At 48.9% G+C, this 279,210-nt stretch overlaps 13 protein-coding genes and 1 long non-coding RNA gene across 27 annotated transcripts; 5 read left to right on the forward strand and 9 right to left on the reverse strand.

Moving 5' to 3' along the window:
- Positions 6,204-10,726, forward strand: SMPD1 (sphingomyelin phosphodiesterase 1). Its single transcript, XM_005689770.3, is given in 7 exon segments — positions 6,204-6,459; positions 6,462-6,674; positions 7,602-8,374; positions 8,909-9,080; positions 9,387-9,463; positions 9,671-9,816; positions 9,959-10,726. Coding segments are annotated over 7 exon segments (1,875 nt in total). The 5' UTR covers positions 6,204-6,375; the 3' UTR covers positions 10,369-10,726.
- Positions 10,857-34,105, reverse strand: APBB1 (amyloid beta precursor protein binding family B member 1). 7 transcript variants are annotated; one of them, XM_018059459.1, is made up of 15 exons: positions 33,562-34,105; positions 25,709-26,440; positions 19,580-19,755; positions 19,425-19,481; positions 19,256-19,341; positions 19,097-19,160; positions 18,526-18,675; positions 18,040-18,167; positions 17,930-17,935; positions 17,537-17,651; positions 17,311-17,395; positions 16,828-16,911; positions 11,836-11,951; positions 11,515-11,691; positions 10,857-11,432 (listed from the first exon to the last, which is right to left on the reverse strand). In XM_018059459.1, the coding sequence occupies exons 2-15, from the start codon at positions 26,424-26,426 to the stop codon at positions 11,265-11,267; spliced, it is 2,130 nt and encodes a 709-aa protein (XP_017914948.1). In that variant the 5' UTR covers positions 26,427-26,440; positions 33,562-34,105; the 3' UTR covers positions 10,857-11,264. The 7 variants fall into 7 exon arrangements, with proteins under 7 accessions (XP_017914948.1, XP_017914947.1, XP_017914951.1 ...); XM_018059458.1 differs by lacking the exon at positions 33,562-34,105 and adding an exon at positions 33,190-33,311; XM_018059462.1 differs by lacking the exon at positions 17,930-17,935 and having other exon boundaries at positions 33,562-34,100.
- Positions 44,211-53,544, reverse strand: HPX (hemopexin). Its single transcript, XM_005689766.3, has 10 exons — positions 53,422-53,544; positions 52,959-53,029; positions 52,795-52,866; positions 52,502-52,623; positions 50,732-50,882; positions 49,820-50,032; positions 49,456-49,563; positions 44,919-45,049; positions 44,675-44,837; positions 44,211-44,554 (listed from the first exon to the last, which is right to left on the reverse strand). Exons 1-10 carry the CDS (start codon positions 53,496-53,498, stop codon positions 44,283-44,285), a joined length of 1,380 nt encoding a protein of 459 aa, XP_005689823.1. The 5' UTR covers positions 53,499-53,544; the 3' UTR covers positions 44,211-44,282.
- Positions 45,056-55,013, forward strand: LOC106502895. Its single transcript, XR_001296571.2, has 3 exons — positions 45,056-48,340; positions 53,783-53,893; positions 54,832-55,013. It is a non-coding gene; the product is annotated as an uncharacterized LOC106502895 (long non-coding RNA).
- Positions 60,411-86,688, reverse strand: TRIM3 (tripartite motif containing 3). Of its 2 annotated transcripts, none has more exons than XM_018059467.1 (12): positions 86,552-86,688; positions 76,980-77,145; positions 70,216-70,447; positions 69,837-69,988; positions 69,463-69,643; positions 68,448-69,180; positions 68,205-68,308; positions 62,948-63,115; positions 62,580-62,748; positions 62,257-62,327; positions 61,110-61,250; positions 60,411-60,986 (listed from the first exon to the last, which is right to left on the reverse strand). In XM_018059467.1, exons 2-12 carry the CDS (start codon positions 77,108-77,110, stop codon positions 60,834-60,836), a joined length of 2,235 nt encoding a protein of 744 aa, XP_017914956.1. In that variant the 5' UTR covers positions 77,111-77,145; positions 86,552-86,688; the 3' UTR covers positions 60,411-60,833. The 2 variants fall into 2 exon arrangements, with proteins under 2 accessions (XP_017914956.1, XP_017914957.1); XM_018059468.1 differs by having other exon boundaries at positions 86,526-86,686.
- On the reverse strand, positions 88,930-94,008 carry ARFIP2 (ADP ribosylation factor interacting protein 2). Of its 2 annotated transcripts, XM_018059469.1 has the most exons (8): positions 93,878-94,008; positions 92,938-93,078; positions 92,586-92,682; positions 91,502-91,620; positions 91,119-91,340; positions 90,436-90,593; positions 90,114-90,288; positions 88,930-89,666 (listed from the first exon to the last, which is right to left on the reverse strand). In XM_018059469.1, the coding sequence occupies exons 2-8, from the start codon at positions 93,034-93,036 to the stop codon at positions 89,511-89,513; spliced, it is 1,026 nt and encodes a 341-aa protein (XP_017914958.1). In that variant the 5' UTR covers positions 93,037-93,078; positions 93,878-94,008; the 3' UTR covers positions 88,930-89,510. The 2 variants fall into 2 exon arrangements, with proteins under 2 accessions (XP_017914958.1, XP_017914959.1); XM_018059470.1 differs by lacking the exons at positions 91,502-91,620; positions 92,938-93,078; positions 93,878-94,008 and having other exon boundaries at positions 92,586-92,645.
- Positions 94,095-96,531, forward strand: TIMM10B (translocase of inner mitochondrial membrane 10 homolog B (yeast)). Its single transcript, XM_005689764.2, has 3 exons — positions 94,095-94,216; positions 94,411-94,506; positions 94,694-96,531. The coding sequence occupies exons 1-3, from the start codon at positions 94,175-94,177 to the stop codon at positions 94,904-94,906; spliced, it is 351 nt and encodes a 116-aa protein (XP_005689821.1). The 5' UTR covers positions 94,095-94,174; the 3' UTR covers positions 94,907-96,531.
- On the forward strand, positions 106,785-170,832 carry DNHD1 (dynein heavy chain domain 1). The gene is made up of 42 exons (XM_018058917.1): positions 106,785-106,821; positions 107,364-108,177; positions 114,438-114,611; positions 118,787-118,990; positions 119,071-119,181; positions 122,108-122,264; positions 129,910-130,164; positions 130,274-130,411; positions 130,557-130,608; positions 132,069-132,334; positions 132,425-132,668; positions 136,782-136,939; positions 137,429-137,915; positions 139,873-140,000; positions 140,099-140,297; positions 140,665-140,759; positions 141,301-141,508; positions 143,286-143,411; positions 143,716-143,813; positions 143,917-146,812; positions 147,013-147,199; positions 147,373-147,565; positions 147,807-148,095; positions 152,041-153,637; positions 153,830-154,038; positions 154,238-154,442; positions 154,520-154,622; positions 158,426-158,575; positions 158,819-159,001; positions 159,133-159,564; positions 159,780-160,251; positions 165,102-165,374; positions 165,585-165,737; positions 165,915-166,093; positions 166,214-167,176; positions 167,363-167,549; positions 167,715-167,837; positions 167,926-168,127; positions 168,842-168,933; positions 169,095-169,244; positions 169,468-170,255; positions 170,449-170,832. Exons 1-42 carry the CDS (start codon positions 106,785-106,787, stop codon positions 170,797-170,799), a joined length of 14,328 nt encoding a protein of 4,775 aa, XP_017914406.1. The 3' UTR covers positions 170,800-170,832.
- On the reverse strand, positions 183,731-197,704 carry RRP8 (ribosomal RNA processing 8, methyltransferase, homolog (yeast)). 2 transcript variants are annotated; one of them, XM_005689762.3, is made up of 7 exons: positions 197,490-197,704; positions 195,970-196,339; positions 195,290-195,743; positions 195,070-195,199; positions 194,838-194,944; positions 194,657-194,753; positions 183,731-194,429 (listed from the first exon to the last, which is right to left on the reverse strand). In XM_005689762.3, the coding sequence occupies exons 1-7, from the start codon at positions 197,586-197,588 to the stop codon at positions 194,310-194,312; spliced, it is 1,377 nt and encodes a 458-aa protein (XP_005689819.2). In that variant the 5' UTR covers positions 197,589-197,704; the 3' UTR covers positions 183,731-194,309. The 2 variants fall into 2 exon arrangements, with proteins under 2 accessions (XP_005689819.2, XP_005689820.2); XM_005689763.3 differs by lacking the exon at positions 194,657-194,753 and having other exon boundaries at positions 194,339-194,429.
- On the forward strand, positions 197,798-205,035 carry ILK (integrin linked kinase). 4 transcript variants are annotated; one of them, XM_018059471.1, is made up of 13 exons: positions 197,798-197,903; positions 198,358-198,473; positions 202,263-202,428; positions 202,599-202,694; positions 202,879-202,975; positions 203,069-203,152; positions 203,252-203,337; positions 203,456-203,565; positions 203,675-203,802; positions 203,898-204,019; positions 204,115-204,214; positions 204,322-204,452; positions 204,622-205,035. In XM_018059471.1, exons 2-13 carry the CDS (start codon positions 198,385-198,387, stop codon positions 204,769-204,771), a joined length of 1,359 nt encoding a protein of 452 aa, XP_017914960.1. In that variant the 5' UTR covers positions 197,798-197,903; positions 198,358-198,384; the 3' UTR covers positions 204,772-205,035. The 4 variants fall into 4 exon arrangements, with proteins under 4 accessions (XP_017914960.1, XP_017914962.1, XP_017914963.1 ...); XM_018059473.1 differs by having other exon boundaries at positions 197,810-197,903; positions 198,363-198,473; XM_018059474.1 differs by having other exon boundaries at positions 197,845-198,038; positions 198,363-198,473.
- On the reverse strand, positions 205,002-206,426 carry TAF10 (TATA-box binding protein associated factor 10). Its single transcript, XM_018059475.1, has 5 exons — positions 206,153-206,426; positions 205,860-206,014; positions 205,559-205,623; positions 205,356-205,470; positions 205,002-205,172 (listed from the first exon to the last, which is right to left on the reverse strand). Exons 1-5 carry the CDS (start codon positions 206,382-206,384, stop codon positions 205,083-205,085), a joined length of 657 nt encoding a protein of 218 aa, XP_017914964.1. The 5' UTR covers positions 206,385-206,426; the 3' UTR covers positions 205,002-205,082.
- TPP1 (tripeptidyl peptidase 1) lies at positions 207,266-215,141 on the reverse strand. The gene is made up of 13 exons (XM_005689758.3): positions 215,063-215,141; positions 214,879-214,950; positions 214,494-214,633; positions 213,079-213,229; positions 212,741-212,868; positions 212,405-212,583; positions 212,040-212,238; positions 211,704-211,892; positions 211,389-211,458; positions 210,805-210,925; positions 210,562-210,720; positions 210,268-210,393; positions 207,266-210,069 (listed from the first exon to the last, which is right to left on the reverse strand). The coding sequence occupies exons 1-13, from the start codon at positions 215,104-215,106 to the stop codon at positions 209,929-209,931; spliced, it is 1,719 nt and encodes a 572-aa protein (XP_005689815.1). The 5' UTR covers positions 215,107-215,141; the 3' UTR covers positions 207,266-209,928.
- Positions 215,928-253,239, reverse strand: DCHS1 (dachsous cadherin-related 1). 2 transcript variants are annotated; one of them, XM_018059476.1, is made up of 21 exons: positions 253,048-253,239; positions 236,718-238,628; positions 229,974-230,162; positions 229,651-229,882; positions 229,312-229,548; positions 227,966-228,991; positions 227,551-227,744; positions 227,248-227,344; positions 226,986-227,143; positions 225,910-226,774; positions 225,582-225,821; positions 225,360-225,485; positions 224,343-224,552; positions 221,738-222,616; positions 221,500-221,613; positions 221,122-221,333; positions 220,879-221,033; positions 220,550-220,680; positions 220,151-220,434; positions 219,660-219,798; positions 215,928-219,007 (listed from the first exon to the last, which is right to left on the reverse strand). In XM_018059476.1, the coding sequence occupies exons 2-21, from the start codon at positions 238,506-238,508 to the stop codon at positions 216,396-216,398; spliced, it is 9,891 nt and encodes a 3,296-aa protein (XP_017914965.1). In that variant the 5' UTR covers positions 238,509-238,628; positions 253,048-253,239; the 3' UTR covers positions 215,928-216,395. The 2 variants fall into 2 exon arrangements, with proteins under 2 accessions (XP_017914965.1, XP_017914966.1); XM_018059477.1 differs by lacking the exon at positions 253,048-253,239 and adding an exon at positions 239,193-239,719.
- On the reverse strand, positions 273,320-274,892 carry MRPL17 (mitochondrial ribosomal protein L17). Its single transcript, XM_005709644.3, has 3 exons — positions 274,625-274,892; positions 274,249-274,317; positions 273,320-273,919 (listed from the first exon to the last, which is right to left on the reverse strand). The coding sequence occupies exons 1-3, from the start codon at positions 274,796-274,798 to the stop codon at positions 273,644-273,646; spliced, it is 519 nt and encodes a 172-aa protein (XP_005709701.2). The 5' UTR covers positions 274,799-274,892; the 3' UTR covers positions 273,320-273,643.

The following is a 279,210-nucleotide window of genomic DNA, read 5'->3' on the forward strand; positions in this document are numbered from 1 at the left end:
AAACAATGGAAACAGTGAGAGACTTTGGTTTTTTGAGCTCCAAAATCACTGCAGATGGTGACTGCAGCCATGAAATTGAAAGACAGTTGCTCCTTGGAAGAAAGGCTATGACCAATCTGGACAAGGTATTAAAAAGCAGAGACATTACTTTGCCAGCAAAGGTCCGTCTAGTCAAGGATATGGTTTTTCCAGTAGTCATGTATGGATGTGAGAGTTGGACTATAAAGAAAGCTGAGCACCGAAGAATTAATGCTTTTGAACTGTGGTTTGGGAGAATACTCTTGAGAGTCCCTTGGACTGCAAGGCGATCCAGCCAGTCTATCCTAAAGGAAATCACTGAATATTCACTGGAAGGACTGATGCTGAAGCTGAAACTCCAATACTTTGGCCATCTGATGCGAAGAACTGACTCACAGGAAAAGACCCTGATGCTGGGAAAGATTGAAGGCAAGAGGAGACGGGGAAGACAGAGGATGAGATGGTTGGATGGCATCACTGATTCGATGGACATGAGTTTGAGTAAGCTCCAGGAGTTGGTGATGGACAGGGAAGCCTGGTGTGCTGCAGTCCATGGGATCGCAAAGAGTCAGACACGACTGAGTGACTGAACTGACTAAACTGAGAGCTCTAGCGCAGGAGTCAGCATCTCAAATAGTTCTGAGGACCTGCTCCAAAGAGGTTAGGGAGGAACAAAAATATATATGAGGTTTGTGCTGGGAAAACAAACATTTGGTTGAACATCAAAAAGTTGTTGCTAATTTCAAAGAACAGGTATTTCAAGTTATTTTAGTTCTTTTCCATGTATGGGAAGATGCAAGAATCTGGACTCATTGAAATTATTCTTTAGATATGCATCTTAACTATATAGGCAACTGCAGTACATGAACCTTGTAGATCTGGTTCTGATATATAACATTTTTTGCTTTCAAGACCTTAGAAAATAAGGTCTTGGAGAACAGATAGAATGTGAGCCCTAAGGGTCATCAGTGTCCTCTGTAAGTAAGGACAGAGACTCAGAGCAGAAACAGGTAAGGACAAATGGGGCTACTTGAACTCCCTTTCTTGATAACCATCTAAAGATATCCAACCTGTTGGGATGAGTCCACTTGATTTCTCATCCACATCTCCCCATTCTCTTGTTAATTAATATAATGTTTTTGTTAGCATCTGTAAGATGGATGAGAAGGGAAGATAACAGATCAAATAAGATTTCTTGGACTGGTGATTGATTATGTAGCAGTAAAGTGACAGGGGGCATCAATGCAACAGTGGTGTCCACGCAAAAGGAGCCTGCTTAACTATAGCATTTACCGTGTCCTGGGTACTGGGCATAGTCAGGGTGAAGCAGGGCATGGATGGGCTGCTGGCTGAATAACTTATCTTCTGTGGACAGAAACTCCATGTAAAAGGATGATGGAGGAGTCTGGGCCCTGCCCAGGTAAGAGATAAAAGACCACATATTCCTCATTCTCGAAGTCAAGGAGACCTCCCCGACTACATATGCACAGAAAGGCTCCTTGGAGGTCACAAAGGGAGGGGACGTCACTTCATAGTAAGTGATGTCAAATGCCTATAAGTCTCTTTACTAGAATCCATCTTGGCTAAGAGATGAACATGCACATATGGGAGACTCCTGAGGTAAACCAAATACAGTCTCAGAACCAGTCAAATCAAAATGACTGCCAAAGGAAACCCAGAAGAAATGCCCCATAAAAGTAATTCAAACTGCCACGAGGGTGCAACTCAGAGACTCTCTCTCTCCGAGTCCTCCCATGTATCTGTCCTCATGTACTGTACTTTTTCCCCCCTAATAAACACTGTACTGGTTTCCCTACTTTGCATTTTTGTGGGAATTCTTCTCTGCAAAGCTGAAGAGCCAGGGCCTTGTCACTGATCACTGGTCTGATGGTTGGGGTTCAGTGCTCTTGCCGCTGTGACCCGACCTCAATCTCTGGCTGGGTACCAAAACCCCACTTTAAGCTGCTGCAGGCCAGAGTCACTCAAGAACAGGGGAGTGAATGTCCTGGTCATCATAAAATCCATTCCTCACGGCCTGCACGTGAGGCAGATCAGCTTCTTTATCTGCAGTGTTCCACCTGACATTTAATGGGCGTTGCTGAATAGTTAACCTTACCCAGGTAAACAGACCTTACAGTGGCTTTATCCAATCCAGCAGGCTGGCCATTTCCTCAGGAACAACTTACTGTGCGTCTGGATCCTGTATAACCACTGGTGATTGTTCCATAGTAAGCTATAGGTCCTGTATCAGCCTAAACATGATCTTCCATTCTGTAGCATTAAAAAAAAATATTATCCCCAAATTAGTCGTTCTCACAATGCATTTCAGTGAAGGCTATTTAAGAAGTTGATGATACTAATCTATAAAATAAAACAATTCCTTCATATTATATCCCCTGGTTTTAGTAGTTTCTTGGTTTTTGTCTTCTCCCAACACAGACTATCTTCTTGGTGACCAGAATCTTACTCTCTGTTGTCCCCACATAATATTTTCCCTTTGCTGGTGGCTTTGGGGCTAGTAGCCGAAGCTCAAGCCAATCAAGGTCCAATCCAGCACTCTCTCTAATTTCATTTTAGCTACTACAGATATCAATAACCAAGAGATTGCGTAGTTTGCTTTTTTCTCACTAGTTTCCATTTCCTCGAGATTCTAGTGAACAATGCCCCAGGAAGTTGGATCTATCTCTAAATTCTATTGGTAAAATTTACGTTTGGTAACTGACTACAGCACAGCTGCTGTTTCATACCATGGGTGACTATGTGGCCACCCAGAAATCTAAGGTTCCTCGTCCCCTGCTCTTCCATTCTATCTCTTCCTGGATCTCAAGATTCCATGAGCTAGGGCCAAGCTAGCAAATTGTATTTCTGACACCAGTTCTGGAAGAGTTTTCTCTGACACCAACCAATTCTCCAACAACAACTAATTTTACAACAATTCAACTAAATTATGATACTATCTACCTGGAGTTAGGATCAGATCCCACAAATTAAACGGATCAGTCCCACAAGATTGTCCCCACTCCAGACGTTAAGGAAACACTGACTGAAACCACCTGCCCTGGCCAGGCAACGTAGCAGCCACTTGCGTGAGTTATCTTAAGAGGAGGTCCTGGTAAGGAGCAAGAACTAACAAGCTACCACCAATTAGAAGAATTCAAGAAAGGTCAAAGGGAGAAAAGAGACTCCAGTCCAAATGTCCTACCAATCTTGGCTGAGGGATGGACATGCCACCAGGAAAGACCCTGAGTGAGAATGCCTGGCCAATTACCATGAGGTGGCAGGCCACGTGGCAGAGCAGTTCTCCTGAGTTCCCTTATCCTGCTGCTCTCCACCTAGGCACCCCTTCCCACCCCTTCTTGCTTTGTCAGTACCTGTGTTTCCTCCAACAATTCTTTTCAGAGTGTTAGACAAGAGCCCACTCTCAGGTCCTGTAAGAAGTTCCCCTTCCTGCAACACACCCAGTCACAATGTTACCAGAAAACTCAGTTCAGCTCTTTGTGGGTGTCAAGTCAAGAGATGCAAAGGAGACAGAGATTAGGAGAAATAAAAAAAATTTATTACTTGTAACAAGTAAGATGAACATCAGGAATCATTCCCAAAGTAGTATCTCCCTAAACAGCAAAACGGGAAGTTTTAAGCTAAGGATGCGTACACATACAAGAAGGGGCTTGAGCAGGAGAATTCTGCGGAGAATAGAAGCAGAACTTAGAGTTCCAACTTCAGTTGACTGAAGTCCCAAGGGTCAGAAAAAGTCAGCAGCAGCATCCTTTAGGTTCCAGTTGATCTAGGAATTGGGTACTCACTCAGAGAAAGGGTTTAAATTCTGAAAAACAGCTCAAGTAAGTGCTTCAGGCTAACATTTACCATTGAAACAGAACTGGGAGTCTTTGCAACTGATTTATTACCCTTACTTTGGTTACTTCTCTTGAAAAGTCTTGTTCTTTATTTTCCCTTAAGATCTTTATTGGAGGCTTCCCAGGTGGTTCAGCAGGTTAAGAATCCGCCTGTCAATGCAGGAGACATGCAGTCAATCCCTGGGTCAAGAAGATCCCCTGGAGAAGGAAATGGCAATCCACTCCCGCATTCTTGCCTGGAGAATCCCCATGGACAGAGGAGCCTGGTGGACTGCAGTCCATGGGGTCACAAACAGCTGGACACGACGGAGCACACAGCACAAGAACTGTCCAAGGGCAGACGCTGCGTCAGACTAGACCACAAAATGGCTTAGGCCTAAAAGGGCTTCTCTTATGTCTGAAAGCTATATTTGCTTCTTTCCTTCTGGGGACCCCCTTCCCTACCTGCTTACAAAACCTCTCAGATTGCCACTTATACTTATGACCAACCAGCTGTGAATTCTAGGGTTCTATGACCCTCTACTCAGTTTGATAATTTGCTAGAACAGTTTCCAGAACTCAGGAACACACCTTCTTACACGTTCTGATTAACACTGAGGGTACAATTGAGGAATGGCCAAATGAAAGAGACGCATAGGGCAAAGCACGGGAGGCGGACTGCCACAGAGCTTCCATGCCCTCTGTAGGCATACCACCCTCTCAATACCTCGATTGTTCACCAACCCAGAAGCACTCTGAGAGTTTTTATAGAGCTCAATCCCCAGCCCTCTTCCCCAACCTGGAGACTGAGAGTGAGACCAAAACATCTCACTCTGATCACTAGTTCTTCCCAGGGATCAGCCCCATCCTGAGGCTATTTAGGCTCCCCACCTTAATTCACCTATTAACATAAATTTGGGTGTGATTGAAAGGGGCTTGTAAAAATAACAAAAGACACACCTATCAGAAAATTCAAAAGATTTCAGGAGCTCTGTGCCAGAAACTGGAGACAAAACTAAATATATTTCCTATTATACTATAATTACTCTATCTGATATGATGCTCATAGAAATTGGAGGCAAGGGTCACTTGGAAAAAAATTCTCAAGACTTCACTGGTGGTACAGTGGATAGGGATCCACCTGCTAATGCAGGGGACACGTGTTTGATCCCTGGTCCAGAAGGATTCCATGTGCAGCAGAGCAACTGGGCTGGAGCGCCACAACTACCGAGCCTACTCTCTAGAGTCCGTGAGCCCAAACTACTGAATCTGTGTGCTGCAGCTACTGAAGCTGGTGGGCCTAGAGCCTGAGCATCACATCAAAGAGTAGCAGCACAACCAAATATAAAAATAAATGAATTTTTTTGTTTTTTAAAGAAAAATTTCTCAAAGGGAAGAACTGACAGGAACCTGATAGTTCTGTGGATCTGGAGAAGCACTGAGATACAGTTCAGTTTTAATCACTATTCTGCCACTTAACTACCCTGTGCCTCAGTTCTCCCATCTGTAAAATGGAGATAATAATAGTATTATACTAACGTTATAGAGTTGTTGTTAGAACTGAGGATTAGTCATTATAAAATGCTTGTTTCAGTGCCTGGGACATCCTACAGCACTCGACAAATGATAGCTTTCACCATCAAGGATACAGGAAGGTGGAAGACCCAAGTTCTAATTCATGTTCCTGGCTGTATGGTCTAAATATCTGTTTTTCCTCACAGATTGTCGTGTCTTTCTGAGCTACTTCATTTAGTATAGTAATCTCTAGATGCATCCATGTTACTGAAAATGAGTTGGACACAACTGAGCGACTGAACTCAACTAGCCACTTTACCATCTGAGCCTCCGCTTCCTCAAACATAATGAAGGCATGGGTAAGCCTAGGGTCCCTTCCACTTACAGAAGTCTGAGATACCACGACTAAAGGCAGGGCGACGACTCACGGGTGCAGAGACCAGTGGCAAAACATAGGAAATTGAGGTTTGGCACCTTCTGGGCGGAGAGTAACAGACACAGTGTAAGCATCCTTGCCTCGCTGCGCTCCCCGCCACCACCACCAGCTCTTGCCCACTCCGCTTCGAGTTTAAAGCCCAGTGGGCCTGGCAGTTAGCTATTCCAGGAATTCGAGTGAGAGGAGTTGCCTAAGGGGCCTCGGAGGAGCCTCTCACCAGCCACACTAGATGGGCGCCAGCAAGGGCCGGGCGGCGACAGCGGCCCCCAGCCGCAGCCCAGGCGGGGGTGAGATCTCGGGCGCGAGCCTGGGCAGGTCCCAGGCGCGCCCCGCCCACTCCGCGTCCACTCCGCCTCCCTAGCTGCGCCCTGGCTTCGAGCCACCGCGATCAGCTGCTGCGGAACCCAGAAAGAGGAAGGGGCGGAGCTGCTCTGTGGCTTTTCTCCGAGCAGTCAGCCGACTGCGCGGGGGGTAATCGGTGTCCCTGGCACCGCCTGGAATCCCGAGAGCCTACTGAGGCCTACACCAGCCGGGGCCGGGCGGGCGAACCAGCCTGGTCTAGGAAGCTGGGCGATGCCCCGCCATGGAGTGTCTCCCGGCCAGGGCCGCCCCAGGTCGGGCGGGGAGCAGGCTCGGACAGGTCCTTCGGGGCCCCCTGTCTGAGGCTCCTGTGGTTGGGCTTGGCACTTGCGCTGGCACTGCCCAACTCCCTGGTCCTCTGGTCCCCTGCGGAGGCCCATCCTCTTCCTGCCCAAGGCCATCCCGCCAAGTTCATTCGCATAGCGCCCCAGCTCCAGGAGGCCTTTGGCTGGTGGAACCTCACCTGCCCAACCTGCAAAGGACTGTTCACCGCCATCGACTTCGGGCTGAGGGTGAGCGCTACAGGGGCTGCGGGGAGACCGGCCAGAAAGGTGCAGCTGCGGGTAGGGGCTGGGGCTAAGGCCGGAGCTCTGGGGTTTCCAAGAGCATCCCTAATGGAGAGGCTGTCTTCCACAAGACTTTGCTGAATTTGCTGTTCTTTGGCTGCACATCACCACCACCACGTCCACTGTGACCTTGTGAAGTAAGGAAACAGTGCAAGTTTAATGCTGGGTACTGCGCTAGCCCTTTTACACAGGTTAAATGTCGCCTGCTAGGTGGCTTCATTACTGTTATCTCTGCTTTATAAATGAGTAGAGGCCCCAGAGCTGAAGTCACCTGTAGGAGGGCCAACAGCTGGTGAGGGCAGGACTCCCAGCTTGGTGCGCCTGACTGAATCCCCTCCACCTTACAGCTAGCACCACTATGGCTGGGGCTAGCTACTACCCAAAAGGGAACCTGAATTAAAGAATATCCAGAGATGTGGGACTAGTTGGGTCGGGGGTGCCTTGACAGTCCCTCATGGGGTTATGATGAACGCTGGTTGGTTGGGAGGAGGGTGGTCGGAGGGTGGGGGAGGTGATGGAAGGTTTCCTCCGGGAATCAAGGCCCTATCCTCACGTGTGTCCCCAAATCCTGGTCAGTCTGTCATTCTGCCCAGTCCAAATTTCAGGGCACTCAGCAGACAGTGTCTGAGAAAGTCAGCGGGGCCAGCAAAGGCCTAAACTGCCACTGAGCTTAAAAGGAAGTACTGGCCTGGTGCTGCTTGAGTCACAGGGCAATGTCTGCGGGAGACAGGTGTGAACTGATATCTCTTCACCATGGTGGAGTCTATCCCAGCCCCACTGTGGGTATGGAAGCCCAAAGGGTCTTTCATATCCAGGGTGGCCTGGTCCCTGAGCTCTGTCTCTGACTCCTCACCACTGGTTTTCCCATGGCAGAATCAGGCCAGTGTGGCCTGGGTGGGCTCCGTGGCCATCAAGCTGTGCATGCTGCTGAAGATCGCGCCGCCCGCCGTGTGCCAGTCAGCTGTCCACCTCTTCGAGGACGACATGGTGGAGGTGTGGACACGCTCAGTGCTGAGCCCGTCGGAGGCCTGTGGTCTGCTGCTGGGCTCTTCCTGTGGGCACTGGGACATCTTCTCCTCTTGGAATATCTCTCTGCCGGCCGTGCCAAAGCCGCCCCCCCAGCCGCCCAAGCCCCCAGCCCCAGGCTCCCCTGTCAGCCGCGTCCTCTTCCTCACTGATTTGCACTGGGATCACGACTACCTGGAAGGCACAGACCCCAACTGTGAGAACCCACTGTGTTGCCGCCGGGATTCGGGCCCACCGCCTGCCTCCCAGCCCGGTGCTGGGTACTGGGGCGAGTATAGCAAGTGTGACCTGCCTCTGCGAACCCTGGAGAGCCTGTTGAGTGGGCTGGGCCCCGCCGGGCCTTTTGATATGGTGTACTGGACAGGAGACATCCCTGCTCACAACGTCTGGCAGCAGTCTCGTCAGGACCAGCTGCGGGCGCTGACCACCGTCACAGCCCTTGTGAAGAAGTTCTTGGGGCCCGTGCTGGTGTACCCTGCCGTGGGCAACCACGAGAGCACACCCGTCAACGGCTTCCCTCCCCCCTTCATAAAGGGCAACCAGTCTTCCCACTGGCTCTATGAGGCGATGGCCGAGGCGTGGGAGCCCTGGCTGCCGGCTGAAGCCCTTCGCACCCTCAGGTATTTGAGACCCACGGAAACCCAAGGAGGGAGGAGAAAGGTGGATGAGAGTGAAGGGAGTGGGGAGCTGGCATTACACGTGAGTGCTCTGCCTGAGCCCTCAGCTCGCTTCACTCTCCTCCCAGGCTGACCCCACTTTCCACTTCCACCCTCATCTCCAGGCACCCTCCTTCACAGGGTAGTGCCACTGTGTTTGCTCATGTTAGCCCTCTCTAAGATGCCTTCCCCCTTTAACATCCCAATTTTTCCAGCTCACCTAGGTAGGCCGGGGCTCTCTTCTCTCTGGACGACCTTTGCTTCCTGTTCTAGCCCAGTTTCTCTCCCCTCTGAGCTCCTAGAGCCTCTAGTCCTCTGAGCCACTCTCCAGTCCCGTGGGCCCTCTAGTCAGTGCTGTCTGACCTTCAGCCAGAATGTGAGCATGAAGGTAGGGATCATCCTGGGTGCCTCTTTCCTTCACACAGGTTCCTTGCACAGGACTAGGCACAGAGGGCCAAGACTCCGAATGCGTGCTGACCCGTGTTCACTTTGTTTCAGAATTGGGGGGTTCTATGCCCTTTCCCCACGCCCTGGCCTCCGCCTCATCTCTCTCAACATGAATTTCTGTTCCCGTGAGAACTTCTGGCTCTTGATCAACTCCACAGACCCTGCTGGACAGCTCCAGTGGCTGGTGGGGGAGCTTCAGGCCGCTGAGGACCGGGGAGACAAAGTGAGAGGGTGGTGGGAGCTCAGCCCGTGGGCAGGGGCCAGGTGTGGGAGGAAAGAACAGGCCCTTCCTGAGCAGACTCCTGTCTGGTGCTGGAGCACTTGTAGGCAGAGAAACTCTATTTTTCTGCACTCACAACAGTGTTCCCTGGGGATTCAGCTCAACTGTTACTCTTAGAAAGTCCTTTCACTTGCTTCCCCTCTCTGGCCATGAATGCCAGCCCTTGTTGGAGACATGAACACCTGCCGTCCTAGCTAGTGCTACCTGGACCCCTCTTCTCCTGAAAACCTTCCTTAACCCTCCCCACAGGTGCACATAATTGGCCACATTCCCCCAGGGCACTGCCTGAAGAGCTGGAGCTGGAATTATTACAGGATTGTGGAAAGGTAGGAGGGAGATGTGTTACAGGCCTGAGTGGTTTTTGAGTCTAAGGGTCAGAAATTCCCTTGGGCATCTCATCATCCCCCACTGCCCCCACGGGGTGGGGAGGGTACGTCCTTGAACTGGATGGACAAAGAAAGCACCCTGTCCTTCTCGGATCCTCTTCTCCCCTCACTGGAATCTTCTGAATGTGACTCGTGTCTTCTGGCCAGGTATGAGAACACCTTGGCCGGTCAGTTCTTTGGTCACACCCATGTGGATGAGTTTGAGGTCTTCTATGACGAAGAGACCCTCAGCCGGCCGCTGTCTGTAGCCTTCCTGGCGCCCAGTGCCACCACCTACATCGGCCTTAATCCTGGTGAGTGGGGCGGAAGCAAATTGTTGGGGTGAAGGAGGTGGTTGAGAGAGAGGAAGGCGAGCCGGAGCCAGGGGATAAGCTGCCCCTCCCTGCTGGAGTGGCCTTGCCCGCTCCGTGTCCAGTCAGCCCTCCCTCCTTGCAGGGTACCGTGTCTACCAAATAGACGGCAACTATTCCGGGAGCTCTCACGTGGTCCTGGACCATGAGACCTACATCCTGAACCTGACGGAGGCGAACGAGCCCGGAGCCACGCCACACTGGCACCTCCTCTATAGGGCTCGGGAAACCTATGGGCTGCCCAATGCGCTGCCCACCGCCTGGCACGACCTGGTGTACCGCATGTGGAGGGACACACAGCTTTTCCAGACCTTCTGGTTTCTCTACCATAAGGGCCACCCGCCCTCGGAGCCCTGCGGCACACCCTGCCGCCTCGCTACCCTGTGTGCCCAGCTCTCCGCCCGCTCAGACAGCCCTGCTCTGTGTCGCCACCTGGTGCCGGATGCGAGCCTCCCCAGTGTCCAGAGCCTGTGGTCAAGGCCACTGCTGTGCTGACACCCCTGGGGCTCAGAAGTGGGAAAGAGCTTGTCGTAGGAAAGGCGTGAAAACTCCAGAGGGCCACTGTGAGGAGAAGAACGTCTGGTGGAAGGGCCCATCTCTGGTGGTCCATGCACACCTCGAAAACAAGACCTCCTTTCCTGGAGCTGGTTTAGCAAAATATGGGAGGGGGGTTGGCTGCTCTGAGGCTGCTGTCCTTTTGTGGCCATGGAGCAGAGGTCTAAGTTGGCACTGACCTGGGCAGACCAGACAGAAGTTGTCACCCCAGGCCTGTACTGGTCAGCCAGGAACCCTGTACGGCTGCTGCTGCCTGGTTGCCAGGCTGTTCAAATAAATACAAGGGACTTGGACTCGAGACCCTGCTGCAACTGTCCCAATTTCTTTTTTTGAGGCAGGGAGGGCAAGGGGCCCCAGGAACAAAATCCTAACGGAAGGAGGAGGGTCCTTGGAGTGATGGTGTGTTGCGGGCACAGAAAGCACACAGCTCAGCAAGGCAGACTTTATTAGTGATATCAGTACAGCAGAGGTACCCACAGAGCAGAGGAGAGAGGACCCATGCCTGGGCCCGGCCCCCCGCTTCTGCCCCAGCAGGATCCTATGAAGATGGAGCCTGGCCTTGACCAGTTCCTCCTGCTTCACCTGAAACGTGGGGATGGAGAGCTGGGGCTGGCCTTGCTTCCTCTTTCTGCTCCTCTTCTCTCAATCCAATATTGTCACTTGCAGAATTAGATCTCCCTTCCCAGCCCCCAGGTGAGGAACCCCAGCTACTGGGGAGGGCAACTCTGGTGGGGGGGGACCTGAAGTCTAATAATAGCCTGCAGGGCCCCTCCCCACCCCGCACCCTTGAGTTCCTTGGGGCCCAACGCAAGCAGGTGGAGGGAGCACGGACGGCTTCAGGGGGTGTGGGCCCCCAGCCGTTTAGGCTTGAGGGAGCCCCACAGCGACTGAACGCCCCGGCGGACGGTCCACCCCACACGCCGGGCAACAGACTCGGCTGGGGGCGCTGGGAGGCAGGAGGTGGAGGCCTGGGAGCGGGCATCCAGACACTTCTGGTAGCGGAGCTGCAAAGGCAGGAGGCGCAGTCATGCTGCAGCCTGCCCCAAGTGGGCTGGGCGCCACCGCTCCACCACCCTCCCCACTCACCATGCACGCAGCCTGCACGGCCTCCGAGAGGCTGGCAGCATTGGGCTCGCACCAGAACATGTGGCAGCAGAAGGAGGCTGGGCCGGCAGCCATGATGAATGCAAACGTGTGGACGTCTCTGCCCACGGCCAGGAAGGACAGGAAGCGCACCCGGCACTCCCCCAGCACTGCCTCTGTCTGCGGGGAGGGGCACCAGTTGGAAAGGGATGGCCGGACCCTCTTCCACTGGGTGCGTCCATCTTCCTGGAGGCCCTTCCCCTCATTCCCAGTCTTGCCCTCCACAGCAGGGCCCTGCCATACCTTCTCCACCCAGGTCTTTACCTGCTGGTGCAAGATGGTGAGAGTGGCAGGGGCCACGCTGACGTGACTTGGGGTCCACTGCTCACGGCTCCTGGAGGACAGGACGGATTCCAGGGCCCCATTTATCACATCTACCCCTGAAAGACAAGGACATGAACATGGCACTGCTGGTGGTGGACAGAGGACACCCTAGCTCTACGCTGGACTGTCCAGCTCTGCCCAGTCAAGCCCGGGGTCTCTGTCCCATCCCTACTTCACCTGCCCACAGCCCTGGACCATGCTGCATAGATACCCTTCTTTGGTGCACTCCTCCTTGGTTTCAGTGACCTGGCACTTTTCTAGTCTCTTCCATCTTGAATCCTAAGCTTGCTTTGCTTCACTGACTCTGTCTCTTCCTCTAGCCTTCTAAGCAGACTGACCCCCAAAGCTCTATCCTCCCCATACCTTGCTCTCCACATTCACACACGGCAGTGCTTCATACAACTCCTAAATCAGCCCCTATAGGCCAGTTCTCGCCAGTCCTTAAGACTCCAGGATGCAAGCTTTGCTTTTGGCTTCTTTTTTTTTTAATTTCCATTTGAGCAATGTTGTCTCATGTGTCACACCACGTTATGACATTATAGTGCACTGTCATACACAATCTCACAACAGATCCCTTTATCACCATTTTATAGATAAGGAAACTGAAGCTTATATTGAGAAATCAGGTAATTGACCTTAGGTCACAACCGAGAAATGAGGATCTGAAGACAGGCAGTCTGATTCCAGAGCCCGGGTTCTCAGCCAGGCCTTTCCCCTGCCCCTTGTCTGTAGTCCTAGTCTCAGAACCAGAGGGGCTGTCAAAATCTTACTGCACTCAGTAATTTCTAATATTTCTGCAAAAGCCAAGGAATCCAAGGTTCCTGGCTTTTAGATCAATCAACTTGCCCTTGTAACAATGTCTCCGTTAACTCCTAATGTTAACTGCCGTCAAACACTTCCACCCATGACATTTCCACCCATGCATCCGTGCACGCCACCGCCACTGGGACTCGGCAGAGAACCAGGGCAGCAGCATGGGGCATAGGTTCTGTTCCCTGCACTGCTCACGAGCTGGCCGTGTCATCTGTGTGTGGTTACAGTGACGTCAGAGTGACTGACGTCCATGCAGAAGCACGCACTGGTCCGCCCCCAGGCCCGCTTGCCCCTGTCAGTGCCTCTGGGCTCCCACTGGGAACCGAACTTGTGGACCCTTTGAGGGCAGAAAACACACCTTCCCCCAAAGTCCTCCCTCACCTTGGCCTTGCTCATCTTACCTCTGATTGGATCAAAGCCAAACTTCTCTTCTGAGCATGAAGTCCTCCAAAAACTGGCCTCATCTGACCTGTCAAGCTTCGTATTTTACGGCTCCCTGAGCTTCAAATGATTTATGTAGCATTATCAACATCTAATCTTGGCAAATGCCCAGCAAGGCAGATGGGAAACACAAAGTAAAAGAAGAGGGTGCCCTCCAGGGACAGACTGTAACTGAGGGAAAGCCTCCCTCCAGAGGGCTCCTCCTCTCTTGACTGTCTGCGAAACTCCCAGTTCTCAGGGTTCACCTAGGCCCTCCTGTCTGGGAAGCCTTCCCTGCCACAGGCAGACAGGGTGCTGCTGAGACAACTCTTGGCACATCTTGTAACTGCTAGGAACTTCTTCACACTAGGCTATGGCCATCTCACGGACAGATATCAAGTTTCATTCTCTGTCCCCAGTCCTTGCACAGGGCTTATTGACTGAAGGAATTCCAGATGTCTGAGAAAGGCAAATGGGCAAATGTACCCAAACTGGTATAATAACCCAGCAACCCAGAAGCTACAGAAGGGTGATGACACAGGAGTGGGTGGGTGAGGGCAGCCCGCAGAGCGCTCAGATGTGAATGACACTGATGCCAGTCATGTGGAGACCAGACATCAAAGTCAGACTGCCTAATAAGCAGATGGAGCTGTGGGGGTGGCACCTGGCCCCAGAGTGGGGAGGATCAGCATGGAGGCGGGGACAACAGTGGAACTAGGTGACCTGGAAAGAGTCTGTCATATGTGGTGACAGCTCAGGACTGAAACCTACACCCTGACCCCAGCCCCAAACTCCCAACCCCTCTCATCCTTGTTGTTCAGTCGCTACGTCCTTCAAAATCTCCCGGAGTTTGCTCAAATGATGTCCGCTGAGCTGGTGATGCCATCCAACCATCTCGTCCTCTGTTGCCTCCTTCTCCTGCTGCCCTCAATCTTTCCCAGCATCAGGGTCTTTTCTAATGAGTAGATTCATCGCTTTAGGTCTCAACTGTAGCCTTCCAACATACTATATAATTTACTTGTTGCCTGTCTATTCTGAATAGAATGTCAGCTACTTAAAGGCAGGAATCTTGGTTTAAAGGCAATTTTGTTCTTTAACATATACCAAGAATCTAGACCAGTGCCTGGCACAAATGGGTAGTCATTTGTTGATGGATGGATGATTAATGAGTGAATACTGCAGCTTCAGGAGAGGCCAATGTTAAACTTGCGCAGGGTAAAAACGGAGCATAAATAAAGCATGATAAAGTGAGTTTAGGGACTACCGTGTGAAACTCTTGGCTTCAACAGAGCAGACCTTCTAAGCTGATGGACAGCAGAGGATCCATCCAGGGCTGCAGACAGTTCCTTTACTGTACTGAGAAGCTATGTGAATGGCAGGTAGATAGGGGAGTGATGCAATAACTGGAAGAGTCATGAACTTGAGGGTAAAAGGGAGGAGGAAACAGCACAAAGGGGAGGGCGGAGTCATGCGTCCTTCCTGCTCTCCCACGAGGATGTCCTCACCTCCGGCTCCACAGCTGGGGCAGTACCTCGGAATCCAGTCTACTCCTCTCTGCAAGTCCAGGCCTTCCTTCAACCCCAGCTCAATCCCCACCCTAGGAAGGGTTCCCTCACTGAAGGTAATGGTGCTGATCATTAGTCAGCCTGGTATAAAGGGAAGGACAGAGAACTGAAGATGACCAGGGTTAGAGTCCTCAGTCCACCATCTCCTGGGCTCTCACCTGAGCATTCTTCTGTTTGTGTGTGTGTTTATCCATTCACCAAATACTGTTGAGTTCTTCCCAAATGTCCCTTGGCATGACACCTGACCATTTCTTGAAGCCATCTCTTTTCCTCTGACCTCATACCTGCTCCTCCACTGTCCATTAAATGCTGGAGGGGCTCACAGCCAGGCCTAGCCTGATAACCCTTCTCACGGTGGCTGCCCACGTTCCAGGGTCAATCCTCTTCAGACTCATGGCTTTGATTACCTCTCTAACCCAATGATGCCCACATTTGTATCTCTAGCCCAGTCCTCTCCTCTGTGAATCCAGCTGCCAATTTGAGTTTGCTACTCACCTTCCCAAAGACACACCAAACTGAGCATGCCTAAAATTGAACTCAAATCTCCAAACCAAAACTGGCCTCTTCCAGTACCTACTACCTTTAGAGAATGGCACCACTATCCAGTTAGTGCCAAAAGCCAGGAAGCCAGGGGTCAACCTTAAGGACTCTGTCCCTCACCCCACATCCAACCAAGGCATGTTGACTTTAATCATCTAAAAACCTCTCAAATCCACACACTCCTCTCCAGCCCCAGTACAGTGCAAGATACTCTCACTACCAGCCACAACTACTGCAAGGTCCTCCTGAGGCCCCCAGGTCCACCTCCACCTGCTGAACATCCTTCTCCATGGTATCACCTAGGTGCGGGCATGTGTGCTTAGTCTTATCCAACTCTGCGACCCCAAGGACTGTAGCCACCAGGCTCTTCAATCCGTGGCATTTTCCAGGCAAGAATCCTGGAGTGGGTTGCCATTTCCTTCTCCAGGGGATCTTCCTGACCCAGGGATCAAACCCATATCTCTTGCATCTCCCACCTTGGCTGGAGAGTTCTTTACCAGCTGAGCCACCAGGGAAGTCCTCACAAAATTAAAATGATTATGACAAGTGCACTCCAGAAAACTCTCTGATAGCTTCTTAACACTTTAGGATGAAGAACAAATCATAAACACGGCCTATGAGGTTCCGCAGGGTCTGACCACTGCCGAGCTCCTAGCCTCACCTGGCACCACTTTTCTCAATGCCTTTGAAATACTAAAGTGTCTTTCATGATGGGTCCTCACACCCAATCTTCACTCTGCCTGGAGTGATCCTTCCCCACTTTATTCCTGTCTCCATCCCATTTGGGCACATTAGATCCTATTTATTTTTTGATCTCAGTTCAAATGTCACTTTCTCAAATCTTTTCTGACTTCCTAGACTAAATGAAGCTCCTCTGTTACATAGTTCCATGCATCTTGCTACTTTCTTTCAGTAAAATGACTCAAACTGTAACTACACATTTATTTGTGTGACTGTTTGATTTAATCCTCTTTTTTCCTACCGTAGTTTCCTATAACCTCCATGAAAGCAGGGCCGTGGCCAGAACCTGGTACATGGTACCCCTCATAATTATTTGCTAAGTGAATGAACAAGTAAATAATAGGTACTATGAAAGTACTAGAAGTATCAGAGTGAACCTAATAGTCTCTACCCTCAGTTTCCTTAACTATAAAATGGGTATCATCATAATCCAAAACTCACAGGATTCTCGAGAATTAAATGACATATATGGAAGTACTTTACCAACACAAAGCATGTTGATAAATATGCTCACTGCTTCCTTTCTAGATGATCACAGTCCATAGTTGGTGGTAATACCAAACACAGCTCCTGGCTGCTCCAGCGCTTTAGTTATCAAAGACCTACCTCCCAACCTAACCAAAGCTTTTCAAGAATGGATCTCCCTATATGCCTGGTTCACTGGTTCACACTCAGGGAAGCTAAGACCCAGAGTGAAGCTGGGACAGAGGTACAGAAGGTGGGATGCACTCTGAAGAGCCGGGTGACATCAAGCATGAGGAAGGTCTGGTGAAAGAGGTACTGGGAGGTGGAGGGTGGGGGAAGGGCTTTGAGATCAAGGTGGTGGTCCCTGGGTGGAAAAGGACACACATACCAACAGGTTTAGCAACAGGCACATTCCCCAGGTAATAGACTTGGAACTTTTGCACCAGTTCATTCTTAGGTGCTGGGAATTCCACTGCAGGAGGAAAGAAGAGGATCAGTCACAGGGACAGCTCTTGCTTCTCCCAGTCCCCATCACCAGGGCATAAACTGAACACTGACTCAGCCAAGGCCCTACCTCCACCCCTCCCCTGCCTCTCTTTAACCAAAGTCCCTCCACTTATTTGACCCCAGGAATTGAATCTCCATTTTTCTTTTTGTATTTGGCCACTCTGCACGGCTTGCAGAATCTTAGTTTCCTGACCAGGGATCTAACTCACATCCCCCGCGTTAGAAGTCTGAACTTCTGGACGACCAGGTTAAGTGCTGAGTCTCCATTTTACTATCACTCTGCCCAGGAACTCGTGCCTCCTCTCGGGTCCCCTCAACTTTGCCAACAAAACTGAGACAGACCTGGTGGGGCTGTGACACTGACCTTGGAAAGGGACGTCCACAAGTTTAGAGTGGTCTAGGGAGAGTCCGTTTACCAAGCAGCGGGCATTGCGCCTTTCGGCCATGATCTGAGAAAGGGAGGGAAGGGGGAAGAGGGAGGGCGGGTCCGTCAGGGCTTCGCTGCCCTGGAGCGCCCCCCACTCAAAGACCCCACCCACGTCCTTGTACAGCAAAGGTGGCAGCTACTCCAGGGTGCGAAGGGGCCGTGCCTTAGAGCAGATCTCATGCAGGCTGGTGGCGATGTTCTTGGCGGGTGCCTCACAGCGAAACACGTGGCACTTGAGCATCTGGGTCAGCTTATCGCGAGCTACGTAGGCAAAGTCCCTGTTGGGGGAGGGGCGCCTCAGTGTCTCCCAGCGCCTTCCAGTGCTGAGCCTCACTCCCGCCCACCCACGCCCTCCCCATCCGTCTGCCCTCGGGTCGCTGTCCTGTGGACACTGCCTTCTGGCCGGAGGGTAGGCAGGCAAGCATGCCGAGGTCGGGGCGGATGGGCGAGCACAGCGCGCAGGGAGGGGCGGGGCAGACTAGGGAGACTTGGGCGCTTTGCTGCATCTGGTCCAGGGGTGGGGAGAGGAATGGTCAGGGTAGATTAGGCATAGTACCTCTCTCTGGGTCCGGCAGCACAAGAGAGGCAAACAACAGAGTTAGGGAGGAGGGCCTCGCTCTGACTGCTGGCTGAGCCCCCACCCCGGAGCCCTGGCCCTGCTCCCACCTTCCGCTGTCCCGCCCGACGCCCCACACGCGGATGCTGACGATGGGCTGGGCGTGCAGCAGGGCCTGACTGTGTGGCTCCACCAGCTTCAGCGTCTCATCCTCCAGCTGCAGCAGCAGGTCCTTTCCCTGCAGGCCCAAGAAGCAGATGCTCAGCGGTGCCCCAGCCGGGAAGGTGGCTGATATTTGCCACTTCCAGCTCGAGGGAGGTGAGCCACCTCTCTAGGGCCCTTTCTTTGGTGTGGGACCAGCCACCCTGCAGGCTTCAACTCTAGCAAAGCTCACACCTTTCATCTCCGACGTGACTCCTTTTATCAACCCCCTCGCTGTCAGGCAACCATCTCCCAATCAGGAGTCACACTTCCATCTCGCAGACTTGCCTGTGGATCCGCACCCCCCTCCCCAGCCCTGGCAGAGGTGCAGCTTGGTTCACTCAGCTCTCCCAGTTTCTGCACTTCGTTGCCGGCCTACCACCCTGCCAGCTCACCTCGCCCCAGCCACCAGACATGGGGTCGTGTAGATTGTTTTTGTGGTAGGAGAGCTGACGGATGCAATTGTTGACTGCTACGCTGCTGCGGCCAGGGGCCAGCTCCTCCTCGGTCATCTCCACCCAGCCTAGGGAGCGAACGGCGAAACACTGCCAGACACAAAAGAGGGGGTGGGAGATAGAGGGTCTAGTCTAAACCCAGAAGAGCCCCCAGCCAGGACACAGGGCACTCTGCTGAGACCAGAGGAGTTCCTGACTCAGAGCACAGCAGTTGGGAGGACGTAAGAGGCTCTACAAACAGGACAGAGTTGCAGGAGGACTGATGCTCTCAGAGGAGACCCCTAGGCAGGAAGCACCTGAGCCCAGCCAGGAGGGACCCCCTGCCAAGCAACACGGCTGCCTGAGTTATAAACTGAAGTGCCTCCCGCTCAGACACAAGGGTCTGTGCTGAGAGTGCAAGAGCTGAGGACCTGCGGAGCTGTACTGAGACCAGAGAGACCCCAGAACCTGACCTGAGGGCGCTCCTGTTCACGGGGGCCCAACCTGGGCACAGGCATCGCCTTGAACACACCTTGATCCCTGGGTTGGCATTCCGTGGGGGCAGCTTCTCCTCCTCTTGGGGCAATGGCTCTGGGCTGGAGGCAGACGTAACACTTGGTACAGGCCCCCGAAGAGGGAGCTGTCCCAAGGCCCCTTCCAGACAGACCCATCCCACTGCCAGCCCACTCACCTGAGGCTCTGAGCTGGGAAAGGCAACATCCCCTCCTCGGGGTCCTTCAGCCCCAAATCCATCGGGGCCTCCTCACTGGGCTCGTCCTGAGGAAGGGGAGAGAGAAATCAGGACCCAAATGATGCCCCATCTCCAGCTCCCCCATCGTGAAGGAGGTCCCCTCACTCACCTTCCAAAATTCTCCATCCTCAAAGCGTTCTCCATGAGTGAAGCCGGTCCAGGTGAGCTAGAAGCAGGAATGGGAGCAAGGAGTGGCTGGCTTATCTTGCTCCAGCAGCACCCCCCTCCACTCCAGGTCAGAACTATCAGGCCTGTGGGCTTCACCTGGGATTCCTCTCGGGGGCTGCTCCCCTGTGATGGTGAGGCCCGGCCCGGGGGCTCCCACTGAGTGGTCCCCGTTGGGATGTGCCAGTAGTAGGTCCCTGAGGTGTCCTGGACCCTCATCCATCCAGCCGGCAGGTCGGAATCCGTCTCGAAGGCGTTGGGGTTCCAAAAGGAATCTGCCAGGTGGGGGGGTGGTCTTGGTAAGGGTCTGCCTACCTAACAAGAGAATCGTGGGTGCTATGCCCAGTCCCCTCCCGAGACCCAGTGGTGGAGAAGGGGTGGGGGAAGGGCTCCAACACAAGATTCCTGCTTCCGCCTAGAGCCTAAAGTCTGGAGTCACAGCATGGGGGGCCCACCAGCAAGGGACGTGACTCATGTCTCCTCCTGGGCCCTGCTCCCAGCTAATGTGGCCACACAGAGGGAAGGAGGGGGGGCAGAGAGAAGGCAAGGAGGTTGAGTGACCCCAAATGACCTGTCATACATATCCGTATCTCAAGTGGACACACTTACCCTTTACACACACATGCACACAGTCACACAACATATACAAGCCCTACTACACACCTGTGTAGCCCCCACAAACACAAGGGTGTGCACGCACAGGAGACACCTACACGGATAGCAGGTACTGCGTTCATGTGCAGGGACAAACACACACACACCAACTCCATCCATCCACTAATGCAGCCACCATCCACAAAGGTGTGTGCACACACATATATATTCTAGCCCCTGCCACACACATGGGCAGACCATATCCACAATGCCCCCCAAGCCATGTGTGGGTACCACACCCACAGTGAATGCACAGACACGCAACATATGTCAACCTCTGCCACGTGTGTGCAGATACCACAGACACACCTTGACCCTTGCCACACACACGTGCAGACATTTCATGCACATGTGCACACCACACACCTGTGACATGCCCTCCCCTCTCCAAGCAGAGCCACACTGTTCCAGCCCCGCAGCCCAGCTCACGCCTCCAGCAGGTCCATGCTCCCTGCCAGCCCGCCCCACATGGTGCCCAGGTACATGCCGCCCCTCACCTGGGCTACTGTCCTGCAGGAGGATGGCCAGGAAAAAGTCCTGGGAGACCATGGCACTCCTTCCCAGCCCCTCCTGCTCCACCCTGCCTCCTCACAGCCCCTCCAGCCTGGCCAGCTGGGCTCACAGCCTGGTGCTGGGCTGCAGAGAGAAGCTCATCCCGCCCACTTCTCACCAGGGCAGAGCGCCTGCCAGGCAGGATCCTCCCCTACCTGGAGCTCACCAAGGAGGGGCCAGGACCACAGGGAAGGGAACCCCCTTGGAGTGGGGATGGAAGGTGCAGCTCGTGAGACCCCAGCCTTCCCTGCTCACATCTCTTCTTTCTGATCCTAGATCCCCTCCCCCAATCCTGAATCTCCATCCTACCCCCCGCAGCGGTCACCTCAGTGCAACAGTCAAGCCCAGCCTTAGGGACGACAGGAGGCTCAGCCTCGTGGGAACACCCCAGCCACCTGGGGCCCTGCAAAGCCTAGAGCTCTCCGTGCAAACAGGGTGTGGCTTCCAGGCTCCCAGGGATCCCACCCCTGCCCAGAATCTGCCAAGCAGTTCAAGCGAAGGGTGGGCTTCAGGGGCTGGGCCCCAGCAAGCTTGAGGCTGGGCTTGGGGCTTCCCAGCACCAACCCCCCTCACCTGCCAGGGCCCAGCTAGGCTGCAGCGTCTCCTCGGCAACCGCAGCACCAGGACCGGCTGGGAGCGCCCAGACTGCTGACGTGCTTCCCGTTACCAGGGAAACCAGGAATCTGGACTGGTCCAAGAGGCAGCACTGAGGGACAGGCAGTCAGTCCCCAGACCCAGGCTGCTGGGCAACCAGGCAAGGAGGGCTGGAAGTGGGCGTGGCTACACCGAGGTGACTGTGTACCTGATGCGAGAGTCACTTTGGCAAGGTACCTCGCCACCCTCAGCTTCCAATGAAGTGGCCTCACAGAGGAGGGGCTCTTCTTGCCCATCCAGCCTCCAGGTACCCGTTACTGCCTCCTTCCCCCCAGCCACCTCTCCCCTCAGGCCCCAGGGAGTTAGAAAGCCTGCATTTCCCTGGGGACCCTCCACCGTCTTCAGGGCTTTCCCCCCAAACCTTCCAGGAACACCACACCCAGGACAGCTGTGTCCCCCAGAGCCACACCCTTCTTCCTGAAGGGTCATATACCCCTGAATCTGAGGACCAGGTCACCACCTCCTGACTGAGTCACACACACCAATCCATCTGCCATCCCTGTCAGTCGGCACCTTCCTGCCTCAGAGCTTCATCCTTCCGATCTGTCCTGGAGGGGCCGCTCTACCCCCGGACCATCTGGGAGGCCCTTCTGGAGCTTGGCACATCTCCCTCCAAGCACAGCCCCACCCCGGCCCTTGCTTCCACAAGCACACATTTACTTAGAAATGCATACTTTCTCCTGCGCCAATTCATTCAAGCGCTCCCCCCACGCACTCAAAGGTTCAGGCCTCCTTGGCTAAGCCGGATGCAGTCACCTGCTCTCCCTTTCCCCAGCCCTACTCACTCCCGAAGTCCAGCTAGGTCACTGCAACAGCCTCCCAAATTGGTCTCCCTCTTCCTGTTTAGCCCTTTCCAATCTGAGCTGCATGCTACAGCCCCAAATGCTAACAACCTTCTCTCCAGTTGCATACCCTAATTGTTATCTCTTTGCCCCCAGGACAGAACCCAATTTCTCCACAAGGTTTGTAGGACCTTAGGAGCCCCTATTCGCCTGCCTCTCAGCCTTACCTCTGACCACTCCCCTCACCCCTGGTCTCTCTCCCTGCCTCTCTCTCTCTCATGCCCCTAATCCTCTCTGATCCCAGCCTACATTCCCTCAAACTTCACCTGGCACCACCTACTGGGCATCAGTGTAAAGATCCCTTCTCAAAACTGACCCACCCCTGGGTCTATTACCTGCTCTTCCTGCACCTCCGCAACCCCAGGGCTCAAACTACCTATTTACTGCTATCAAAATACTAGACTGAGTGCTATGAGGGCAGGAATCTCTATCATTTGTAGTATGTATTCTCAGCATTTAGGACAAGACCTGGCACCGAGTATGAACCCAACACAGGTAGGAAGTTCATTCATTCATCATTCGCTCATCATTCATGCATCCATCCATTCATTCATTCATATACTTCCGAATTCAATTAACAACCTTGTGGAGATCCTAGGGTGGGAAGGAGAAAATAACGTTTGCTCAATTCTACCACATTCCTACAGGAGACCAGACCTCCTCTGTGGTCTCCCTGGTCATAGCAACAGTCATAAGAGAGTAGGCAGTGACGCAGCCTATCCCGAGATTCTCGATTTCCACTGCCTCCAGCAAACCTTGATCCTTGCCGATCCTCTCACCACACCAGCTCCCTCGCTGAGGTCACTGCCCGCACCCGGCAGACTCTTCCCAGCTCTTGAGCAGTTCTGTCCTCCCACTCTCAGAAGGCTCATAGGAGTGACCACCACAGTGACCATCCAGGGACCCCAAAGCAACCAGGCTCTCCATTGTTTGGTCCCTGATTGACACGTCCTGAGGCAGAGGTTGCAAACGAGCCGCCTGCAGGCCGGTGTAAGCCTCAGATAGATTTTTGTCTGGCCTGTGTGGTACTTTTTTAAAAAACAGACTTGGTTGCTAACATTTAGAAATTGGGATGTTTCACATCCATATCTAGTTTTCAGTTTCCCTTGAAGAACTGGCTCCACTGAGACTACATTTCCCCACACCTAACCCTATGAGTAACCCGCTGGAGTGGAGTAGCAGCAGTTCCTATAAAGGGGATCTGGGCCATGATCACTGACGGTCGCTAACATCCCTCTAAAGACAGGCAATTAGACTTTGTCTTTGGTAGAAGTACTCAATACCACCTGTGAAGTGTCCTTTCAAACAAAATACAAACAAAAACAAAAACTCTGAATTTAATGAAGGCTCTAGAACTCACTGCCAATTTACGGGAAATCCAGGGGAAGTGGAACTTCTTCAAATCCAGAAAATGGAAAGCCCAGGGAAGACAACACAGTGGCTTCAATTAAAACAACAACAAAACTTTGAGCAAAATAGAGATGGAGGGATAAGGTACAGATCAAAAGAAACTTTGAGACATACCAACCATCAAAAGGTCTGTTCCTATTTGGATATTGATGAAATGAATCAAATTTTAGAAGGGCAGGAGCACACTCATTAGACAACTGGGAAATGTAAACACTGACTAGATATTCAGTGATACTGAGGAAGTACTGGTTAATTTCAGTGGACATGTTTTTAGTAGTTCGGATATTTTTTGGCGGGGGTGGGGGGCAGGCAGGAGCATGCATGTAGGGTCTTAGTTCCCAACTAGGGGTGGAAACTGTGCCCCTGCAACGGAAACACAGAGTCTTAACCACTGCACCACCAGAGAAGTCCCTGGATTTTTAAAAAGTGTTTTATATTTTAGACATGCACGAGTTGGGGGACTTCTCTGGTGGTCCAGTGGTTAAGAATCCACCAGCTAATGCAGGGGACACGGATTCTATCCCTGGTCTGAGAAGATTCCACATGCCACAGGGCAACTACGCCCATGTGCCACAACTACTAAAGCCCAAGCGTTTTAGAGCCCGTGCTCCATAACGAAAGAGCCACAGCAATGAGAAGATGGAGCACCATAACCAGAGAGTAGCCCCCACTTGCCTCAACTAGAGAGAGCTCACCGCAACAGCTAAGACCAAGTGCAGCCAAAAGTCAATCAATCAAGATTTTAAAAAAAGAAAAGAAATGCATGAGTGAACATTTACAGATGTATTTGCTTCAAAACAGCCTAGGCTGGGGCCCAGGAGTAGTAGGTGGGGGTATGGATGCAACAAGGGTAGCCATGTGTTGATAATTGTTGAAACTGGGTCATGGGGAAGTCAGGTTCATTATTCTGTTATTTTCGTATATGTCTGAAAATGTCCATAGTAAGTTTTTTGAAAGGGGATGGCATGCTGCCCTTCACTCATCTGAACTGCCTGCTCCCTGCCAAGGTTCCCCAGTCTGGGTCTGGGTAAGGTGCCTGCTGCCTGGAGTGGGAAGAGTCTTTCCTCACACTACCATCCAGCACAGGCTTGCGGCTGCAGCCCATTATCTCTGTCCTTTGCTCCTCAGCTCTATCTGCATCTCCACGTGACACTAGCAAATGCAGAGATTCAACTTCTTTAAATGGGGCCCACTGAAGGATCAGTCCTTGGATAGATATCAATCCTAATATCTATCCCCCATCCCAACAAAGCATCCTCTTCTTCCTTTGTTTCCTTTTAGTCAATATCCTCTTCCTAACAAAACATTACTCTTGCAACATCCAGTGTGGTGCTCTGTACATAACACTCCAGTCCTTCCAAATAGACCTCTGTGGGGAGCTGCTGCCTGTTCAAAACTGCCTAGAGGGCACCTAGGTTTGTCCGGCTGTATGCATCAGTGATAGCATAAGGGCCCAGAGCTCAGGTCTGCACTTGGACCTCGTTTTGATCCCAGTTCTACTGTGATCTCAGACTGTGGGTGACCTTGAAAGTGGAAGTCGCTCGGCCGTGTCCGTCGCTTTGCGACTCGTGGACTGTAGCCTGCCAGGCTCCTCTGTCTATGGAATTCTCCAGGCCAGAATACTAGAGTGGGTAGCCATTCCCTTCTCCAGGGAATCTTCCCAACCCAGGGATGCAACCCAGGTCTCCTGCATTGCAGGAGGATTCTTTACCATCTGAACCACCAGGGAAGCCCATGGGTGACCTTGAGAGAGGACTAAATCTCTCCAGGCCCATTTTTTGTCACCTGTACTATGGACATACTAATGATATCTATCTCCCATTGGCATGCAGATTTAATACCATAATACTGAGCAGAGAGCCAGTACTTGGTAAGTGCCTCATAAACAGACCAGTCCATCATCCATCGGGGGTGTGTGATGGAAAGGTCTATCCACTTGTTCAAGCACTCTCAGTATGAAGACATTTCTTTCCGGAAAAGCAGGGCATGGCCTGCTGAGGACTAAGGACACGGGCTTGGTGACCCCCGCCCAGGCGGATACCGGCCTCTGTATGGAGGGACCCACCTTCTGCCCTCTCTCCCTCCCACGTTCCCCATGTCAAGCTGCACAAGATACCTGTGTCCTCCGGGGAGCCATAAGAGGGGCTGCCCTGGGATAAGGTGGCCCAGCTCGAGTCCTCGTCGCTGGCTGCGCTGTTCCGCATGCCAAACAGGAGGCTGGCGCTCTTGCTGTGCTCTCGGGGGCCGTCTGCCAGGGCCTGGGGCCCAGGGGGCACCTCTGCGCTCTCCAGGGGCTCCGGCAGCCCTGGGGGAGAAGATAAGTCCTCTTCCTCTTCCTCCTCCTCTTCCTCATCATCCTCCTCGGCCTCGCCTGCTGCCTTCTCCTCTCCCTCGTCCGGGCCCTGCTCTTGGGTGCTGATGATCAGGCCGGGTCCTCGCGGCCCTCTGTTGGCCGCATTGTGGGCGGAGAGCTCCAGCTCAGAGTACAGGTGCATCAGGCCTTTGGGGCCCAGGGGTGCCATCTCGGGTTCCTGGCTGGCCTCCTCAGCCAGGGTCAAGGTCACATTGCGGTTCTGGTCGCGGTGGGCTGTGGCGGCCCGCCGGAGCTGGTTCTGGCCCTCCTTTAGCCACTTGGCATTTGCAGGGCCTGGCTCGGGCCCACCACCCTCCCCCATGGCGCTGCGCAGATCCTTGGGTCCCACGGCCGTGGCCTGCAGCTTGGCATTGAGCAGCTGGTTGTGGGCAGTGTGCAGGGGCAGGGGCAGGCTCAGTGCAGGGCCTCCGTGGCTGTTGGCATTAATGGCCGACTGGCTCAGGGATGATGGAACAGACATGGCCTCAGCAAATCCTGCAAGCGGGGAGAGGAGACCATGCTGAGCCTCCAGGTCAGCATAGCAACACCCCTGCTTCAGCCCCAGGCCTGTGCCCTGCACCTCCTCACCTCCCTTCACTCAGTAGGCCAGCACATACCACTGTGTCCTGTGAGCTGTTATCCCAGGAGAGTAACTGGGCTCCACTCTCCGCCATCACCACCACACCCACTCAAGCACCACCACCACCTGCACCAGCCAGGCCCAGGCCAGGTCCACCCCATCCCCAACCCCCAGCCCCGAGCTGCCAGGGATAGCAGAGCTAGCCCCTGCTTTGCCCTCGCTCCCAGTGGCAGGGACTCCATAACAATGGTTCTCTGTGCATCCCCACCCCCAACTCATCCAACTGGGGCTTACTGTACCAGGAGTGCGGCTGGTGAGGAACCAGCTCCTGTGTTCTAGACACTGGACACTGCCTGCTCCCTGCCTCTTGCCACACCGCTACCCACAGCCCCAAGACTGTGAGCTCCCCTGGCTCTGGTGCTCTCATCATGAATCACTGGGCCCAGTTGGCCCCCAAGTCCACCCTGTACGAGGGACCGGGAAGATGAGAGAATGAACTGCAAACCAAGCCCCCAGGGCAAGGTGCTGAACCCTCAGGTCACAAAACAAGGGTCTTGAGCTCCAATTCATGGCTCCTTTGACCAGGTGAAGCTGCATTTTGGTGACTCTTTCTACCAAGTATCTCACCTCGGGTACCAGTTCCTCTGCCAGCACCTATAGTGCTTCTGGGTCACTGTAGGTGCCTTTGATCTGGACCCCCAGCTCCTGAGGTCTTTGCCTAAATGTCACCTTTTCAGGGATGCCTTCCCTAAATACCCTAATACTGTAGGCCACCATGCCCCCTCCCAGCCGTTCCCAAACTCTCCCCAGCACCAGTACCATCTAACAAGCTAATTTATTGTTTACTTGGTTTAATGACTGCCTTCTCATGGCTATAATTTGAGTTCCATGGTGGTGAGGATTTTGCCTTTTTTTATTCAATGCAGTATGCCTACAGCTTAGCTCAGTGCTGACACAAAGCAAGAACTCAATAAATACTTGTTGAATCAATGTATGAATCTGCCCTCCCATCTCCCCTGGCCCCATTGAGCATCCCCTCTGCCAGTTTCAGAAAACACACAGTGGTCCTATTACTGTGTGTCAGCCACTGCTCACAGTGCCCTAACCAAACTCCACTTGCCCTTCCGGTGAGGGGCTCACCTGTTCCACAGTGACAGTCCACCCCTCCTGACCCCCTGAACCCCCTCCTGCATCCTCAGAAGCCCTTTGTGGATCACCTTCTCCACCTATCAGGCTTCCCAGCCCATCACCCTAATGATTGATCCCACCCTCAGAGCCCCATTCCACCCTCCCCATCTCCCTGACCTTCCACTGGAAGCTTCTCCCCTTCTACGACCCCCAGTATAATGGGCTCACTCCCTGGATGCCCCCTCACAATTTGTTCTCCCTCACCAAACTACTCAATTTTCTCACATCCTGACCCTCTTGGACAGCCCCTACCACACTCTCCTCCCCTCCCTGATAGCCTGACTCAGAGTTCTCTCTTCCCACCTGACCTCCCCCAATAGGCAATTGACCCCAGTTTGCCCCCAACACACAGCTTCCTCTCTGATCCTCACTGCACAGTTCTTTCTCCTCAATTTCTCACCTGAGCGCTCTCTAGCTCCCTGTTCACCCTGAGCTCTTTGTCTCCCCGAACCCACAGCCTCAGTTCTTTCTGCCTCCTTGGCAGAGCTCTCAACCCTGAACCGGCTGCAGGGAGGTGTTTAGGCTGCCGGGCAAGGCTTGGCCATCTCCCGGGTGCAGTGCTCCACTTGAGAGGTGGGTGCCATAGCTCACCTCTCCGTCATTTCTAGCTCCTCAGACCCTAGCACGATGCCATGCACACATCTGTGAAAGAAATGAAAAACGGTTCCTGTCCATGTGTCTACCTCCCACGTAACTGACTGCTGGTCTGCTCAGTATGGCTTCCCCTGGGCGATGAGAAATCTCGTGGCCACTGGCACCAACAAGAAAAATAAGCGGCTCTGCCTCTACCCAGAACCACAGTAATCTTCCAAAAATGGAAACCAGATTGTGTCACTCTCCAGCTCAAAAAATTAGATGGCTCACCGCTGCCTTTAGGATAAAGTCTGCGCTCGTTAGCAGATCACCAAGAGCCTCCTTGAGCCAATTCCTGTGACCCCTCGGACCCTCTCCCCATCCTGCCTCTTCCTCAGCTTATGCCCCAGCCACAGGAACTTGTTACACCCACCTAGCCCTGGCTCTTTGTTTACACTGATCTCTCACTTAGAATCCTGTCTCCCTTTGTAAGGACCTCTGATCAGGTTTCAAAACCTGACTTAGCCATCGCAGCTCCTAAGCAGTAAGTCTTTCCTGTTTGGTCCCCTCTCCCCTCTTCACGTGCCCATTCCCTCCTCTGCGTCTCACCTTGCCCAGCACCACCGCATTCCAATGGAACATCTAAGGCTGTGTCTTACTTCACACTCCATGACCAAAGAGAGCTGTGCGTCTGCAGAGTGGGCCCTTGGTCAGGATGGAGGGGTAAGAGGAACTAAGAACTACGTAGCTCAGAACTAATTGGGAATAGACACTGAGACAGGCTTGTGTGGTCCCATGGACCGGGGAAGGAGAATCAGGGAGGGTGCTGGAGAATGCTGAAGGGTCCCTGAGAAGGAAGTAGTATGGGGTCCCAGGCAAGCAAGGTCTGAGATCTAGGCAAAAAGGGGGATGGTTGGCTTAAACTGACATCCTCACTCAAAGGCTGTTCCTCTGAGTTTCAGGAGATGAAGGACCCTATGACTGTGCCACACTGGGAACATCACAGGGATGATGGGCCCTTCTCTAAAACAGGAGTGTGTGGAGCCAGGTTTCTCACTATTCGGGACCAACCTCCTTGACATCTGGAGGTGTGGTGTGAGAAGGGCACATGCCCTGTGAGGCTGGGACACTGAGGAATCAGGGTGACTTCAGGACACCCCTGCCCATCTGCTCAAGGGGACAGAAAGCACTGGGGGAGGGAAGCGGGTGTTCTGCTGTGAGTGCTGAAGCCTGAGTGCCTGTCCCAAGAAAGTGCGGTCACCTTTACTTCATTTCTTAAGGTCAAAGTATGACCAGTTGCTCAGTATCTTCAAGAGGGGACACAACCCAACCTCTCCCCTCCCACTGGTACTACTCACACCTGGGACCTCTCCAAGGATGGAAGGAGCCACACAGATTCTGGCTCAAGGCAGGGAGCAGGCAGACTCCTCAGGGGAGGAACTAAGAGCGGCCACTAAACCTGAAGGGCCTGACAGGAGACCTCAGGGGTAGGGGATGAATCCTGCTCAAGGTCAATGGTTTTCTAGCCTGACTGCTTACTGTATGCCAGGCACTGTGTTAGGCATGGGGGCGGGGGGAGAGAGATGAATAATAAAGAAATGGCTCTTCCTTGATGGAGTTCACAGTCTATCAAGAAACAGTCATTGAAGAGCTCATTACACTGCAGTATAATGGTAGTATCTAACCCTCTAAGCACTCTGTATTTGTTGAATAAATGATTGAGTATTACGATGGGAAAAGAACAGGGCACTGCTGCTGCTGCTGCTGCTGCTGCTAAGTCACTTCAGTCGTGTCCGACTCTGTGCGACCCCATAGACAGCAGCCCACCAGGCTCCTCTGTCCCTGGGATTCTCCAGGCAAGAATACTGCAGTGGGTTGCCATTTCCTTCTCCAACGCATGCATGCATGCTAAATCGCTTCAGTCGTGTCTGACAGGATCCCAAGGTTTACTGTAGCCAAGACATCAGCGGAGACCTGCCTGAGACAAGAACACAGCTCTCCTTGGACCAACCCCTTCCTCACCCCTCCCTCTGAGGATAATGCCTCCCTCCCTCACTCCTAATTCATTGAGGAAATGGGAGCCATCAGCCAGAGAACATCCTCAGGCCCAAAAACGTACTGACTCAGCATCTATTCATTTCTCTCCTTTTCTCCAAAACCAACTGCTTCACCTGTCATTTAAATTCTTCCTTTCATGCCTTTCTAGGAATTTTTTTTTTAACCACTGTTGATTCATTTTTTCTTCCATGTAGTAAATAGCTCCTCAATAAGATCCACTATCTCCCAACTTAAACACAGAATCTTCCCCAACCTGACACCATGAACTTCTTGAAAGAGATGTCTTTACTCACAGCTGCCACTTCCTCATCTGGGTCTCACTCTTCAACTCTTTCCAGCCCTGCTTTCACTCCCAGCACACCTCAGTAACAGCTCCTTCCAAGGTCAACATGACCCCAGTGTCATTTACTCCAACAGACACTTGGGAGTCCTCATCCTGGTTGTACTTTCAGCAGCATCTGACACCATGGCCTCTCATCCAGCTTTCAGCCATGGCCTTCACGCACTGTATCTCCTGATTTTCTTCCTACACTCTCGATACTGTCTGATGCTTTCTTACACTCCTTTGCTGGCTCATCTTCCTCTGCTGGAGTTTCTCATGGCTTATTCTCATGCTGTTTTCTCATTCTCACCCAATATTCAATACAAGTGTTCATTCATGCCCATAACTACAGTTGCCCCCTGCAAACGGATGTTTTCCAAAAGTATACCTCCATTTCAGAACCTTCATCTGAGCTCCAGACAGATACATTCAACTTTCTACTCAATATCTCTAGCTGGATGTCTCAAGGGCCTCTCAAACCAACATACTCACTCATGTTTCTCTCCCACACCCTAACTGGTCCTCTTTCAGGATCCTGGCTCATGGAATAATATGACCATCCAACCTGTTCTATAAACCAGAAGTAGAAATTCCATCCTTGACACCACCTTCTCCGTCTCTCCCCATATTCAATCTATCCCCAAGTACTGACGATCTTCTATCCAAGAAAAATTTCTGGATTTGATTGACATTCTACATCTACTACCATCAACAGTCCACACCAAGGACAAAGGCTTTATGATCAAAATTCTTAACATGGTCTAAATTGTCCAGCTTAGCCTGGCCTCTACCTTCCTTCCACGTTTGACACTTTGCTTTCCAGCATCACTGGTCTTCTTTTGATTCCTTAAAGACATCCTGCTCTCTCCTTCCATAAGGTGTTTACACACGATTCCCCTTCTGCCCAGAACTCCCTTTCCCTACCCTCCCAGCTTAACTCCTACTCATCCTTTACAGCTTAGTTCAAATGTCATGTTCTTAGCTTTCCTCAGTCCTCTCTCCCTACCCTCCAGTACAGTTTAGCTTGTGCTCCTGTGTGTTCTCAAGACACCATTCACCTTTCCCTTCATAGTAATTATTATATTTATAATTTTATCTTAACTGACATTACCCTTAGACTGTCAGCTCCATGGGAACAAGGGCATAGTGTATTTTGCTCATCATTAATCTTCAGCGCCAAACAGTACCTGGTATATACTAGGTGCTCGAAGCACACTTGTTGAATAAATAAATGATTGAATAGTTTTTTTTTTTTTAGTAAAGAAAAATTATGTTAGAGTATTAACGGGAAGTAAGCAGGAGGGTATGTTATCAAAGCAATCAAGGAAAAAAGGGGGTGAGTGGCCTAGATTAAGTTTGGCAGCAGTGGGTGAGATAGAGTGAAATGAATGAATTTGAAAAATACTTAGGTAGTGGATGTGGCAGAACTTGCTGACATAAGATATAGGGTGAGAGACAGAGATTAATCTAGAATGTTGCCCAGGATTCCAGCTTGGGTAGCTGATTGGAAAGTATCCATTTCTGAGAGTTGAAATTTGGAGACTTGAGAGTGAATAAAATATGAGAAGAAAGTGCAGAATGAGAGAAGACAGTCTAGGAAAGAACCAAGAGTGTCACCAGCAACTAAAGAAAGGGGAAGGAGGCAGCAAACTGAGAAGGAGCAGAAAAGGCTGCAGGAGAGAAACCCAGAAAATGTTTCAGGGAGAGTAGACACACACCACTAACACTAAGAAACGGCAAGGACGTACAGGAAAAGCGTCCATTAGGTTTGGCCACATGGAAGTCTCCAGTGACCTTGGCTTGAGCAGTTTCCATAGGTGCCAGAGATGGAAGATGGAGTGAAGTGGTTTTAAGAATGAATGGGAAGCGAGGAAATAAAGATATCAAAGTGTAGACGAGGTTCTGGCTTTAAGGCATGTAGCCAGCTGGGGCTCCGAGGGGCTGGGAAAGCAAGAAACGCACAGGCAGGTTCAAAACAGATTCGAAATATCCTCTGAATCGACAATGGGAAAACTGCTCCTAATGAGTGCTCCAGCCAGCGCTAGGCCTCCAGGCTGAGCTGGGGCCAGCCGGCCCCGGGGCACACCCCTCGGTCGCCGAGGGCCACAGAATGCGGCTTGACAGATTTCAGGCCTGGGTCCCTGCAGCAATCCATGCGGCCTGTCGGCCCACCTCACCCCAGGTCCCCTTCCCAGTCCTTGACCACCCCTCCCCCATCCTCTTATTCCCCTCCCCCATCCCCCACCGCCCCCAGCTCCCCGATCCTTGTTCTCGCTCCCTATTCATTCCGGAGGGGCAGCAGGTAAAGGTCGGGGAGGCAACGGCAGGAGGACCTTAGCAGAGTCGGACTTTGGAAGGAGGGGACAGGAGGGCGGTCGGAATACGCGGTGGGAGGGCCGCCCGCAGGGATGGGGCCTGGCCGGGGGACGCGGGCCGCCCCGGGGTTCGGGCTGCAGGATCCGCGGGCCGCTGGGGGCAGGGATCCGACAGCCCAGGCTGGGCCCCGTCAGGGGCAGCTCCTACCTGCGCGGGGAGGCCCCAGGCCCAGGTGGCGGAGGTGGCTCAGGCTGCGGGGCTCGGGCTCGGCGGCAGCTTCTCCATCACAACATCCCCCGCCCAGGAGCGCGCGGGCCGCGGGGCCGCGCCCGGAGCGGCGGAGGCGCGCGCGGGGCAGGGGTGGGGGAGGGGCGCCATCTTGGGCCCCTCGGCGGCCGAGCGCAGGGCGCCTCCCTGCTGCACCCTGCGGCCTCGAGGAGCCCCGCGCCCGCAACCCCCTCGCCGGCCGCCATCCCTGCGCCCGGGTGGGTGGGTCCCCAGGTCCCAGAGAGCTGCCCCAGCATCCGCCGACCCCCGCCCAGCCCGGCACCACCCTCCACCAGGGGACCCCGGACTCACCCTGCGCGCCCCGCAGGGCCCTGGCCCCGCACCGCCGCGGGGCGACGCTCAGCCGAGGTTGGAGCGAGAACCGCGGTGGCGGTGCCCGGGCCGCGGCCGCGCGGGGAGGGGCTGGAGGAGGCCGCCTGCTCGGCTCTCGCGGCAACACTCCCTGACGTCCTGGTGGTAAGCGATGAGGACACAGCGTTGGTGATAATAATAGCTCGTATTTATTGACCGCTTTCACGGTGCCAGGCTCTGTGTTAAACCCTTTGTACGCATTCGTGCTCACACCAGCCCTGTGAAGTCGCTGCTCTGATTATCCTCAGTTTGCAGACAAGATGCTGAGGTTCAGCAAGGTAAAGCGACTTGTCTGCGGTCACAGGTAAGTGGGGGAAACAAACTGGAACCCAGATGTTTCTTCACACCCTACCCCTGCGGCTGGACGTGAGACTGTGACACTAAGGCCTTGCAGACGTGAAGAACGAATAGCTCCCTGCCAGAAATTCACAGGAGGGCAAGAAGAAGGGGAGAATGCAGATGAAAAGTGTGAAGGAGGGAATGGTGGCGCTCAACACTGCAGACTCCCTGGATAGTGGGGCAGTCCCCACTGGTCAGGTCAATGGCCCAGAGGCCATCAAAGCCAGTGAGAGGGAGTGTCACCATCCAGAAACCCTCCCCTAACTCATTCCTCTAAGGCAGAGGTTTGATTTATTGTACCTGCAAACTATTGAGCAACTGACCAAAGATGCCTTTGGGGTGCCTAAAACTAAAAATGTCCAAATCTAAACTCTGTCTCACCCTTTTTTTGTTGTTGTTGTTGTTGTTGTTTTTACCTTTTAAGAAGTTACACTGGGGTGAAAAAGAATTCTCTCCAGTACATGTATCTGAGAACACACAAACACACGTGCCTGGATGCAGCCCCATTTCATCCATCCCAGTGAGTGGCATCACTGCCTAATGCTTGCCTAAGCCAGAAGTCTCAAGATCATATTTGACTACACTTTCACTTGACTTGAGGTGAATATAAATGTTTTAATGTTTTGTTATGGAGATTTTCAAATATATATATAGAAAGATAACACAATAGTATAATGAACTCTCATATACCCATCATTCAACTTCAGAAATTATCAACTCCTAGCCAAGAGTTTCTTATAATTTGACAAACTTCTATTATATACCATGTACTAAGCCTCAGGCTAGGTCCTAGGGTCCCAAACAAAAATCAGATTTGACTGTCACCCAACTTGGAGGGTATAACATATGACTTTTGTCTTTGAAAGATGAGTAAGAGTTACTCAGAAGAAGAAAGATGTCCTCGTTCATTTGATAATTCTCAACAAATAATTATAGTGTGGGAGGCACTGTCCTTGGTGCTAGGAACTTGTTAAGAGACAAGATTCAGTCCCTACCCTCATGAAGCTTGAATAACAAAGTGATACTAAATATATGATTAAAATTGTGATGAGTGTTTTGAAGGAAGTCTGTAGAATACTATGTGAGTAGACTAAATTTTACCTGGGGACATTTGGAAAGACTTTCACAAGGCAGTGGCACTTAGGTGAGGTGAAAAAGAAAAAGGTCATCCAGGAGAAGAGAAAACGATTCCAAGTCAAAGGAGAAGTACAAGAAGGCCAGGATGGGTGTGATAATGTAGAAGAATGGCATAAGGTGAGCTGGAAAGGTAGACAGGTGCCAAATCAAGGAGAACCATGTTGTTAGGGTTTTGGACTTTAATTTAAGGACAATGGGAAATCATCAAAAGATTTGAGGCAGGGGAAGGACATGTTCGTTCACCTTTGCTTTTTTTTTTTAACATCTTTGTCATTGTTCAGTTGCTCAGTTGTGTCCAATTTTCTGCAACCCTGTGGACTGCAGCACACCAGGCTTCCCTGACCTTCACTGTCTCCTGGAGTTTGCTCAGATTCATGTCCATTGAGTTGGTGATGCTATCTAACCATCTCATCCTTTTGCTGCCTGCTTCTCCTTTTGCCTTCAATCTTCCCCAGCTTCAGGGTCTTTTCCAATGTGTGGACTCTTCTCATCAGGTGGGGAAAGTATTGGAGCTTCAGCTTCAGCATCAATCCTCTTTTTTTAAGAGGTAAATTTTTTAAAAGATTTTTTTGGTGTGGACCATTTTTGAAGTCTTTATTAAATTTGTTACAATAGTGCTTCTGTTTTATGTATATATGTATATGTATGTGTATATATATATATATAAAAGTTGCAAGGCATGTGGGATCTTAGCTCCCCAACCAGGGATCAAACCTGCACCCCCTGCATTGGAAAGCAAATGTGTAACCACTGGACTGCTAGGGAAGTCCCACCCTTGCATTTTAGAAGATCACTTCTGGCTGCTAAGTAGAGAATAGATAGGAAGAGAGCAAAATTGGCAGGATAAGTACCAGTTAGAAAGCAATTCTAGGAGATGACTATAGTGGTGGGATTAGGGATGGAGAAGATTGCATAGCTTTAATAAATATTCAGGAGAAAGAACTCAACAATTAGTGATTAATTGATTGGCTAAGGTAGAATGAAGGAAAGGATGACTTCCAGATTTTTGCTTGAGCAAATGAAAAAAAAAATCCAGGACTAGCACCCATTTACAGACAGCCCACCAGAATACGTGTCTTGCCAATCCCATTAAGCAGGATGGCTGTAATATCCACGGATTTCTCTTCAGGTAATCAGAGATGATAATCACAGGTGATGGTGAAGATGGGGAGAGGCATCTAGTTAAGATGCAAACACAGTTAAGTGTAGTTAAGATGTACGTACGGGCCTCTCCTTTGGGATCTCCACCCTCTCCACTGTCACGCCTGGGGGTGTACTGTCCGTTGTTTATTGAATAAAACTTTGAGCTGTAACCGAGCTGTTAAAAAACAAAAAAGATGTACATATAGTTCAGTTTGATCCACACACAGTTTTCCTAAATCCGTGCTCTCCTAGTTCTGCAAAGCCTCCTGATTGGTGGGGTGTCAACCTGTACCCTTCATCCAGCCTTTCTATGTTGTATCTCATCCCCCTTCTGATGGTTTCCAGAACAACCAGTAGCTTATGAGCCATCTCAGATAGTCTGTGTGGTTTTGACCAATGTGGGTCCCTCTGAGGCAGCACATTTTTCAAATTATTACCTTGGACTTACCAGGAAAAACATTAGAAGCAAATCCATCCAGAGTCATTTACCAGGAGTACTGACTTTATGCTCTTTGGTTTAATAGATCAGCCTGGTGAACATCTGTATCACCTATAGGTGACTTAGCAACCAAGTCACCTATAGGGAAGAATAGAGCTTGCAACCTTATTAGCAGCAAAGACACTTTTGGAGCAAAGATGACCTTTTCTACTACTACATGTAAATATTGCTTTGATATTGTAATTTTTCTTGTAGTTGATACAATAAACCCTCTTTCTTCAGATTGGTTGTTATCATTTGGGAAATCCATGAGTAAAATCTTACTACATATTATATGCTGCTGCTGCTGCTAAGTCACTTCAGTCGTGTCCGACTCTGTGCGACCCCATAGACCACAGCCCACCAGGCTCCCCCGTCCCTGGGATTCTCCAGGCAAGAACACTGGAGTGGGTTGCCATTGCCTTCTCCCATATTATATGCAGTGGCTCTCAAAAGTCAATTGCTAGGTTTAGCAAGGACTTCCTCAACACCATTCTTCGACAGGACTATTCTAGTACATTCCTCGGAAGGCCAAGTAGAGAATGAGAAAAGGATGGAGGGCTGAACTCTGGGAATGCTAGCATTTGGTGAGCAGCAGAGGAAAAGAAGGCCCAGAGGAAAGTGGAGAAGAAACAGAAAATAAGAGAAGATTAGGAGAGATCTAATGTCATGGAAGAAATCCAAGGGAGGAAAGATTTTCAAGGAGGAAGACGTGATCAACAGCATCAAATGCAGCAGAGATTTCCAACAGGTCAAGGTCAAAAAATGTGTCCTTTGAATTTGGCAATATGGAGGTCATGGATCCCCCTATGATCTATATTAGCAGAAAATAGAGGCAGAAGCCACAGTGCAATAGTACTTAAGCAAATGAAAATAAGGAAGTAGGATAAGTAAGAGCAGATCCCTCTTTAAGAAAGTTGGAAGAAACAATAGACAGTAGCTGAAAAGTGGTACAAAGTTGAAGATTCTGATTTTATCTTTTTTTTTTCTTAAAGATGACAGAGACTTGAATATGGTCTGTGTGCCTACATACATACTAAGTTGCTTCAGTTGTGTCCAGCTCTTTGTGACCCTATGGACTGTAGCCTGCCAGGCTCCTCTGTCCATGGGATTCTCCAGGCAAGAATGCTGGAATGGGTTACCATGCCCTTTTCCAGAGGATCTTCCCATCCCAGGGATCAAGCGTGCATCTCTTACATTTCCTACATTGGCAGCGTTCTTTCCCACTAGCGCCACCTGTGTATAAACTACAGAAAGATACCAAGTAGAGAAGATAGATTTGAAAGGAAAGAAAAAAAAATGAAAGATAGATTGAGATCCTGGAGGTAATGATAGGAGGTGGGATCAAGGGCTCAGATAGAATTGGACACCTGAGCTTTATAGGCTGAAGGTTTGGGTTGAGGATAGAGGGTAGATAGGATAATTAATAAGGTGGGAGCCAGGCAAGAGGTTAAGGTATTTCACCCCTAGTGATATCAATATTTCTGAAGTCTCTAGCTGAGGAAGGGAAGGAGGATTGGATGGAGAATATGGAAAACCTTATAAGTATTATCCTGTCATGAACAAGTTGTTGTTGCCTTTGTTGTTACCAGTGCAGCATTTTTTCCTCCTCTGATTGGTAACAGCACATCAGTTTTCTTTGAAGACCCATCTCCTCCCCACTCTAAATCTGTGGGGTTCAGATGAGAATCATTCAAACTCTACAACCCATTTCAGTGCTGGGCTCTTATCCAGGATCAAGTCAAAATGATCAATTCAGAGATAGGCACGTGACTAATCTGAGCCAGTTAAACTCAGTTCCAGGAATTTTCCTTCAACTTTTGGGCTAGCGGTGCTGGTAGAATAGAAGTCTGGTCCTTATCTTGCCACAGGAAGGGATAAGCCTGCCTGAGAATGAAGCCAGTGTGAAAAACGCAGAGCTAAAGGATGGAGAGAGACAGATGCTTGATAACATCCATTTAACACCTTTGTTTACCTTTTCCTGAAGTCACATAAGTTGATCAATATTTCTTGTTTACACCACTTTGAGCCGGGTTTTATAGCTTGCAACCAAGAGTTACGACACATATATGAGGTCAATATTGCCTATTGGTACTCAGCCCTACATCCATTGTTCTGTAATCTCGCTTGTACCAACAAGGCTGGAGATCTGAAAACCACATTTCTCAGGTTCCTTTGTCGCTTCATTCCAGTTAGATTGTGCCAATGGGAACCCTCACTTGAGGAAAGTGGGAGGAAAGAGTCACTCTGCTTTTGGCAGGGCCTCTGGCAAATTCAGGAGCAGTGGCTCCACCCTAGCAAACATGGAGGCTGTTACAGTAGCATCAGCAATACAAACTCTAGCTGCATTAGCTCCCAGTGCAGATTTGCGGGTTCCACCTCCTTGTACTTTGGGCAATACCTTTTCTGCCTTTTGCTCCTTTAAGTCAAGACTAGTGGTAGTTTCCTGGTCTCTGGGTAACTCTGTTTTCCTTCTTATGCTTCTTCAGACCTCCCCCACAATTTGTAACAAATTCCTTGCTGTCAAATCCTCCTCTAAGGTTGATGTATGGCAGAAACCAGCACAACATTGTAAAACAATTATCCCCCAATTTAAAAATAAGTAATTTTTTTAAATGCAAAAAAAACACCACAAATCCTCCCTTACTTGGAATATCTAGAGTGCCCTCTCTATCCTTATGGAACAGTGATTGATACATATTTTCCTTTTTTGCATATACATATATACCACACACAAGGCTCAGAAAGGCTGAGTTTCTCAAATCTACAGAGTTAGTAAGTGGGCCAACTGGGACTGAAGTTCAAACATGTCTGACTCAAGCTCACACTCTTTCTCTGCCCTAAAGTTGGCTTTTTTTTTTTTTCCTTTTCCGTGGTTAGATTAAATAGAAGTTAAAGGGAACAGAGAAATAAAGCCATTGTTAAGAAAATTGTTCAGTTGATCAACCTTGATGTTCAATTTGGATGGGAAAAAAAGTCAGAGAGCAGTGAGAGAGAGAATGAAGAAGGATACAGGTAGGAGGTTGTGGTCACAAGGAGGGTGTTGGAATTTAAGGAAATGCTTCACAGGTGGAGCAGTTGTGAATGAGACTAGGGTCTGAGTTTGGTGACTGAAGTAGGGTCTTCAGCAAGTGAGGACATAGTCAGGAGGTTAGTAGATGGGAGCCGTAAGGATACTATGGCTCATTTGCTTGATGCCAAAGGAAAGAATTTAACCTGCATAGAAAGAGGAAGAAAAAAGCATAGGCATGTATGGGAGTCTTGCCAATGGTGAACTGCTTCCCTTCCGCTGGAACAGCTCCAGGGGAAGGAAGAAGTCCCTGGAGCAGAGCCCGACCTCTTCGCTGGAGAGAAAGAGAGAAGCATATTAACCACGGAGTGTGTAAAGAATATAGAGAAGCTTATTGACCATGCAGTGTGCATTTGAGAGGGCACCACGGAAAGTTTGGGAAGAAGCGGCACAATGATGAGCAGGGCAAAGGGGGCCATGGAGTCGTTCGGTGGTGAAATTCTCACTCTATCACCCTCCTATCCTGTCTATCAGCAAGTCCTGCAGAATGTCTTCTTTTTATTAAGTAATTTATTTGGCTGCACCAGGTGTTAGTTGGACTTAGTTGCATGTGAACTTAGTTGCAGCATGTGAGATCTACCTCCCTGACCAGGGATCGAACTTAGTCCCCCTGTATTGGGAGTATGGAGTCTCAGCCAGTGGACCATCAGGGAAATCCCGTAAATGATTTTTAATCTACCTGCTTCTCTTCATCTCCATTGCACCAGTGTCTGGGCCTCCATGATTTATACCAGGACCACAGCACTGACCTCCTCAGTGACTTTCTTACATCCACAGTGATCTCCTTTCACTCAGAATCCGCTCTGCAACAGTCAGAGTCATATTTCTAAAATGTAAATCTCATCAAGTGTGAGGACTCCTTGGTCTAAAATCCCTCAGTAGGTCTCCATTGCCCCAAAGATAGACAAAATCCAAGCTTCCTAGCCTGATGGGCAAGCCCCCCATAAGCTGAGAAGCCCCTGGCTCCTTCTCCAGCCTCACCTCCAACCAGCCTCTCACTCATCCCTTGTACTCAGCCCTGCTGAGTAGTTGTGGTTCCCACTCCTGGCTCTTCTGTGCTTGTGTTGCCTCTGCTGCCTGTAATGCACCAGGCATGGTAGTGCATAGCAGGCAGTGAATATATATTTGCTAAAGGACTGCATACGTTCTACTCATCTTTTAAAATTCAGCTATAAAGGCTTTCCTAACTGAGGAACCAGAGATCAAATTGCCAACATCCGCTGGATCATCGAAAAAGCAAGAGAGTTCCAGGAAAACATCTACTTCTGCTTTATTGACTATGCCAAAGCCTTTGTGTGGATCACAATAAACTGTGGAAAATTCTGAAAGAGATGGGAATACCAGACCACCTAACCTGCCTCTTGAGAAATCTGTATGCAGGTCAGGAAGCAACAGTCAGAACTGGACATGGAACAACAGACTGGTTCCAAATAGGAAAAGGAGTATGTCAAGGCTATATATTGTCACCCTGCTTATTTAACTTATATGCAGAGTACATCATGAGAAACGCTGGACTGGAAGAAACACAAGCTGGAATCAAGATTGCCAGGAGAAATATCAATCACCTCAGATATGCAGATGACACCACCCTTATGGCAGAAAGTGAAGAGGAGCTAAAAAGCCTCTTGATGAAAGTGAAAGAGAAGAATGAAAAAGTTGGCCTAAAGCTCAACATTCAGAAAACTAAGATCATGGCATCTGGTCCCATCACTTCATGGGAAATAGATGGGGAAACAGCAGAAACAGTGTCAGACTTTATTTTTTTGGGGCTCCAAAATCACTGCAGATGGGGACTGCAGCCATGAAATTAAAAGACACTTACTCCTTGGAAGAAAAGTTATGATCAACCTAGATAGCATATTCAAAAGCAGAGACATTACTTTGCCGACTAAGGTCTGTCTAGTCAAGGCTATGGTTTTTCCTGTGGTCATTTATGGATGTGAGGGTTGGACTCTGAAGAAGGCTGAGCGCCACAGAATTGATGCTTTTGAACTGTGGTATTGGAGAAGACTCTTGAGAGTCCCTTGGACTGCGGGGAGATCCAACCAGTCCATTCTGAAGGAGATCAACCCTGGGATTTCTTTGGAAGGTATGATGCTAAAGCTGAAGCTCCAGTACTTTGGCCACCTCATGAGACGAGCTGACTCATTGGAAAAGACTCTGATGATGGGAGGGATTGGGGGCAGGAGGAGAAGGGGACGGCTGAGGATGAGATGGCTGGATGGCATCACAGACTCGATGGACGTGAGTTTGAGTGAACTCCGGGAGATGGTGATGGATGGAGAGAACTGGTGTGCTGCGATTCATGGGGTCGCAAAGAGTTGGACACGACTGAGTGACTGAACTGAACTGAACTGAACTGAACCTGCTCCCCATCCAGGTATTGCTGGCTCTGATTTCATTTTCATATGTAGCCTTCCATCTTAATGTCTGTCTCACTCTATTGCATTTATCTGATGCCTTGACTGCATTCCCCCCTAAAAACCCTCCACCCCAACTGTGTAGAGTGGCAGACCTTGGGGGAAGGAACTGTCCAACCCATCTCTTTTTCTACTGCCTGACACACTGCCCTGAGCATAGGAAGTGCTAAGAGGGTGGATGGAAGAATCATGAGTTGACCTTTTCTGAAAGTTCCTTGGACACAAGCTTAGAGGCTTCCCTTCAACAGAGCAGATGGGAGAAGAGAAGAAAGAGGAGACTTAGTCCTCCTTTCTCAGTAGAGAGGAGGAAGTTAGCCTCCAATAGCAGAGTTGCTGGATAACTGTTTAGAACGCCTCTAGGCATCCTGACATGATGCCGTGTTGGCCCCAGAGGTGGCACATGGACTGGACGAGACCCAGAACTAAGACTCTGGCCTTGTCTTCACCCCTCAGGCTAAAGGAGAAGAAGCCAACCCGAGGAGGAGAACCATCCAGACATCTTCAAGGATGGAAGGGAAAACTCAAGACACTTCTTGGAAGTGGATCCCACAGCCCTGGTGCCTGGCCCCTACTTCTGTTTCCAATCCCAGCCAAACTCCAGTCCTGGATGGACCATGATCTAAGGGGCCTGGGTTCATCACCTGCTTGTCTTCCCAGCCATTGAGCCTGGGAAAGGAACCTGGGGCACAACAACAACCCCTTGTTGTTCTCCTAAACAACAAGGGCCTGGTGCCTGCTGGGAACCACGTTATGGCCTGGCCTTCCATGCCAGGTTTGTCCGTCTTCTCTTCTACTTAGACTCCAAAGCCCCACAGGGGATGGGGCCCCCAGGTCAGGAGGGACCATGGACCAGAGTGTGGTTATCCTTCCAAGGATGCTCTGGAGTGAATCCAAGAGGTGGGTTTGAGTCCATACTCATTGTCACAGGGAAGTGTCTAGTATTGTGCCCATTTAATGGAAGAGGTCACTGAGGCTAGCATATGGAAGCTCAGAGTGAGGGCCCCTTGCTAGAGTCTGAGGCTGCTTTTTTTTCTTTTGAGCCTAAAACAAGTTTTCAACCTGAAGTGACATGGAAAGGTAGAGGAAGAAAAAGGTCTCATCTCGAGACCCAGTTGCCTATAGTCCAGGCCAATCCCCAATCAAATGGTTGTCAGTAAGTTTGGACCCTAAAGTCTTGGTCAGCTTATGACCAGAAAAGAACAAACCACTGTAACCTCTAGATGGTGCAAATACCCAGGGGATGCCCACGAGGCTGTGTGACATTCTGAAAATGAAAATGTGTTTCATAGTTCAGGTCCTGAGTCAGTCCTTCTTCCATTTTCCCAGCTTGCTTCAGGAAGGTGAAACACTCATTTTTCATTCTGCTTGTTGTGCCTGACTCATAGAAACCAAGCCTTGTCTTCTGCTGTGATGCTGCCTGAACCCCCAGGACCTACAGTTTGAAGACTGCTACAGCCCTTCATGGCAGCGCTGGGCCAGTCCACTTGGTCTATGCGTAGCCACTTCCAGCCCTATTTCCCTATGTCCTGGGGCCAAGGTGTGGTCAGTTATTAGCAGGGCAGAGTCCCTGCTCTGCTTCTTACTTCCTGTGCCAACACAGGGGTTCCTTTCTCTACATTTTTTCTCTGTTCCCCTCTTTTTTCTAATATTGTTTTCAATTGGAGGATAATTGCTTTACAATGTTCATTTCTGCCATACAACAACATGAATCAGTCATAATGAGATATATAGATATATAGATATAGATATATATATATATAAATATATATATATATATATATAGAGAGAGAGAGAGAGAGATGTATATATATCCCCTACCTCTGGAATCTCCCTCCCCTCTGTTTCTCTGTCTGTGATCACTGGGATTCAGAAATCACCTGTAAAGAAATGAGGTTTGTCCTTCAGCCCTTCCCTCCCTTATCTCCAGATTTAAAGAGCCTCAAAAAGAGATGTTACAAGCTTCTCAACTCAAAGAAGTGAGATTGTTCCATAACCAGGGCCGTTTGATTCAAGTGAAGAAGCACTCTGGCTTTATTGTGAGGAAACTGGGAGGAGGAGCCGGGCCAGACACGCGTCAGGAGTGCTGGGAGGGAGCGCAGCCCAGGAGGCTGTTCATCCTCTGGGCCTGGGGAAGGTCCTTGGTCTTGCTCAGTTCCTCCACGTCTTTGTAGCAGTACAGATTGGGGCCTTGGACGAGGTACAAGCCCGGACCATTGGCGGAACACGAGTGGGGGCCCAGAGACTTCTCTGTACACAGGGCCCCATCGACCTTCGTATGGGGCCAAGGAAGCTCTGTCCACTTGGCTTGAGCTCCTAACTTCAGGTCCAGCCACCACAGCTTCTGGCCTGGGAAGAGACACCGGATGTAACGTGGCTTCCACATCGTGGGGATCTGCACCTGGCCTTTCCCACTCCCTGATGGAGAAGCACAGAACCAACCACCCCCCAGCACGCGACGCCACTCACCTGCCACGATGTGGAGCCGAGAAAATCCAGGACAGGTAAAGGCTGCATCCACGGAATGAAGGCTGACCCCTTGAGGGCTCCCGAATTCCTTCTCCAGCTGCTTTGGATAATCTTTTACGAGAGTGTAGCCTGCCCTTGTCAGGAAGATATATACCTGGGTACCCTGGAGGACAAAGGACATTCATCAGCACAGAGCAGGGAATTCTCCCCAGTCTCCACCTCAGGCCTCTCTCCCATCACACACCTGGATCAGATAGAGCTTTTCATCCCAGAGGAAGGCAGCATCCACTGTTGAGGGGCCTTGGGGCCACAGATGCTCGATGAGCCAGCTGTGCCATCCGTCCCGGCTGCTGTCCAGACGCCAGTAGTGGTTCTCTGTGGGTAGCAGAAGAAGCTTTAGTGCTGGTGGTAAAAGGCCAGACCATGAAGAGGCAAGTGACAGATGCAGGGGTGAGTCCCGAGAAGGGGGAGAGAGTGCATCCAGAGGCCAGGAGGGAAGAGGATAGGAGAGAAAGTAGAGCAAGCATGTGGTTGGAAAAGTTAGGCATGGTGACCTGATTGGAACTGGAGGCAGTAGGGGCCTGATGGAAGGGCACGCTTGGAGAAGAGTGGCCGGGTTGTTAGCTCAGGCCAACATAATGAGGTTTGGTGTGGGCTCCTTATGCATCTCAGATGTCCATGTGAGGAGGTGCTACAGTGAGACTGTGGCCAGAAGTTAAAAGGGAAGCAGCGTGTGACCATCCCAGACTCCCTAACTGTCCCTTCCCCCTGGCAACCATAAGTCCACTTTCAATGTCTGTGAGTCTCTTTCTGTTTTGTAAGGAAGTTCATTTGCGTCATTTCTCCTTAGAAATGCTATATTTTAAATGGATAACCAACAAGGACCTAGAACCTAAAACACTGCTATATTTAAAGTAGAAACCCAACAAGGACTATTGCATAGCACATGGGAGTCTGCTCAGTGTTGTGTGGCAGCCTGGATGGGAGCGGAGGTTTGGGGGAGATGGATGCATGTATGTGCATGGCTGAGTCCCTTTGCTGTTCACCTGAGTCTATCGCAACATTGTTAATCAACTAAACCCCAATACAAAATTAAAAGTTCAAAAAAAAAAAAAAAGAAGAAAAGGGAAGAGCACAGCAAGCTCCCACTGGGTGTTCTCACACGGACTGTGTTCTCTAATCCCTTGAGATGGTCAGAGACAGAGGGAGTAGCCACACCAGCCCCTAATTTTCCTCTCCCCGTTTCATAACAACTTCCTAAAGAAATAGTCTAAACTTTTATTTACCTTTCCTTCCTCAATCCACTTCACTTACGTTCCTGTTTCCCTCTGCCATTGAAATTTCTCTCTTCAGGGTTAAGTATCCTCCAACTTGCCAAATCTAATGTCTTCTCCTTACTATACCGCTTAGCAGCATTTGACTGCTCACAGCTCCCTTCTTTAAATTTTTCCTTTTTTTAAATTTTGGCTCCTGTTATTCCAGACTCTTCCAGTGTTCTTACCTTTTTGATGCCTCTTCAGCCTGGTATCTCACATTAGAATCCCCTAGTTTGGGCCTACACTCTACCTGCCCTCACTCTCTAGGTGATTTTACCTAGTCCAGGGTTTTAAACCCCATCTGCATACTGAAGACTTTTGATCTGTTCTCTTCACTTCTGATGGACCTTTTCTTTGAGTGTCAGGCTCAAACTCAGCTGCCTACCTGATGTGTTCATTTGGGGCTACTAGATACCAATACCCTAATGTGTCCAAACTCATTTCTGCTCCCACCAAACACACACACCTCCTGCCCTAGTCTTTTCTGATCTTAATAAAAGGAACCATTTGTCACCTAGTTGCCCACTTCCCCAAGCTAAGTCATTCTTGAAACCACTCTTTTCCCTTCCCCACTCTGACCAATATCCAAGGCATTGGATAATGCTATGGACTCAACTTCCAGAATACATTATGATGACTGCTCACCACCTCTGTGCTGTTTCCCCAGTCCAAGTTGTCGTCACCTCTAATCCAGACAGCTGCGAGAACTCTTCACCTGATTCCCTGGTTATACAATTATAGCTCTGTGACTTACATTCCATAAGAAACCAGGATGATCTTTTAAAAAATTAAGTCAGAACAGATCATGGCCCTGCTCAAGATCCCCTCCTGGCTTCCTTTTACAGTTGAAAACCCTTACCAGGCCCATGATATAAGCTTTTTTCTTTTTTGGTTGGTCCATACACGGCTTGCAGGAAATTGGTTCTCCGACCAAGGACAGAACCCTGGGCCCTCAGCAGTGGACACATAGAGTCCTAACCCCTGGACCACCAGGGAATGCCCAGACCCATGTGATCTGGCTCCTTCTCCCTCTTTTGAAGCCACTCATCTGCTCTCTCCCAGCACTCAACACACTGGCCTCCTCTCTTGACTCCTCAAATTATTTGCTGTTCACCTTCCCTAAAATGCTTCTCCTCCATTGCTTTATGGGGCTACTTTCTCTTTATCACTGAAATCTCAGCTCAAAAGTCATCTCTTCAGGATTACGCTGGTGGTCTGGTGGCTAAGACTCCATGCTTCCTATGCAGGAACCTGGGTTTAATCAATCCCTGGTCAGGGAGCAAGATCTTACATGCCGCAACTAAGGTTGGTACAGACAAATAAATAATAAATAGAATAAATATTTTTTAAAAAATCATCTCTCAGAGAAGGGGCCCATCATTCTCTTCACCTCTATCCAATTATTCTATCCTATTTTCTTCACAGCTTTTTGACACTTAACATTTTTTTTTATATTTTAAAATATCAACAACTCACAAATCCATTTATACTAGCTTCAAATGGTATTTGGGAGTAAGAAATATTCTAATGTTCCCAGGACATTTCACAGCTACTAACACTGCCTGAAAGTATTCTCTTTCATTTTCTCTTTTTTTATCATCTCTGTCTCCAGCAGGCTCTATAAGGGTAATTGTCTTGTCTGCCATGTTGATCACTGTATCCCAGTGCCTAGAACAATGCCCAGTGCCTATCCGGTGCTTGATAAATAGTCGGTGTTACCATGCAGCCACAAGCTCTCTTTATGTGTATTAACCAGGCAAGTCTCAGTGACCACATGTCCACCTTTGCCTTCTGATGAAACTACCCTGCTCATGGCTCCTATATTGAGAATCAGAGATATGCTGCTCTTTGGGCAGAAGAAATAAGTGCTGAACCCCAGTCTATCAATAGCCAATGCAGAGGCCAACCAGCAGCCACTTTAATGTGGTCTGGAATAAAACTATGGGGCTGGGCCCATCCCATTCTCCTCTGGAAAGCCAGTAGGAAAAAGAGCAACCGAGGCAGTTATGAGTTGTATCTGAGGCTAAAAGATCCTAACTAGAGAAAATCAAGAGGACATAATGGTCCATGTGTGAGCCAAAGGTGGGAAAGCAGAAAGAATGGATTAGAAACCTTGAGCTAGAGACAAGAGATTCATCAATAAGGGAGAGGGGAGAACTGGCCCTTTGCTGAACAGCTGGGTTGTACTGGTGTTTTTGCCAACATAGTGAGTTCCCAGCTTGGCTGGGTACTTTTAACATAACGGTGTTCTCTCAACAGCTATGGAACATCTCTAATGCTCTTGATTTAGGATTTCAGCTGCATTCTGTTTATGCGCACATGGCCTTGAGATTCCACGATCTCGCCATGGGTGAGTGTTCTCTATCTGTCTCTGTGTGGTCCCTGTAGCCCTAGTTTCTTAGTGCTTCTATCTCCATGTCTTTCTACCGATCTCTGTCTCTATTTCCATAGCTATCTCACTTTGTGTGTGTATTCTGCCAGTGGTGCCTTGCTCTCACCATAGCTGCGTATTCTCCTGATCCGTCTGTGTTCTTACTCTGGCATGTATTCTCAGTACAGGTCTACTTGTTCACTATAGGTGTGTGTTTCATCACGGACATATGTTCTCATTACAGCATGGGGATATGCTGTTATGTCATATATCCCCCTTGTTATGGGGATATGCTCTGCTTGTGGCTGCGTATTTTTCATTATAGCTTGGTAGTCACATCTGATCGGATTTGTTCAGGGGTTAGGAATAGGGAAGGATTTTTCACTCTGCTGTATTCTAAACCACTGTTTCACACTTGTATCCTGTCATACGTATGTCTTAGGCTGAGTGTAATGGGGTAGGTCACTCTCTTAGAGCTGTCCTCAAGTATAGATCAAGACATCCTTTTTAGGTAGCGTTAGATGGCTTTTACTAATTAATGGCACAGGTCTGGGGAGAGGGGTCTCCCCTGGTCACTCAGGGGAGAAATCTTATCAGGCTAGTGAAGCTATTGCCTAAAGATCTAAGGAACTGAACACTTCTTGGCTGATGCTCAGCAACGGGAACATCTTATTTCCAGGTAATGCTATGCCCAGAGGCCTGGATATAGGAACCAGGCACCTGGAAAAAGATGGAGCTCCTGGAGATAAGCTTGAGGTAGGGGGGTGGGGAGAGGGTCAGAGACATGCAGGAGCAAAGGGAATATGAGGAGTCATAGGTTCAGGGGGTCCAGGGAAGGCACAGACCTGGCCTGGATAGTACTGAGAGGCAGACAGGTGGAAGAAGTTAGAGGCCTGGACAATGAGATAGGTTCCTTAGATATGCATCTGAGGAAATGAGAGGTGAAAAGGAGCATGCCAGCGTGAAAGGATGAGATCCTTTCATAAGGGGCACAGTGATGAAAATGGAGGAAATATCTCAGAGATGAGAGGCACACACAAAAGAGTTGGGAGGTATGGAGGACAGAGATGGGGGGATTGGAGGGCATCTCTTACCACTGAAAGCATAGGTGGCACCATGGTTGTCAGAGAGCAATGCAGACAAGACTAGATGTGGGCTGCAGCGCTTATCCACATGCGGGGTTGCGTTCCTGTGCGCATGGCCTTGGGGGAGAAATGAGCAAGGGAGAACACACGAAGGCAAGAGGCCAGAATGAGGGCCGGGGTGGAAGAAGCCGCTGGGCGAATCGGGGGTGCAGGTCTTCCCCATATGAAGACAGTTGGGAAGAGCCGGAATGGAAGTGGGGCTGGCGCAAGGGCCAAGGTATCATTCCATAGGTGAGGGTAGGGGTGCATGGCGTTTGCAGACTCAGGGAAGGTGGACATGTCTCCAGGGGTCCCAGGGCTGGGGCTTTCTCACCTCTGTTAGGGCAGGGCATAAAGTAATCTCGGACATCCCGAGGATAACTGGAATTCACTTTTCCCTCGATGGGGTCGAAGCGCAGGAATTTGTTACCCCGGAAGCAGTAGTAGCGGTTGAGCCATCGTATGGCCGAGGAGCAGTTCCCAACGGCCGGCCAGAAACGTTTCTTTATGGTACTTGTAGAGAAGTCCCAGAACCACGTGCGGTTGCCTTTGTCCAATCAACCAACAAGCATTCGGTGAGGCCAGACTGTGCCCTCTCTTGTGCTTGCACTGGGCCCCAGGATGGACCAGATGTGGCCCCCATCACATGGAGCTCACAGCCCAGCAGGGAAAGAGTTGAGGAAAGTAGGCATACGACAGAATTCAGCAGCAAAGCACACATGATCAGTTCAACAAGGGCAGTGGGAAGAGTCTGGGAAAACTTCCCAGAGAAGGGGATACTTAAACTAAAATCTGAAGGAGTTACAAAGCATTCAAGAGTGGGAGATGGAAGCCTAAAACATGAAGCAAATTGGGTGTCTAGGGAATAGCAGAGAGTTTGGGGGGCTTCATGTTCAAGGGAAGGGATTGAGAGACTAAACCCTGGAGGGTCAATAGGCTGGGGGGACTTGGAGAACCTTGCATGTAAGGTCATGAAGAACTTTGTCTGTGAGACTAAAGAACATAGATTTGTCCTAAGGGTCATGGAGGACATGAGGGACTTTTAGCAGAATTATATCCAGTTAACTTCCCCAGAATGACTTCCTCTTACTTCCCCTACTTAAACTGTGCAGACCTTAATTAGCTTCTCTATTTCTCTTTCTTGGGAAACCATATCATGGTACTACCAGCACCTCCCTCCCTACCTCTACTCCCTCACCACCATCCCACCACTACTCCACACTCTCCTATTCCAGCCGGCACTGACCTTGGAAGAAGAAGACACCCTCCTCAGAGCATTCTCCGCGGTGACATTCCACAGCTGCATCCAGTGGGAATGGGATTCCAGGAAACTTCTCTTGGAGCAACTTTGGATATTCTTGCCCCTTCTCAGGAGGATATACCCAGAATTTGTCCCCCTACACACAAAAGCACGCTTTTTTTAATATGCACGCCAGACCCTGCCACTCTGCTCACACAACACCTTTTATCTATCACAGTTAATGTAATATTCTTCTGCAGTCCCCCATACTCTCAATCCCTCTGTGGACAACAATGTGCTGACCCCTTGCACAAATATGTACCTTCAGTTTGTGCATTGTTCCTACACACACACATCTGATTATGTACAACTAGCACTCCCATGGTACAATGATCTGCAACACCACTGGTTTTGGCAAACACATCCACAATCATCCTGCAATCATCCATCCACTCAAACATTCATTTGTTCATTTATTCACGCAAGAAACAGTTGCTGAATGACTACCACATGCCAAGTACTGTGAGAAGCACTGGTCATAAAGGGGTGACAAGACTCTACCTCTGCCTTCAAGGACTTCATTTTTTTTTCACTGTACAAAAGCAGAAAGTGAGACCGTAGCGAGTCCTAGCCATGTGAGCTCCAAGGTGGAGGCATGTGAAGTGCATTGGGAATAAAGGAGACGTGCCTAAGTCAACCTAGAGAATTCCTCGAAGGCTGCACAGAGGAGGGAACGTTTGGGCCAGGTGTTCAAAACTGAGCAGGAATTGTCCAGGCAGACAAGTGTGGAAAGGGCATTACTAGCAGAGGGAGTAGCGTGTACAGAGTATACTCATGTGGCTGGCACACAGTGAATGTGGCCGGGGAAGAGATCAACCTGAAGATAAGCAAGGCCCAGGTCTCATGACCCGTGTGCACCTGGCTGACAGGATGCAGCACGTGGTGGTGCCGTTTGCTGAAACAGGGGACTCGGGAGGAGAGGGATTTGTACAGAAGATACTGTGGTCCGTTTGAGGGGTGCTGCATTTGAGGTGTGTACAGAACATCTAAGTTGAAGATGTCAGCCAGGAAAATGCAAAGAAATGTCTGGAGCTCTGGGGAGAGATCCATATCTGGTGTCCACAGCGTGGAGAGTCTCAGAGCCATGGCAATGGTTGAGATCACCCAGGGAGGGTGAATGGAGAATCTGGGGAGGATCCCCAGGGAACATTCAGGGAGTGGCCCAGGATGAGAAGCTGAGAAGAGCAAGAAAAAAAAGGCTGGAGGGAAAACAAACCCGGCATGAGGGCCACCCAGCCACGCGGCATCTTTGTGAGTCAGGAGAAGGTGCCCAGAAGGAGCAGACCCAAGCTGGGCCAGGACATGGGACCTGATGAGCACAGTGGGGTGGACTTCATCCTCCACTCACCCCTCGGCCAGGTACTGCTGTACAGTGAACAACCTGGCAACCACAGGAAGAAGACCAGATGCGGGGTCATGGAAGCCAAGGAAGAATTTCTAGGAAGGAAAGGATGGTCGACAGCTTGAGGAATACCAGAGAGGTGTGGACGCAGATTAGGACTGAAGAAGAGCCGCTGGATGTGGTGCCTGTCAGGACCGCACACGCGCGCGCACACACACACACACACACACACACACCCCTAGCCTGACCTTTCTCAGGAAAGGAAGGCCCAGGAGGAGGAAACCTGGAACCTGTTGGCAAGGGCCACCTGGGGGAGGGTTTCTCGTGTTGACTCCAGCACTTCTGGCCTGGCCCTGACCTGGGTCCGGTCGTACCTTGATCAGAAGGACACTGTTATGATCATAGCGGAATGCAGCATCCACGGGACTGGGGGCATCCTTCCACCTCTCTGAGATTAACTGCCGGGCCCAGGCATGACCCTTCCACACAAACTCCCCTGCAAAACACACAGTCGCTGAGGGACCCAGAGCAAACTTTTGGCCTACTGAGATAGTTACAAAGAAGCCGTGGGTGATGCTCTTAAATAATTCCTAAGACCACCAGGACACATCCTGGTGAAGGGGACCAAGTCTGAGATCCCAAATGCCCCAGTCCCAGCCCCTCTTACCTTTTAAAAACAGCATGTTCCCATCCTCATCCAAGGTGGTAGCATCAAAGCCCCAGCCATCCGAGCAGCGTTCTGGGGAGGAGGTAGGGAGGCAGCAGGTGAAAGACCAGTAAGAGGATACAACGCAGAAGCAGAGACAGAGACGCAGAGAGTCAGGGCCTCACCAGTCACGTCTGCATCCGGCTTGGCCACATTCCCACCTTCAACTCCATGCCCATGGTCAGGAGCTCTAGCTCTAGAGAGAAGACACAGAGCTGTCTGGCTCCGCAGCAGCTAACCCATCTCCCTTAGCTCCTGACCCTAGACTTGAAGAAGTGAAGTGAAGTCACTCAGTTGTGTCCAACTCTTTGCAACCCCATGGACTGTAGCCTACCAGGCTCCTCCGTCCATGGGATTTTCCAGGCAAGGCTACTGGAGTGGGTTGCCATTTCCTTCTCCAGAGGATCTTCCCAACCCAGGGGTCAAACCCAGGTCTTCTGCATTTTAGGCAGATGCTTTACCGTCTGAGCCACCAGGGAAGTCCCAAGAACCCAGACTTACCCCAGACTTACCCCAGACCTAAAAGCTGGCCCTATCCCACTCTAATCCCAACCCCGATCCTCCTTGCCCAGCCTCAGCTTCACTCACAGAGGGTGGGCTTTGGCCAAAGACCAGCACAAGCCCAACAGCCACAGTGCACTTGGCGCTCCCAATGCCCGAGCCATGGTGAGCTGGAGGGGCCCCAGGACAGCGCCGGGTGCCTGGCTGAACCCCCTATATAGAGAAGGCAGCAGCACCAACCCCACTCCAAGCCTGCTGGGAATGAGACCTCTCAGGACTGTGCCAATATTGGCTGATTACATCAGTGCAAATAAGGTCAGGGTCTGAACAGAAATCTAAGTCCAAGACTAACTCTTCCCGGCAGGAGGCCCCATCCCCCCTCAGTGACTTATTTTTAAAAACGTTTTATTTTTTATTGGAGTATAGCCAATTAACAATGTTGTGATAGTTTCAGGTGGACAGCAAAGCCCTTCAGTGACTTTTGAGCAGTGACTGGCCCAGGCCATTGATGTTCAACATGACTCTTCACCTTGTTGATGCGTCTGGGTACCCATAAAGGGTAAGAAGGGGTTAGATTGATTGAGGACCACTTGGCTGTGGTTGGACTTACCTGAACAATGCAGGAGGAGAGAAGAGGAAAGTAACATTTTTATGAACTGTGCCAAGCCCAGCTCTGAGACTCTTACAGAGTCTAACACTTACATATATTTAATAACCACAGACACATACAAACAAACTTAGAACTACTCAGAGAACAGTTTCATCCAAGCTCCATCAGGGACCTGCTGGGGGCATTCCCAAGTCTCTTTATCTTTGCCCTTGACAGGTCAATAATATTTCACCATTGCTGAAAGTCCAAGTTCTGCCCTTGCTCCCACCCCCACAGGCTTTGAAAAAATCACCTGGGATGGAAGGGCTGGAGGAGATGTCTCTTTCAGAGAGACCTACTAGTAATTAGACTTTCTTCATAGTTTTTCTCTTAAGGGGAAAGTGCTTTGTTTACCCATCACAGAATAAATAAAACTGTACTGGGGTTTCACAATATTAATAGCTGATTCTTGCTTAAATGCTGTCTTTTCAGTGAAACCTTTCTTGTCCATCTCATCTAGCTATTTCAGAATCTCGGTAGTTTCCTCTGTGTTACTTAATAAAACTTGAAATTATTTTATTTGTATATGCTTTTGCTTCTGCTAGTTTATGCTTTTTTTCTTTGCTAGTTTTGATTTGCCTGTCTTCTGTACCATTATGTATTTTTAAAATTTTTAAAATGTTTTTTGGCTCTGCCATGTAGGATCTTAGTTCCTCGAGACATTGGAAGGGTAGAGTCTTAACCACTGGACCACCAGAGAAGTTCCTGTACCATTACATTTTCTCTACCTAAACTAGTACCGGGCATGTACAGGCGTACCTCAGAGATAGCTAGAGTTTGTTTCTAGACCCTTGCAATAGAGTGAATATCGCAATAAAATGACTAACACAAATTTTTTGGTTTCTCAGTGCAAATAAAAGAGAAGTCACTCCAACGAGAAGGCTGCACATCACTGCTGAAGAGTGGCCCCCACTCACCGCAACTAAGGAAAGCCAGGGTGCTGCAGTGAAGACCTGGAGCAGCAGAAATGACACAAGGAGATTAGTTTTCCTAAAGTTCAGTTCAGTTCAGTCTCTGAGTCGTGTCCGACTCTTTGTGACCCCATGGACTGCAGCACGCTAGGCTTCCCTGTCCATCACCCTCTCCTGAGCTTGCTCAAACTCATGTCCATCGAGTCGGTGATGCCATCCAACCATCTCATCCTCTGTCGTCCCCTTCTCCTGCCTTCAGTCTTTCCCAGAATCAGAGTCTTTTCCAGTGAGGCAGCTCTTCGCATCAGGTGGCCACAGTACTGGAGCTTCAGCTATAATGTGCCATTATATACTACTATACTGTAGTCTGCTGCTGCTGCTGCTGCTGCTGAGTCGCCCCAGTCGTGTCCAACTCTGTGCGCCCCATAGACGGCAGCCCACCAGGCTGCCCCGTCCCTGGGATTCTCTAGGCAAGAACACTGGAGTGGGGTGCCATTGCCTTCTCCAGTGCATGAAAGTGAAAAGTGAAAGTGAAGTCTCTCAGTTGTGTCCGACCCTCAGCGACCCCATGGACTGCAGCCTTCCAGGCTCCTCCGTCCATGGGATTTTCCAGGCAAGAGTACTAGAGTGGGGTGCCATTGCCTTCTCCGATATTGTAGTCTATTAAGTATGTAATAGCGTTAGATAAAAAAAGTGCATATCTTAATTTTAAAAAATGATTTTATTTATCTATCTTTGGCTGCATCGGGTCTTTGTTGCTGTGTGGGTTGTTCTCTAGTTGCAGAGGGTAGGAGCTACTCACTGTGTGGGTTGTTCTCTAGTTGCAGAGGGTAGGAGCTACTCTCTTGTTGTGGAGCACGGGCTCTAGGGCATGTGGGCTTCAGTAGCTGCAGCTCACAGGCCCAGTAGTTGTGGGTTGTGGGCTCCAGAGCACAGGCTCAGTAATTGTGGTACAGGGCTCAGTTGCTCCACAGCACGTGGGATTTTCTCAGACCAGGCTCTGAGAATCGGTGTCTCCTGCATTGGCAGGCGGATTCTTTACCACTGAGCCACAAGGGAAGCCTCTATAACTTAATTTAAAAACACTTTATTGCTAAAAATGCTAACCATCATCTGAGCCTTCAGGGGGTTGTATCTTTTTGCAACAGTAACATCATAGATTACTGGAACAAATATAATAAAACTGAAAAAGTTTGAAATATTTCAAGAATTACCAAAATGTGCCACAGCAACATGAACTGAGCAAATGCTGTTGGAAAAAATGTGCTAAAAGACTTGCTTAACCCAGGGTTGCAACAAACCTTCAATTTGTTACAAAAAAAAAAAAGTACTATCTGTGAAGTGCAATAAAGCAAAGTGCAATAAACTAGGTATGCCTGTAATAGACGTTAAATAAATATTTGTTGAATGAAAAACATTAATTTCAAGTATTGATAGTGTTACTGATGTTGCTAAATTTCTGACAGTTTTTCTCCTTCCCAGGTAAGGAGAATATCAGGATTGGGGGTGTTTTATTTTGGAGACATACTGTGATCTAGGGGTCATAGGTCTCCATGACACTGACCTTCATCATGTGGTCTTGTTCATTCTCCGGTGTCCAGCCCTACACTCCTCTCCTCCTCTCAGCTCTGCCATCGCTAGTATCTGCTATCTTCAGCACTCACTGGGGTCCGCCTGTTTCTACCTGAGATGTAGCTGCAGGAGACAAATATGAACAGTCAGCTCTGGGCCAGGCTGAGGTTCCAGGATCCCTGTTCCCCAGCCCAGCCTGAAGGGCCCCTGATCCCTCTCAGATGCCCTTGACATCCCGTTAAATAACCTCAGCAAAGGCCTCAGATCCCTTGTCTACTCTGCAAAGGTTCCTCCTGACAGGAAGACAGAGATTTCTGGGACCCCTGGAACGTGTTACCAGGCCTCTGCCATCAGGTTTAGCGTCCTCTTCTGACTTACCATGAAAACATGTCATGTTAACACTGTTCCTCCCCTGAGGTTAGCGGACAAAGCTGGACTCCTCAGGCCCTTAGCAGCATGGGTAGCACCTCGACTCCGTCAGCAGATACCTGACACCCATTTCTCCCTCTGCAGGGTATCTCTGAGTGGGCCCGCTTCCTCCTAGCTGCTGGGCACTGGGGGCTGCTACTCCCAGACTCCCCTTCTCCTTGTCTTCAGCCTCTAAAATATTATATAACCTTCCTGGGATTAGCCCCCCTTGAGCACCCAGTGACCTTTCATCACCAACCCCTCAACAACCACCTCTAGCTCCAGAACTGTGTCCACGTGTCCTACAGGTTTCACTGAGCCTGCCTGGGGAGTGCTCACACCAAGCAGGAACACCGGCCGGAAAAGCCACTATGAGGGTCTTCAGTAGTACCAGCAGGGCCCTGCATGGACCTTCTGGTCCAGGAGCAGCCTCTCCTGAGGCCTCTCAGGGCTCTCTGCTGGGACAGCACATACACTGGACGGTGGCTTCTCAGCTTGGCCTCTTCTTTCCCACACAGCTCTGGTCCCCATCACAGCACCCCTGGATCTACCTATCACAGAAGACTCATCTGTGGCACTTTCCCACTATTGTTGCCTAATTTGTTTGTCTACTCTAAGGTGTTTTAAATAGCATTATTGGAAGCCCTCCTCTTTCCTCCCTTCCAACCGCGACCCAATCGCCTCGGCGCCCCCGCCCCCCCAACGGCTCAGGGACTAGGCCAACAGAGTCTTCTGCACAGCAGGCAGCTTGCATGAAAGTTCACCTCCTGAGCAGAGGCTGAGAGGCCGTTTGAGAACCCAGGTGTGGATATGTCGGCCATTTCTGCTTGTCCTGAGTTATTCCCAGCGCTGTGTCCTGGGCTGTGTCCAAACTTGGGCCTGAGCGCCCCCTGGAGGCCTAGGGGATCAGTGCATGCCCACCCTGCAACCAGAAGCCACAGCCCGAGATTTCCTCCCTAAAACCGGCTCCCCAGTTTTTCCCTTTCACTCCTCTCAGCCTCGCTGTGGGGCCTTAGTGCCACGTCCCCTCTCTCTGATAATCTCCGCTGCCCCAAGCAGGCGTAGGGACCTTGGTCCCTTGCTTGATTTCTTGGGGATTTCAAGCCCGGAATTATCCAACCATCCCCTTTACCATGTGGTCTTTCTTCCCAACCCTCCTGACCAGCAGCTCTCTGGCTTCCCCCTAAGGGAGTGTGCATTGGGCCTGCAAACATCTTCATGGACGGAGCTTCCTCTGGCATCTCAAGAGCTTCAGTTAAGCTGGACACTGCCCTGCTGTCCCTTGGACTGGCTGTGTGCAGCCAGCTCTGCCACTGAGTTCTCTCATCCCAGTTACTTCTCACTTCCACGAGTGCTGTGTGTGCTGAGCACTCCAGGCAGCAGAGATGAGATTATCTCTTTTCCGGACTTAAAGAATTGGGGTGCAGCTCCAGGTACCCAAAGTGCTCGCTGCCCTCAATCAACTCCTTCAAGATTGCCCCTGTCTATAATGGGCCTTCCTGCATAGTCCATTCTTACCTCCCTCTGAATGTGTGTCTGCATGTGTGCTCAGCCACATCCAACTTTTGCTACACAGCAGACTGTAGCCCACCAGGCTCCTCAGTCCATGGGATTTCTCAGGCAGGTATACTGGAGTGGGTTGCCATTTCCTCTTCCAGGGGATCTTTCCCACCAAGGGATCAAATCCAAGTCTCTTGCATTGGCTGGCAGGTTCTTTAGCACTGAGCCACCTCTGGTCCTTCCCTATGAATGATTATAATAATTTGCTTGTATTTATTGGGCACATGTATGTGCCTGGCATTGTGCTTAACACTTAATGTGATGATTTTATCAAATCATACATAACTGAGACTTCCCTATGGTCCACAAGGTGTCCCTTTGATCTCTGAAAAGCCCCCTATTGTCTTCCAGAGGTGCATGAACAGGGCCTCCCACTCTTGACCCAGGAATTGTGCTCAGTTCAGTTCAGTTCTGTCACTCAGTCGTATCTGACTCTTTGCGACCTCATGGACAGCAGCATGCCTGGCTTCCCTGTCCATCACCAGCTCCAGGAGATTGCTCAAACTCATCTCCATTGAGTCGGTGATGCCATTAAACCATATCCTCTGTCATCCCCTTCTCCTCCTGCCTTCAGTCTTTCCCAGTATCAGGGTCTTTTCCAATGAGTCAGTTCTCCGCATCAGGTGGCCAAAGTTTTGGAGCTTCAGCTTCATCATCAGTCCTTCCAATGAATATTCAGTACTGATTTCCTTTAGGATTGAATGATTTGATATCCTTGCAGTCCAAAGGACTCTCAAGAGTCTTCTCTAACACCACAGTTCAAAAGCGTCAATTCTTCAGCACTCAGCTTTCTTTACGGCCCAACTCTCACATCCATATGTGACTACTGGAAAAACCATAGCTTTGACTAGATGGACCTTTGTTGGCAAAGAAATGTGTCTGTTTTTTAATACACTAGGTTTCTCATAGCTTCTTCCAAGGAGCAAGCATCTTTTAATTTCATGGCTGAAGCAGTCACCATCTGCAGTAATTTTGGAGCCCAAGAAAATAGTCTGTCACTGTTTTCCATTGTTTCCCCATCTATTTGCCATGAAGTGATGGGACCGGATGCCATGATCTTAGTTTTTTGAATGTTGAGTTTTAAGCCAGCTTTTTCACTCTCCTCGACTTTCATCAAGCGGCTCTTTAGTTCCTCTTCGCTTTCTGCCGTGAGGGTGGTGCTCCACCAGGGTAAAGTCTTGAGCTTCCCCATGACCTCTTATACTCAACCTTCCCAGATCCATCACTCCCCAAGTACTGTTGAGTGCATTCTCTGCCAGTTACCATGCTGGGTGCAAGGGGCCTAAGAATGAATGAGGTGCTACAACTTACCAGTTCGGGGTATGACAGCTCCAGATTCCGGACTGGGCTCTGCTCTTACTTAGCAATAAAGAGTAGTTTCAGCCTTTTGTAGAGAGGGAGAAATCATAGACCATACCTCCCAGATCACTGAGGGCTGCTGGCAATTTATCTTTGGAATTGGCAGCCAAACCTTGACAAATAGAGCTCAGGAGGGGGTTCCAGGACCCTTGTCCCACTGTAGGGAAAGGGCAGCAGTCTTGGCTCAAGAGCAGGAGGATGAAGCAGAGCTCAAAGTCTTCGGGACTGAGTTTTCAAATGCCCCGAGTTTCCCATAGCCTCGGCTCGTCCCAGGTCCCTAACCCAGGCCTGCGCCTCAAGGATTGCTGTCATCTTTGCAACTGTTCTCCCCACAGCTGCTGGTTGTGTTTGGGTAAGGGTCCTTTCTCAGCCCTAGAGCAGAGAACCAAAGACCTTCCTATTTCTGCAGGAGACGTGGGCCTGGGGACAGGCATTTAGAGCTAGCTGAGTTCCAGGGGCTCTGCCTCTCTGCTTTCTTCTCCTGAAGCTTCAAAACATCAGGGCACATTTGGAATCTGGGTCCCCTAACCCAGCTGCTTGCCCCTCTTCTCATCAAGAGCTGGCTGTACCCTCATCTCCCCTTCCAAGCCCCATCCCACAAGAAAGCAACAAAACCATCGTGGTGAACACATTTATTTAATATGGGGGGTGGGGTATTGCTGCCTCTGTCAGTGTGTATAGGGTGGTAGGGAGACAACCAGAGGGACTCTCGCCCTGGAGTAAGAGGCTGTTCTGGCCCCAGGCAGGGGGGTGGGGAGCAGACTGAGGAGATGGGGAGGTGTGTAAGGTGGGGAGGGGAGGGTGAAGCTCTGCACACATCCTTGGGACCATGGTCCAGGCCCACCCAGTCACCAAAGCAAGAACCGAATAAATAAAGTGCAACCGTGGGGGGTTGGGAGGGGGGAGGGAGGGCACCGGGCGCACCCACGCCCACAGCCCACATTCAGTGCTGCCAGGTCTGGCCCACCTCCCGGCCAGACCATCTTGTCCAATCACCCCTATGTCCGTCCCTCCATGAGCCAGGCAGGGCCCCTGTGCAGCTACTGGAGGTAGCGATAGGCCTTAAAGCAGTGGTTGCCGGCGTCGGCCACCACCACGTGGCCATCCGAGGTCAGTGCCAGGCCCTGGGGGCCATACAGTGGCTCTGCAGATGTGTTGATATAGGACAGGAAGGAGCCAGAGCTGTCGAATACCTGGGGAGGGAGTGGAGATCAGGGGGAGAGGTGAGATCAGGCAGATGAGTGGCATTTGGGGAGGGGGGTGCTCGGGGCCCAGAGGGAAACCTCAGCCTCATGCCACCCCTGGGCCTTCCTCACCTGGATGCGGCTGTTGCCCCAGTCGGCCACGATGATGTTCCCATTGGAGTCCACGGCTACCCCTGTGGGAGCGTTGAACTGCCCGTTGCCCTCGCCATGGGAGCCAAACTTGAAGAGGAACTCCCCGTCGGCACTGTACACCTGGCGGAGGAGAGGTCTGGGGGCTGGGGACCCGGCCTCAGGCAGAAGGCAGGGCCTTGGAGGAGGATGGGGTGAAGCCCCAGGGCGGAGGAACCCCGCATCTGCAGCTGTAAACCAGTTTCTTCTCCCTGGACTTCACATCCATGCATCCCACTGCCTACTGGACACCCCTGCTGATGTCCCTTGGGCAGCTCATCTTCCCCGGGAAGGCAGTTCATTCTCCTTCCCAGTGACTGGCAACACCCTGGTGGCCACAAGTCACTCTCAACCCCACCTTCTCCTCTGCTTGACCTCCAGTGAACTACCATAAGCCGCTGAGTCTGTGTCAAATCTGTACCCTATGCATACAGTGCCACTGCAATGGTGCTCAGCTGGATTACCGCAAAAGACTGATCTTCCTGCCTCTAGTCTCACCCCAGCCAGAGTGCTCTAAGACGCACAAGACTGCATCACGTTCCTGCCTGCAATCCTTCAGTGACTCCCCATAACTCTTAGGAACAGAGCAAGCCCCTTCAAGGGAGTGAGCAAGCCTCGCTTCTCACCTGGCACTACTCCCCCATCTTCAAACCTCATCTGAACTACCTGAACTACATGGGAAGAGTTTCCGCCTGCTTGGCTTCTCCTGTCTCCCCGTCTTCTGGTTAATTCCCAGTTGTGCTTCAGGTCATTTTCGGTCTCACCTAAATCAAGGGCTCCTGTGACGCCCTCACCTAGTCTGCCTGCATTCCCGCAGCACAGCATCTGCCACATCAAATTACAATATCCTGGCACCTTTTTCTCAACCCCACTAGACCAAAATCAAGAAGACAGGGAACATATTTGCTTTAACATAGTGATAATTCCCAGCTTCGAGCACAGTTCCTGGGACAATGCAGCCACGTCACAAATGTTTATTGAGCAAAGCAATGATCTCGGGGGAGAAAGCAGGGAGGTGAGGGAGACAGGGGTCTTGTGGAGGAGGAAAGGATGCTGGGACAGTGGCCACGGAGGGAGGGGGGGCACTGACCTTCACTGAATGGTTATGGAAATCCGTCACTACAATCTCATTCTTGTTGTTCACAGCCACAAAATGGGGCCCTGAAAATACAAAATGGGCTCTCTGGCAGTAAGCCGGGAGACTGAGCGGAGCGGGGAAGAGCCTCTGTGATGGCAAAGCTGGGCTGTGAGGAGATGGCGGGGTCTCTGGGATGGTGGAGCTAGGGCACAGTGCAGGGACGGGCTCCCCGAGGGCCACAATATAAGAGAAGGGGTCTTTAGAACTGGGGCACATAGGGGAGTTCTCTGGGGCTGGGGTTTCGGGAACTAGGTCTCCAAATCCTCCTCCAATACCTGCAAAGTGGCGGTCAGTGGCCCCGCGGCCCCCAAAACGGCCCACCAGCTTGCCATTGGGCTGGAAGGTGAAGACGCAGCAGGACTTGTTGTCGACCACAATGATATGTCCGTTCCGGTCTACAGCCACTCCCTTGGGGCCCATGAGGCGGCCGGCTCCTATCTTGGTCTGGAGGAAGGAGTTACCCATTAGGGGCTGCCTGGTGGGGAGAGCAGTCCCAGCCTGGTGCCAAAACAGAACCTTAGGCTGAGGATGGATCAGGCAGTCCAGGCCTTGACCACACCAGGAGGCACTAGAGTGGTCACTGCGGCTGGCCACCGGGGCTGGCCACCAAGGTTGCAGAGTAGAGTGACAGTAGGCCTCTCACCTTGAACTTGCCCTCAGGGGAGAAGATGCTGACCCAACGGTTGTCATAGTCTGCCACGATAATGTCTCCGTTGGTGTCCACAGCCACACCCGTGGGGCGCTGCAGCTGCCCGGGCGAGCGTCCTCGGACCCCGAAGCGGAACTTGAACTGGCCTTCATTGGAGAAAACCTGGAGCAGAGGAGCGAGGGAGGGAGAGGGCAGGAGGGGAGAGACTGTGGGCACAGAGGGAAGGGAGTGGGATCCTGAGGGAGGAGACCCCCCCATTCATTCATCACTCAACCAGCACTTCCTGACATCCTGCTGGGGGCACAGGGCAGAATCAGACATGGCAGACCGTAGGGGACATGCAGCAGGGGTGTGACTGGGATCGTGAGGATGTGAAAGGGGCGAGAGGTGGTCAGGAAAGGCTCCAAGAGTTAACAGCCTCACAAGGATGCCAAGAGATGAGCCAGCGCTGGCGAGTAAAGACAGAGGAGGAAGGTGTTTAAGAGTCAACAGTATGCAAAAGGCACAGAGTTCAATATGTACGCTACTTGAGTCCAGCGTGGGCACTACTATTTGTCCAGTGTGGTTGGACTGCAATGGGCATTTCCGTAAAGGACAGAAGAAGGCTTTATTCTGGATATGATGAGGAGTCACTGAAAAGCTCTGGGCAGGAGAATGAAAAGATAAGATCTGACTCTGTGCTATAATATGAAATATATTTGGTCTTTGTCCCCAGTGCCTGGCACAGAGCTCTTCAAACCCTGAAAGAACTTCCTGATCAGTAGCAGTGTCTTTTGTCATTCACAAGGAGCCCCTTGTGAGTCTATGCTAATGAGGGACTTAGAGTGGGACCCCTGGATAGCTTCAGGATGAGGCTGGTCACCAGAAAGACCATCTGATTAAAGGGTCAGAACTTTCAGCTCTGCCCACCAACCTCTGGGAAGGAGAAGGGGTGGGGAGCACACATTAAGCTCTACAGATCCTCTTGAACAACAAGATTTGATGAGCTTCCGGGTTGGTGCCAGGAAGGTGTGTTCCCCAGTTCCTCAGGGACCAAAGCTCCTATACTAGGAGACCTCACCCTATGTATCTCTTTTCTGGCTGTTCACCTGTATCTTTTATAATACCCTTTACACTAATAAAGGATATGATAAACATAATTAAATGTTTCTCTCAATTCTGTGAGCTGCTGTAGCTAATTATTTGCACCCAAGGAGTGGGATGTAGGAACTTTCAATTTACAGCTGGTGGGTCAGAGTATAGGTGACAACCTGAACTCTCAATTAGCCTCTGAAGAGGGCCATCTTATGGGGTTGAGCCTTTAACCTGTGGGGTGTGATGCCACCTTCAGGCAGTATCAGAATTGAGTTAAATTCACAGGATCGCTGGTCAGTGTCCACTGAGAATTGGAGAATTGCTTAGTGGTGCTGGAAAAAAGCCCATGGGAGCTTTTTAAGAAAGAGCACACTAGGGATTTCCCTGACAGTCCAGTGGTTAAGGTGCTGCGCTTCCACTGCAGGGGGTGAGAGTTTGATCCTTGACTGAAGAACGAAGATCTCTCACACCACATGGCATGGCCAAAAAAAAATTTTTTTAAGGAGTAGTTAAAAAAAAAAGAGCACTCTGGCTGCAGGGAGAAGTCGAGACTGGAAATTGCTGACTAGTCAGAGGTGCTGCAGTGATCCAGGGGTCAACTAATGCTGGCTTGGACCAGGGCACTTACTGCAGGGAAGTAGATGGACTCGAGACATACGGAGGCAGACTCAACAGGACTTGGTAGCAGATAAGAAAGGGTTAGGTGAGGGTCAGGGGAAGGGACAAGGATTAGCCCCTCCAGATGAGGAGGCTGATAAAGTAATCTGGACAGAATAAACCTTTCAACCTCTCGCCCCTGCTTCTACCTCCCCCACCTTAGCAACAGGGTCAGGTCTCCCCATCCTTAAAACACTACTTTAATGCTCCTCTTCTCTATAGCTAAGCCTTCCTGCTTATTCCTCACAGCCAAAACATCTCTCTCTGCCTAAGTCTTTGTTATAACTCTAGGGACACAAGGTAAATTAGAGCCAAGAGCAGCCTCGCAGAACTCAAGTTATAGGCCTTGGCCTTGCTCTTTGATCCAGACTTCTTCTCTCTTTAGTGGACTGAGGTCCCCACACCTGCATCATCCCCATTTTTCAGGCCTGCTGGGATGCTTGAATTGGTCCCAACTATGGACATCACTTCTTCCTGAGATGGACCTTCCATCATGCCCTCCCTGTCTGATCAGAACAGCCTCTGGGTTCTGCCCTGGTCCCGTGCTTGGACATCACTTGCCAGCACAAGAAGATAGGCACTACGGGCTGAGAGGGACGAAAAGGTGCAACCAGACTGGCAGTGAAGCATCTGTGTCCTTCACTCCAAGCAGCTTCGTTTCTATCTCAACACTGAGGCTTTATGGGGGGGGGGGGGTCTTACTCTTCTCATCCTATCCTATCCCACCCCTTACAACTGGCCAACTCCAATTCATCTTCCAGCTCTCAGAATTCCCAGGTCACTTCTTCAGAGAAGCTTTTAATGATCAATTCTACTACCTGAATCAAAATATACATTTAAAGTTAGGTCTCCATAATACACACTTTTTAGCTCTTTTCATAATCACTTCTGTAACTAAATCACTGCTAAGTAGCCTTGTTCCCTTCTAAGGATGTAAGCCCTAGGTGGGGCATGGACTGTGTCTGGTTCGTTTGCTGCTGCTCTGCACCACTGGTATAGCAACTGGTGCACAGCAGACATTCAACAAATGAATGAATCCATCAGCTCACTCCCAGACCAGAATTGGACACCTCTCCTTGGGTACTGCACAGTTATCTCAAACTCACCACACGTGAAAGTGTGAATTCATCAACTTATTCCCAGGCCCGTTCCTGAAAGGCACCACCACCTGCCCAGGGCACCAAGCGCAGCAATTCTTGATCCCTCCCTCTCCTTTGAGATCTGATGACTCATCAAAACCTGTCATATTTACTTACTTATCTCTAGACTCCACCAGTGCCCTAATTTGACCCTTAACATCTCTCTCTTATGCCACAGTAGCAGTAAGCAACTTTAGGACCTGAGTCTACTTGGGTGAGAAACTAAATAAAATAAAACAAGCAAACCAGTGATTCTAGTAAAGAATGAAAAGGGTCATGGCAAAAGGCTCACAATGTGATTAACATTCTGCCTGAAAGAAATGAGGATGCTTTCACAAAAGAGCTGATAAAATTTCTGGACTCAATTAATTACACAAGGATGTAATATAACCAAATCAAACCCTTCATTCAAAAATCACAAAATGTTTTCTCTCCTGTCAGCTGATGGGGATTCAACATAAGGAGATTTGTCTTCGCCGCCACCATAGCCAGCTCCAAAGGAGGAAAAGTTCACGAGGACTCCAGTCCTCATGAACCGAGCAGGGGGTCGCTGTCCATCTGGAAGCCTGGCCCATACCAGACCTGAGGACTCCAGAGTGAAAGCAGCTGAAACCCAGCTTTAGAACTGAGAGCCAGGCTCCTAGCAGCTATGAGGTGGCTGTGTGGGTGGGGGCAGGGGCCAGGAGGATTGCTGCAGGGGAAGTAAGTATTTGGAGCAAGGAGGGGGCTGCACTAGGCCCTCCCTCTTATGTTCCCACCTGGAAACAATGGACAAGCACAGTCCCTTGTTGGGGAGACAAAGTGACATGTATGTCTACCACAGGAGAAGTTTCCCCAACCTCAACTTTTGTGCCCAAAAGCACCCTTGGCATACGGAGGAGGAACCGAGTTGGAAGGTGGAAGGTACGACAGCAGGCCTCACCACCAGCCCTACCCATCCACCTTGCTCCACTCCATGCTGTGCAGGACGGACCCAAATGCCTCCCTGTGCTGACCTGAGCCTCTCCTTTCCACTGTGCTTAGCAACAAGGTGGGAACAAAGGCAGGCTAGACAGGCTGGGGAACACACTCATGCAAGAGTCCCTGGCTCCTTCAGTCTGCTGGGAGGAAAGCAAGGGCCAGGTGGAGCTGAACCTAAGGTGACAGACCTTTGGGAGAGTCATATCTGTGACAGGGGTACCCAGGCAGAGGGTCGGGAAGTTTAAACGTACAGGTGTGAAGTAAGGCTCAAGGACAAGTTTTGCTGTTTGACAAAATGTTTTCAGGAACCAAAAGTTTATAGTAGTTAGAAGCAATCCTGTGCAGTTATCAAAATCAAAATCCCACAGCTTCTGCTCCCTAACCATTTAGAGCATGACCTCAGATACTTCACTCCTAATATAGTCTCCCTCCAGCCCCTCTCTCCAGCTCCCCGAACAGCCTCCTCCAGCACCTTCCCACCTCCTGGCTTTTGTTTACAGCCCCCACCTGGACAATGATCTTGTCAACAACAGCTAAGGTTAGAAGGTTCACTCAGTGTCGAGCACAGTACATTATGTCAGGCAGCCCTCTGAGGTATTCTTTTCCTAATTTTACACATGAGTTAACCAAAGCTCAGAGGGGTCACATGACTTGTCAGTGAGCGGCAGAACTAGGATTCAAGCCCAGGTGTCTGGTTTCAGACCTTTGAACTACGCTGCAGTATCTAGCACCCTGGTGACTGCCATAGGCTCTGCCCACTCCTAGGCTCACTACAAGGAATAGAGAGAGAAAACCACATTTTCTAGCTTTGTGGAGCCCAGAGTGCAGCAGAGACCACATCCTCTTGAGTGGTGGATGCTCCACTCAGGTGCGTGAGGCACTAGGAGGGCCAGGGGCAGAACCACCTATGAAATGCATTATGTCCTAGCCGCTGGAAGGCACTGCTTTCACAAGCTACCCATGTTTGACCGTCTGTCTAGTTAACTGGACATTTGCAGAGACTAGCACAGATATCATACAGGCATGCTGGAAGATAGCAGGGGAGGTGTGGAGCCTGAATCCTGACCACACGGTGGTGAAAAGGGCAGGATGTAAGCCAGCCAAGTGGAGCCTCAGCTGGAGGCAGAGGGAAAGGAAGAATGAGCCAGATCTTTGGGGTCCAGGAGCTGGTCCGGCCTGACCATAGCCTGGGAGGCAGAGGCTGCCAGCTCAGTAAACCCTGGTGCCTAACTGTGAAGTTGCTGGTTACTGTTGTGGCCGGTGAGCTTGGGGTGGCAAGTGGCTGGGTGAGGGGTGGTGCTATGGTTCATTGTTCTTTAAGGAAAGGTACTCTGCAGGGTTTCGCCTTTCCTTCCAGTGATACTCTGTTTCTGAATAGGCTACAGCCTAAGACCTCTACTTGGTGTTAGGGGAGAGCTTACCTGGATACATTGGTTGTTGCTGTCTGCTACCACAATGCGGCCGCTGCTGGCTGCAGACACACCCTGTAAATTGGTGAATTCACCCTTCTCCCTTCCACGACTCCCTGTGGGGAACAGATGGAATGGAAATAGACAAAAATTCACAGAGGTCATTTTGAGCCTCTGGCCCCACCCGTCCTACCCTCTGCCCGCCCCGTCCCGCCCCTTCTGGCTCAGCCCTCGGCCCTGCTGGCCCCGCTGTACCAACTCGGAAGACTAGCTCATCCTCGATGGGGTTGTCCTTCCGTTTGCCGCCTGTGCTGTACATGGAGCTGGGCCTTCGCACAGCCTTCTGGCGCACGTGGCTGCCCGGGCCGCCGGGAGACTTGACGCGGCGCTTGACGTCGTCCGGGGAAGGCGGCAGGTCCCCAGGGCGCAGGGCACGCACGCGGAAGGGGCTGCCGCGCACCGGCTGTCCGTAGAGCAGCACCGAGAGGAGCAGCTCGCCTTCCGTGCGCGCCGTGTACACCAGCTCGTACGTGCCGTTCTTGTGGTCCACCACGGGGACCGGCAGGCGCGCGCCATCCGGGCCTGTGATCTCCGCACGCAGCTCGGCGCTGCCTGTGCGCACCAGCCGCCCGTCCTTGTCTTTGGTGGTGACGGTGAGCGAGGCGGGCTGGCCCACCAGCGCCTGGCGCAAGCCCTCGCCCGTGGCCACTGTCTCGTGTGCAGTGGCACTGGTCGTGAGCAGTGCGCCCAGATTGAGCACCGATCTCCGCAGCCCGTCGACCTCCAGGACTAGCTCCAGCTGTGCGTTCTCGTGGGGCCGCTCCGGGAAGGCCTGCGCCGCCAAAGCCGCCAGCCGCTCACGCATGTGCTTGCGCACCAGCAGCACCTCCGGGGCCGAGCCCAGGCGCAGTGCCTGTTCCGCGAAGCTGCAGCTACTGCCGATGTGTTCCTGACCCTGACGTAGTGTGTCTAGCTGGGTCTGCAACACCTGAGGAGGGGTTCCGGGAGGTTTGGGTGAGCAGACTGGTGTGGTGGGGGGAAGGCTAAGGAGGGGGTGTTTCTTGTGATTCCTGATGAACTTGTACTATGGCATGAAAGAAATACAAGAGGGTGAGTATGGACAAAGGACACAGATGCCCGCAGCACCTACTGACCACTTGAGGAGGTGGAAACCAGAGGCCAGGGGAAGGTGTGCACAGGTGTGGAAAGGCGGGGAAGGCAGCAGGCCGTCTCAGGATGGACAGCGGTGGGAAAGGGCGAGCAGACGCACCTTCTGCTTGGCCCCACAGATGGCCTCCAGGTCGCTGACCAGAGCCTGCTTGCGCTGCTGCAACGCTTGCTCCAGGTCCTCGAAGGCTGAGCTGATCTGGGCCAGAGCCTCTGCCTTGCGCTCCTGCAGCTGCTGGCTGATGCCCCCGACTAAGGCGATAGCTGCAGACAGCTGCGGCAGTCTGGGGAGGGGAAACATCTCATACTGGGGCTGCTTGAGGGTGCCCGCGCCAAGCCATTCCTTCTCCTACCGCTGCCCTGGGCGAATTCCCCTCCCTGCCACCTCCCTGTATCTCCATCCCAGGGCCTCTCTTCTGGCCCTGTGAAAGCACCACCCCAGACGGCCCCACCAGCCCGCCTCCGCCGGGCGCCTACCGGCCGCGCACCGCCTCGAGCTGGCGCTGCAGGGCCGCCTTGTGCTGCTCCACCACGTCGCGCAGCAGCACCGTGCCATGCTCCCGGTGCTCGCCGGCTCGGCACTCCCCGCACATGGCCGTCTCACAGGCCTCACAGTAAAACTCCATCGTCTGGCGGCATAAGGACTCCAGTCAGGCATCCACTAGACACCAGACTTCTTTGTCCCCTCCCCTCCCCCACCTGCCCTCCTTGCCGCTCACCTTCCAGGTGCATCCCCTTGTCTGGACCACTTTCCCCAGAGAAATACCCTCTCACCCACAGCCTCTCAGCCCCCTCCCCCGACCTCTCCTGCCCCTCCACCCCAAGTCCTGGCCTCACTGGGCCTGCTTGGGCCCACCTTGCCTTCATGGTTGGGGCAGGAGAGGGGGCGGCCAGCCACTGCGCTGAGGGGGTGGGGGTCCTCGGGGTCGTGGGCCCCATCAGGTGCCTGCTGCATGGCCTCCATGAGGCTGCTGATGAAGAAGTTGTTCTGCAACGCAGAGACGCCCTGCTCGGGGAGGATGGACGTCTGCCGGCACACTGGACAGGACAGTGTCAGGCTCTGGGCAGGGATGTAGTTCTGGAGGCATCTGGCCAGGGAGGAGGGGGCATCAGAGGAGGGGTGAAGTGGCGTCAGCACGCGCCTCCTCTCACCCGCCATGGGTGCCAGTCCCTCTCCTCTCAGGCGCGCTGTTACAGTCATTTGGAAACCGCTCTGGCTGGCACACGCATCCTGTCCTGCCAGCAGGGGTAAGAGGCCTCCTCTCTCACAGCTGAGCGGGAACACACCGCTGACGCCTCTCAGAAGAGCAGACGTATCCGTATTCCTCAGTGTGTACAAACACAGGTTCACCTTTCACAGGTGTTTACAAACCCTTCCCACAGCAAGTGTGCCACTGCCTGTCCCCACTGCCCTGCCACTAACTCATTAAACATTTACTGACTGCCTACTCTTGCCAAATTTGTGCCAAGCTCTGGGAATACAAAGACAAAGCACAGTGCCTACCTCTAAAATACTTCCAGTTTATAGAGAAAAAAAGTAACAAAATTAGAGTTTGTAGAAGTAAACAGTGTGATGGCTAAAAGCATGGGTCCTGAGGTGAGGCTGCCTGGGTTCAATTGCCAGGTCTGTCACCTATTATGCTATGTGACCCCTGACAAGTTACCTAACTGTTTATGTACTAAGGATCCCTCCTTTGTAAGATGGAGATAGTACAGGCTTCACAAAGTATGGAGGATGAAATGTAAAGTGCTGACAACGCCTCACTCACAGAAAGTGCTATATATTGTAGACTATTAGTATTTGTTGTTGCCCGACTCTTCGTGTCCCCATTGACTGTAGCACACCAGGCTTCTCTGTCCTCCGTTATCTCCCAGAGTTTGCTCAAATTCATGTACAGGTATTAGTATTACGGATCATTAATATAAGGAACACAGGGACTTCCCTGGTGGTCCAGTGGTTAATCCTCGTCACTCTAGGGGGCCAGGGTTCAATCCTGAGTCAGGGAACTAAGACCTCATATACTGCAACTAAACAGGGGCACTACAGCTACTGAGCCCGCATGCTCTAAAGCCTGCACGCCACAACTGGAGAAGCCCATGTGCCAAAGAGCCAGCACAGTCAAAACAAATAAACATAAGGAGCACGGAAGATGTAGTAATAAGGAAATTCACAGAAGGGGCATCTGGCCAAGGGTGGGTGGAGTGGGGAGCCAGGAAGGGCAGAAGAGGAGGTGACATAAGCAAAATCTTCAGGGACGAATAATTGTTTGACCAGAGAAAGCAGGGAGAGGAGGAAGGCGGGGGGGGGGGGGGGGGTCCAGATACAGAAGGTGACCAGAAGCAGCACAGTATGACTAGGACATTATAAGCAGTTTGAGGTGGCTGGAGAGGACTCCAAGGCAAGGAATGGTAAGGGAAGTCTGGAGAGAGAGGCAGGGGCCAGCTCAGGGATGGCTCCTGGGCCACACCAAGGAGCTTAGAAGTTATCCCAACAGCAGGAGGGCGTTGCAGGAGCATGGTAGAGCCAGGTTTACACTTTATCAAGCTCCTCTTCACTCTCTCTGTGTGGAAGGTGACTGTGAATATGATGAGACAGCAGACAAGGGGTGGTAGCATCTTCCTCCTTAGCACCCAGCTACCATTTATTAGGCACCATGTGCCAGGCACTGTACACTTGATGCTTGTTAACAGACTCAGAAAGGTTAAGTGCTCCAAGATAACAAAGCTAGTGAACACGAGATGCAGATCCAAGGTAATGCATGTGCTTATGCAAGATACTCTTGTAATAGTCTGGGCAAGAGGTGAGGAAGACCTGGATTTACGCACTAGCAATGTAGACCAAAGGACAACAGAGGATGAGATGGTTGGATGGTGTCATTGACTCAATGGACATGAGTTTGAGCAAGCTCCGGGAGATGGTAAAGTACAGAAAGCCTGGCATGCTGCAGTCCATGGGGTCGCAAAGAGTCAGACATGACTGAGCAACAGAACAATAACAATGTAGATCAAAATGAAACAAATTGGAGAAGTGTTTAAGAAGTGCAGCCAGTGGGAGGTGTTGTCCGATTAGATACCGGGAGTGAAAGATGAGCCTGGGTTGACTCCCAAGATCCTAGCTTAGACAACTAAGTGGATGGTGGTGCCATTCACCATGATGAGAAACACAGAAAGAGGACTAGTTTACAGGGAGGTTCAGCCTTGGCCTGGTTGAGTTTACAGTAACACTGGGACATCCAGGCAGAGGAGGAGCTGGGGAGAAGGCAGCTGGGGAGAAGGCAGCTGGGGAGAAGACAGGTTAGAGAGGGAGGGAGGCCACCAACATTCAGATGGCTCCTGTAGCCATGGGAGAGGACGTGATCACCAAGTAGGGGATTACAGTGCCAAGAGCAGGACCCAGCAAATACTGAATGAGGAGAGCAAAGAGGAACAGGCAGAGAGACAGAAGGAGAGATGGTGTCAGGGCAGCCTAGTGGAGCAATTCCAGAAGCAGGGAATGAGTAGTCATCAGTGTCAAAAGCGGCTGAGTCAGGCAAGGCAAGGATGGGAAAATGTTGCCAACTGAAGAGTGAATGGGAGGTTGGAAGTTTGAGTAAAAAGGAGGTTGAGGGGTTGGATGGCAGCTGGGAAGGACAGAGGGACAAAGGAGAGCTCTTATCTGTAATGGGAGGCTTGAGCATGTTTATAAATTGACAAGCCAGCAGAGGAGGGAGGGAAGAGACTAGAAGACATGGGACAAGGTCTGGGGATGGGAAAGTGGCTCAGGTTGGCTTGAAGAGGAGGAGTGGATGGATGGAGGGAGGGGGAAATGGAGGTGGCTGTACTTGAGCACCGGGGGCCAAAATTAGGATGCCTAACTTGCCAGGCAAGGTTAGCGGCTGAGAGCAAATGAGTGGGCGAAGGCAGGTCCAGGAGGACAAGGAGGCTAGGATTCAGCGCTGAAGGGAGGAGGAGAGGGGTCTTACTAGAAACAGACTGATAGCAGCTGCGTTTGCATGAGTGCTAAGTCGCTTCCGTTGTGACCGACTGCTTGAGACTCTATGGACCATAGCCTGCTGGGCTCCTCTGTCCACAGAATTCTCCAGGCAAGAATACTGGAGTGAGTTGCAGTGCCCTCCTCCAGGGCATCTTCCCAACCCAGGGACTGAACCTGCGTCTCTTAAGTTTCCTACACCAGCAGGCAGTCTCTACCACTAGAGCCACCGTGTTTGGAGACCACCAAATTGTGGAGGGAAGATCTGACTGGTGCAAAGCTTCCCATATCCTCAATCTCCCCTCTTAATGTTGTCTACACCTCCTGATCTGAATTAACTATCTTATTTATTTAACAAACACTATGTGCCAGGCACAGTTCTAAGTGCTTTACAAATATTAACTTATTGGTGACCTAGTTTCCCCTTCAGTCTTCTAGAGTTGAGGGTGGTTTTGGTCTCATACTCCACATTCCTCGGGGCCAGAAGGTGGGGTTGAGTCCTCCCCACCCCTAACTGGGACACTGCTAAATTCTCCTTCTTCAGCTCCTTGGAAGCTCAGGCCTTCTGTCTACCAACACCCCACCTTGCTGTTGTTTCCATGCTTCCCCAATGGCTGAAGTCTTCCTCCTGGCTCACTCTCTTCTTCTATTACTCCCTTCCCACCCTAACACACACTCCTGCCCTTATTCTCAGTGACTCTGACATCCACAGAGTAACCCACCCACCGTCAAGATTTCTTAGTTCCAGGGACTTCCCTGGTGGTCTACCAGTTATAACTTTGCATTCCCAACGTAGGGAGCATGAGTTCAATCCCTGGTCAGAGAACTAAGATCAAACATTTATGCAAGATGTGAGGGGGAAAAAAAAAAAAAAAAGATTTCTTAGTTCCTAAGCCTCTTTACCCCCTTACCCCCAGGATTTTTTCCTCTACTTAACCTCAGCTATCTACTCCCATGTTTCTAGTCCCACCAATGGCATCAACTCTGAAGTCTGTATTTCAACCATTCCGTTTAGTTTCCCCTGTAGCTCTCTTCCAAGTTCGCTGAATCTGGGGTTTACCCTGCAGAATACCTTTGAACTCATCAAGAACCCCATCCTATGTGTTGCTCATGCTTGGCTTATGAAGGCTTCCTAACTGGTTTCTGGTTTCCACTCTTGCTTCTGTAGAACCCACTCTTCCACAGCAGCCAGAATGAGCTTTGCAAAACCCAATTTATGTCACATTATTTCCCCGCTAAAGACAATCCTCCAGGGTTTCCCACTGCATTTAGAACAAACTTCAAACACTTTCCTAAAACCGCCAAGCTCCCCCATGAACTGTTCTGACTCTTTCCAACCTCACTTCACCCTACTTTCCTCCTTACTCATGCACGATGGCTTCTCCTCTGGTCTCTGAACATGCCCCAGTTACTCCTTCCTTAAGGCTTTTGCATGAAATAGTGCAAAGATGATCCCCATGCCTGGAACAATCTGCACATGCCTGTTTCCTTCTCATCCTCAGGTCTTAGATCAAATGTCACTTCCTTGGGAAAGCCTTCCCTGATGAATCTCTGTACACTAGCCCCTAGCCCAACCACCCTCACCTGCTCCCTATTTATTTTCTGGAAAACAGTCCAAACTGTGACTCTCTTGTTTATTTGCTCACCTACTGTCCATCACTTCTCACTAGAGCATAAGTCTTTGAGAGCAGGGACCAAGGGATAAGTGAATGAGTGGCAGTTGGGAGAGAAGGCTCTGCAGTCAAATCTGGATTCAGACCTTGACTATTTAACTTGCTGCAGAGCCTTGGAAATATTTCTTAATTACTTAATGACTCTGAACCCTAGTTTCCTCTTCTCTAAAAATGGGGATAATAAAGTATCTGTTGGAAGGATTAAGTAAATCAATACATGTAAATCACTTAGCCAGTCCCTGGCAAATAGTGAGCAATCAATACATGGTAGCTATTGTTATCATTTCTCAGGCACTGATTTTTTTCCAGGAGTGCTCAGTGATCTGGGTGTAGGAGAAGGTGTGGAGACATCTAATTACAGCTCAGATCCAGGATTGGGCTTCTGCCCCATGGGTTTGGAAGAGGACAAAGGTATATGGTCTGCATAGGATTCAGAATGGGTAGGAAAGACAGGGAGTCCAGGAAGGAGCAGGTGATTGGGAGAACAGGGAGTCGTCAAGGGCATTAGACATCTACATCCAGTCAAAGTTGGTATACTGAAAGTGGCATGATGGAGCCCAGAGTGGGATGCTGGAGCTTGTGGCCACAGAAGAAGTGGCATTATTTTGGGTGATGGCAAGATTCAGGGTGTCTTTGGGAGGGTGTCTGACTGAAGTGGTATGGAGGGCATCCCTGGAGAAACAGTCAAGAACTAAGGGGCATAGGTAGGTAGAGAAGTCAGCCAGGCTGATGTAAGAATAGACAAAAGGCTGAGACTGTTTCCAGCTGATGAAGCGGAGAGACAGCAGTAGAGCTGGAACCTGAAAGAGCAGGGCTGGAAGGGAAGAGCGTCGCTAGGGCAGAGCCGGGTTCAGCGAAGGGGTTGGTGGGGCGGGGTGGAGGCAACGGTGACAAGACCCAGGGATCTGGTAACTCACTGCAGAGCAATAAGGGATGAGGCTGGAGAGGGAATACTGTCAAAACACAGATGTGATCATGCATGAAACGCTTCAAAGGCTTCACGTGGCTCTCAGGCTAAGAACAAAATTCCCCAAGAGGTCCGCAAAGCCCCTCTTGGTCTGAGCTCCAGCTCTGTCCCAGGCCACTCGCAACTGCACTCGCTATGCTCCAGCCTCGCCAGGCTTCCTCTAGGGCCTCTCACCCAATGCAGTTATTCACGCCACGTGGCCTCCTCGTGTTCTGCTTTCTGCCGGAAGGCTCTGACCACTCCCTTCACTCAGTTAACTCCCATCCAGCCTCTGGATCAGACCTCAGGGAAGCCTTCTCTGATTCTCTAATTCTAACAGATCCCATCTCAGCACTTTATTTGCAGCACTCATTCAGGGTGCAATATTACATTTATCTGTATCAATATTACATTTATCTGCAATATTACATTTATATCTGTAGTCCGGCTGTATGATGATTTGATTACTATCTTCCTCCTTCACTATACTGTCAGCCCTTCAAGAGCAAGGATCATATCTGTTTTTGCTTATCACTGCTTGCCCAGCACCTGGGACAGGTCTGGTTCGTAGTAGTTGTTCGATAAATAAATATTTGTTGAGTGAATGAATAATAGATAGAAGCCCAGAGGCTGGGAGGAGTTGCCTTTCACTCAGTGCCTCAGGACGACAATGAGGATGAGCAGGGAGGATAGACCTAGCTTTGAACACGCTCCCACTGGTCAGAAATTTCTGGTGCCAGAGCTGGTTGAGAGCCTCAGTTCTGTTTGATTTCTCTGGTGATGTCGAAGGCTGCCTCAGGGTTTGGGCAGGGGCACAGAAGGCCCTGTTCTAGGCAGGAGGCGCAGCCCAGTGTTAGGAAACCACTGGTCCTCTCACAGGCCCAAACCTTCATCTCCTGTAGGTCGGGGTTCATCTGCTCCCCTCCACGTGTGCACACATCTCCCTCACCTCTTACAGGTTTACACACACCATTCCTTTCTCCAGAGGGCCTGCAAGGTCCTCATCCCTCCCCGGTACACACCCCCCTCACCTTTCACAGAAGGTGTGCAGACAAGGCAGGACTTTGGGGCACCGGTACCGATCCAGGCAGATGCTGCACACCAGGAACTGCTTGTCCATCGGCTGGACCTCCGGGCCAGGGCTGTCTTCCCTTTTCGCCATGGTGCCCACGGATGGCTCCTGCCACGCACACCAGCCTGTACCCAGAGAGATGGTCAGTACCAGAGAAGCCAGCACTCCCTTCCTCCAAGTGATCCCCACCACTCATAGTCCCTGAAAAGCACTAGCCCCTGCCAGGAATGGAGCAAGGTGAAGTAGGTGGACTGGGGGCCCTCTGAGCCTGCTGCTCTGGACAAAAGCACAGGCATCAGGTTAGACTGGACTTCAAACCCAGCTCAGCCTCTTCCCAGCTATGTGACCTTGGACAATTCATATATCCTCTTTGTGCTTCAGTTTCCATAATTTGCACTTATGGGAATACTAATCCCTACCTGAAATGGTTGTTTTGAGGATTCCCACTTGTGTTCGTCAAGTGCAGTCAAGTGCACAGTACAGGGATGTCCACTTTCACTGACACACCCACCCTTTATCTCCTTTTGCCTCCCCTAAACCCTCCCTCAGGAGGCTTTTCTGATAGAGTGTCTCTCCTCTGGTGACCTACAGCCCTTTTAGCAGTTCTCTGACCCACCTCCCAGCACAACTGCCCAGGGTCGCATTCTCCTCCACATCCAATCAGTATCCAGGTCTCATGGATTCTGCCTCCCAAATATCTTATCCCCTTTACTCCAAATGCACAGATACCACCCTCAATTCATGCTGCCGCCAGTTCTCTCCAACGATACAGCAACAACCTAACCAGTGTCCTTGTCTCCTTGCCTGTTTGTCATCAATGCCCCTAGCAGCCAGAATGAAGCTTCTAAACACAGATTCCATCTAGCCACTAACTCCCTGTTTAAATTCTTTCAATGGCTCTCCATTGTCCAGAGGACAAAGTCCAAACTCCTTAAATTGGCCAACAAGGCTTAGCTTTGTCTGGCCCATACCTCCCTCTACAACCTCACATCTCATGATTCTGTGAGCAGTCACACTGGTTTCTTTTCAGTTCCTGGAAAACTCCTTGTTCTCTTTTGCGCAGTCACACATTCTGTTCCCTCTGCCTGAGATCCTCTTCTAACCCCTACTTTGTCTGACTAATTTCTCGCTTATCTTTCAGGTCTGCGCATAAATGTCACTTCCTCCAGAAGGCCTTCCCTGAGGCCTTTCCTGAGGTCTGGATGAGGTGCTCCACCTTTGCATCATTCTGCACCCTGTATTTCTTCCATCCTGGCCCTTATACACTACACTGTAATTTTCTTGTTGTTTCTTGGTTTCTTCCACTCTATGCAGAGTTCTTGAAGAGAGATATTATATTTTATTCATTTTTAATCCTAGCACTTAGCACAGAGTCTGATATAAGGATTGGTTTGTATTTATTGAAGAAATTCAGTAATTCAATAACTATTAAGTGCCTACTTTGTACAGGCACTGGGGATAGAGTGATACACAGAACAGATATGGTCACTGTCCTTGTGGTGGAGAGGTGGTGACAGATATTTGAAAAGTAAATAAATGAATATATATATATATAATTACAAATTTGGGGAAGGGAGTGCTGTACAGAAGAAAGGGTGCTATGAGAAAGTTATGAGGTTTCAGTTGGGTGATTGAGGAAGGCCTTTCCAAGCAGGTGACTTTTAAGCAGAGCTTTGAGGGGCTAGAAGGTAAATGGCAGGGTTCTAAAAGAGATGGGAATACCAGACCACCTAACCTGCCTCTTGAGAAATCTGTATGCAGGTCAGGAAGCAACAGTTAGAACTGGACATGGAACAACAGACTGGTTCCAAATAGGAAAAGGAGTACGTCAAAGCTGTATATTGTCACCCTGCTTATTTAACTTATATGCAGAGTACATCATGAGAAATGCTGGACTGGAAGAAACACAAGCTGGAATCAAGATTGCTGGGAGAAATATCAATCACCTCAGATATGCAGATGACACCACCCTTATGGCAGAAAATGAAGAGGAGCTAAAAAGCCTCTTGATGAAAGTGAAAGAGGAGAGTGAAAAAGTTGGCCTAAAGCTCAACATTCAGAAAACAAAGATCATGGCTTCCGGTCCCATCACTTCATGGGAAATAGATGGGGAAACAGTGTCAGACTTTATTTTTTGGGGGCTCCAGAATCACTGCAGATGGTGACTGCAGCCATGAAATTAAAAGACACTTACTCCTTGGAAGAAAAGTTATGACCAACCTAGATAGTATATTCAAAAGCAGAGACATTACTTTGTCGACTAAAGTCCGTCTAGTCAAGGCTATGGTTTTTCCTGTGGTCATTTATGGATGTGAGGGTTGGACTCTGAAGAAGGCTGAGCACCGCAGAATTGATGCTTTTGAACTGTGGTGTTGGAGAAGACTCTTGAGAGTCCCTTGGACTGCAAGGAGATCCAACCAGTCCATTCTGAAGGAGATCAACCCTGGGATTTCTTTGGAAGGAATGATGCTAAAGCTGAAACTCCACTACTTTGGCCACCTCATGAGAAGAGCTGACTCATTGGAAAAGACTCTGATGCTGGGAGGGATTGGGGGCAGGAGGAGAAGGGGACAACAGAGGATGAGATGGCTGGATGGTATCACTGACTCAATGGACGTGAGTCTGAGTGAACTCCGGGCGATGGTGATGGACAGCGAGGCCTGGCGTGCTACGATTCATGGGGTCGCAAAGAGTTGGACACGACTGAGTGACTAAACTGAACTGAACTGAACTGAGGGTAGAAGCATTAGGGAGTGAGGGAGGGGATTTATTCCAGGCTGAAGGAACAACATGAAGGAAAGCTCTTAGGCAAAAAGGTCATTGAGAACCCGAAAGGACCACATGGTTAAAACAAAGGAATAAAAGACTGGAGGTAACTCTGGGAATGAGATGACAAAGGACCTTGATGTTAAGAATCTGGGTTTTATCCCAAATTGGGAGGGAAATGATGCAATTTATAAAAATAAAAATAAACTAAAAAGCTATTCTGGTGGCTACGAGGATTGAAGAAGAGCCAGGTGGAAGCAGGAAGACCCCTTGGGAGGCTACCCCAGTTCTTTAGGTAGGCTGATGCTGGGTATTAGCAGTGTGTTAGTTGCTCAATCATGTCTGACTCTTTGTGACCTCATGAACTGTAGCTCTCCAGGCTCCTCCATCCATAGGATTTTCCAGGCAAGAATACTGGAATGGGTTGCCATTTCCTTCTCTAGGGGATCTTCCTGACCCAGGGATCGAACCCAGGTCTCCCAGTTTGCAGGCAGACTTTTTACCATCTGAGCCACCAGCCTATAAGGAAAAAGGTGGACTGAGCTGAGAAATAACCATAAAGGTTGAGTTAAAAGGATATCATGACTGACCAGATGTGGAGGGGAAAGGAATAAGGCAATAAGGACTCACAGGTTTCTCCCCTGAACAGATGGTGGACTGTGCCCAGAGACAGTGAAGCTGAGGAACTGATTTGGGCTGTTCCATTTTAGCCACGTTATGTCTGAGATGTGATAACCAAGGTAGAGTTGTCAAGTAAGGAACAGAATATAGGAGCTCAAGGGAGAGGTCTGGACTGGTTTTGGACTTGGAAGCACTGGCATATTAATGATACTTAAGGCAATGGTGGGGCTTCCCAGGTGGCTCAGTGGGCATAGAATCTGCCTGCAACTCAGGAAATACCAGAGACTCGGGTTTGATCCCTGGGTTGGGAAGATCCCCTGGGGAAGGGCATGGCAACCCACTCCAGTATTCTTTCCTGGAGAATCCCATGGAGAGAGGAGCCTGGCGGGCTACAGTCCACAGGGTCGCAGAGAGTCAGACACAACTGAGCGACTGAGCATGCACGCACGCACGGCAATGATAATGGACAGGACCGTCTAGAGACAGAGAGTGAAGAGTGAAGGAGAACCCAGAGGGATGGGAGGAAGACCAAGAGTGTATGCTGCTGCTGCTGCTGCTACTACGTCACTTCAGTCAAGTCTGACTCTGTGCAGCCCCACAGACGGCAGCCCACCAGGCTCTTCCGTCCATGGGATTTTCCAGGCAAGAGTACTGGAGTGGGTTGCAAGAGTGTATGGGATCAAGGAAATCCAGGAAAGAGACTGACTCAAGAAAGAAGGAGCAGTGAAAGAAGATAAAGACTGAGGATATCCTACAGATTTGGATGTGGTGGAACGGAAGGGGCAGAAGCCAAGTCAGAGTGATGGAAGGATGACTGGAGATGAAGAAAGTAACGCAGTGGATGTAAACCATTTAAGAGAGAAACGTGGCCATGAAAGGAGGCAGAAAGATAATCAGACTACTTCAAGACAGGCAGTGACGAGGAGCAGGCCATCCCTCTCTGTGCCCAGCTCAATGCAGCATGGGCCTCTCCAAGACAATGAGTGACTGCAGAATGAAGGGATGCAATGGGCCAGTCCAGAGCCCTCTCCAGGTTTGTGGAGGGGCAGGAGAGAGGCTTGGCTGCATGTGTCTCAGTTTATGTGAAGGTGGGCATGGGCAGGGTGGAAGGCATCCCTGTGAGCATCCTCCCCTGATGTGGGCACTGGGATTCTGAGGTTCCTTCTCCAGAAATGATGGGTTCTGAATCTGGAGACTTAATACAAAGACAGCAACCCAGCAGGAAGAGGACAGATTGAGGGTTGGCGGAAGGAACAGGAGGCCAGGGCCAAGCTGATGCTTCTGTTTGGCAAAGGGGAGGACTGGGAGGAAGAGTAGGAGTGGTCCACCCGGCCCTTCTCTGGCAGCTGGAAGTCAGGCTCCACCTCCCTCCATGCCCAAGGGGCTCTCCCAGCCTGTCACACAGAGGCGGGGATTGGGCTCCATCCAGGCACTGTCAGCTCCTCCCTCCCTTCCCCTTCCTGCTTCAGTTCCCCACCCAGACGTGCTGGGCACGCAGCCATTTAGGTCACACCCACTCCCCAACCCCCCCATCCCCCGCCCTGGCCTAAATCACTAGGCTCCCTTCCTCTCCTGGGCTTCTGCTCCCACCACTCCCATCTCACTGCCCCCAGGGTCCTATAGGCCATGGTTTAAATGAACTGTTTATCGCAGCAGACACTCGGAAGATCTTGAACTCAGAGCTGAGATTTCACCCTGCTTCCTCAGGCTGCCTACTGCCATCTCTGCATCCCTTATCCTTCCCATCTTTTAATTGAGGTTCTAAAGGTTTCCTCTTTCAGCATTCATTCAGCACCTCTGCTAGGTCTGGGGATACAAAGAAATAGTCACAGCTTAGCCTTCATGGATTCCACAATCTAATAAATAAGAGTAGGTAGCCATTCCTTTCTCCAGGGGATCTTCCCAACCCAGGGATGGAACCCAGGTCTCCAGCATTGCAGGTGGATTCTTTACCGTCTGAACCTCCAGGGAAACCCAATAAATAGATTACTGCAGTGCAATATGGTGGGGGCTATGATGGGGAAGGACAGATTACTGAGTCACCTAACCTAGATCCTGGGCAGGGGAAGAGGGTACTAAAGGTTGGAGGTCAAGGGAATTCTCCAGAAGAAAAGGCCATTCAAGAGCTCCAGGATGGGTAAGAGTTACAGAGAGCATGCCTTTTGCAACAGGAGACTGAATCAAACACTGTGACAGGGGAGGGCTAAGAAATGAGATAGAGTGGTTAGCAGCAGTTAGATCACAATGTTTTGTTGGTCTTATTAAGGAATTTAGACTTTACCCTACACTGGTAGGGGGGTAAGCCTTTATCCAAAACCTTTTAGGGGCAGGGTGGGAAGGTGGAGAGGGTTTAAGGGCAGGGTGAGGGAGAGAATAGAGTAAATTTTTGACTGCAGTGTGGAAAAAAGATGAAGGGTGTCACAAGTAGAACATTAAGAGACTGCCATGATATTCTAGAGGAGACATGAGAGTGACCTTGGTTAGCAGAGTAGCAAAGGGGAGGGGACAGAAGTGGATTTCCTAGCAAGAAATCACAAAACTTGGTGACCAGTTATTAGATATGAAGAATAGAGGGAGAATAAAGAATTAGAGATGATTCATAGTTTTCTAGCTTGAAAACTCTGAAAGACAAGCAGTTTGAATGGGAGGGTGACAGGCTCAGTGTTTAGTAAAAGGAATCTGAGGTGCCTACAGGACTTTCAAGTGGAGAGATCCAGCTGGCAATTGGAAAGATAAGCTGGAGCCTAGGAGAGAGGTCTGGTCTGGAGATAATGAATTTGGAGTCCTTGGTGTACACATGGTGCCTGAAGCCATCGAAGTGGATGACATCATCCAGAGAGGTATAAGATGAGAAAGGAGAGCCTGTGACTGTGCCCCAAGGAACTTCAACATTTAAGGAAGCAAAGCCTACAAACAAGCTGAAAAGATGTAGCCAAGGAGGCAGGAAAATCAGGAAAGATACCCTGAAAGCAAAGGGAGAAGACAGATTCATGGATAAGAGAACAGTCTTCACTATGAAATGCTGCAAAGAGTTCCCATGATCTAAAGCTCTAAAAGAGCTGATATTAGCCCCAGGGAGTGTGGTTTCTAAGGGCTGAGGAAAGGAAGCCAGATCCAGGGGGCTGAAGAGGAAGTTGATTGTGAGCAAATGAAGACAGCCAGTGCTGATTCCACTAGATCTCTGACATCTGCAAAGGATCTATTCCAAGGCTTTTCAGTTTCTCCAAATTCTCAAGCAGCATCTAATTTCCTCCAGGACTTCCCCCTACAACCTCACGGGAGTCCCAGTATACATTACTTACACAGCTGTGAGTAAAGGTGGGTGACCAAGGCATTGTTAAACAGTGGTTGCAAGAAGCCAGTTAGGTTCACTCACTTCTGAAAATGACTTTCTCCTGTTCACTAGCCTCCAAGTGTACTCGATCATTTGAAGCCTCAGCAAAAGGACAAATGCTGCAGCTTACTGTCTCTGGGGTTTCTCTGGAACAGTTGAAACCTCGGAGGAGGTAAAATCCTCAAAGCCAAGGAACCCTTGCAGTAAGACTGGCAAGGAAGGAAAGTGATGAAATTTGCAGTACCACTCTCCTCGCCCCCTACTGCTAGACTGAGTAGGTGAAGGAACCATTCAATCACCTGATCAACCTATCAAGCAATCAAATTTCCTGGGCACTCTGGACAAGGCCCTTAAAACAGTTACTGGAGACGCAATGCTGAAACAGACACACTCCCTGTCCTTTACAAGTTCTCAGACTAGGGTGGGAATCAGACTCGTAAATATATAGCCTACAATGTGATAAGTGTCATGATATTAACATATGCAAACTACAGTGGCAGCAAAGAGGAGGAAGTACCTAACTCTGAAGGTAGAGGAGGAAAATAAAGAAAACTTGCAGAAGAAGGGATAATATGAACTGGATCTTGGGGGACAAATAGGATAAGTACATTGGGAAAACAGTGGGTCAAGGAACAGAAGCATGAAATATTAAGAAACATGGACCAGTTGGGCAAGACAGCAAGACTCAAAAAGGCAGTGGCTGTACTTGATGTTATCATGACCCACTTGATGTCAGTTCTCTACTTGCCTCTCTGGCTGCTCCTTCACTGTCCATTCTTTATCTGTCTAGTTCCTCAGGGCTTTGTTCTAGGGCCTTTTCTCCCCTCACTTTCATACTCTGGGAGATCTCACCATCTCCCATGGTTTCAGTTACCGTCCACTTGCTAATGACTCCCAAAGTCTTATCTCCTATGCAGAAAACTTTCTTGAACCCAGACCTAAATATCTAGCTGTATCTAGGACATCTGAACAGGGATGATGCTAGAGACTAGTCTAAAACTGACTTCACTTTCCCCTAACCTATTCATCTTGCTGCATCTCTCATCTCAATAAAAGCTACCACCATCCATCTAGCTCCGTCAGCCAGAATCCTGGCAGTCTTCTCAATTCCTTCTCATCCTTCAATTTTCAGATATAGGCTATGACTATATCCTTGCTTCTGTTCCTAAAATGTGTCTTGGTTAAAGGTCAGGAGATTCAGGAGCTAGTCCTGACTCTCACTAACCTCACTAATGCAAGGTAAGACTCTGGACAAGTTCCTATTCCATCCCCTTACTTGCAAATTGTGTGTGTGTGGCATATCTTTCTCTTCCCCAGATCTGAGATTCCCAAGGTTCTCTGTCCAGCCAAAGGTCTCTACAGATTGTAATATGTGTCCATGATCAAATTCAACCTTGTACAACCTTGAGTATTTGATTTCTGGTTTTCACAGCAAGGCTAGGTGTGTTAGACAGTGGTTGTAGTTGTCTATCTCTCTTGCTGAGTTGAGGGCAACAATGACCCTCCTTCTGAACACCCTCTACCCTAGCCTAGCAAAATGATTTTGCTCTGTTTTCCTGAACACAAATACTATACAAACTATGGGCCTTTGCTCAGGCTCTTCTCTCAGCAAGAATGCCATTGTCCCCTGAGTGGCTGAGGCAGCACCTGGCACACAGAGGTGCTCAGTATATGTTGGTGACAAGAGAGCCATGTTTAAATCACTGCAGTTCCCTCTCACCAGACAGAATCAAAGGCAATAACAAGACAAGGGAATGAAGTTCCAAGGAAAAAGACCTCCACTCAACATAAAGAAGCTTCCCATAGCAGAAGGTAGTAAGTGCTCTGTCACTGGAGGCATGCAAGCCAAGCGAGGCAGGGCACCTGTCAGGCCTGCAGCTGATTCCAATTCTGCACCAAATCACAGCCCTGCTTAGGGGATGAATGGGCACTGATGAACTGGACAGACAGGCAGGGAGAGACCTGTGAAAAAGACGTCTGCACCTGCTCCAACCTCCCAGATCTCATCTTCCTCCAGGGGCCAGTCCTCATTTATGCTTTCCACATCAGAGACCCTCGCACAGCAACAAGCCCAGGACCGGCCTTTAGCGGACTGACCTCCCTGGGGTGCAGCCTGCCCCTCCAACCTGCAACCATCTGTCCCTGCAGGATTGCAGCCCATGATCTGAAGCCAAGTCCAGAAGGGAGGAGGCCAGAATCAGGGAGGAGCCTGGGGTCCTCCAGGCGGGGCCCTGGCTGCATGGGAAACAGAAGAGTCCTTTCCTACAAGAAACAGCCTCCGGATGAGGCTGCCCGTCCTGAGGCCAGGGCTAGAGGAGGAAAGGGTGTCCTCTATACCCGCCGATGGGCCTCTAGGTGCCTGAGGACGGAGAGGGTAGCAAGGGGTGGAAGTGTCTGCACCAGGGAGAAAGGAACCCTCAGACAAGCTGGGCCACTAGATTCCAGAGTCCCACTCAGCAACCCCACCCGCGCCCCCACCCCCCATCATCCTCGGCCGCACTGTTCGACACCCTCCGCCAACATACACAAGCTCCCAAACCCTGCGCTCTTCCAAGGAACCATCACCCATCCACCCGCGCCTCCCCCCTCAAACATGGACCTCACGTGAGCAGCCACAGCCCGAAGAATCCCCCCACGGCTCTCACGGACAGGGACACGCCTCACGTGGACAGAGACAAGCACAGCTTTTGAAAAGCATCTATGCCCCCACCCACAGCCACTCGGACAGACACATCGCCGCTCCGACCCAGACCGGGACCCAGGCAGACAGGAACACAAACGCACCCCTGGGGGCCGCCAGTCGCACTCACCGCGGCCAGGCAGGATGGGAGGGCCGAGACCAGGACTGCGGCCACTCCGAGGGGCCCGCGGCGCTGCCCCTGCTGCCAGCGCCCGTCCGCCCGGCCGTGCCCGCGGCGCCGCCCCACGTCCCGCGCCTCCGCCAGTCCCCGCGCCGGCGCCGCCGCCGGACCCGCCGCACAGGCCGGAGGGAGGGGCCGGGGCGGGGCTGCGGACCAGCCGGGGGAGGGGTCGGCTGGGAGACCGAAGACCCACCCACGCCCCGCCCGCCGCCGCGGAGGCCCCGCCCGCCCCTATCCCACCCGCTCAGATCCTCCGACTCCCCTGAGGCTCTTGCAGGAGGTGCCTCTGCGGTCGGGCTGGGCAAACCTTGGGCCAGATTCCGGATCCCGGATCCCGGATCCTCCATCCCCGCCAGCTGCCTCTGACTCCCGACGGTTCCAGGAAAGGGCAGCGTAGTCGGTCTCAGGGACTGCACGGACGCTTCATTACGAAAAGGCGTCTGGGCAGCAGGGTTTTCGGACTCTGGAAAGCGGGTAAGGGCTGCCTCCTGGAGGTGCCCTTCCAGGCTGTCTTGGGGGGCTCCTACGGACTATGCTCGTGTGGTCTCTGCTGAGCGGGGGGGACAGGGATCGCCTGTGCCTCGGTGCGGATCTCTCGGCGACGGAAGAGCCCCAGAGTGGAAGGGCAGTACCCAGAGCTCTGGGAGAAGGGGCTGACGGCCGAGAAAGATGGGGCTTGATTTGGCTCAAGGTGCCTGGCTCTCCCTCAGGAGCCCCCTCGCGAGGAAATTATGGTTCAGACCATCTAGCGACTCCCTTCCACCATCCAAGACCAGAGCGATTCTCAGAATCATCACATTGTGGAAAACCAGTCCCGGTGGAAAATAATAAAAAGTGTTAACTGTTAGCAGGGACAGCTTATGTGCCAGACACATAACGCATCACCTTAAATATATGATCTTCTGTAATACTTATCCTCTTAATAGGTAGCTTCTTTCATTAGCCGTGTTTTGCAACGGAAAGAACTGAGGGCCCTCGGCTCCGCAGACAGTAACCCTGTTCACTCAGGTAGAAAGGGCTGGAAACAGGGTTTGAGTTCTGCTTGTAGGTCTTGGCTCCAGTCACTTGGAGCCTCAGAACGTTTCATGTTGAAGTATCCCAGTGACCCATAAACTGGGGGTCCTGTATGTGGACCACCCCTCAATAATCAAACTTGTCAGATAACTGCACCTTTCGAGGTAGAGGACAATGCTGAATTCTGGAGCATTCCTTGGCCAAGGGATCTAGGGCAATGGCACCTGGACCCTCACTAAACGAAAATGCTGTTAGGGAGCTTTCTTGCAACACACAAGGTTCAGGTTTGGGCTCAACATCTGGGTGCAGCAGTGACCCTGGGAAGTGCCTTGACTTTTCACCTGCCTCAGTCCTGGCACAGGTGCTCTGGTGTCTGTGAATGAGCCTCAGGGTTCATGATTGCTCTGTAATTTGGGGCCAGGGCTAGGAGACTACCCAATATGAGATGACTTGGGTCTGTAGAACACTATTTTAAGCCTCACAGACTTCTTTCCTCAACCCTAAATGTCCCTCATGCCATCAAATTTCTGCTGATAAGGCTTCAACAGCTCTCTAGACAAAGGGCAAGTCTTTAAGCAGCCTGAAAACGTTCAGCATGACCTACTAGCTTGCCTGAAAATGCTCAGCATGACCTGCTAGCTTGCCTCTGTAGTCATCCTCTAGCCATTCCCCCTTCATTTCTGCCAAGCTAATTCCTCCCAATTCCTACTCAGGGCCTTCACATCCACTGACGCCTTTGCCTAAGATGCTCTTCCCCTTACTCTTTACCTGGTCATTTAGTTACCCTCAGTTCTCAGCTTTCAAGTTGACATCCCCACCTCCATCCATCTAGGCTCCATCCAGCACCCATCCTCGGTGCTCCCATAGCTCCCCGCACTTCTGTATCCTAGTATTTATCACTGTATTGTAGTTGCCTGGTTACTTGCCTCTATCCCCCACTAGGCCGTAAGCACTGTGGGCAGGGACCATGTTTTATTCCCTGATGTCTCCCCAGGGTCTAGCAGCAGCAAATAAAAGCATTCAGTACAGTAAATATTTGCTGTATGAATGAACAGATGATGGAGGTTGGTAGGCCCAACCCCCTCTGGGCCCTGTGTTTTAAGATACATTGCTCTCCTGGCACAAGCCTAAAGGGCAAATAAAGCTTTGGCTCCTTCTGGGGCTGGGGGAGGGGACTAGGCTCTCCAGAAACCTGTGACTTCAGCTATCTGGCCCCAGCTCTCCTGAAATGGCAGGATTTTGATGTATTAGACTGAGCATTTATCCACCCAGACCACCCTCCTAGAATCCCCCACAAATTGACCTCACTGGGCCTGCTTTTATGAAAGGTTTATTCCTAGTGCTAGGCCCCAATCTTCCAGGGCTCTAAGCACAATTAAACTGGGTGGGCAGGTGAGGGGAGACCCATTCAGATGCATGGCCAAAAATGGGGCTCCCCATATCCCACCCTTTTGGTCCCAGTCCCCTTCTCTGCAATGGGCACGCATTGAGGAGGGACAAAGGGTACTGGAGGCAACATCATTGGCCCAGGGGAGCCCAAGAAGAGCTGCCATTGGCTGACAGGGCCTTTTGAGGCTCTGCCATTGGTCAGGGGGCACACCCCAGAAACTGGGGATAGGCCTGAGGAGTGATGCCATTGGCCAGGGAGTGGTTTTGTCATAGCCTTTGGCTGTGGAGTGAAAGGAAAAGATCTGGGAATGAAGCCCAGTGGCCAGGAAGATAAAGGACAGGGCTGCAGCTGCTGGGCCTGCAGGCCCCCTGTCAGGCCCCAGCCAGGGAAAGGGAACCCAAACCAGAGTGCAGGTGGCAAGGAATGTCCCATGTCCAAATCTCCCCCACCCTGGGACTACCCCTCCCGATGTCCTTCTTGATAGCCAGGTTGGGCTGGAGTGGCTCACTGCTCCTCTAGCCAGGAGGGCTTCTCAGCTCCTGGAGGCCGCAGCTTGATGTTGAACTGCTGCAGGGTCTGCTCCAGTTGTTTCTGGTTCCCAGCAAAGTAGGCGGACACGGCATTGTGGAAGAGCAGCAGCTGCTTGTGCATCACCTTGATCTGGGGGTCCAGCAGGGTCAGCTGAGACTGGACTCAGACACCCTTTCTGAGGGGCTATGATCCTGAACCCAGATCCAGGGGCACATGGACTCTGCTCTGATGGTGCTTTTGGAGTGGGGGCTGAACTCCACCAAGAGAGTCAAGGGATAAAAGCCTTGTAATAGAAGAAACCTAACTTGACTGGCTGGGCCAGGGGTTCTGGCACCTAAGCTCAAGGGGTGGTTTTTTCCCAGTTGTGTTCTTGGGATCAGCAGCCAAATCCTCTAATAGAAAAGGGCCACAGATCAGAGGGAGGGTGATAGGGAAAGGTCCAGGGATTGAGTGGGCTGGGGGATGTTCCCAGTCCTTAGCCAGGTTGCATTTCCCCATTCAGTGATGGGGAGTTTGAGGGGAAGGTCAGTGGTACAGATGGAAAGGTGGGCTGGGTCAAAGGGGTGGGGTTAGCACCTTGTTTTCTTCCAGGAACTTGAGCTTGATGGCCACATCTCCCCGCAGCTTCTCATATTTGTCCCGATGGGCCTGGAAAGTGGCCTGGGCACTCTCGAGTCGACCACGCGTCCCTGCATCCCGGGGGCCTAGGCTCAGCTCCTCTAAGTCTGTCCGGTAGGCATCATATTCCAGCCTGGGGAGGGGGTGATATGGGCTGGTCTCCACCCCTTTGCCCTCCACACATACTCTCCTACTTTTCTCAATTCTTTTTCCCCTAAAGCTCAAACTTTCACCCATGCCAGCCAACTCCCAAAACCCTAGGCCCTGCCAGTGCCCACACCTGGCAGCCTCATACTGTTTGACAGTCATGAGAGTGTCTTCCATGGTCTTGGTTACCAATGTGTTGATGCTAGAGACAAAGAAGTTCACAGCCCCTAGCAATGTCTCTCCGTTCTTGCACAGCAGCTTCTGCGTCTCTGCATTGTAGCCAAATTCCTCCTGGCAGAAGGAAGGGACAGGCCTTGAGTAATAGTCACCACCTGACTGGAGCTAAAGGGCCCTTCCTCCCCCTCCTCTCCCAGGAGGAAACAGCCAGTGACACCGAAACAACTCAGGACTGTCTCCAGCAAGGCTCTCTTAGCCAGAAAGTTAGTGGGGCCACCCTGGGGCTGGAATGTGGGAGTACGGGGTCTGTTCACAGGACTGGAATAGGGAAAGCTAGTGCAGCAGGCAAGGGAGGGGCTCTGATTAGGCTGAGCACAGAAGGCATTCTCGTCAATGCAGAGAAGGGTTACTCGTGAGGCACCTAGTGTGCCACCTCCCCCACCACCTCCCACTTCTGGGCCTCTGTACAAACCCTTAGGCTGCCTCCACAGGTGAGTGCTGCTGGGGGCGGGGCTGGGCCCACCCTGGAGGGGTTCTCCCTCTGGGCTGCAGGAGGGAGGGAGGGAGGGAGGCTGAGGGGTGACTGCCTGGGAGGGCCCGGGCCCAGTCCCCCCACCCTCTTTGGCCTGGCCGAGGCACCTGGAGCTCTGGGGACTTCTGGCTGAGGTCAGCAAAGGCGTCCCCCAGTGCATGCTGGGTCTGCAGCAGGCTGTAGAGGTGGGCTGTCAGTGCCCGGCCCAGCTGCAGGACACTCTCATACTTGCGCTTCGTCTCACGCAGCAGCTCAATCTGCAGCTCCAGCTCCAGGTCCACAGTCCGGGAGCCTCGGCCAAATCGCTCTGATAACAGCTGCTTTGTGCACTAATGGGAAGTGGGGGAGCAGGTCAGAGACCCTAGTACCCTGCCCCCGCAAAAGGCACCTACCCCAGCATCCTCAGCCATAGCTGGGATGTTAGGATCTAGAAGATGGGGAAAAGGTACCAAGGCCAGTTTGGGGAAAGGGAGAGGTGCTTGAATCCCACCTTATATGTATTGATGCCCCATTTCTTGACGATGTCGAACTTCTCTCCAGCGATGCCCCGAGCCACCTCATCTCCAGGGCCAGAAGGAGTAGCATTGTGAGATGGATGGCGGCCAGACCCTAAAGGACCAAGTTCTCTGACACCAGTCTCTCTCAGATACAATCAGACACCTCTGTGGTTCCCCTACCACTCCCCTCCCAGCACATGAAAATGACTTCCCTGAAGGAGCAGAAGCTAGAGACAATTAGATTCTCTTACTCACTAGGAGAAACTTATACATTGTGCCCTGAGACCCAAATCCCAATATACAGTGGCCTCTTCTTAAAGTGAGGGTTGGAAAAGGGGGGAAGAGGGAGTGGCATGTGTACAGGGGTAGAGGAAACAGCAGGAAGTAGGCCCAGTATGGGGTGACTGATCATGGATGCTGAGTCCAGCAAACAGAAAACCTGGTTGACAATTCCCATGTTGATTCTAGTCAGTGTGAGATTCACAACTGTTTGTTCTTCTAAATGTTAAGAGTCAAATTAAAACTCTGAGAAGCCTCACAAAGTTCCAAATCAGTTTCAGGCTCTAGAGCAGGTTTGGGGAAAGAGAGCTGTGAAACAGAGTTCTTTGCTTGTCTTAGGCAGTGACAGCAGGGAAAGGTACAAGTGGGGCTAAACTGCAAGTGGGAGCAGAAGGACAACTCTGGGAGCTGGCTTTGGGCTGAGATTCCATAAGGCTCATACTAGCAGAGGTTCCAAGGATCTCCAAACAAAATGCAAGCCTTCTTAGACATAGTCTATGCTTCCATAGTCTAGGGCTTCCCTAGTGGTTCAGACGGTAAAGAGTGGAGTGTGGGAGACCTGGGTTCAATCCCTGGGTCAGGAAGATCCCCTGGAGAAGGAAATGGCAACCCACTCCAGTATTCAAGCTTGGAAAATCCCATGGACAGAGGAGCCTGGCAGGCTACAATCCATGGGGTCTCAAAGAGTCAGACATGACTTAGCGACTTCACTTTGAACTTTGAACTTTTGATGCTCCCTGGAACCATCCGTCTCCCCATCTCCACTCAAGCACCCTGTCCTGTTCTGATCGTTCATACCTGTGGGGATGAGTCCATCACCAGAGCCCCCATAGCCACCAGACACAATGCTGGTTTCATTGAGGTTGGGTCCTGACACCATCACCTGCTGGAGGTCCTATAGGCCAGAGAAGAGGAGGCTTCAGGAACATAGGGGCAGCTGAAGCATTTTGGGGGTGAAAACAAGCTTGGATTGAAGCATCATAGAGAGAGCACACAAGGGAAGTCTGCACAGAATCAGAACAAAAATTTGTAAAAAGATTGAAGGGAGTTAGGTAAGTTAGGGGAAGGCTACTGGAACGGAGGTGAGAGTTGAGGGTTTATGAGCTGGGATTCCTCAACTGAAACAATATGAAGAATCAAACAGAAGCACCTGCTCCAGCCCATCATCCTCAGGAAGCTGCCCAGCTTCACCGTTCCCATGGATGGGGATCTCCATTGTGGCTGCCTTTCCTAGGATCCCGTCCGTCATGGCGAGCGAAGGGACTGGAGTCAAGGTCTTCACCCCAGCGCCCTGCAAAGCCCAACACAGACAGCTCTGGAAACTGGCCAGTACTCCAAAGAGGAAAGTCTCCGCTACCATTTCAGAGGTTGTCCCAGGGCTTCAGAGTTCTGGGGTTTGGCCACCACTCTTCCCTGAACTCTGTGTATTTCTCCCGTCCAAGGTGCATATTTGTACACAGGCAAACTCAGGCCTCAGGTGTGACTGACCTGAGGTCATGTCGCCATGAACCCCTCACCCTACCATAACTCCGCGGATTGTTCACGTACTCAATCACTCCACAGACATTTAATGAGTGCCTACTGTGTCACACACTATCTCAGACAATGGAGATACAGCAGCGAACAAGAGAGATAAAGTCTGTGTTCTCAAGAAGCTCATCCCCATGCAGGTGTTTCTCCCCATCAGGAGATTAACCCCTTTCCCCGAGCTCAGGTGTCTACTCGCATTCAGGTATGTTCACCACTGTTTGGCTATTCACACTCCTTTCGTGTTTCTTCCCCTTTCCAGCAGGTGGTCTCCCCCTCCTCCATCCCATGCACCTCCTCTTCCTCGGGCCCTGCCCCCCAGGCCTTAGTTATATCAGTTGGTCTAAGTTCTCGACCTCTGGAAAAAACCTCTTTTTTCCCTGTACATAGGTAGGTGATCCCTTCCAAAGTCAGTTTAGTTTCCCCAGGTGTGTGAGTCTCCGCCCTCCCCCCCATGCACCTGGGCATCAGGTGTGTCCTCATCCTTCCCCAGGGCTCAGAGGCATCTTGCCCTCTCAGGTTCGTGCATTCAACTTGCCCTCGCCCATGCATGTCCCTCTCACCTCGGGCCGGGCCGCTCTTCCCCTCAGGGCGCCAGGCCCGGGCCGCGCGGGGACCTCCGGCTCCAGTTCCCGTCGCGATCCTAGCAGCAGGTCAGGGACTCGGCGGAAGTGACGTCCCCACCCGGGCAGAAGAAGCCGGCCACGTCGCAGATTATGAGGGCGGAAGTGATGTTGACATCTGGGGCGGGGCGATCCTGGAGCCAACCCTTCTGTCCCTGGGGAGCTACGATACGTCACTTCCGGGGCGTTACCGAGAAGCTGAAAAGGAATTGACTTAGAGCTCACGCTGGTGGCGTGATGGAGCAGCAACAACAGCAGCAGCAGCAGCAATTGAGAAACGTGAGTGGGAGCTAAGTCGCTTTAGGGCCATGCGTTCAACTAGCATCCTTGTCTGCATAGCGGGAACCCCAAATAGCCAAGCATCTGAGGGCTGGGAACGTCGGGCCGTGGGGCGCGATCCTGGGAAAGCTCGGGCGGCTCGGCCTTAAGATGTGGCTCCTCTTCGCTGAGTTCCTTGTCCCCCTTCCTCTCAGCTGCGGGACTTCCTTTTGGTCTACAATCGGATGACGGAACTCTGCTTCCAGCGCTGCGTGCCCAGCCTGCACCACCGAGCTCTGGATGCTGAGGAGGTTAGGTGGGGAACTGAGTAGGGGAATTACCCTCTATCCTCAGAGTTAACAGTAGACTGCTTCTCTCTTCCGCCGCTTCCCCTACCTCTGGCCCCGACCTTTCTATGACCCTCGCCCCTAGGCAGGAGTTGCGGCAGGACCTGACAGGACTCCTTTGACTTCTGCTTCCATCCTGTCTTCCTTGCAGGAGGCATGTCTGCACAGCTGTGCCGGGAAGCTGATCCATTCTAATCACCGCCTCATGGCCACTTACGTGCAGCTCATGCCTGCCCTGGTACAGCGCCGCATGGCAGACTACGAGGCTACCTCAGCTGTGCCACGTGCTGCTGCTGAACAGCTGGAAACCTCACCCTCCGGCAGCTCGCCATCCGCAAACCTCGGGAAAGGAGGCGCTGGATGAACCCTCAAATTAAAGGAGCCAGTGGACCTAGGGCTGGGTGCAGCCTGTGTATAGCAAGTGAGGAGTTGTCCGAGAGCTGGGTACTGTTGCTCCTTTCCCTGGAGCTAATAAACCCACTTTTCCTCTGTTTGGTTTATATTCTGGGCAAGGAAGTTTTGCCCACATTGTTGGCACCATCTTTATTATTCTGTCAGTTAGTGCTTCAGCCCTGGAAGCATAGAAATTGCTTTCTGTATGTAGAAGGAAAGCCTATAACCAGGCATCTGGTTAAAGCAAGGTCTGAGGGTAAAATTTTAAGATTGGTAATAGCAACAAGTTGGTTGCCCCGATGAAAGAAAATGGGAACTCTATCTAGCTGTCCTTTAATCTGTCTGACTGAATGGCTCACTTGGAGATATCTTGGAAAACAGATAAGAATCCACAGGGCTTTTAGGCATTACCTCCTGGGAAGTCAGAAGCGTCAGACAGAGGTGAAACCTTGTAAGAATTCAGGGGTGTTCTGGAACATCAACGACTTCCTCAAGATGTTACTCACTTAATTAATATTTTCTGTCTTCTTAGGATGAGCAGTTAAATCTTTAAATAAAGAAAATCTGTGTTCTTGTCTTCAGGAGCAGTCAGAAAGGGGAAAACTTGTGGAACCATATTCTGCAATACACTCAGACTTGGATAAAAACCTAAGGGAGAAGTAGGTGGTGATGATTATGAAAAGAAAAGGGAAGAAAGTCAAATCTTCAGGACTTCTTAAATGTTACCTTAGTCTCACTTCTTGCCTATAATCTCCTAACTCTATCTCTTCCTCTACCCCTAGGTATTGCCACTGTGCCTGTTCTGTGATTTCTAATTCCAGCCCCTCTGTTCTCTCCTTATTATTGCCCTTCGTGGAATTTACTTCTGTATTCAACAATCTGAATGGCCTATCTCTCCATCACTGAGTTTTCTTGCCATTCTTGTGTCCTTTTTGTGTCATTCTGGCTGTTTTAACTTTTCTTCTGTTTCTCCATATCAAGTGACCATGTTTTATTTTTTAAATGGAAGTAGTTCTTAGACACTGGCTCCCACGGTAACCTTCTTTTTTTTTTTTCTAAGTACAACCACCCACAAAGCAGATATTTTCACCCCTGTACATATCAGGATGTTAAAAATGCAGATCTGACTTTATTTATTTATTTATTTATTTTTCAGATCTGACTTTAAAATCCATGTTTTCTTTACTCCACCAGGCAGCCTTTCAAAATATCTTTTGAGTACCCATTTTATATAGGTTCTAATGTAGGTATTACCCTCACTCAACAGGTGAGGAAGCAAGAATTCAGTATGTACCAGAAGCTCACCTTATACACAGTTACCTGTGGAGAAAAGTAGCTCTCTTTATCGGAACAAATCTTGTACAGGTTTATTAAGAACCTTTCTTAACAAAAAAGTTGTTGACCGGGAACTTTCCTATTGAGTGGCCTCATGTTTGCCCAGTAAAGTCTCTTGGAAGTATAAATGCAGATGAAACCGCTTGTGAATTTCCCAAGTCCCAAAGACGGGAACAGGGACCTGGACTGTGGTAATGGTCGAAAGATTCTTCCACATGAACATTTATGTATATCCTTGCAATAAACTTCTGATGTGAATTATCTGTGTTCCCATGTCACATAATTGAGTAATTGCTGGAGAAGGGTTAACAACACAGATCTGACTCTTAACGCCTGTGTTCTTTTTTTGCCCTTCCCTGGGTTCTTAGTTCCCTAACCAAGCAGTGAACCCCTGACCATAACTACTAGACAACCAAGGAATTACGAAGTCTATATTCTTCGAACTTCCGAAGTTTGTATTTGTTTGCTCATCTGCAGTCATCCTTTCCCTAGGCATGGAAAAAATAAGTGTTTCTCAATCTGATCCACCAATTAGTTCCTTAACTTTTCAGTCTCTTCTGTGTATAAATATGTTCAGTACTTATGAAAAGAACCTTATTCCTACTATCCATCTTCTATTGTCACTGAAGTCTCCCTCAGGTTTTGGCATAAAAAGTGTTAGCCATTGGCATAATGAGAGCAATGTGACATTTCAAGCACAACACAATGATAAACATTGATCAAGCTTTATCATTTTATCAGAAACATACTTGAGACAGGGTTATTCTTGCCATTGTGGCTTTAGAACTTAACTGCCCGCTCACTTGTCAAGTCTGATTCCTTTGGGCCTATTCAACTGTACCACCCTCTATTAGAACTTATCCTTAATAACTGCCACTCTCCTACTTTCCTCTAGTTAGACCTTCGTTTCCTATCCGTCCCTTGATACTTTTAAATGTTACACAGACAGTCCATTCGGTGTTTCTGTCTCAGTTCCTTGGCCCAATCTCCAGTGATTTCTGCTCTTAGCCACCCTTAGTTATATGCTTGCCATTGTCACCACCCTAAACTGCTCCATCTCAAAACAATATTGCGTCTTATTCACTGGCTATTCCTTCCACTTTGTGTAATGAACTATTCCTTTACCATTTTTTTTTTTCCATTCTAGTCATTCTTTTGGAATAGGCTGAATTTCCTTTCATCTCTTTGTTGGACTTTGATAAAAATGAAACATTTGTGCCTGCCTTTGGACATCTAAAAACTGACCAAGGGGGACTTCTCTGGTGGTCTGGTGGCTAGGACTTGATGTTCCTGATTCAGGGAGCCCGGGTTCAATCCCTGAGAGCTGGATCCCACATGCCACAACTGAGAGTTTGCATGCCTCAACTGAAAGATCCCACATAGTGCAGTGAAGATCCAAGATTCTGCGGGCCGCAACTGGGACCCAGCTCAGCCAAATGAAAAGCTGTGGGAAGGGGCTACCCCTCCCCACCCCCTGCCTATAAACACCAACCCCAGCTGTGCTACCTACCACCTATAGGGGATTCTGTCTTCATACTAAAGAGCAGACACAGAGACTGGGAACAAACTGCAGAGATAATGTTCAGGTCAAAAGAATGAGTCTTAAAAAAAAAACTGCCCAAGGAAATCACTATAGAGCAAATTTTTATCACTATGAATCCATGTGTGCCGCGTGTACTTAGTCGCTCAGTCGCATCCAACCCTTTGTGACCTCATGGACGGTGGCCTGCCAGACTCCTCTGTTCATGGGGATTCTCCAGGCAAGAATACTGGTGTGGGTTGCCATACCCTCCTCCAGGGCATCTTTCCAACCCAGGGATTGAACCCAGGTCTCCCACATTGCATGTGGATTCTTTACTGTCTGAGCCACCAGGGAAGCCCATGGCTAACTTCAAATGGAGCCTCTGCCCCTGTAATCCCACTAGATTTTTCTAGTCATCTCTCCTGTTCCCTGCAGTGACTCAAACCAATATTCTTAAGCCTCTTATCCTCACCATTCTGTTCCCTTTCTGTAAGTAACCTTATATATTTACTTCACAGGCAAAAATGGAAGCTATCAATTAGGAGCTCTGATAACAACTCGCAACTCATAACTTGGTCACCCATCTCCATCTGCACCATTCTCTTCCTTCCCTCCCATCTAAACAGGACAGGCATCCCTCTCAAAGGCCAGTGCCAATGCCTGGGCCCTGAGTCCTAGTCCTTCCTTCTTTGGAGACCTCTGACTTCTCCCCACTTTACTAAATTCTTATCATAAGCGTCTAAATATGGGAACGCATGTAAGAATTAAAGATTTTAAAATTTAAAAAAAAAAAAAAAAAGGCGTCTAAATATGCTGAAGGCTCCCGTTAAACAGACCCCTCTATCTCCTAGGTACCATGTACTTTTTTCCACTTTACAGCTGAACTTCTCAGAACAGTTGGATATTAACACTTAGGTCCTCTCCATTCCCACTCCTCCTCCCACTCTATTTTGACTTCTGTAATCTTTATTGAGGAGAAGAAAATGGCAACCCACTCCAGTATTGCCTGGGAAACCCCATAGACAGAGGAGCCTGGTGGCCTATAATCCATGGGGTTGCAAAGAGTAGGACACGACTGAGCACAGCATAGCAACCTTTGTTGAAACAGTTGCTGAGCTCACCCGAGCTCACCAAGTGACGTTCATATCCCTGAATCTAGTGGCTATTTCCCCAGCTTACTTCATTTCTCAGTGGCATCTGGTACTATTGACTAGTTCCTCATCAACACTCCACTGGTGTCTGTGATTCCACTCATGGTTTTACTACTACCTCAGGCCACAGTTTCTTAGCCTCCTTTGTAGGATTACCTGCCTCCAACCATTAAATCTAAAAGTTTCTCTAGGTCCTGTTCTTTCTCATTCTAGTTTTTCTGGGATTGTTTCATCCTCATGCTGAGCCCTAGTTACTGATGACTCAGATCTCTCCTCTGAGCTACTTGATTGGTGTCTCCACTTAGGGGTTTCAAAAACATCCCAATTCAACATGGTGTCTGATAAATTTTTCCTCCTAGGGCTAGTACTCAACCAATTGCAGAAACTAGAAACTTCACTCATCCCTTCACTCAACTGCCAAAATCCTATCTGATTAAATTTCTAAAAATCCCTTGATTCTGTCTGCTTCTCTTCATCATCACAATCTCTCACCAGTATTATTGCAATTCCTGCTTCTCATACTCACTTTTGCAGCCCTCGAATCTATTCTCCATGCACTAGCCAGAAGACACAAACTGATGCTTAAGACCTTGCAATAGCTCCCCATTTTTAGACTAAACACACATTCTGTACGTGACCTACAAGGCCCTGCATGATCCAGCCCCTGCCTATCTCAGCTTAATCTTGTCAGTAACTGTCAAACACTGGGCAGTTAATACTGTTCGCCGAATTGAATTGAAATGAACCACACACCTCACTCTCTGTGTGTCCTAACCACTCTGGCCTTTCATTCCTCTAACCTGTTATACCTGATTCCTCTGTACCTGTTATTTCCTGACTTGCAGTGCTTTCCCCCTTTACCCACCTCATTTCTACTCATTCTTGAGTACTTAGTTCAAATACTTTCCTCAAATAACTCATCCCAGACTCCAGCTCCCATAAATGCTTCTGCTTTTGGCTTGTAGTGCTTGTACACTTGGTAATTATTAACCCCATGAGGTCAGAGTCCTTGTCTGTATTGCTCACCATTGTATCCTTATCACCATGCCTGGCACATAAAAGTGCTTGATAAATATTTGTTGAATGAGTATCTTTCAGTCTCTTCCTAGCTCAATCAACTATATAATAAGAGAAAGGCTTTTAATCAAAAGGGACAGCAATGAATCTGCATTTGACATTTTGCCAATGATTTTGAAGTTTTTTTCATTCAAAATTTCACTTTTTGAATCTTCCTTCCTTAATGAGCTAAGTCAACACCCAAAAACCTCTGTCTGCAGCAAACTATTCATAGCTTATTATGTGGAAGGCTGGGAAATGTTATCTTTAATCTTACTAGTCATTTACCCAGTTAAAAGTGGGAGGTTCTGGGCCTTCCCTGGTGGCTCAGTGATGAAGAATCTGCCTGGCAATGCAGGGGATACGAGTTTGACCCCTGGTATGGGGATATGCCACATGCCACAGGATAACTAAGCCTGCATGCCACAACTACTGAAGCCTGGGCACCTGGAGCCCATGCTCCACAACAAGAGAAATCACTGCAATGAGAGGCCTGTGTACTGCAACTAGAGAGTAGCTCCGGCCCACCGCAACTACAGAAGACCTGATTGCAGCAACAAAGACCCAGTGCAGCCATAAAAATACATAAATAAATAAAGGTTTTTTTTTTTTAACTTTGAGGTTCTGTTACTAAGAAAGAAAAGAATGGCTACTGGGAGGTACTGCCAATCCACTTTCCATACTAAACAAGAGTGATTCTTGTAAAATAGAAATTTAACCATGGTTCATCTACTTACACCTTCCATGACCTTCAGACTCCTCCTCACAACTGAAGCTTACTCTGATGGGCTCTGGCCTCATCTTCAGCCAGCTTTTGACTCTCTTATCCTTGGTTATAAAAGAATCAATTTACTTGTAGTGTTCAGACACATCCTGCTAACTCTGGACTCTGTTTTTCTGGGTATGCCCCACATTCTTCCATATATTTATAATAATTCACAAATACTTGAGTGACTGCTTTTACCAACATTGTTAAGCCCTGAAGATACAGAGGTGAATGAGAAAGATGCAGTCATTTTCTTGGGACTTAATGTGGGTATGGTGAAAGTCAATATAGAACAAGTAATCACAACTGTGATGTATGTCATGAAGAAGAAATATGCATTGCAGTGAAAACAGACAGTAGTACTAACTTAACTGTGTGTGGGGTGAAGAACTTCCCTGGGAAAGTGATTCTGAAGCTGAGACTTGAACGATAAATTAGAACTAACCAGGCAATAGACAGGGGCAAGTGCTGCCCTGTTTTCCACCTTTCCTGTTTAGATGCCACCTTTTACTAATTACCCTATTTAAAATTGCAACCCATCCTCTCCTCATATGGCCTTTACTGAACCTTTTTATGTCTCATTCACCATTATGTCCACAGCAGTAGGTAGAGTGCCATAAACAACGACAAAAATACATAGTTTGCACAACTCAGTTATATCACATGCTTATTATCTTCCGGGCTGTGCTGCTGCTGCTGCTAAGTCACTTCAGTCGTGTCCGACTTTGCGACCCCATAGACGGCAGCCCACCAGCCTCCCCTGTCCCTGGGATTCTCCAGGCAAGAACACTGGACTGGGTTGCCATTTCCTTCAATGCATGAAAGTGAAAAGTGAAAGTGAAGTCGCTCAGTCGTGTCCGACTCTTAGTGACCCCATGGACTGCAAGCATTTTATGTAACAACTCATTTAATTCTCACAACAACACTGTAAAGTAAGTACTATTATTATCTTCATTTTACACATAGAAAAATGAAACTGCAGAAAAATATCTCACAACTAGTCATTGGTGGAGTCAAGTTTTCAGTCCAGTTTGACTTCCAGAGTCTGACCTCTTTCTCACTAATGAAGATTGCTGTACATTTATGCATTCGTTCCACAAATATTTTCTGGTCACCTACTCATGGTGTCTAGCGCTAGAGAGACCAGAGAGCAATCAGAATCTGTCACCATGGAGCTTAGACTTCTAGTCAGGGGAAACAGACAATAAGCAACTAAGTATGTACTGATATGAGATGGTAATAAGTACTATGGAGAAAATTAATGCATAGTAAGAAGGACAAGGATGATGGGGATACTGTTGCTATTTTATGCTAGGTTGTCAGAGAAGAACTCACTAATGAGGTCTCTTGAAGCCAAAACTTGAAATGAGGGAGCAGGCCTTGGGGACATCTGGAAGAAGAGTGTTCACTGTGCTAAAGCCTTTAGTTGTCCCCAGCATCCATTGTCCACTTCTTCTTTTATTAATTGAACCCCTGACTTTAACCCAGCTAGATGGTTGCTGAAAATAAAGATCAAATTCTGCAGCTTTCCTTGCAGTTAGGAGTGTCTGTGTGATGAATGATGTGTGCAGTGGTAGATTGTGCTCTTAAGGGTAAGGGCATGCCTTCCCCTGCTCTTTCCCCCATCTCACTACTTGGGATGGGGCTCAACACACATGCTGGTGAACTCTCCTGGACTTTGAAGACAAGGACCACTTCCTTGAAGAAGGCAGAACAACTCAAAGGCTGCCATTTAAGTCCTGGAGTACTTATACTTGGACAGTTCTATGAGAGAAAAATAAACGTCTATCCTGTTTAAGCCCTTGTATTTGCGGGGGGGGGGGGTCTTTTTATTATTACAGCATACGTGTAGTAGACAGAATGTTAACACGGTGCCCAAGATTTCCCACCCCACGGTGTACACACCATGTATAAGCCCCAGGACTGAATATGACAGATTTTGCTTCTCTGATTAGGTATATGACATACTTGACTGTAAGAAAAGGAGATTATCCGGATAGGCCAGGCCTAACCACATTTTAAAAGCAGGGAGTTTTCAGGACTTTTCTGGTGGTTCAGTGACTAAGACCACGCTCCCAATGCAAGGGGCCCAGGTTTGATCCCTGCTCAGGGAACCAGACCCCACATGCTACAACAAAGACCTGGCACAGCCAGATAAATAAATATTAAAAAGGCAGGCAGAAGAGAATGTCAGAGAGATTTGAAACATGAGAGGGGTTTGAGGCACTGTGCCTGATTTGAAGATGAAGATACCATATGGCAAGAAAGATCAGTGGCCTCTTGGATGGAGCGGAGAGTGGCCCCTGATGCCCACGAGGAATCAGGGACCCCATCCCATAACCACAAGAAACTGAAAAGTGCCAACAACAAGAATGAGCTTGGGGACTTCTGGCCATCCAATGGTTAAGACTCTGCACTTCCACACACACATGCATGAAAAAACAGAATGTGCTTGGAGGAGGATTTTCCCCCAGAGCCTCCAGACAAGAACTCAGTCCAACCAACAGCTAGATTTCAGGCTTATGATATCTTGAGCAGAGAACCCAGTCAAGCCATGATGAGGGCACTGACATACAGAACTGTGAGATACTAAACAGGTGTTGTTTTCAAGCTGCTTAGTTTGTGGCACAGAAAACTTGTCTGTCTCTTAAACGATCAGTAGGCAGAGATGCACTGTACTAAGGCTCTGGGGTGGGAGCATGTTCGGTGTGATTCTGTGAATGGGGAGAGAAGGACAGAGTCCATAGTGGTAGTAGCCAGCTGAGCAGCAGCAACTTGTAGGCCTTGTAGGACTTCCTGAGGGAACGAGATGATACAACATTAGTGAGTTTGAGCAGAGTAGTGATACGATCTGCCTGTATTTGAAAAAGGCCACAGGCTAGTCTAAAAAGAGCAGATTGTATGGGCAAGGGTGGAAGCCAAGAGATCAGTTAGAAGGTGATGGAATAATCCAGGTGAGAGGTGATAGTGGCCTAGACCAAGGTTTAGCTCTTTGGTGATGTTCAGTCGCTCAGCTGTGTCTGACTCTTTGGGACTCCATGGACTGCAGCACACCAGGCTTCCCTTTCCTTCACCATCTTAGTGACTTAGTGGGTTTAGCTCTTATTGGTGAGAAATACTTGGATTTCGGATATATTTTGAAATTACAGCTTCACAGAATTTTTGCTGAATGATTAGACATGCGATGTGTGCAGGGGTGGGGGTGGGGAACTATCAAGGAGACATTTCATGCAAAGATGGGCACAATACAGGACAGAAAGTATGGACCTAACAGAAGTAGAAGATATTAAGATATTAAGAAGAGGTGGCAAGAATACACAGAAGAACTATACAATGAAGATCTTCATGACCCAGATAACCACAATGGTGTGATCACTCACCTAGAGCCACAAATCCTGGAATTCAAAGTCAAGTGAGCCTTAGGAAGCATCACTACAAACAAAGCTAGTGGAGGTGATGGAATCCAGCTGAGCTATTTCAAGTCTTAAAACATGATGCTATTAAAGTGCTGCACTCAATATGCCAGCAAATTTGGAAAACTTAGCAGTGGCCACAGGACTGGAAAAGGTCAGTTTTTCCAATCCCAAAGAAAGGCAATGCCAAAGAATGTTCAAACTACCACACAACTGCACTCATCTCACGCGCTAGTAAAGTAATGCTCAAAATTCTCCAAGTTAAACCTCACTTGGATGAAGGAGTTTGTCTTACTTGGAATTTTTGCTAAGAGTGTGGTAGTCTAGATGGATACATGCAAGTGTGTGTTGGGTGGGGTGGGGTGTCCCAAACACCCCTGTTGTAAGTGCCCATAGCAACTCACAGGCTCACTATTAGATAAACAAGCATATGGGCTACACCTTTCCACAATACCCTCAGGACTGCTACTTTACCAAATCTCCCAGGTTCAGTACCTGAGAACTTCCAGATGTTCAAGCTGGATCTAGAAAACACAGAGGAACAAAGATCAAATTGCCAGCATCTACTGGATCATAGAAAAAGCAAGAGAGTTTCAGAAAAACATCTAATTCTGCTTTATTGACTGTGCCAAAACCTTTGACTGTGTGGATCACAACAAACTGGAAAATTCTTCAAGAGATGGCAATACCAGGCCACCTTACTTGCCTCCTGAGAAATCTGTATTCAGGTCAAGAAGCAACAGTTAGAACTGGACATGGAACAAAAGACTGGTTCCAAATTGGGAAAGGAGTATATCAAGGCTATATATTGCCACCCTGCTTATTTAACTTATGCATAGAGTACATCATGCAAAATGCCGGGCTGGATGAAGCACAAGTGGAATCAAGATTGCTGGGAGAAATATCAATAACCTCAGATACACAAATGATACCACCCTTATGAAAGGAAGTGAAGAGCCTCTTGATGAAAGTGAAAGAGGAGAGTGAAAAAGCTGGCTTACACTCAATGTTCAAAAAACGAAGATCATGATATCTGGTCCTATTCCTTCATGGCAAATAGATGGGGAAACAATGGAAACAGAGACAGAGTTTATTTTCTTGGGCTCCCAAATTACTGCAGATGGTGACTACAGCCAAGAAATTAAGACGCTTGCTCCTTGGAAGAAAAGCTATGGCCCACCTAGGCAGCATATTAAAAAGCAGAGACAGTACTTTGCTGACAAAGGTCCATCTAGTCAAAGCTATGGTTTTTCCAGTAGTCATGTAAGGGATGTGAGAGTTGGACCATAAAGAAGGGTGAGAGCTGAAGAATTGATGCTTTCGAAATGTGTTGGAGAAGACTCTTCGGAGTCCCTTGGACTGCAAGATCAAACTAGTCAATCCTAAGGGAAATCAGCCCTGAATGTTCATTGGAAGGACTGATGCTAAAGCTGAAACTCCAATAATTTGGCTACCTGATGTGAAGAACTGACTCATTGGAAAAGACTGATGCTGGCAAAGATTGAAGACAGGAGAAGGGGATGACAGAGGATGAGATGGTTGGATGGCATCACTAACTCTATAGACATGAGTTTGAGCAAGCTCCAGGAGTTGGTGATGGACAGGGAGGGCTGGCGTGCTGCAGTCCATGGGGTCGAAAAAAGTCAGACATGACTGTACAACTGAACTGACTGAACCTTTGACCCAAGCAACTGGAAAAACGGACTTGCTATTTACTGAGATGCGGACGAAAACAAAAGAAACAGGCTTATTTGGGGAAGGAGGCAGTTAGGACTCAGGTTTTGGACCTTTTAAGTTTTTAAGTTTGGAATTCTTATCAGATATCCAAAGTGGAGGTGGGATTCTGTCACATGCTGAATTTCTACTTATTTTAATCATTCAGGCGTTTCCCCCTGCCCTCATTACCCCAAAACCCCCAGATTTTGAGCTCCTCTGTGATCAAGGAGTTTGTCTACTTGGATTTTTTGCTAGGTGTGGTGGTCTAGGTGGGGTGGTTTGTGGTGTCCCAATGACCCCTGTTGTGGGGGCCCATAGCAACTTACAGGCTCAGTAATAGATAAACAGGAAATATGGACTACACCCGCTCACGACGCCCGCAGGATCGCTACTTTCCCAAACCAAACAAGTCGTTCTTTTCCAGACCCAACCAGCCAGACTGCCTATTTCCAAAGCCGGCGGGCGGAGGGAAGACGGCAGAATTGGCCTGGCCCCGCCCCTCCCCCAGGGCCCCGCCCCGGGCCCCGCCCCTTCCTGTCCCCACAGGGGCTCTCAGCCGAGGCTCGGGCCTCAGGCGACGTGCTAACTGTTCTAACAGTTGGCAGGGGTGGGGCCGCGGTTGAGTCCGCTGCCGGGGATCCCTTCCTTTCGCAGCACTGCTCCCAGACACACAGACACACACACATTCTCACCACTGCCCCGGCCCCCCCCCCCCCCCCGCGCAGTGTCCCTTTCTCGCACACCCCTCCCTTCCTCTCCTCCTCCACCTCTTCTTCCTCCCGCTCCCAGCCCAGCCCTCCCCGCTCTTCCCCCGCCCCCGCCTCTATCCCCCCTAGTAGTCCTTTGTACCCGCTCCTCTGCTTTCTGTCCTCAACACGTTCTCTTAGTCCATGGGCGAGGGCAAACGGGACCGGGACTTTGCTGCCTGTCTGTAACGACCTGTTCCCCTTCAGGCGATCTCCAGGCTCCAGTCCCAGTGACAGTTCCCTGCTATTCTGAGGTCCTCTGAGAGAGCCCTTTTAGGTGCTTGAGCCACTTTGCCTCTACCAGTGATCATACGTGTGCGCGCCAGTCTCTGTATGGGGGTGGCTGTGAATAGAGCGAGCCTGTGCCCGAGACCCAAGTCTAAGTTCACCCATTTCTCCTACAGGCACCTCCCCATGAAACCTCACCAGCACGTCCCGCTCTCTTCCTTTCCCTTGCCTTCTGTGCCCCATTGTCCAGGTGAGAGGATGGTGTTAGGGGCAGTGGGAAGGGACTCCTGTGCAGGGAGGGGCCTACCTCCATCCTGGGTCTACTTTTCACCGGTCTTAAGGGGAAGCTGTGGGGTTGGTTGAGGGTCTCAGGAAACTGCAGCTCTATCCATCTCATTGTCGTAAGTCCCTCCCTTCCCCGTTCTCCCAAACCTCTTGACACTGCCCAGAGCCTAAGCCCCCTTCTCTTGCCCTGTCTTGCGCTGCGCCAAGCAGGTGAGATCCATCAACCAGGAGCCTGGAACTGGCAGTTGGATCCTGAGCAGTGGGCAGGAGCAATTCGACGGCAGTTGAATGCCTGGCTCCTCTTGGTCTCAGATGAAGAGGCATCATCTAAAGCCCTTGAATCTCGGCACTCCGTAGGTGTCCTGGACAAAGCAGAGCAGCGCCAAGCCTGTCAGGGAAAAAAGAGGCAGTCCCTGAAGGCAGTGACTTGGTCCAAGCGGCCCACAGTGCTGGAGCTCCTGGTAGCTGAGCTCCAAACCCTGTTCTCGAAAGTACTACAGGATGGCAGTCCTGCGGCGTGGAACTACCTGCATGCCGTGCTGGGTCTGCTGCCCCCATATCGAGCGCTGCTGGTCGGTCGCCTTGACTTGCTGCCTTTCCTAGAGCGGCTGTACCGCTGGGCACCCTGGGTTCAGGCCCAGCTCCACCTGGATCTGCTGGATGCCATAGACCAGGCCTTTCCCCGAGATACCTCGTTGTTAGAGGGCACCTCCCATGTTGACTGCTATCCCCAGAAGAAGCGGTTCCATCATGGGACCCCATGCCCAGCATGCCCTTTTGTGCAGGCCCAGTGGGAAGGGCAGCAAGTCGAGGACGATTTGGCCACATGGCTGCGACCACTGACCTTGCCCGAGCTACAGCACAGCCTGGGTATTGTCGGTGCGGAAGTGGCCGTGGAAGAGACCCAGTGGCTACATGGCCTCAGGCTTGTGCCCTTGGCACTGGCGACTGACATCCCAGTACAGTATGAAAGCAGTGACCCTGACAACGCAGAGGAAGAGCCTGTTGGAAGAACAGAGACTAAGTAAGTGAGGAACCTAGTCCAGGGCTCTGAGCAAAGGAAAGGAAAAAACCTCTGTCTTTCTGTCTGCTAATAATCCCAGTGGCCTCAGTGTTAATCCCCTTAGGAAAATGCAGAAATTAATGAAAATCACAAGTCAGCCTCGAGGAAGCCAAAGCTTCAGAAAACAGCCTGAGTTTCCAGAGTTTCTAGACTTCTTTCTCATGTAGTGCTTAGTTGTTTTTCTCACTTGTTTCATAATCCCCGAGTCTTGCCTCTGGGCCTACCTACTGCAGGATACTCAATCTGGGTTTCTCCCTCCAGATGCTCCTAGGTGAGTGCCTGCCTGGGGCCCCCTCCCACTCATGTCTATGTGAGCTAAACCAGCTCCAAGGCAGACTAGAGTTGGCTGCACTGCCAGCTAGGACTTTTCATTCTGATCCTTCCAGAGTCTTCTTGCCCTGCAAGTGTGGGAATCTTGGCCCTTGGAGTGATGATTTTCTACCCAGTCTAGCTCTTAAACTGCTCTCTAGGATTTCAGAATGCCTACAGAGACACCCTCTTCTCAGAGTTCTCTAACTCTAGTCTTGGAATTTCTCCCTCTCCCCTGGCCAGCTTCTCTGTGACACATTCTAGAAACTCAAGCTGTTTTCTATTTCATATTCTCTAGGACAGGCTTGCAGGCATTCATACGTTCACTGTCTGGGAAGAAGGCTAGTTTTACCTTCAATCAACCTTGGCGTTCTCAATTTTAGCTCTGTTTATGGCTGGGTCAGACTTCCCTGGTGGCTCAGATGGTAAAGTGTCTGTCTATAATGCAGGAGACCCGGGTTCAATCGCTGGGTTGGGAAGATCCCCTGGAGAGGGAAATGGCAATCCACTCCAGGACTATTGCCTGGAAAATCCCATAGACAGAGGAGCCTGGTAGGCTACAGTCCATGGCGTCGCAAAGAATTGGACAGGACTGAGGGACTTCACTATATCACTATATATGGCTGGGTCAAGTTTTTCCTGAAGCCTTAGAGCCTTAACCGTGGGTAGATAGGCAGGCTTCTGGGGCCCTGATGGAAGGTGGCCAGTGCTTTCATTGTGTATACCTTCAATTGCCCCACCAGATGCTTTTTTTTCAATGATCTGCCCTGTGCCCTGAGCATAAGTCTCCTTTCCTTGGGGGAGCAATCTAGATTGAGTGAGAATGGGCTGAGATGCTGGCACGAAGAAGTCAAGTTCTTGGTCCTCTTTTTGGAGCTGGCAGTAAACCTCTGAGGCCTAGTTCAGTTCAGTTCAGTTCAGTTGAGTCGCTCAGTCGTGTCCGACTCTTTGCGACCCCATGAATCACAGCATACCAGGCCTTCCTGTCCATCACCATCTTCCGGAATTCACTCAGACTCACGTCCATCGAGTCTGTGATGCCATCCAGCCATCTCATCCTCGGTCGTCTCCTTCTCCTCCTGCCCCCAGTCTCTCCCAGCATCAGGGTCTTTTCCAATGAGTCAACTCTTCTCATGAGGTGGCCAAAGTACTGGAGTTTCAACTTTAGCATCAGTCCTTCCAAAGAAATCCCAGGGTTGATCTCCTTCAGAATGGACTGGTTGGATCTCCTTGCAGTCCAAGGGACTCTCAAGAGTCTTCTCCAACACCACAGTTCAAAAGCATCAATTCTTCGGCGCTCAGCCTTCTTCACAGTCCAACTCTCACATCCATACATGACCACAGGAAAAACCATAGCCTTGACTAGACGGACCTTAGTCGGCAAAGTAATATCTCTGCTTTTGAATATGCTATCTAGGTTGATCATAACTTTCCTTCCAAGGAGTAAGCGTTTTTTAATTTCATGGCTGCAGTCACCATCTGCAGTGATTCTGGAGCCCCCCAAAAATAAAGTCTGACACTGTTTCCACTGTTTCCCCATCTATTTCCCATGAAGTGATGGGACCGGAAGCCATGATCTTCATTTTCTGAATGTTGAGCTTTAGGCCAACTTTTTTGCTCTCCTCTTTCACTTTCATCAAGAGGCTTTTTAAAAAGCTCCTCTTCACTTTCTGCCATAAGGGTGGTGTCATCTGCATATCTGAGGTGATTGATATTTCTCCCAGCAATCTTGATTCCAGCTTGTGTTTCTTCCAGTCCAGCGTTTCTCATGATGTATTCTGCATAGAAGTTAAACAAGCAGGGTGACAATATACAGCCTTGACGTACTCCTTTTCCTATTTGGAACCAGTCTGTTGTTCCATGTCCAGTTCTAACTGTTGCTTCCTGACCTGCATACAGGTTTCTCAAGAGGCAGGTCAGGTGGTCTGGTATTCCCGTCTCTTTCAGAATTTCCCACAGTTTATTGTGATCCACACAGTCAAAGGCTTTGAAATAGTCACTAAAGCAGAAGTAGATGTTTTTCTGGAACTCCCTTGCTTTTTCCATGATCCAGCGGATGTTGGCAATTTGATCTTTGGTTCCTCTGCCTTTTCTAAAACCAGCTTAAACATCAGGGAGTTCACGGTTCACGTATTGCTGAAGCCTGGCTTGGAGAATTTTGAGCATTACTTTACTAGCTTGTGAGATGAGTGCAATTGTGCGGTAGTTTGAGCATTGTTTGGCATTGCCTTTCTTTGGGATTGGAATGAAAACTGACCTTTTCCAGTCCAGTGGCCACTGCTGAGTTTTCCAAATTTGCTGGCATATTGAGTGCAGCACTTTCACAGCATCATCTTTCAGGATTTGAAATAGCTCAACTGGAATTCCATCACCTCCACTAGCTTTGTTCGTAGTGATGCTTTTTAAGGCCCACTTGACTTCACATTCCAAGATGTCTGGCTCTAGATGAGTGATCACACCATCGTGATTATCTGGGTCATGCATATCTTTTTTGTACAGTTCTTCTGTGTATTCTTGCCACCTCTTCTTAATATCTTCTGCTTCTGTTAGGTCCATACCATTTCTGCCCTTTATCGAGCCCATCTTTGCATGAAATGTTCCCTTGGTATCTCTAACTTTCTTGAAGAGATCTCTAGTCTTTCCGATTCTGTTCTTTTCCTCTATTTCTTTGCATTGATCGCTGAAGAAGGCTTTCTTATCTCTTCTTGCTATTCTTTGGAACTCTGCATTCACATGCTTATATCTTTCCTTTTCTCCTTTGTTTTTCACCTCTCTTCTCTTCACAGCTATTTGTAAGGCCTCCTCAGACAGCCATTTTGCTTTATTGCATTTCTTTTCCATGGGGATGGTCTGGATCCCTGTCTCCTGTACAATGTCATGAACCTCATTCCATAGTTCATCAGGCACTCTTATCTATCAGATCTAGGCCCTTAAATCTATTTCTCACTTCCACTGTATAATCATAAGGGATTTGATTGAGGTCATACCTGAATGGTCTAGCGGTTTTCCCTACTTTCTTCAATTTAAGTCTGAATTTGGTAATAAGGAGTTCATGATCTGAGCCACAGTCAGCTCCTGGTCTTGTTTTTGTTGACTGTATAGAGCTTTTCCATCTTTGGCTGCATAGAATATAATCAATCTGATTTCGTTGTTGACCATCTGGTGATGTCTATATGTAGAGTCTTCTCTTGTGTTGTTGGAAGAGGGTGTTTGCTATGACCAGTGCATTTTCTTGGCAAAACTCTATTAGTCTTTGCCCTGCTTCATTCCACATTCCAAGGCCAAATTTGCCTGTTACTCCAGGTGTTTCTTGACTTCCTACTTTTGCATTCCAGTCCCCTATAATGAAAAGGACATCTTTTTTGGGCCTAGTTAATATGGCTTAATTTCACCATATTCCCCAGAACTGGTCTTGCAGGCATTCATACATCAAGAAGTATTACTGGATAAACAATATATATCAGGAACTGCTAGATGCCGAGGATAGAGAAGTGAAAAGAAAGATTCAATCTCTTCCCTTGGGTTTTGCTGCTGCTAAGTTGCTTCGGTTGTGTCCGACTCTGTGCGACCCCACAAAGGGCAGCCCACCGGCTCCTCTGTCCCTGGGATTCTCCAGGCAAGAGTACTGGAGTGGGTTGCCATTTCCTTCTCCACCCTGGGGTTTTACAGCTTAGTTAAGGGAGATAGATGTTAAACTAGTTGATTTAAGTAAAATAGCTTTACAGTTTGTGTTAAATGCTATAAAATCAAAGAACGCTGCCTTTTCCCTGGCTCTTCCTCTGGGTGTGTGTGTGTGTGTGTGAGTGTGTGTGCATACACATCAGAATTAGGAGAAAGCACATCAGAGGAGTTTGAAAATACCTTGAAAGTCAGGAAGTGAAGTAAAGTGGAAAGTTTCAAAGAGGAGGAAGCAGTCAGTGCTAAACTCTACCAAGATAATTAAGAAAAATCTGAAAAAATATTCACTGGATTTAGCAACAAGGAAGAGGTTGGTGAGAGCAGTTTCAGTGTAGTTTTGTGATGAGACAGTCATACTGTAGTGCATTCAGAAGTGAATGAAAGGGGAGGACGTGGAAATCATGTTTCATTCTTTCATGAAGCTTAGCTTGAAAGAGAGAGATTAGGACAGCAGATTGAAAACAGTGGTGTCTGAGTAGGACTTTCAAAGAATTGAGAGGTATTTATAGCCCTCAAGACAGTCTGAGAAGTTGGTGCTCAATAAATATTTGTAGAGTGAATGAATAAGTATAGGCTAACAATGGAAGAAGAGGAGATTAAAAATACATCATGAAGAGGGGAGAAGGGGTCCAGAGCACAAATGGAGGAATTAGTCTTGCGGAGAAGAAGGTCACTCCTTCCACTCAAATCTGGAGGCAAAAATAGAATGGGAATATGTACAGATAAATGTGTGGGAAGGCAGCAGAACTTGAGGGACTTATTTCATGGCTGAGAGCCTCAGTTTTCGCTGGGCAGGGACAGAAGCAAAGAAGGGGACTGGGAGCTCGGGGGGGGCTGGGTGTGGGAGTGGGGAGGTGGAAGCCTGCAATAGCAGTCAGGGAGACTGCAAGGGGTAGCTGCCTGAGGACTTGTACTAAGACATCGAGCAGAGTGAGCCCACAGATGAGACTGGACTCCAGGAATCTATATAGGAGATGATATTTCTGTTCTGAGATCTTCTGAACCTGCTTAGTACAAATAGGGCTTTAATTATTGAGGAAATGAAACTTTAGTGCAGTTACACCATTAAGATGTCCTGATCTAATGTCAAAATCACAAACCCTGTTGTTGATGTGAACTTCATTTAATTTTATTAATTCATTTATTTGTTTTTGGCTGTTCTGGGTCTTCATTGCTGCCAGTGGGATCTCTCTAGTTGCGGAAACCTGGGGCCACTCCCTGGTTTTCGTGCTAGGGCTTCTCGTTGCGGTGGGTTCTTTTGTTGCAGAACACAGGCTCAGCAGTTGTGGTGCGAGGGCACGGCTGCTCTGCGGCATGTGGAATCTTCCAGGACCAAGGATTGAAGCCGTGTTCCCTGCATTGGCAGGTGGATTCTCAACCACTAGACCACCAGGGAAGTCCCGATGTGAACTTTAGGATGGCATTGTAGCCCTGGGGTAACTTGTTCTGTTGATCTAGATTTGGGTTAATTAATGGCATGAATATACTTGGACTGACTAAGTCTAAACTGGATTATTCAGAGGGTTTTTGGTTTGTTTTATTTTTTTTGCTCGGAGTTTGCTCTAACCAAATTTGTTAGTCCAGGTAATTGACTTTTGTCTTCTCTAATAATTAATTTTAATGCCAATTTAATCAGCTGGTATGGTAGAAGGGTAGGAAGATTGATGGTATTGGTGCAGGCTTGAGGGTGCTGAAGGATATATAGTTGGATCCCAGCTGGGAAGAGATGGATGTGAAGGTGGAGTTTGGGTGATGATGGAGAAAAAGCAAGAAAGAACCCCCAGGCCTGGAGATCATGAAGAATTGGAAAGCAGGTATAATGGGGATAAAGATAGGAGATCTAAAGGCTAGGAACGTTGCCAGAGAGGAGATATCTAGGACTGTGGGCTTGCCAGGTCATGAGTTGGGACAGCAAAGTATTCCCATGACTTTTACTGAGTATTATGTAACACTGATGTCAGAGTAATCACAATCAATCCAGAACGATTACTCATTTATCAGAAAGGGAAGGGTTCTTCACACACAGATCTGAATGACTGCAGCTGCCTGACTGTGTCACCTCTTCGACTGTATTTGCTCAGCATGTAAACCTTTGGGTGTAGATGGTTGACAGGCTCTAAAAAGGCCACATCAGGTCCTCTCAGGCACCTAATCTAGCTCCTTTGTTCACTGGCAGACAGTGGCTGCCTGACCGCTTTGCTCTGCGTCTTCTCTCCTGACTTTGTGTCATACAGGTCTCAGCTGGACTTGGAAGTTCCTGAGGAGAAGACCCTCCAAAAAAGAAGCACTGGCTTCTTACCACAGATTTCCCTCCTGGGTAGCCAGATAATGGCCGTTATGAAGACAGAGAGATACCTGAAGAAGATCCACTTCCTTTATCTCAACGTGGCTCCCAGCCGCTACTTTACGTGAGAGCCCCTGCCCAGAGCCCTGACCTGCTCCTCCCGCTCCCTGACGTCCCCCACACTGTCTTCCCCTCCTCTCCAGACCCCGCTACTTTCCTGTCCTTCTCTCTCCCCTCTCATTCCTTCTGTCTCCCAGGTTCCCTCTTCTTCCATCTCCGTCTTCTCCCCGCTCTTCACTTCCTCTTGCTCCCCTTTGCTCTCACAGCTTTTCGTGTTAGTCACTCTTTTCTGCTTTTTGCTCTGTCTTCTTTATTTTGTCCCAGAATGACAGAAACATTTGATCATCACTTCAGAAGGGAATTTGATGGTGAAGTCTTCTAACTCCAGTGCAAGAATCAGGTGTTCATTTAAACCTTTGTGTCTCACAAGGCATCATTTTCCTTAGACTACTTTCCTTTAACTTTTACCTTTTGGTCCTTGTGTTATCTCTGTGCTATGAAAACAAGTCTTCTTCCATATGACTTGAGAGTCATTCATTCGCTTTCTTCCATTAGATCAAAATCTTTAGTATTTTTAAAAGCCCTGATCAAGTCTCTTCTCTTCCCAGAAATATCAGTAGTAATTACCGTTAATCAACCTTTTTAAAAATACCTGTGTCATTTAATCCCCACCTGCCAGGTAGGTGCCATTATTATTCCATATATGAGATGAGTAGACTGATGCATAGGCAGGTTACGTGACTTGTCCAAGACCACATAGTAAGTGGCAGAAACAAGGCTGAAAGCTGGCACTGTCTTAACTCAAAAGTCCATCCTCTTGAGCAGTATCTGATATCTACTCCCAGGAATCTATATATCCTGCAAACACTGACCTCTTTCTCCTGAACTTCAGTAGGACTAATGATCTGTGCCATCCACTGATTTACTGATCAATTCATTTAACAAGAGCTCACGGAGAGCACTGTGCTCGTTATTAGGCAATTGCCTCTTGGCTCTAGTTTTGCTCTTTTCTCTCTGCTTTGTAATGCTGGGGCTGGGACTCTGTAAACTTCATTTCTCTTTTTTCAGCTAGCTTCCTGTTAGGTTTGATTCACAGGGGGTGCTAGAAGGAGACCGGATAGCAGGATAGGAGGAGAACGGACTTTGTCCTTCCTCTGCTTTCCCTTCATATCATTGCCCCAGAAATGGTCGTTCACTGTGCCAGCAGCAGGCCCTTTCTGAAGTAGCCTCTTCCTGATCCTGGCACTGCAAGAGGGATCAACGCGAACCAAGGGGTAGCCCTGCCCATCAGAGTTCCGAATCATAGCTCTACAAGGCCCCTCCTCCGAACTCCTTATTTACTAGCAGCAGCCAGGCGGCATTCCTTAGAAATCCAAGTTCCTGTGCTACAAGCCCCTCCTCCTAACGCATGGCTTCTGAGAACCCAAACCTCTCTCCTTTGTTCCTCTAGTCTCAGGGCTGGCATCCATTTCCCGTAGTTATTGTCTCTGCTCTACCTTAGTTTTTCCCTTTTTGCTTTTCAGGTGTCCTCTGACACCTTTTCTGAAACACATTTTCTTTATTGAATTCACTTTGTTGAAATGCTGAATACCATTTCTGTTTTCCTGACTGGACTCTGATGTAATACTTGGCATCATGAGCGGTCTCAGGAAACGATCCTCAAATATGGGATTCTGATATTGGTTTGGTGATGTCCTTGGCCTTGGACAGTACTAGGCTTCTTGCTAATGGGAAATAGCATGCTAGGAATCCATGACTTGTGGTGACATCACAACTGACTGAATTGTCACTGTAGTTGAAGATGAACTACCTACTGACACCTAGTGGCTGCTACACTTGACTGTCCAGCCGTAGTGATAGTAATGGTAGTGATGTGGCATGCGAGCCCTGTTGACAATGGTGGAGAGCCTACAGAAGGACAGTGACAAGCATAGGGCTTTCAACTACCAGCTCAGTCATAATCAGAGAAGCAACATATTCAAAGATAATTAGGCACAGAGAGAAACAAGAAACCATGAGCAAGAGAACTAAAAAAGCAGTGAATAATTACAGGGCCCACGTCTGCCCAAAAAGGAACACAGTGAAGTGAGTTTTGCACTTGTTGCTGCTTTTCTCCAAACAGAGATTCCAGTAGAGGCAATGGTGTGTCAGTTTTACTATATGCTCTGGAAATATAGAGAAGAGGAGGTGACCTTTCATCAGACTCAGAAAACTAAAGAGCAGAAGTGGGTTTGAAGCAGATTTGGTTTTAAAACAAAAGAGCTGGGGGCCCACACCAAGGAGGGAGGTGTTTTCTGGTTCAATCTGTGTTGTAACCAGAGTCCCATCTGGAAGCCCAGGGGATTTAATTTGTGGGTTCTCTAATGATTTTCATGTTTTATCTAGATACTTTGCCCAGTTTTTCTAGTTGTTTTCAAGGGAAGTGTTGGTCCATATTGCCAGTGCACCTTCAGTAAAAGTGGAAACCTGGCATTTTTTGTTTCACTTTGAGGTTTTCTTTCAGTGTATTTGCAGTTCTCAGAATTTTCTTATATTTGTCCTAGATTGCCACGCTTGCAAGGATCTCAGTCCTCAGGCCAGGGATTGAACCTGGGCCACAGCAGTGAAAGCCAGAAATCCTAATCTCTAGGCCACCAGGGAACCCCCTGTCCTAGATTTTGATTTATGCTTGGGGAAGACTACATTCCTTAACTTCCTTAGGGTCTTTGCTCAGCTCTCCCTGACTCCTGCCCTGTGCAGGAAGAATAGCCTCCATTAAGAAGGCCACAGGGGAAGGAGCATCCCCTTGGGAAGTCAGGCCTCAGTTAGGATAGGTAGCTATCCTGCAGAATGCTGCATAGTCCAGTGGTTAAGAGAGGGGGACTTCAGTCAGGTAGATTTGGTTTTTGAATCCTGGCTTAAGAGTCTGCTTGCCAATGCAGGAGATGCAGATTCAGTCCCTGGATGAGGAAGATCCCCTGGAGAAGGAAATAGCAAACCACTCCAGTAGTCTTGCCTGGGAAATCCCATTGACAGGGGAGCTTGGTGGGCTACAGTCCATGGTGTCGCAAAAGAGTTGGACACAACTTAGCAGCTAAACAACAAAAATTCTTTCCTTAACTGCCTTGTGCAAACTTATGACTTCTCTTTGTTCAGTTTTCTCATCTGTAATTTGGGGATAATAGTATACTTGAGAAGATCTAGTCACTTTGTCAAAAATGAAATAAAGTTTTTATATGATTTGACTTACTGAGTTTATTTTGGTATCTATGTATATGCCCTTGAGTCATTTGCTTAATAATATATGGGGGGAGTGATGGGGGAGAGAGAGAGAGAGAGAGAGAGAGAGAGAGAGAGAGAGAGAGAGGAGGAGGGCAGTTTACCTTTTAGGCATTATATGCATAAGACTTGGGACACACAGTTTTTAAAAGGCTAAAAAATATTTTTAGTGCTTAAAAATATTACTGACTCCAAGTTATGAAAAGAAAACTGCAGGATAAAAATTAATAAATGCTTTATTAAATGTGCCCAAGCATGGCATTATGGCAACTAGGTTTACCTCAACTAGATATAGCACATAATTTATATGTTATATACTTACATATAGAGTGTATTTAATGTGCGATATGGGAGCATTTTCCTGAAATAAAACAACTTACTAGGATTATAAGATGGCTCTGGAGGAATTTATCTGGTTCGCTAGATGGCAGTTTTCCTCTTTATTGGCCTGTGTCTAGTGTTCTAGTTACCCTTGCTTTCCCCCATCCTCAGTTACTCCAAAGAGCCTTCCCTGATTATCTCTGCATGTTATTTCAGCATGTAGGATATACATATTTTATTATTTCTAAGATGTACATTTTTTTCACATTTAAACTTTTCTGAAATTGTCATGCACCTTACAAATTGGTGGCATATCATATTGATAGCATTTTTTCTTTTAGTGTTTCATAAAAGAATGTTGCAGCTTACAATTGATAGCATCTTGATTTGATGGGATGTAAGTTCTCTGCGTCTGGAGATATGAACTGCTTGGAACTGGCTAGTAGCCTTTTTCTTTCTTCCCACCTGTTTTTGGCTTCCTTTTTATTCTTAAAATCACATCTTTCTGGTTTGAAGAGCATTCTGCTCTCTTTCCCCTCCTCCCACTGTCTTCCGCCTTCCTTTCTGCCTCCTGGTTTCCCCTTTCTGTCCTTCTTTTGTCCCTCCCTGGAGTCTGCACAAGTTCCCAAGGCCCTCACTGATCTGTGCTCTGGTTCAAAGGCCTTACAGCCTTATGGTGGTGCCAGCCAACAAGGTGAATCCTGAGCACTACATCTTCTCCCCCTTTGGGATCCTGCACGTACACCCTGTGGAGGGCAGTGAGGCGATGACACTGGGTACCTGGCACCGCCACTCTGTCCTCTGGCAACAGCTCCAGCTTATTCCATTCTTCAAGTATTGCCTCTTACGCAAGGCCTTAGCCAGGTAGGTGATGTTGGCTATGGGCTTTGGGAAGAGGCATCACAAAGAGCCACAGTACACTGTCACTTCCCTCTGGTTTGTAGCTGGAAGAAGAGTGTGAAGTTGCAGAGGCTGCACCAGCATCGGTCTTTCCTAGAGAAACACCTGCTCCTGGCTGTCCCCCACTTTGGAGCTGGGCTGCTCCATATCAGCAGGTGAGTCTTCAAGTCACAACTTCTATGGACTTAAAAAAAAATATTTATTTATTTGGCTGCACTGGGTCTTAGTTGAGGCATATGGGATCTAGTTCCCTGACCAGGGATTGAATCCAACCCCACTGCATTAGGAACACAGAGTTCTTAGCCGCTGGACCACCAGGGAAGTCCCTGCAATGGACTTCTGAAAATTATTTTACAAGCAGTAATATACACGATCATTTTAGAAGATTTGGAAAATAGAAAAACAGCACAAATGAAAAACCTTTCAGTCTCACCATCTACAGATAACCATGACAATTCATCACATATTCTTACAGTCTTTTCCCTATCATATATACAAATGCAATCATACTTTACATAATTGTTCTGTAACCATTTTTTCCCTCTGAAAAATATATTCTGAACATATCTATGTATTAATAAATTTCTATATCAACTTTCTCCAGATTGTCCAGTTATTAAATATCAAATCTGAGGATGTAATGTAGGTATTTGAAACTGCTCTTACCATGGTATTACTTGAATTCTTTTTTTTTTTTTTAAGAAAATCTTAGTTTCTCCTGTTTTCAGTTCTTTATTACTTTCTCTGCACAACTCCTCACCATTGCAGTTATCTTCTGTGATTAGAGTTGCAAGCTCAGATGCCTTCAGGGCCCAAGGAAGAGCTGTGAAAGAAACACAGTGGGCTGGATTCAAGACATTAGGAGGCATGGGACTGCAGTCAGCTTGGGGATTGCACCTGAAGAGGACAGTCACTACCTAGTTCTGATTGATTCTTACCGTTAGGAATATGGATCCAGCATGCCAGCCACATTATTTTTTCAGGATGACCTAGGAATCCACATTTTGATGTAAAATTTCTTAATTTTATCTGGTTATCTTTTAATTTTTATTAAAACACCAAAAAGTTTTATTAAAACACTGTGCTGGCCAACTCTTAGTGGTACATACAAAAACCCTTTCATTCTGAATTTGGCCCATGTGCTACCAGTTCACAACCTCAGCTCTAGATTTTCTCCAGTCTAGCTTAATTATCATGGCATAATTGGATGCACAGATCTGAATTTAAGTCCTAAACACTAGCAAGAGACCTTACTCTTTGAGCCTCAGTTTCCTGATCTGAAAACAAAAGATTTTTTCTGCTCAGTTCAGTTCAGCTCAGTCGCTCTGTCATGTCCGATTCTTTGTGACCCCATGAATTGCAGCACGCCAGGCCTCCCTGTCCATCATCAACTCCCAGAGTTCATTCAAACTCATGTCCATCGAGTTGGTGATGCCATCCAGCCGTCTCATCCTCTGTCATCCCCTTCTCCTCCTGCCCCCAATCCCTCCTAGAATCAGAGTCTTTTCCAGTGAGTCAACTCTTTGCATGAGGTGGCCAGAGTATTGGAGTTTCAGCTTTAGCATCATTCCTTCCAAAGAACACCCAAGACTGATCTCCTTTAGAATGGACTGGTTGGATCTCTTTGCAGTCCAAGGGACTCTTGAGAGTCTTCTCCAACACCACAGTTCAAAAGCATCAATTCTTCGGCGTTCAGCTTTCTTCCCAGTCCAACTTTCACATCCATACATAACCAATGGAAAAACCATAGCCTTGACTAGATGGACCTTTGCGGCAAAGCAATGTCTCTGCTTTTGAATATGCTATCTAGGTTGGTCATAACTTTCCTTCCAAGGAGTAATCGTCTTTTAATTTCATGGCTGCAGTCACCATCTGCAGTAATTTTGGAGCTCCAAAAAATAAAGTCTGACATTGTTTCCATAGCTGTTTAAAAAAAAAAAGTCATAGTCATAACCAACTCTTTGCAACCCTTTGGACTGTAGCCTGCCAGGCTCCTCTGTCCATGGGATTTTCCAGGTAAGAATACTAGATTAAGTTTCCATTTCCTTCTCCAGGGGAGCTTCCTGACCCAGGGATCGAACCAGCATCTCCCAAGTCTCCTGCTTTGCAGGCGGATTCTTTACTTGATGGCTTCCCTGATAGCTCAGTTAGTAAAGAATCTGCCTGCAATGTAGGAGACCCTGGTTCTATACCTGGGCCAAGAAGATCTGCTAGAGAAGGGATAGGCTACCCACTCCAGTATTCTTGGGCTTCCCTTGTGGCTCAGCTGGTAAAGAATCTGCCTGCAATAAGGCAGACCTGGGTTCAATTCCTAGGTTGGGAAGATCCCCTGGAGAAGGGAAAGGCTGCCCACTCCAGTATTCTGGTCTGGAGAATTCCGTGGACTGTATAGTCCATCGGGTCACAAAGAGTCAGACATTACTGAGTGACTTTCACTTTAACTTACTTTCACTTTCTTTACTCAGTGAACCAGCAGTGAGAATTAAATGAGATAGTGAATATAGAGTACTATGTTCAGTGCCTCAGTAGGAACTGAGTCAATGATACCCATATGATCATACTCTGTTTATCAGGGAGTCAATTTTTTCAAGGATATTTTGAGATGTAGATTTTTCAGGGTGGTTGTAGGGGGAATAGATAACAGAAGTGGGTTTCTTCAGGGATGGTCAGCCCGTAGAGAAGTTGGAGGTTCCTCACCTTTGATTCTAAAACCTGCCTGTCCATCTAGACTGTAAAGACCTGAAGCTTTCCTTATTCCAAGAAGAAGCCTCTGCAGTCTCTCCTTCTAAGTCAGACCCTAGGATCTCTTTGACCTTCTTTCCTGGCAGAAAGGGTTACCCAATGTAAACATTTGTGCATACCCCAAACTTTTGCCAAAGAATTCCACAGTCAGGAACACCCTGGGCTTAAACTCTTGCAAAGAACCCTCAAGAGGAGGCTGTCACTGTCAGTCACTGGGAACGTTATGCTCTCTCTAAACCTTTGCTCATCCTGGGGTGAGCTGGCCTAGGAATAAGTCAAAAGAGTCCAAGGAACGAGGGGAGAGTTGCCAGCTCTGACCAGTTTAGCCCTTGATTCCAGACTTCTGCAGGAGCTTCACTCTGTGTCCTGGCTCCCCCATGAAGCAGATCAGTGCTACGAGCTGCTGGACCTGCGGCGGGCTCTAGCCAAGGAGAACCACAAGGCTCTGCGGCTGCTCTATCGCTGCCTGCGTCTCTGCACATCCATCCTTCATCTGGTAAGAGGCTCCCATTTATGGTGAGGTTTTTCTCCAAGCTGAACACGCCAGGGTTTCAGCTATCTCTTGGCAAGCTTCCCAGTGTGCTCTGGACTCTGCAGTGGGCTCAGAGTCCTTGTCCTGTTTACCAACAGCAGCCTGTACCCTAAGTGGATGGATTAATAACAGATAGGCAGAGGCTTAGAATCAATCTTTTCCTGAAGGCTTGAGAGGAGTCGAGAAGGAACACAACAATGTCTGATTTTCAGTCATTCGTGCCAGGAGCAGTAGAGAATTTGAAAGTTGGGATCCTGATCTTACGTGTTTCTGGGCTTATCTTGGAACCTCTGTTGAAATTTTGTCAGGTCACCGTGGCTAATAGAAGCATCCAGTCATGGAGTCCTCCCTTCTTGTGCCTACCTTACGTCTGTGGTACACATCCCCTGTGCGTGCGTGCTCAGTCTCTCGGTCGTGTCCGACCCTTTGCGACTCTTATGAGCTGTAGCCCACCAGGCTCCTCTGTCCAGGGGATTTTCTAGGCAAGAATACTGAAGGAGGCTGACATTTCCTACTCCAGGGGATCTTCCTGACCCAGGGATTGAACCCTTATCTCCTGCTTCGCAGGCAGATTCTGTACTGCTGAGCCATTGGGGAAACCCTTCCTTATATCTGCCGCTGCTAAGTCGCTCAGTCGTGTCCGACTCTGTGCGACCCCACAGTCGGCAGCCCACTGGGGCTCCCCCATCCCTGGGGTTCTGCAGGCAAGAACACTGGAGTGGGTTGCCATTTCCTTCTCCAGTGCATGAAAGTGAAAAGTGAAAGTGAAGTTGCTCAGTCATGTCCGACTCTTAGCGACCCCATGGAATGCAGCCTACCAGGCTCCTCCACCCATGGGATTTCCCAGGCAACAGTACTGGAGTGGGGTGCCATTGCCTTCTCCGTTCCTTATGTATAACTACCAGCAGATCAAGATAGACAATTTCTATAGAACCTCGGCAAGTTCCCTGGTACTTTCTCATCAGTGCTTCCACAAAGGTAACCACATTATGACCTCTGTCACCACAGATTAATTTTGTCTGATTTGAAATTTCATGTGCTCTTTTTTTGTTTGGCTTTTTTTCACTTCACATTATGTTAGTGAGATTTATCCCTAGCACTATAGGTGGTAGCAGTTCACTCTTTGGTATTGCTGTGTAGTGTTTTACTATACAAATGTGCCACAATTTATTTGTTAATTCTCCTGTTGATGGATATTTGTGTTAGTTCCAGTTTTTTACTATTGTGAATAATCTTATGAAGTTTGTGTGTTTTTTGATCGACATAAACCCTCATTTCTTTGGGATATATATTCCAGGAGTGGAATTGCTAGAGTAGGGTTTAGGTATGTTTAACAGTGCCAAACAGTTTTCTAGAGTAGTTGTACCAGTTTATATTCCCATCAGACTTCTAGTTGTCCTGTGATCTCATCAGCACTTGAGAGTGTTGAGGTTTTTAATTTTAACCAGATTGGTGAGTGTATGGTTTTAGTTTGTGTTTCTAGGATCACCAGTGATGTTGAGCATCCTTTCAAATGTTTATTGGCCATTTTGGTACTCTCTTCTGTGACGTATTTAACTCTTGTTCAGTTTTGACTGGGTTGTCTATTAATTTGTAAGAGTTCTTTTATATATTCTGCATGTAAGTCTGGTATCAAATATATAAATATTGTGGACATTTATCCTAGTCTGTGGTTTGCCTTTTTACTGTTTTAATAGTGTCTTTTGATGAGCACAAGTTCTTATTTTCTTGTAAGTTCATTTTATGATTATTTTTTGGTAAGTGTCCTTTGGGTTCTGGCTTAAGAAATCTTTGCCTATCCCGTATTCTCCTATATTTTCTTCTAGAAATTTTATTACCTTATCATTTACATTTAGTTGTATGATCCATTTCAAATTAATTTTTCTGTATGGTGTGAGGTAAGAGTCAAAAATTTTCTCATTTATGGAAAAGACTGTCCTTTCCCTACTAAATTACATTGGTGTCTTTTTCTTAAATCAGATGATTGTGTATGTGTGGGCCTGTTTCTGGACTCTCTTCTGCTCCATTAATCTATTTGTCAATTTTAATTATTGTAGCTTCATAATAATTCTTAATATCTGGTATTGTAAGACCTACAGCCTTTTGTTATTCAAGATTTCCCTAGCTATTCTAGGTTCTTTTAATTTCTATATACATTTTCAGATCAGCTTGTTAAGTTCTGCAAAATACCTTACTGGATTTTTTTTTTAATTCACTTGCTTTAAATCTATAGATCAATTTGGGGGAGAATTAATATCCTAACAATATTTAGTTTCCTAATCTATGACATGGATCTATTGACTTATTTTGATTTCTTTAATTACTTTTGACAAGATTTTGCAGGTTTCCTGTAGAGGTCTTGAACATATTGGTATTCATTAGATTTATTGCTAGATACTAGACATTTTTTGTTGTTATTATAAATGGTATTTTAAAATATTGGTGTTTTCTGATAGTTGCTATACCATACACAAAAATTAATTCATGGTGGGGAAAAGACAGTAAGTACAAAAAGAAAATTTAAAAAGCTTTCTGAAGGTAACATGAGATAATATTTTTATCATCTCAGGGTCTCTTAAAACAGAAAAATTGAAAGCCATAAAAAACAATGTGTCCGTATTAAAATTAACTTTTTAAAAATCACCACTGAGAAAACGACAGGACAAGCGAATGCAGCACTTGCCACTTCCTGTGCTGCCGTGTGGAGTGGAATGGAGCCAGCCCCTGCTGGCAGCCACCCCAGGGGTGGGGCGCAAGCGCAGTACGGCAGCATCAGCGGTCAGCACAGCTGGCAACGGAACTGCTACAGAACCCAGCTTATAATCTGGGCTGCATAAAAACATGCTGCTGTCCATCAAAATGCAGCATTATTGAATAACTCAGATAGATTAGAAACAAATTATGATATTATATGTGAGTGTTTTAGATACTCATCAATTTTTAAGGAAGTTTCCATCAACTCCTAGTTTGTTAAGAGGTTTTTTTCAAAAACGGGTATTGAATTTTGTCCAGTGATATTTTTTTTCTTCTTCTTCTTCTATTTAGATGATCGTGTAATTTTTCTCCTTGAGTCTGTTAATATGGTGAATTGTCAGTGTTAAACCACCTTTGCATTACTGGTATAAACCCATTTCCTTCCCTCTTTCCTTTTTCCCTCCTTCAGTAGTTGAGGCGTGGGCTCAACTGTTCCTTGGCGTGTGAGATCTTACTTCCTTGACCAGGGCCTGAACCTGCATCCCTGAATTGTAAGGCAGATTCTTAATCACTGGATCTCCAGGGAAGTCCCCTAACCAGCACTCCTGATTCCTTGTTTCCTGCTGGTTTTTTTTTTTTTTTCACAGCTCTCATAATTTTTTCATACAATATAAATTTACTATTTATATGTTTATTGTGTATTGTTTATTATGTTTATTGTATGTACTCCAACAAGATGGTAGGAATTTTTTTGTTTCATTAACTAGTATGTTTCTATTACTTATTGTAGTGTATGACATACAGTAGGTGCTCAGTGACTATTCGTTGATTGAATGAATGCCAAGTTGAGTTTGTATCTATATCTTTCTCCCAAGCAGAATAAAATCTTGGCATTCTTCTAATTTTCTTTTTCTCCTCTCCCTACCTTCCACCCTTCTCATTATGCTTTTTTTGATATCTCCTGGAATTTTAGTCCTATCTTGTTACAAACATTTTTGTTTTATGGCTTCTCATTTAAAATTAATAATATATTTCACAATTTTTTTTTCTCATTACAACTTCTTGTAGACCACTTTATCTTCTTGTATTCATTTTCTTCTGTCAGAAATATACTCCTTTTTTTTCCAGAGAGAATCTGTGGATGGTAAATTTTTAGAGTCTTTGTATGTCTAAGAATGTCTTTATTCATCTTCAAACTTCAGTGATACTGTGGCTAGATATGGAATTCTAGGTTTTTGAAATCTCCTTAGAACTTTAAAGATATTGGCCCTAGTGGTAAGGTTTTTAAAATGTATACTGATTATGTTCTGTTGTAATTATTATTGTTGTTGTTACTTTGTTTTTTTTTAAGAATCCCCATTTTCTCTCTATTTTTATTATTTATTTTTTTTGAAGTATAGTTGATTTACAATGTTTCTTTACCAACTGAGCTATCAGAGAAGTCCCATGAGAAATCTCTTTAGACCTTTAAAGATAATGCCCCTCAGTTCAGTTTGGTCGCTCAGTCGTGTCTGACTCTTTGTGACCCCATGGACTGCAGCACACCAGGCTTCCCTGTCCATCACCAATTCCCGGAGCTTACACAAACATGTCCATCACCAATTCCCGGAGCTTACACAAACATGTCCATCAAGTCAGTGATGCCATCCAACCATCTCATCCTCTGTCGTCCCCTTCTCTTTCTGCCTTCAATCTTTCCCTGCATCAGGGTCTTTTCTAGTGAATCAGTTCTTCGTATCAGATGGTCAAAGTATTAGAGTTTTAGTTTCAGCATCAGTCCTTCCAATGAATATTCAGGACTGATTTCCTTTAGGATTGACTGGTTTGATCTCCTTGCAGTCCAAAGGACTCTCAAGAGTCTTCAACACCACAGTTCAAAAGTATCAATTCTTCAGCGCTCAGCTTTCTTTAATGGTCCAACTCTCATATCCATACATGACTACCGGAAAAACCATGGCTTTGACTAGACAGGCCTTCATTGGCAAAGTAATGTCTCTGCTTTTTAATATTCTGTCTGGGTTGATCATAGCTTTTCTTCCAAAGAGCAAGTGTCTTTTAATTTCATGGCTGTAGTCACCATCTGCAGTGATTTTGGAGCCCCGAAAAATAAAGTCTGTCACTGTTTTCATTGTTTCCCCATCTATTTGCCATGAAGTGATTGGATCAGATGCCATGATCTTGGTTTTCTAAATGTTGATTTTTAAGCCAACTTTTCCACTCTCCTCTTTCACTTTCATCAAGAGGCTCTTTAGTTCTTCGCTTTCTGCCATAAGGGTGGTGTCTTATCTGAGGTTATTGACATTTCTCCTGGCAATCTTGATTCCAACTTGTGTTTCATCCAGCCTGGCATTTCACATGATGTACTCTGTGCATAAGTTAAATAAGCAGGATGGAAATATGCAGCCTTGTTGTACTTCTTTCCCGATTTGGAACCAGTCTGTTGTTCCATGTCCAGTTCTAACTGTTGCTTCTTGACCTGAATACAGATTTCTCAGGAGGCAAGTAAGGTGGTCTGGTATTCCCATCTCTTGAAGAATTTTCCACAGTTTGTTGTGATCCACAGAGTCAAAGGCTTTGGGGTAGTCAATAAAGCAGAAGTAGATTTTTTTCTGGAACTCTGTTGCTTTTTTGATGATACAACAGATGTTGGCAATTTGATCTTTGGTTCCTCTGCCTTTTCTAAAACCAGCTTGAACATCTGGATGTTCACGGTTCACATACTATTGAAGCCTGGCTTGGAGAATTTTGAGCATTACTTTGCTAGCTAGAGTGAGATGAGTCCTATTGTGTGGTAGTTTGAGCATTCTTTGGCATTGCTTTTCTTTGGGATTGGAATGAAAACTGACCTTTTTCAGTCCTATGGCCACTGCTGAGTTTTCCAAATTTGCTGGCATATTGAGTGAAGCACTTTCACAGACTCATCTTTTAGGATATGAAATAGCTCAAACTGGAATTCCATCACCTCCACTAGCTTTGTTCGTGGTGATATTTCCTAAGGCCCACTTCACATTCCAGGATGTCTGGCTGTAGGTGAGTGATCACACCATCATGGTTATCTGGGTCATGAAGATCTTTGTTGTATAGTTGTTCTGTGTATTCTTGCCACCTCTTCTTCATATCTTCTGCTTGCATTAGCTCCATAGGTTTCAGTCCTTTATTGTGCCCATCTTTGCATGAAATATTCCTTTGGTATTTCTAATTTTTTTGAAGAGATCTCTAGTCCTTCCCATTCTATTGTTTTCTTCTATTTCTTTGCATTGATATAATGTCCCTAGTGGTAAGATTTTAAACAGATTATCCTCTATTGTAGTAATTATTGTTGTTGTTAGTGTTTTTGTTTTGTTTTTTTTTGAATCTCCATTTTCTCTCTATTTTTATTATTTATTTAATTTTTATTGATGTATAGCTGATTCCCAATGTTGTGCCAATCTCTGCTGTACAGCAAAGTGACTCTATTTTACACACACACAAACATATATATATATACATTCTTTTTAAAATATTATTTTCCATTATAGTTTATCCCAGGATATTGAATATAGTTCCCTGTGCTATACAGTAGAACCTTGTTGTTCATGGTTTTATCCTAGGTGTCACTCAGTAAGTCCTCTCAATGTGAGATGATACCTTCTTTTTGCAAACATTTATAGTGGAGCTAACCATGCCAGACTCTGTGTTAAGCAGTTAGGGTTAAGTGTGACAGAAGCAAATAAGAAGTAAATTCCTCGGAGAATTTACAGTGTAGTGGACGAGTCACACGAATTGATAATGGTGCGCTGGACTAAGGACTATGGTATAGGAACCACTGGATATTGAGGGCGTTGCTAGAGCATGGAAGAGGACACCCTGCCAAGTATCCAAGGCAAGTTTGTATATGACATGCCTAGCTTAGGTTTCAACTGCCTTATGTCTGGGTCTCAGACTAGGATCTGAGCTCAGAGTGAGCAGAATACAATTCGTAGCTACCTCATAGTTCTCACCACAAGCTCTGCTGAGCATCAAAAAGGATAGGAGAGCAGCAGGGACCAAAGGGTCCGTCTAGCCAAACATACCTTCCTGGTGTCTCTCCTCTGTTCCTCATCAGGACAGGCCAGAGAGGTGGCAACTGTCAGCACTCTCGTAGGCTGAGGAACTTCCCAGCTGTGAGATGAACCCACAAAGAGGCTCCCAGGCTTTTATCCCACATTTGCCATCCCCCACTGGAAAGTCTTTGTCAGTAGCCAGAGAGAGCTTCTGCTCTCACAGAAGGCTGTGTTATGCTGGTCAGCATGCCATATCACCCAGGCCTAGTGACTGGACACCATAACCTGGAATAATTACTGGGCCTTATTTGTTGAATATCTTTTTTTTTTTTCTTTGTCTAATCTATGCATGGCAAATCTCTCTATTTACACACGCACACACTTTCTATTTGAGTTCCCCCCTGGGGGCATTGGAGGAGACCCTGGTTTGATTCCTGAGTTGGGAAGATCAGTTCGAGAAGGGATAGGCTACCCACTCCAGCATTCTTGGGCCTCCCTGGTGGCTCAGATGGTAAAGAATCCTCCAGCAATGCAGAAGACCTGGGTTCCATCCCTGGTTTGGGAAGATCCCCTGGAGAAGGAAACAGCTACCCACTCTGGCTTGCAGAATTCCAAGACTGAGCAACTTTCACTTCACTGGGCGCATTTGGCAGACAGGCCTGGCCTATCAAATCAACTCGTTGTAGCCTCTCAATATATGTTCTCCATTTCACATCTTCTCTGGTCACTTAAAGATTTCCATGGGCCAGTCTCTACTAAGAAGCAGCCCTCCATCTGCATATCTAGGGTCGAGGTTTTAGACTCTGAGACCCAAGAGCTTTGCAACAGACCAGTTGGTGGCCAGTTTGGTCTCCATCCCCCTTTCTCCAGTGAACTTTCCACTCTCCTGACAGATCCATGAGGATACATACCAAATGCAACAGGGCCTGCAGCAGCGACTGAAAAACTGCAAGAAAATCAGGACAGACCAGACCTCCGTGTACCTTCAGAAGGCGCAGTGCCAGCAGCTGGAGCAGAGGCTGAAGCAGGCGGAGGCGTGGCTGCTGCAGATGGGACAGCTGGCCCGCTTGGTAGACTATATGATCTGCCAGAACCTCGTGTCCATCATAGAAGAGGAGATAACCTCTTTTGTGGCCAACATCCTGCAAGTGAGGTGGTGGGTAGCATGTGGGAAGGTGGACAGGCAGTCAAGGGCCAACTGGCAGGGAGCAAGTACTGACCTCTGGCCCCACAACCTCTCCTGACCTTTCTTTACAGGCCCCAAGGCAGAAACCCTTTCTCTCAGCACAGCTGGTCTTTGACAGTAGTGGTCAGCTGTCTCAGGAGCCCTGTATTGAAAATATGATCCAGACTTTAACTGTGGGTCTAAGGTCAACGAAGGCCTCTGCCCTGAAGGTATTTTGGTTCGGGCAGGGGTCTGGCTGGAGGAATTCCCTACAGGGAATACCCTGTTCATATCATTTAGAATCAGAAGCTCTCAGCCTGGTCTGAACCCTCATTGTTTGCTCTTTCTGCCCCTTCTTTGCACCTTGGCATGAAGGTAATGCAGTCTACAGACCTGAAGACCTTCTGGGAGTCCCTGTATATTGAAGGTATTTAAGGAGCCCTAGGCAGTAGGGAGGAAGGGTGGAAGGAGGGAGAAGGGCACGTGCAATGTCCTCATGGCCATAGAGTCGGGCATTGGACATGGATGGAGCAGCTCTAACCTGGGTCTGAACATGTGTTGAAGAGGGTAGGAGGGTAGAGGCATGGTTTTGCTCCTCGTGCGTGTGCCAATGGGATTTTGTGATGGGTGGGTGCATTGTATGTGAGAGAAGAGAGTCAAAGATAACTTCAAAGTTTTTGACTGGACAACCTGGAAGAATGGAGTTCCTGTTTACTGAGGTTGGAAGACCACATGAGGAGCAATTTGGAGGGGAGTGGGTGGAGATCAGAGCCCATTTGAGGCTGTTAAAAGTTTGAGGTTCAAGGTCAGCATCTAGGTAGAGATGTGGACTAGGCAGTTGTTTAAATGGGATTGGGATTCAGGGAGAGATCTGCATTAGACACAGATTCCAGAGAAAATAGATGGTACTTAAAACCATGAAACTTGGTTAGTTCTAGAAAGTGAGTCCTGATGGGGAAGGGAAGAGATCTGAGGATGGACCCTTGGGAGGGGGCACCGTGGTCTTTATGTGTTTGCTGTATGAATTTAATTTATAAACATTTTGATGCCTCTTCTCCCTTTTTGTGCAAATCTTAACACAAATACCAAAGTTGGCAATTAACCAGTTTCTAAGAATTAAGGCGAAGGCCGGGTTCAAGGGTATTCCTTAAGACAGGTGCTGAGGACTGGCTTGCTCAGCTTCCTTCCGCACCTCCTCCTCTGTTCTGCATTTCTGAAACTGCGTTTCTCAGACCTCCTCGAGGCTGGGAGTCATAGGTTATTTAGAGCTATATGTGACTTCAGTTCAGAATTGAGGTAAGTAGGGGAGAGAGGCAGGACGCATGCCATCTGTTCTGCTGGTGGGGCTCGTAATCGTTTATGATCATGTGTTTATGTAGCTGGTGGTATGGCGATGACATCCCAATTTGCCAGGCAGCACAAATCCCTAAACACTTGGCCTAGAGTGTTTTTGATGTTCAGTGCTTGCAGTCACTCACAACTCATGTGATTTTATAAAATAATTGCTTATACTGGGCTACTTATACTGGACTTCCCTGCATTGGGAAGATCCCCTGGAGAAGGGAGTGGCTACCCAATCCAGTATTCTTGCCTGGAGAATCCATGGACAGAGGTGCCTGGCAGGCTACAGTCAATGGAAGAGTCGGACACGACTGAGCGACTAACGCTTTCACTGCACATGCTCGCTAGAGTAAATTTTGCCGTCTGCATCTAAACCCTAACAGATTCCCTGGCACTATGCTTATGATATAGATGTATGTGTAAACTCACTCATGAACAGAGAATGTGTAAGGTGTGTAATGTGGTGTCCACACTCAGGGTAGAAGGAGAAGTTGTATGTGGTCCCTGGAGGGCACTCATGGGCAATCATGGTATGTCCCCCACTAGACGAAGATGAAGAGGACTACTCAGACTCAGACTTCATGATGCCCAAGTTCCAGGGCCAGCCCAGCGATGCTGTGGACGTCTTCTGTGGCCCGAATATAGGATTGGTGTGGCCCTGGAAGTCTCGCACAGTTACTGAAGCCCTGGAGGTCCATGGGCACCGGCTTCGGGGCCAGTACTCACCCCTCGATTATAAGCAGCTGCAGGAGGACCTGGACAACAGCCCCCAAATCCAGCAGGCGCTCGCTGTCCAACAGGCCCTGCTGGAGGTGAGGACAGAGGCTCAAGGAATGGGATGGTGGCCACCGGTTCCTGTCACCGCCACCCACCTCTGCCCTAAGCCCCTCATCTGCCTCTAGGACATGCTGCAGGAGGTGCAGGAATTCTGCAGGGATTACCATTGGATGACAGGCATTTATGAGTTCCTGCAAGCCTGGGGGTGTCAAAAGCTGGAGTCTATGAGAGGTTATCCTATCAAGAACTATGTGATGCTGGTGACCCGCCTGAACGCTTGGCAGGCCCAAGTCTCCAGGATACCCATGGAGTTGATCACAAGAGGCAGGCTGCTGCTGCTGAGCTGCCGCAACATACAGGCAGAGATGGGTGAGTGCCGCTTAGTCTCCGTTCTCGGTTTTTTAAAATTTTATGTATTTATTTATTTGTGGCTGCACTGGGCCTTCGTTGCTGCACGCCGCAGCCTTTCTCTGCTTGCAGCGAATGGGGGCTGCTCTCGAGTTACGGTAGCCCTCTTGAGTAGGGGCTTCTCACTGCAGTGGTTTCTTTTGTGGAGCACAGGTTCTAGCCATGCGTGCTTCAGTAGTTGCAGCGTGCGTGTGTGCTCAGGTGCTAAGTCATGTCTGACTCTTTGCGACCCTTATGAACTGTATTCTGCCAGCCTCCTCTGTCCACAGGGTTTCCCAGGCAGGCATACTGGAGTGGGTTGCCATTTCCTCCTCCAGGGGATCTTCCTTAGCCAGGGATCGAACCTGCATCTCCTGTCTCCTGGGTTGTCAGGAGGCTTCTTTAACTACTGAGCCACCTGCGAAGTTCGGTAGTTGCATCCTCACTAGTTGTGGCACCTGGGTACAGTTGCCCCATGGCATGTGGAGTCCAGGGATGGAGCCTGTGTCCCCTGCCCTGGCAAGCGGTTTCCTAACCACTGGACCACCAACGAAGTCCTGTCCTCCCTTCTCTCCTTCTCCTTCTGTACCTTATCCACACGGCCCTCCCTGGGCCTTCAGCGTCCCCCAGAGACCTTTGGTGCAGGAACTAGTAGAACCTCCCAAAGCCCTAGTCCCATCCTTCCCCTTGCCAACTGTCCACTACGGGGGGCGGCCTCTCCATCTGTTTTGGCCCAGCTCGTCCCCCATACTTCTCAGGAAAGGTGTCTCTGTCACCTGACATTTTCTGTTCTTATGGTGTGGAAGGAGTCAGACCAAATATGGCTGAGGAAAATCTTTGCTTGCTCCTTAGGCTAGGAGAACTCAGTTTCTTTACTGAGATTCTCAGGAATCAAGGGTGCCCTCTCTCCACATGTAGCAGTCAAAATTGACACCACGATTTGTATGTATAAAAGTTACTCTCTTTAACTGATCTTGGCTTGTTCTGTAGCCTTAAATTCTGCTGATGGTGAAAGAACAGACAGTTGGCCCTCCATATCTGTATGTTCTATGTCTGTGGGTAAAATTCCAGAAAGTCCCAAAAAAGCAAAACTCGAACTGACAACTGTTTATGCAGCATTTACACTGTATTTACAACTATTTACATAGCATTTACATCGTTTTAGGTGTTGTAAGTAAGCTAGAGATGATTTAAGGGGCTTCACACGTAGCGCTAGTGGGAAAGAATCTGCCTATCAATGCAGAAGACGTAAGAAATGCAGGCTCAGTCCCTGGGTTGGGAAGATCTCCTGGGGGAGGGCATGACAACCCAATCCAGTATTCTTGTCTAGAGAGTCCCAAGGACAGAGGAGCATGATGGGCTACAGTCCATAGGGTTGCACAGAGTCGGACATGACTGAAGTGACTTAACTTAGCACACAGCACAGAGATGATTTAAAGTACACAGGGGGACATGTATAGGTTATATGCAAATACTGTGCCATTTCATAAGGGAACTGAGCATGTGTGGATTTTGGTATCCTCAGGAGTCCTAGAACCAATTCCCCTAAGGACAACTGTATTCCAATTGAAAGTGAACACTTTTTTTTTTACATTTAAAGTAGGACTTTTGGTCTAATTCAGTCTATTTGGAGTAATTGGTCAATTCAAAATTCATACTACGGTTCTGGGCTGTTCTGTTTCTCAAGCGTCCTCAGCTCATTTTCCTCCCCGGGGTGGCACCTGGCATTGGAGAGGGCTTCAGGGCCATGTGCTCTTCTTGGCTGGCTGCTGTTGACTTCCCTGAGGCCTCTGCCCTCCTGACCTTGCTGCTTCTGGTGCAGCTGTGTCCTGAGCTGGAGTAACTGGCCTGTGTTCTCTCAGCTGGTAGGAGTCCAGAGTGTCTGCCCTTGCTGACCTGGCTCTGCATTGTCTCCTGCTGACCTCTTTCCTCTTCTTCCCTTCCTATGGGAAGCGTGTCTCACACTACTGTTTGCTGGCTAAGTGCCTCCACCCAGGAGATGGCTGTGGAGAGACGCAGAGCACAGTAGATTGGGAAGCTGGTTCCTCTAGGAAATTGAGAGGTTCTATTTTGTGACCTAACACCCCCAGATGGCAATGTCTGCTTCCTGCAGAGACTAGGTACTTTCAGACCCATGCCCTCTAGGCCTGCTTGGTTTATGAAGGTGAGAGGCTTTGGAGCTGGGCCTCAAAGTGCTTGCATGCCTAGCTCTCCCTGCCTTTGCCCCTCCACAGATGAAAGCACAGGCTTCCTTAGGTATCTCCTAGGTGACAGAATTCCCTACACCTATCCCCGCCCTCCCTCCTAAATGTACAGAGGGTTCAGGCTAGCCAAGCAGGAGCAGGAGGGCCTGTGATTGACCTGCTTTCTTTCTGACCCTGGTTGCAGTGGGCTTTGCTCCACTCTTGCTCAGGAAGTCGGTGTTCTTTCTAATTTGTTGACTTCTGTGTCCCTAATCCAAGGTCAACTGACCTCTTTAAGAGGAACAGATGGAGAGAGAAAAGTGCTGGGTTCAGGACTGTGACTCTGTTTTTACCGGTTTGCATGACTTCATATCACTGAGCTTCAGTTTATTTGTAACATGGACATAATAATGTAGCCATTCACTGGGTTATGGGAAGGAGGATTAAATGAGATACTATTTGCAATATTCCTAGCATTGACTATGGCATGTAGCAAATGCTTAATTTTTCTTTCATTTCACCTTGTTCCCTTCTGTTCACTTTCATCCTTCTTTCATCCTTCTAGTTTTATCTATTTATCCTGCGACTTTGCTCCTCTTCTATCTGGGCTCCATTTAATAGAGAATGATAATGAGTTGGCCTCAACAGAATCTTGAGTTCATACTTTTCTCACCCATCTCCCTAATTCCACCACATCCAACCTGTCACCAAATCCTTTCCATTCTTCTGCCTCCTAAGTATCTCTCAAATGTCTTTTCCCATCCATCTCCAACTTGCAAGCCGGAGGAATCCTGGTATTTTATCAGTCCACTGCTCCCTCTTACCACATGGTGTCACTGTTGAGCTCTTGGTCTTCACCAACCTGGTGCTGCTGTTCAGAAAGCAGCACCATTGCGAAGGTCTAGCTACTGTCAGAGGCCAGTGGGACAGTTTGGAAAAGGATAAGTTCACATCTTTGTGTTCTGTTCAAACTTGAGTACACTTTGGAGGTTTTCTCGTCTTGGTTTTCTCAGTTTCAGCTCTTGGTGCCAATTCCTATCGGTTACTTTCTTCAAAACCCCATCGGATCCATTCCTTTTATGTCTCAATTATATGCATCTTGTATATCTCAAAGATGCTCATGAAAGATGAGTCAGTTTACTTTTAACCCTTCAAAGCATAAAATATAACAAGTTGGAAACAGGCTGCCAGAGTCTGAATCCTTGCTCTACCATATGAGCCATCATACTGGTATTATTCCTGTCCTTGGCCACAGTGGAGTTGTTCATATTGCCAAAGCCAGCTTCCAAGATTATCTTCCGGTCGCAAATCCACCTGACAGCTTCTTTCCTTTAATCCTTAAAAAATAAAAGGCAAAGTGCACACTCTTCTTGGTCCTTCTGCCACAGCAGATGCAGTAAGACTCCTCAGATGCAAACTGTTTATCTGTGGTGGGCGTTCTGCTGATCATGGACATGGTGTTCCCTTGCCTTTGCGCATGCTTTCATCCACTGGGTGTGCCCCTGGGAGCCTTAACCACGTTAGTACAGTCAGCTCCAGTGCCCCCTGGGGACGCCTCCCCCAGTCTCCTCAGGCTTCCTTCCTCTGCACTGAGCCAGGTTGAGGGCTGGCTGAAGAGCATTTATTGCACTGATACGTGATTGTCCATTTATATGTTTGTCTCTACTGCCATATTGTGAGCTTTTCTGGGTGAGAACCTTTCTGTCTCTCTCATCACCCTTGTCTGCTGGTGCCCAGCACGGGCCCCAGTGAACTGCAGCTAATGACACCAGGCAGGGGTCCAGTATGTGTCCAGTGACTGAGGGAACCAGTTCATGCTCTGGCTTCCCCTTCAACCTGCTCTCAGTCCAGCCTCCCCTGGATGCTCCCTGGCCACTACAGCCCCTCACGCCTCACTCTCTCCTGTCTTCAGAATCCAAGCTGGTAAACATCAGGAAGGACATTCTTGAACAGGTACAGAATGAGTGCCAGAGCCGCAGTCAGCAGCTAATAACAGAGCTCACAGGTTTCATGAAGGCCTTCCAAACCATCAACTCAGACATCCACTCCATCGCATGGTGCTCCCAGAAGGTGGGTGCTCCCCATCCTTCCTCTCCAACTTATCCAGGGCCATCCCGCTCATGTGCTAAGCACACTCCCTTCCGGTCTCTGCTGAGCTCCCAGTGGGGCTGTATGCCCTTAAACTGCATTCACCTGTGTGACCTGCCCTGGCCAGTTCTCACCCTGTTCACATGGTCCTCAGTGTCCTCATGAAATGGGGAGGCCCTGATGTGATGAGAGACAGTCCTGCTTTCAGAGAGAGAGTTCTACTCTCTATATGTTTAAGTAGAGATCCATTGCCCTGTCCTCAGGGCAATGACTTGATGGAGGAGGAGCTGTGCTGTCTTCAGGGAGACCTTGGTCAGATGGGGATCTGCTCTTGGACTGCCCTGATCTCGGCGGGTTAAAAGGCAACTGCTAGGACCTGGAGCCTCTAGCAGGAGGGAGTGCCCCTCAGGATGGGTGCAGAGAGGTGCACAGGGCTGTGTGGGCGCTGGTCTCATGCTGTCATCCCTGCAGCTGAATGAGGCCAACGAGCGGTACGCTGAACTGGAGGAGCAAATGGAATACACGCGGTCACTCTACGAGCTCATCCGCAACCACTTTGGCCTCTTCAGTGCTGAGAATGAGGCACTGGACATCTCGGTGAGAAGGCATCTCCTCTGCCCCACCCGCTGCTCCTCCCCCCAGCCCCCAGCTCTGCTTGACCGCCCTCTGCCTGCCCCTCAGCTTATGGACACGTGGGAGTCATTCCAGTATGAGAAAAGCCAGGCCTCAGAGTTCCTGCTCAGCAAGCGGCATGCCATCGTGCCCAAGCTGCAGCAGCTGATGGCCACGGCACTGGTGGAGCTGGAGGGCATGATTGAGAAGGCCCTGTCTGGTCCGTTCATGGACCCTGCACAAGAGCAGAGGAACACCGAGCGCCAGCTCATCTCCCTGGAGCGTCAGTACCAGAACACAGTCAGCAGCCTCTCTGACCTGCACCATGCCTACACTGCCTTCACTGGTACCCAGGGCCCCGCCCCCTCCGCCACCACCACCCTTGGGTGGCGTGATCCTGGGTGGTGTGATCCTGGGTGGTGTGATCCTGGGTTGTGTCCTGGGTGATCCTAAGCAAGTCTTAGGAGTCACATACCTTCATTTTAGTCTCTTTCAATGCAAAGATTGCAGGACAAAATCTAAACCCATTGGCTATGTCAAGTGTTATCCTTAGGGTGGGGATAAGCGTTGTGCCTAGACGGGAGCTCATGGTCTGGAGGAGAAGGCAACTAGGTGAGTGTTCCATCTGAATGTGATGGGATCAGAGGGCTAAAAGCCTGCGCAGAGAAATGTAAATGTGTTCTCGTCGTAGTCTTTAGCCTTTGTGTAGCCCTGTTCAACTCAGGCCTCCAGCAGGCAGCAGGTCCCAGATGAAAACAGGTGTGGATGCTCCGTGGCCACTGCTTCCAGCCAGTGTGGTGGAGAGAGGCGGCTGCTGAGGGCTTCCCTGGCCCCAAGGGGAGACCCGGACCGAACTCCTGGTCTTGGCCCTTCTGTGCAGTGTGTGGCTGGGCTGGTTCCCTTCTGCATGGGAAGGACTTTGTGGGCTGCAGGTTCTTTCCTCAGGTGCAGCCACTTCTGTCGCTCACTTGTATCCCTTGCAAGGGATATTGCTTCTGAGTTGACTCTTAGCCAACTGCCAACTGTTACCATCTCTGACTGTGAGGTCCCCAATCCCAGGGAGGAGACACTCTGGGACCATCCTAAAACAAGGGACTTTTCCTTTGGTCAAGTACTGGGGGACCCTCATCCCATGCAAGGCAATGGCACTCCACGCCAGTACTCTTGCCTGGGAAATCCCATGGACGGAGGAGCCTCGTAAGCTACAGTCCATGGGGCCGCACAGAGTCAGACATGACTGATGTGACTTAGCAGCAGCAGCATCCCATGCTCTAGCTGATGTAGACCACAGACCTTGGCCTTTCCTGCTAGTGGTTGGGAGGTTTGTGGAAAAGTAGAATACGGGACTCTGGCCTTGCGGGGTTTCACCTGGAAAACTGCACAGCATTGATTTTATTTCCTTTTTCCACCCCTGTCTCTTCACCAAACTCCCAGTTTTTATTATTAATACAACACTCTAGGATCTTAGATCTAGACCATTAATGCTACTGTTTATTTTCCATTCTGTGTCTTTTATTTTACTTGCTATCTTTGACATTTGCTTTGTTCTATAACTGTGTTAACAACTATTTTGACATCTAAGGTTGAATGGTTTTGTTTACCCACTTCCAGTTTTAAAAATACCACATCTTTTTAGTTTTTTTCACTTCTTTCTTGGATGGCTGCAGTAAATCTTTGAGTTGTTTTTTTTCTAAGAAGGGAGTTGGAGGTGTTAGAATTTCTAAGCTATTTATGACTAAGAATGACTGTATAATGTCCTTATATCACAGCTTGGCTAAATATTAGATTCTGAAGTCAAAAAATTGGCTCCTCTGTCCTTGGGATTAAGAGTAGTCAAGAATGTCAGGGAGGGTGGGTAGCAGTTCTTAATGGGGGGGGTGGGCACTGCCTAGGTCTCATTCAGAAACTGACGTTTGATCAAGGACTCGAATGTGGTAAGGGAGTGAGCCATATAGTTCTCTAGAGGAGAGTGTTCCTGAGAGAATGAGCTGCCAGTCAAAGGCCCTCAGCAAGAAGGAGCAGGGCTGATGTATCTGAGCAATAGTGAAGGGTGGTGTGGCTGAAGTGGCCTAAGAGAGACGGACTCTAATCAATAGAAGAGGATGCCTTCCCTTTCATCCCTGTCACGTTTTCCTAGAGTTTCTTTTCCTGGACTAACTCTCCCTTGGTTTATTGTACTGAACAGTTTTGGACCCTGCCCCCCACCCCCAGCCTCATCCCCTGCACTTTCAGGACCCTCCCTTCTGTCATTATGGGATCTTGACTGATCATGCCCCCGCCTGACCCCCGGGCCTGTCCCACAGGGGACGAGAGTCCTGTGCCCTTGCCAGTCTGTGGGACCCGCCCCATCGTGCAGCAGCAGCACATCTGGCACCTGTACCGAGTCATCTCTGAAAACATCAGTGAATGGAAGTGCATGGCTTTTGCCAAGGTGCTGACGCCCTCCTCGGCGCCCCTGCCCGGGTGTGAAGCATTTTCGGGGGTGGGGGTGGGAGGGTGTCCAGCTGCCGGTGTGCCTCTCCCCCACAGTTCAATCTGGCTCTGGCCCAGGAGAAGACGGACGGCTGGCTGACAGAGGCGGCCCGGGTGAGCGCGACCCTGGGGCTGCACAGCCCGGTGCTGCAGCGCTGCATGCGCATGCTGGAGGAGTTTCGCAGCCTCCTTCCCCTGCTGACCAAGCTGGGCAGCCTCCAGGTGCAGAACCTCAACTGCCAAGCTCTCCTGCGAGGTGGGTGTGGATAGAGTCAGAGGGCGGGGGGAGGGAAGGACACAGGGTTAGAACAATGGGACAACTCACTTCTCTGTGGCTTTTTTTGGGAAGCATCTTTCCTCCCTGGGCTGCCCTGACCTTTCCCCACGGGCTGCAGCCTCCTTCCCCTCATAGAGACCTCACACACTACCACGTGGATCCTCTCTGCTGCCAGGGCTGGACTTAGGCTGGAGTCTTAGTTCTGGACTCTGAATTGTGCTCTGGACCTTGGGTTCCGGGCCCCCTGCCTCTATGTCATGCTTTGAGATGTGATGTCTGGGCTGGACTAGGCTGGGCTCTGCCAAAGACCGAGTATCGCTCTGACTTGCTGTCCCTCCACCTTCAGCCTTAGGGCTAAGCAGTTTCTACAGCATAGAGCTCCTAACAGTGGGCCAGCTGCTCTCTTGTCCGCTGCTGGAGTTTACAGATCGAATCAATCAGGTGGGCCCTCCCCAACAACCCCACTGAGAAGGGGTAGCTCAAACCCAAGGCCTGTTTGCTAAGCTCTAATAGAGGCAGTTAAGACCCAGCAGCCCCTTGAAACAAGGGGAACAGCAGATATTGGTCTGTGGAAAGGGGGTTGAGATTGCTAGCCTCCCTGGGGAGTATGGGGATCTGATGGGTGGTTCCAGACTCTTTGTGACTGAAAGTATGTCCCTCCTCTACAGGGGAAGGAAGTGGGTGGCAGCCCGAAAGTGGTGGGCACACAGGGTGGCAGATGTCCCCCAATACTTACCCTGTCCCCAAAGAGCATGAGTTAATTGATGTATTGTCTGCTCGGCCAGAGCTTTGCAAAAGAGTGGGTTTCAGGGCAGCAGCCCTAGGTCACAGTGTGATGCTGGCGGCTTGCCTTTGAAGCCAATGACCCCACTCTTCCTCTCTGAGACCCGCACTCTGCTGAGCCCTGGCCCTTGAGTCCAAGCTCCAGGGCTATCCCCTGAGCCATCTCCCAGTCCCGGCTCCTAAGTCCTGGCTCTTCCAGATCTGGAGGGCTGAAAACATACGGAATCATGCCCACGAAGCGCTCCTGCGGCTGCGGCGGGCCTGGGAAGCACGCCAGCTGCGACTGTTCAACTTCATCCTGCATGTGCCCTACGAGTCCCCAGTCTCTGAGCGCTCCAAGAGGCAAGCATCCCGCAGCCCTCAGTGGCAGGTAGTGGGCAAGGACAGCGGTACCTTCATCCTCTCAGGTGAGGCCCCGCCCTTAGGGCCCAGTGACAGCCAGACAGGGTGAGGGGCATATTCATCCACCAAGTTCTGCCGGATCTGGCTTCTCTAGCCTGGGCCCCTGCCCTCCTGGACAGCCTGAGCCATCCGTCTTTTCTGAGACAGCATCTTCCATGCAGCTCCCACACAGTCTTAATCTTCTTGGGAGCCCCTCACTCCCTCTTTCCTGCCCAATGTCTGGCCTCTTAAGCAAAGGTCTCCCCTTTATGGTCACATCTCCCCAATGTTCAATGCTCTGTCCTCTAGGCTGCACCAGCTCATTCATTCCTTTATCCTTCCCTCATCAAACTCACCTGCCTCCTCTGAGCCAAATTCAGGAGACTCTTGAGATTATCAGACCAAAGTCCTGTCTCTTGTGAACTCCCAGACAAGGACAAGAGAACAGAGATGGGTGTGCGATGGAGCAGTGAAAAGTGGAAGTGAAAGTTGCTCAGTCGTGTCTGACTCTTTGCGGCCCCATGGAGTGTACAGTCCCTGGAATTCTCCAGGCCAGAATTCTGGAGTGGGTAGCTGGTCCCTTCTCCAGGGGATCGTCCCAACCCAGGGATTGAACCTAGGTCTCCTGCTTGGCAGGCAGAGTCTTTACCACTGAGCCATCAGAAAGAGGAGCAACTTGAAACGGGCAGGAGACAGAGATCTTCCGTTTCCTTAGGGAAAGGCCTCACGCTGACTTCTGAAGGAGTACGAGTTTGCTAAACATGCAAGGGCAGAAGGGCTTGCCGGACAGAGGGCGCAGTGTATGTCCAGGCACCGAAAATGGTATAATTAGGGAACTGCCAGTAAAGGAGAAATCCTCTTATCTGGTCTAATTAAAACCAGCCAGCAGATTCAAAAAGTTAGTTAAATAGGGCAATCAGTCATAAAATAGGCATACATGGCTTAAGATTTTTATTTTAGCTTGAATCATGTAATGTACATTTGTTTACTCACCTTTTAGCCTGAGGACAAGAGCTTTTCTTTGATTCGCAGTCAACTGATAGAGGTTCCTCACTGCCTTTTGTAGTATTAATACATTGTCTGCTGTTTCCACTTTCCATTTCTGAAAGTTGAGAAGTGACATGAGGACACTTATGAAGCTGAGTCCAGAATTTTTCTAGAGTTTTATTATAATTTCACAGTTTTAAAAAATTGACTTGTCTCTACCTAATTTGGGCTTCCCAGGTGGTGCTAGTGGTAAAAAAAAAATCTGCCTGCAGTGTAGGAGACGTAAAGAGACGTGGGTTCAATCCTTGAATTGGGAAGATCTTCTAGAGGAGGGCATGGCAACCCATTCCAGTATTCTTGCCTGGAGAATCCCCTGGACAGAGGAGCCTGGCTGGCTATAGTCCATAGGGTAGCAAAGAGCTGGACACGATTAAAGCAACAGCACGCATACCTAATTTAATATCATGCCTTTATTTTTTAACAGTTTCCCTTTACTTCTGAAGGCTTCCATAGTTTTTATAGAACCAGCAACTCTTTCTCCACCTGTATTTCAGAGATTAACATAATACTAGATTAAATTCTGTAATTAAAATGTAACTCACATAATAAACAGAACTCACATAAACAGTTTTGCAAACACATTCTGACTCTTTGTGAGCATATGGTTCAACTAGTGGAGGAAAAAATGTTTGTATCTTCCAGAGAATAGTTTTGAGATCTGTGCGTTTCAGCGTGTATTGGGTATCAGTCGCCTGCGCCCTTGCCCCATCTGACTGCTAGCTCAGCTCAGCTCAGCTCAAGTCCACTCTTCCTTAGATTACAGCAGCCTGCAGGACTCTATCCATGAAAGCCTTCAGGTGTTGTTCAAGATCCTGGCCATCCAGAAGTCAGGAGACTTAAACAGAATTGCTCTGGAGTGGGTGACCATCATGCATGGCCTGAGTGAGTGCAGGCCTCTAGCTGGGCTCATAGGTGGGACCTGACGGGAGATGACCTAGAAGGCTGGGGAGAGAGGTGCGGGTGGGGGAAGACAGAGTGAGCACCACCTTCAGAGCCATTTCTTAGGCTAAAGTGACCAGATCTTTATTCACGTTGCAGGTTTTCTCTCCTTCATGCAAGGTCCCGGGGTCCTACTAAGCAGTTTTTTGGGGGGTAGGGCATCCCAAGAGGACAGGAAGAGGCTGGTCCCTCTTGCAGAAGCTAGAACCCTCATCTTCCCCCATTGTTCCCCTGACTGCCCTCACAGGTGCCCTGCTGCAGGTGTGGGTGACTTTCCAGCAGAAGTGGATCTTCCTAAATAAAGTTCTGCATGAGATGAAGATCCAGTTGCCCAGTCCTGAGCTGGTAGGGAAGTGGGTGTGGCAGGATGGACCAGTGCTGCTGAACAGCAGGGCTCTGGGTTGGAGTAGGGGCGCTGCCCTCACCCTTGCCTTCTCTGTCACCACAGAGCACCCGTTTCGAGGCCATGGATGCGCAGTATCGGACCCTGATGCAGATCTCTGTAGCTGACCCCCTGGTTCTGTCACTCATAGTGCCCAGTGCCAAGCGGAACCCTCTTTTCCAAGGCCAGCAGCTGCAACAACTGCTGCAGGAGGGTTCCATGGACCTGGAGGGCATCATCATGGCACTGGAGAGCGTGCTCTATGCCGTGCGCGCCCACTTCCCCCGCCTCTTCTTCCTCAGCGACAGTGAGCTCGTGGCCCTGCTGGCTGCCCCACTGGAGTCCTGTGAGGCCCAGCTGTGGGCACGACGCTGCTTTCCTCATGTGCATGCCTTGAGCTTCGAGTCCAGTGAAACTGCAAAAGACACGGATGACCTGGAGTCAAGCCCAAGCATACAGACTCAGGTGGAGGTGCTCGCGGTGTTCGGGGCGGGTGGGGAGGAGATGAAGCTGCGGGGGTCCCTTCTTCTGCATCCCGATCTCCCCAAGTGGCTGGCTTCCCTGGAGGAGAGTCTCCGTTTGGCACTGGTGCACAATCTGCAGGACTGCGTGGCTGCCCGTCTTGCTCTGGGCCCGTCCCTAGACAAGGCCTTCAAGCAGGAAAACCACTTGCCCCAGGAAAGCCAGTTGTCCCCGAAGATGTATGTCCAGCACTGGCTGGACTTAGTCCAGGCCTTCCCGTGGCAGTGTGTGTTGGTGGCGGAGGAGGTGGCATGGCGGGCCAGCATGGAGGAGGCTCTGCTTGAAGGGAGGACCCTGGCCATGGTCCCCATGCATGTGCGCAAGCTAGAGGTACTGGTGCATTTTCTCCGGGCCCAGAGGGCCTCTCAGGGTGAGCAGCCCCTGCCCTCTGTCCGCCAGACCAGCCTGCTCAGTGCCCTGCTGGTCATGGCGGTGACCCACCGGGACATAGCCCAGCTGCTGCAAGAGCACCAGGTCAGTGGACTGACAGACTTCCACTGGGTCCGCCAACTCAAGTATCACCTGGGTTCCCCTCACACTGCTCCCCAAAGCCCCCTGAAGGGTCTGAAGACTGTTGTGTCTACTGAGACCTTTCTGTCCCCAGCTGCATGCTGGATAGATGTGCTGGGTCGATCTTTTCTGTACAATTATGAGTACCTGGGTCCCAGACTGGGGTCCCTACCCAGCCTGCTGCCTGAGCGGCCAGCCCTTGTGCTGTTATTAGCCCTGGAAGAGGTGGCCTGCGGGACCCTACTGGGCCCCAGTGGTGTGGGCAAGGGAGCCATAGTAAAGAGCCTGGCCCAGGCCCTGGGGCGCCAGCTGGTGGTGATGCCCTGCTTGCCCCAGATGGAGGCCCGCAGCCTGAGCAACTACCTGAATGGTGCCCTGCAGGGAGGTGCCTGGCTGCTGTTAGAAGCAGCTCAGCACTTGCCCCTTGGCTTGCTCTCTTCCCTGGGCCAGCGCTTGGCCAAACTGCACCACCTCTATGCCCCGCTGTACCAGGAAGCTTCCCGAAGTACCAGCACCATCGACCCCACCCACCCCTGGCTCCTCGGCAGCAGCTTCTTTGAGAGACATCACGTGGACATGCGCCTTGGCTATGGCTGTCTCCTGACGCTGCGGGCCCTGAGCCCTGCCATACCCGCCAACCTGCGCCAACTGCTGCGGCCCGTGGCGCTGACCCTGCCCGACCTGCAGCAAGTGGCAGAGTTGACCCTGCTGGGCGCAGGGATCCGGGATGCCTCCCGCACCGCGACCCGCCTATCCAAGTTCTTCTCCCTAGAGTGTGAGCTGGTGTCTGGGCCCCTGCCCTGCCGCCTGCCCCTCCTCAGGAAGGTGCTGGAAGACACGATACAGGCTCTGAACTTGACCAAGAAGGACCCCGAGTCTGAGCAGCCCCGCAGCCTAGCCACCATGGAGGAGGCCACCCTGCTGCGCACCCTGCTGCGCTCCCCACTGTTCAGCCTCTTGGAGGGGCCCCACCTGCAGGACCTCCAGAAGCTGCTCTGTGGGCTCTTTCCCACCGCCTCCCAGGTGCTGGCAGAGCCTGCGACCCCCAGGCTGAGGAAGTCACTGCTGGTGGAGGAGCTACGGCAGGGAGGCCTGCATCCCAGCCCTGATATTTTGGGGTCCCTGGATCAACTGAGCCAGGCCCTGGGCCAGGCCTCAGGCATTTTGCTCCTGGGCCCGGCAGGCAGTGGCAAGACCACATGTTGGCACAGCTTATTTAAAATCCAGAATCGGCTGGCGGCCATGGAGGACCCCACAACCCAGAGCTGCCAGCCTGTGGAAATTACTCACCTGTATCCAGGCGTCCTCAGCCTTCAGGAGTTCCTGGGATGGCTGGAAGGCCCCTGCTGGCACAATGGTGTCTTCCCCAGGCTGCTGCGTGAAGCTAGTCGGTGTAAGAACGTGGGCCCAAGGGGGCAGGTACAGGAACCAGTGGGGATTCATCACTGGATAATATGTGATGGAGCTTCCAGTTCTTCCTGGCTGGACTCTATCACTTGCCTCCTAGGTGACCCCCCACAGCTTAGCCTCCCCAATGGTCAGCAAATAGCACGACCCTCAGGTACTTTTCTTTTGATGGAAGTGGGAGATACCACAGGCATGTCCCCCACAGTAGTGGGCCGTTGTGCCCTGGTGTGGTGTCGGGGGGAGCAGACCTGGCAGGGTATACTGAGCGTCTTGATGGCAGCCTTGCCCCGTGAGTACCGCCTGCAGCCCCAGACTGTCGCTGAGCTCAGCCACCTGGCTGAAGGGCTGGTGCCCGCAACGTTACAGTTTCTCACCTGCCAGGGTGTTAGCTCTCTGCTGCAGGTACACGGACAGCGGGCCATTTGCCCAGGTGTGGCTGAAGTCACCAGCCTGGCCCGCATCTTGCGTTGTCTGCTCAACCCATACCTGCGCATAGATGAGGAGGAGAAGGCACATATCCCAGGTGAAGGCAAGGACTGATTTGAGAGCTATGTGGCCTTGAGGATAGTGGGGATATAAGCTGGAGCTTGTGGCCCAGGTTCTTAGGTGGACTCGGGTCTTGGGACTGAAAATGAGAAGTAATAGCCAACCTCTACTCTCTTTCCCACCCCATCCTCTTTTTTTCTACTGGGGCTCCTTTCCTGGCCATGGTGACCTTCACAGAGGACCTCAGCTATAGTGATTCAAAGTGTATAGTGGCTCGAAGCATCAAGGCCTCAAAAACCAGCTCTCTGCACCAGAACCAGATTGACAGTGATGCCGTGCCTAGTAAGCGCAGGGAGCACCTGCTGGCCATCAGCAGCTTTCTTTTTGCTGTGATCTGGGGCTTTGGAGCTCACCTTCCCTCCAGGTATCTACAGGGGTGGAGGGGGGAGATGGAGAGGGCGGAAATGGAACAACCCATGGGTCTCCAAACCCTGGCACCATTGTTGGAGAAGGGTGGGGTGTGTGAGTGTATGGAACTGAGTGTAATGGAACTGTTGTAACCAGATGACACTCTCACCTGTATGTTCATTTGAGCAGGCTCTGGCCCCTCTATGACACCTTCCTGAGGGATTCTATCAGTTGCCTCTCCAACTACTCTGAGCTGCCACCCTCAGACTCGGTGTTTGATCTACATGTATGCCCCGAAGATGGGACACTGGCCCCCTTCACTGGCCAATACCTGGGCAGCCGCATCAAGGGAATTCAGGGCACCTTCTACCCTTCTCCCCAGGTGTGAGGACAGTGGGGCCGAAGCTGGGGTTGGGGCTCAAAGAGATATCCTGGGGTGTACATGTCCTCGGCATAGCTGAGGGCTGTCTGCTCCCATTCCTTGAAACGTTTTTAAAATCACAAGAATACATGAAGTGTTCTGCAAATACAGCTTTAATATAAGCCTCCTAAGACCTTTACTTTCAGCTAGATTACTGTGCTAACCAGGAGCTGCCACAGTAAGCCCTGCTCCTGTCCTGCAGACTGAACGGCTCTTGTACGTGGTGGACCTGCTTCTGTCAGAGGGACACCCAGTGCTGCTGGCTGGAGAGGCAGCAACAGGGAAGACAACCTTTGTGGAAGTGCTGGTGGAGCCACAGCACCCTTACATAAACAGCCCCATTCACCCCGCTGTCGGCACCACCCACCTTCGCCTCCTGCTGAGCCGGGAGGTCCAGGGCCAATCACAAGCCAGCCCATGGACTGGGCGGCACCCGGATTCTAAAGGTTTTCTCCTCTTCCTGCTGGAGGATCTGCACCTGGCTGCTTCCGGTGAGGAGTCGGGAGGGAAGGAGTCATCGTCCTTTCTCTTGACTGTAAAATCCTTAGCTGTACTTATCGACTCTCAGACCTATACCTACAGACCAGACTTGAGTGTTCCATTCTTAATGTCTTCTCTTAATATCTTCAGTCTACATTTGCTCTCTGAATATCCTTGTCCCTTGCATCCCTTGCAGTATTGACCATATTGACATCTAGAGAACTTTATATCCACTGACTGCAAAATGTCCTTTTTTTTCAAGTGCACATGGAACATCCACCAAGATAGACCTTATGCATAAAATTAGTCTCAACAAATTTCAAAGGATTAACTTTTACAGAATATTTTCTCTGACTGTAGCAATAAAAACCAGTAAGATACTAGAAATCCCCCAATTTTTGAAATTAAACAGCAGACTTCTAGATAACTCATGCATAAAAGAAGAAACTCAAAGGGAAATTAGAAACTATTTTGAACTGAATAATAATGAAAACACAACACATCAAAATTTGTGGAATGTAGCTAAAGCAGTGCTCAGAGAGTTTACAGCTTTAAATGCCTAATTAGAAAATAAGAAAAATTTGAAATCAGTGATTTATACGTTCAGCTTAAGAATCTAGGAAAAGAAGAGCAAGTTAAAACAATTAGAAGGAGATAAATAATAAAGATCAGACCAGCAATCAATGAAATAGAATGAAAAGCACAAACTATAGAAAATATCAGCAAAGCAAAACTTTAAAAAGATAAATGAATCCCCAAGTAACACAAATCAAGAAATAAAATAGGAAATATAAATTATCAATATCAGGAATGAAAGAGGTTTTATTTTAAAGATATTAAAAAGAATAACAAGGGAATATTGTAGAAAAACTTATAGTAATAAATTTAGTAATTCAGATTAAATGGATAGATGCCTTGAAAAACACACCTTATCAAAATCTGACTCAAGAAGAAAAAGAGTGGAAAAAGAATAGCCCTATAGATCTATTAAAATTTTGAATTCATAATAATAAACATTCCAAGTCCTGGATGGTTATTACACAGTTCAATTATATCCAATATTTAAGGAAAAAATGGAAACCTACAGTTTTTCAGAAAATGGAGTAAATACGTTTCAACTCATTTGATAAGGCCACCACACCCTAATGCCAAGTTCTGAAAGATATTTCAAGAAAATAAATTATAGGCCATGATCTTTCATAAATGTAAATGCAAAACAAATCCTCATGAGATATTAAGTAAAATTCAGCAACACATTATCATCAAGTGGGGGTATATCTCAAGAATGCAAGTTGACTCAACATTCAAAAATCAATCGGTGGGGAGGGAGGTGGGAGGGGGGTTCATGTTTGGGAACGCATGTAAGAATTAAAGATTTTAAAATTTAAAAAATTAAAAAAAAAATCAATCGGTGTAACGCATGACATTAGAATAACAGAGAAAAGTATAAGATCATCCTAATAGATAAAGAAAAAGCATTTGATAAAATTCAACACTATTTATGGTAACTCTCAGCAAACTAGGAATAGAAAGGAATTTTCTCAGTTTGATGAAGGGCATCTATTGGAATCTATAGCTAATTACATACTTAATTGTGAAATAGTGAACTTTTTTTCCATAAGATCAGTCACAAAGCAAGAGTGTCCACGCTCACTGCTTCTTTTCAATAGTGAACAGAGACTGCTATCAGTACAGTAAGAGAAAGAAAGAAAAGCCTTTAAAATTAGAAAAGACGAAGTAATACTATCTCTACTAGAATATAACATGATTTACTGCGTGGAGAGTCCTAAGGATCTACCAAAAGCAAAAACAAAACTACAAAACTATCAGAACAAATAAGTGAATTTAGCAGGCTCACAGCATACGAAGTCAATCTATTGAAATCATTATTATTTCTATATCTTAATGACAATCAGAAATAAAAAATTTAAGTATCATTTAAAATATCATGTAAAAGCTTAAAGTATTTAGGAATAAACTTAGTCAAAGATACACACTGCTAAATACTGCCGAGATAAAAGAGAATTAAGTAAATGTAGAAATATATCATGTTCTTTGATCAGATGAGTCACCAGTGTTAAGGTGCTCATTCTGCCCAAATTGATCTACAGATTCAGTGCAGTCCCAGTCTAAACTAGGAAGTCTGGGTTTTTTTTATTTTTTAGAAACTGACAGACTCTTTCTGAGACTTACATGGAAATGCGAAAGACCTAGAAGGGCCAAAACAACTTTGAAAAATAAGAAAGTTGGAGGGCTTAAACTAGTGATTTTGAGACTTACTGTACACAGTTACAGTAATCAAGTAATAAATACCAATATTGGTATAAGGACATGGATATATGGTCATTTATGGTCATTTGATTTTCAACAAGTGTTCCAAGATAATTCACTGGGGAAAAGTATAATTCTTGGGGTAGAAACAGCTGTATGTATGTGTGAAGAAAAAAAAAAAAAAAAAGAATCTTGAATCCTACCTCACAACATTCACAAAAGTCAATTATAAATAGATTATAGACAAGTATAAAAATTAAAACTTTAAATCTTAAAAAATATTGAAGAAAAATCTATGTGAACTTGGCTAGAAGCAATGATTTCTTAAGATACAACTATATTTCACCAAAATTTAAAACCTGTGCCCTTCAAGGGACACTTATGAAAATGAAAAAAAAAAAAAACCCATAGAAAAATTCAAGATACATATATCTAACAAAGCTCTTGTACCTTGAAAACATAAAAAAGCTCTTAATAACTCAGTAAGAAAAATTCCATTTAAAAAATGGACAAAACACTTTGAATAGACACTTTACAAAAGAAAAATAATGAATGACGAACAGCACATGAAAATGTGTTTGATACGGTTATGCATCAGTGAATTCCAAATGTAAAACCTGTGAGACAGTACTTCACACCTACTGGAAAGATTCTAAGTGGAAAGACTGATAGTAATTGTGAAATGTGGAGCAACTGAAACCCTCACACTTTGCTGGTAGGAGCAAATGATACAACTGTAGGGAAAAAAGAAAAGTGTGACAGTTTCTTCCCTGTTAAATGTATGTTTACTATATGACCCAGCAGTTCTGCTCACAGGTATTTACCGAAGTGAAATGAAAGCACGTGTATGTTCTCAAACTTGCACATGTATGTTCATAGCAGCATTATTCTGAATAGTCAAAACCTCAAAACAGCATAAAAGTCCATCAGTGTCAGTGGATCTACAAACTGTGATATTTTCATAATGGAATATCACTCAGCAATGAAACAGAACAAATTACTGATACGCGCAAAATATGGATGAATCTCAGAATCACGCTGAGTGAGAGGCCAGACGTGGTAAACCACATACTGTATGATCCCCTTTGTATGAAGTTCTAGAATAGGCAAAGCTAATCCATAATGATAGACATCAGAGTAGACAGAAATTCCTGGGACGGTGTGATAGGGGATTGGCTGCAGTGGGGCAGGAGGAAACTTTCTGGGGTGATGAAAATGTCCTAAATATCACTGGGGTGGTGGTTACATGGACATATACATTTGTCAGAACTCACTGAACTATCTACAATGTGTGCATTTTATTTTATAGAACTAATTTCTCAATAAAGTTAACTTTATAAAAGCCTGCATGAGATTTAACTCCATTATCTTTGACTGTGGTGACTGCACTTTTCCCTCTACTGTGGTCAGTCAGGTTTCCAAACCTTTCTGTTCACTAACCTTCAGTTAATGAATATGTAATTGGTCTTAGAGGTAGGATTCGGGGAAGAAGAAAAAAAAAATCACTCACTTCTAGGGAGAGAGAACAATGTACTCAGACATGACCCAGTCCCAACACCCCAGATGCATAAACTTCCTCAGAGCCCCACGTGTGCCAGGAGCAGACCCATAGAGGCAGGGAGAGGAGGAGCAGGGTGACACTGTCGTTCGGCCTCACGCAGATTTTCTCTGTTCATGGCCCCCAGACCCAGAGAAGAGCTGTCAGCCACTGTTGGAGACTCTGCGTCAGGCCATAGATGGCACTGTGTATACCCACAGCACCTTGGAGCTGCAGACGCTGCAGCCTGGAGTCAACTTCCTGGCCACTGCCACAGTGCCAGGCTTCTGCGAGAGGCCGCTGTGCCCACGCCTCTCTCGGCTCTTCACGGTGCTGGCCCTGGGCAGCATGACCCAGGCCACGCTGCTGAGCAGGCACATGCCCAGCATGCAGGCCTGGCTCGAGCGCTTCCCCTCTGTGGAACGGGAGAGTGTTCTAGCAAGAGCCCTGGTTCGGGCCTCACTGGAGGCCTGGGAGGCAGTGGGTAAGTGCTTTATGCCCTCACCCCTTCGCCCACACTACCGCTTCTCCATGCACTCTGTGAGCCAGCTTCTGGGAAGCCTGCAGCTGCTGCCCGTCAGGGTGGGCTCCCGGGGTTTTGTGGACTGTCTCAACCATCAGGAGCACCTGCGCCGGGTGTCTGGCTTACGCGGCACACGCCTCATGATCATGATGGCCACGCGCAACATCGTGCGCCTCTGGTTGCATGAGGCACAGAGAACATTTTGTGATCGGCTGGACAGCCCCAGGGAACGCTCCTTCTGTGCCAGACTGCTCCTAGAGGTAGCTCAGAATGTCTTCTGCTGTGGGCCGGCACCCCAGAGCCTGGGCAAGGGTTATGAGGAGGAGGAGGAGGAAGAGAAGGTGCCCGAAGTGGAATCCGAAGGGGAGCTGGCTCAGTGGGAGGACCTGAGCAACAGCGGGAGTGAGACGGAGGAGGAGGAGGCCCCGTACGACCTTCCGGTCACCACAGGCTCACAGAGCAATGATTCAGCACCGCCTGCAGCACCAGTAAGGAAGATGACCATGGGAAACATGAGCCAGAAGACAACCCAGGAGGAAGGCACAAGGACCTCCAGCTACAAACTCCAGCCGAATAAATCTAAGAACTTGTATCAGAAGGCGGCCCAAGAAGACATGGTCTCACCCTTGTTGCTCCCAATGCTGCTACTCCGGCCCCAGGAGAGGCCCTCGGACCTGGTTTTCAGTCAGGAACTGATACTAGAGTCCAACTCTGAGAGCTCCAACTTGTACCTGGAACGCCAGTGGGTGAGCCTGGAGGAGCAGCTGGCCACCTCAGCTGCTCAGCTGCGGCTGAGCCCCCACCTTGCCCGGTGCCACTCGATGGCCCAGCATGTGGCCCGCCTGGTCCGGGTGTTGGCCAGGCCCCAGCAGCATGGCCTCCTGCTCGCAGGGGTTCAGGGGACGGGGCGCTGTACTGCCGTCACTCTGGCTGCCGGCATTTGTCAGACCCGCCTCTTCCATCTGCCGTGTGGATCAGAGGAGGCCGTTCTCCGGTGTCTAAGGGAGGTCAGCTGGCATGCTGGCACGTTAGGCCAGCCAGTGGCCCTGCTGGTGCCCAAGGGTGTGGATCTTACTACCTTTCATCGCCTGCTGGCCCTGGCAACCTCAGGCAGTTTTCCTGACCTGTACACAGAGGCAGATCTGGAAAACATTGAAGGACATCTCCCCAGGGACAGCGTTAGTGTCAAGCAGAACATCAAGAAGGAAATTCTGTGGCAGAGGTAAGGCCAAGACCCCCAAGCCAGGGGTCGATCTGCTCTGGCTCCGCCCTGGCTGAAGGCCAAAAGCCCCCACAAAACTTAAGGGTACTGGGGGGCACAGAAGAGCAGGGTTGAGGGGTCGGGTTGGGAAGGGGACCAGGGTGGGCAGACAGGGATGAAGGAGAGGATGGCGTCAGAGCTCTGGCCCCACAGGTTCTGCCAGCAGGTGCGGAGCCATCTGCACATGTTCATCCTGATCGGAGATGACCAGGCCCACAAACAGCTACCCTCCACCCTTTTCCTGAGGCTCCTTCAACTGGCCATTGCCTGCACTGACCGCTATGAACCCTGGGACCAAGATTCCCTGGTCACTGTGGCCCAGCATCACCTGAAGGGTGCTCAGAGCCCACCCCTTGATAACGGTGAGCCCGCCTTACCTGTCCTCACCCCTCCTCTAGACCAGGTTCTAAAGAGGACTGTTACTTGGGTCAGTCTCTCTCTAGAACCTGGTTGAGCCTCCCTTCACCTTTTCTGCCCTCCTTCCTGAGCGAGGAGAGAGGGTCCCTTTCCTTTCTTCCCCTACAAGCTCACAAGTCCAGGCTAAAGCCATGCTTGTTGCAGACTCCTTGAGGTTCCCAGACATCCAGGCCTCAGTTCCCAGCGTGGCCAAAGCCATGGCTCTCATCCACCTTTCGGCCGCCAGCTACCAAGGGCACCTGAGTCCTGAATTGCCACTTGTCACCCCCAAGACCTTCCTGGACTTCCTGGACACCTTCGTGCTACAGCGGCAATGGATGACCCTGCACATTAAGAACAGGGCCCAGCGGTGAGTGACCCCCCGTTCCCTACCCTGTATCTCCTTCCACTCCCTCAGGTCCACTCACTGGCACATGGTGTCTTCAGGATACAGAATGCCCTGGAAAATCTGAAGATGCTGATTGAGAAGCACAGTGCCCACACCACCCTGGTCTTCAATTTGGAGGAGCAGCTGAAAGGCTCCCACAAGGTAAGGCGGAGAGGAGTTTGAGGCATGAACAGTAGGTCAAAGCAGGAGCCCAAATAATGGCTTTGCAGAAACCAACCAGACTGAACCTTAGTTCTGGTCTCCTGAGAGCTCCCCTTCCCCCAGGGGCTGTCTATAATCCCTGCTTCCTCTTCCTCTAGAGCTCAGGCTCAAAGTTCCCTGTGGCACATCTGAGATCAGGCTGATTCCTCTAAATGCATGAAACCCAAGTGTCTGCTTCTGGTCGTCCATAGTACCTTGACTGTGTGAAGTTCAGTATGCTCCCCAAGCTCTGCAGAGATTCCCACTGGGGATGGGGCAGGATTACATCCTCATGGTCCCCTCTCACTTTAATCCTTTTCTCCTGGATTCTCTATTGCTCACTGCTGGTTGGCACACCTCTTGTAGCTGCCCTCTCTTCCCATACCCCTTTGTTCCTGCAGTGTGTCCTTCCACAATACACCAAATATACAAATTTATACACTCTATATACAAAAATGTACACTGTTAGGTACGGTGGGAAATGCAGATGGGTGATGGCAGTGGGGGCAATTTACATTCTAGAACAGAACCAGAAATAGGTTTAAGTTGTTCACTAGATCTCAGTGTCTTGTTTTCCTGTCACCTTCCTCTACAGGGCATTTCCTAGTGGCAGAGTTTTCTCTCCCTGTCCCATCTCCCCAGCACTGCTCCCAATGCTGTTCAGTCACCCTATTTTTCCTTTAGAGCTTCCCAAAGGCAATGCTCATGTAACAAGAGATTTTTTTTCCCAGTCCTTACTCTAAATCCTGTTGTTTTCTTATGCAGAGCAATTTTCTTCTTTGAAGAAACAAACCGCTCATATCTAGCTAAAATTGGTAGCAGTGCATCATTACATGTTCTGTAGTCAAACACTCTTAGTTAAAAATGCTTTCCTAAAATAGACATTTTTTTGGTGTTGTTTCATTTTTAAAAAGAGGAATTCTGATATTGCATTTTTTCCCCCTTTCCTGCTTACACAAAACCTTGATGAAGGTTCAGGAGTAACTACAGTGAGATAGTTACTAGTGATCAGTCCACAAGCAGATACTATGACTTGCTTTCTCCTGGGGTTTCAGGTCTTGCAGCTCCCCATACCTAACCCTCCTCTTCTGATGGGTTAGGGCTATCCTTTGGCGTTGCACAGCCCCAGGGGCATGGCTTACATAGTATCTACATACGTGGTTTTCACTGTGTCCTGTGGAGTCATCATAGTACTGTTGCCCTCCTACCATTCACCATGGAGGATCATTAGCTTAGATTAAAAATTAAGACTCGGTTGAGATGGAAAAAATTAAGAAGCTCATTGATGAACGGGAGTCCTCTTTCCCATGATTCCCAAATTCCAGTGTTCTGTCTTGGGTCTTGCTTTTTCCCCAAATGATTAATACCAGGGATTTTTGATATCATTTAGGGGAGCTATTGTTCTCTGATCCTTGGATCAGAACATAAGAAGCCCAAAAGCTGGATGAGAGATGTTCATAGTCTCAGGGGCATTCACTTAACAGCCATAACTGTGTGTACTTGTTTCAGAGTTGCCCACCACAGGAGATGGCACCGCCCTCCACTTAGTCACTTAAGCTGAACCCCAGATCATCTTGGACCCCTCCATCTCTTTTCCTTTTCATGTTCAGTTGGTTCATTTATTTATGACTGTGCTCAGCAAGGCTTAATTGAATTCCGTATGTTTTGTGTGAGCACTCATCAATACTTTCGCGCATGTCTACATCTATGCTGGCTTCTTCCCTCCTGGCTCAGTTGGTAAAGAATCCGCCTGCAATGCAGGAAACGTTTATGTTTACATCTAGGTAGACAGAACTCTCACCTCCACTTTTCTAAGGAGGCCATTCTTTCTTCCATTTTACAGATGAAAAAACTCAGATCCAGAGAGGTTAGGATGAGGATTAAATGAGGCCTTTACATGTAAAGTACTTCAGAGTGCTGGCACATAGCAAAAGCCCAATACACGTCATCATGTATTGATAGTAGATGGCCTCTTAATAAAGATAAGGCACTCTCTTTGTCCTTCATGGTGCCTAGTTTGCTGGAAGATATAGGCTTTGCAAGTCATTATAAAACAATGCATTATGACAGAGCAAGTCCAGGATGCTCTGAAGTATCACGAAAGACTTCCTAAAATTGTATAAGTCTTATGTTGAATTGGTTCATAGTGCTTTTCAGGTATACTGTATCCTTATACTTCTCGGTATATTTATTCTATTAATTTTTGAGAGTTTGATGTTGAACTCCAACTAAAAATCTTAATTTATCTACTTGAAAAATAATTGAAATATATAGTAGAACTATATGTACCATTGGTCTGTATTTTCCAAGTTTCTGGTAAATGTGTTATCATCTTTTCATAATTTAAAAAAATAAAAAAGAAGTGAAAAAAAAAGAAAACTTCCTAGAGAGAGCATAGTATCACACTGTGTAGCACGGAAGCATTGGTAAGCACAAAAGCCTTCCTTAAATATGTAAACACAGGAATGAAGTACATCAAGGTTGATACCTGAAGGTCAGGTGAGATTTGGTATGAAAGAGGGGGTGGGAAGAATGTCGCAGGCTGAAGTAACAGCAAGTGCAAAGGCCCAGAGGCAAGAGTGTGTGTGCCAGGTTGGAGGAACTGAAAGTCAGGAATGGCTGGAGAGCACATTGCTGGGAGAGCAAAAGCAAATGAGGTTGGAAGGATGAACAGAAGCCTCCTGGTCACGGAGGTATTGTAAACCAAATGCAACAGTAGTGATTGTTAAGAGAGATGATGATTTGATATTTGCCTTTGAGAGAACCAAATAGGCTTGCAGCATGAAAAGCAGATTAGAGGAGGGGGAGTAGGAGTTAGGAAGCCAGTGCAAAAGGTCAGGAGTGAGCATGGGTGTGAGTCATGGTTTTGGGGATGGAAGTAGACATGAGAGATGTATTGGAGATAAAACAGAAAAGCCTTGCTTGAAGATGGGCTTGATTTTGGGGACTAGAAGAGGTGGAGTCAGGGTAACCATCAGGTTTCTTCCTTGGGAAACTTGGATGTATTTTGCCACAGATCTCTGAGAAAAGAATGCATGAAGAGATGAATAGGATTGTAAGAGATCTGAGGAGCCATGGTCAATACATTCATTTCTGGACATGTGGAGTCTGAGGGGTCTGAGAGACACTGAAGAGGAAATTCCCACTAAGCAGATGGATATGGAGGTGTGGGTCTTGGGGAAGAATCTGGCTAGATATAAGGATTTGGAGTTGTTAAAATAGAAGTGATAATCAGAGCCATGAGTTTAGGGAGGTACACAGAAAGATGGTAAGATAAGGGGCCCTGAAAACTTTTTGAGACATATTTAAGGGATAGCAGAGGAAGAGAATGAGGAAGAGCAGCCAAAGAAGCCAAAGAAGAGCATGGTCTCATGAAAGTCAAGGGAGGAGAACGTTGCAACAGGGAGGAGCTTCTTCTGTGACAAACGCCACTAGCGGGTCAAGTAAGATAGAGTGTCACCCAGTGGTTAAGCATGCAGGCTTTGGATTCAGATCGCCTAGGCCTGTATGGTAGGTCAGAAGCACCCCAGCCACTCAGTGAGGCTGCCTGACTAGATGTATAACTCACAGACTGGGGAATGACAGTTCCAGAGCTCAGCACGTATCTGTAGCCTACTTGGAGTTCAACTTGGTCACCTTGACAGTCAACTTGGTCATACAACTGTCAAGAGGATGCCTGAGTCCAAGCCCATGTGGGGTCTTCCCTTGGAGTAGTCCCACCTGGCCCAAGATCTGGAGCTGCAGAGCCTAAACTCTGTTCTCAGAGCCTTGGCAGACTGAATCACCAGATAGACCAAAGCAAGATTCTGTACAAGCGGCAGCTGATAGAGTGTCGGCAGCAGGAGAACCTCATTGAGAACCTGACCAAGCAGCGGGATGCCCTGCGGGCTCAGTATGAGGCTTTCCTAGAGCAGGTGCGCTCTTCCCACCACCTGCCCTGCACTGATCCCCTCTCAGAAGGGGACAACCTCTCCTAGGATGCCCAGAGGAGAGGATGGGTTGGCTTGTCATGGAGTCTCCTGGGGCAAAGGTAATAGGATGGCTTGGGGTGTGGTCCCTTGGAGACCCTAGGAGAAGATGGTCCCTCCTGGAAATACCTTGAAGGAAGAGAGGACATTCTGGGAGCTCACTTCAACTGCACGTCTCTCCTTGTTTAGATGGGCAAGGCGTTTCTGGGGCCTCTGAGCCAGCTGCAGGTGGCTGACTTTGAGGAGATACGAAGCTATCGAGCACCACCAGAGTCTGTGGTCCAGGTGACCGATGCTCTGTGTGACCTCTTCCACCGTGAAACAGGCTGGGCCAGTGCCAAGCAGCTGCTATGCTCTGAGGATTTTTATCAGGTAAGAAATGTGGGGCTCCCCGGAGGAGGAGAAATGCAGGCATGAAGTGGCAACTTGGCAGAGCGAGGCTGTTGGGGCAAGGTCAGAGCATCCATGTCTTCCCCCACCCCTCTTAACACACACTCCCCCAGGAGCTGGTGTTCTTCCCCAAGGAGAAGATGACAGACGCAGAGATGATCAAGTTAAACCTGGCTCTGAAAGCTCCAGGCATGAGCGATGCAGACTTGCGGGCAGTGAGCATACCTATAGCAAGCCTGGCAGCCTGGCTCTGGGCCGTTCTGTGCTACGGGCTGGCACAGCGCCGAGGACTGCCCACGGGCCTGCTGCTGCGGCAGGTGGAGGCGACACTGGCTCGGGAGCAGGCCCGCCTGGGCCAGTACCAGTTCCAGGCCCAGGAGCTTCTAGAGCACAGTTTGGCTCTGTCCAAGAATCTGGAAAATGCCCAAACTTCCCACAAGCGTGTGGTCGAGAATCTGGGACAGGCTCAGTGTGGCAAACATCACAAGTGGCCGGTTGAGGCTGCCCTGCTCACGCCTATGCATTCCTGGACTACGGAGCTCCAGGTAACCAGCTCCTTCTAGACTGCTCCCTAAAGCTCATTTCTGCACTGCAGACCACTCCTCTGCCCCTCCCCGTGCCCCCACCGCCTCCCTCTGTCCCACTCTGCCCTCCTTGCCGTTCTTTCCCCCACACCCTGCCTCGCTCCCTCTCCACCAGACCTTCCACCTGTACCCTCCCCGCCAGCCTACACACTGTCTGGTCTTCCCTTCCACACCAGAAGTTGAAGGGTCACTCCTCCACGGTGCTCGGAGATGCCCTCTTGTGTTCAGCTGCCATCAACTACCTGGGTCCCTTCCCACCAGTGCGACGCCAGGAGCTGTTGGACAAGTGGCTGGCTCTCTGCAGGGGCTGTCAGGAGCCGCTGGGCCCAGATGACGTGGCACAGGCCCTGAAGCAGATGCAGAAATCTGTCGCCACGTTGCCAAAGAACCCCTTGCTCTCCACACGCTCTCCCTTCAGCCTTGTGTCCTTGCTGAGCTCCGAATCTGAACAGTTCCAGTGGGACCGAGACATGAAGCCCCAGGCAAAGTCAGCCCGCCTGGCAGCGCTGCTTTTGCGAAGCCGCACTCACTACTTCAGTTGCCGTTGGCCCCTGCTGCTTGACCCCGGCAACGAGGCCCTCATCTGGCTGAAGCCTCTGCCTCTGGAAGAGGCTGGATGCTTGGCCACCGGTCCCACCAATGGCACAGGTAAATCCAGGGATAATAAACACAACACTTCTTGGTATCTGAGCTGCTCAACACTCTCAGCCACATACACTCTTCCCCTTCACAATGAAGACACTAAATATTCATGGCCAAGGTATCCCAGATTTCTTCAGCCAATATGATATTCACATGTATATTTTTGGGCCCATACTGCAATGATTGTGAATCTATGTGGCTGACCATAATCTTCCACTTCCTGGTCTGCTCCGCACTGTTAGAACCTTGGACTATGACTCAGAGCTTTCCTATTCAAATTTATCAGGAATTCTGGTAAATATTTCCATTGGTTCTGCTTGGATCAGGGACCCATCTGGATAGAGCATCAGAAGGAGCATTTTCTAGGGGAAGGAAGGAAGAGTGTTTATTTCCCAGAAGAAGGGGCTGAGGGTTGTATTGGTAAAAATAATAGATTTCTAGAACAGAAAGTATATAATAAAGTGGTCTGTAACCAGGGCTCTATAAGCAGACTGCTGCTACTGTTGCTGCTGCTAAGTCGCTTCAGTCATGTCCGACTCTGTGTGACCCCATAGACAGCAGCCCACCAGGCTTCCCCGTCCCTGGGATTCTCCAGGCAAGAACAGTGGAGTGGGTTGCCATTTCCTTCTCCAATGCATGAAACTAAAAACTACCTGGGTCAAATATTTGCACTTTGTCAGCTGTGTGACCTAAGGTAAGGTATTTAATCTCTCTAAAGCCTAAGTTTAAAAAATATTAAAAAGCAGAGACATTACTTTGCCAACAAAGGTCAATCTAGTCAAGACTATGATTTTTCCAGTAGTCATGTATGGATGTGAGAGCTCGACTATAAAGAAAGCTGAGTGCCGAAGAATCGATGCTTTTGAACTGTGGTGTTGGAAAAGATTCTTGAGAGCCCCTTGGACTTTAAGGAGATCCAGCCAGTCCATCCTAAAGGAGATCAGTCCTGAGTGCTCATTGGAAGGACTGATGTTGAAGCTGAAACTCCAATACTTTGGCCACCTGATGCAAAGAGCTGACCCCTGATGTTAGGAAAGGTTGAAGGCAGGAGGAGAAGGGGATGACAGAGGATGAGATGGTTGGATGGCATCACTGACTCAATGGAGATGAGTTTGGGTAAACTCTGGGAGTTGGTGATGGACAGGGAGGCCTGGCATGCTGCAGTCCATGGGGTCGCAAAGGGTCGGACATGACTTGAGCGACTGAACTGAACTGAAAGCCTAAGTTTGCCAATAAAATCAGGGTCTCATAGCCATCTCATAAAGTGTTGTAAGAATTAAGATAATTCACGAAAAAAGAGTTCACACAGTGCCTACTGTATAATAAGTTCTCAGAAACATTAGTCATTATTTGCTGTTGTTGCTATTTAGTCGCTGAGTCATGTCCGACTCTTGGTGACCCCATGGACTACAGCATGCCAGGCTTCCCTGTTCTTCACTATCTCCCAGAGTTGGCTCAAATGCATGTCCATTGAGTCAGTAGTCATTACTACCACCAGTGTCTTACTGCTGCCAACATTACAGTCCATCCCTTGGGTGTCCAGCATATGACTTTCTGTTGTGCCCATACACCATTACAAAAACATCCACTATACAGCTAGCACACGTGTAGCTATAAATTAATTTACCCCCTCTCTAATAAGAGACACCATAGCTGCTATATCCAGTGCTGAGTCCTGAAACTCTGAATAATCTCTTGATCAGATCTGGATATGGCTTTTCATGGTGGTTCTGTTAAACTATCCTAGATTAAGTGAATCTCACCTTAAGAATACACCTGATAAGCAAAGAGAAGCAAAATCAAATCAAGATAACTATAATAAACTTCTGTTTAGAAACTTGGAAAGGGCAAGAAACACACATTATATTGGTCTCTAGCAGATACTGTGCAATGCCAGACAGAAGGTAAAAGATTAGCATCATTTCACTGGCTAATTGAATTCACTGGAGTGAGTTCCTGGACAACCAGTTCAGCTGCCCTAAGTTCTGATAAATAGCATAATTTTCCTTGCCCATTGTCCCCCAGAAGTATCTGTGAGAGGAAGGTCAGGCAAGAGTACCCTGTTGGTAGCCGTTATACCATAAATGTCCACTTCCTATTGGAATGGGTATGGGGGCTTAGGATGTATTGTAAAATTAAGCAAACACTTATTACCAGATGGGGGAATTTCTGGCTAATCTCCTAAAATCTCTTAGCTTTTCTCCTCCAGATTTCATTTGTAAAGACTCTATTAACTGATGCCAGAACTCTTGATATATTCTCGTTGTTGAATTTAAGCCCCAACTTCTGGCTTCTGTCTCTTAACATTGGTTCTGGGGACTCCAATTCCACTCCACCAGTTCCACTAAGCCTTAGTGTAACTGTCATCCATCTAAACCTTGGCCCTCACCTCAGGGCTGTATTAAGAAAATAGTATTGGGGGGAGCTTAGGCTGACTGGCCATGCAATGCAGCCCCTACTTGGAAGTATGTGGATCAAAAGGGGGAGAGAGACTACTCTTGACAGGCAGGGAATGCAGGGAGAGAAGTGCTTGTGATGAACCTGGAGGCATCCCTGATTATCCAATAGCCTGTGATTTCCTATTCCATGTGATATGATGTACAGAATCATTTTTTAGAAGTCAGCAAGGTGCATGAGTACCAGATCATGTGTGATCTAACACTGCTTGATATGAGAAGGAAGGAATTCCCTTTAAGTTCTTTCTGGAGATTGTTTCACTAAGAAGAGGTGCAGCCAGCTTGCTCCAGCATCTACTACTAAGTCCACTAAAGTTCAGTGAGCACAGGGGAGAAGTCCCATGAGATAAGCCAGCTTTTTAGCTACACATAGCCTAGCCACCTTACCAGTAAGGAAAAGAAAAATCCTCACTGCTGCTTACTACCTGTAACAAAAATCCCACTCACCATGGCTTAAACAAATGGACTTATTTTATTGGATAAGTCCTTCTTATCCAATAAAAAGGACTGGGATAAGCAGGTATAGGGCTTCAGTGTTGCCTCCAAGCACTCAGAATCTTCCAGCTTTCTGACCTATGACCCTTGGTATAGTCATTTATCACATTGTAGTGGGTTGGATGGTGTCCACCCAAAGATATATCCTCATCCTAACCTCCAGAACCTATGAATATGATCTTTTTTGGAAAAGGAGTCTTTGTAGATATAATTAAGTTAAGGGTTTGCAATGAGACCATCCTAGATTTCGAGGGCTGGCCTAAATACAGTGATAAGTGTCCTTATAAGAGATAGAAGATAAGGCATAGGTGCACAGAGGAAGGCCACGTGAAGGGAAAGACAGTGGAGTTATGTAGCCACAAGCCAAGGAACTCCTAGAACCACCAAAAGCTGAAAGAGGCAAGAAAGAAATCTTCCTTAAAGCCTTCAGAAGGAGTGCATTCTTGCCAACACCTTGATTTTGGATTTCTGGTCTCAAGGCCACTAAGAAAATAAATTTCTATTGTTTTAAAGCCACCATATTTGCTATCAAATGCTACTATCCCTCCAAGCATCATGTCAGAGGTGCTCGTAGCCAGTATGTGTCCCTTTCATCAGAAAAGTAAAAAATCTTCCAGAAATCTGGATAGCCAGATGCACAAATAGCACATATCACTTATATGTGGAATCTAAAAAAAAATGATACAAATGAATATATTTATAAAATAGACATACTTATAGAAAATAAAGTTATGGTTACTAAAGGGAAAGGAGAGGTAGGATACATTAGGAGTTTGGAATTAGCAGAGATTAAAGTATGCTACTACAGATACAATAGATAAACAACAGGGACTACTTATAGCACAGGGAACTATATTCAATATTTTGTAATAACCCATAATGGAGAAAATCTGAAAAAGAATACACATATATATATTTGAATCATTGTACTGTATACCTGAAACTAACGGCACTATAAACCAACTGTACTTCAATAAAACAAACAAACAAAAAACAAAAACAAAACCCATAAAATGGTAAGCCTGGAAGAACACCCAAGTCCCAGTTGAGCAGTGCAACCCATGATTTTAGTCTCAATTTTAGCCCAGTATAACTCTGAGCAGAGCGTCTGGTCAGATTTCTAACCTACTAAACTGAGAGATAATAAATGTGTGTTGTTTTTAGCTGTTAAGTTTGTGATAATTTGTCAAGCAATAGGAAACAAACACATCAAATTGTGGGTCTGGCAACCTCTATTTGCCCATTTCTTAAACTCTTAATTTTCTGAAAAACTTATGCTTAAATTTCCCAATATAAAACAAAACACTATTTATCTTTTCCAGCTCCTGCAGTAGAGGAGGCAAAGAGAAGGGGATTGCAGATAGCTGTTGGTTAACCAACAACCCGGGTCCACAGCACTGCCCATGCGGTGGCCAAGGCCACGGTTTATGGGCTTGCTTTCACAAATCGATACTTCCAGGCACTGATCTCTATGCTAGTGGTGACTCGTATAGTTGTTAGTGACAGAATTAGCTCAGGCAAAAAGGGAAATGCACTGACTCTTCTAGCCAACCTACAGAAAGGCAGAGATGGAGCTAGTTTCAGGGGTGACGAGATCCCCTCCCTGGAATTTTACAGTTACCGGGAGCTGCCCTCTACTGGGTGCTTGCCAGGTGCCAGGGGAGTGCTTTCTGTGCATTGTTTCACGTCATCTTCACAGGAACGCTATGTGGTGTTAGTAATGCACTAATATCAACCCATTTTGCAGATAAGGAAACTGAGTCTTAGAGAGCTTAAGTGACTTTCCTAAGGTGTCTTCCTGCAGACCAGACCTTCCTTCATGAGCTGGAGTCCTTGGGTGAATAGGGCTCCCCAGGAGCCCGATTCCCTCCCTGAGAAGAGCACCTCTTCATCTTCCTGCCACAGGGAAGGGCTTTAAGAGAAATAAAAAAGAGTCTAAAGAGGAGAACATGGAAGATGAAGATGATGATAGTGATGAGTGTGATAAAACAAAGGAGCAGAAGGCAGAAGAAAAGAGAATCAAGGAGACGAAGGAGAAAAAGGAAGGGCAGCAGGAGCAAGAGGAGAAAGAACAGCAGGATGAGAAGGGAACTCAGTCCCCACCCCCTCCGGACCTCCAAGTCTTCTCAGGCGCCAGCCCAGAGCTGGGGCCTCAGCTCCAGGAGGCAGCTGCCCATGGTGAGAACGCGTGCTCTCCGCCCAAGGTCTCCTGTGTCCTCCCCTACTCAGTGGCCCCACAGGCCTCTCAATCCCCAGTCTGACCTCCACCCTTACCTTCACCCCAGGCACTAATCCTCTGGAAGAACCCTGGGTTGGAGCCAGACGTAGTGCATGGGGGCACCCAGGTGCTGACATGGCGGGTAAGGTGTCCTTGTCTCCCCTGCACAGGCCTGCCCGTGCTACTGACCAACATGGAGCTGGGCCTAGACTGCCCGGAACTGCAATGGCTACTTCAGCGGGAACAGCTGAGCCCACCCCAGGTGCAGCCTGGCTTCTGCCTCTATCTGAGTACTGCTGTCCCCCTCAATGCCTTGGAAAAAGGTGAGGCCCAGTGGGTGAGTTGCCAGCAAGGCTTTGTGGACACACCAGGGCCTGAGCTTCACTCATTCTGACCTAGAGCGGGCTCAGAACCATAGCCAGTAGCCATGCTCCCTGGGCCCCTCACCCCTGGCTCTGCCAAAGGGAAGGGGTTAAGCATTTCTCCTGTGTGACTCCAAGTGCTAGGCTGTGAATTGCTGAAGGGGCTGAATGTGCTGGACCTGGGTGTGAACACGGAAATCCTAGAAGAACGGATGCTGCGGGAAATCTTGTGCACAGAGCGTCCTGAGCTCGAGACCCACTGGTGGGACCTGACTGTCAGATTCCTGGACTCCTGGGATGCTGCAGTGGTTGTTGAGGTGCCTGGAGATTCAGTCTGTGGGTTGGGATGGGCTCCGGTATGGGGGTGGAGATGAATGTCACCGAGCGGGGAACTATATGGAGAAGGACCAGATTATGCAATAAGTGACTGTTTGTAGGAGCGGCTGCTGATGATGCTACTGCTCCAGGGCCCACGGCGTCAGAGACCAGCCAAGTTCCTGCGAGACGTGGTGAGGGCCCAGGGGGAGCTGTGTCGGCTGCATGCCCATTTAGAGGACCTAGAAGAGCTGAGGCTGAAGGAGGTGGCAGTGTGGGCACCCTATCGGCGTGTGGTCTGGCATGGCATGACCATCATAAAGGCTCTTAGCTCACTGCAGAACCTACTACCACTTTTCCATATGAGTCCAGAGGATTGTCTGGCTGCCACCAAGCGGGCTCTGAACAGCATAAAGGGTGAGATTCACCGGCGGGAGGAAGTAACCTGCCGTCTGCTGCAGCTGAAGAGACAGCTGACCCACCAGCTACTAGGCAGCACTGTGGCTACACTGGGCCTGACCCGAGTACCCTTGGTGGGTGTCTTGGGTGCTTTGGCTCTGTTGCGAGTGGCAAGGAAGGCGCCGGAGCTGGAGAGGCTGGCCCTCTGGCCTGGACTGGCAGTCTCTTCCAGCATAGGCTGTGAAAAACCAGTCCCAGGTGTGGCTCGACCAGCCTGGCTAGGGCTGAGAACCTGGCATGAATGTGAGATGTTAGAGGTGCTGCCCCCATTTGCTGGGCTGTGTGCATCCCTGGCGGGCCATGCCAGTGTTTGGCAGGCTTACCTCTCTCTATCATCCAGTGTGCTGGGCCCTGCACCAGGGCCGGGGGCTCACCCACTGAGCCTGCTCCAGAAGCTGATCCTGTGGCGTGTGCTGCGACCTGAGTGCCTGGTCAGCACCCTGGCAACCTTCACCACCAGCCTCCTGGGCCGGCCCCTGGATGAAAACCTGAGTGCCCACACCATCCCCTTTGAACACACTCGGGCTACTCAGCCCATACTGATCTTGTTGCCACCACCCGGTCATCCCACTGCCACCCTGCATCACCTGACCGTTATCCAGAAGCTGGCTGCCAGACATAAGCAGGTTTGAGCCTAGCCTCTGGGCCAGTAGGGCTGGGGTGGGTGGTAGGCCCACCCCACCCCCAACATTCTCATGGATCTTTCTGGATTACTCAGGGACTTTCTGGGTCATCTGTGGCATTACTTTGGGTCCTTTGGGTCATCCTAGGATCTCTTTGAGTTACTCTGCCATTTTGTTGTTTGTTTCCAGGGGAAGAAGCATCTGAAGGTGATAGCTCTGGGCTCTGAAACCTGGGACCCAGTCTCCATCGTGATCAGCTCTCTCCGCAAGGCTATGCTCAGGGGGGAATGGCTGGTGCTGGAGAACTGTCATCTTATGCCTCACTGGCCAAAAGAGCTGCTGCAGCCCTTGCTGGGACTGTTGGATGGAGCCAAGGGTGGGTTTGCTGTCTAGAGATGGCTTCTAGGACTTTATCCTGCACTTGGGCCTGAGCTTGAACTTGGGTCTCATGGTCTATCCCCTCATCCCCTTTGTATGACCCCTTAGCCTCAAGTCTGATCCCTATCCAGCAATTGATCTCAGCCCTATGTCTGACCCCTAGAGGTCTCGGACCTGGACTTAGAACTGCTTTTTGCTCAACAAGCAAATGGGAATGTGGCTGCTGTCCACAAGGATTTCCGTCTTTGGCTTACTGTGTCTGCAGAAGCTACTGCTTCCTTACCAGGTGAGGAAGGAGCTTCCCCATAGGCTCTTGGATTGGAGCCCAGAGGGCAACTGCACTGTGCTGACTCAGCACTTTCCTTCCTCCCCAGCCGTGCTCACTCAGCACTCCATGCCTGTTTTTTGGGACCAGTCCCTGGAGCTGGGCCATGTCCTGGTCGACAGCGTGGAGCTAGTCCAGCAAGGACTCTCTGTGCAACCCCCAAGCAGGGTGCTGCCTCTGCTTCTCCTACATGGCCTCCTGCTACACCGGCAGCTCTATGGAATGAAGCTGCAGGCTCACAGGGGGCACTGGTGAGGGACCCCCACCCATCCTGCTCTGTCAGTCGCTCAGCAAACACTGAATATTTTTCCCATGCTGGGATTCATCTCTGGGGAGCTCCAAAATATGAGGGCAAGGAGAAGTCAAGGAAGGCTTCTCCAAGGACTTTGGAATCTTGCTTTGAGTTGAGTCCTGACAGCAGAGCAGATCAGGAGGAGATGAGGCCTTTCTGAGCAGAGGGAACTAAGCTTAGCAGGAGAGAGAAGGCTTCAGTGTGGCTGAGGTAGACATGCTCGGGGGCAGCAGGGAGAGGAAAGGCTTGTGGGACCGATCGGATCCTGACAGTGGGAAGCCACTAAAGGGCTTTAAATAGAAGAAACATGATCCCATTCGTTTGTTGGAAAGATCAGTCTGGCAGCAGTGTGGAGAACGGACCAGATGGGGTGAGCTGAAGGCAAGCAGAATAGTTTTGGGAGGCTCTGGCAGTATCGAGAAATGAGATCATGGGGTGAGGAAGAAGGAAGAGTCAAGGATGAGTCTCAGATTTCAGTGCTGGACAACTGGGTGGCTGGTGTGGGGGGAAATGATGATTTCAGTTGAAAGGAAATTTGAGGTGCCAAGTGGCAATGACTAGTAAGCCTCATGGGTCTGAAGCTCAGGAGAGAAGTTTGGGCTGGAGAGAAAGATGTGAAAATCCTCAGCATATAAACAGTTTTGAAACCCAACTTCCTGCTCTCCATCCTCAGGAGTCAAGCAACCCTGACCCACGTCCTGCAGATCCAAGACCAGCTGTGGGCCAGCCTTAGCAATCCTAGTGTTGCCATGAGGGAGCTGGTCGGTGAGACTCCTCCTGTCCCCCATGTAGTCACCAGCCCCAAGGAGAACCCAGAAGGGAGTGGGCTGGGGGAGCACTGAGATGGGACATAATCTACTACTTCGGTTTGGGAGGTGGTGGAAATGGGAGGGACTGAAGCTGAGGGGCTCTGACCTCACCCTCAGCTTCGGTTTTCTATGGGGGTCCTGTGGGAGATGACAAGGACAGGGAGGTCCTGATTAGCCTCACGCGAGCCTGCTTGAGCTCCAGCAGTGGGAATGGAGCCCAGCCACACACACCTCAGTATCTGCTGGCCACTCTGATGCCCAGCCCAGGTGAGCTGCAGTCAGGTATCTGTGTTGGGGCGGGAAGCAGCACAGCAATGCCACCTTGCTCAAGGGAATATAACAAAGGTACCAATAAAGGTATAGAAAGGAGGATATTGACATAGTTATGGGATAATGATGGGTTCAAGTTTCAGAGGAAGGCCTACTACTCCTTGGGTCTGGGGTGGAAAGAGATGGTCTTATCTCTCACCCCTCCTCTCCAACCCCTAAGAACTAAAGGAGCTGGATGCTCTGGAGGAGTGCAAGGCTCAGATGCACCTACTGCCCACACCGCCTGAACCCCGGATCTGCGGACTGAGTGCTGGCTCCCAGACCTGGCTGTTGCGACGCCAGAGCCGCGCCATTCTGAGTGCGCTGCAGCGGTGTTCACCTACTTGGGTGCCCGCGGCCCGCGGGACCTCGCGGCGTGCCGAAAGGCGGCTGCGGCAACGCCTAGCGCAAGCCAAGCGGAGACTGGAGTCACTGCAGGCTCAGCTGACCGAGATCACGCGCCAAGAGGAGTCTGGCGTGGGGTTCGGGGAGCTGGGGCTGAGTGCGCCGCTGCCGCTGGAGGGCTTCCTCAAGACGGAGGTGCTGGAACTGAGCCAGCTGGTGGGCGCGCTGCAGAGGGACCTGGATTGCCTGCTGCAGCAGCTGAAGGGCGCGCCCCCGTGTGCCGCCCGGCGCTGTGCCGCGGTGGCTCAGGCTCTCTGGACTGGCCGCCTACCCGCGCCTTGGCGACCCCACGCGCCTGCCGGGCCGCAGCCGCCCTGGCACTGGCTGCGACAGCTGTCGCGCCGTGGGCAGCTGTTGCTTCGCTACCTGGGTGTGGGAACCCAAGTACCAGAGCGCATCTTTCACCTGTCAGCCTTTTGCCACCCGCGCCGCCTGCTGCTGTCCCTGCGTTGGGAAGCTACCTTTGCTGTGGTCGCCCCGACCAATTTCCTTGCTTGCCAAACCTCCAGCTCCTGTCAACTCCCCCACAAACGTCAGGAGCTGATCAGTCCTTTGCACTTCCAGGTATCTTCGTGCTACCCCTTCGTTTCCAGTTCCGCCCCTTCATATCCCTGGTTACACCTCGCAGTGTAGCTAAGCCCCTCACCTTAGCTCCTCTTGGTTCTACTTCCTCAGTAGCTCACCTGCTTCTCTGATCCGACTCCACCGGGACCCCTTAGTTTCTTAGCCTTGCCTGACCAGTTTCTGGCGCCCCCAGGTGGCGAACAGCCCACATCCCACGGTTCCAGAGATGGGGCTGCTGCTGATTGGACTGCAGCTTCACAATGCCAAGTGGGACCCGGTAGCAGGGGCCTTGCAAGACAGCTCCTCCAGTCAACCCAGCCCTCTGCCTCCCGTCAGCGTCAGTGCCCAGGCCCCAGCGGCCAATGACCTGCCACCCCGAGGCGGCCTGGCAGTGTATTCCTGCCCTGTGTACTTGGAAGGGCCCCTGGGCACCACTAGGCTACACAGGAGGAAGGTCCTGATGCACCTGCCCCTGCCTACCAAGCTCAGCCCCGCCACCTGCATCCAAAGGAGAGTCCACGTGTGCAGCCCTCCGTTGTCCTGAGCCCTCAGCCAAAATAAAGTTGGACTGATTTGATGAAATGTTTCTGAGCCTTATAAGGGAGGTAGATGTGTGCACACAGACAAAGTGACACACCGAGGGGAAAACAGTGTGTACATCTGAGAAAGAGGAGGTCTATTCACACTGAAGGTAGAAGAGGATGTGTGCCTGGCACTTGGGGAGAGGCAAGTGTGGGGACACTGGGGAGATGGACCTGGGGTTAGTCCTGTCCCCAAGGGGCTAGGCAGATCTCAGGATGGCTAACGCATAGCACTTTGAATCCCTGCCCAGCTCACAACTGTGCTCTCAGCTCTGTGCTAAACCCACAAGGGATATTTTTAAAGGGAGAACATTAGAACTCAAGATCACTTTTTCAGGCACTTAGTAGTACTATTGGGAATGCCCCAATTCTGCCCAGCTAGTCATCCCCACAAGATGTATTCTCAGCACACATACGAAGAAACAAAAGCGAAATAAGACACAAGGTCCTATGTTCATTCAATGGTCATATAAATGAGTTAAATTTGATGATTTTTAAGTGCTATAAAGAAAACAAAACAGGCTGATGTGTTGGAGTGTGACTGGAGGGGAGCAGTTAATGTAGTTTGGGTGGTCAAGGAAGGCTTGCTGAATATTTGAAAGGGAGCTATTTGAAGATCTAGGAGTAGATCTGCTAGGTCTAGGAGGAGAAAATCTAGGAGTACCTGTCTTTCAGATAGAGCCTTCAAGAGATGCAAAGAGCTTGAGGCAAGAACAACCTGGGGTGTTCAAGGGACAGAACATGCAGCTGTAACACTGTGAGCGAGGGGCAAAGTGAGCCGAAAGTATGGAAAGGTATAAACCGGAGCAGATCGTGATGATGAGCTTGTCTTTTTAAAAGTGTAAGAAGGAATCTACTGGAGAGTACTAGATGGGAAATTATCTTTTTCAAAGATCATTCTGGCTGTTCTGTGGCAGGTGGATGTGTATGTGTGCCCAGTTGTGTCTGACTTTTTGAGACCCATGGACTATAGCCCGCAAGGCGCCTCTGTCCATGGAATTTTCCAGGCAAGAATATTGGAGTGGGTTGCCCTTTTCTACTCCAGGGGATCTTCCTGACCCAGGGACCAAATCCTGTGTCTCTTGTGTCTCCTGCAGTGGCAGGTGGATTCTTTACCGTTGTGCCACCTGGGAAACCCATGGTGGGTGGATGGATGGATGGAAGGAAATCCAGAGTAACAAGGGGGAAGATTTGTTTGGAGGTTATTGAAGTAAATCAAGTGCGAGATGATGGAGTTTGGACTAAGATCATAACCATGGAGATGGAGAATTTTAGGAAATATTCTGGAGGCAAAGCCAGCAGAACCTACCGACGGATTGAATGTGAGGTAAAAGGGCAAATCTAGGATGACTTGAGCAACTGGGTGGATCATGGTGTCATTAAGTGAGATGAGAAATTTGAGAGGGAGAGAGACAGGTTGGAGGTAGGGAATCAGGTATTCTGCTTTGATATGTTCAGTTATTATTAGTTTCGTGATTGCTTCCTACACCAGCGCAAACCTCTTGGATAAAAGTTGGGTTAGAATGTAGCAGACAATACCAGTTAAAAGCCAACACCAGCTCCTCTCCCTGCCCCCAGGCTCCAGAGTTTACTAGGTACAAATTAATTCCCTTGCTGTATGACTAGGTACGAGCTACTTGGTGGGAGGAAATGCAAACAGAGATGTACGCTGAGCATCAGTGCACAAGCTCTTCAGTTACCCCACTTGCTAGTGACTGCAGTGCAACTGATGTCCTAACAAAGGCTGAGCAAAGAGGCAAAAGCTCCCTCTTTCTTCAGAAACTCTTCCCTTTTCTTTTCTATAACCAGGGGCGTGGCTATTCCTTCAGGTGAGGAGACTAGCAGAGTATTAAAGAAGTCCTTTTGGATAAATGAACCCTCTGTCCATATGTACCATCAATACTATTTTCCCCATTGGGAACAGGGAACAAGAGTGATACACAAGAAAGACCAGAATATTTTCTATAAATCCACATCATTCTCTAGACCAAAATGTATTCTTTTTTAAACCTAGAATTTCTTTTTTTTTAAATTAATCTTTACTGATGCATAATTGACTGAAATTCATTCTTGAATTATGCACAGCAAATTGTTATTAAACTTTGACAATCAGAGGTTATAAGTACCAACTTAGACAAGTAGAGGTTATAAGTAGCAAGTGACAGTGTAGCCTAAATACAATGACTGAGTGTAAAAATATTCCAGATTCAACAATTTCACAGCTGAAATTGTCTATCAGATAAATTAAAATCTCAGGGGGAATTCCCTGGTGGTCCAGTGAATAGGACTGTGTTTTCACTGATGGGGCCCAGGTTTGATCCCTGGTCAGGGAACTAAGATCCCACATGTCCTGTGGTGTGGCAAAAAAAACAAAAAACAAAAACAAACACCCAAATTTAAACATTTAAAAAAAAAAATCTCATTAGGGAAGTAAAGTCTCAAACAATGAAAGGAAGGAAGAAGTAAGACACGTGACAAAGGGAAGAGATATGTCCCATTCTGTCCTGAGAGATCAGGTGGCGGGGTGAGGGGTGGAGGATGAAGAAGTGGAGTCAAGGCAGGGAGGAATATGATAAAACAAACATGATCTGGGACTTTAGAAGTAAACTGAGGGCAAAGAGGCTTTTCCTCCTTTCCCTACCTGTGATTTTAGAAGGGAACTGCTCTGCAACACTGACTTAGTGTGGCCACAAGAGCAATAAGAAGGCAGAGTGGCACGGACAGGAAGAAGTGTCCCTTGATCCCTGAGTAGTGCAGAAACTGAATAGAGATCTGTTAAGCTCGAAGGAATATGAGGCAGAGAATCACTGGGGTCTGCAGCAGCAAACAAGAATTGTTGAGAGGAGGCCAAGTTGGCAGGGAGGGGCAAAAGGTTCCGACAGCTGAAAAAGACAAGACCACGAATTCATGAGCTTTAGAAGCAAATGCTGGCAGGACGCCCAGGTGTGGAACTAGGCCAACCCTACCCAGAGGATTCCAGCGTGTACATGCCCAAGAGCCAGTATTAGGCCAGGGACCCATTTCTTCCGACATCAAAATGCCACACAAGCCCTCCTCGCAACACCCAGCTGCCACTTTGGAGAGGAACAAAGGTAGAATGCTCAGAATTTTAGAATGTATTTCAAAGCAAACAAATGAAACTTTAAGAGACAGAACAAAATTTATTTCTAGCCATCTTCTGGGAGGATGGGAGTGAGACGTGTGAGGAAAATCAGATCAGTAATTGAGAAAGGAGCTAAATTTTATCTGTGTATCCAAATTTGTGAGGAAATTTGTGATCTGGCTCTGTACTCTATATGCATTAATAATCCAAAGACCAAAAATTTCCTTGACTAGTGCTCTGCAGCTCACCTGAAACAATTTTTTCAGCTTTTCAATTTGAAAATCCTTATTCAGAAATAGCATATATATGGGAAATGTTTGAAACAGAAAAAAACAAAGTGCCAGTTCTTCCACTGATGCCTAAGAAGCCCTGGTAGCTTTAAGTTAGGTACTATAATATTATTATTCCATACCACAGGTCAGGAAACTGAGATATAGATTCAGCCAGTTATTCAACGTCACAAAGTCGGAGCCAGTTTGCCTTTTTTTACCTTTATTGTTTATATACATTTCTTTCTTTAAGAAGATTTAGTCTGTAGTATTACAACCAAATAATATCTGGGTCTTATTTTGGGTAAAGTGTACCCTTACTTAGTTTTCAAGTTCTCACTCTACTTGACATACTTGTCTCACTTTGTGAGAGAAAACTGGACCCATTTGAGACCATATGACTATCAGCCTGTGCTTGAGAGCCACGCAAGGAATGTCATTTTGAATAAGAGTACTTTTAAAAACTTCAAGATGACAAATCCTCTTGCATGGAACCTAAGGCAGCATTACCTTACACTGAAATTTTTTCTGCATGGAAGAATAGAGTAAGCATCCAGCACAGTCACCATCAGTTGCCATCAGTCGCCATCAGTATCAGTACTGAATATTCATTGGAAGTACTGATGAATACAAAGTCCAATACTCTGGCCGCCTGATACGAAGAACTGACTCACTGGAAAAGACCCTGATGCTGGAAAAGATTGAGGGCAGGAGAAGAAGGGGACAACAGAGGATGGATGAGATGGTTGGATGGCATTACCGACTCAATGGACATGAGTTTGAGTAGGCTCCAGGAGTTGGCGACAGACAGGGAAGCCTGGTGTGCTGCAGTCCACGGGGTCACAAAGAGTCGGACATGATTGAGCGACTAAACTGAACTGAAGTGACCATCAACCCTGAGGATCTGAGCCATTGATTAGAAGGGGATTCGAGTGTCCCCACTGAATATAGCTTTCTCCAGATGTATGTGAATCGGGTGAAGGAGGCCCCTCTTTGGTCGTGGATGAACGGTTAGCCCATCCCTGGGCAGTATGAGTCTGATGGAAGACTGGTTGGTGCCAGCACTGGATGTAGAGACATGGGTCTTTTGAGTGTTTAGTCCTTTTAGACTGAACATATTAACCCATTCTGGGGAGCAGATCCTACATGCCTTATGCGAGGTACTGGAATAGTCACTTTCAAATTGCTTATCTCTTAATCTTTATAACAATCCTGCAAGTCAACCTCTCTACCAACAACTTTTTTTGCACTTTTATAAACTGAAATATTGCTGATGTACAATATTATGTAAATTACAGGTATATACTATAGTGACACAGTTTTTAAAGGTTTACTCCCTTTATAGATTATAAAATATTCAGAGCCAGTTATGGAATCCAGGCATTTGTCTCCAGAATCCATTCTCTCTGTGGCACTCTTATTGCTTTTAATGTAGGAAATGTTGAGAGTGGAAAATTAAGAGTCCTTATGTATTGTTGGTAGATGGGTATATTGGTGTATTCTGAGGAGCAATTTGGCAGCACTTGGTGGAATTAATTAAATATAGTATGTCCTAGTAATTTTGCTTCTGGGTTTGTCTTAGGCTCACACAAAAGGAATTGGGAAGTTTTCTGTCCTACTCTGCTTACTAAAAGAGTTTGTGTCAGATGGATATTATTTAAGTGGTTGAAATAATTTAACATTAAAGCCATCTGGGCCTGGAGATTTTGTTTTGTTTTGCTGAGGAAGTTTTTAATAACAAAGTCAATTTCTTTACTAAATATAAGGCTATCAGGCTTTTGACTCCTGAGTTTTCAGTTATTTACATATTCTTAGATACTTCTTTGTCAGATAGTGTGGTTTATAAATATTTTCTCTCAGTCTATAGCTTCCTATCTTAATATGGTCTTCCACAGAGTGAAGATTTTAAATTTTGGTGAAATCTCAGTCTATCAGTTTTTTCTTTCCTGAATTATGCTTTTGATGCCAAGTGTAAAACTCTTTGCCTCACCTTAGATATCAGAGACTTTCTTCTGTGTTTCTTTTCTAAGAGTTTTATACTATACATCATTTTACACTTAAGTCCATGATCCATTTTGAGATAATTTTTGTACAAGGTGTGAGACTAGGTCAAGACAGATTACGATTTATGTATCTATGTATATATTTATTTTTGCCTGTGGATGTTCAAGTTCTCCAGCTCCATTTGATGAAAAGACTATCTTTCCCCCATTGACCTGTGTTTGCACTTATGTCAAAATCAGCTGGGCATGGTTGTATCGGTTTGTTTCTGGGTTCTCTGTTCTATTGATTTTGTATCTATACTCCCCTCCACCAATACCACACAGTCTTGATTACTGTACCTATGTAGTAAGTCTTGAAATTGGGTAAACTGATTCCTCCTACTTTGTTCTTCTCTTTCAAAACTGTACCTATTCTAGTTCCTTTGCCTTTCCATACAAACTTTAGAATCATCTTATTTACTACAAAAAAGTCATGCTGGGATTTTGATAGGAATTTTGTTTAAACAATGAACAGGATGAAAAGGCAAAATGATAGGATACTGAAAGGGGAACTCCCTAGGTCGGTAGGTGCCCAAATTGCTACTGGAGATCAGTAGAGAAATAACTCCAGAAAGAATGAAGGGATGAAGCCAAAGCAAAAACAATACCCAGCTGTGGATGTGACTGGTGATAGAAGCAAGGTCTGATGCTGTAAAGAGCAATATTGCATAGGAACCTGGAATGTTAGGCCCATGAATCAAGGCAAATTGGAAGTGGTCAAACAGGAGATGGCAAGAGTGAACGTAGACATTCTAGGAATCAGCGAACTAAAATGGACTGGAATGGGTGAATTTAACTCAGATGACAATTATATCTACTACTGCGGGCAGGAATCCCTCAGAAGAAATGGAGTAGCCATCATGGTCAACAGAAGAGTCCAAAATGCAGTACTCGGATGCAATCTCAAAAATGACAGAATGATCTCTGTTCATTTCCAAGGCATACCATTCAATATCACGGTAATCCAAGTCTATGCCCCAACCAGTATCGCTGAAGAAGCTGAAGTTGAACAGTTCTACGAAGACCTACAAGACCTTTTAGAACTAACACCCAAAAAAGATGTCCTTTTCATTATAGGGGACTGGAATGCAAGAGTAGGAAGTCAAGAAACACCTGGGGTAACAGGCAAATTTGGCCTTGGAGTACGGAATGAAGCAGGGCAAAGGCTAATAGAGTTTTGCCAAGAGAACGCACTGGTCATAGCAAACACCCTCTTCCAATAACACAAGAGAAGACTCTACACATGGACATCACTAGATGGTCAACACCGAAATCAGATTGATTATATTCTTTGTAGCCAAAGATGGAGAAGCTCTATACAGTCAGCAAAAACAAGACTGGGAGCTGACTGTGGCTCAGATCATGAGCTCCTTATTGCCAAATTCAGACTTAAATTGAATAAAGTAGGGAAAACCACTAGACCATTCAGGTATGACCTAAATCAAATCCCTTATGATTATACAGTGAAAGTGAGAACTATATTTAAGGGACTAGATCTGATAGATAGCGTGCCTGATGAACTATGGCCGGAGGTTCATGACATTGTACAGGAGACAGGGATCAAGACCATCCCCGTAGAAAAGAAATCCAAAAAAGCAAAATGGGGTCTGGGGAGGCCTTCCAAATAGCTGTGAAAAGAAGAAAAGCGAAAAGCAAAGGAGAAAAGGAAAGATATAAGCATCTCAATGCAGAGTTTCAAAGAATAGCAAGGAGAGATAAGAAAGTCTTCCTCAGCGAGCAATGCAAAGAAATAGAGGAAAACAACAGAATGGGAAAGACTAGCGATCTCTTCAAAGAAAATCAGAGATACCAAGGGAACATTTCATGCAAAGATGGGCTCGATAAAGAACAGAAATGGTATGGACCTAACAGAAGCAGAAGATATTAAGAAGAGGTGGCAAGAAGACACGGAAGAACTGTGCAAAAAAGAACTTCATGACCAAAATAATTACAATGGTGTGATCACTTACCTAGAGCCAGACATCCTGCAATGTGAAGTCAAGTGGGCCTTAGAAAGCATCACTACAAACAAAGCTAGTGGAGGTGATGGAATTCCAGTTGAGCTATTTCAAATCCTGGAAGATGATGCTGTCAAAGTGCTGCACTCAATATGCCAGCAAATTTGGAAAACTCAGCCATGGCCACAGGACTGGAAAAGGTCAGTTTTCATTCCAATCCCAAAGAAAGGCAATGCCAAAGAATGCTCAAATTACTGCACAACTGCACTCATCTCACATGCTAGTAATGCTTAAAATTCTCCAAGCCAGGCTTCAGCAATATGTGAACCGTGAACTTCCTGATGTTCAGCTGGTTTTAAAAAAGGCAGAGGAACCAGAGATCAAATTGCCAACATCCGCTGGATCATTGAAAAAGCAAGAGAGTTCCAGAAAAACATCTACTTCTGCTTGATTGACTATGCCAAAGTCCTTGACTGTGTGGATCACAATAAACTGTGGGAAATTCTGAAAGAGACGGGAATACCAGACCACCTGACCTGCCTCTTGAGAAACCTATATGTAGGTCAGGAAGCAACAGTTAGAACTGGACATGGAACAACAGACTGGTTCCAAGTCAGGAAAAGAGTATGTCAAGGCTGTATATTGTCACCTTGCTTATTTAACTTCTATGCAGAGTACATCATGTAAAACGCTGGCCTGGAAGAAGCACAAGTTGGAATCAAGATTGCCAGGAGAAATCTCAATAACCTCAGATATGCAGATGACACCACCTTTATGGCAGAAAGTGAAGAGGAACTAAAAAGCCTCTTGATGAAAGTGAAAGAGGAGAGTGAAAAAGTTGGCTTAAAGCTCAACATTCAGAAAACTAAGATCATGGCTTCCGGTCCCATCACTTCATGGGAAATAGATGGGGAAACAGTGGAAACAATGTCAGACTTTATTTTTTTGGGCTCCAAAATCACTGCAGATGGTGACTGCAGCCATGAAACTAAAAGATGCTTACTATGACCAACCTAGATATCATATTCGAAAACAGAGACATTACTTTGCCAACAAAGGTCCGTTGAGTCAAGGCTATGGTTTTTCCAGTAGTCATGTATGGATGTGAGAGTTGGACTGTCAAGAAAGCTGAGTGCCAAAGAATTGATGTTTTTGAACTGTGGTTTTGGAGAAGACTCGAGAGTCCCTTGGACTGCAAGGACACCAACCAGTCCATTCTAAAGGAGATCAGTCCCAGGTGTTCATTGGAAGGACTGATGCTAAAGATCAAACTCCAATACTTTGGCCACCTCATGAGAAGAGCTGACTCATTGGAAAAGACCCTGATGCTGGGAGGGATTGGGGGCAGGAGAAGGGGATGACAGAGGATGAGATGGCTGGATGGCATCACTGACTCGATGGACATGAGTTTGGGTGAACTCTGGGAGTTGGTGATGGACAGGGAGGTCTGGCGTGCTGCAATTCATGGGGTCGCAAAGAGTCGGACACGACTGAGTGACTGAACTGAACTGTATTAAACCTCTATACCCATGTGGGTATACAACTGACGTCTTTACTGCTTTTGCAATCCAAGAACATGGTATGTCTTTCTGTTTATTTGCTTGCGTGCATAAAGTCGCTTTGGTCGTGTCCAACACGTTGCAGCACCATGGATTGTCCTCTGTCCATGGGATTTCCCAGGCAAGAATACTGAAGTGGGTTGGCATGCCCTCCTTCTGGGGATTTTCTCCACTCAAGGATCAAGCCAGCATCTCTTATGTCTCTTGCACTGGCAGGCAGGTTCTTTACCACTAGTGCCACCTGAAAGCCCATTTTTTTAGATCTTTCTTTCATCACCACAGTACAGTTTTTAGCATAGAAATCCTACAAATGTATTATTTATAGTTAAGTATTTAATTTCTTTTCAAGCAAATGTAAATGGTATTTTAAATTTTAGTGTCTACATGTGTGTTTCTAGTGTATAGAAATGCAATTAATTTTTGTGTGTTAATCACTCAGTTATGTTCGAGTCTGTGACCCCATGGATTACAGCCTGCCAGGCTCTTCTGTCCATGGAATTCTCCAGGCAAGAATACTGAAGTAGGTTGCCATTTCCTGCTCCAGGGGATCTTCCCCACCCAGGGATCAAACCCCAGTCTCCTGCATTGCAGGTAGATTGTTTATTGTCTAAGCCACCAGGAAATGGCATAGATATGCAGTTCACTTTTGTGGTCTACCTTTTGTTATGATGCTCAACTCACTTATTCTAGGAATTTTTTGTAGAGTCCTTGGGATTGTCTATGAATAAGAATGGTAAAAGTGGAGATCCTGGCATTTTTTTCAGTTTTAGGGGAGAAACATTAAGTTTTTTTTTTTTAACCCGTTAAGTATGTTAGCAGATTTTTCAGATGCTCTTTATGAAGTTGAACAAGTTTCCTTCTATTTGTAGTTTTCTGAGATTATGAATGGTTGTTGGATTTTGTCAAATCCTTGTTTATCATCAATTGATATAATCTTGTAATTTTTCTTTAGCCTTTAAATATGGTGGGTTACATTGACTGATTTTCTACTATTGAACCAGCCCTCGCATTCCTGAAATAAACTCTGCTGGATTTTTATATATTGCTGTATATATTTTTATATATTGCTGGATTCTATTTGCTAACATTTTGTTAAGAATTTTTACATTTATATTAATCAGGATTTTGGTCTGTGTTTACATCTTTCTGGTTTTTCTATCAGAGCAATAGCTTCTTAAAATGAATTGGGAAGTGTTCCCTTCTATTTTCTAAAAAAGATTATGAAGAATCAGCGTTATTTCCTCTTGAAACATTTGGTCGAATTCCCCAGTGAGACAATCAAGGCCTGGAGATTTTTTTCGTGGGAGTTTTAGAATTACAAACTTAATTTCATTAATCGTTACAGAGCTATTTATTTTATACTGTATGAATTGTATTCTGGTGTCCTTAGGGGGAGGACAAGTGTTCCATTTCAACTAAGTTGTTAAATAAACCTCCCGAGAGTTGTGTGCAGCGTTCCTTTATCTTTATGTATCTGTCTACACAGTCTGTAGCGGTATTTGCTGCTTCATTCCTGATATTGATAATTTGTGTCTTTTCTCTGTTAGTCCTGCTCAGTTCAGTCGCTCAGTCGTGTCTGACTCTTTGCGACCCCATGAATCGCAGCATGCCAGGCCTCCCTGTCCATCACCAACTCCCGGAGTTCACTCAAACTCACATCTATTGAGTCAGTGATGCCATCCAGCCATCTCATCCTCTGTAGTCCCCTTCTCCTCCTGCCCCAAATCCCTCCCAGCATCAGAGTCTTTTTCAATGAGTCAATTCTTCGCATGAGGTGGCCAAAGTACTGGAGTTTCAGCATCATTCCCTCCAAAGAAATCCCAGGGCTGATTTTCAGAATGGACTGGTTGGATCTCCTTGCAGTCCTAGGGACTCTCAAGAGTCTTCTAGAAGTTTGTAATTTTACTGATATTTTTCATTTGGTTCTTTCTTGTAGTTTCTATGTTTCTGGTAAGGTTCCCCATCTGTGCATTCACTGAGGACTTAATTTCCTTAAATTTCTTAGACATATTTTCATTTCATTATTTGGACACATTAGTAACAGCTACTTTGAACTCTGTGACAGCTAAATCCAGTATGAGAGCCCACTAGAGTCAGTTTCTATTGAGTTTCTTTTACCTGGAGTATAAGTTACTGCTTATAATTTCATATTTTTATAATTATAATTGGGCTATAATTTCCTATTTATTTGCATATCTTGTAATTTGGGGAGAAAACTGGATATTATAGATAATATGCTGTAGAAACATAGAAACTACAAGAACCAAATGGAACTTCACATTCTGTTATGTTCTGACAATTTGTTGTTGGTGTTGTTATAGAACTTTAGAGTTGGGGGGGGTGGGCTCAAAATGCAAATTTCATATTTCCTGTAATATGTATGCAATAGTTGATATACCTGCTTACTTTTTTTGGCTTCCAGCAGCTGCCTTTTCAGCCTCGCCTCAGAGCATCTCACCTGCATTTACACAATTTAGTCATTTGTCAAAGATTTGGACAGATTTAAGGGCACATCTCCTCTATAGTTCTTTTGCTTTTGGGACTTTCCTTTTAAATTTCCAGCTTTTCTCCATTGCCAAAGCCTGTCTTCTGACACGTTAGCTGCCATCCCAAGTTGGACATGGATTGAGGAATGCACTCAGGCAAAAAAGCAGCGAATCTGCAAACTTTTCCCCAGTGCATTTCTATCATTTAAAGGTAGACTCCTCACTGGATTCTGCCAGCTATTTTTGCTAGGTCCCCTTGAGTCTCTACTATGCATGTGTAATTTAGTGGTCATCCAAGGATTTGGGCTGAGTTTATGTCCATATTTTGGTTTCACCCCTTATACCACTCTCTCTTCCAGATTTCTGCTCTTATATTTCCAGCCGTTTTACCAGCCCTGAACTCAGTCCTCTGCTATTCTGAGCAAGTAAAGCTGTGGTTTTCTGCTTTTGGAACTGGGGGATAGGGTGGGGCTGGAAAATGGGGTGGGGAAGGAAAACCTTCAGACAGAAAGACCACAAAGATCACAATTCTTACCCACTGCAGCTGAAGTCTTTCATGAGTAAATTCTCCTCTGCTTTCTGCCTGCTTTTGTTCACTTTCCGGGGCCTTCAAATAGTTGGGTTTTGTTTGCATTTTGTTCAGATTTTAGAGTTGTTAATTGTGGGATAACTGGCCTGACCAATTAACTTGAAATCTGAAACAAAGACTCATATTACATTTAAGAGAACATTTATAAGAAAATCCTTCCCCAAAATGTTTGTAGTCACAAGGACTTGGATAATCTAAAGGTCTTTAGAGGAATGGCTATGCTAAATGTTCTAAACAGATACACACTGGAACACTAAACAGATGTTGGATGCAAGTATGTACTATCAGGGATACAGTATTAAATAAGAGAAGTCCCTGCTTTCTTGGAAGTGCAGGGAAATACACAGTAACTATATAAACAAATAAATATGTAATCTAAAATGTGAAGAAACACTAAGCAGGGTTAAGGCAGTAGAAAGTTCTGGGAGGAAAAACAAGAAGTATTGGCTACAGGGATAATCTGATAGACTGACATTTGAACAGAGACCTGAATACAGTGTGGAAGTGGGCCATAAAGGTATCTGTGGAAATAATATTCCAGATAGATGAAATAGTGGAACAGCAGGGGCATACCCAGAATATTCAAAAAGTAGCAAAATGGACAGTATGGCTGGAAGGGTGTGTGTAAAGGGGGTGAGTGTCCAAACAAGACAGGGCCGTTTTAGCTATAGTAAGAACTCTGAGCTATAAGATGGGAAGTCATTAGAACATTTGAAGACAGTGCTAAAAGTGAGTTATAGTACGGAGAGCAACATGAAAAGAACTTAAAAACACTGCATTGTGTGGGAAAAGGATTTATAGGAAGGTATCATGTATGTTCACTCATGAGCACAGACTAAAAAGTCCTATACAAAATATTATCAAACTGATTTCATCAATATGTAAAACGGGTGTAATCAACTAAGCTGATTTTATTCCAAAAACTTAAGGTTGATTTCACATATAAAATAAATGAATAAATCTTTTACTTGCTACACTGACAGAATTTTAAAAAAAATATGATCATCTCAATTCAGAAGCAGCATTTGACAAAATTCTAAATTTGATTCATAACACAAATAATATCAAGTAGAGCATATTATCAATCTGACAACCATTAATCAGAATCTCAGTTCAAATATCACTCCCAGTGATGAAACACTGAAAGTTCTTCCTTCAAGTCTGAGAATGATTCAAAGATTTCTACCAACATCACTTGAACATAGTGATGGACCTCCTGGAGTACATCATAAATAAGAATAAATGATACAGAATTAGAAAGCATGAAATAAACCAATATGATAATCACATATTATGAGGATAATATGTATAGAAAATAAAAGAACACAGATAAATTACTAGAGTAAGTGAGGTTACTTTGCAAGGGTGCTGCTCCATGGTCAACATACAAACACTGGTTGTATTTCAGCCAGGTGGCACTAGTGGTAAAGAGCACTCCTGCCAGTGCAGGAGATGTAAGAGATGTGGGTTTGATCCTTGGGTCGGGAAGATCCCCTGGAGAAGGAAACAGCAACCCACTCCAGTATTCTTGCCTGAAGAATCCCATGGACAGAGGAGCCTGGTGCGCAGTCCATGGGGATACAAAGAGTTGGACACGACTGAGCAAGCAAACAGCTCAACTATAAGACTATAAACAAAAGCAAGGAAATCAATGTTATGCAAGTCAGGATGGTGGCAATTCTGTAATGTTGAGAGAAGAAAGCTGCTCCCGTTTGGGAGGTGACATAAAAGAGGCTTCTGGGTGTCGTCAGCACTTCGTTTCTCAGTCCAGTGGTGCCTAGCTGGGCACTGGCCTTGTGATAAATTGTTAGGCTTAACATTTTTGTTTACTTTTCTTAAGGGCCCTGTTTTGTTTACTTTTCTGATGTGTTTGAGTAAAAGGGATTTTAAAGAAAGATCACTAGTCACTGGCTGAAAAAGACGGAAATTTATTTCTCACTCACGAGACATCCAAAACAGATGCTCCTAATTGGTGGGTGGCTCTCCTCTAAGTGGTGTTCAGGCTCCTTCCATCTTCTGGTTCTTTCAAGGTGTAGCTTTCAAGGTCGTATGCTCCAAGGCCAAATTGGAAATAGCATGGGGGACCGTGCATAGGAAAATTTAAGGAGCGAGGTCGTAGGAGTAGCACACCTTAGTTCTACTATCATCCATTTGATCACACTTAAGAATAAGGGAAGCTGGGAAAGAGTCCAGCTGATTTCCCACAAAGAAAAAATGGGTGTGAGGATCAGCTGGCAGTCTCTGCCAAAACACGCATATACGAAAACCACCATCTATTTTGCCAAGGATACACAGGTGTCCAGGCAAACACAACAAATATGTTGTGAAACTATAAGAGAAACTGAAGTATGAATCGGGAATAAAGGAAACAAACAAAATAACAAAGAATAGGAGGGGCCTTTCATGAACCAATCCTAACAGTGCCATGAACTTAGAGGGAAACTCAATTCTCAGCATCACTCTATGTACCCACAAGAGTGAGGATAAAAGTCAAGTAGCAATGGTCCCAGCAGTGCCACCCTAACCACGATGCCTCTAAAGTTGACCTTAGTTTTTGCAGCTGTTCATCCTGCCCTGGCTCCTGTCTGTTCGCTAAGCCTCACTCCCTGGACTTTCCATTAGTTCTCTGAGTAACGTATTGATATCCTTCCAATAATTTTTCCTCTTAACCATCAAAGCCAAACTTGTACAAAGTAGATTTATTTTACCTATTGAACCTCCAGTTCTACACTGAACTTTAGCCACTACAGTACACATCCTTTTGTCCTTGGCTTCGATGCAAATGCTGCTGCAGAAAGCTCAACATGTAAACCTGCCTCTGGCAGCAGCCAAGCAGCAGGAACATGACACTGACCTCCCAAGTCTTAACAGTGCACATAACTGGGGGAACTTACTTTGTACTCAGAACCCTAAATGGCAAGGGTTTTAATTTATCCAGATGGCAAAGAGTTTGAGGCAACCAGGAGGATGGATAAGCTCACTATGGTGGATGCTTATCAGGAAATACTTCAGAGCTGACAGAAACAACATCTAGATGTATGAGCAGCTATTCATACACGGAATGCTCTGGTTATTTATCTGTTTTCTTTCGGCTCCTGCACTGTCTGTATCTCCCTCTGCAACACACCTCCCTCTCAACCCCCACATACACACTCTGGAGTTGTGTTGCTGCAGCTGTGACTCTGCAAACTGTATTTCCCAGAATCCACTGCCCAGTGGTTCCATTAGGTTCTGCCAAAGAGAGGCCATAACGGGAAACTGAAAGTGAAACACAGTGGGGAGGGTCTTCATTCCTGTTTTCCAGCTGCTGTTACAGTACTGCAGCTGCAGACAGTTGGCTCTGGCTACCGGCTTCTTCTGCACTCCACAGCAGCTTCGCTACACTTCTGAGATACCAGCAGCAGATCAGTTTCCGGCCTGACAGCCAGGGAAGAGTCAGACTGTGCGCCCCACCCTCAAGGCCAGGTTATGTGGAGGGAGTCTCCCCAACAAAAGTCTGAGTATTGACCAGTCAAAAGGGGCCGCTTCTCTGAGCTCTTGGTTTCTGATAATCACATCGCTTCTTCCGCTTGGTTTTCCCAGGCCTTTGGACAGTATCTGATTTCTCCAGTTCTCAATTTTTAATTACATCAAGCATTTTCTTTTGACCGGCTTTTGTCACTAGGAATCAATTCTCTGCATTAAATGTCCTCTATTTGAAAAATTTAGTGTGGTTTCTATTTTCCTGACTGAGATACACAGATGGATATTAAAAATATAGTTGAGTGAAGGAAAAAAGTAAGAAATAAGACAAAATTTGTTGACAGTACTCTGTACGTTAAGCACACACACAAGAACAATTCACATTTTATAAAAATGCTTGTGCAAAGGCTTCCCTGGTGGTCCAGTGGTTAAGAATCTGCCTCCCAATGCAAGGAACACAGGTTCAATGCTGGTGGGGGAACTAAGATCCCACATGCTGCAGGGCAACTAAGCTCGCAAGCCACAACTAGAGAGAAGCCGGAACAAAAGATCCCTACACCACAACTAAGACCCGAGGCAACCAAATAAATAAGTATTTTTAAAAAATACTTGCACAATAAGAGGACATTAAATAAAGGCCCTAGATATATCTATATAGGATATGTTGTTCAGTCACTAAGTCATGTCCGACTCTTTGCGACCCCATGGACTGTAGCCCGCCCGGCTCCTCTGTCCATGAGATTTTCCAAGCAAGAATACTGGAGTGGGTTGCCATTTCCTTCTCCAGGGGATCCTGACCCAGGAATCAAACCCGCAGCTCCTGCCACATCTCCTGCGTGGCAGGTGGACCCTTTAATGAAGAGACACTGGGGAAGCCCAGCCCAGGATTTACTCTCAGATAATAAAGCTGATCCAGAGCTCACTAACCCTCCTACCACACATGGAGTTAGAAACACCAGCTTCATTGATGGGAATTTGGAGGAACAGAGAGAACGTCCCCCTGAAAGGCAAAGAAGCAGTGCTGTTCCCTCTATCCTCAATCACGTGAGGAGGGCTCTAAGAGGACCACTTGTCATTTTGTATTCTCATGGCAGGGAGAGACCTTATATTCATTCAGCATTACATTCTCTAGTGGGAGGCTTGCTGCACTCAGAAACTTACAGCGTCAGTTCAACAAGGCCACTGGGGTGGAGGCTTGTTGGGAGAAAGTAACCCAAGACACTTGTAGGGGTCTGGAGCCAGAGAGAATGGAGAGGTCAGGCTAGCTGGGGCAGGGCGAGGGGAGAGGAGTCAGCTGCTAGTCGGGTTGCACTTCTGTCCTTTGGCAGGACAAACAAGCGGGAGCTTCCTGGGGCTCCCAGAAAGGTAACCACTCTTAAGATGTTGGCTGAGACCTCTCTCAGGAGGGCTGCCGGCCAGGGTGAGGTTCTTTAGCACTAGGAGGCTATGGATACACTGCCAGGGTCAGAAGCTGAGGGGTGTGGGATGAGTATCTTGAGGAGGGAACCAGAGCCAGTTAGTGCAAAAGTCCCCAAGGGGCAGCGGGTGGCTCCAAAGAACCCCAACACCTCACACACTGAACCAACATTTAAATGCCTGTCTTAGTAGAACGCACTGATGAAGCCAAACTAAACCAAAAGTTTAGCCTTTCTGCCTCTAATATACCCTTCCCCATCCCAATTCTAGAAGTGACAGAGGAGGTAAAGAATGAGTGAAATACACAGAACCCTGACAGTTTCCCCACCCCAACTGAGCTAGAGGGAGAACAGCTTTGAATTGGAGGAGTTGCTGACAAGTCACTGAGATGTGGGAAGGGGTGGGGAAGACAAATGTATTTAAAATGTTAGTATTTCAGACTGATCTCAGTCATGTTCTAGGGAATAATGGAACATATTTACACCAGAGTATTAACAATGTAGAAGGACCCTTGAAGTAAGACCAAAAAGAAAGGGGCTGCGGCAATCTGTGAGGCTCCTGAGAAGGCTAAGTAGGGTGTTTCTGATTAATCACAAGGTGTCTCTTTGTGACCATGAGAATCAAGAGACCAAGAGAACCACACAGACCTAACTGCTAAGATCCTTGAATTCCTGAGCCAGTGCCAACAACCATCAGGTTTCTAGTTTTATGAGATGAAAAATCTAACATGAGATATTCTTTAGGAGGATCTTTTTTTTTGGTGCGGGGTGGGGGGGGGTGTGCTCACAATCAAAATGTAACTGATAAAATAATTCTCTCAATTTCCTCATGTGAGCATTTTTTCCCCAATTAGGAGTTCAATTCATAGGACAAGGGATAGTGTAAACTGGCATCTGGTAAAATAATTAAATGTCTGAAGTACCCTGAAGGAAACACAGGTTTCCTTGTTTTGTGATTAAGACTAAGGTGGACAGGATGTCCAGAGAAGATATATTAGCCAGGGTATATAATGCTAACGACTGTAACAGTCCCCAAACTCACTAAATTAATGCAAAAGAGGCTATTCTTTGTAAAAACCAATGCGGATGTTCTTGGTCAAGCAATCTTCCTCTAAGCCGGGGCTCAATCATCCAGAGATCTATTCTCTGACTCCATCTTCAAAACACCTGCTTCAAGGTTACCTTGAAAGGCAGATGAAGGGGTGGAGAATACAGAGAAGGTTCATCCACTCTTTAACTGCCCTGTCTGGTAGCGAAACATCACTTCTACTTACTTTCCATGGGGAAGGACTATGCACACAGCCTCACCTTGAGGCAAGGAGCTGGGAAATGTAATTTAACTATGCGTCCAGGAAAAGGACATCCTGGTGAGATCTAGCCTGTTTCTTACAGAATACAAGATGCTAGTGTGAAGATCTGGAAGATGAAAATGAACTCACCAGGGAAAAGTGCCCTGGGAAGACGAAGTGGCAATTATAAAGACCCAGAAGTAGAAATGGCTTGGAACGCTTGACGAATAAAAAGAAAGCCCGTGCAGCTAGAGTTTTTCATGTGGAAGGAGTGGATTAAGATGCAGTTGGAGAGGGAGGCCTGGGCAAGATCACTTAGGCCCTGGAAAGGAGTCTGCCTTTCGTTCTCAGAGTAAGCAGAGAAGTGACATATCTGACTTACATTCTAAAAAGGCTCAACTTGGCTGTGCGGCAAACGAATTGCTCTGGGAACAGGAGTGGAAGCAGCTGGACTGGTAATGTGGTGACTATACTAGTCAGAACCAGGTGGCCAGCCTGGGAAGTCACCGGGGATGGAGGACAACCTAGAGGTCTCTGTGAAAATCTGTGAAGGGCTTTGTGCAATTATGTAAGTGGTTGAGTGACTAGAGCTGAGCTGTGTCTCCGCCAAGATCATGTTGTTTCTTTGGGGACTGTGTTCCCTTAGGACTGTGTTACAAGAACAAAAGCTGGAGCACACCAGTGACTGCAGGGGTAGTCAACCTCTAAAACGGATGCTGAGGAAGCATGAGCACAGACTGCTATCCAAATCCAACTTTATTCTTGTCTCTCACCACCCCTCCGACCTTTTTTCTTTCAGAGAAAAGCTGTGGCAAGCCTGTGACTTACGGCTCATTCTCAGTTCACAGATTCTTAGGATCAGTATAAGATACAAACCCAATCTCAAGTGATTACAACATCTAATCCTATGTAACAATAAATAATCTGCACCTCTTCTGGCTTTAGCTGTTTTCACCCCTCAGCTCTATCCCACTAAAGTCAAGAAGCCTGCACTGGAGAAGACGGGGGATGATCTCTAGGCTCTCTGCTCTTTTCACCTCCTCTGCACCTAATAGCTGCTGACTGCTCTGGGCCCAACTGCAGAGAAGGAAGGGGATAAGACAGCTTTTGCCCAGTTGGATAGTTCTGGGTCCCATGGGCCTCACAGATTGAAAGGGGGCATCCTGCTGTCCTTTTTCTGCAGTCCCTGGTGGGTGCAGCTTTTTTCTGGGTAGTACCCTACAGTTCCCTCCTTAGTCCAGATGGCACACTCCTAACCGCTCTGTGCTTCCTTACCTCTTCAATGCTGGACAGCACTCTAGGCCACCCGATGCTTTCCCTGCTACAAGGTGCACAGGATACCCTCCTGCATGGTTCACTTCAGCAAGTTCTAGAACACAGACCAGTGCAAAAGCAGCAGCACACCCCGGGCTCCACCACTGAAAGTGAGCCTCTGCTCGCCCTCTGCATTTCCAGGGCAGGAGTCAGACTCCAGGTGTATCATTTCCTGGCTTTAGGAATAAACACCTCAAGCTTCCTGAATGCTCCCAGTGGAGGCTCCAGTTAGACTCTTTCCCACTCCCATTTACCTCTTTCTATAACTGCCACTCCTTCATCCTATTCTCAAATTGTACCTTAAACTGATCTCATTGTTCCTTAAACAGCTGGTATGCTGCTTTTTCTTAAGGGGGTATACACTGTTCTTTCTTCAGTCTAGGCTCTCAGTATCAGACACTGAAGCCCGGGCTTGAACGAGGGATGGTCCTGAAGCTGATAATGGAGCAGTGATGACCCACACTCAGAAGTCCTGCTTTCAGAATTGGTGGAAAAGCAGGTGGAGGCTGGCCTGAGATAGGGGGAGTTGGGGGCCTGAGTCAGACCCAGAAAGATGTTTATTCAGGTGGCTGGAGCCAGAACAGGCAAAGAAAGAATCCAAATTTTAAGTAAGGGAAGGAAAGCAAAAGAGGGAGGAAGGCAGACCCCAGCTGTCCTGTTGAGCATGATAACAAACAGGAAAAACTAATCAAGATCTAGGAATATACATAACACCTGGGAGGAAACAGGGATATGACACTGTAAAAAGTTGATGTATGTTCTATAATGAGGCAGATGTCCTTAGACTTTACAGCTTGCCTCCCCATGATCCCAAGAGGTTCCCACCCCATGAAGCTGCTGCAACAGTTGTTTCCCCTGTAATCCCCAGAGAATCCTGGTAAGTTGGAGACGACTGTCAGGGTATCGTCTTGGCTGCCCGGCACTCACCAGCCTCACATCATTAATGGAAGTCTCTCTAGTCGGCTGTGTGACCCTCTGTCCTTCTGAATTTGTGCTATCCGGCCTCTCCTACTCTGTCTGCAGATTTCCTGAATCTGCCCCTTCTTCAAGACATTGGCACTGTTCCATGCTAACTTCTATCATCTTCTTGGAGAACTTCAAAGTCCATGCAGACCCACTCCCAATACCTGAGCCCTCCATGCAATAATCAATCTCCATGCAACCTCCCGTGCACTCCTCTCAGGCACTCACTCCTATAACTACTATAACTACTCACTCCTATAACTACTACTCACTCCTATAACTCTTAAACTTGGCCACTGCCTGCGTCTGCTGTGCTTCCAGTATGAACTATTCAGACATTCCAGTTTCTGACCACAGCCCCCCATCTTCCCAGGTTACTTTTTTAATTACCCCCAGTGAAACTACCTACTCCTGTCTTCACTCCACTCAGTTGTTCTACAAAGTTCCATGGCCCAGCATAGACATCACTAACTTGTGAATGGTCTGAAACTCCTTTGCTCGATTTCATTTCAATTGTGTGGTAAGGTTTCAACTCTGGATGATCCCTTAGTACTCATTTTTCCTACAGTTACACCTAGATTCCTGAGCAGGCAGAGATAACACCATTGGGCCGACTGGTGTAACTATCATTCATGAACAATACCACTATAAATTCAAACCCCTCAACATTAAGCAGAAATCCTCTCCCTGCCAAAATCTGACCTTTCTCTCATTTTAACAGAACTTTCAAGAGCATCCAACAGCCTAAAACCTTCCCATTCCTTCCACATTAAGAAATCCATTCTCCTGGTTTCACTCCATCTCTGGCCCCACCTTCTCTTGTCACCTTTACTGGTTCATTTTCCTTTACCTATCCATTAAATGCTCCTCAGAGTTCTCTTCCAAGCCATTTTCTCTTCTCGTTATCTTACTCTGGTTATCTTATCTATTACGATGATTTGAATTACCTCCCCTGGCTGCTGAGTTTATGTCCCGCTTCCAAATGATCATCTAGGTACCAAAATCCCAACATTTTGAATGGCGTCACCAGCGCAACTAGTTGCTTAAGCCAGAAACCCAACATCTGCTTCAGAATTCCTTTCTCTCACCAAGCCTCAGTGTCCCACCAGTCCTCCCAGCCGAAGTTCTCCCACCTGCCCACTCCTTGCACTGTCACTAGTGACCTCATCATCTGGCCAAACCTGGGTTCCTGCAACACCCCTGCTTCTCACTGGTCCACAAACCCTGTCATATCACCTCCTTGGATGGATCTCAAGTGACCAGCTCTGGAAACACAAAGATAAATATGAGCTGAGAAGACTGCAGCCTAATGCACAAAACAATCGTCACACAGTATTTAAATGTGGCAGTTGATCTCTTCCTGTAGTGCTCTGAGAATGCAGACGAAGAAAGTAGTTCTGCTTTGGGAGTAATGGAGTAGGAAACAACTAGGCTGTCTGGAAGGATGAGTAAGACTCTGCTAGTCAGATGAGTATTCGGCAGCAAGAAGCACGTGCAGAGGTACTGAACAGTGTCTGCTGGATGGTTCACAGCCCAGCCTCCAAACATGCCCTCTGGCCTGTACAACCTGTCTCAAAACACCCCCTTACTGGAGGTACTCAACTGGTGCAGAGTCCTGGAACCTGTGTACCAGTGGTTCCTCTAAGGTCTTGTTCTTGGAAATAAGTCTTTACCGTCTGAGCCAGCAGGGGAGCCCTTAGAAACAGGCAGAACAGACTGTATCTTTATACCTGGGCCCATGGCAGATGCCTTTTGGAAGAGGCCAAGGACTTGTCATCCCAGTCATCTTCTCCCAGAACTAGTCTTCTCTGCCCATAGTTTGGCCTAGTATGTGCTGATCTGGGCCCACTGCAAGGCAGAAACAACAGACACAGTCTTCTGCCAATCCCCACTCCAAATGGCATCAATCAGTTGTGATTTATGGAGACCCAGCTCCCACATCACCTCACCCAAAGAACTGCTCAAAATCTATTAAGAATCTCTAAAAATCTTATAAAATAAGGCTGTTGAAAGGCCTATCTTGAGCTCTCCCAGAGTCTTCCTCAATCAACAAATTCATCCTTTACTCTTCAACCCCTAATCCTGCTTAGGGAAGGTCTTTAGAAACAGTAAAGGCTTGCAACACACAACAGCCACAGCAGCAGTTACTGAGCACCTCCTATGTGCCCAGCCTTGGCTACCGATTTCCTCATTAACCCATACAACAATCCTATGAGTCAGTAATTCTATCATTCACCAAACAAGTAGCAAGACATTCAAAGAGTAAAAGGCTCTCGGCAGTCAATGGCAGGCCTACCTGATTCCAGTATCTGTGCTCTCAGCCAGCCAAACACCAGGGCCCGACAGAACAACAGATGCTAGGAGGGTTAGGGCCATTCAGCTCCAAAGATGGAGGTGACAATCAGGGGGAAAAAGTACTCAGTACAGGGACAATCAAACCATCTTGACCGAGACGTCCAGATGATGTTGGTGGACTACAGCCAAGGTGCCTCTGCTGATGCGAGGGCTGCTGCACTTGCTCTAGAGCCAAGCTGCTCTAGAGCCAAGAAGGCTTTGGGCCTTAAGGCTCTGTGGCCTTAAAGGCCCGGGCAGACCAAAGCTGTAAAAGCTTTGAGTGAGCAGAGGGATCTGGTGTGCAGACAGGAAAATCAGAACAGAGAGTGGAGCTGCTAGGACAGAAAGCTTATACGGCTCTTGAGAGATGGAAACAGACACCAAACCCAGAGATGCCTTGAATTCCAAACCATGTAGTTTCCATGACACTGAGGGGATCCGTAATTCCCACATACTCCTGTGTTCTCACAATGAACTCCTTACTCTTTAGCTAGCCCTAACGACTTTATGCTTTCCAGAACCAAGAAGCCTTCATCACAGCAGGGTTGAGCCGAGTTTCATTACATTTTGTTCTTGAGATGGAGTAAGGGTGGTACCAGGCCCTGGGTCACAGTCTGGCTGGATACAGTCTTCAGAGTACTGAGTCTGGAGTTTAAGATTTGCCTCCCCGTTCAAGGAGGGCTCCAAAGGTCACCTGCGCTTGTAGAGACAAGGCTGAAGCTTCAGGCCTGAGAGCTGAGTCTTGGGCCCTACCCGAGGGGGCCCGGTCTTTTCAAAGTCAAACAAGAAGAAGTGGCTGTTGGTCAGATCCTAGGGACAGAAAAGACCCAGTGAGCTCTAAGTCCTCACCCCAGCTCTTCAGATCACCTCCGTCCAGGCCCCACCCCTGCTCAGAAAGCTTCCCAGCTCTCTCCCACTACTCAAGCCTTCAAGAAGCAAACATCTGTGTCTGACAATGACCTCCTTCCTGAACACCATTATTAGCCTGAAGGGCCACACATGTGACAAAAATAGGACAGACTTCCTGGGGCCCTCACCTTGGAGATGACCTTGAAGCCCAGTTTGGTAACAGCCCCCAGAAAAGTCCGAACATCTTCAAAGCGGCTGCTGACCTCAGCCACTTTCAGGAGACCCCTGAGACGGACGGAAAGCTCTGGGTAAGTACACCGACACGCGCATGTGCACACAGTCGTGCAGCTGTGTCCTGGGAGCACCTACCCTGGCTTCAGCACTCGATTTGCCTCCTCCAGGAAGTCTCTGATGTTGGTTCCCATCAGTGAAAGGCAGAACACAGCCACATCTATAGATTCATCCTCCAGAGGCACCTGTGGAGAGAAGGTTGTACTAAGCACACATTATAGGAAGGAGAAAGCCAGCACTGAACGCTAGGAGTAGACACAAGGATGCAGGGTGGGCAGAGCGCATTTCATGGAAGGAGAGAGGGGCTTACCTGGGCCATGTCACACACAGTGACCCGGGGGTCCAGAGAGGCCAAGTCAAAGCAGTGTACACGGTTCCGGATACTTGAAGCCAGGCGGCAGTCCCCACAGCCAAAGTCAGCTACCACCAGGGACGCAGGCCTGGGAATGGAAGGGAGGAAGAGCTCACTGGTCTGGTCTGAGCCTGGGACTGACACGTCTAGCTTTTCACAGCGCCCGATTTTCACTAACCGCTGGCGAAGATCCCTGGCGATGCGGTCTACCGGCTGCAGTGGCCACTTCTTGACTTGGTTCTGGAAGCCACGGTGGTAGAGGAGAAAGGCCTCAGGGTCTTCCTGGAAGAGGCGCTGCGCAGCACTGCTGGGCCCTGAGTACAGCTGTTCATTGAGGTAGCGGAACCGGGCACCATCCAGACGCTGGGCCATGCGGGCTCGAAGAGCCTCTGCCCGGGCTCCATGGCTGTCTGGACTGGGGGCAGAAGGCACCTCTGCCTCCTCTGCAGAGGCTGGGGCTGGGGCCTGCTCTGGTGGCTGAGATGGCCGAAACTTGTTCTTCTGTCTACGCTTGTTCTTCTGCCGGTTCCGCCATTGCTTGCGACTCAACGTATGGGGAGGATTAGAGGAAGGGGTCTCACAGGTTGGCTTGGTGAGATCACTTGTAGCACTAGAATTCCAAGCTTTGGAATCTGAAGAAAGAGAGATAGAAAGGCATACTGGGGAGCAAGATACCCTGAATTCAGAGGCTTAGCACGTCACCCTGGCCATACCCCTGTCCCTAAGACAGAAACTGTGGTCTATGGGAAAGTACTTCTTATTCCCTAACTCCATACCTACTGGTGGCAGAGGAACTCTGTTATATGCAGGGTCAGCTGATCCCCACACCCCCAGCCCTCATCGTCCCACAAATACTACCTGTTTGGTCAAGACTGTCCAGGGGCTGGGCAAGATTTGAAGGGATCTGTTTCTGGCGTTTCCTCTTTTTTTTCTCTTCTTCAGCCAGGTCACTGCCAAGAAGAACCCCTTTGTGGCACTTCTTCCTTTCCACTTCCTCTTCCTTGGAGTCACTGCTAGGTGGGCCCTGTTTGTGACGTTTCTTCTTCCTTTTCTCCTCTACTTCACTAGACGCACCAGCAAACAAGCCCTTTTTCGTGCGTTTCTTCTTTGTTTCCACTACCTCCTCCTCCTCCTCAGAGTCACTGCCAGGCAGGCTAGGGGGCTGCTGGGGAACAGATGCTACCTCCAGGGCCCGTAATGTGGCCAAGAGCTGGCGGCGGTTGGCACCCTGGGGGAAAACAAGGGATGAATGCAGGGGTGAGGAGAATGGATGGGGCCTAGGGAGTAAGAAGAGAGATGGGGACCTCACTCAGATGCTGTAACGAGGCATCTGGATTATTCTCAATCAACTTACCTAGCTTATCACGAAGACTGTCAGGGCCTGAAGAACTTTCAAAACTGCCATCCCAACCTTTGGGAGGCTGGAGACCAGAGAAACCACCCACCTCACTTTCTTCATTGTATAGATGAGGTGATGGGGTTCCCAGAGAAACACTGTAAGGCTACGAGCTACAGGACCGAGGCTAGTGACCAGGAGTTCCAACACTCAATCTCAGGTTTCTACCTCTAGCTAATACCTTTTCATAATAAGTAGGAAGATTTTTGAAAATAAGAGTGACATGATCACACGTGTGTATTAAAGATGCCTCCAGTTGTAAAGAACCGAAAGAAAAAAAAAAAAAAACACTGAAAGAGACAAGCTGCAGACAGAGGCCAGTGGCGGGGATTACAGCAGTGGGTCGAGGGGTTGAAGAGGAGGGAATAAAGCAGGCAGACTTCACGTCACAGGCTGACTGAAGGACAGAAAGAGCCTGAGCAAGTGCAGCAGCCCTCACATCGGCAGAGGCTTAAAGGAGGACTACTGTCTGGGAGACCGTTCTGGACTGAAGTCCTACTGGACGGGTCACTCATCCTGGAGACTCTCAGTACTCCCTCAGCACCAGCTCCCTTTGAACAGTGGCACTGACAGCCCTCATTGCCATTCAGTTTTGCTCTTTTCAATCTCCACACGGCAACCAGTGACATTTTCAAAACGCAAATCTGAAGAAATCATCCCCCTGCTAAAACACGCCATTGGCTTCTATCTTTAACGTGCAAATATTCTAACGTAGCCCTCTAATTTCTACCACACTGCCTCTCATTCTGTGTCATGCTCCCTTGACCCGGGTCTCTCCACATGCCTTTCCTTCCAAGAAACCCTCTTTGCTTCACTAACTTCTACTCACCAATTCTCTCTCAGTTCCAACGCCACTTTCTTTTGGAAGTTCCGGATTTGGGGAGGCTGCAAGCGGCCCCCCTCCCCCTAATTACACACGCGGCGCGCCCCAGCTCCGGAATCCAGCAGAGTCTGTTCTGAGTACTCCTGCAGGGCCACTCACCTTGATTTGAGAGGTTGCCGTTCGCCGAAGCCCTAAGGCTACAGACCCGAGGTCCGCGACTACAGGGGCCTCCTCGGCCCACTCCGGGTCCTCGAACATGGGGCTGGGGAGCGCAAGGTTGCGGGATCCACGCGCTTCTCCACGTGCAGACCACGTCTCTAAGAATCAGACAGCTCAGAGACGCCGGAACAGGGCAGGAAACCAAAGAGTGAGAGCTGAAGTGGCTAGAGCAGCCGGCGCAGTGCCGAAAACCATCGAGTTTAGACACTGGTGGGCTAGAAGGGCAAGGAAGGCGGGAGGGAGGGGCTGGGAGAAGGAGGCCCGCGCTGGCCTGAGAGGGCCAGGGGCGGGGCCGGGCGGCGGGCGCGGCCGGACGGGAGTTCCCCGGAGAAGGCTCCTCTAGCCCGAGTCCCGGTGAGTGTGGGGGCACCCGTGCCCCCTCCCCAAGGCTCGAGCTCTACCAGGCGGTCACCCCTCCCTCCACCTACTCGGTTCCGAGTGGGGAACGAGGGCCATCCCCGGCAAGGACCTCCGATCGCCTCCTCCAGGGTATACGGCGCCTAAACTCCCCACCCCACCCCCCCCAGCTCTGTTCGCGGGTAGGGTCTCTGTGCTTGCTCTCGTGACATCCCTTCGGAAGACACTACCTCTTCATCAACGCCTACTTCGCCCGATCCACCTTTCCCTCGCGCTCAAGGGACACAGTCCAGGACCATTCCGTTGCCTCCCTAACTCCTTTCAGACATCCAGTAGCTGGGGACGCAGAGCCCAGACCCCTAGCCCAACACCACACTTCTCTCCTGTAGGGGATAAAGCCTGGGGCTCACCCCCCCCAAAAGATCCTTCTACAGTTCCCACACTTTCCCAGTCTAGGGGACTCTGCCGGGACGCTGCTATGGACGACATTTTCACTCAGTGCCGGGAGGGCAACGCGGTTGCGGTCCGCCTGTGGCTGGACAACACGGAGAACGACCTCAACCAGGGGTGAGCTGGGGTGGCTGGGGGGCGAGAGGAAGGGCAAAGACATGCTCCTCTCCGCTCTGTGGGGTGCTCACTTCTGGTGCGGGCGGCTTACTTTCCTATTCAGTGTGATGAGGGTTAAGCACAGCCTGTCAGCGGGGCAGAGGGTCTCCACACCGGAAGCTGTTGTTTGAGCTGAATCTTGACTGAATAAGAATTTACAGGCAGAGTGTGCAGAGTATTCTAACTTCAGTGAACCTCATGGGCAAAAGCTAGGGGGCAAGACACGGAGCAGAGAGTGCCAGAAACTGTCCGGAGCTCCATATGGCTAGAGGAGAGAAAACCGCTGGGCTTCTGTGGGCTAAAGCTCTAAGCACAAGTGTAGAATGACAGAAGTTAAGACTGGAAAGGTCTGCAAGGGTCAGTCAGATCATGCAAGAGTATTTAGGCTATAATAATTTTCTATTGCAAGGGCAAGGGTTTAGAGCCATGTAATGGTACGATGAGATTGTCCATTTGTTAAGTGTCATCTTGGATGCTTTATGAAGAGCAAGTGGTGATGTGAAGAGAGGCAACTAACTGCCTAGTCCATCTCAAGTGGTGATGGCTTAGACTAGAATTGGGACAGGCAAAAAAGAAAAAAGTGATCAAATTCCTGAGATCTTTCAGATAAAGAATTGGTGAGACTTGGTGTGGAAAGTGAGGTCAAAGATGATGATCAGGGATCTGGCTTGGGTAGATAGTGGTTCCTTTTATTGAGGACAAGGCTGAAGGGTGGTGAGTTCCACTCTGCACACATTTAAGTGACAATAAAGTGGATGTGGAGTGGGCTGCTGGATTTCAGGAGAGATCTGACTTGGAGACAAAGATTTGGACGATATTAGCATGACTGGAGAAGGCAATGGCACCCCACTCCAGTACTCTCGCTTGGAAAATCCCATGGACGGAGGAGCCTGGTAGGCTGCAGTCCATGGGGTCGCTAAGAGTCGGACACGACTGAGCGACTTCACTTTCACTTTTCACTTTCATGCATTGGAGAAGGAAATGGCAACCCACTCCAGTGTTCTTGCCTGGAGAATCCCAGGGACGGGGGAGCCTGGTGAGCTGGTGTCTATGGGGTTGCACAGAGTCGGACATGACTGAAGCGTCTTAGCAGCAGCAGCAGCAGCAGCATGAAGATGGGCTTCCCAGGTGGCTCAGCAGTAAAGAATCTACTTGCCAGGGCAGGAGCCGGCAGGAGATGCGGGTTCAACCCCTGGGTCTGGAAGATCCTCTGGAGTAGGAAATGGCAACCCACTCCAGTATTCTTGCCTGAGAAATCCCATGGACAGAGGAGCCTGGAAGACTGGTCCATGGGGTTGCAAAGTCAGACACGACTAAGCATGTACATGCACGCACAGACAGACACACACACACAGCATGTAGATGGCACCTGAAGAGGTGGATATGAAACGGGATGAAAAACCTAGAAGACCAAACAGGAAAATATGCTGCTGCTGCTAAGTCGCTTCAGTCGTGTCCGACTCTGTGCGACCCCAGAGACACCAGCTCACTAGGCTCCCCCGTCCCTGGGATTCTCCGGGCAAGAACACTGGAGTGGGTTGCCATTTCCTTCTCCAATGCATGAAAGTGAAAAGTGAAAGTGAAGTTGCTCAGTCGTGTCCGACTCTTAGCGACCCCATGGACTGCAGCCCACCAGGCTCCTCCATCCATGGGACTTTCCAGGCAAGAGTACTGGAGTAGGCTTAAAGAAGTGAATGTTTCAATGAAAGGAGTAGTCAGTGGTACTCTAGATTGCTAAGAGGTCAAAGAACTTGAGCACTGAAGTGTAACCATTGAATTTACAATTATTTATGTATTTAATGATCTCTGTGAGAGCTGTTTCAGAGGAAAACAAGTGAAAAAAACCAGACTATACTTGGTTCCTTCATTTAAGGAACTATACTGAACACGCACTGGGTGCTAGAAGTCCAGAATCAGGCATAATGCTTGTCCTCAAGGCAGTGGTCTCCCGGGCAGGTTGAATGTGAAGTACAGAAAGTGAATGTAGACAAGTTCTTTAAGGTTGGCTGAGACAGGAAGGCAAGAAAAGCAGTAGTGATGCTGATTCAGGATCGTGGAATTTTTTTAAAGTGAGGAGAAAATAGATTTTAGGTTTGAGAGTTAAGGATCACCTGTCACTTTCATCCAGGCTTTATGGGTCCCCATTAGACTCTACGCTATTTCTCTATAATTCACACTCGTTCCATTTTTCATATAATTCTTCAAACGGTGCTCTGATAAAGACAGAGAACACAGCTACTATTTTGTTGGTGGCATCATAAAGGGTAGGTAACTTTTTCCAATGAAGCTGGCATCAAAGAGTGGTATTAGTGAAAGTGGTGCAGGTATGAGTGGAAAGGCTTCGGGGCCCCAACTGGGTATATGGTGGATATGAAGGAAGGGTCAATTTCCTGCTGGTCTCTTTGGGATTAAAGTTCAGGCTCTGAGGTGACCGGAGCATGGCAGTGGGCAGAACCCTTGTGCCCATACTTTTGCTGTCAGGCTCTGGCCTTCTCTGGGGCCACAGACCGCCAGAGGCTGATAAACTGGGGCACAAATTAAAGAGCTGGGATGCAAAACTGACTGATAAGTAAGGGGTGGTGATTGCTTTAGGAAGAGGGAGGGAATACCTCCCAGAAAAGCTTTTGGCTATCTTTGTGAACAGAGGGCAGCTGTAGAGGGAAATCAGTAAGTTAAAGGTCACACCCACCACCCATTTTGGCTTTGAGGACATCTGGATTGCCTGGGGTGACCATACCCCTGATCAGCGCCAGGCCCCGCCTAGAGCCCCCACACGGGAAGTGACCGCAGCACTAAGGCATCCGGAGGCTGACTGCCCAGACCACGGACCGCCCCCTTAGCTCCGCCCCTTGGATCTGCAGCCCAGGACTGGAGGGAATTTCCTTTTATGGCCCCAGGCTGTCAGGCAGGCCTAGTTTCCACCCAATTGTGGTTTTGTTGTTGTTGTTTTTTATACATTTAACTTTATAAAATAGAGAAGTTCTTGGGAAAAGAAAAAAGTTAGGTACAGCTTTCTAATTAAGTCATTCTCATTTTCTTGTTTTCTGTACCTAGGATTGCTTAAGAATCCTGTCTTATGTGGCGGCATCTGCCTCATGAATGACTTACCCAAAGCATTTCTCCTTTTCATTATAAACCCCTCCAAACCATCATTTTAATTCCATTCCCTTTTTAGATTCTAATTTCAGTATCAGAACCAAAACCAATCAGTAAACTTGCTTCCTCTTCCATAAACTGTGGCTTTTCTTCTCAAAGCTTCCCTTCCTTCCTATTAACATGCACTGAACAGCTGCTGTCAATTCTCAAAAAGCTTAGTCTAATAGACAAGACAGCCCATTTAACAGATTTTTACAATCCAGTGTGACAAGTACCTATGTAGTAAGGCAGTGTACAAGATATGGTGAAAACAGAAAAGAACCAACAGATGTTGCCAAACGGGTGCAGAGGAAACCAGATGAAGAATGTTACCATTTAATAATAGAAGGTGCCTGGGAAGAAAGGCTAGAGGGAGATGAAAACAGTGAATCATATGGAATTGTTGGGATTTCAGGTAGTGGTTGGTTGGGTTTGAAACTTGGGAAGGTCTGGACTGGACAGCTTTGGGAGTTGCTGGCATGAATGAGAATCAAAGTTCTAGAGGTAAGGCTTCCCAGGGAAGAGTATGCAGAGAGAATATTAAAGTTTTTCCTGTGTCAAAGCCTTTGCCCCCATCCCACTTCCACATCAATGACCCTTGCGCCTTCCTCATAGGGATGATCATGGCTTCTCCCCCCTGCACTGGGCCTGCCGAGAAGGCCGATCTGCTGTGGTTGAGATGCTGATCATGCGGGGGGCACGAATCAATGTGATGAACCGTGGGGATGATACCCCTCTGCATCTGGCAGCCAGTCATGGGCACCGTGATATTGTACAGAAGGTATGTATGAACCCCTTGATGCACATGCCTGGAAATAAGACACAGGCATTATAACATAACGTACAAAGTATCTGTACTCATCTCCCTCCTTCCTTGCATGCCTTAGTACACTTCTCTCATTTGGGACTGACTATACCTTCTACCTCTTTCTATTTGGCTATGGGCACCAGCTGCTACAGTACAAAGCTGACATCAATGCGGTGAATGAGCATGGGAATGTGCCCCTGCACTATGCCTGTTTCTGGGGCCAAGATCAGGTGGCAGAGGTGAGTACTCAGGCCCTGAACTCTGGGATGGGTGGGAAGAAGTTTGAGCTTGAGTGGGAGACTCTGGAACCCTCAACCCATCCTGTGAGTACTGTCCTGTGTACAACATTCACAAGGTTTTGTACTGCATCTGCACTCATGCTTAGTTGGGAATGCCCTCATCACAGCCATCTCTTAATTCCAGGACCTTGTGGCGAATGGGGCCCTTGTCAGCATCTGTAACAAGTATGGAGAGATGCCTGTGGACAAAGCCAAGGCACCCCTGAGAGAGCTGCTCCGAGGTCTGTCCCCACCCACTGCTGTGTCCTCGTCTTGTCCTAGCCTGTCTCTTTCCACACAACAGCTGAGGTCAAGACTTTGTCTTTCTTCCCCAGAGCGGGCAGAGAAGATGGGCCAGAATCTGAACCGTATTCCATACAAGGACACATTCTGGAAGGGGACTACCCGCACTCGGCCCCGTGAGTCAGCTGTGAGGGGAGGGGTGGTGAGAGAATAGTCCTGGACTCCTGGGGCTGGGAAAGAGGGAAGCTGGGTACCTGACCTGCCCACTCTCTCAGGAAATGGGACTCTGAACAAACACTCCGGCATTGACTTCAAACAGCTCAACTTCCTGGCGAAGCTCAACGAGAATCACTCTGGAGAGGTAACTCCCCACCCCACCATATTACCTGTTGTGCACCTGTTTTAAGTTTCTCCTCCAGTTAGTGGGCAAGACAACAGTGGCCTTAGTTAAAGCCTTCTAACCCTTATCTGTCCCTCAGCTATGGAAGGGCCGCTGGCAGGGCAATGACATTGTCGTGAAGATGCTAAAGGTTCGAGACTGGAGTACAAGGAAGAGCAGGGACTTCAATGAGGAGTGTCCCCGGCTCAGGTGGGGCAAGGCCTAAACTGGAAGCCTTAATTTCAAGGGGCCCTGTCAGCACCCAGAGGGAGATCTTTTATGCTGGATCTCAGCCAGGGGCATTCTCTCCCTCTTCCAGGATTTTCTCACATCCCAATGTGCTCCCAGTGCTTGGTGCCTGTCAGTCTCCACCTGCGCCTCACCCGACCCTCATCACACACTGGATGCCATACGGATCCCTGTACAATGTGCTACATGAAGGCACCAGTGAGTAGGGAGTGCCAAATCTCACTGCAGCAGGGTGTGGGGAAGGAAAGTCTGTGAGCCTCTCCAAATGATTTAACTCTTGCCTTCTCACTTAGATTTCGTTGTGGACCAGAGCCAGGCTGTGAAGTTTGCACTGGACATGGCAAGGGGCATGGCCTTCCTACACACACTAGAACCCCTCATCCCACGACATGCACTCAACAGCCGTAGTGTAATGGTGAGATCACAACTTCACTCCCGGCCCAAGCCCCAGAGGTCTTTTCCCTAGAATAGGACTTACCTCCTTCCACACAACTATCTTCTCTTCCTCAGATTGATGAGGACATGACTGCTCGAATCAGTATGGCCGACGTCAAGTTCTCCTTCCAGTGCCCCGGGCGCATGTATGCACCTGCCTGGGTGGCTCCTGAAGGTGAGTGATGGCATTATGATGTGAGGCAGAGAAGGGGCAGCTCAGTAGTAATGGAAGGGAACACAGACAGGACAAGCAGCTGGAACAGCTAAGTCCTATCCCTCCAGCTCTGCAAAAGAAGCCTGAAGACACAAACAGACGCTCAGCAGATATGTGGAGTTTTGCAGTGCTTCTGTGGGAACTGGTGACACGGGAGGTACCCTTTGCTGACCTCTCCAACATGGAAATTGGAATGAAGGTGAGAGCATAACTGGATATACTTGTGGTGGTAGTGACAATAATTGTAGTGGGGCTGGGCTCCTGCCACATTGATTCAAATACACAGAATCCTGTCCTGAGGGCTAGACGTCTCTCCCGACATGAGACTCAAGTTCTGAGACTCACCTTGTTTTTCCTTGTGTTTGCAGGTGGCATTGGAAGGCCTTCGGCCTACCATCCCACCAGGCATTTCCCCCCACGTTTGTAAACTCATGAAGATCTGCATGAATGAAGACCCTGCTAAGCGGCCCAAGTTTGACATGATCGTGCCTATCCTGGAGAAGATGCAGGACAAGTAGAGCTGGAAAGTCCTTATCTGAACTCCAGAGGTGTCAGGACACGGTTAGGGGAGTGCACCTCCCCAAAGCAGTAGGCCTCTGGTTGCCTCCCCTGCCACTAGTCATGGTACTACCCCAGCCATGGGGCCCATCCCCTGCCCCCATCCCTACCACTGTGGCCCCAAAAGGGAATGGGCTCAAAGCTTTGTCACTTGCCACACGGTGTCTCCCAGCATGGGAGGGATCAGCCCTGCCTGTCACAATAAAGTTTATTATGAAAACAGGCTGGTGTGGGGACAAGAGAACAGACAAGTACATTGAGACTGGGTGGCTCAGGTGAAGTAGTGCGGCTTCTTCACATTGATGCCATACTCGCTGAGGGCAGGGGTCAAGTCCTCCATGGTTAGAGTGTACTTGCGGTCCTGAGGGAAGAGGGAAGAGCACCAGCTGAACACAGGAATTCCAGATTTCAATCCCAGGCAGGTGACCCTGAGTAGGTCTTTCACCTCCCCTAAGGCTTAATTTCCCTCAAAGGGGTTTCAGGATAATTTAAGCCTCTGCTGCTGTAGGAGGTAATTACTGAATCAATGAGCCTCCCCTCACACCTTGCTCTTGCTTCGGGAGCTGCCAGAGGCTGTGCCCTTCATTTTGCAGTGCTGTAGGGCATCGTTGGCAATATCTGAGATGAATTTCTGGGCAGCTAGGGAGATGAGCCGAATTCTGGAGAGAAAAAAATGGTATGAGAAGAGCATAGACAATAAACTCCACACAAACACCCAACACTCTAACCTGCCCTGAGTTTACTCACATGCGTGGGTCGGAGGCCTCAAAGCCAGCACGGTTCAGGTAGTAACCAGTCACTGCATCAGGGATCTGAGAAATCAATTAGACGACTGTAAGCGTTAGCCCTGTGTACAGCGGGGCTGAGAGTCGGGGTAAGGGAAATAGAGGGCAGGCCTGGCTATCAGGAAGCTCCCAGTTTGGGTGGGCAGAAGGGAAAAATCACAAAAGCTAGGAAGAGAAACACAAGAGGATGCTGCAAATCCAGATGGTGTGGCAGAAGTTGGCATGACAGCGAGTCATTAGCCTTGTTCAGGCGGGAAGCCCACCGTAGGCGTGTAATCCTCCAGCTGCATCAGGAAGTCCACTAGAGGCGTGCTGGACACCACTGGCTTCACCTCTCCGTTGGCCGCGCTTGGCAGCACGTAAACCCCGTTAGACATGGCCCCCTCCGGGGGCGCCGCGCCGCCGGTCGTCACTGGAGCTGGAGGAAAACCAGCAAACTGAGACACGGAGGTGGGAGGCTCGAGGGTTCCGCTAGGTGTGTCTTACCCTCTGCCCTCACCCGCCGCTGGGCCCAGCCCAAAGCGCGGCCCTCGCCCTCATCCGTCCCGGCCCTCACCCGCCCCGCGCCGCTCGGCAGGCTCCCCGGCCCGCGCCGCCACGACTCCAGTGCCCCCTGCCGCGGCTCCAGCCCCAGGCCCCCCTGACGTCCCCGCGGGGCTGGCCTTGTTCTCCGCGGCGGTGCCGGCGGGCAGCGCGGCGGGGGCCGAGACCGCGGGCGCCGGGCCCGGGGCCGAGGCGGCGGAGGCCGGCGCCGCCTCGGGGTCCGCGCCGGAGCCGCTGCAGCTCATCGGGCCGGTGGGAGAGGCGGCGAACAGAGCCGCTTCCGCTTCCGTTCACCTTACGCACACACCAGGGGTGACGTCACGCGCCCCACGACTCGTTCCTCCCACGCCACGCTCGCTCCGCCCTTAGGCCTCCTTCCTTTATTCCCCGCCCATCCAGCCGCTACATGACAAAGGCCGGGGGGCGGAGACCAAGTGTTGCGGAACTGCGCTGGCGCGGACATTTCGCGTCCGGACCCGCGGTTCTCCAGTGTGGATCCGCTGGGATGGGAACCCCTCAAAGTCGAGGATTCTCTTCTGTGGGCTTGAGGCCCCCTCACCCAGCCGGACGCCTACAATCCTTGCTTTGAGGCTCATCGCCCCGACACCTCTCTACTGTTGGTCGCCTGCCTGTCTGCATCTTTTCTAAGTTCCTTATCCAGCCTTTTAAGGGTTTGTAGTGGAGTTGAATAGCCTCTTTCCCCGCCAGCTGCCCAAAGTGAAGGTAACCGGACAGCTGACACAGTGCTGCTGCAGATGGGAAGAGAGGTACAGTCCACCGTCCGTATAGGTGGTGAAGGGTTGGTAGGATTGGTTCCGGGACTCCCCCCCGCTCCCGTCCCCAACCCATGTATACCAAAATCCGTGGATGCTCAAGTCCGTTGTATGAAATGGCATAGTATTTGCACTGTATACTCTATATAATCTCTAGATTGCTTATAATATCCAATGCGATGTAAATAGTTTACATGGTAAATTCAAGTTTCGTCTTTTATAATTGGAATTAAAAAATATATATATCTTCAGTTCACGGTTGGGTGAATCTGTGGATGGAGAACCCGAGGATACAGAGGGATGGCTGTCTTTCAGTCTTAATAAACAATTTATGTAAAATCACGGCTAGTGAGTGGGGTTTTCAACACAGCAAAAATTTATTTTTGTCAGTCCTGAGCTAGGGTCTGCAAATACAGAGTTAAGTAGGAGAAGGTTCTACTCCTCCGGGCACCAGTGGTCTTGCAAAGGGAGGCATTAACAGTTAAACTTGCCATTTCACCAATATATGGGAGTTAAAATACTGGAGGTAGACACAGGGTGTGCAGTGCAAGGGAGGAAGGGAACTAGTAGTTGCTGCCTACATCTGTGTGTTAGGCATTCCATTAAGTTTATTCCACTTAATGATTTCCTGAATATTAGAGGCAGGTATCAATATCCTCACTTAACAGATGAGGAAAAAGTCACTGAGAGTTGAACTTACTTCCCCCAGGCTCTCTCTAGTCTATATCAGAACCAAGAATCTAGGATTTTTCTGTCATATCCACATCAACTAGCTTCAGGGAGCCAAAAGATTCACAAGAGAAGGTGAGCTGAGTTTTGAAAGAATTCTGGACCTTAGCCAGGCACAGGAAGCCAGGGGTAATGTTAGGGCAAAGAATATCTTGAGCAACAGTGAATGAAAGTGCATGGAGGGGAGTGTGGGGAGACAGGGAAGGGTAAACAATTTGTTACTTGGAAACAAATAGCAAGTAAGGAGATAGGTTTGTAAGTCATGATAAAAAGCTTGACCTATATCCAGTAATCTTTGAAGGCTCTTAATTAAGTAGATGACCTCATGAGATTTGCTCTGATAGTTGGTTTTGGGGCTTCCCTTGTGGCTCAGTGGTAAAGAACATGTCTGCCAATGCAAGATATCCATGTTCCATCCCTGGGTCAGGAAGAACCCTGGAGAAGGGAGTGGCAATCCACTCTGTATTCTTGCCTGGGAAGTCCCATGGACAGAGGAGCCTGCTGGGTTATAGTCCATGGGGCTGCAAAAGAGTCAGACACAACTTAGTGAATAAACAACTGGTAGATGGTTTAGGGAAAGGCAGGATGTAAGGGCACTTCTTGCAAGGGCCTCAATTCAGAGGAGCGGGAATATGGCTCACAGCTCATGTAGTAGCAGTGGAGCTGGAGAGAAGTAGATGAATTCAAGATACACTTTGGAAATATAATTGGAAGAACTTTTGGGTTGATAAAGATGTATTTAAGAGATAGAGTCAGTAGGACTTGTTGACAAGGAGATGATGGGAGGAGGTGAAGGAAATGGGAAACTTGGATTATACTTTAGGTTTCTGGCTCAGTTGGAAGTGTCAAGCATAGTGTCATTTATAAATAAGAAACAAAAGAGAACAGTTTGGGATTGGGAAGAACGGAGATGAACTATTGAGAATTACACATCTTGCTTTTGAGGTATCAATCCCTGTAGGATGGAAAGTCCGATTTAGTGAGATGGTGATGGCTGTGGATGCCAGTCATTGATTTGTTCCAGTGGACAATGAGTCAAGTGAGAAGAGCAAAAGACAAAGGATAGAGCAATGATACTACATGGATTAGGTATGATTAGCATTTACACAGTTGTACCAATGCAAATCCTGTATGCAGCTCAGACAAAAATAGGATTGTATCGAGAGGACAAAAGAATGGGTGGTGCGGATTTTGAGTGATTGGGGCAAGGCAGAAGAATGATCACAAGCTAATAGGAAGTCAGTAATGGCTATAACTGGGCAAGGGGAAATCAATAAACAGCAATATAAGCATGTTATTTAGAGATAAACTAGTGGTGGAGAACATGCCTGCCAATGCAGGAGATTTAAGAGATGCAGGTTCCATCCCTGGGTCATGGAGATCCCCTGGAGGAGGGCCTGGCAACCCACTCCAGAATTCTTGCCTGGAGAACCCCAAAGACAAAGGAGCCTGGCAGGCTACAGTCCATGGGGTCACAAAGAGTCAGACACGACTGAAGCGACTTAGCACACACTAAAGAATCATCAGAAACAGTTGAAATGATTGCCTCAAGTAGCAGGAAATGGGGGTAGATATACAAGGCGTGGCTATTTTTTTGCAGTAAGACTTAAAGAAGTATTTGACAATGTGCCCATATACTTTGACAAAATAAAAACCAAGAGTTATAAAATTTTACAAAAGGATAGAGCAACAAAATACAACAACGTTTAATGAGGAAGCAGAGAAAGAGAAGGAGGGAAAAGGGAATGAAGGAGGAAGAGGGAGTGGTCAGAGAAGAAGCCAAGCCCTGGAAGCTAAGAAAGAAGAGGCAGTAGGCTTCTATGACAGAGAGCTCACAAAGCAAAGGTTGGGAGTATTTCTTAGGGAGAAGGAAGGAGTAAAACAGTAAGAGTAGAGGTCTCATGGCAATGAATTGAGGAATGAGGATGCAGTGAAATAGTGTACACAGACAGTGTAGAAAACACGTTGGGAAAGCCTGGTTGAAAAGAAAAGAAACGGAGCAGGGGGCCCTGGGGGGTGGGGGTGAGAGTGGTTGTATGCAGGGGATCCTCCCAAATAGTGCTGGTTATGGCACCTGTTGAGGAACCTGGGGCAGGGGGACCTGAGTATGATGGAACAGGTAGGGTTGGGAGTCAAGTCAAGCTCACAGCATTTCTGGGTTAGGGAGATAAGCTGTCTGTGGCAGTCAACGGTTGAGGGTTCAGCAGGGCCTCCAACACTGCAGAATAAGGGACCCAGCCACCTGCTGTGGGGCAGAGGACAGGCCCACACTTCTAGCAGGAGAGGGTCAAGGGTTCATTAGTGTCTTCAGCAGAGCTGGGAAGTTGGGTGTTCCCCAGCCTGTCACAGGATCCCAGCCAGGGCCAGAGCAGAAACCTTGACCCTCCACCTCTTCATTCAGACAGGACTCATGGCAGCCACGGGTTACCTAGGGAGAGGGTGGGCATTAGATCTGGACCTGCTGATATTAACAGACTATAGCCCCTTACCCTGTATTCACATTCCAGAGGCTATCCCACCCCATCAGAATTGCCCTCAAGTTCATCTCAGCACTCAACATACTCTTAGGAGTATGAATGTTGTTATTTCATATGAAAATGGCCACAACCCTTCCTTCCATACTCACATCAAAGAGTCCTGCCCCACGCTGCTGGTAGAGCCTTGGGTTGAGAAAACCTAGAGGGGGTAGCCCTCTGAGGATTCTGTGTTCATTTATCAGGGATAGGAGTCCCCCAAACACTGGAGTAGAGGCCTGCAAGGGTGAGCGTGCAAGTAGAGGTTAGGGATTCATAGTGGTTGGATTTTTTGGGAGGGATGGGTAGGAGGTCTCTGAGGAGTCAGGGGTTCTGGGTGCAAGGTCTTGGGGTTGGAAGGTAGGGGTATTCGCTGGGTGGAGGTTTGGAGCCAGACTGATTCTCACCGAGGTACCAGACACCCATGGAATGGGCACATGATTGCTGACCACCCAGTAGCCATCAGAGAGTGCAGCCACGTCTGGGTAGGCGCGGCCACTGGCATTGAAGTAACTGGATGGTGGCAAGTGGGGACTGGAGCTCAGGTACCGGGTTACAGCTTCCTCCTGAAAGACACTCTTGAGTAAGTACCATCTGCTGAACTGAGGATTCCACCCATCTCTCCTCCACCAACACAAACACACACATACCTGGTACGAAGGCCGTGGGAACACATTGCTGAAGCCGCCACCACTGATGTAGTCAACAACCTCATCTGTGATTCGGAAAGGGTTTTGGAAGGATGTTCCTCCCACCGTGGTGACATAGGGACTGAGGGAAGAAGACAGCACTCAGAATGTAGCAGTTCTAAGACACCTCCAAAATGCATAGGGCTGGGTGAGTGTGGCCTGGGTCTTGCTGGAGGGACTGGGAAAGCACTCTGGTGAAGTATGTACACGGGGAAGACTGAGAGGTTTGTGGTCCTCAAGGCATGGTCTGAGGTGACTGTGCACACTTCTCCCTACAAAACATCCACCAAATCTCCCACTAAAATGCCTGGGGACCGAGGAAGCAGAATACTGGGATCTCTGTCCTACTCAGGAGATTCGGGGCCTGGGACCTTTGGGAAGAAGGGGGGGGGTGCGTGCAGGAACCAGAGGAGAGACTGAAAATACTGCATGATCACAATCAGAGCAGGTACGACTGAGTGCTGACCCACAGGAGCACCTGGTGGGGTCAAGGCAAAGGTTCTAGACCATGAAATCACAAGTAAGTGGTGGGCTTGGGTGTTTACCTGGAGGCAGGGAAGCTGGGACGGAACTGGTGTCTGCCAGAGACAGACCAACACCCGGCCCCACTGTCACCTGGGAGAGAGACCAGGTTTAGCATTCAGTTTCATTGGTCAGAGCTTGGAATGTAGGTTCAGATGTCAGAGAGGAAATTCACATGTTATTACTGCAAGAGGTCAGAGTTGAGGTCAGGTCAGTGGTCTAGGTTGAGTTCAGATTATGAGTTAGAGATCAGGTCCAGGAGTTACTGTGGGGTCAAAGTTCTCATCTTGAGTGGGCAATGGGTGGTGGTGGGGTCCAAGTTTAGAGTAGGAGGTCACCTGAGGCAAAGAGCAGGGTAAGACCCCGAGCCGCCGCCTTCATGAGCTCAGTGTTGACCCGCTGGATGTAGGTGCTGCTGAGGGAGTCCTCGTCATCGCCGTAGCTCACGGTGTGCACGTATGGCAGAGCTGACTCGTTACTGAGCAGCAGAAGCCACTGCAGGAAAGGCTCCTGTGACTCATGCCGGCCTGGATATTTTTTGGAGAAGAGGGCAAAAGGGCAATCATTTGGGAAGTTATCAGGATCTCCTTCTATCTCATGGAATTCCCTTGAAGGCGCAAAGATCACTTCTCCCCCGCAATTCTGTCCCCACCAGTCAGTCCCCTAGGCAGTACCAGGGCTACTGTAGACCCAGGTAGAGATGTTGGCACCAGCACTCATGAGGTACTCCACATCTAGGCTGGCCTCAATCCCGGCCCGGCCTCGGCCCTGTTGTCCGACCACACGGGCTACCGATGCCTGGTGTGCAAAGTCCCCACCGAAGAGGCGCATGAACTCAGCCAGGTCTGAATCGTGGAAATACTGCTCCAGGAACTACAGAGGGAGTCAGAGGAGATTCATGGGTCAGAAAACACAGCCCCAAGGGTCAGGTCGGGGGATGCTGTTCCAGATCACAGGATTAGAGTCGGAAAGTCAGCCCCAGGCTGGTCAGGCACCTTGAAGAGGCTGCGAGGATGCTGAGGCTCCCTGCATGGCTCACCTGAGCACAGGCTTGACTGTTGTTGGTTGTGCCAGAGCCCACATCTTGTGCCGTCAAGTTGTAACGCTTACGGATCACGGATGGTGTCACTCCCAGGTGGAGGCCAACAGTCCCCGGCACCTGTGGCTCAGGGCGTTGCCTCAGAGTTGATGTAGGGGGAAAACGATGCAGCCCCCCAACTGTGGGGAGGAGTCAGGCTTGAGGAAGAGATCTTTTAGACTCCAACCCTCATTTTACCACTGTGATCCCACCCACACTCACACCCCCTGTGGCACCTAAACTTCTCCCATCCCTGGCTCTGCCCTTCCAACCTCCACCAGCCCCACGGGGTGTTACCAAAGTCCACATGTGGGGCCAAGGCCTTTGGGAGCCGGTAGGGATGTGGCGACCTCACAGCATGGGTGTCCGCAGGTCCTCCCACATAGTGATGAAACTCAGCTCCAGGGAGCAGCAGCTCTGCCTGTCTGGAGGTAAAGAGTTCAGAAAACACAGGTCAGAAAGCATGAAGCAGAGCAGAAGAGGCTGCCTGAGCATCACCAGGTAGTTAGTTGTTATCTTCCCACGCATTTTCACCCGCAGCACCTGCAAACTCTCAGCTCCCTCCCCCTGGTAGGGAGACAAATCTCCCTGATGGGGTGATCAATACCCTCTGTGAGGCAATTATCTCCTCTCACCGGACACTCAGCCAGCAAGTCAGAAAGTCCTGTGTGGTCACTGAGTGGCAGTTCCGGGCCCCAGCTGCCAAAAGCCATTTCTGGACCGTGTGGAGGGTCAGTGGTGATGGCCGGACCAGTTCAGCCACATCCTCTAGGGTCAGGTACTTGCCTGCAGGGGTTCAGTAGAATTGCCTTTATTCATTGCTTTTCCAAATTGCTCATTTTGGACTTCAACCAGGAGGCACTGGGACATCCTAGGGAAACTGGAGTAGGGGCTTGAGGGATGGGTGGGAAGCTTCTAGTAAAAAGGCAGGCCATACAGGTGTAGGCTCAACTTGGGGGAATATGGATTTATCCTAAAGGAGAGTAGGTTGCAAATACTGCATGATCATGAAAAACAAATGAGATTAATAGATTAAAATGTTCTTTTGGGGGTTGGGGGGTGTGCCACACAGCTTGTGGGATCTTAGTTCCCCAACCAGTGATAGAATCCAGGCCACAGCAGTGAAAGCACTGAGTCCTAACCCCTGGACTGCCAGTGGAATTTTTAAAAAAAAATGTTCATTTTAAGTTTATTTCCAATAAAAGTTTTCAAAACTTTCACGACCAGTTATAAGATGATATCTAATTTAGCTCAGATCTTCATACTTACTGATTTTAAGCTGAACATGGTGAGTCACTGTTCTGCATGGATCATGCACACACCTCCTGGGTGAACCTTAGATTGCCCCCTCACACGCTTACCACTCCCACTCCTTCCCCACCACAAGGGGCTTCCTCAGAGGAAGCACACGGTCCAGCTTGACCGTTGGAGCAAAACACCGACTCTTGGAGGAGACTGTGAAGTTTAAAGGGAGTGGATTGGAGGGGAAGAGATGGCAGACCAGCGAGGTGGGGTGGGCAGCAGTCCAGGTGAGAGAGTAATCAGCTGAGTTGGTGGCAACAAGGAATGATGAGAGAGTGGACTGTTTCAGAGCTGGAACTGACAGCTTTAGGGTTTGAGTGGAGGAGAAAATGAGAGTGAATTTAGCAGGGGTTGGAGGTGAAATCTGAGGTAGTGAGCTAAATTTACATGTACTGGATGCCACTTCCCCACTTGTCTGGCAGCTGGCAAGCAGTAGAGTCATAATTTAAATTCAGGTTTGATCACCAAGCCTGTGCTCTTAACCATACCCACTTTGTTTTTTAGCCTGATGAACACAGGTGGAAAGTTTTGGAGGGAAGAATGTGAATTAGTTTTGGACAGTACTTCCCATTCACTTTTTTATTCAGAAACTCTTCAGTGAAGGTCACTGCCATTCATCTGTCCTATATCACCCCCTCCACAGGCCCTAAGAGCATGCCCTTGACATGACCTGCACTGTCCCATGCTCAGCCCAGCCCCGTGTTCCTCCACTGCATCCCACATCCTGCCCCGCGGTCCCGCCAAGCACCGTAGTGAGGAGAGCCAGGATCCGACACAGCCTGCACCAGCTCGGACAGTCTCTTCACGTTCTGCTGTCTCAGGGCAAATGTAAGACTCAGCTCTTCCTCAGGGTCCGCACGGCCCAGGGACACCCAGCCAGGGGGCAGCCTGCAGGGTCAATGGTCACACAGCCTTCATTATTAAAGTGGGGATGGGAAGGTTCAGTATTAGACCTAGATTTGGAGGAAGATTCAGAAGCAGATTTGAATCACAGGAGATGGATGATCAGACTGAGCCTGGGAACTATGGAGGGGGCTACCAGGAGCTGGTAAGCCAGTGAGGGAGGCTGGAACCAGGATAATAGGTGCAGGACAAGCCATGGGGAAGGGGCAGTCAGTGCTAAGTCAACTCACCTTCTCTGCTGGTCAGGCTCCGGGCTGTAACTGCATTTGCCAGTGACAAAGAGGGCAAAGAGCCCTAGGAGGCTGCAGGGACAGCACATGGGTTTCAGCAGGAGCTGGACTGTTGCTGTTCCCACCCTCCAACATAAACTCCCTCCAGCGTGATTCCCTTCTCCCGGAGCCCCCCGTTTCTCACCAGGATCGAGGTCCCATTCTGCCTTTCCTCTCGTCTGCTGTCATGTGACAGATCACATGAACCCTGTAGTCCACAACCGCCTCTGCCTAGGAACTAGTGACGTGCTGGCCCCGCCCTCAAATGGGTGGTCCTGAATGCTGAAGAAGCGGTGGGGCGGCCACTCAGATGCTCCCTCTGTGGACTGTGAAACACTGGGTGAGCCCAGGCTCAGCACAGTGTAGGCAGTGCTTAAGAAAGGGGCTCTGGAGGCCCATAGACCCAGAGATCCAGGTCCTTACAAGATATATGATATCAGGAAAGTCACAGCTTCTCGCAGCCTTGGTTTCTTCATGAAGAATATGGAGACTGTTAGGTTAAAAGTGCTCTGCCTCAGCGGATTGCACTGAAAATTTACAGAGATAAAGCAAACAAACCCCTCAGAGAGCCTCACATGGCAGAAGCTCAACAAATGTGAGCTGTTATTATATATGAATATATTATAGTATATATAATGACCCCACAAAAAAACCAAATAAACCACTTGGCTGCTTTTGTATCCACCCCCACCTCTTTGAAGACCCTCAAGCCTAGAGCTGGTCATCTCCAAGGTCTCCCCAGTCAGCCAATTCCTCTCTGGATTGCTGCCACAAGCAAGCTCCTGCTGTCTGCCTTCATCTGGCCTCCTGCCCATGTTAGAGGGAAAGGTCAACTGCAGAGTGATGTGACAGCCTCAGGCTAGGATTGGGTTCCTAGTGCCATCCCCACTCCCCCACCCTAGGACACCCCTATGTCCATCCCACTCTGTGCCTCCTGAGGTGTCTACAAGGTGTCAGGAGCCTTTCCATCACTGCCCCATCCCTATGGGCCCAGAGAACAGATCCGGACACTGGATACAAACTGCAGTTTATTAAGGCTCCAGAGTGAGAATTGGCACTTGATTCTGGGCAGGGGCAGGGGTGTCAGTGGAACCCAAAGGAGCTGGGCCCGAACAAAGTTGCAGGGGCTGCCCCCACTCCCCTACCCCCCAATAAATAAAGTCTCAGCTCCATCTCAGGGTGCTGGCACAGGGCAAGAGGCCCTCACTGAGGGGAACCCTGGGGCTGCTGCCTCCTTCCTCATCTCTCTCCCTGCGTGGGACCTGGCCATAGGTCAGTGCCCAATTGGGCCTCGTGGTACTGGGGCTCTGCCAGGGCTGGGGCAAGACGTGAGACCTGCCCCTACTGGAGGACTCTGGGGTGGGGAGCTGGCCTCCCCCGTGGCCAATCACGGTCCGAGGCTGCCCGGGCAGGCTCAGATGGGGCCTGCATTGGGGACACTGTGCGCATCCCAGGTCGGGGCCCGGCCCGGGCCACACCTAGATATGGAGCTCGGTGTCGTCTGGTGGCTCCAGGCCAGACTCTGCGCTCAGAGCTGAGGCTGAGGGGCCCTGGGCCACCCCAAACGGTGAGACGACAGGTGAGCGAGCGGCCAGAGGAGACAGTGAAGGTGAAAAGCTGGGGGACATGGCCGCCGAGGACAGGGAGCCTTCGTGGCTGATGGGGGAGCGGTGAGAGGCTGGTGGGAAGACGGCCCGGGTTGCGGCCGTGCTGGCTGGTTTGGGGGGCACGGACTTGGCTCCTGGGTGGGCCACGGCAGTGATGAGGGGCGGTGGGTCAATACGGGGCGCCGGGGGACACGGCCGAGCTTCATCCTTGAGCCGGGCAATCTCTGTGAAGACACTGGCCAGCGGCTGGAACTGAGGGCACCAGCTCAGCAGGTAGTCCCAGTTGTAGCTGCCACGGAGCTCCTCCTCACCGGCCACGATGGCCGTCAGTGCTCCCGCCACACAGGGCTTGCCATCTGCTGGAAAGCCGTAGTCCCCGGTGGGTGCGGGGCTTAGGCCACAGCCCCCCAGGAAGGTGGTGGCAGTGGCTGGGGGGCCGTCTTCTCGGTACAGAGTGGCTCCTGCACCCGGCAGCAGCAGCCCTGCCTTACGGCCCTTATACCAGGTGTCGGGGGCAGGTGGCTCACAGGAGGTGTCACTCAGTCCGTCTGCATCCTGCTGGATGCCGGAGTCAGGGCCGCGGGCAGCCAGGGAGGAGGCCACACTGGCCACTCGGGGGAACTCGTTGATCATGCGGATCTCGTCATCTTCCGCAGCCTCTGCTGAGCCTCGGCCGCTTGAGTGTGAAGGGTCCAGGGAGCCACCGCGGGGGTAGGGTCCTCCAGCTCCTGGCCCACCGTAGCTGGGAAGAGTCTGGTGATACAGGTGCTCTGAGGGCGGCGGGCTGGGTGGCTCTCGGCCCAGTTTCTGCAGCGAGCCGCTAGCCAGGGGTGCCGCCTGGGACATCGGGCCAGGCGCCGCCTCAGCTTTGCGGCTCCGGGCCCGCACCAGTCCCAGGACAAGGGCTGCCAGGGCAAGCACCACCACGACTCCCAGAGAGGCCGCCACAGCTCCCACCAAGAGCAGGTTGAGGTCAGGTGCCAGGCCCAGCGCAGTGTGGGTGATGTCCACAGTCACGGGCACTGTGGCACTCCGAGAACCGGGCAGAGGCCCCCTTGCCACCACCTCCAGCCTCAGCTCCCGTGGCGCCTCACGTCGGGTCCGGCCCCCACCCCCGGAGGTGCCTGTTCCGCTGCCTGGTGCCCGGCTGTCCACCCGCAGGTACAGGGCACCTGTAGTCTGGTTGATACCAAAATAGGGGGATGAGGCAGCCAGCGAGTACAGCACCAGGCCGTCGGCACCTCCATCCTCGTCTGTGGCCTGCACGTGACCCAGGCTGTGGCCACGCCGTGCACCTTCTGGCACCTGAAAGTGGAAAGCTGGAGCCAGGAACACTGGGTCATACTCATCCTCACCGGTCACCAGCACTGACACGGTGACTGAGGCGGACAGGTTCCCGGCATCTGTAGCTCCCACCAGCAGCTGGAAGCTGCCAGTGTGCTCGTAGTCAAAGGCCACTCGTGCCCGCAACTCCCCAGTTGAGCTATTCAACGCAAACGCCTCACGGCCTTCAGGCCCCGGCCCAGCCTCCAGCAGGCTGTAGTGGAGCCTTCCGAAAGCCCCGGCATCCCCATCAATTGCGTGCAGGGTGGTAACGAGAGTGCCTGGAGGCTGGTTCTCAGCCAGGCTGGTGCTGAGCAAGCTCAGAGGGAAGGCGGGGCCGTGGTCATTCACGTCCTGGACCTCAATGGTCACTGGTGCCAGGGCAAAGTGTGCCCCGGCGGGGTCGGCAGCCTGCACTACAAGCTGATGTCGAGCCTGGGTCTCGCAGTCCAAGGGGCGGGCCAGTCGCAAGTCCCCGGAGCTCTCATCCAGCTCAAAGAGCCCCAGGGGGTCGCCTGAGCTGAGGGTGAAGCGCACAAGGCCATGGGGGCCCGGATCAGCGTCGGAGGCCTCCACGTGCAGCAGCTCGGCTCCCACAGGCGTGTCCTCAGGCACCGCCACACGGTAGGCCGCTCGGGTGAAGACAGGTGGGTTGTCGTTGACGTCCAGCACGCTGACGGTGACTGGCACAGCCGAACTTTGAGGTGGCTGCCCCCGGTCAGTTGCCGCCACAGTTAGGTTATACTGGGTTAGGCTTTCAAAGTCTAGAGGCTCAAGCAACACCAGGCAGCCCAGGGCCCGGGGGCCTAGTCCATCACTCTCCCCAGCCTCCGCCAGCCGGGGTTCCAGCTGGAAGACTCGGCCCCGGTTGCCACTGACAATGCTGTAGTCCACGGTGGCGTGGCTGCGGCTCCCGTCAGCGTCTGTGGCCTCCAGGGTGAGCAGGGTGGAGCCGGGCGGCAGATCCTCAGTCACAGCCACGCGGTAGTGTGGCAGCGTGAAGCTCGGGGCATGGTCGTTCTGATCCTGAAGCTGCACGTGCACTGTGGCGCGGGCGGCCCGACCTGGCACTCCGTGGTCTCGGGCTTCCAGCACCACGTCCACCATGCCTGGCCCTTCATGGCCCAAGGCCACTGTCCCCACTGTTGTGAACAGGGTCCCTGAGATGAAAACAGAATGAAGAGAAATATGCCATCAGCAGAGACCATGGGTGAGCAGAATGACCCTCCGGGGATGGGGAATTAGCCTTGGAAGTCAGATTCCAGGGAGTGGCCTGTGTGCTGGGAGATTATGGAAGCGGCTCCAGGATTCAGAGAATGGCTTCCAGACATGCAGTCAGGACAGTGCTTAAAACAGAGACAAAGGGGGACTTCCCTGGTGGCCCAGTGGATAAGAATCCACCTGCCAGTGCAGGGGACACAGAAGGGTTTGATCCTTGGTCCAAGAAGATCCCACATGCTGCGGGCAACCAAAGCCTGTGAGCCACAGCTACTGATCCTGCATGATGCAACTACTGAAGCCTGAGTGCCTGGAGCCCATGCTCCACAATGAAGGAAGCCACCACAATGAGAAGCCCATGCACTGCAATGAAAAGTAGCCCCTGCCCACTGCCACTACACAAAGCCTGCGAGCAACAGTGAAGATGCAGCATGGCCAAAAAAAAAAAAAAAAAAAAAGATACAAAAGCGAGGAAATGTCCTCCCTAGGTCAGAGATCTAGGAGTCAGGAGTTCAGGCAAGAAATTCTAGGGATGACGTCAAAATATGCCCCAGCACAGTCAAAGATAAGGGGTAGATGCCAGGAAGGACACACCGTTGTTAGGGTCAATGCTGAAGCCCTCAGCAGGGGAAGCCAGGTGGTAGGAGACGTGACCGTTGGCGCCCGAGTCCCGGTCAGTGGCCGAGACGGAGAGAATGGCACTGCCCGGGGGTGTGTGCTCAAGCAGCATCACCTGAGGTGTAAGACAGAAGTTTACGGCTGAGCCTCTCAGCTGCCTTGCTGCTCACTCAGCCTCTGTTCTGCAGCTTGGTCCCATGAGCTCTGCACGGCACCCGTTCCAGCTTGGAGCCCTTACACCCCTTAATGTTCCAATTGCTGCCCTTCCCCCATTTCTGGGCCCTGAATGCAGAACCTGGACACACTTCTTAGGACTGAGAAGGCTGGTTTGAGATGGGACCTTTATATCCCCCAAGCTCTGTCCCCAAGTCAGTTCCAACATACAGCCCACCGCAGCTCCTTCTAGCATTGTCACTTCCCTCCATCATGAGCAGCCCTGGGCCCGGGGCGGGGGTGGGCACTGGCACCTGGTAGAGAGTCTGTGAGAAGGCAGGGGCGTTGTCATTGACATCCTCCACGAGCACCGTGAGGTTGGCCCGGCCCTCGTGAGGCCCGTCGTGTGCCAGGAGCTGTAGGTGGTAGCGGTCGCGCTGCTCAAAATCCAAGGGGCCCGTGAGGGAGAGGCGGCCTCCATAGCGGCCGACACTGAAGGGATCCTGGGGCCCAGAAGGGCTCAGAACATACCACAGCACTGGTCCTGAGTCCACATCATTCCCCGTTACCTGTGCGATCTCCGAGCCCAACAGTGCATCTGCAATGCATGGCACAAGTGTGTTTGTTACAGTTGCAGACAGTCCTGGAGCCCCATGGTGGGCAATAATGCTTCCCTACCACCCATTATACCCCTCACTTGACCCAGTCCTCACCTTCTGACACTCGGAGCTCCCAGGGCTGGGGGATGGTGGGGCGATTGTCATTGGTGTCGATGACCATCACCGTCAGGGTAGCTGAGCCCACCAGGGCTGGGCTTCCTCTGTCTGTCGCCATCAGCACCAGCCTGAACACAGAGCACAATCAGGGGGTGGGGCCTGGGATAAGCAAGAACCCTGGGCAGGGACAGGAGGGCTCAGGACAGGTAGCAGAGGGGAAGGGGGGAACTCAGGATGTGGCCTAGGGATTGAAAGGGATTTAATGCAGGACTCGAAATTGCATGGACCCAGGAAAGAGTCTCAGGGTCTACAGAGCCAAGCTTCACCGTGTTTCGGCCCATATCTCGCGGTCCAGGATAGCTGTGGTGGTGATAGTGCCCGTGGCTGGGTCTACATGGAACAATCCCCGGGCTGGCTGGGATGCGGCCAGACTGTAGGAGATCTGTCCACTGGGGCCTTGGTCCAGGTCATCTGCTTCCACCTGGTGGGAGTAGGAGGCTGCTGGCACTGGCCTGGTGGCAGACAAAGTCTGCCCAGCCCTGCCCCCATCTTCCTATCACACCCCACACCTGCAGCAGGGGTCCCTCCAAGGGCCTGGACTCTGGCAGGAAGGCCACGTAGTGGGGCTGCAGGAAGCGGGGTGCATTGTCATTGGCATCTTGCAGGGTTAGGGTAAGCACAGAGAAGGCATAGGCTCCTCCACTCTCTGCCTGCAGCACCAGTCGCAGCCGTGGGTTTGCCTCAAAATCCAGCCCCTCTGCTGAGCGGACTGTGATGGCTCCTGGGGGAAGACAGAATGGATCACTGACAGACCGCTTGCTTGCCCTAGCGCCTGTCTCTGAGGCTTACCACTGCAGGGCAGCCCCTCTTCAACCGAATCTCCTCGGGCCCAAAGAGGAGCGCCCCCAGGAACCTGTCCTCCAGAGCCCCCTGCTCCTGCCCCTTACCTGTACTAGGCTGGATGGAGAATGTCCCTTTCTCATTCCCACTGAGAATGCTGTATGTGATGGGTCCACTTGAGCCCCCTGTATGGATAGCCTTGGGGGAGACAACGGGAGTCCCTAAAGAGAGGAGGGCCTTGGTTGAAGTGTGAGCACTACACTGAGGGAGTTTGGGGAGCATTTTCAGTGAGCAACCCCAGCCCATCCAGGGATACAAAGCTGGGAGACATGGTTAGGGCCTCACCTGGGGGTGCATTCTCACGGAGCATGGCTTCACTACTGGTCCGGGGAAAGCGCGGTCCATGCTCAGACTCCCCTTGCAGCCCAACAATGACCACACCAGTGGCAGAGCGAGCTGGACGGCCAAGGTCAGTTGCCACAATGAAGAGGACACGATCTCGGGGGCTCAGAGATACAGGGGAGCGGGACACACGGATTTCACCAGTGTAAGAGTCCACGGTGGTGCCAGGAGGTGGCGTGCCTGCTAGCCGGTACAAGATGGAGGCATTGGCACCAGCATCACGGTCTTCAGCTCGCAGAGTGGCCAGAGGCAGAGTTGGAGTGCTGAGGACAGGGCCTGGGCGGGGCAGGCGCAGCCTCAGGGGACTGGTGGGGAAGGTGGGCGCATGGTCATTGACATCACGCACTGTGATGGTGACGGGCACTGTGGTGCTTAGGGGCCCAGCAGCTGCACTGTCCACTGCATTCACTGTAAAGGCATAGCTGGGACACTGCTCTCTGTCAAGGGTGGTGGCTGTGCGCAATTCCCCAGAGCTGGGCTCTAGCAGGAAGGCTCCTGCTGCACCTGTACCCAGGTAGTAGGTCACACGACCATTGGCCCCAGCATCAGGATCATGAGCCTGCAGCTGCAGCAGCAGGGTCCCTGCAGGTGCGTCCTCAGGCACCTCCACAGAGTAGGAGGGCACAGGGAAGGCTGGGGCATGGTCATTGGCATCCAGCACTGTCACCGTCACAAGCAGCGTAGCGCTGAGAGCTGGCTGGCCTCCATCCCGGGCTTCTATCTGCAGCTGGAATGCTGGCTCCACCTCCCGGTCTAGTGGCCTCATGGTGCCAAACTCCCCAGAAGCTAGGTCCAGGACAAAGGCTCCTGAGGGGTCCCCATCTGCAGAGAAGGGCATGCACACAGAAACATACATGTGGCAGCCCATGGGAGAGAGGGTGATTTACAGGCAACAGAGAAGAAAGAGAGAGAGGGAGAGAGAGAGGGAGAAGGGCAGGAGAGGGAAAGTGGAATAAAGGCAGAGAAACACAGAAGGTAAAGGAAGAAACTACAAAGTAGTTTTTCTCAAAGTGGGGTCTGGGGGCCCCAAGAATCCCCCTGAGACCCTTTCGGGAGTACATAAGATCAGAACTATTTTCATAGCAATACTAAGACATTGTATAACTTTTCCATTTTCATCAACTCACAAATGCAGAGTGGAGTCCAGATGCTACATGACATATGATGATGTCATAACTTGGATGGTTAATGGAATGTGTGCTTATGTAATGGTGTGATTTCCAGAATATTCTAGGTAGAAAGTTTAAAGCATAAATGTGTTTTCATAGATTCACTCAGCTTTTGTTAGCTTGTGTTCAATCATACTTGCTTTAATCTTTGCAACCTCATTATTGTCCAACAAAATGGACAGTAAATCTCCTTGGGCCTGTGCAGAAATACAGCAAGTGGTATGCTTCATCGGCTTGTTTTGCAGTGATATTTAAAAATGTTCTCAGTTTTAATACCAAATGTGGTAAATAATGGTATGTGATTATATATTTTATATGTTCAATTATTATATCATATTTTATTACATCAATAAATGCTGATATCATATAAACCAAAGTTCTTTACAGTTCTTAAAAATTAAGATATAAGGGTTCCTCCATCCTACACTGTTGGTGGGAATATAAACTGGTATAGCCACTATGGAGAACAGTATCGAGGTTCCTTTAAAAACTAGAGATACCATATGATCCTTCAATCCTATTCCTGGGAACATATCTGGAGAAAAATATAGTCCAAAAGGATACACACATCCCTCAATGTTCACTGAAGCACTGTTTACAGTAGCCAAGACATGGAAGCAACCTAAATTTCCATCCACAGATGAATGGGTAAGAACATGTGGTGCATATATACAATAGGATATTATTCAGCCATTAAAAATGAAATAACGCCATTTGCAGCAACATGGATGGATCCAGAGGTTGTCATACTGAGTGAAGAAAGTCAGACAGGGAAGAGAAATATATATCACTTATATGTGGAATCTAAAAAGAAATGATACAAATTTATTTACAAAACAGAAACAGACTCACAGACTTAGAGACCTTAAAGGGGAAGGGTGGGGAGAAGGGATAGGTAGGGAGTTTGCAATTGACATGTACATGCTACTGCATTTAAAATAGATAACCAACAAGGACCAATTGTATAGCACAAGGAGCTCTACTCAACATTATGTAATAACCTAAACGGGAAAAGAATTTGAAAAAGAATAGATTACATGTATATGATAACTGAATCACTTTGCTGTACACCTGAAACTATCACAACTGTTATAGTTAATAAACTGTACTCCAATATAAAATAAAAAGTTTAAAAAAATAATGTTAAGGTTCCTGAGATGAAAAGGTTTGAGAACAACTACTCTACAGGGAGAGACAATCAAGAAAGAAAAGATACAGGAAGATAAAAAGAGACAAAGAGGGAGATCAAGTACTGGAGGGGCATAGAAAGAGATGCTTGGAGACCCAGAAACATAAAGAGAAGGACCCAGGCACACTGGGTCTGGGACACAGGCCAACAAGAAGTAGCCCTGGGCAAGTAGGTACAGGAAGGTTCTCACCCAGGATGCGGTACTGCAGCTGCCCGTTGGCTCCCACATCCGGGTCAGAGGCCCGCAGCGTGGTAAGGGTCTGGGGGTCCTGGCCCTCGGGCACCTCCAGGGAGAGATGGGCACTCCCAAATGTTGGGGCATGGTCATTCTCATCCTCCACAGCCACTCGCACTGTGACATGGGTCAACAGTGGAGGCGAGCCCCCGTCCCGGGCATATACTGTTGGGAAGCAAAGTCAATGAGATTTATCCCGCTCCCATGGAGGAATCCACACCACATGTGTTCACCAGGTACACACAAAAATCAGAATATGTCCACCTTTTCACACCCACAAGCACACAGGCACGCATACATATATGTGGTGGTATAACAGGAAAGGCACTAAATGAGATAACAAGAGATCTGGGTTCAAGACCCAGCTCTGCCACTTCCAAGATGTGTTAGCCTGAGCTAACCTCTTTGGTACTCAGTATCCATATGCTGCTGCTGCTGCTGCTAAGTCGCTTCAGTCATGTTCGACTCTGTGCAACCCCACAGACGGCAGCCCACCAGGCTCCCCCGTCCCTGGGATTTCCCAGGCAAGAACACTGGAGTGGGTTGTCATTTCCTTCTCCAATGCATGAAAGTGAAAAGTGAAAGTGAAGTCGCTCAGCCGTATCCGACTCTTGGAGACCCCATGGACTGCAGCCTACCAGGCTCCTCTGCCCATGGGATTTTCCAGGCAAGAGTTCTGAAGTGGGTTGCCATTGCCTTCTCCATATGAGCCTCTGTTAAATGGCTACAGTGTAATCTGAGGGAATCCTAGAAGGCAAAGCTGTGACATTATGTATTTGAGAGTTAGTATAATCACAGTTGTAACAGCCTAGAAGTCAGTTCACCTTGTACTCTGACAAACTCCCCCAAAGGATTAAAAATACAAGCTGTGCTGTAAGAGGTAGAAGTTTCTTGAAGGTACTTTGGGGGTCTTGCCCATGTAACACTGGTGTTTATGCCACCCCAGGCTTTGGGGAGCCTGTCAGTGTATACCTGTCAGGTTGATCTCCTCCTGCTCCTCCCGATCCAGGGCCCGAAGAGTGGTAAGGACCCCAGTGTCTGGGTCCAGGGAGAAATTTTCGCCAGAGATGCCTCCATAAGTCACTTTCCCGTTGGTCCCTGAGGAGAGCCAGCGTGGGGTAAGATCACGGGGTGAATATACCCTTTCTTGACCCAGTCCCTCCCTCTTCCAACTCATCCCCTCCTCACGCTTACCCAGATCGGGGTCGGTTGCCTGCAGAGTGAGCAGAGATGTTCCAGGTGGGCTGTTCTCCCGCAAGAGGACGCTGTACTCCAGCTGTTGGAAAGCGGGTGCCTCGTCGTTGACGTCGGCGACACTGACAGTCAGAAGCTGCGTGGCCGAGCGCGGTGGGGAGCCGTGGTCAGAGGCCACCACAGTCAGCACGTATTCAGCTCGCTGTTCGCGGTCCAGAGACCGCACCACGGACAGCGCTCCTAGGTGAGCGGTGGGCAGGTTGGAAGGAAACACTCGCTCTGTATTAGCATCCTCCTCGTCCCCATCCCTCCTAGCGGTCCAACTCACCGGTGCTGGGGTGTAGCCGAAAACAGCCGTCCGCGCCAGCTGCCAGGCGATAGGACACCCGTGCGGCCTCGCCCAGGTCGGGGTCCCGGGCTACCACGTGCAGCGCCGTGGGCCCGGGCGGCTGATCCTCAGGGAGGCGCACACGTGAGGGCGAGGCAAAGACTGGAGCGTTGTCATTCTCATCCGTGACAAAGACGCGCGCGGAAACGCGTGCTGTGCGGCGGCGGCTGGCGTTGGCGGGCCGGTCAGTGGCTTCCACGAGCAGCAGCAGAGCGGGAGTGGTCTCCCGATCCAGGCCTCGCGGGGCGCTGAGCGCCCCGGTGCGCGCGTCCAGGCGAAGCGCCGGCACAGGCGGCTCCTGGCGCAGCAGGCGGTAGCGCACATCGCTGTTGGGGCCGGGGCCATCGGCGTCGGACGCGCGGAAAGTGTACAAGGTCGCGCCCGGCTCGGGGTTCTCTGGGAGCGCCAGCGCCAGCGGGTCGCGCGCGAAGGCCGGCGCGTGCTCGTTCTCGTCCTGGACGCGCACCTGCACTCGCAGCAGCCGCGCGCCCGCGCCTCCCGGCCCCTCGGCGCGCACCGTGAGCGCGCGCCAAGCCGGACCCGCCTCGAAGTCCAGGGGCCGCGCCAGGTACAAGCGCCCAGTGGCCGCGTCCAGCGCAAAGGTGCCCTCTGGGTCGGCGCCGCCCACCAGTGTGTAGGTAAGGGCGCCCACCCCTGCCTGCTCCGGCGGCGCCACAGAGCCCAACAGGGAGCCGGGCCGGAGCCCCTCGGCTGCTGTCACGGTCAGCACGACAGGCACAGGCGCCACTGGGTCTGGCTCTGAGGGTTCCGGTGGAGGCTCAGCCGAGCGAGTGGAAGGAAGCACCTGTTGTGGACCCGGGAAGGAGGACGGAATCAGGGGGACCCAAGTAAAAGGGAATCTGGGCTGGCCTACTGAGTAGCAGGAGGGGCGGTCAGAGTAGCCTGTCTACAGGAGAGGGCACAAGGGCTTAGGAAGATGGTGCTCTGGGCGTGGGGGAGGGGACCCACGTTGGTGGCAAGGAGACCTAGATAGATTGGAGGAAGGGCAGCCATACCTGCACTAGCAGCTGGAGGCTGGAGCTCCGAGGGGGGCTGCCTTGGTCATGAGCGCTCAATGTCAGCACGTAGTGTGGCCGCTCTGCTCGGATCAGGGGTGCTGCCGTGAGCAGCTCTCCCGAGTGAGGGTGCAGAGAGAAGAGCTCTGAGCCAGGACCTGGGGACAGGCGGAGCAAGGATGAGGGCTTCCATTCCAGAGCTGGGCATATTATGAGGACAGGCTATCCACCACCAACTCCCTTCTTTCCACTCCCCATATACCAGTTAGTATGTACAGGATGGTTCCATTCTCTCCCTCATCTGGATCCTTGGCCTGCAGAGTTGTCACCAATGTTCCTGGAGGCACACCATCTGGTACCTGTGGGAACACACAACTCATATACAGTTGTCTCCCTCTCTTCTTGAGACAACCCAGGATACATTCCGCTAACCTCTGTGCAGACAAAGCCCCCTTTCTACTCTCACACCTGTTCCAAGATGCAGTTTCTTTTACATCTACGGTTCTAAGCAGACACCCACATTCTCTCTTACTTCTTCGAGGCAGGGCCCTGCAGCTTCACATACCTGTATGGGGAGGCCTCCACCAGCAGCCCCTGAGGCCTGCAGAAAGGTGGGGCTGTTGTCATTGAGGTCAAGCACTGCGATATGCACGGTGCCTGTGGTGCTGCGGGGTGGGCTCCCTGCATCCTGAACCTGCACCAGAAGCTGGTAGCTGCTTTGCCGCTCGCGGTCCAGAGTTTGTAGTGTGGTCACCTCTCCTGCAAATGCAGGATAGACAGAGAGCATGTATGGGGTAGCCAGAGATGAAGAGCCTGGGGTCTGTGAGAGGCTGGGGTTGGGGAGGTGTGGAAAGGAATGCCCGGGGAAAACTCCGGGCTCAGTCCTGGTCCCCATGACCAGGCTCTGGGGATCGTGTCTGGGTGTTCACCATTCTGAGGATGAGGCTATGGGATCTCAGATTTTGGGTCCCAGTGCTCACCAGTCTGAGGGTGGATGCGGAAGGCCTTGCTGTCTTCTGACAGCTGTCGCAGGCTGTAGGTCAGACGTCCATTGAGTCCTGAATCTCGGTCAGTGGCAAAGACCCGACCCACGCTTGTCCCTGGGGGCTGGTTCTCAGCCACAGCCAGGAAGGTGGGCTCCTCAGACAAGCGGGGACTGTGGTCGTTCTGGTTGAGGATGCTGACCCTCACGGTGGCCGTGGCTGTCTGCTGCCCCAACTCAGCTTTGGATCCAGACACTGCCATTACTTTCAGTGTGTACAACTCCTGGGCCTCATGGTCCAGTGCTGCCCGCACCCACAGCCATCCACTCTGTGGTTCCAAGCCAAAGGGGCTGCCTGGCCCATCTGCTGCAAGGTGGTAGGTGACAGGGCCCCCATCTGGTGCTCGAGCCTGCACTTGTAGGACTTGAGTTCCAGGGGTGGTGCCTGAGGGCAGGTCTACACGGTAGATAGGGCTGTCGAAGTGGGGAGCCAGCCCACGGGTCCCCAAGTCCTGTACCACCACCCGTAGTCGAAAGTGGCTGGTGCGAGGTGGGGAGCCTCCATCCCGGGCTTCCAGCTCCAGTTCATGGGCTGGGCCCCCTGGAGGCCCCAGAGGTCCCATAAGCCGTATGTGGCCTGTGGTGGGGTCCACAGTGAAGGCCCCACCACCGCCAGCAAGCAGGGTAAAGGTGACTCGACTGTTGACTCCTGAGTCGGGGTCCAGAGCCCGCAGTGTATAGATGAGGGTCCCTGGGGCAGTGCTCGATGGCAGCAGCACTGTGTCTTCAGGCGCAGGGAAGGCAGGGGAGTTGTCATTCACATCGTCCAGCAGCACGCGCACTCGAGCTACAGCGAACGCCGGCGGCACTCCACTGCCTGCCCGCACCTCCAGCTCCAGCACTGGTCCCAGCAGCTCCCGGTCCAGAGGGCGAAGTGTCTGTAACAGCCCAGTGGCTCCATCTAGGGAGAAGAGTCCTCGGGGATCGCCCCCCGATAGGGCGAGGGTCACAGGTCCCAAGCGACCTAGGGAAAAGAGAGCAGAAAAGAGATGGGGACACCTTCTAAGTTGGAGCCCAGACTCTGATCCCCAAAAGGGCTAGGTAGTGTCCACATTTGGGCCTTTCAAAGTATCAGAGGAGAGGCAGGTGTTGGCAGAGAAGCTGGGTGGCACTAGGGTGATATTCGTGTACCTGGGGATGAAGCAGAGTGCCTGCACCACGCCTAAGGAGGTGGTGGGGACTAGAACGAGTGTTTTGTATTGGGACTGTCAGTGGTGTGATACCCGAGGGTTACATTGGGGTGTCTGGGTACGGCACCACGTGGATATAATGATAAAGGGATACCTGGTGGATTGTGTGCCTGGACTATGCCCACACTGGTGCCTGGTGCCACATCCTCTGGCACAGAAAAGACATACTGAAGCTGCTCAAATACTGGTGGTACAGGAGTTCCAGGCACAATGCTGATGTTGACTCGGGCACTGGGCTCTGCCTGCAGGCCACCTCCATCCCGAGCCCCGATCTCCAGCTGCACCATGGAACTGGCCCGTCTGGCCAAGGGCCAGGCTACCGTCAATAGCCCTGGGAGGAGGGACAGAAGTGGAGATGCATAAGGAAACAGAATATCACTGGAAGGGTTGGGGTGGGGGGCAGGCGGGGCCCTGGGAATGGGAGGATCCTTACCTGAGTGCTCGTCCAAGGCAAAGAGCGGGGGGCTGTTGCCAGCCAGGATGTGGTAGGAGAGTCGCCCATGGGGTCCCTGATCAGGGTCATGGGCACGTACCCTCAGCACAGCTGTGCCTGGTGCACTCTGGGTGCTCAGACTGGCAGCATACTCCCGTGGATAAAACTGAGGTGGGTTGTCATTCTCGTCTGACACAAACACCTTCACATATACCATAGACTTGAGGCCTCCCTAGTGAGACATGCAGCCATTAAGTCAGGTGGGTCTTGATTGGCCCTGCTGAGTACCCTCCCCCCAACCTACCCACAGTGTGCCCACTCACCCCATCCACAGCTGTCACTGTGAAGTCAAAGCTTGAGGGCCCCTGATCACGGTCCAGGGTCCGGGTCGTGCACACGTCGCCACTGTGGGCATCGATGCGGAACGGGGGAGACCCTGAGGTCCCAAGTCCGGCACCCAAGGAATAGGAGAGGAGGCCAAATGGGCCACTGTCCGCATCTGTGGCTGTCACCTGGGGAGAGGCTGGGGTGAGTGATGCCCCATCTTTTTGGCCAGAAAAGCCATAGTTAAGTAGCAATTAGAAGGAGCAGACCCTTGGCCAGTTGGTGCCCAGAGTCTTTGGATGGTAGATACACAGAAGGGACTAGTAGGTTACAGGCTAAACTCTAAACCCAGCTCAGGTCTCACCACTTGCGTTAGCTTCCTATGGGCCTCTGATCACAACATTTTTGTCAACTGATGGATATATAACTTTGTTTTATGTGTGTTTCTGTTTAAAGGCACCTTATTTAATATATATTGTTGGCTGACTAACACTGAACTCAGGGCTAATGGCACAATTCATATCTAAGTGAAACTGACATGTATTTTCTCTATAAGGCACAGCACAGCCCTCTTGCTTTTAAGAACACAGACAGCACTTCAGCACTACAGTTGGGGACCATTTTAAACAGCAAAATCACCAAACAGAAAGCACAAAAATGTGAAAAATGTGGCACCAAATAGACCACGAAAAGGACCCTTGTTTACAACATAAGAGCTGAAACACGAAGGCAGGGCATTGCCTTGTTCGACCTCAGCCGGAATGTGCTCATCGAGAGACTTGAATTTTCCATCCTTCTGCACATGTCCGGGAATGACAGTGAAAACTCCATGAGTGTGGATTCAGGGGTTACAGAGAAATTTTAGACAGTTGGCGAATTCACAAATACAGAATCTGCAAATGGATGAGGAAAGCAAAGGGCTAAGGGCTGCGACAGCAAGTTCCACGTGGGTCACAACAAGTTAATAAACATCACCAAGTCTCAGAATCACTCCAAGCAGAGAACTGGCTGACCTACAGAGTTATTCAGACTGCTGTCATAGGCCTTCTCTTGATTGAGTTTGGTCATTAAGGGGGATCTGATTGATCGCTGGGCTGATGAGGGTCTGCTCTATGCATTTATGGATGTGGCTTATGCACCCTTCACATCCCTTCACCTCTCGAGCCAATCTCACTGGAAATGAGAGACAGAGAACTGCAGGTCTATAGGACAATATTCCGGTCATTAAGTTCCAGGGGCTCCCCCAAACTAAGAAACAGGGAAAGGCTTTCTTGGTGACTTCTCAGACATCTCCCAGTTTGGCTCAGGTAAGGTTTATGATTGGACACCAAAGTCAGGAGCCTCTGAACATTTCAGAGTCAGATCAGTGGGAAACGCCATTCCAAAAGCTTCAGAGCTTAAGACAGGGCCAGGTGCGCAGTAGGTACTCTATGTAAATTTGTTCATTGAGTAAACAGACATTTGGATTGCCCTGCCTTACAACAAAAGCTTCTTTCAAAGCAAGTTTTATAAATTGGGTGCACATTAGGCCCTCAACAGTGGCTTAGCTGGTGCAGACTGCTGTAGCTGTGACAAAGTACTCTTTGTGGCTATGAGGGCCTCAGGGTCATGATATGCTATGGAAAGGAAGCTGGAGAGTTCCCCTTTCTTAGCCAGAAAATGTTGCTCAGAGAGAAGCCGAGCCAAGGACTTCTGATTGTTGCCCAGGCCCTTGACAGAAGTGATTTGTGCCATTGTTTACCCTCCTGAGAGACACGAAGACCTTGCCATGCTGAGCCCTGGAAACAGCTCCTGCTCTAACTCTTTACTGTGGCCATGGGCCCGGATATCCCAGGAGACAAACTTCCCCCCGCATCCATCTGGTAGGCAGCAGCACAGCTGCGGCACCATCTCCAGAAGCTGTTAAAGACCTCTGCCCTCTGACTCGCTGCAGGAAGAAAGCAATAAATAGTGGTCAAGGAGGTTGTCAGGAAGTGACCCCAAAAGGCACAGGGGCCAGTGACTGGAAATGACCAAGGCAGAAGTGAGTTTTCTGGCCTCTGCAGCCTCTGCTCAGAGGTTTCACTACAAAGGCACAGCCTTCATTGTCAGCAGGCTCTCAGCCCCTCTTCAGAGTCCAACCTTGGTCAGCTCCCTCTCCAGCTCTGCCTGAAAGCTGTGACTAACCTCACCTCTCTCTTGTTTCCACGGCCCCCCTCCCCCACCCCCAGCTCTCATCAAATGCAATAATGCAAGGAGAAAATAAAGACCTTCATGTGTGAACTCTCTAAAATTCCTTCTAGACCACAAACTTACTGCATCTGCTCCATGCTGACTTCCTTCCCAGGAGTCTCTCCTGCTTCTCCTGCCACTGCTTCCCCACTGCCCGCCTTCCTCCACCTTGCCTTACTCTGTCTGTTATACACTGTTGTTCCCTGGAACGTTTCCTTGGCATCTTCTTCTACACATTCTCTGAGTGCCTTCTCTTCCACTGCTGTGGCTCTGATGATGATCTGTACTTTGACCCAGACCACTCCTCTGTGCTCCCAACCTGTACATCCAGATGCCTGCTCAACATCTCCACTTGGATGTCCCACAGGCACCTTAAATCCAACCTGTCCTAAACTAAACTCATGATCATTCCAACATTTCTCTAATGATTCTTCCATCTACGCAGCTGCTCGAGCCAGAAATCTGTTCTTCCCTTTTCCTCTGCCGACATATCAATCAACTGGGGACCAAGTAAATCCTCATTATCCTTCTTATTTGTCTATTCCTCTCCATTACCGTTATCGCTGTTCTGACTCAGGCCTGAGTCGTCTCTCCCCTGGGCTACTATAGTTCCGTTTTGATAGGTGTCTAACCCTCCAGTCTTATCCTCTGCACCAGGACTTCTCAACCTCCGCATGACTAACATTTTGGACCAAACATTTCTTTGTTGTGGTGCTGTCATGTGCATTTTAGAATGCTTGGCAGCATCTCTATCTACTAAATGGGCTTCCCAGTTGGCTCAGTGGTAAAGAATCTGCCTGTTAATGCAGGAGATGCAGGAGACGTGGGTTCGATCCCTGAGTCAGGAAGATCCCTTGGAGGAGGAAATGCAACCCACTCCAGTAATCTTGCCTAGAAAATCCCATGGACAGAGGAGCCTGGCAAGTTGCAGTCCATGGGGTCGCAAAAAGTCAGACACAACTGAGTGACTGAGCTCGCACACACGCAATCCACTAGGTACTGATCGATCCCGCCAGTTGTGATGACCAAAAATGTCTTTAGATGTTGACAAATGTCCCCTCCAGAGGGCAAAATCACCAGCTGTTGTGAACCACTGCTCTGCACTAACAAAAGCATCTTTTGAGAGAACAAATATGATCAAATTATTCCTCTACTCAAAAAGCTTCAATGTCCTTTAAAGAAAAATGCTCACACTCCTTGTCTTGGCTTCATTCCTTACTGTCTGGCCTCCTGCAGTCTCATCTCCCACTCTTCCATCTCACACCTTACACTCCAGAGACACTGAGCCACTTGCAGGCCCTTGAACAAGCATGTCACCTCTGTATGGAACCCTGCCCTTATCTGGTTCCCTAGTCAGCTCCTGCTTATCCTGTCTCAGCTCAAAAGTCCTTTTCTTTGGGAAAGCATTCACACTGCCCATCTGTAACTCGTATATATCTCCATATGGAAGTTTCTTTTATCGCAGTAAAACTATTTCTTTGCATATGAATCTCCCCTCTAAACTGTAAACTCCATGAATTAGGTAGCAGTTACTCAATCATTACTGTATTCTGTGTCCCTAACGACAGATATTCAAATGAATATTGAATGAGTCAAATATTAAGCCTTCTTATAAAGGTTATGAACACCCAGTGGTCATTTTCACCCCTGCTTCCCTATGATTACTACTAGTAAAAACTCCAGGAAACCACCTGGAGAGATGCCCTCTTGCTTCAGGCACTAGTGAGGAGGGAAGTTAGAAGCCACAGCCCACTGGTCTTGGGCCAAGAGGGAGAGTAAACACATGGGAGAGTGGGTGGAAGCTGGAGAGCAGTAGGCAGGCAAGCACCCAGAGTCTGGCCAAACGGGAGGTCAGCCAGGTCCAGGCACTGGCCTGAAAGTCTAGGCAAACAGCAGCTCCTAGAAGATGATCAGGGGTCTTCTGAGACACAAACATGTCCTCCTAAGAGACCTCCCTGCCTCCAGTCTCCTCTCCTGCATCCATAATTCTGTGGGAGAGCCAAAGCAATCTTTCCAGAAGACATATCAGATTCACCTAGAACTTCTCGTTGGTTCCCTGTGATTTTTAAAATAAAGTCAAAGCTGCTGATCCGGCCCCTATCTACTCTCATCTCCCCATAACTCTCTCATCAGCACAGTTGAGGCCAACTTGAACAACGCTGCCCTTGAACACATATCATGGTGCCCTGCAGCTTTTTCTGTGGGCTTGGAGTTCCTGTCCATACACCCCATATTATCCCCTTGGCAAAGTATTACCGCTTTTGCAAAGGTCTGCCTCTAGGCTTTCATAGCGCTTCATATGCCACCTGATACATCACTAGCTACTGGTGTATCTCCTTGCCTAGACTGTGACCTGCCTGGGAACAAGACTGTCTCCTTTCTTTGTTCTCAGGACCCAGCACAGTGCCAGGCCTACAGTGCTAAGTTTTCAGTATATTACTTACCATTGATCTAATCTATTTTCACCCTTAAAGCAAGTTACATGGGATTTCCCTGGCGGGTCAGTGGTTAAGATTCCATGCTTCCACTGCATGGGACATGGGTTCAATCCCTGGTTGGGGAACTAAGAGCCCACATGCCACATGGTACAGCCAAATAAAACCCAACAACAACAACAAAAACAAACAAAAAACCAAAAAAACCACAATGCTGGAGAGGGTATGGAGAAAAGGGAACCCTCTTACACTGTTGGTGGGCATGCAAACTAGTACAGCCACTATGGACAACAGTATGGAGATTCCTTAAAAAACTGGAAATAGAACTGCCTTATGACCCAGCAATCCCACTGCTGGGCTTACACACTGAGGAAACCAGAATAGAAAGAGACACGTGTACCCCAGTGTTCATCACAGCACTGTTTATAATAGCTAGGACATGGAAGCAACCTATATGTCCATCAGCAGATGAATGGATAAGAAAGCTGTGGTACATATACACAATGGAGTACTACTCAGCCATTAAAAAGAATACATTTGAATCAGTTCGAATGAGGTGGATGAAACTGGAGCTGATTATACAGAGTGAAGTAAGCCAGAAAGAAAAACACCAATACAGTATACTATACATATATATGGAATTTAGAAAGATGGTAATGATAACCCTGTATGTGAGACAGCAAAAGAGACACAGATGCATAGAACAGTCTTTTGGACTCTGTGGGAGAGGGAGAGGGTGGGATGATTTGGGAGAATGGCATTGAAACATGTGTAATATCATATAAGAAATGAATTGCCAGTCTAGGTTCGATGCAGGATACAGGATGCTTGGGGCTGGTGCACTGGGATGACCCAGAGGGATGGTTTGGGGAGGGAAGTGGGAGAGGGGTTCAGGATTGGGAACACGTGTACGCCTGTGGTGGATTCATGTTGATGTATGGCAAAACCAATATAATATTGTAAAGTAAAAAAAAAAAAAAACAAACCAAAACCTGTAGTGAGGAGGGAAGGATGAGGGGAACAGGATTTTTAGGGCAGTGAAACCACTCTCTGTGTTATACTGTATGTCATTATATATGTCCATTATACACATATAATATACTTTTATCCAAACCCATATAAAGTACAACACCGAGAGTGAACTCTAATGGAAGCTATGGACTTGAGTGATAATGATGGTTATGTAGATTCACCTGTTGCAGCAAATGTATCACTCTGGTGGGGGATGCTGACAGTGTGAGTCGGGGCAGGGGCATATGGAAAATCTAAACCTTCCACTTAATAGTGCTATGAATCAAAAACTGCCTCCCAAACATAAAGTCTTAAACAAAGAAAAAACCATCTGATCTTGCCTTTTCTGGACCAAAGAAGTTCAGTGACCCTCTCTGCCTTCCAAGTAAAGTCCTAACTCCTCACAGCTTGGTGTCCAAGGACTTCTGCAATCTGGCTTTGGCCTGCCTTTCCAGTTGCATGCCTCCCCACCCATCTCTTCCAGGCCTGACTAGCAGGAAGTCTGTGGCTCCCTCAGCCTGTCCAGGGTTCCTGCCTTGTCCTCTGAGAGGTCTTCCTGGACATTGGGATCTCACTGAATACTTCCTGTTATCTCTCATCCCTGTGCCTGATCCCAAGTCGCATTAGGGCTCGCTCCAAGGGCATGGACGGGTGTATCTGCCAGGACAGTCAAGCACTGGACTAGGATTGGAGGGCTCTGTAAATGCTGGCATCTGCCCTGGGGAACAGGAGCCACACGGGTGTGCAGAATCTCCATCTCTGCCCTTGTAGAACAGCTCTGAAACTTTAAAGAGTCCCCTCTCACTTCCTCACACCACAAGACACATTTCTCTGTATCCAATCTTAATTCTCTCAACCCCAAGACTGCCCGGCCCAGCTCCTGCACCCTGCTTTCTCATCTTCTCAGTAACCCTCACCCTCTGCACAGACGGTGCAGCTCACTGAATAAGACTGAACCCTCTGGCAAATGTCACCATCAACAGCTAGCACCTCCAAGGCTTGGTTCCTGCTCTGAGGTCCCCTGCGACCCTCTGATCCATTCCCGCCCACAGCACCACTCCGCTGTGTGTTGGGGGGCTTACCCACCTGCAGGAAGCAGGTTCCCGGCTGAGTGCCCTCAGGCAGCGAGGCGTTGTAGAAAGTCCTCTGGAACTGCGGCTCGTTATCATTCACATCTTGCAAGACCACACTCACTGTGGCGGAGGAGGAGAGAGGAGGCAAGCCCCCATCCGTGGCCACCACGATTAGCTGTGGCTGAGGTTCCAATTCATAGTCCAACAAAGCAGCCGTAGTGACAATGCCTGAGGTGGGGTCTATGGAGAACCAGCGGGTGTGGGCGCCTGGGGCCAGGCTGTAGGTGACCTGACCGTTGGTGCCCTGGTCAGGATCCCGGGCCGTCACCCGCACCACAAAGCTGCCAGGCAGGGCAACTTCAGGCAGAGGCTCGGGTCGGTAGAGCTGGCGGTCGAAGGCAGGCGCATTGTCGTTGACATCAGTGACATGTAGCACAAAGGCAGCCTCGGCCCGCAGTGGGGGTGAGCCTGAGTCCGTGGCGGTAACTCGCAAGTTGTAGGCATCGCGCTCCTCCCGATCCAGCCGCCGAGCCACACACACCAGGTAGATGACGCTGTCCTGGGTGCTGAGAGCAAAGTGGCCCTCTCCACCCTCCAGGGACACATTGACATGCGCAAAGTCACCGTCATCTGGGTCTGACACAGAGATTCGAGCAACAAGCTGGCCTGGGGGGGCAGCCTCAGATACACGGGGGGAGCCGTCTGCACTCAGGAAGATGACAGTCATGGAGGGCTGATTGTCATTGGCGTCTCGCACATGCACAGTCACAAAGGCCGAGCCCAGCTCAGGGTGAGCCCCTCCATCCCGAGCCTGCACCACCAGTTCGTGGACCCGACGTTGCTCAAAGTCCAGCGGCCGCTCCAGCCGCAGCAGCCCCGTGTGCGCATCAATGGAGAAGGGTCCGTCACCCTCGCTCTGCCTCCGGTTGATCTCATAAGTTACAGCCCCATTGGCACCTGCATCGGCATCAGAGGCATACACCTGCAAGACTGGACTGCCAGGGGCCAGGCTCTCGGACACTGCAGCATGGTAGCGGCTCTGATTGAAAGCTGGGGCGTGGTCATTGATGTCTAGCAGTGTCACGTCCAGCAGGGTCTGGGCCCTCCGAGGGGGTGAACCACCGTCGTAGGCCTCCAGTTGCAGCATGTAGTGTGAGCGGTTCTCTCGGTCCAGCTCTCCGGTAACTACCAGCTCAGGCACTGGGGCCCCATCCGGACCAGGGCGTGTCTCTAGCCGGAAGGTCTCTCCAGCCCCATCACCAGACAGGGCATAGCCCTGGGTTCCCAGGTGGCCAGCGTCGGCATCACGAGCAGGCTCCAGTGGGTAGCGGGTGCCAAGTGCTGTATGCTCAGGTATCTGCAGGACAGCCCGAGCCTGTGGGAAAGCCGGAGCGTGGTCATTGATGTCAGCCACTCGCACAGTAACTTCCACAGTGGCGCCGTCAGGAGTGACTGCAGTGAAGCGGTAGCGATCCCGCCGCTCACGGTCCAAGACACGGGCTGTACGGACCACCCCACTGTGCTCATCGATGGCCAGGTCCGTGCCCACCCCGCTGCCCTCCTGGGCAGAGATGAAGTACATGGGAGGTGCTGCTGTGCCCGCTGGAAGCCCTGCACTGATGTCCCCGATCAGCGTGCCCGCTGGCTGCTCCTCATCAATCTGCAGGTCCAAGCTCCCAGCCTGACCCCAGGCACCTGGCGCCCCCGCCCCCAGGAGCAGCAGCATCAGCAATGATAGCAGGGGGAGGGGCCTGGGGATCTGCATGCCCGGGCACGAAGGTGCAGTGCCCCGCTCCTTCTGCATGGCAGGGCCAGTCCAGCTGTGCCTTGGGATCCAGCTCCAGGCCAGGCTCCAGTAGCAGCTTGATCTCAGGTTTTGGATCAGGCCCAACTTGGACCCTGGCTCCAGCTCACACTCTCTGACCTGGGAGAAAATCAGAAGGAAAAAAGTCATGATGGGGGAGGAATCAATAGTCCAGGGAGGCTGGGGTCCAGGCCACACCAGGACTGAAGTGTGTTCAGCTCCCCGTAGGGCCCTCATGCTACCTCGTACCATCTTGGGCCCAGGAAACTCCTCAGGATCCACCACAGCCTTTAGCTGACAGGTCCTATCCATCCTGATTCCTGCCCCCCACCATCCCCCAGCAGATTGTTTTATTCCTATTGTTCAGGTCTGAATGCCTTCAGATTCCCTTCTTTCCATCTCTAGACTTAAACATGTGGCCAGTTCTTTCTCATTTTTCTTCTCATTCAGGACTAATACCTCAATAACCATGTGCTTGGCAATGTCATCTGAATCTCAACCTTTTCCTCTCTGCCAGTCTTCTATTAACATTTAAATATGTTGAAGTCTCTCTCTCTGTCTCCTTTTCCCTCTCCCCCATACACACACACACACACACACACACACCCCTTTGGTTCTACTTCCCTCTCTACTCTATTCAACAAGAGATAGAGTACCTGCTATGTAGAGAAACTGAGGACATACCAGTGAATAAAGAAGACAGTCCAGGAACTGGACAAGTAATTAGCAGTGTGATGCGGGCCTCGAGGGAGAGGTGCAGGGAGCTGTGAGAGCAAGGAAGGGCTAATCATAGTCAGGAGTCAGCGAGTGCTTCTCCGAGGAAACAGCATTCAAGTCAGGATCTACTTAATATAGGTGTTAGCTAGACAACGGTGGGCAGAGAAGGGGAACAGAGAAATGAGAGAAGACTCAGAAGAAGGAACAGAGAGGGAGGCTTAGAGTCTACTGTCAAGAAAGGGCTGAGAGTGTCTGGGGGTAGGCAGGGCGTGTGTGTGAGGTGTAGAGTGCTGAGGCAGAGGGTATGAAATGGGGCAGGGGCTCAGAGGCCATGCTGATGATTTGAACTTTATGCTGAGGACAAATGGTAGCCATGAAAGATTCTAAGAGAGGGTACTCCAACATGACTTACATCTTGTGAAAATCACCACTGCTGCCCCTTTGTAAACACAGGATCACACAGATGGGGAAGTTATCTTAGGACAGGCCTCAGGACACAGCAGGCCAGGGTATGTCTCTGATGGAGATTTGGATGAGCGTCAGCAATGAACATGGGGAGAAGTGGATAGCTCTGTGGGAGGTTTAGCAGGTAGAATGGCCAGGGCTTGATGACGACTTGAAGGCAGAGGATGAGGGAGTGGGAAGAGTCAAGGATGATGGGCAAATTTCTGGCCCGAACCATTGGCTGAACAAAGGCATCCTTAACTGGCCAAAGAGAGAGAAAGAAATCCAGGGAAGGGTGGTGCCAACAATGCTAAGGGAGACAGCGTTTCAAATACTGCTGATACTCAAGGAGAAGGAGGCCTAACGTCCCAGGAAGGCCTTTAGTGACTGAGAGCAGAATCAGTGGAGAAAGGTTTGTTCACTTCCCCCAGTTTCTCACTTCTCACATCCTCCTCCATCTACGCAGAGAGGCTTCCTCTCCTGTGACACTGCTTTCACTAAGGTTCCAACCATCGCTACCCTCTGCATCCAATGGACACTTTTTCATCTTGTTGCATCATTCTGAAATACTGAGTCACTGATCACTGGCTTCTTGAAGCCTAGCCCTCTTGGCTTCACACGGTGACACCCCACCTCTTGCTTCCATTGTGCTTCTATGCCCACTCTTCAGTCTCCCGGGCAAGTTCTTCCTCTGCCCTAAAAACTGGTGCCCCTCAGGACTCAGTCCAGGGCCACACGCTTTCCCACTTTTCACACTGCCTTGGTCTTATCCCTTCCCACGCCTTCAATTAAAAATGTTATCAGCCATTTTGTTTTCTTTGTTGTTCAGTTGCTCAGCTGTGTCTGACTCTTTGTGACCCCATGGACTGCAGCACTTCAGGCTTCCCTGTCCTTCACTATCTCCTGGAGTTTGCTCAAACTCATGTCCATTGAGTTGGTGATGCTATCTAACCATCTTATCCTCCTGCCCTCATTCTTTCCCAGCATCAGGGTCTTTTCCAATGAGTTGGTTCTTTGCATCAAATGGTCAAAGTATTGGAGCTTCAGCTTTAGTATTGATCATTTTATGTCTGTTTGCTGATGACTTTGCAATCTCCAGCTCTGGAGAGTGCTGGAGACACGTAACCCCCCAGAAAACAGACTCCCTTACAAGGTATTCCTAACCTTCACCTCAACCTGATTTTCTTCCTCCCTTCCCTTTCCTGCAAACAGCATCATCACTCAGAAACTCTCCTTGCTTTCCTTGCTCTTCTTCAGTCAAAACCTGACTATCTCAGTGAGACACATCTCAAGCCTGCACTTTCCCGTTTTCACACTGCTGCTGTCCAGGTCCAAGCACTGTCATCCCTCCTTTTGATTCCTTCCACGGTCCTTTATCCTCCCTGTGCCTCCTGGATTGGACCCCTTAATCCATGTCCTCCTGACTGGAGCTATCCTCACAACTCTCACCAAACCACCCCTGACAAAAGGTTTCCACTGGTTTGCCGTTACTGATGGCAGAAAACTGCTGCCCACTCTGGATAAAAAGAAAGCAGATGCATACACCCAAATTGTGTCTGCAGTTTTAAGGGTTCATGGACACTAAGTATAGAATGTCTATTCACAAGACAAAGCCCAACCCCCTTAATATACCTTCCTGACCTGAGCCCTGCCATCTCTCCACTATGCCTCACATTCACTTTCCCCCACTGCAGCCTGCGCTCCTACACTAAACCCCTCACCTGTTCCCCCCGCAACTTCTTGCCTTGTATGAACTATGCTCTCGTCCTGAGATATCCTTTAAAGATCCTGTCCAACTGGCCATCTCCTGCTCGAACTTCAAGATGCTGTCTTCTGTGGATGTTTCTATGCTATCTCTTTGACCTCCCTGCAGTGCCTACTGAGTAGCCTACTGGGCTCTCACTGCTTTGGGTGCACACTGACAACAAATTGCATAGCAGCCCTGTTTTGCTCATGTGTCTGCCCAATTCTCCTCTCCTTCCATGCTGAATCAGAAGATCCCTAAGGGCAGCAGCTTGAGGGTCTTAGTCTCAGGTTCTCCAGCCTTTGGTAGAGGTATCGTGAGAGCAGACAATCAGTGCAGAATGAATGGCCAGAATCTCATAACTGCACACCACCACCTTCACCTACTGACAGAAGGGGAAATGTCCCTGGACATGCCAACTCTGTCACACACAGATGCGCCTGAACCTGTGCCCCTGAGGCACCACGGTCAGAAGTGTGGCCACAGAAGTGGCTACTGAAGTGTGTCCTTTGGTCTTTTGAGATTTGCTCTGCTCTGGGACTTCCTGTCCTCCTCAGGGATAAGAACTTCTGACCCTTTGTTTACACTTCCAACCCCATCTCTTCCATCTGTGTGAGGCAATGAAAAAGCTGGGACCCTGAAGTTTGAGTCCAGTCTGAATGTTATTTTCCTAATCCATATAATGGCCATGGTAATGCCTAGTATCTGCGGTTTTGTGAAAATCACAGGTGATGGAAATGGGAGCCCAGAGTTGGGCACTTTGTAGGTGCTCTCGCCTGGGTTCCCAGCACCATCCCTGATGAGGCTCCTCATCCTGGCTTCAGAGTGGGAGGGTTCACTAAGACCCCACTTCCCAGAGCTCAAGTCTGCAAAGCCTAAGGAGCTGCCACATGGAATAACAGATCAGAGGAACTGAGAACAAGAAGGGCAGAGTGATCACAGTGACCAGAGAGGGGAGAGGCTCAGTGTACAGAGGTGGTGCAGCGGCCAGGGTCGGGGATCTAGGCCTCGAGACTGGGGTAAGGGTCAAGGGTTAGGAACGGGTCCTATTCATTTAATCAGTCAGTGCAGAGAAAGCAGGGTGGGCAGAGATGATAACAGACAGTGAGGTCAATGTACTTCTTACATTCTGCATTAGGGTTCTCTGCACCCAGAGACAGAATGTCAGCTGTTTGAGGGCCAGGACTGTATCTTAATCACTGTTTTGTGTAGCACAGGGCATGGCACATGATCAGCACGTTGTCTGAATGAAAAGATGCATGAGTGGTGTGAGGTAACTCTCAGGTGAGTGATCAGCGTGAGGAGGCATCCAGGCCCAGGCAGATGTCCCTTCCCCCAAGTCGTGCAGACCTTGGTGCCCTCCTGGTGCCCTCCTGGGTCCCTGTCCAATGCAAACTCCCGCATACACCCTCACAGTGGATGCACAAAGGTGCCTCCTCATGAAGTCACAGGCCCACACATAGCCAGGCACACAGATGCACAGACTTGAGTATGGGCAGACCGGCACACTCCATACACACTCACACTCACATAGACAGGCTGCTCTCACATATACAGAGATACCCTTCCTCACACATACAGAGAAGCAGGTTATCACACACACACGTGTCCATTCACCTGGAACCTTCCTCCACTATCCACACACGCATGCTTTTGTCCACCTAGACACACACACACAGAAAGACACCTTCCCACAGGCCTCACGCAGACAAGCACGCGCGCGCACACACACACACACACACCCTTCCTCTCATGGACACAGGCAGATCACATTCACCCCTGCGCAGACTCCCGCTGGCAGACCGACCCACACGCCGGCACGCTCTCACACTCGCTGCCGGGGCACTCGTGGTCAGCTTTGCGGCTGCAGCTGTGACCTTGAGGTCCCTGGGGCCTGTCTGGACTGTGCCTCATCACTTCCTGCTCCAGGGCTTCCAGCTCCAAACTCGAACTCCAGACTCTCTCCCGAGACTGTCTCATCCTCTCTCCAACTCTCTTCTCAGCACCATCTCCCCATCTGTCCAGGGTTTTTCACTGCTTCTTCCCCAAGACTTGCTCCTCCTCCCTGTTCCTGTTTCTTTCCCTCTCCAGGTCTGTCCCACCCCTTCCCCCAGATCTGGTCTAAACCATCCATCTTGTCTGTTTTCCCAGTCTGTCCTGCCTCCTACCCAGATCTGTCTTCTTGCTCCCCCTAGACTGGTCACAGTGCTTCCCCCGCCCAGATCTCCTTGCTACATGCCCTCGCCCCGTCCCGGGCCTGTTACTCTGTCTTCTGGCTCCATCCTGCTCTCCCCCTCTAGCCCCACATCTGGGCCTCTGGAACCACAGCTGGTTCTCATTAGGAGGGGGAGGGGCAAGGCTGTTCATTGGGGCCTGCAATGTGATGTCAATCCACACCCCACCTCCCCAACACACACACACAGCCTGTGTGTCTACAGGACCTGGGAGCAGGGGGAACATGGGAGAGGAAAGAGGTGGGCTGTGGGGGAGTCGCAGGGGGACCATAAGGGAAGGGTGCTCCAGGAGGAGGAAGAGGAGTGGCCCGAGGTGCAGAGGGGAAGCAGGCTGGGGGAGCTGGCACCTCGCAGGCCTCCTCCCTCAACTTCCTGTCCCAGGGCCAGGAAGGGGCAGGGACCAGAAAGACAGCAGGGTGAGGAGGGGGCTGCAAAAGGCAGATTGGCCCAGAAGTGGAGGAAGAAGAGGGCAGCCTTGGGCAAAAGGAGGTGGAGGTACAGGACCAGGCAAAAAGGAGAAAGGAAGAGAGGCGAGAGTTCTCACAGGGGATGACTGGGAGCAAGACTCGGGGAGAGTGAGTGTGTGTCGGCAAAGGAAAGAGTGAGGAGTTCACACAGAAAGGAGAGGCAAGTCAGAGACGGGAACAGCTGGGCTGGAGTGAGGCGGGGCATAAGTAAAGGAAGGAGTTAGGGCTGGGGAGCGGGTGTGGGGAGCAGAAAAGAAGAAAGGAGGAGTGAGGACAGGAGGAAGAGGAGAAGGCTGACAAGCTGGCTCCCCTGGATGTCCCCTGGACAACCTCATGGATGGGCAGCTGGGCAGTGCCCGGGCCTGGCTCTGTCCCTCCCGAGGACTGGTTCCCATTAGGCACCTCAGGGAGAGGCCGGGACGGATGTGAGCAGAGAAGGCAGAAGGAAAATTTCTTTTCTGAGCTGTTAGTGTGCTGGCAATTCATAGACGGTGCCTTATTTAATCATCTTAATTATCCTAACAGCCCGGGTCAGGGAGGCGTCCCACCTTTCAGTGAGGAAACTGGGGCTGGGAGTGAAAGAACTGTCCTGAGTTAACACAGCCTTTTCTTTTTTTTTTTTAATAAAACATTTATTTATTTAACGATTACTAATCTAGTTGCGGACTGTACCCACTCCAGCTGCATGGCTTCCCCCTCCCCCTGAAAAGTTACTCTTCAGAATCAGGTTTTTATCATTTCTAGTATGTCTTTATCACTTCACTGGCTTTAAAGTTATCCATTTTATTTCTCTATTTCTTGTGGTTATCTTTAAAGTTTTAGCATCTAGACTTAGCTTACCAAAACCTGAAGTGATTATTTTTGTCCTCCTTCTGACATAGCCTTGCTCTTATCCCAGCAGTATGCACTCCACATTGCCTGAGATTCACGGAGAAGAGAAAGATGGAGTGAGGCAGAAATTACAGGGGAACTGAAGGGAGAGACTTAGCAAGACAATGGAGACCTGGAGAAGAGGACCCACAGGAGGAGGGGCACCAAGGACAGGTGTTTGTAGCCCAGGTCAGTAGGACCTGGGACAGAGTAGACACAGAAGAAAAATGTGAGGAAGTGAGGTTGACAAGACTTGGCCACGGACCCTTCAGGAAGGGTGAGGGAATAGAAGAGCTCTAGACTGACTCCAGTTAGTGCTGGTCTGATGACTAATGTGGGGCCATTAGGATACCACAGAGGAGAGCCATTTTGGGGGCGCCTGTTGGGGTCTTGTCATGGGGATGTCCCTCACACAGTTAGATTTGCAGGTCTGGAGCTGAGGAGAGAGGTCTGTTTGGAGATATGGATTTGGACCAACCAAGGAGTAACTGAGAGCCACGGGTGCAGAGACCCATCAGCTAGGATGTGTGGAGAGAAAAAAGAGACTAGCACAGAACCCTGGGGAAGAGTACGTTCAAGGGGCAGCCAAGGAGAGCCTGATTCTTCTTGGAGAAGAAAGAGGAGGCCGTACCTCAGACGTTAAGGAGAAAGCATTTCAACAAGGATGGAGGGGTTGGAAGTGTCCAGTGCTGCTGAGAGGCCAAGTAAGATGAATACTGAGAAATGACCATTGGTTTTAGCAGTAACAAGGTCACAGTGACCTTGGGGAGAATCATTTCAGGAGACTCCTGAGGGAGCAAGCCTCCTGCAACAGGAAACGACAGGGAATGAATGAACTAGCCATAGACAAGATGTCAGCGTAGATTCATCCTTCAACACGTGCTTACTGCACACCTAGAAAAGAGGCAATGTGTCACGGTGAGGAAGGAGAGGACAGTGCCGAAGACTGGACTTGGGCCAAACCACTCTGGGATTTCTCCCCAGCTTCTCACTTGCTAGTTATGTAACCTTTGGTGAACCATTTAAATGTTCAGTGCTTCCGTTTGCTCGTTTATAAAATAAGAACAATAATAACACTACAGTGTATTTGCAGTTACAATAGTATGTGGCATAAAGTAGGCATTTTATAAGCGCACTGCTGCTGCTGCCAAGTCGCTTCAGTCGTGTCCAACTCTGTGCGACCCCATAGACGGCAGCCCACCAGGGTCCCCCGTCCCCACAAGCATGAGCTATTACTACAGTGGTTAGGAAGATAGGCTCTGCTGAGTCAGATTCAGACTCTGCTGCTTATGGTGTAATCCTGGGAAAATTGTTTAATCTTTCTAGGCCTGAGTTTTCTCTTTTGTAAAATGGGGATCAAAGTTCCTGCTTTATATAGTTGATAGGGGAGTTAAACGAAAAAATGCCACAAAAACTTTAGCATGGTGGCTGGCACACAGTGAAGGCTCAATAAATGCCGGCTGCTACTGTGTGCTAGACATTCAAAATAACCCTGGGATAAGTGTTATTCTACAGGTGAGGAGACAAAAACTCAGAGCAGGCAGCAGGGAAATATCTGGAACACAGCTCCGACAGACTCCAAAGTTAGTGCTTTTTCATCTACAACATTGCTTCTTTGCTGGAGGACCTGGAACAGCCTGATAAAGGGTCATGGAAGTGGCCAGGCAACCGAACAGGGAAGGTGCCTGAGGAGAACTCTGGGTAGGAGAGTAATTCCAGCGTGTGCACAGGGTGGATCAGAGGTGATCAATGACAAGGCAGTTATGAGACCAGGTTGAGGGTCAGGTAGGCGTGAGTTCAGAGGGGAGAGGTGATGAGAGGGGAAATGACCAGAGGAGGCTTGGATGTTTCCAGAAGACAAAGGGAAAAATAGGAGGGATGGGTCCAGGGCATGCATGTGCAATAATTCATTGATACATTTATTCAATTAGTATCTATTGAAGACCTACAATGTGCCAAACACCATGCTAAGCAGTAGAGACAGCAGTACTGGACAGATCACATCCCTGCCTTCAGAGTGTTCACAGGTTGGGAGGCTTGGGCAGGGATGGGCAGGGCAGGGTGAGGGAGCTAGGGGTGGTGGGATGAGCAGCAAGAGCCTGGTCTTAAGGTCTAACTCTCACAAGGAGAGTCCAGGCTACACAGGAGGCCAGTGAGAAGGCAGAGAAGTTGGAGATGTAGAGGGAAGAATGAGTTTGGGGAAATGAGGCGTTGAGAAGAGTAGCAGAGGGACTGAGATTGTGGAAGTAAAATGAACTAGATTAAGAGTTGAGCATTTAACGGCCATTTTCTTTCTCAATTCTCAACAACTCCACTGTCACCTCCATGTTCAACTGAGGAAAGGGAAGCTCAGAGAAGCTAAGGTGATCCAGGTGATAAATGGTGTGACTGGAAGGTGTGAAGTACAGCCCTCCTTTCCTGCTTCCTTTCCTCCCTTTCCTCCTTTCTCACCAAGAATATGAGAGTGTGTTCCAGGCTCTGAGAAGAAACAGCTCCCTCCATTGAGCAACTTAGACAGAAAAACATAAACAACAGGCCTGGGGGTTCTAGGTGGACTGCCAGGAAGAGATGCCCTCTCAACAGGGGACAGAGGAACTGAGAAGCCCCTCCTAAGTGGCAGAGGCTGAAATGCCCAGAAGGAAGAGGATCACTTGGAAACACAGACACCGGAGCTGAAGGGAGGGGCAGGCAGCAGGAACCCAGGAAGGCGAGGGGATCCAATAGCTTGAACCCATCAGGGGGGCTTTTGCTTGCAGGTGCCAGGGCATCAGAAAGTCTGATCTTACTTCTGTTACTACTGACAGGCAGAAAAAAAGAGGAAGATGGCACAAGTATCTGGGAACCTGATATGGGGAAGGGTCTGGGTGCCAGGAACAGGAGGGCACAGCATGGTATGTGTGAGGGGGCTGTTAGCAGAAGGGGCAGCCTGTGACACCTCCTAGGAAGGGGGCCTGGTGGAGGAGAACAGGTGGAGCAGCACCATAGTCCTGTGGCCTGATAGCATGTCACAGCCTCCTCGGCTTCCACTCCCTCCAAGAACCCCAACAACCACATGGTCCAATAGATTTGGATCTGCAAATTTCTGGTGTTTATTAGATATTTGGCAGCTGAATGAAAGAGAAATAAAGTACAGACTGGGGGAGAGGAAGAGGGTCCAGGAAAAGAGAAGCCCAGGTGAAAGAGAGAGAAGAGGAGAGTGTAGGGGCAGGAAGGACAGCTTGTCGGGGAGGGGACTGGAAACGTCTCTCCTGGGTAAGGGGGCATGTGTGGAAGTGACTCTATTGTGCGGGCAGCTGAGGCCAGGAGTCAGTCTTCTGAAGAGTGAATGAGCGTGAGGGAGGTGCTGCGAGGTGCCTCGTTCCTTCATTTGTTCATTGCCAAGCGTCTCTAGAGGAACCTGGGGATGTGATGATGAATAACATGCAACCTTGCCATTAAGGACGCCCCAGCCCAGGCAGAGAGAGAAAAAGTAAAGAGACAATGACAACAGTGAGACAAGAGGATTCCAAGCTGGTCTGGTGGTCAGGAGAGGGAGAGTCTGAGAAGAGAGCTGAGGATGGGAAGGGGTCAGCCAGGAGACAAAGGGAGTAAAGGGCTTTTCAGGCAGAGAGCAGTATGTCCAAAGGGCCAGAAGCATGGAAGAATGCAGCGTCTTTGGAGAAAGACAAGGAATTCAGTATGGCTGGGACTTGTAATGTGAGGGAACTATGGAAACGGGACAGGCTACGAGGCTGGGGAGGAAGGGGGGAGTCAGATCGTGACAGATCTCTGAAGCCTCCTTAATGTGGAAATCTCACCCAAGATGGTGTAAGGATACTGAAAACTGCAAGCAGGGAATGCTATGGCTGGATCTGCATTTTACGGAAAAGATTGGATTGGAAGAGGGAAGAGTAGACTAGGAGTAGACTTGTCTAGGGAGACAAGTTAGGAGGCTCTTGCTATAATTCATGTGAAAAGATGGTGAGATGAAGGCAGTAGCTGAGCCCATGGATAAAAGGGGATGGCACATCAGAGAAAGCTGGGAAGGAAGAAGAACCAACAGGTTCTAGGTTACAGGATATGTAGAGAAGAGAGTGGCTACAGTTAATTTCTGGCTTTGTAGCTTGTTAACTGAGTGCAGACGGTGGTTTGGGGGAAGAAGGAATGATGAGATCAGGTCTGGGACATGTTAGGGGACTCTATAGTATGGGCTCAATAGTAAAAATCCAAAAGGAAGCAAGTCTGCAGGTCTGGGGGTCTGAAGAGACATCTGGAAGAAAGAGTTATTTGGGAGTCATCAGCTTATTCAGATGATAATTAAAGCCCTGGAAATGAATGCGATAGATCACCCAGAGGGATGTATACAGTGAGATGATCAGAAGGTCCAAGTCAGAACTTTAATAAATCATAACACTTAGGGGTCACTCAATCACACATAGCGTGCATGCATGCTCAGTCCCTCAGTCGTGTCCAACTATTTGCGACCCCATGGACTGTCGCCTGCCAGGCTCCTCTGTCCATGGGATCGTCCAGCCAAGAACACTGAAGCGGTTTGCCATTTTCTCCTCCAGGGGATCTTCCTGACTAAGGGATCAGACCTGTATCTTCTGTGTCTCCTGTATTGGCAGGTGAGTTCTTTACCACTAGCGCCACCTGGGAAGCCCTAGGTGCCACCGAAAGGAGCCCCCAAAGTAGACAGAGAAGGAACAGTTAGGAGGTGTTTTGAGAGAGGGATGCACAGATCCCACCCTACTGTACCATCATCTGTTTATTTGCCTGTCTCCTTTGCTGAGGGCAGGAACAGTGTCTTCCATCATCATATTCCCACCACCTAGTAGCGTGGTTGGGACATGAGAGCTCATCAAATGTTGACAGAATAAAATAGTGGTTCAAAAGGCATAAGACATGAATGAGTCAAAGAGGAAATAACAGTCAACAATGTTGGACCCTGCCAAGAGGTCAAGCAGCTGAGGACTTTTGAAAAAAGCCCCTAAATCTGGCAAATGAGAAATCATGTTCTCTTAGGGAGAGCAGTTACATAGATGGGGCAGGAATAAATGGGAGGTCAGGAGGTGGGAACAGGTTGGTGCAGAAGAGCTTTTCACAAAACGTGGCAGTGAAGCAAAGCAAGAGAGTGTCTTAGCTAGTCAGGTATTTCAGAGTGTAGGAAAGTAGGAGAGCCCGGAGGCTCTTCATGTGCTCACAGGAGGAACGAGCGCACAGGGAGAAACCAGACACATGGATAAGATTCAAGAGTACTTCGTTGCGTGAGGTGTCCCCTGAGGCCGAAGTGGATGGGATCTGCAACAGCCGAGGGAATTCAAACTGGATGGCCTCAACTTTCCGAGTGGCCGGCAGACCAGGTCTGTCTGTCGTGTCCGCTCTTCCTACCTTCCTCCCTCCCTCTCCTTCAGCCCCCACATCCATTCTGTCGCTGAGTCCTTCTGACCCCACTGCTTGAAGAATTCTTGAAGCTACCTACTATCTCAAACTCTTCTGCCATTCTTCCAGTTCAGCCCAGCATTATCCCCTCCTGGGTTCCTACAACAGCCAACTTTCAGATGCCTCCCTCTAGTCTCCACACTGCTGTCAGAGTGGTCTCTGTAAGACGGATCTGATCATATCACACCACAGCTTCAGATGGTTCAGTGACTTTCAATTATCCCTGGGTTTAGTAAGCCCTCATGTGACCTACAAGAAGCACACGACCTAACTAACCCTTCTTCACCTCTCCCAGACTCTCTGACCTACCCTCACGTCGTGCTATCAGTGCCAGGCTCGTTGGATTGCTTTCCTCCTCAGACATACAATACTTTCTTAATGTGCGTTTTCCAGTGCTGCCCCCTTGGTTTGGCATACTCTCCACACACTCCATCTCACTGCCACCTCTCTTTTGCTTGGTAGCCTCCTACTTACCTATCAAGCATAAGCTTCAATGCCACTTCCTCCCCAAACCCTCTTCCAGTTCCCCTTCAAGGGCTCGGGTTGGCCTGCTACGTGCTGCCATGCCAGCATGCTCACCTCATGGCCTGTAAGCTCCGTAAGGGCAAGGACCATGTCTATTTTGTTCACCCTTGTAATGCTAGTGCCTAGCACACTGCTTGGCACACAGTAGGTGCTTAATAGGTGTTCGCAGAATAAATGATCCAGTGGGTTGACTAATTAATCTGCTGAAGACAATGAGGGATGTAAGGTGAAGGGATGTAAAAAGCTAGAAAATATTTCATCTATTTGTTTATTTATGGTGGGCCCAGTTGAGGGTGCAATTTATAGAAGCGTGAATTTATAGAAGCGTCACTTGGTGTGGTTGGGAAATGATTCTAGCTGGGTTGAGACTTTGTGGGACGGGTGGGCTAAAGACAATAACAATGGAACAGAGTGGTCAAAGAGTGGGTGAAGTGATGGTCTTGGACATATAAACTGGAAGGAGTATAAAGCCAGAAAGAGAAGATTAGGAAAAAGCAAAAAGGTCAAGGGCAAGGGATCACTGTGAGGCTGAAGGGTAAGTAGAATGGGAGTGAGGGCATCAGGGAGCTCAAAGGACTCAGGAGGCTGTGGGCAGAGTGGAATGTGGGTACAGAATTTCAGAGACAGACCAGTTGCCCTGAGTGGTCCTGGGAGAGGGGACGGCAGTAGGAGCTGAAGAACTCAAGACTGTGAGGCTGCACTTGGAGGGACACTTAGAACCACGGCAGGGTACGGGGTGAGGGAAAAACTGATCTAAGTCCCCAAGTTTTCAAGGAACCAGAGGGTAACCCTGGGAGGTCTATGGGTGAGAAGAAGCCTTGGTGTGAGCATCATAAGTTAATGGGAGTTTATTCAGCAGCTGGGACCGCTCAGTCTGTGGCATGTGCGTGACACCTAAAAGTGTTTCTTATGGGATGTACAAGGTGTTGGTAAGAGTGACTGCAACACAGCATCCTGTTAGTGTCAGGTCTCTGAGACACCTGCTATGTACAGACAGCCCTGAAGTACAACCTAGATGTTGGTGGGCTGTGACAGGTTCCCAGTGGATGCATGTTGCTCCAGCAGTGTCTCAGGAAAGGTGCTGGCAGCAACCATGTCTCCCATGCTGTGCGCTGGCTTTGACAGAGGTCCTGTGGGAATGTGTTGGCTGCACCATTTCTGCCGTGGGTGTGCACTATTCTCAGAGCACCTTCTGTAAACGTATGTTGGCTCTGACAGTGCTTCCGGGGGGGGCGTGTGATGGCTGTGAAGGCATCTCTTGTGGACGTGTGCTGCCTGTGACTGTCCCCTGTGGGTATTTGAGGAGCTGACATTAGCAACAATATTTTTCTGGCCTGTGACCCTGTGGCTGCGGGCCCAGCCCACGCCACACTGAGTTCATTGTGCTTCTGGACCTCCCCTTCCCCACCCCCTCCACGTGGGCCGAGGCTGGTGGTGACCTCCCTCTGTCCCCTGTGGAGGATTCTGATCTAGGCAGCCTGGACCCAAACTGAACACAGTCTGGGTGACGGGCCTCCAGCCTGGGCTTGGCCTGTCTCTTCTCTGTTTCTCTTTACTTCTCCCCCCTCAGTTTCTTTGTCTCAGTTTGTCTGTCACACACCCATCCTCCACTTTCTGACACATGGCTCCCACAGAGGCAGGCAACACACACACACACACACACCACACACACCCACACACACACTCCCTCACAAGGACTCGCTCACCAGACACACACTCACTCTGACCCACACCCCATCATAGTGACACGCACGTACACACGGCCAGACACATACACGCAGACACACAACTTCCCAGTGACACGCACTGACTCACACTAGGCGATGCACTCGCGCTCACACTCACACTCGGAGGAGCACACACACACCCTGCCCACACCCCCAGCACACTCACGCCGCCACACACCCGACGCGATGACACACGCAGCACAAAGACCCCCAGCCCTGCCCCCACGTTCACGTTCACGCTAGCCCTCGTCCCGCAGGCCCAGGCCCCCCCTCCCCCATTGTCTCCGGCTCAGAACAAAGCCCCCGGCTCCGTGGCCGCCACCGCCTCCCGGGAGAGGCCGGCGGGCCGGCGGGCGCGCCCGGACGGGCCGGGCAGCCGGGGGCACTAACCTCCGCGCGGCGCGGGCTCCCTCGCCCGGTCCTGGGGCGCCGTCCGGCGCGGTCAGCCCCCGGGGCAGCGCCTGCCCGCGCGGGGCCTGGGGCTGCGCATCGTCCGCCGCCGCTGTCTCTCAGTCCGCGAGCAGCTCCGGGCGACCGGCCGTCGGTCCGCGCGCCCCCGCCCGTCGATCGGTCCGTCCGCCGCCGCCGCCGGGGCGCCGCCTCCTCCACAGCCGCCCCGCGGAGGATGCGAGATTCGCCGCGGCGGCCCCGCGCCCCCTCCCCTCCCCTCCCCCGCCCTCCGCGCGGTAACCCGAACCCCCGCCCCTCCGCCCGCCAGCCCCCGCCTCCGCCCCCACCCGCGCTCCGCGCCGCGGCCCCCCCGGCCCGTCCTCCCTCCGCCTCTCGACTTCCCGGCCCCATCCCCGGCCGGATCCGGCCCCGGCGCCGCGCCGTCCCCGCGTCCCCGCTCCCTTCCCTTCTCCCGGTCCAAGCGCCCGGTCCCCCTTCCCCGTCCCGTTCTCCGCCTCCCTTCTCCGCGTCCCCGTCTCCTTCTCGTCCTGCTCTTCCATCTTCTTTCCCGCCCCCTATTCCCCTACCGTCCCCTCTTCTCCCTCACTGTTCTATTCTCCTCCCCTCCGAACCCTTTTCTCCCCGTTCCCCTCTCCCTTCTTCCCATCGTCTTCCTCGTCCCATCTCTCCGTTCTTTCCTCTCCAGACCCTTATCCTCCATCCCTTCTCCTGGATCCTCTCTCCTCACCTCTTCACCGCACCAGTTCTCCCCACGTCCTTTGCCTGCCCTTCTCCTTTCCCGTCTCCCCACCTCTTTTTCCCCAACCGCTTCTCCTTGTCCCTTTCTCCGTGTTTCCTCCCCACATCCCCTTACCTCCCAGTTTCCTCTGTCATCTCTCTTTCCCCATCCTCTTCTTCCTTGTGAATCTCTCCATTCTCTCCGATCACTTCTGTTTATCCCATGCTCTTTATTCTTTTCCCCATTTTCGTCGCCTACTTCTCCCTTCCTCGCTTCCTCTTTTATCCCAAAGTTGAGGCTCCAGATGGAAGGGACTGGAACGAGGGGATTTAGGATGGGTGTTCTCACTCAGGGTATATAGTTCTCAGAAAAGGAAAGCGAGATGGAAACTGGGCAGGGAGGTGGGAAGGGTCTTGAGGGGCCAACTGGGAGAGAAAATGAAAATAAGTCCATCAGATGGAGGCGTGGAAGAGTTTTGATCCCTCTTCTCTCTCTTTCCTTATGACTGAGTGTAGGCTGTTAGTCTAAAGGTATTGTGGACTTGAGACTTGTGCAAGTGGTATAAAGAAATCAGGAGCTTCTGGGGAGAGAGATACGTTTCGATGAAAGCAGAAGGGAGTGTGTTTTTTTTCAAGAGGAGTGAAGAAGACGCTGGAATCCTTGATAGCATCCAGGTTTCTGGCTTGGGCAGCTGGGTTTGGTGGTGACATTCACTGCGTTGGACAAAAGGAGGAGGAGGAGCTTGCAGAAGGCTGATTTAGGAAGATGATGACTTTTGATCTGGGCTGCTGACTTTGAAGTGCCTGTTGGCTAGGTAGGTCTGCAGCTTAGAAGAGCGGTCTGGGATGGACATAAATATTTGGGAATCATCTGCAAATACCATATAAGCTTGAATATAGGGTGAGGTTTTTGCTGTTTTGTTTTTCCAAAATCATACCAAAGGAAAGAGGGAGTAACATTATACTTGAGTCCTTACAAAGTCTCTCATATTACAGGGTTTGCTCTCATTTACTTTATTTTGAACAACAAACCACTGGATAGGGCAGTATGGTATGGTGACTAAGCTTGTGGACTCTGGAGCCAGACTGCCTGACTTGGGGTCCAGACCCTGCCATTTACAAGCTGTGTGGCTTTTAGAAATTCACTTAACCTGTCTTTGACTCAGTTTTCTCATCTACAAAGCAGGACTTAGGGTTAAATTATTTAATATATGTAAATATACTTGGCACATAGTAAGTGGTCCATAAATGCTATCTATTTTTACTGTTTGGCCAAGACCCATTAACCTGAAATGTCCTCAATAATGGTTGCCTGTATAGGTCACTTGCCACAGAATCGATAGTCCCAGGTTTAATAACTATTCCTGGTAATACAGCCTCACAGTTGCACGTGTTGGGTGTTTCTAAGGATGTTTTATAAACAGTGCTTTAAAAAGCAATACTGTAGTATTTGGGAGAGGTTCTAGGCTGCTGGAAATGTTCTCTTTCTTGGCCTGATGCTATATGGATGTTTTACTCTGTGACTATTCATTAAGACACTTATGGATTAGATCATTTTCTATATGAATATTATACTTCAGTAAAAAAATAAATCTAAAAGGTTATTTTTAAAAGGCCAAAAAAATTAAATGATTTTTAGAGGTCATGAATATACTCTTGCAGGATGCAAGCCAAACACTAACTGCCTTAGCATGATGCAAATGGGACCTGTAACTTGGGATAAAGTTTCCAATGACTGCATTACATGTGGATTCAAATTGTGCTGTGTCCTCGCCCAAATTCTGCACTTAGACTGAAGAGAAGGTCATCTGTTTTGGAAAATAGATAAAATGGCTGCAAAAGTGACCTTAATAATAAGGAAGATACTGCTTTGGCTAATTCATGTTAAAAGATGCATTAAATTGTTTATTGAACTAGGAATATGGAAAGAAAGGCATATTTATAAATCAATGTATTAATCATAAATATTTATATTTCACGATGATCCTGTGCTGTGCTCAGTTGCTCAGTTGTGTCTGACTCTTTGTGACTCCATGGACTGTAGCCTGCCAGGCTCCTCTGCCCATGCAATTTTCCAGGCAAGAATACTGGAGTGGGGTGCCATTTCTTACTGCAGCAGACCTTCCTTACCCAAGGATTGAACCTGTATCTCTTGTGTCTCCTGCATTGGCAGTATTCTGTACCTTTAGCATCACCTGGGAAGCCCTTTGTGATGATATATGAATTTAAACATATGTATAATAAAGTCCATTAACTGATAGAAGTAGAATTTTGGCTGTTTCAGCCTCATCCCTGAAGGTACACGTTTTCAGTTTGGTCAAAAAGCTTTCTGGGTTTTCTCACTGGGAAAATGAGAAATCATCTTAGGTTTGGGTTGACTTATAGGGGAAATGTGGTAAATGAAGCTAAGGGAGTGAATAAGATTTCCCAGGGACAGAATGTATATTGCGAAGAGAAGGGGGCCTGAGACAGACCCTAGGAAGTTCTAGCACTTAAAGGTTGAGGAGAAGAATCACAGTCTTCAAAGGAGAGTGAGAAGAAGTGGCCAGAGAGGGAGAAGAAAGGGAAGAGGCAGTGCCAATGAGGCCAAGTGAAAGGCTATGAAAGAAGTCACGAGGCAAGGAGTGCTGATCAGGGTTGGATGACACAGAGGAGGCCAGGGAGGCAAGGACTGAAAAGCATCCATTGGATTTGCCAAAGGGACAGCACTGGTGACCTTGGGGACAACAGGGTAGGGGAGTAGTAGGGGTGGAAACTAGTCAGCACTCAGGAAAGGAGCTGGGTAAGGGAAGAGGAACTGCAGAAGCGCCGTGCAGCCTGTTCTTTCAAAAGGCTAGACTACAGGGAGGAGGGAGTCTACTGCAGGGGCAAGGGGCAGGTGTGTTAGGGGGCCAGAGAGTTTGTCAAATAAGAGAACCTAAATTTTCTTACCTCTCTTTATTGAAGATACATATTAATGGCCACTATGTGCCAGCTTCATGCTTAGGATACATTGTTAGGATATGATAAGGAGCATTCAGAAGCTGTGAAGACAGATCTGTACATTGGCACTGTATAGTGTAATGACAGAGGAAAGCATGGGATTGCAGGCATAGTTCAGCGCAGTTCAGTCGCTCTGTTGTGACCAATTCTTTGCGACCCCATGGACTGCAACACGCCAGGCCTCCCTGTCTATCACCAACTCCCGGAGATTACTCAAACTCATGTTCATTGAGTCGGTGATGCCATCCAACCATCTTATCCTCTGTCATCCCCTTCTCCTCCCACCTTCAATCTTTCCCAGCATCAGGATCTTTTCAAATGAGTCAGCTCTTCGCATCAGGTGGCCAAAGTATTGGAGTTTCAGCTTCAGCATTAGTCCTTCCAATGAATATTCAGGACTGATCTCCTTTGGGATGGATTGGTTGGAGAGTCCAAGGGACTCTCAAGAGTTTTCTCCAACACCACAGTTCAAAAGCATCAATTCTTTGGTGCTTAGCTTTCTTTATAGTCCAACTCTCACATCCATACATGACTACTGGAAAAACCATAGCCTTGACTAGATGGACCTTTGTTGGCAAAGTAATGTCTCTACTTTTTAATATGGTGTCTAGATTGGTCATAACTTTTCTTCCAAGGAGTGTCTTTTAATTTCATGGCTGCAGTCACCATCTGCAGTCATTTTGGAGCCCAGAAAAATAAAGTCTGTCACTGTTTCCATTGTTTCCCCATCTATTTGCCATGAAGTAATGGGACCAGATGCCATGATCTTGGTTTTCTGAATGTTGAGCTTTAAGCCAACTTTTTCACTCTCCTCCTTCACTTTCATCAAGAGGCTTTTTATTTCTTCTTCACTTTCTGCCATAAGGGTGGTGTCATCTGTATCTGAAGTTATTGATATTTCTCCCAGCAATCTTGATTCCACTTTGTGCTTCCTCCAGCCCAGCATTTCTCATGATGTACTCTGCATATAAGTTAAATAAGCAAGGTGACAATATACAGCCTTGACGTACTCCTTTCCAATTTGGAAACCAGTCTGTTGTTCCATGTCCAGTTCAAACTGTTGCTTCTTGACCTGCATACAGATTTCTCAAAAGATGGGTCAGGTGGTCTGGTATTCCCATCTCTTTCAGAATTTTCCACATAGAGAGGAAAATGTGGGCATAGAGGGGATTCTAAATCCAGTCCAGGGTTGGGATGTCAGCAAATAGTGTCACAAACATGACGTTGGAACTGGATCTTGAAAGATGAATAGAAGCATAGCAGAGGGAGAAGTTGGAGAAAGGACTTTCAGGCAGAATAAATAGCACCGTGTTCAAATCAGAAGGGTATGAACAAAAATGGCCTTTGGCTAAGGAGGTTGGTATACAGGTGGTAAGTGTTGATGGTTCCTGAGTACATTGACTTGGCTGGAGGGTAAGGCATATGGGCTAGTTTGAAAGGAGAAGACAAGAAAGGTAAATGGAGCCAAATCATGGAGGATACTACATTTTATGTATATAGTACAGGCTCTGAGCCATTATAAAGTTTATTTAATAAGGAAAGTAAAAATGATCAGGTGATGAGACATCAGCATCATTTTGGCTGCACTACTGAGAATCAAAAGAGAACGGACAAGAGTCAGTTTCAATTGCCTGGCTTGTCAGTTCAGTTCAGTCACTCAGTTGTGTCTGACTCTTTATGACCCCATGGACTGCAGCTCGCCAGGCCTCCCTGTCCATCACCAACTCCTGGAGTCTACTCAAACTAATGTCCATTGAGTTGGTGATGCCATCCAACCAGCTCATCCTCTGTCATCCCCTTCTCCTCCCACCTTCAATCTTTCCCAGCATCAGGGTCTTTTCCAATGAGTCAGTTCTTCACATCAGGTGGCCAAAGTGTTGGAGTTTTGGCTTCAACATCAGTCCTTCCAATAAATATTCAGGACTGATTTCCTTTAGGATTGACTGGTTTGGTCTCCTTGCAGTCCAAGGGACTCTCAAGAGTTTTCTCCAACACCACAATTCAAAAGCATCAATTCTTTGGTGCTCAGCTTTCTTTATAGTCCAACTCTCACATCCATACATGACTACTGGAAAAACCATAGCCTTGACTAGATGGACCTTTGTTGGCAAAGCCTGGCTTGTAGTGAGGATCTAAACTAAGTTAGTAGTAGGATTAGAAAAGAAGAGTGAGAAATGAGAGAAGTTTTAGAGACTACAATTCCTTTTTACTTTTTAAAATCTTTTATTTTGTATAAAGATATACATATATAAAATATACATATATAATATATACATATACATATATATGATATACATATATATATAAGATATACATATATATAATATATACATATATAAAATCAGTATAGTCGATTAACAATGTTGTGATAGTTCAGGTGAGCAATGAAGGGACTCAGCTATACATATACGTGTATACATTCTCCCCCAAACCCTCTTCCCATCCAAGCTGCCACATAACATTGAGCAGAATTCCATGTGCTGTACAATAGGTCCTTGTTGGTTATTCATTTTAAATATAGTAGTGTGTACATGACTATCTCAGACTCCCTAACTATTCCTTCTCCCTGTCAACCATAAATTAGCTTTTTAAGTCTGTGAGAAAATCTTTATTTACTTATTTGGCTGCACCCAGTCTTAGTCGCGGCACCCAGGATCTTTGTTGCAGCATGTGGGATGTAGTTCTCTGACGAGGGGTCAAACCCAGGCACCCTGCATTGGGAGCTCGGAGTCTCAGCCACTTGACCACTAGTGAAGTCCCCTGGGACTACATTCCTGATGGCTGACCAGAAGTGAGGAGTGCTGGTGTAGGAAGAGTGTAAGATGACTTACATCTTCCTGGTCTGCACCTTAGTGATGTTACTCACTATGTTTGGGAAGAAAAGGATGAGCATGTTTGAGAGGAGAAAGATATGATAATGAATTTGGTTTTGGACATGATGACTTTAATACGTATCTGAGATATCCCAGTGAAGGTATGTAGGAGGTGGTTGAGTATAAAATTTGGAATTCAGGTAAGTTGAGGAAAGATATTTTGGAGACACCAGTCTGTCAGTATATAGTGGTTAAGTGGAATCATGAGAATGGATGTGGTCACCTGCAGAGAATATATAGTGAAAAGAGTGCTTGGGCAGTATTAGGGTGGATAACAAAAGAAGAGCCATGAAGGGGATTGGGAAGAACTGGCCAACAGGATAAGAATTGAGCAAGAGAATAGTGTCCAATGTGCTATCATAAAAGTCAAGGAAGGAAACAGCTTTGAGAGTTGTCATCAGAGAAAAATTACCACACTTAGATGAGGTCTCATAGGTCTCTGTTAGATTTTGAAATTAAGATGTAGCTGATGATCTTAATGATTCAAAGACAGAGGAAGAACGAAGCCGGAGGCATCACACCTCCTTATTTCAAACTGTATTACAAAGCTGTAATCAAAACAGTATTTCTGCATAAAAGCAGACATACAGATCAATGGAACAGAATAGACAACCCAGAAGTAAACTCATACATTTAATTAATTTCATGTGGAAACAACCTAAGTTTCCATTGATGGGCAAATTAATAAATAATATTCATTCATGCTGAATATGGGCTTCTTTGGTAGCTCAGCTGGTAAAGAATCTGCCTGTAATGTAGGAGACGCCAGTTCAATTCTTGGGTAGGAAAGATCCCCCGGAGAAGAGATAGGCTACCACTCCAGTATTCTTGGGTTTCCCTGGTGGCTCAGATGGTAAAGAATCTGACTGTAATGCAGAAGACCCGGGTTTGATCCTTGGGTTGGAAAGATCTCCTGGAGGAGGGCATGGGAACCCATCCAGTATTCTTGCCTGGAGAATCCCCATGGAGAATCGCCATGTTGCCTGGCGTGCAACAGCCTATGAGGTCACAAAGAGTTGGACAGGACTGAGCAACTAAGCACAGTATATGCTGACTATAAGAAAGAATATAAAGATTCCTTCCAGAATAAAGAAGGAATGCTAGTGAGACAGCAGGATGAAGAACTACTACTACTCAGTGAGTGCAGCAGGGAACGAACGAGAAAGGATAGTAACATGAGGCTGAGAGGAGGCATGGGGAAAAGAAGGACTGAGGAACAGTTGCTGGGAAGTAAGCAGCAGGATCACATTTAACACCGCAGGTAAGAAGCTAATGGAGGGGCAATGGCTAGTGGAGAAAGGTCCCAAAGAAGCGAGGCAGGTGTGAGGAATTAACCATGGTTACTGGAAGGAACTGGTTTTTAACCTTGAGAGGTACTTCTTCCTTCAAGACTAAAAGGGAAGATGGGTGAGGATCCAGATAAGTGCATGTATAAGGTTATAATGGCAGTAGGGATGGAGGGTTGACATGGGAATTTCAGGCCATTGTACCTGGTGATCCCATTCTCTCTGCAGAGGAGCTGGTGTTTGTGAAAAATGGAACACGAGGGAGGCAGAATGTTAGGGATTTTGAGGAAAGTGTTAAAGGATGGGAGACGCTGTTAAGAGGAATGATGGCTGTTGGCCTTATAGGCTCAAAGGACCATGGAGTTGAGGATGCTAGCAAGAGAACAAAAGATACAAGGACAGCTACACTTAAGCCTCTGATGAAGAAAAGAGGTCATTTCATGACAACACTGAGTAGGGTAGAGCTTTGAATAACAAGATGATATGATTCTCAAAGACTGGGAGGAGGTATGGAGAAGTGCTTGTGTGTGTTTGGGCCTTTGGAAGCCCCGAGAATGGAGACAACTTCCCTCTCCATAGACATGTGGAAGAATGTGAAGAAATGATGTACTTAAACAAAGCCAGCTCTCTCTTAGAGGAAGTGGATCCTCAGAGGTATATAATGGGGCTGAGAATTTTGGGATTTCAGAACAGAAAAGATTGGGAGAAGAGTCCAAGATAGAAAGGGCTAACTCTGGGAAGCAGTGAAAGGGTAAATTAACCAGGGGCAAGGAAGGACAGATTAGTGTGTGGAAGACCACATGGGAAAGGAAAGATGACCCCAAAGGCCTGCCTTGTAAATGATGATCCTGAAAGACAGGATGGGAGGCTATCAATTCTTGCTGGCTCTATTAATCATTTGTTCCTTCTTAGTGAGGGAGGAGGCACTGGGTAGCATCAGTGCTTAGTTGTTAGACTGCTCTGAGACTAAGCCCCCGCTCAAATGCTCATGAGAAAGCCACAATTATTAGCGCTCTTCAGTAGAGCCCAGCCCTGGAGAAAGTGAGCAAGAGTATTAAAAAATGGCCAGAGTCCAGCACTGCTTGAGTTGGGCTCTTCCAAGAGTGAGTATGTTTTTCAAGCTCTGAAGGATTTCAATTCCCTGTAGAGACTCTAGGGAAGAAAAAAGGAGACTCTTGATTCTCTCCCACAGAGCAGGAGCCAGAGAAGGCAGAACCAGATGGAATCTAGAACACAGGTGGAGGGATTAAACGTGGAGAAGAGGAAGGACTCCTGTCCTCTGGGATAGGAAGTGAGGAGAGCCAGTTCTCTAAATTTCAGTGCACAGAGCGATCAACTTGCTGAAATTCACCAATTTTGCCAATTTACCAAAATTTTACTTAATTATGTGTAAAGTTTACAACCATTTGCATGGCTGTATGGATTTTAACTAGTTTTGAAGATTACAAAGTGTAATTTGAAGTGTAGTTTAGCTCAGTTTTAGTTTCATTTGCAGCTGTTTCCCTGAAGTCATTTTTGCCAGGGCTGGCCTGGCCAAAGTTCAGTGTAGTCTAAATTTTTACTTACTTTGAATCTACCACTTTTTTTTTTTAATTTTTTAAATTTTAAAATCTTTAATTCTTACATGCGTTCCCAAACATGAACCCCTCTCCCACCTCCCTCCCCATAACATCTCTCTGGGTCATCCCCATGCACCAGCCCCAAGCATGCTGTATCCTGCGTCAGACATAGACTGGCGATTTAATTCTTACATGATAGTATACATGTTAGAATGCCATTCTCCCCAAATCATCCCACCCTCTCCCTCTCCCTCTGAGTCCAAAAGTCCGTTATACACATCTGTGTCTTTTTTCCTGTCTTGCATACAGGGTCGTCATTGCCATCTTCCTAAATTCCATATATATATGTGTTAGTATACTGTATTGGTGTTTTTCTTTCTGGCTTACTTCACTCTGTATAATCGGCTCCAGTTTCATCCATCTCATCAGAACTGATTCAAATGAATTCTTTTTTATGGCTGAGTAATACTCCATTGTGTATATGTACCACAGCTTTCTTATCCATTCATCTGCTGATGGACATCTAGGTTGTTTCCATGTCCTGGCTATTATAAACAGTGCTGCGATGAACATTGGGGTACATGTGTCTCTTTCAATTCTGGTTTCCTCGGTGTGTATGCCCAGCAGTGGGATTGCTGGGTCATAAGGGAGTTCTATTTGCAATTTTTTAAGGAATCTCCACACTGTTCTCCATAGTGACTGTACTAGTTTGCATTCCCACCAACAGTGTAGGAGGGTTCCCTTTTCTCCACACCCTCTCCAGCATTTATTGCTTGCAGATTTTTGGATCGCAGACATTCTGACTGGTGTGAAATGGTACCTTCATTGTGGTTTTGATTTGCATTTCTCTAATAATGAGTGATGTTGAACATCTTTTCATGTGTTTGTTAGCCATCCGTATGTCTTCTTTGGAGAAATGTCTATTTAGTTCTTTGGCCCATTTTTTGATTGGGTCGTTTATTTTTCTGGAATTGAGCTGCATAAGTTGCTTGTATATTTTTGAGATTAGTTGTTTGTCAGTTGCTTCATTTGCTATTATTTTCTCCCATTCAGAAGGCTGTCTTTTCACCTTGCTTATATTTTCCTTTGTTGTGCAGAAGCTTTTAATTTTAATTAGATCCCATTTGTTTATTTTTGCTTTTATTTCCGGTATTCTGGGAGGTGGATCATAGAGGATCCTGCTGTGATTTATGTCTGAGAGTGTTTTGCCTATGTTCTCCTCTAGGAGTTTTATAGTTTCTGATCTTACATTTAGATCCTTAATCCATTTTGAGTTTATTTTTGTGTGCGGTGTTAGAAAGTGATCTAGTTTCATTCTTTTACAAGTGGTTGACCAGTTTTCCCAGCACCACTTGTTAAAGAGATTGTCTTTACTCCATTGTATATTCTTGCCTCCTTTGTCAAAGATAAGGTGTCCATATGTGTGTGGATTTATCTCTGGGCTTTCTATTTTGTTCCATCGATCTATATGTCTGTCTTTGTGCCAGTACCATACTGTCTTGATGACTGTGGCTTTGTAGTAGAGCCTGAAGTCAGGCAACTTGATTCCTCCAGTTCCATTCTTCTTTCTCAAGACTGAATCTACCACTTTTGAGAGTGAGAATTTCTTGTGTATTTTGTTCTGTAACTATTGTAAAATGACTTAAATGTCAAATATAAACAATCTTGGGGGGTTTCTGTCTTTCAACATTTTCAAACTAATAATTTGTTTTTTTAAAATACTTTTTTGTACATTTATAATTTTAATAGGTATGTAGATATGGGCTGAAATATGGCCATATAATATTTCCTTACTTATTGGTAAATGGTATTAATAGTTACTACAGTAAGTGATAAAATTAATTATATATTAGTTCAAGATAATTATTCTTGGATCTCATGATGACCATGAATAAATGGGCCTCCTGCCATAGTGACACTGAAGAAACATTTGTAGAATTTCTGCTGGTCCCATTCATGTCACTATAGGATGACTGTACTTTAGGAATATCTCTGCTTATCCCTATCCTTGATTATGTAGTTACTTCTTCTAAATAAAGTTTTTACTCTGATTTTTTTACTTAAAGTAACAGTTTTATTGGGATACAATTTCATAAAGTTCATCCTTTTAAAGTGTACAGTCACTTTTATTATATTCAGAGTTGTGTATCCATCAACCACAATCAAATTTTAGAATGTTTTCTTTGTTCCAAAAGAAACCCTATATCCACTAGCAATTACTTCCCATTTCCTTCTCCCTTCAACCCCTGGCAATGAATAATTACTTTCTGTTGCTGGAGATTTGCTTGTTTTGGATATTTCATTTAAATGGAAACATATAGTAAGTAGCCTTTTGTGTGTGGCTTCTTTCACTTAGCTTATTTTTGAGTTTCATATGTGTTGTAGCATGCATCAGTATTTCATTCCCTTTTATGGCAGAGTAATATTCCATCCTATGAATATATCACATTCTGATTATTCATTCATTAGCTGATGGACATTGGATTTTTTGTTCTTTTTGGCTGTTATGAGTAATGCTGTTGTGAACATCTGCATACAAGTTTTTGTGCAGACACACCCTTTCAGATCCCTTGGGTATATACCTAGGAGTGGAATTGCTGGTATGATATATAGTTAACTGCATATTGTAAACTATGCTTACCATTTTGAGGAAATATTGGAGGAAATGGGCCAAGTTTTTCTATAGCAACTCTGCCATTTCACCTTTATTCCAGGAATGTATGCTGGTTCCAATATATCTGCATCCTTGCCAACACACTTTGTCTGGCCAAGATGCTGGGGGTAGCTCCATGTTGATTTCTCAGTCATGTCTGGAATTCCTGATAGTCTGTCTATCTGCTCTCGCCCATCCTGCTAAGTTTGATTCATTTTGTGACTAGCTCTGGGCTACACACTGCATGTTTTCTCCTCAAAGGCAGACATGTTCAACATGCAGCCTTGCCAACTGACTTCCTGTGCACAGGAAGTGGGCCAGCAGGTGCTTTAGGCATCTGCTAGCAGTTAAAGCCAAGAACATCAGAAGGAGGTGGTACAACCAATGTATTGAGTTCTAAGAAAAGAGGCTTTACATAAAGGTGGTGGAAGCCACAGTAGGGAATAAGAAAGATCTCCTCCAGCCCCTTTGCCCTCAACACAAGATTTTGCACTTTTCCCTTAAATTTGTCTAAATCCTTAAGTGTCTATCCATCTCCATAACTAAGGCCTGGCAAAAGTACTCATTATAAAATTGTCTTAGTCTATTTGGGCTATTATTACAAAATACGACAAACTGGGTTATTTATAAACAATAGAAATTTATTTCTCATCATTTTGAAGGATGGGAAATCCAAGATCAAGGTACTGGCATGGCTGAATTCTAGTAAGGACCCTCATCCAGTTTCATAGCTGACATCTTCTCACTGTGCCCTCTTTATAAGAACAATATTCCCATTTGTGAGGCTTCCACCCTCAAAACCTAAGCACCTTCCAAAGGCCCCACCTCCCAATACCATGCAATTGGGCTTAGGAGTTCTTTCTGAAACTTGTTTTACTTATTTATTTGCATTGGTCTTTGCAGCATTCAAGGTCTTAAATCTTCATTGCGTCATGCAGGGTCTTTAGCTGGGGCATCTTTTTTAGTTGTGCCATGAGAGCTCTTAGTTGCAGCATATGAGATCTAGTTCCCTGATCAAACCCGAGCCCCCTACACTGGGAGTGTGGAATCTTAGTCCCTGGACACCAGGGAAGTCCCTGGGCATTAGGATTTCAACATAGGAATTTGGGGGGGGCGCGGACACATTCAGACCATAGCAAAAGATCAATTCACTGATCTTCAAAATTTACTTTTTAAATCTCCTTTCCTCTCAAGTTGCTGCTGTATCTCTGTTCTATCTTCCCAACTCCTTTTCTTAAATCTTTACTGAATTTGTTACAATACTGCTTGTTTTATGTTTTGGTTTTTGACTAAGGCATATGGGATCTTAGCTCTAGGACCAGGGATTGAAACTGCACTCCCCTCCCACCTGCCCCCAGCATTGAAAGGCAAAGTCTTAACCATGGAACTGCCAGGGAAGTCCCTGTCCTCCCTTTTCACTGTCACTACACTTTTCTAGCTGTTTTTATGGTTTCTGCTTTTGCCCCTCTCAAGAAACTGGTCCATTAGCGGTCAACAGCGAATATCCTAATTTTCAAGCCGGATGGCCAAAGATACTCATTATAATAACTACGATTTGGAGCCTGGCCAACATTAGGTTCTGAGAATACAAAAATTATCTAGTGTCTGTCCCCAGAAGCTCAGAATCTGAAGATATTTCTGACCCCACATCCCCTGGATTTTGAGACACCAGTGTCCTAGCTGCAGTTCTTTTCACCCTCCTCAGAGGGCTTCTTTTTCTGTGTGGCCTTTGAATGTTGACTCTGTCCTTTTCCTTTTACTCTATATTTTTTGAGGGGAATCTCATCCAGTCCAGTTGCTTCAGTTTCTACATATGTGTGTGATTCTCACATGTGTATTGCTATCTTATATATCCTCTGAACTCCAGAACAACCCTTCATGAGATAGCTCTTAACATGAGTATGTTTACAACGAAGCTCATCTCAGATCTGCTTCTCCTCTGCCGTCTTCATTCTGTGTCAATGGAATTATTTCACCCGGCTGTCCAAGCAGTAATGTGGTATTGTGCTTGACCCTTAACTTCTTCCTCTACCTCATGAAACACACGTGATATCTATTCTATCTCCTCTATGCCTGTTTGATCTGTGGGCTTCTCTCCATTCCCTCTGCTTCTGTCCTAGTCTAGTCTTCCCTCAACTCCCCTTGGATTCCTTAACTAGCCTCTTATTCGATTTCCTTGCTTCAAGTCTTGTCCCCTAGCCCATCTTCCGGTCTGATGCAAGAATGATCGTTCTGAATTTTAAATCTGATCCCTTTTCTCTTCATTTAAAAATCCTTCAGTGGCTTCCCCTTGTCTTCAGGATAAAATCCAAGCACTTTATCATGTCTTACAGGGCCCTTTGTAACCTGATCTTGCCTGGCTTTCTCGCTTCATTTCCTCCACTTCATCCTTAAAACTAAATCCCAGATGTACCAAATTACTTACTTGTATTTCTCAACCACTCCATTCTGTTTCATAATTCAACACACTTCTACCTGCAGATCTTGCTGCCTGGAGTGCCCTCCTAGGGGACTTTGCTACCCAACACTTGATGAGTGCCTACTCGTTCTCCAACATTCAGCCCTAGCACTGTTTCCTCTGAAAAGTTCCTTACTGATCTCCTCCATTCTCAGTACTCCAGTATGCCTCGTGCACACCACGTTATTAGCTATCCATCTTACTATCTTGTGCTTATTCATGATTTGTCCCTTCAAATGGCCTGTTGGGCCCTGGAGGAGTCATCCCTGTATTCTCTATACTAGCACCGTGCTTTGAATGAAGGAGGACTATGTTTGCTAAATTCATTTGGTAATTAATTTTTGAGTCTCTCCTATGCACAAGGAAGACAGTGTACTGGGTACTGTGATGAATTTTGCAGGTTCTCTTTCCTCTCTGAAAGGCAATTTCTCAGTCTCCTTCATATTCTGTATCCTGTCTGTCCCCTAATGTCTGACCTCAGTCTCCTTTCCCTCTACATATATACCCTGAGTCATCCCATCCATTTCCTTAGCTTTAACTGCCAAGAACTCTCAAATCTTCTTTCCCAGGGAAGAACTCTTTCCTAAACTCCACACACTCTCAGGCATCTCAAACTCAGCACATACAAAACTGAACTATTTTTCTTTTCCTTTGTTCCATGTGAGATAAAAGGAAAGGTTAACTGTAGGAAACCTTCTGAGACCAGTTTAAGAAAGAGCAGTTAGAAGTTAAGTCAGGGCAATGGGATTGAGTTTTCAGTTACATCTCTAGGTACAGCTTTCGTGTTTTCATCTTCTTGAAGTGAAGGGCAGTAAAACTTGAATGCTTTGGCTTTTCATGCTGGGCCACACAGTGGTGTGCCAAAGTATATGTGAAGCCACAGTGTAAACAAAGTTCATCTTCCTATAGCATCAATTTTGATAGAATTAGTATGTGTGTGTGCAATGTACAATATTTAACTTGTAAGAACTAAAACCGTTTTTTTAAATTAAACATATCTATTGTGGAACAGAATGCAAAATGTCACAAACGTTGAAACTCCTTGTCTCAAAATAAATACACAGACCACTTAGGAATCAAACCTAGATCTCCCACATTGCAGGCAGATTCTTTACCATCTGAGCCACCAGGGAAATCCTTCTTATTATTAGGACAGCTCAAATTTAACTACCGAATTCATGTTCCTGAGTCAGAGCTACAATATGCCCCCACATTTAAGGGCACAGAGGAAAACTTCATGGGTACGGACATTATCCAGTAGTGAACAATGGGGAATCAGCATCGCAGGAAGTTCATTTTCAGATGAAGTAAGAGGAAACTGGGGAAGGGAGGAGTTAGGAAACTTAAAATGCAGAACTTGGCTGAAGAACTTAGTACAATATGTTGACTCAGTTGAGGCATTTATAGATGCCTATTTTTCCCAGGTTCTCTACTGGGTGGCCCAAGAGTTGATTAGGCATCTCCCCTACCCTCTAGGAATTCATCAGCTAGTGATGGGTGTTGAACAATGCAACTGTGCCATTGCTACAACGAAGGGTGTACCATGAGAAACTGGACCACTGGAAAAGTCCCTAACTTAGCTTGCAGAATTCAGTGAATACTTCTTAGAGTAGGCAACAGATCAGCTTCTAGCTACATCTTGGAATATGTACAGGCATTTTCTGTCTGTAGGTAGGTTAGAAATATTTCAGGAAATTGAAATATGAAATGTGTGGGAAATCAGTTAGACACAAGTTTACATTCTTGATTGTCATTATGAACACCTAAGTCCCTGGAGAGGAAGGAGCCCGTTTCTTCAGCTTTGGTATCTTCAGCAGTGTAGCTCAGCACTGTCCCTGCATACATTACATTTTTGGTTTTGTAAAGCTGAGCCAGAGAGCTGATTATGACAAAGACAACATGTAGCTGACGCCTCCTCATTTAAAAAACATATACTGAATTTAGGTTCAACTGTAGGCACAGAGTTATCCAGAAGGGTGAATCCCAGCTCCTGGCTTTGGGTGCTCAGCTGAGTGAAGGAGTCAGCCAAGCAGACAGGCAGCTATAGTACAGCGTGAGAACGCTTTGACAGCCATACCTCAGGGCTCTTACTGCACCCAAGAATGGACCTATTCCCTTATGGAAGGTGATGTGAAGTTGGCCTCAAAAAACTGACTTTGGGTAGAGATTTGAATGACATGTAGGAGGTAGCCTGCAAGAGGGCAAGCACTACACTAGAGGCACCATCATGCAGAAAGGTATGATACATTTGGAGAATAACAAGTTAACTATAGGATTAAGGTAGGAGACAAGTCTGAGAGGTGACAGGCCAGGTCATAGAAGGCCTTTGTGTCAGGATACAAGCTTGGATTTTAACCAGCAAAGCTAATGCTGAATCACTGTAATGCTGGCTTAAATCAGGTATTTCAGAGCTAGGTTGTACAACATTACTGAGTTGTAGAATCAACTTGGTGAGTTGGGACCCTCATTTTAAAAAACTAGAAGAGACTAGACAATGTCAGTGCACATGACATTTATAAATAATGTTTTGTGATGCTTTTGTCTCAACAATATATATGTATATATACACACACATCAATATTGTGTTCTGATATAAATGTATTTTGATCTGTGGTAAAAAAAAATTTGGAGAAACACTAAAAATTTAACACTATAAAACAATAGATCAGATTACTTTTGGTAGCAATTCATAGAAAAAACTCAGGCACAAATGGGAATAATCACTAAAGATTCTTATTATATAGTATCTTTTAGTTTTTCTAACCTACCATTCTCAGTATCATCTTCAGCCTTGAGCCAGTTCCCTGTTTATCAGAATAATATGTATTCTTACTGTTACAGAGCCTAGATTCTCACTGCCTCAAATTATTTAAGACCTGTCTATCTTTGAACCCATCAATAGCCAGGGGGTGGAAGTACCATGACTGCCTTTAGACTAATCTGGGGCGTTTGTTTGGGAATCAACCCACTGCAAGGAACTGTAATGCAATGTGGTGAATTCAGTGCATTACGGAAATACCGTAGTGGCACCTAGGGTCACTAAGTAATAAACTTGTTTGGAGATGGTCAGAGCAGTCACCCAAGAAATACCCAAAAGTGTGTGTACAAGTCAGGTAGGTAAAAGGCAGGGAGTTCTCTGGGTGGTAGATGAACAAAATGTATTAAGGAAAGCCATGCACAGGGAAGGTGCTAAGTGTGTCTGACTCTGTGATCCTATGAACTGTAGCCTGCCAGGCTCCTCCATCCATGGAGATTCTCCAGGCAAGAATACTGGAGTGGGTTGCCATGCCCTCCTCCAGGGAATCTTCCCCACCCAGTGTCTCTTCTGTCTTATTGGCAGGCAGTTTCTTTATTTACCACTAGTGCCACCTGGGAAGCCCACATATAGGGAAATGGTCAAAATAAGGCCTTCCATGACTCTGGAACATAAAATTAAGAGACAAGAGAAGTTGGAGCAATGAGCAGATGCCTACTCACTGAGGAGAGTCACAGTAAGGAAGCTGGACTCCTTCTCTATTGGAAAAGAAGAGCAGAGAATTAAGACAGCAGATCCCTATCACTATGGCTGCAGCGTGCAAGGAAGAACATTAGGGGACTATTGGAGTAATCCAGGATAGAGAGGTCTTGGATTTCAGACTAGGGAGGTGTGTGTACAGATTTGAGAAACACTATGGAAATAAATTTCAAATGATGTGCTAATTTTACTGCAGAAAATGAGGGTAATATAATAGCCTGACTTTTGTAATAGTTTCCTTTGGATTCTGGGCTTACACTGCCATTGATCTATTTAGACTAGAGTAAATTTGTTACATTTTGAGGAGAATGGGCATAACTTGTGAAGCTAGAGCCTGAACAGAGAAACTTTGCAAGTAGGAGGGAATTTTTACTATATATGGGCCTCACTCGGGAGTTTGGAATTTATTAAATAGGTGCCAGCATGGATTTGGGGGCATATTCCACCTATTTAGGTGAAGACTTGCCATTTATAGGCCTGATTAGTGAAACTGCTATACTGTTATTTCCCTGGTGTTATCCCAGTGTTTATATTCAGTCCAGTCCAACTCTGTGACCCCATGGACTGCAGCCCATGAGACTCTTTGTCTATGGAATTTTCCAGGCAAGAATACTGGAGTGAGTTGCCATTTCCTACTTCAGAGGATTTTCCCAACCCAGGTATTGAACTCGTCTCTTGCATTGGCAGGGGAGTTCTTTACCACTGCACCAATCCCTGAGCCTTTAGTAAATGCTTTAGGGTTCACATACTCTATCTACTATATAGGCAAAAACATTAAAGAGGATGCAGTGTCTCTTGAGACCACTGTGGCACTGGACATGGCCCATCAGGCTGTGAGCTCCTTGATGGCACAGGTTGTTTCTTCTCAACTCTATATCCTAATGTGTAGCCCAGGGCCCAATATATGGCCGACACTTGCTAACTAGGACATCCCTAGTGCCTAAAATGATGCTGGGTACTAGCAGATGCTGAATAAAACACTTGGGGAACTACTGAAAGCCCCAAAGGAAGGTATATTTCTCGGGCCTAAGAGGAAAAGATGTAAGAGTCCAGTCATAATCCACCTGATACCAACACTTAGAGATGTGGTTTTAATTTTAAAGAAAGTGCTTTTTCTAGGAGTCAAGGCTGACTCTAAGATATCTGGCTGAGGGGAATGAGTTAGTGCCAAAAACGCAGAACGGGAGCAAATTTTTTTTGAGGAGCATTCAGAGTTAAATGTTACTCAATAAATATTCTAAGAGTCTACTATATGTCACTTAAAATATAATGTCAGAAAAAGGTTTTTTTGTAACAGTGCAGAAGACCAACTGGAGTAGAATAAAAGAGATGAGATCTCTGTCAGGGGGCAGATCAGTTTCTCACTTAGGCAGCTGACCTGAAATGAGACCAGAGCAGCTGGCACTGAGGCGTATCTGTCTGCTAGACTGGGGAGCCCCCCACCCCCACCCTTATTATCTCAAACAGTGTATGGGTTTGGTGGGCCAAATACCCTCTGAAGGTCTGCCCGAAGATAAAAATCTTTTTTTCACTGTACTAGAAATCTGGGATCTGCTAGGCCCTGCTATCCCGTATTCATGCAGGGATGATAGCTCCAAGACTTCCCATGACTATCTCCCAAGTGAAGCCTGTGAGTGTGAGGGATGGGCAGCCTGGCTGGGCCCAGTCTGGCTTCGCAGTTCCTAGTGCACATAAAGGAACTTCCTACTTCTCACATCCTGACCATTCTGAAGACGGATTTCCTTCTTCCGAGTTCTCAGAGAGGGCCAGATTTGACAACAATGAAAACTTCCAGGAAATTCCCACGTATTTAACTTTCTAATCTTTCTTCCACTTCTACCCTCTTCTTCACCCCTCCATTCCCACCCTCAAAGGAAGGAGCTTATCCTGCAGTCAACATCCTCTGCTACATGCTTCCACTCTCCTGGCCAGGTTGATGGTCCTCTCCTCTGAAGTCCGTTCAGGGTTTGAAGGGAGCACTTGAAGGTAACATGTGATCCTGTCCAGAAACAGAGGATTGGAACCTTGAAGGTTCCTAGGGTGCCAGATTATTACAGAAAGTTCACTTCTAGATGTTCACCCTCTAACCCTTCAGGAAGTAATCTTTTAAGAAATCCCGGGGGCTCAGTCTCTGTGCTAGATAACAAAACTCAATCACCTATGGGGGCCACTTTGGAATTACAGAATACATGCCCCATATAATCAGGCATGAAGAAAAACAAAACCGTGTTAATTCAACACAACCCAGATTAAGAGCCAGAAACATGCCATGAATTTACTGCCTCATACAGACCGATGTAGAGTTCTCATTCTCCAGAAATCCAAAGGGGGGAAAACAATCAGTTTACATACATACAATGATTTTTACCTATTGTGCAAAGAAAAGGGTATCTGGCTCTCAGAAAGTTCTGGGCTCCAGACTCCAATCAGAGAGTCCATTTTACAACTCAAGCTCCAGTTCTTAGAGCTGAATAGAGCTCCCAAGGCCTGTGATCACGGGCACTGATGAGGGCCACATGCCCTTTGGCTTCAGTTAAACCTCTGGTGTTTGAGCTGGGTGGGAACTGCGGGTGCTTGCTTCCTGGTCCTGCCGCAGCCCCTGAAGCAGCTGGTTTAGGAGTGTAAGGTTGCTGTCTCTGCGTGGCAGGGGCAGGGGTGGGAGACAGTTTCCTCTGTACTCAATCACTGCCATTTTGGCCCGATCCTGCTGATTCCGATTTGGGATCTGCAGCATTCTCGTGTAGCCCCCATTCTGACCTTGGTACCGAGGGGCCAGTACTTGAAACAGCTTTGGGATCAAGTCTTTCTCCTAGACGGGGAGAGTTTTCCAGGAGAGAGCAGAGTCAGGCACCATCACCGACACATTAACTTTCAGCATCCCCAAAGGTAGGGTTCAAACACACACACACCCACATCCCTTCCCTCACCCTCTGACGTGGCATTATAAACTGATCAATTATGGGCAGTTGTGTAGACTGAGATTCACGTTGAACTCAACGTAGGACATATATCTCTTACTTAGTTCACATTTGTCCGTAAGTGCGTGCCTTAATTTCGCCCAATTCCCTTTCCTCTAACAACTCCCTTCCACTTAGGAATCAAAGGATAAGATCTGGGAAGTGGACAGGATGCACTCACCGTGAGCCAGAAGTCCGCCATGCGCATGGCTCGTTCGTTGGTGTCTCCCAGCTTCCCGTAGTCGATGAGCTGTGAGGACACAATATCACTCACCAAAATCCGAGCAAGAAAGGAGGCGTCAATCTTAATCTTCTAATGCCAAATTGCAACCAATTCATTCCATACTCTAGCAAAGCATGTCGCTAATTCAGGCTGCCTCTAAACACGCTGTCCTAATCAGGTCTCCATTTGAGGGGCCACAGGAGTAGGTTCAGCTCATGGTAATGAGACTTCGGGCCCTCTTTACCAGGGCGGTCCCAATTCTTCCCCAACTCCAGCCGGATCCCGCCCCCTCAGGCCAGACCTAGGAGAGGCACAAGAGGGTCACGCCCCTTACCTTCTCGGCGTAGCCCCTCAGCTCGTCCACGCGTGCCCATGACGCCTCGATGCGTTCGTGGCGCACCAGTCCCGTAAGCAAGTTCTGCAACAGGTGAATGCGGGACTCGGGACCAAGGCCTAGACGGCGGTATACGCGGCCGTGGGAGACCGCGGCGGCGAACGACAGCCGCATGTCCCCCGCTGCTCCCGACCTCTGTGAGGCCGGAACTGGAAACTTAGAGACGCGGCCGAGAGGCGGAGCTTAGAGGACCCACGCGCCTTACGTAGCTGCGTGGTGGACGTGTTTGCGCATGTGTATCAGAGCCTGCCTCGTTGGCAGCCTTGGGGAGGGCGGGGACGGGGCGTTGACCTCGTCCGGAGGAGGAGAGACGGGCGGAGTTTGGTCTTTCGAGCGCGGCTGGTTTGCCCGGGAACCAGGCGCCCCCTGGTGTGGAGTGAGCAGGCCGACGGTTTCTCTGGTGCTGCGACAGTCGTCAGGGGACCCCGCGCTGGGAAGCTCAGCTTGGAGCTGGCTTGTAGCGTGAGGACCTGAAGAGGAAAGTGCTTGGAGGTGTTCCAGTCCTTCAGGCCGGGGGACCTGCTCTTTCTGAGGCGCGGGGAGTCTGACACTCTGAGCGTGTCAATTTTGAAAAGCAAATTATTTTCAGCAGTAATGGCGAAATGAATGGAATAACAATGATAGGAAAGAAATAGAGATGGTGAAAATTTTCTTTCCTTGAAGTTGTTGACTGGGAAAAAAAAGCACAACGTAAAAGTTGAGAGTTGTTTTACCTAGCAGACAAAACTGAGGACTTGATCCCACGACACAGTAGCTAAGATAACTCCGAGAGGCTATGGTGGCAGAGGGGGTTGTAGAAGGGGTTTGGAGTGGGTGGGGGGCAGAAAATATAAGAGATTTTGCAGGGAAGACAGGGTAGTTGGAGCATCAAAAGATTATCTTAAAGAAAGCCAGATATCTCAAGGGATTTAGTGCTTTTTTATGTATGAGAAGATGGAAGAGTCTAGGCTCACTGAGATCATTGTTTTGATATGCATCCCAGCTATTTGGGGCTAGTATGAGTGAGTTGGTGATGGACAGGGAGGCCTGGCGTGCTGCAATTCATGGGCGACTGAACTGACTGACTGATCCTGTTTTCTCATCCCGAGTCTCCTCAGGTTGCTCCATTCAGTGAGTGGCTGCAGTGTCTGATGATTCACTGGGGAGGGTTATGTTTCTGTCCTGAGTTTCCTTGGGGTTTACTGTGGTGGAGAGGAGGGTCTGCACAGGCTGATGGCTGCAACATCGTTTCTTTACTGATGTGGCAGGTGACATTTTTAATCCACAAAGCAAATCTAAGTGTTAGGTAGGTAGAACAGGGGAAAGGAGTCCAAAATGGTGGTGGCTACAGACAAGGAAAGGAAAAGCCCGTGAAAATGAAATAAAAGGTCCGAGGACTGGAGTGAGGACCTCAGGTAAAACAAACAACACTCCTGGCTGGCCCAGTTTACATAGGACAGGCCCAGGGAGAGATAAACATATAAATAGAGGAGCCAGAGCCAGCTCTGTCTCTCTCTCCTGCGCTCTGGGGCGCTCTTCTCAAGTCTTTAGATCGACGTGCCCTCACACCTTGAAGATGGATTTTCCTGCTATCTTCTAAATAAAATAGAGCTGTAACACTGATTTGTTTAAGAGCTATAACACGGTTCATTTGAGACCTGAGAGCTATAACACGGTCTATCCAAGACCTGAGAGCTGTGACACGCCGAGGGGGCTTTAATATCTGTCACTCCAAATCTTTGTTGTGAGGAGACAAAGAATCGAGGAGCATACACTCGCGTGACATAACCATCCTAGTTGAAGAAAAAGTGCTGTGCTCAAAGAAAAAGTAATGATTTAATATTTTTAAATTCAGTTCAGTTCAGTTGTTCAGTCGTGTTTGACTCTTTGCAACCCCATGGACCACAGCACGCCAGGCTTGGTCCTGGCACTCCATCACCAACTCCGGGAGTTTACCCAAACTCATGTTCATCGAGTCAGTGATGCCATCCAACCATCTCATCCTCTGTGGTCCCCTTCTTCTGCCCTCAATCTTTCCCAGCATCAGGGTCTTTTCAAATTAGCCAGCTCTTTGCATCATTAAAAAAAAAATTACATCACTGTGTTTTTTATCTTAAAAGGGGAAAACATACGTATGCATTTATGTGTTAAATAAATGAACAAAAGCATTATAATTTCTGGTTTTGAGCCTTTGTGTCAGCTGATTTGCAATGACTTAGTCAAAATTGTTCCTTGTTATGTATTCAGATGTGTCCTCCCCGCAAAAAATATATGCTAAGTCCCACCCGACCCCCACACCTCCTGTATCTCCTTCACCCAATACCTCAGGATATGACTTTCTGTGGAAATAGAGTCCTTGCAGATGTAATTGGTTAAGATGAGGTCATACTGGACTAGTTCAGTTCAGTTCAGTCGCTCAGTACAGTCGTGTCTCACTCTTTGCAACCCCATGGACTGCAGCTGGACTAGGATGGATGCCTAATCCAAAATGGCTGGTGTCCTTATAAAAAGAACACTTGTGAAGAGACAGAGACACACAAGGACAATGCTATGTCACCAGGAAGGCAGAGATCAGAGTTGTCTAATACAAGACAAGGATTCTGGCAAACATAAGAAACATAAGAGCAACTGAAACTGTCAAGTGTCCTGTTGGGAGGCTCTGAAGAGTTGTGGTCCTTTATGTCTCAGTGCAGAAAGAATTCAGCGAGAGGCAAAGTGATAGATAAGAATTGATTTATTAGGATAGGACACTTGTGAGATGTACAAGCAGGCAGATGAGAGGTTGCTGCACTCGAAGAACTTACTGGGCTACAGTTTTATAATCCAAAAGTGTGGAGGAGGAGAAGAAGACTTGTCATTCTTGAGTAGAGGTCATGCTTCCATCATTTGGTCCTCCTCCAGGCTGGGCAGGGGAGTTTTCTTGTCCCTACGTGGTCAAGCTAGGTTTAGTTTTGAAAAATTTCCTTAGTTGGAAGCAACAATTATGCAAATATGAAAAGTATTTTTTTAGGAACATTCTTAAAGATATGGATATGTTGGCAGAAAATTATACAAACCATAGTTCACAATAAATTCCAGAAATTGCAATATTCTCTATGTCTCAGGTATTTGGAATTAATTCTTATAGCTTTCAGTTATCTCCGCATTATACTATAACATCATCATCAAAAAATTCATCCTAAATTTCTACTGGTAAAAATTGGGTAGATTTTCTTCTTTGCAAAATTCAGGGAAATTGAGTACTGACACTGGTGTTATTTGATCCATTGCTTTAAAAAAGGAATATCCACATGGTGAAAATGTACAGCATCAAACATCATCCTTATTTGTATAGGTTGGTGCAAATGTAAATGTAATTGTGGTTTCAGATCACAAATTTTAAGTCATTGTAACTAGGCTCAAACACATCTTTATTAATCAAAATATGAACCAATACAATCAACACGTTTTTGCCAATGAGGAAGAAGTTTGTTTATTCCTGTAGTGTAAAAAATCTGTGCTTCAGGATTGGTCAAACTCCTGGAAAGCATTTTCTGCCTCCTGCTGGTTGTGGAAGCGTTTTCCCTGCAAAAAGTTTTCAAGATGCTTGAAAAAGTGATAGTTGGTTGACGAGAGGTCAGGTGAATATGATGGATGAGGCAAAACATCACAATCCAATTCATTCAACTTCTGAAGCATTGGTTGTGCAACATGTGGTCAGGTGTTGTCGTGGAGAAGAATTGGGCTCTTTCTGTTGACCAATGCTGCATGCATTACAGTTTTTGATGCAACTCATCTATTTTCTGGAAGGACTGATGCTGAAGCTCCAATACTTTGGCCACCTGATGCAAAGAACCAACTCATTAGAAAAGACCCTGATGTTGGGAAGGACTGAGGGCAAAAGGAGAAGGGGGCAACAGAGGATGAGATGGTTGGATGGCATCACTGACTCAATGGACATGAGTTTGAGCAAGGCCCAGGAGGTGGTGAAGGACAGGGAAACCTGGTGTGCTGCAGTCCACGGAGTCTCAAAGAGTCAAACATGACTGAACAACAAATCAATTTTCTGAACATGTTTCTCAGATGTCATGGTTTCAGTGGGATTCAGAAAGCTGTAGTGGATCAGACGGACAGTAGACCACCAAACAGTGACCATGGCCTTTCCTTGGTGCAAGTTTGGCTTTGGGAAGTGCTTTGGACTTCTTCTCTGTCCAAGTACTGAGCTGGTCATTGCCAGTTGTCATATAAAATCCACTTTTCATTGCATACCACAATCCGATCGAGAAATGGTTTGCTGTTATTGCATAGAATAAGAGAAAATGACACTTCAAAACATCGATTGTTTTTGTTTTTCAGTTAGCTTATGAGGCACCCACTTATCGACTTTTTTCACCTTTCCAATTTGCTTCAAATGCCAAATGACTGTAGAATGGTTGACGTTGAGTTCTTTGGCAACTTCTTGTGTAGCTGTAAGAAGACCAGCTCTGATGATGGCTCTGAATTGGTCGTTGTCAGCCTCTGATGACTGGGCCATACACGCCTCATCTTCCATGCTCTCATGTTCTTTG

Source organism: Capra hircus, chromosome 15 (assembly GCF_001704415.2).
Source record: "Capra hircus breed San Clemente chromosome 15, ASM170441v1, whole genome shotgun sequence".
Classification (NCBI taxonomy): domain Eukaryota; kingdom Metazoa; phylum Chordata; class Mammalia; order Artiodactyla; family Bovidae; genus Capra; species Capra hircus.

What these genes read in the sequence shown, in the direction of transcription:
- APBB1 (XM_018059459.1), bottom strand. Translation starts at nt 26,426, where the DNA reads ATGTCTGTTCCATCATCCCTGAGCCAGTCGGCCATTAATGCCAACAGC. An exon ending in GCCCCCGAGAGGAATCCCAG is followed by an intron (nt 19,482 to 19,579) that starts GTGAAGCCCACA and finishes TCCTGCTTCTAG; the next exon opens with CTCACCTGGACCGGCTTCAC. An exon ending in GCCTGTTGCTAAACCTGTTG is followed by an intron (nt 11,952 to 16,827) that starts GTATGTGTGTCC and finishes CTTGTCTTTCAG; the next exon opens with GGGTAGATGTGATAAATGGG.
- HPX (XM_005689766.3), bottom strand. Translation starts at nt 53,498, where the DNA reads ATGGCTCGGGCATTGGGAGCGCCAAGTGCACTGTGGCTGTTGGGCTTG. An exon ending in GCCGGATGCAGACGTGACTG is followed by an intron (nt 52,867 to 52,958) that starts GTGAGGCCCTGA and finishes CCTCCTCCCCAG; the next exon opens with AACGCTGCTCGGATGGCTGG. An exon ending in AAAAGCTCTATCTGATCCAG is followed by an intron (nt 44,838 to 44,918) that starts GTGTGTGATGGG and finishes TTTGTCCTCCAG; the next exon opens with GGTACCCAGGTATATATCTT.
- TIMM10B (XM_005689764.2), top strand. Translation starts at nt 94,175, where the DNA reads ATGGAGCAGCAACAACAGCAGCAGCAGCAGCAATTGAGAAAC. An exon ending in AGCAGCAGCAATTGAGAAAC is followed by an intron (nt 94,217 to 94,410) that starts GTGAGTGGGAGC and finishes CCTTCCTCTCAG; the next exon opens with CTGCGGGACTTCCTTTTGGT. An exon ending in GAGCTCTGGATGCTGAGGAG is followed by an intron (nt 94,507 to 94,693) that starts GTTAGGTGGGGA and finishes TCTTCCTTGCAG; the next exon opens with GAGGCATGTCTGCACAGCTG.
- ILK (XM_018059471.1), top strand. Translation starts at nt 198,385, where the DNA reads ATGGACGACATTTTCACTCAGTGCCGGGAGGGCAACGCGGTTGCGGTC. An exon ending in TGCCTGGGTGGCTCCTGAAG is followed by an intron (nt 204,215 to 204,321) that starts GTGAGTGATGGC and finishes CTATCCCTCCAG; the next exon opens with CTCTGCAAAAGAAGCCTGAA. An exon ending in ACATGGAAATTGGAATGAAG is followed by an intron (nt 204,453 to 204,621) that starts GTGAGAGCATAA and finishes TTGTGTTTGCAG; the next exon opens with GTGGCATTGGAAGGCCTTCG.
- MRPL17 (XM_005709644.3), bottom strand. Translation starts at nt 274,798, where the DNA reads ATGCGGCTGTCGTTCGCCGCCGCGGTCTCCCACGGCCGCGTATACCGC. An exon ending in TGAGGGGCTACGCCGAGAAG is followed by an intron (nt 274,318 to 274,624) that starts GTAAGGGGCGTG and finishes GTGTCCTCACAG; the next exon opens with CTCATCGACTACGGGAAGCT. An exon ending in TGGCGGACTTCTGGCTCACG is followed by an intron (nt 273,920 to 274,248) that starts GTGAGTGCATCC and finishes CTCCCCGTCTAG; the next exon opens with GAGAAAGACTTGATCCCAAA.
- DCHS1 (XM_018059476.1), bottom strand. Translation starts at nt 238,508, where the DNA reads ATGCAGAAGGAGCGGGGCACTGCACCTTCGTGCCCGGGCATGCAGATC. An exon ending in CATCCTGTACATACTAACTG is followed by an intron (nt 227,144 to 227,247) that starts GTATATGGGGAG and finishes GCCTGTCCCCAG; the next exon opens with GTCCTGGCTCAGAGCTCTTC. An exon ending in CTCCATCCAGCCTAGTACAG is followed by an intron (nt 221,334 to 221,499) that starts GTAAGGGGCAGG and finishes GTCTTCCCCCAG; the next exon opens with GAGCCATCACAGTCCGCTCA.
- RRP8 (XM_005689762.3), bottom strand. Translation starts at nt 197,588, where the DNA reads ATGTTCGAGGACCCGGAGTGGGCCGAGGAGGCCCCTGTAGTCGCGGAC. An exon ending in GGACAGTCTTGACCAAACAG is followed by an intron (nt 195,744 to 195,969) that starts GTAGTATTTGTG and finishes CTCTTTCTTCAG; the next exon opens with ATTCCAAAGCTTGGAATTCT. An exon ending in GCTTCAAGGTCATCTCCAAG is followed by an intron (nt 194,430 to 194,656) that starts GTGAGGGCCCCA and finishes TTCTGTCCCTAG; the next exon opens with GATCTGACCAACAGCCACTT.
- TAF10 (XM_018059475.1), bottom strand. Translation starts at nt 206,384, where the DNA reads ATGAGCTGCAGCGGCTCCGGCGCGGACCCCGAGGCGGCGCCGGCCTCC. An exon ending in TGCCGAGCGGCGCGGGGCGG is followed by an intron (nt 206,015 to 206,152) that starts GTGAGGGCCGGG and finishes GTTTTCCTCCAG; the next exon opens with CTCCAGTGACGACCGGCGGC. An exon ending in GAGGCCTCCGACCCACGCAT is followed by an intron (nt 205,471 to 205,558) that starts GTGAGTAAACTC and finishes TTTTCTCTCCAG; the next exon opens with AATTCGGCTCATCTCCCTAG.
- TRIM3 (XM_018059467.1), bottom strand. Translation starts at nt 77,110, where the DNA reads ATGGCGAAAAGGGAAGACAGCCCTGGCCCGGAGGTCCAGCCGATGGAC. An exon ending in TGAGCTAGTCTTCCGAGTTG is followed by an intron (nt 68,309 to 68,447) that starts GTACAGCGGGGC and finishes TGTTCCCCACAG; the next exon opens with GGAGTCGTGGAAGGGAGAAG. An exon ending in CACTGACCGCCACTTTGCAG is followed by an intron (nt 62,328 to 62,579) that starts GTATTGGAGGAG and finishes TTGTATTTTCAG; the next exon opens with GGCCCCATTTTGTGGCTGTG.
- TPP1 (XM_005689758.3), bottom strand. Translation starts at nt 215,106, where the DNA reads ATGACAGCAGACGAGAGGAAAGGCAGAATGGGACCTCGATCCTG. An exon ending in GAGCCTGACCAGCAGAGAAG is followed by an intron (nt 214,634 to 214,878) that starts GTGAGTTGACTT and finishes TTGACCCTGCAG; the next exon opens with GCTGCCCCCTGGCTGGGTGT. An exon ending in CTGGGTCTACAGTAGCCCTG is followed by an intron (nt 211,893 to 212,039) that starts GTACTGCCTAGG and finishes AAAAATATCCAG; the next exon opens with GCCGGCATGAGTCACAGGAG.
- DNHD1 (XM_018058917.1), top strand. Translation starts at nt 106,785, where the DNA reads ATGGGCGAGGGCAAACGGGACCGGGACTTTGCTGCCT. An exon ending in GGGCTGCTCCATATCAGCAG is followed by an intron (nt 119,182 to 122,107) that starts GTGAGTCTTCAA and finishes CCTTGATTCCAG; the next exon opens with ACTTCTGCAGGAGCTTCACT. An exon ending in CAGGCTCACAGGGGGCACTG is followed by an intron (nt 168,128 to 168,841) that starts GTGAGGGACCCC and finishes CTCCATCCTCAG; the next exon opens with GAGTCAAGCAACCCTGACCC.
- ARFIP2 (XM_018059469.1), bottom strand. Translation starts at nt 93,036, where the DNA reads ATGACGGACGGGATCCTAGGAAAGGCAGCCACAATGGAGATCCCCATC. An exon ending in GGGGCATCAATACATATAAG is followed by an intron (nt 91,341 to 91,501) that starts GTGGGATTCAAG and finishes ACTTCCCATTAG; the next exon opens with TGCACAAAGCAGCTGTTATC. An exon ending in AGAAGTCCCCAGAGCTCCAG is followed by an intron (nt 90,594 to 91,118) that starts GTGCCTCGGCCA and finishes TCCTTCTGCCAG; the next exon opens with GAGGAATTTGGCTACAATGC.